The sequence below is a fragment of the Pleurodeles waltl genome, chromosome 3_1, assembly GCF_031143425.1.
Source record: "Pleurodeles waltl isolate 20211129_DDA chromosome 3_1, aPleWal1.hap1.20221129, whole genome shotgun sequence".
NCBI classification, from domain to species: domain Eukaryota; kingdom Metazoa; phylum Chordata; class Amphibia; order Caudata; family Salamandridae; genus Pleurodeles; species Pleurodeles waltl.
Window position 1 is genome coordinate 1,206,722,818 of NC_090440.1, and position 288,358 is coordinate 1,207,011,175.

Below are 288,358 nucleotides of genomic sequence, written 5' to 3' on the forward strand. Positions count from 1 at the left end.
CCGGTATAGGGACAAAGGAACAGGCCCTTAACCTAGAGATCATACTTGGCAAATATACAAGGGCCAAGCCTGGAGCACTATACCTTGCATTCATTGGTTTAACCTCTGCATTCGATTGTGTGGTGCATTCAAAATTGTGGCCCATTCTGTTGGACATGGGGGTCGATACTACCATAGTCCACTTCATTAGGGATTTGTACGCTGGTGCAAACGCCAAGGTTCGCTATGGGCGTCAGGGTGAATGCACTTCATCTTTTCCCATTGAACGAGGGGTGCGTCAAGGTTGTGTACTAGCTCCCCTATTGTTTGACTTGTATATCAATAGTCTAGAGGGGACTCTTTCCAATGCCTGTGGTGATCTTCCACAAGTAGGCTCCCGGAAGATCCCGGCCCTCTTGTATGCGGATGACGCCGTTTTGATGGCCCGCAGTCCAGTCGCTTTGCAAAGACTAGTAACAACCTTTGATAACTGCATGGATGTCTTGGGCCTTAAAATTAATCACACTAAAACTTTTTCTATGGCATATTCCAGAAGCCGCACAAAGAACTGCCACATAGACTTAAAAGGTGTGAAGCTAGTCGACACAGGCATATTTTCGTATTTAGGCATTGTGTTTGATGACAGAGGCACATGGGTACAAGCCATAAAAGCGAAGAAATTGTTATTCACGAAAACCTTTATGGTAATTAAAAAAAATTCGAAAAGGGTGGGGAGAGCAACTCCTAAAGATATGATGACTCTTTACAATGCGAAATGTGTTTCAGTAGCACTGTATGGGGCTGGACTCTGGGGACATCGAGACTGCACTACCCTAAAGCTGACTGAAAACGCTCTCCTGAAAACAGTCCTAAGTGTCCCGCAATCAACGTCAACAGTAGTATGCCATTCAGAAATGGGAGTAACATACCTCACAGATCTCATTCGTGTCCAACCAATTCTACTCTGGCATAAGGTATGGACCTCGGATCCTGCGAGGCTGAACAGGGCTATCATAGCAGATGCGCTAGCACTTACCTACTCGTCCAAAATCCCATGGCTAAATTACATAAAGCACTTTCTTATTAAACTAGGCCACCCGAGCTGTTTTTTATTGCAGATGAATTGAAAACGATTTCCAGGAAAGACCAGAAAAATATTTGCCTCAGCCACCTGGCCGAGTTGAGATGGGATGCGGAGGCAAAGAAACATAGTGTCAGGAGAAACCACATGATACAGCAAACGAATGGTATGGAACCATACTTAAGTAAAGTCACGAACCCAAGACATCGGTTTGTCCTCACGTGCTTGAGACTAGAGTCTTTCCATCCCCTCGTTAGTTTTCCCCTGATTAAAGACTGGTCTCTACAACTGCAAAAATGCACCTGCGATAATCTCTCTGATCAAAATACAATGCACATACTTTTTTTCTGTAAATTTTATTTATCTCCTAGGAAAATGTTTGTGATACCACTTTTAAAACTAATGTATTTTAAACAATGTCGTCCAGCTTTTTTTGTATCTTTTATCCCTTCCCTCTTTTATGGTTTGCAATGGATTAGCCTTGTTCTTGTGCTCAGTGATTAAGGCCAGACAATGCCTTGAGGCAAATGGGTGAGATTTTTAAGTGTCACATTTTGAGAATATCTTATCCGTTTTAATCAAATTATTTATTAACTCTTTGTATTTTTCTCCTTTTTGACCGAAAACTGTTTTTTTTTCTTTTATGTATAATGACTTTTATGATTGAAAAAACAATTGAATAAAGTTTTTTTGATGATGATGATGATGACTCGTTTGCTGATAATGCTGGGTCACCAATATCAAGGTGTGTAATATGTAGAGTAGGGTGAGGAATTAACATCCTCCTGGAATCTGTTCATGTAAGAAATGTGCATGGTTGTAGCATCTGCCTCAAATGTTTATAAAATGTCAATAAATCTCCCAATTAAATTTAAAAAAAATTGCTCTTGCTTCTCCAACATTATTTCATTTGACTTAACCCAGACTCATGGCTCTGCCATCGCAACCTAAAATTGTATATTATCCCTTAATGTCATTAAGAGAAAGAAGGTGCTGACATATTGCCTTCAAGTCCCCAGACATTGCCCTCTTCTAGGAGACACACCTACCCATCCTGGAATCTGGTCAACTAAGAGACTGGCCATCCTACCAATTTGTAGCGATACTAACGGGTTAGTCACTCATTCAGTGGAGATTAAGGAGATTAACAAAACGTACATCCGTTTCTTTAGCACGCTTTATAACACTGAGGCACTTGATGATCCTATTTCTGAACAGAAGTTCCTTCGGGTCTCAGCTTATCCCCTTTTCTGAGGCTGGTAAGCAGATTCTCGATGAAGATTGTTCTGAGGAGATCTCAGAGGCCATTAAGACCATGCCCAACAACAAAGCCCCGGAGACTGTGGCGTACAACTTTTATAAGATTAATAAGAATTGATGGTCCCACTCCTCTATAAACTCTTTAAGGAACTTCGGGGGTGATACTGCATGAGCTCAACAGAGCACTTATCAGCCTTACCTTGAAGCACAACAAGGATCCTACTAGTTGCGGAAGTGACCACCGAATATCACTCATTAATGCAGACATGAAGATCCCTGCAAAAAGGTCCTGGTGTACTGCCTTAAGAGGGTTTTCTCGAGTTTGATACATGACTCCCAAATGGGATTTGTGCTAGGGCGCTCTTCCCACAACCATATGAGTCTCCTGTTTAATGTTCTCTGGCATGATCCAGATGATAAGCTGAGCTTTCCTTAGATGTCCAGAAGACTTTTGAACAAGCTGAGTGAGGGTACTTAACTCTGTACGTTAAGTAGGGTGGGGATAGGCCTGTGTTTTCTGGCTAAGGTCCAATGGCTCTATATCTCCCCCACAGAACAGATTAACTGAGGGGGGCATATTTAGGAACCCCTTCAAATATCACAGGGAATAAGGCAAGTATGAAAGCTGTAGCCCATGCTGTCCCTTCTGTGGCCTTGGAGCCCTTTGCGGCTTCTATCCACCAGTCTACTCACATACGATACCCCTATGGGCATTCGCAAAATCGTGCTTCATGCCGGTTGTATCTTACAGACTCTGAGTGACCTGGATTCCTCTATCCCACACCTCATCTCTATAATTGATCCCTTTGCGTTTTCTCCTGAAACAAATTAAACTGGACTAAAAGTGAGGCACTACCACTAATGAACAGTGGCCTGCCGTGTATGTGAGCCACTTATGGCTTTATATGGAAGACCACAGGATTTAAATATCTGGGACTTTTGGTCAACAGGGGTCTAGATAACATGGTAGCTGAAAATATACCACCTCTACTGACCAGATTGGAACAGGACTTTGTGAGACGATCAGCATCAGAAGTCTCTTTTTAGGGCAAAGTACTGATGATTAAGATGGCGACGGCCCACAGGTTTAACTAGGTTTTCGGAATGTTGCCACTTGTGATTCCTTCAAGCTATTAATAAGCGCGAATGAGAAATTGTGTTGTTTGGTTGACTGGGGTGTGTGCCCTGGTCAAGCAAAAGCCACAATTCCTTGCACCACAGGCAGCTCTAGGCAGTTCTGGTCGCGGAGAGACCGCTGGATACTCATCCTGCATAAATCCAGATCCCTAAACATCCAGTGTGGCTATGGCTCCCTTGGCCTCCCCCGGCCTCTGTTACAAAAAGTGAGCAGAAGAAAAGAAAGTGCTGTGACTGGGAAGCACAAAAGCGGCACTCAAGTGGCCCAGGTCTCTGAAGGCACCTTTGCAGGAAACCATCTCTCGCCACTGGCATAAAAGCAGGAGAAAACTGATCAACTGAGCCCCCGTCGACGTCTTTGGGCCACACCATGTGACTGGACTCCAACGAGGGCCCGAAACGAGGAGAGTGTACACCAGGGGTCATCTGGAGCAGTGTTCCGGAGCTCATTTGCCACCATGGAGAAAGGTAAACCCACCAGAAGTGCCCAAACCAACAAAATAATGCAATACACTGTGTCTGGTCGAGAGTCACAGCAAACAAGACAGAGGGAGCCCTCATCTCATGACCAGGGGGGAGTCTACGAGTGACAAGAGTGAAATTCTGGAAGCTATACAGGGTGTCCTATAAGACACTAGAAACTAAATGGACACGATAGCTAAGGATATCAACCACCTGAGACTGGACCTTCCAAAAGTGGTGGAGAGAGTCAAGAGTTCAGAAGGGGAGGTTGCCACCTTGCCCCTAAAGGTACAGGAGCAACAGGTGACGGTTACAGGGCTCAAAAACAGCGTTACTCAAGTGGACGACCTCCTAGAAGATGCAGAAGGGAGCTTGAGACAAAATACCTTGAGATTACTGGGATTTCCTGAACGAGGGGAGGGCCCCTCCACAGAACTGTTCCTCGAGGAGTGGATAATATCCGCATTGCAACAAATACGCCTTTCCAAATTTATCACTATCGAAAGGGCACATAGGGCCTTGGGGCCGAGGCCTCGTTCTGGAGCTCCACCAAGGGCGATTATAGCAAGACTGTTAAATTACAAAGACAGTGTAGGAGGCTGGCCTGGTTTGTAGTGGGTACCTTATACAAGGTCCAGTTATCCCTTATTAGTGAAGTAGTAGTGTTCTAGCAGCTTAGGCTGATAGAGGTATCTATAGCAGGGCAGCTTAGGCTGAACTATGAGACATGCAAAGCTCATGCAATACCACTTAAAGTTACACAGTACTTATACATAAGTAAAGACAATACTCAGTGTTACCAAAAATAAAGGTAGTTGGTTTTGGGTGACTGTAGGAAAATAGCTCCCTGTTTCAGGTACCCCCCACCTTTTGCCTGATATTGAAGCTGACTTGACTGAGAAGTGTCCTGGGACCTTGCTAACCAGCCCCTAGCACCAGTGTTCTTTCACTAAAAATGTACCATTGTTTCCACAATTGGCACACTCCTGGCACACAGATAAGTCCCTTGTAAAAGGTATCAGTGGTACCAAGGGCCCTATGACCAGGGAAGGTCCCTAAGGGCTGCAGCATATGTTGTGCCATCCTAAGGGACCCCTCATCTAACACATGGGCACTGCCTTTGTAGATTGTATGTGTTGGTGGGGAGAAAAAGGCAAAGTCGACATGGCATCCCCCTCAGGATGCCATGCCCACAAAATACTGCCTGTGGCATAGGTAAGTCACCCCTCTAGCAGGCCTTACAGCCCTAAGGCAGGGTGCATTATACCACAGGTGAGGGCATAGCTGCATGAGCAATATGCCCCTACAGTGTCTAAGTCTATTCTTAGACACCGTAAGTACAGTGTGGCCGTATTAAGTATATGGTCTGGGAGTTTGTCAAAAACAAACTCCACAGCTCCATAATGGCTAAATTGAATACTGGGAAGTTTGGTATCAAATTTCTCAGAATAATAAACCCACAGTAATGCCAGTGTTGGATTTATTACAAAATGCACACAGAGGGCATCTTAGAAGATGCCCTCTGTATTTCACTTAATCCTTCAATACAGGACTGAAAGGTCTGTGCCAGCCTGCCACTGAGACGAGTTTCTGCCCCCTGAGGTGAGAACCTTTGTGCTCTCTGAGGCCAGAAACAAAGCCTGCACTGGGTGAAGGTGCTTAACAACTCCCCCTGCAGGAACTGTAACACCTAGCACTGAGCCTCAAAGGCTCAGGCTTCATGTTACAATGCCCAGGGCACTCCAGCTAGTGGAGATGCCTGCCTCCCTGGACACAGCCCCCACTTTTGGCGGCAAGTCCAGAGGAGATAATGAGAAAAACAAGGAGTCACCCACCAGTCAGGACAGCCCCTTAGGTACCACCCTGAGCTGAGGTGACCCCTGCCTTTAGAAATCGTCCATCTTGGTTTTGGAGGATTCCCCCAATAGGAATAGGGATGTGCCCCCCTCCCCTCAGGGAAGAGGCACAAAGAGGGTGTAGCCACCCTCCAGGACAGTAGCCATTGGCTACTGCCCCCCTGACCTAAACACCCCCCTAAATTTAGTATTTAAGGGCAACCCAGAACCCAGGAAATCAGATTCCTGCAATCCGAACTAAAAAGAAGGACTGCTGACCTACAAGCCTGCAGAGACGATGACAACTGCTTTGGCCCCAGCCCTACCAGCCTGTCTCCTGACTCAAAAACCTGCAACCAGTGACGCATCCAAAAGGACCAGCGACCTCTGAAGCCTCGGAGGACTGCCCTGAGTCCCAGTACCAAGAAACTCCTGTCAGGAGCGGCTCTGCTCAACAACCTGCAACTTTTCTACAACTTTAAAGACCTCACTCTTCCTGCCGGAAGTGTGAGACTTCACACTCTGCATCCGATGCCCCCGGTTCAAGATCCAGAGAGCTAACACCACAGGGAGGACTCTCCGGCAACTGGGACCCCGTGAGTAGCCCGAGACGACTCCCCTGGACCCCCGCAGTGACGCCTGCAGAGAGAATCCAGAGGCTCCCCCTGACCGCGACTGCCTGTAACAAGGGACCTGACGCCTGGACCAAGCACTGCGTCCGCAGCCCCCAGGACCAGAAGGAACCGAACTTCAGTGCCTGAGTGACCCCCAGGCAACCCTCTGCCTAGCCCAGGTGATGGCTGGCCCGAGAAGCCCCCATGTGCCCTTCCTGCACCGCTAGAGTGACCCCCGGGTCCCTCCATTGAAACCAATACAAAACCTGACGCCTGCTTTGCACACTGCACCCGGCCGCCCCTGTGCTGCTGAGAGTGTGTTTTGTGTGCCTACTTGTGTCTCCCCTAGTGCTCTACAAACCACCACCCCCCCTGGTCTGCCCTCCGATGACGCGGGTACTTACCTGCTGGCAGAATGGAACCGGAGCGCCCCTGTTCTCCATAGGCACCTATGTGTTTTGGGCACCTCTTTGACCTCTGCACCTGACCGACCCTGAGCTGCTGGTGTGGTAACTTTGGGGTTGCCTGAACCCCCAACGGTGGGCTGCCTATGCCCAGGAACTGAGACTTGTAAGTGTCTTACTTACCTCACAATCTACCCAATACTTACCTCCCCCAGGAACTGTTGATTTTTTCACTGTCTACTTTTAAAATATCTTATTGCCATTTTAACAAAAACTGTATATGTTATTGCTCTAATTCAAAGTTCCTAACTTACCTGTGTGGAGTACCTTGCATTGTATGTATTTACTTCAAGTCTTGAACTTGTGGTTCTTAAAATAAATTAAGAGAAGATATTTTTCTATATAAAACTATTGGCCTGGAGTAAAGTCTTTGAGTGTGTGTTCCTCATTTATTGCCTGTGTGTGTACAAGAAATGCTTAACACTACCATCTGATAAACCTACTGCTCGACCACACTACCACAAAATAGAGCATTAGCATTATCTAATTTTGCCACTATCGTACCTCTAAGGGGAACTCTTGGACTCTGTGCACACTATCTCTCACTTTGAGATAGTATATACAGAGCCAACTTCCTACAGTGACACAGTACCAAAAATATCTCCTTCTGGAGGTAAGAATTATACACAATATATACACTAAACACCAAAATAAGGCAAGTAAATAGTCATAGAACAATGCAAACAATAGGAAATGCTATAGAATGCAATGGGAGAAAATAGGTCTCGGCCAACACAAACCATATACTAAGAAAGTGGAATGCGAATCACGAATTACCCCCTCTTTATCAGCCAGAAGGTGCCTTGGTTGACTCTTCTCTCAACTGCCCCTATTTATATTATGTTTTGCAGGCAAGTATGATGTAAAGTGAGTGCTGTGGCAAAGTTTCATCCTCTGAGAAAAGAGGTTTCAGAGGAAGGGAGTTTTGTGTAAGCCTGTGTCTGATTGAGCATCCTAGCAGAGTCATTCAAGAAGACCTCTAACTGGGGAGTGGGGGCTTGAGAAGTCGATTATCCTGATGGACTTATTGTGGCAGATGCCTTAAATTCCCTAGACAGACAATTGTTCTTGTTACTTGCCTTTTAGCCTAGGCCCTTACTTCCGTCGGAAGTCCTGAATGTGGCACCCAGGATGTGGATAATCCAGCGACACCGTCTGACTCTACAGCTATGTCTAAAAGAGACAGGAAGGCAAAGAGATGCTTTCTTAAAGAATGCCCGTCTGGCAGGCCATTCATCCTTTGCTGCAAATGCTGTTAATGATAATACTCCTTTCATTAATGAGCACTAAGGGGTGGACAAAGGTTTAGGCAGCACTGACTCGTCCATAGATGAGCCATCTCTTAATCAACTGTGACAGACCCAGTTTCTGACCCTCTGGCGGACTCTGATGTGCCAGAGTCTGATGATTTGTACCACCTCAGGTCCTCAGACTGGGCTCCCTCTGACAAGGGAGCTCAGTATAATGCTTAAAGAATAAGAAACCCCTTGATAAGGTGGCCAGCAGCTGCCTACAGGCTGAATGCCTGCAGCCTTCTCTGGAGGGAAAGAGATTGACGCCAAGATGGCCGCATCCCTGGCCACATTCATGGAATAGCCAATGAGGGGGTCTACAGGTTATGCAAAGCCTGCCAAGATAAATTGCTCAACAGTTTGGGCCCGCTTGTAGGAGGCTGGCCTGGTTTGTAGTGGGTACCTTGGGTACTTACACTTTATACCAGGTCCAGTTATCCCTTATTAGTGAAGTAGTAGTGTTCTAGCAGCTTAGGCTGATAGAGGTAGCTATAGCAGAGCAGCTTAGGCTCAACTAGGCGACATGCCAAGCTCATACAATACCACTTATAGTTAACACAGTACTTATACACAAGCAAAGACAATACTCAGTGTTACCAAAAATAAAAGTATTTATTTGGGTGACACAGTACGGAAAATATCTTAGAGACAATACTCCTTCTGGAGGTAAGTATTATACACGATATATACACTAGACACCAAAATAAGACAAGTAAATAGTCATAGAACAATGCAAACAATAGGAAATGCTATAGAATGCAATGGGAGAAAATGGGTCTAGGGGCAACACAAACCATATACTAAGAATGTGGAATGTGAATCACAAATTCCCCCCTAGACAAGTGTAGTGTGTGCAGAATCGCTGGGAGAGTAGGAATCCATAAAGGTAAGTAAATTACCCCACCCCAGAGCCCAGAAAAGCAGGAGTAAAGTACTGCAAGTTTCCTTAGAACACACTACACCTCATGATTGGTTATTGCAGTAACCAACAAAGTCTGCAAACAACAACTGCTGGATTCCTGGACCTGAAGACCTGCAAAAGAAGGGGACCAAGTCCAGAAGTCGTAAGAAGTTCCAGGAAGGACAGGAGCCCCTGCCAACCCAGAAGAGGGTGCAAAAGAAGAGTCCCCGGTTGGACAAAGACTGCAGAAATGCACCCTAGGAATATGGCGGTGGGTTCCTGCATGATGCAAATGATGTCCCATGGCGTGAAGATCTTTGCAGATGTGATTTTGAGTTGAAAGTCGCCAACAAGCCTTGGTTATGACAAAGTTGCATTTTGCGTCAAAATGGCACTGGCTGGACCCAGGAGGGACCTGGGGGCCTCAACTCTGTGTGGAAGAGAGGTCTCTCAGCACTTTAGAGAGCCCTCAAGATGCCAGACAGCACCCACTGGAGTCCCAGGATAGGGGAACAAAGGAGGTGCAAAACGCAGTTGGTGCAGCACTGCAAAGAAGGGTCCCACGCCGCAGGAGGTCAACTCTGCGAGTTGAGCGTTGCAGGATAGAATGCTGGGGACCTGGGCCAGGCTGTGCATGAAGAAATTTTTGCAAATAGTGCACAGAGGCCTCAGGAGGTGAAGAAGACCCGCTGCACAGGGGTACCATCGCTCACAGGGAAGGCAAAGTCTTACCTCTTCCTAATTGCGTCAGCAAGACCTCAGGACGGTCTGTGTCGATGGGGTCCACCCTCTGTTTCTAGGGAGCACTCTCGTCACTGTGAGAGGAGTCCAGGAGTACCGGTCGTCGACTTGGAAGGTGCCTGCGGGATCAGGGGAGTGACTCTGTCACCCCACAGGAGATTTCTTAGGTCCTTCTGGTGCAGGAGGAAGACAGGGAGTCCTCAGAGTGTGCGCACCATGGAAACTGTTGCAGTTGCTGGCTGGAGCTGAAGTTGCAGAAGAAAAGTATCTCTTGTGGATACTTTGTTGCTGTTACAGCGGTTCCTGGAGCAGGCTGCAGTTGATCCGAGGTCAGAGGATGAAGTAGTAGTTGCAGAGGATTCCTGCTGGAAACTTGCAGTAGAATCTGAAGAGAACCCACAGGAGAGACCCTAAATAGCCCTGAGAGGGGGGTTGGCTACCTTATCAGGTAAGGACCTATCAGGAGGGGTCTCTGACGTCACCTGCTGGCACTGGCCTCTCAGAGCCCTCCAGAGTGCCCCCACACCTTGCAAAGCAAGATGGACGAAGTCTGGGACATACTGGAGCAGCTCTGGGCACCACCCCTAGGTAGGTGAGGGACAGGGGAGTGGTCACTCCCCTTTCCTTTGTCCAGTTTCGTGCCAGAGCAGGGGACTAGGGGTCCCTGAACCAGTGTAGACTGGCTTATGCAAGGAGGGCTCCATCTGTGCCCTTCAAAGCATTTCCAGAGGCTGGGGGAGGCTAACCCTCCCCAGCCTGTAACACCTATTTCCAAAGGGAAAGGGTGTAACACCCTGCTCTCAGAGGAAATGATATGTTCTGCCTTCCCGGGACTGAGCTGCTCAGACCCCAGGAGGGCAGAACCCTGTCTGTGAAGTGGCAGCAGCTGTAGCTGCAGTGCAAGCCTCCGAAAGCTGGTCTGGCAGTACTGGGGGTCTATAGTGGAGCCCCCAGGATGCATGGAATTGGCTCCCCAATACCAGATTTGGAATGGGGGGACAATTCCATGATCTTAGACACCTTACATGGCCATATTAGGAGTTACCATTGTGAAGCTACATATAGGTATTGACCTATATATAGTGCATGCGTGTTTTGGCGTTCCCGCACTCACAAAGTCCCGGGAAATGGCCCTGAACTATGTGAGGGCACCTTTGCTAGTGCAAGAGTGCCCTCACACTTAGTAACTTTGCACCTAACTTTCAGCAAGTGAAGGTTTGACATATAGGTGACTTATAAATTATTTAAGTGCAGTGAAAAAGGCTGTGGAATAACGTCCGTTATTTCACGCAGGCTGCATTGGCAGTCCTGTGAAAGGGTTTGTCTGAGCTCCTTATGGGTGACAAAAGAAATGCTGCAGCCCATAAGAATCTCCTGGAACCCCAAAGTCCTGGATACCTAGGTACCATATACTAGGGAATTATAAGGGGGATCCAGTGTGCCAAATGAGATTGGTAAATGAAGTCACTAGCCTACAGTGATAAATTTAAAAGCAAAGAGAGCATAAGCACTGAGGTTCTGATTAGCAGAGTCTCAGTGACACAGTCAAGCACTATACAGACACACACATTAGGCCATAAACTATGAGCACTGGGGTCCTTGCTAGCAGGATTCCAGTGGCACAGTAAAAACACACTGACACACACTCACAACCAGGCCAAAAGTGGGGGTAACCATGCTAGAAAGAGGCTACTTTCTCAAAGACCGGGATAGCATGTTTAGTCCCATGACCTCCGCAGGCTATGAGGGGACCGCCATTCAGATATTTCCTGATAATACCCAAAGGGTGTAGGACCTTCGTAAGCACTTCCTTTATACCAAACAGAGGATGCAAGAACATACTATTAAATATAGTTTCCTATTCCCAGCACAATTGGGAGGCCAACATAATGGTAAAGTACATTTATTTAAGAATCCACAGGAAGCTGCAGAATGGATGGAGTCTCTGGGACTGAGTCAAGGAACCAAATTCTTAGAATGGCACAAATCCATCCACGGTGGAGCAAGATGGTCTAATCACCCATGCAAGATAACCTCACAATGGGATAAGTCACCCCCTGAAACGCTCTACAAATAGGATTCTATAATCAGAAGATAGAACTATACGTACTGACCAAAAACCAATAGTGACGCAGAATCTGTTTTCCCCTTTGAGTCAATTTCCGGAGTCCTAAAGTGAAGGCGCACAACAGACTGAGAATCAATATGAGTTGCAGGGGTGGGGGAAGAGTTGAGGCAGCAGAGGACGTCTGTGTTCATCTCCCTACTAGTAGGAGAGGTGATATATGCTAGAGAAGTAGACGTCTGGTGGGAAAAAACATTGAAAACACTGGTGGTACCCGGGATGGAGGAACTTAGTAATGTTTGGGTTGGGCAGGTCGGGCCTGGGTCGCCATGACTTGCTGAGCTCTTGTGAGGGCTTTGACAGGTGGATACCTGGGGGTCCTGGTCAACTTCTACATTAACGGGAATGCCTATATTTTAATTAAGGTTAAGACCTAGGGAGGGATTTTGGGGCGGGGATTACAGCCCACGTCTGCTAGTTGAGCAGGAGGGTCTAGTGGATCCTGCCAGAGAGTTGGGTTAATTCTCCATGTTTAATGATGGTTTAATGATTTTCTTTTTTCTTTTTCTTTTTCAATGAGGCAGACAATCAAGTGTAATAAGCACATTGGGGGAGAAGCTTCCATGGGGAGACACTCAGCTCTTAACACTGCATTTCAGTTCCGCATAACGTGGGTGATTCTTCAATGCCTACCACATACCAATGACAAGCCAGGGACCGAGATATAAGATACTAACACTGAACATAAGAGGTCTGAATAATCCTGTAAAGCAGAATAGGGTATATTCGTATCTCAGTAGATAAGGTGTAGCAATAGCCTTACTTCAAGAAACTCACATTTGGCGAGACTATCTGTGGCACTTGTAAAGGAGGTGGCGAGGGCAGCTCTTTCCCACCTCATACTCTGGGTGTGGAAGAGAGGCCTTGTAGGAGGCTGGACTGGCTTGTAGTGAGTACCAAGGGGTACTTGCACCTTGCACCAGGCCCAGTTATCCCTTATTAGTGTATAGGGTGTCTAGCAGCTTAGGCTGATAGATAATGGTAGCTTAGCAGAGCAGCTTAGGCTGAACTAGGAGACGAGTGAAGCTCCTACAGTACCACTTAGTGTCATATGCACAATATCATAAGAAAACACAATACACAGTTATACTAAAAATAAAGGTACTTTATTTTTATGACAATATGCCAAAGTATCTCAGAGTGTACCCTCAGTGAGAGGATAGGAAATATACACAAGATATATATACACAATAGCAAAAATATGCAGTATAGTCTTAGAAAACAGTGCAAACAATGTATAGTTACAATAGGATGCAATGGGGAAACATAGGGATAGGGGCAACACAAACCATATACTCCAAAAGTGGAATGCGAACCACGAATGGACCCCAAACCTATGTGACCTTGTAGAGGGTCGCTGGGACTATTAGAAAATAGTGAGAGTTAGAAAAATAACCCTCCCCAAGACCCTGAAAAGTGAGTGCAAAGTGCACTAAAGTTCCCCTAAGGACAAAGAAGTCGTGTTAGAGGAATAATGCAGGAAAGACACAAACCAACAATGCAACAACTGTGGATTTCCAATCTAGGGTACCTCTGGAACAAGGGGACCAAGTCCAAAAGTCACAAGCAAACCGGAGATGGGCATATGCCCAGGAAATGCCAGCTGTGGATGCAAAGAAGCTTCTACTGGACAGAAGAAGCTGAGGTTTCTGCAGGAACGAAAAGGGCTAGAGACTTCCCCTTTGGTGGACGGATTCCTCTCGCCGTGGAGAGTTGTGCAGAAGTGTTTTCCCGCCAAAAGAACGCCAACAAGCCTTGCTAGCTGCAAATAGTGCGGTTAGCGTTTTTGGATGCTGCTGTGGCCCAGGAGGGACCAGGAGGTCGCAAATTGGACCAGGAGGTAGAGGGGACGTCGAGCAAGACAAGCAGCCCTCTTAGCAGCAGGTAGCACCCAGAGAAGTGCCAGAAACAGGCACTACGAGGATGCGTGAAACGGTGCTCACCCGAAGTTGCACAAAGAAGTCCCATGTCGCCGGAGAACAACTTAGGAGGTCGTGCAATGCAGGTTAGAGTGCCGTGGACCCAGGCTGAACTGTACACAAAGGATTTCCGCCGGAAGTGCACGGAGGCCGGAGTAGCTGCAAAAGTCGCGGTTCCCAGCAATGCAGTCTAGCGAGGTGAGGCAAGGACTTACCTCCACCAAACTTGGACTGAAGAGTCACTGGACTATGGGGGCCACTTGGACAGAGTTGCTGGATTCGAGGGACCTCGTTCGTCGTGCTGAGAGGAGACCCAAGGGACCGGTAATGCAGCTTTTTGGTGCCTGCGGTTGCAGGGGGAAGATTCCGTCGACCCACAGGAGATTTCTTCGGAGCTTCTAGTGCAGAGAGGAGGCAGACTACCCCCACAGCATGCACCACCAGGAAAACAGTCGAGAAGGCGGCAGGATCAGCGTTACAGAGTTGCAGTAGTCGTCTTTGCTACTATGTTGCAGGTTTGCAGGCTTCCAGCGCGGTCAGCAGTCGATTCCTTGGCAGAAGGTGAAGAGAGAGATGCAGAGGAACTCTGATGAGCTCTTGCATTCGTTATCTAAAGTTTCCCCAGAGACAGAGACCCTAAATAGCCAGAAAAGAGGGTTTGGCTACCTAGGAGAGAGGATAGGCTAGCAACACCTGAAGGAGCCTATCAGAAGGAGTCTCTGACGTCACCTGGTGGCACTGGCCACTCAGAGCAGTCCAGTGTGCCAGCAGCACCTCTGTTTCCAAGATGGCAGAGGTCTGGAGCACACTGGAGGAGCTCTGGACACCTCCCAGGGGAGGTGCAGGTCAGGGGAGTGGTCACTCCCATTTCCTTTGTCCAGTTTTGCGCCAGAGCAGGGCTAAGGGGTCCCCTGAACCGGTGTAGACTGGCTTATGCAGAATTGGGCACATCTGTGCCCAACAAAGCATTTCCAGAGGCTGGGGGAGGCTACTCCTCCCCTGCCTTCACACCATTTTCCAAAGGGAGAGGGTGTCACACCCTCTCTCAGAGGAAGTTCTTTGTTCTGCCATCCTGGGCCAGGCCTGGCTGGACCCCAGGAGGGCAGATGCCTGTCTGAGGGGTTGGCAGCAGCAGCAGCTGCAGTGAAACCCCAGGAAGGGCAGTTTGGCAGTACCGGGGTCTGTGCTACAGACCACTGGGATCATGGGATTGTGCCAACTATGCCAGGATGGCATAGAGGGGGCAATTCCATGATCATAGACATGTTACATGGCCATATTCGGAGTTACCATTGTGAAGCCACATATAGGTAGTGACCTATATGTAGTGCACGCGTGTAATGGTGTCCCCGCACTCACAAAGTTCAGGGAATTGGCTCTGAACAATGTGGGGGCACCTTGGCTAGTGCCAGGGTGCCCTCACACTAAGTAACTTTGCACCTAACCTTTACCAGGTAAAGGTTAGACATATAGGTGACTTATAAGTTACTTAAGTGCAGTGTAAAATGGCTGTGAAATAACGTGGACGTTATTTCACTCAGGCTGCAGTGGCAGGCCTGTGTAAGAATTAAACACTAAATATTTGCACACATGTATTGTTATTAAACATAAAATAACAAGTTAATCTGTTCAAATAGACTTAATTCTCAATCTTAGCCTAAAAATCATTCATTTAATATGATTGACAATTTAAACATACAGTGCAAAATTCATTGTCCATTAATCCATAATGAAAAATAACATTATATTAATAGTATCCACATTGTCCATGAAATCCCAAAATTGTCCTTGAAATAAGTATCCTTCCAGTTGCCCAGTAGTCCCAAAATTATCCTTGAAATAAGTATCCGTCCTGTTGCCCCGTAGTCAACACGTGTTTCATCCTGGGAGTACCCTTGGATTTCATCAGGACCTCCTACGACAATGTATATATATTTGCTGTTGTAATATATCATATAAATGTCATAATGTATATAATTAAGTTAAATGTGCAGTGGGAACCCTTTAAAACACAATCATCTATTTATAATGTATCCCAATTTCTTAATGACCTCAGTGTCAAACTGGTGTATAACCTAAGTGCACCATACCACATACCACTTATGTGTACCAGTCAATTTTAAAATGTGCAATCTCTTCGGTGACTATTACCCTAATTTTCCCCCTCTTATCACCTTACTCTTTGTGATTTATACATAAAGCTAAAATTCTACTATAATCCTACCTTAATGACATATTTCTCTTATTCACATATCGATATGCCGCTGTTTGAGTAAAGTATCTCCTTTTCGAAATTCTGCACAGAGGGAGTTAAGTATAAACAAAATTTTATGACTTTCTGCAATACAAATGCATATCTATTTAAGATATGCTTTAATGTGTTCTCATTTCTCACCGTATCTCTATATTTAGTGGCTCCAACGTGAGTACGCTTTCTTGTCGGATTCTGTTTGACCGAAGCCGAGGCTACTCGGCTATTGGCGTTTTGTACCGCCATCTACATACTAGACATCGTTAACGGACTGCTCAATAAGAGCGCCCGTGTGTTTCTAATCATTGAAATAGAAAGCAGACTTACACAAGTCCGGAAGTATTATAGATGCGAGTGCACATACTTGTTATTATTATTGCCCCCGATGTTTCAGCTGCCGGAACTCATATATTACAGCTTACTAAGTGCAGCATATTATTTATATAACGTAAATGTTCACAGCATATTACAAATAGTAAAAAGGTGACTACAATCTAAATCCACAATATATCGTAATTGTGCTAGTATCCTAATTGTATCCATTTCATCTATATTTCTTATACTAGCTAATTATAATACTGAGTGAGGTTATTCTACCTGATAATAAAGTCATATTTATACACATTATATGTCTCCCAGATAATATTCCATTTCATATTCGGTATTCAAACCCTGTTCTACACCTTTTAATTGTAGGATCCAATATGATTCCTTTCTTCTAAGGGCTAATTCCCTATTTCCACCTCGAGGATTAACCAAACAATGGTCAAAACCAAAAAATGTGAATGTTTTATATTTAGTCTGTGCACTGCATATCTTCATGTGGGACGCTATTGGGTAGCGATCATCCTCCAAATTTATTGCCCTCCAGTGTTCGGAAATTCTAACCTTCAATGGTCTAATTGTACTGCCTATATATATCCTATCACATCTGCATACAATCATGTAGACTACGAATTTCGTATTGCAATCAATATGTGATTTGATGGACACTAGATTGCCTGTGCTGTCCACAAAATCATTCTTGGGCTGCCAAGCCCATTTACAAACTGTACATGATCCGCATTTAAAGAAACCTAGATTACGCTTCCCTAGCCAATCTAACTCCTTCCTCTCTAGTGGATAACTCGGACTCAATATATTATTAAGGGTATTTCCCCTTCTAAATACAACATCAGGTCTATCGCCTATATATTTATTAAGTACATCATCCTGGGTTAATATTGACCAATGCTTATTCATACTCTTAATGAGTATTTTTGACTTCTCTGTGTAGTCTAAAATTATTCTAATCTTCTGAACCTTCTTCTTGCTCGATGTATCACCCTTCCGAGTATCTTGACCTAGTGTCTGTCTACGTGATATTTTTTTCACTTTCTGTATTGATTTATTATTAGTCTTCTCTGAATATCCCCTAGCTAAAAACCTGTGTCCCATATGATCAATCTCAGCATGAAAGTCACTATTTTTACTACAATTCCTCCTAGCTCTAATCATTTCTCCAAGAGGTATCGCCTCTATCTGGTGTTGTGGATGAGCACTAGTGGCATGCAATATATTATTACATGAAGTAGGTTTTCGGTACAATCTGCTCTCTATTTTATTGTTGTCGACATATAGTTCAACATCCAAGAATATTATTCGAGTTTCACTATAATCATATGTGAACTTGATATTATCACATATGATTATAGTGAAACTCGAATAAGAAATGGAGAAATGATTAGAGCTAGGAGGAATTGTAGTAAAAATAGTGACTTTCATGCTGAGATTGATCATATGGGACACAGGTTTTTAGCTAGGGGATATTCAGAGAAGACTATTAATAAATCAATACAGAAAGTGAAAAAAATATCACGTAGACAGACACTAGGTCAAGATACTCGGAAGGGTGATACATCGAGCAAGAAGAAGGTTCAGAAGATTAGAATAATTTTAGACTACACAGAGAAGTCAAAAATACTCATTAAGAGTATGAATAAGCATTGGTCAATATTAACCCAGGATGATGTACTTAATAAATATATAGGCGATAGACCTGATGTTGTATTTAGAAGGGGAAATACCCTTAATAATATATTGAGTCCGAGTTATCCACTAGAGAGGAAGGAGTTAGATTGGCTAGGGAAGCGTAATCTAGGTTTCTTTAAATGCGGATCATGTACAGTTTGTAAATGGGCTTGGCAGCCCAAGAAAGATTTTGTGGACAGCACAGGCAATCTAGTGTCCATCAAATCACATATTGATTGCAATACGAAATTCGTAGTCTACATGATTGTATGCAGATGTGATAGGATATATATAGGCAGTACAATTAGACCATTGAAGGTTATAATTTCCGAACACTGGAGGGCAATAAATTAGGAGGATGATCGCTACCCAATAGCGTCCCACATGAAGATATGCAGTGCACAGACTAAATATAAAACATTCAAATTTTTTGGTTTTGACCATTGTTTGGTTAATCCTCAAGGTGGAAATAGGGAATTAGCCCTTAGAAGAAAGGAATCATATTGGATCCTACAATTAAAAGCTGTAGAACAGGGTTTGAATACCGAATATGAAATGGAATATTATCTGGGAGACATATAATGTGTATAAATATGACTTTATTATCAGGTAGAATAACCTCACTCAGTATTATAATTAGCTAGTATAAGAAATATAGATGAAATGGATACAATTAGGATACTAGCACAATTATGATATATTGTGGATTTAGATTGTAGTCACCTTTTTACTATTTGTAATATGCTGTGAACATTTACGTTATATAAATAATATGCTGCACTTAGTAAGCTGTAATATATGAGTTCCGGCAGCTGAAACATCGGGGGCAATAATAATAACAAGTATGTGCACTCGCATCTATAATACTTCCGGACTTGTGTAAGTCCGCTTTCTATTTAAATCATTAGAAACACACGGGCGCTCTTATTGAGCAGTCCGTTAATGATGTCTAGTATGTAGATGGCGGTACAAAACGCCAATAGCCGAGTAGCCTCGGCTTCGGTCAAACAGAATCCGACAAGAAAGCGTACTCACGTTGGAGCCACTAAATATAGAGATACGGTGAGAAATGAGAACACATTAAAGCATATCTTAAATAGATATGCATTTGTATTGCAGAAAGTCATAAAATTTTGTTTATACTTAACTCCCTCTGAGCAGAATTTCGAAGAGGAGATACTTTACTCAAACAGCGGCATATCGATATGTGAATAAGAGAAATATGTCATTAAGGTAGGATTATAGTAGAATTTTAGCTTTATGTATAAATCACAAAGAGTAAGGTGATAAGAGGGGGAAAATTAGGGTAATAGTCACCGAAGAGATTGCACATTTTAAAATTGACTGGTACACATAAGTGGTATGTGGTATGGTGCACTTAGGTTATACACCAGTTTGACACTGAGGTCATTAAGAAATTGGGATACATTATAAATAGATGATTGTGTTTTAAAGGGTTCCCACTGCACATTTAACTTAATTATATACATTATGACATTTATATGATATATTACAACAGCAAATATATATACATTGTCGTAGGAGGTCCTGATGAAATCCAAGGGTACTCCCAGGATGAAACACGTGTTGACTACGGGGCAACAGGACGGATACTTATTTCAAGGATAATTTTGGGACTACGGGGCAACTGGAAGGATACTTATTTCAAGGACAATTTTGGGATTTCATGGACAATGTGGATACTATTAATATAATGTTATTTTTCATTATACAATGAATTTTGCACTGTATGTTTAAATTGTCAATCATATTAAATGAATGATTTTTAGGCTAAGATTGAGAATTAAGTCTATTTGAACAGATTAACTTGTTATTTTATGTTTAATAACAATACATGTGTGCAAATATTTAGTGTTTAGTTTTAGGTAACCTTGTGTTACTGTTTAGGGGTGTTTGGAGGGTATAACCCCAATGTTTGGCACCGTGTATTCTTATATAATTTTTGGTTTGGATATATGGGGGCAGGAGCGCCGTGACACTTTATTTACCCCCCACGAATAGTCTGTGTAAGAATTGTCAGAGCTCCCTATGGGTGGCAAAAGAAATGCTGCAGCCCATAGGTATCTCCTGGAACCCCAATACCCTGGGTACCTCAGAACCATATACTAGGGAATTATAAGGGTGTTCCAGTAAGCCAATGTAAATTGGTAAAATTGGTCACTAGCCTGTTAGTGACAATTTGAAATAAATGAGAGAGCATAACCACTGAGGTTCTGGTTAGCAGAGCCTCAGTGAGATAGTTAGGCACCACACAGGGAACACATACATATAGGCCACAAACTTATGAGCACTGGGGTCCTGACTAGCAGGGTCCCAGTGACACATAACAAACATACTGAAAACATAGGGTTTTCACTATGAGCACTGGGCCCTGGCTAGCAGGATCCCAGTGAGACAGTGAAAACACCCTGACATACACTCACAAACAGGCTAAAAGTGGGGGTAACAAGGCTAGAAAGAGGCTACTTTCTCACAGGCCTTGAGCTGGGTCTCCCCAGGGATCCCTTTTGGATCCACATGGGTTGTCAGAGATGTAGAGGGGAGATTATTTGTTATCCTCAAAGGGGCTCTAAATGCCCATGACCTGTGCTTCATCAATGTTGACGCCCCAAATATGGATGATGACGACTTTCTCTAGTCAGTGCTGTGGGCTACACAGGTTCCACCATCCTCCGAACTCATCCTAGCAGGTGATTTTAATTGCGAGCTAAATGGGAACCTGGATAGACTGCCCCCTCTAGGTGGGATTAAACCCCATGAGACACCTGCACTCCAGCAGGTGTTACACAGCCTAGAATTGATTGACCTCTGGCGTCAGAGGTATCCACAAGCACAAGTCTATTCCTGTTATTGCCCTGTGCCGAACACCTACAGTCGATTAGACTACCTGTTTATAACAGTGGCAGCAGCACATAGGCAAGTGCAGTGGTTCCCAACCTGTGGTCCTGTGGTCCAGGGACCCCTGGGGGTCCGCAAAGCCTTCTGAGGGGGTCCGCGGCTGCTTAGAAAATTAAATAATATTAACAGATTAGGTCCCCAGCTTTCAGTAATGACTCAGTCGAGGGGTCCCCGGATTCCAATAATGATTCAATGGGGTCCCTGGGTTCCAGTAATAATAAAGTTGGGGTCCACAGAAGTCAAAAGGTTGGGAACCACTGGGCTAGTGGATATACACCTGGCCCGATAATTATCAGATCACTCACCACTCTTAGTCACATATTCTTTACTGAGACAACCTCCCGAAGTGCCCCTATGGAGAACAAATACTGAAGCCTTGACTGACCTAGTCTTTAGGGCTAAGGTATCAACTAAACTAAACCAATACTTTGCAGACAATTGGGAAACAGCGGGAAATAAAGCTGTAGAATAGAAAGCCATGAAAGTGAGGGGTGTGTATAGCCATCTCAGTCAGAGTGCGGCAAATGCTAGAAAGAGATTTGACAAAACAAGAAGTTGAACTGGATAGGCTTGGGAAGGTGCTGCCTAGGGACCCCTCCGCTCTGGAAACCTGGGATCGACGGAGACGTTAGCTGAGTGAACTCTGGGAACAATTAAAGAAACACAATAAGAGTGCAGCCAAAAGGCTCTAGTACCTAGAGGGGACAAGAACTGGGAGCTGCTGGCTCACTTAATTAAATCTGAATCTACTCCGCAATCCATCCTCTCCATTCGGGATTACAGGGGCCTCCAGGTACACACACAAAAGGCTATTAATTAGGTTTTTGCTCTCCATTTACGTGCTGTGTATTCACAGCCACACCTGCCTGGACAGTTGAGTGAGCTGTCCAACTATTTGGACAAGCTGCCATTGTGGACCCTTTCCCCTGTAGACCAGAATGCGTTGGGAGCCCAGACTAGTAAACAGGAGTTGTTACAGGCGATGGGGCCCCTTAAAACGGTCAAGGCACTAGGCAGTGATGGTTTACTGTGAGAAAGTGCCTCTTTCTAGCCTTGTTACCCCCACTTTTGGACTGTTTGTGAGTGTATGCCAGGGTGTTTTCACTGTCTCACTGGGAACCTGCTAGCCAGGGCCCAGTGCTCATAGTGAAAACCCTATGTTTTCAGGATGTTTGTTATGTGTCACTGGGACCCTGCTAGCCAGGACCCCAGTGCTCATAAGTTTGTCACCTATATGTATGTGTTCCCTGTGTAATGCCTAACTGTCTCACTGAGGCTCTGCTAACCAGAACCTCAGTGGTTATGCTCTCTCTGTACAAATTGTCACTAACAGGCTAGTGACCAATTTCACCAATTTACATTGGCATACTGGAACACCCTTATAATTCCCTAGTATATGGTACTGAGGTACCCAGGGTATTGGGGTTCCAGGAGATCCCTATGGGCTGCAGCATTTCTTTTGCCACCCAGAGGGAGCTCTGACAATTCTTACACAGGCCTGCCATTGCAGCCTGAGTGAAATAACGTCCACGTTATTTCACAGCCATTTACCACTGCACGTAAGTAACTTATAAGTCACCCATATGTCTAACCTTTACCTGGTAAAGGTTGGGTGCTAAGTTACTTAGTGTGTGGGCACCCTGGCACTAGCCAAGGTGCCCCCACATTGTTCAGGGCAAATTCCCCGGACTTTGTGAGTGCGGGGACACCATTACACGTGTGCACTATACATATGTCACGACATATGTATAGCGTCACAATGGTAACTCCAAACATGGCCATGTAACATGTCTAAGATCATGGAATTGTCACCCCAATGCAATTCTGGCATTGGGGAGACAATTCCATGATCCCCCGAGTCTCTAGCTCAGACCCGGGTACTGCCAACCTCCCGGGGTTTCACTGCAGCTGCTGCTGCCAACCCCTCAGACAGGTTTCTGCCCTCCTGGGGTCCAGCCAGGCTTGGCCCAGGAAGGCAGAACAAAGGACTTCCTCAGAGAGAGGGTGTTACACCCTCTCCCTTTGGAAAAAGGTGTTAGGGCTGGGGAGGAGTAGCCTCGCCCAGCCTCTGGAAATGCTTTCATGGGCACAGATGGTGCCCATTTCTGCATAAGGCAGTCTACACCGGTTCAGGGATCCCCCAGCCCTGCTCTGGCGCGAAACTGCACAAAGGAAAGGGGAGTGACCACTCCCCTGACCTGCACCTCCCCTGGGAGGTGCCCAGAGCTCCTCCAGTGTGCTGCCATCTTGGAAACAGAGGTGCTGCTGGCACACTGGACTGCTCTGAGTGGCCAGTGCCAGCAGGTGACGTCAGAGACTCCTTCTGATAGGCTCCTCCAGGTGTTGCTAGCCTATCCTCTCTCCTAAGTAGCCAAACCTCCTTTTCTGGCTATTTAGGGTCTCTGCTTTGGGGAATTCTTTAGATAACGAATGCAAGAGCTCATCAGAGTTCCTCTGCATCTCTCTCTTCACCTTCTGCCAAGGAATCGACTGCTGACCACGCTGGAAGCCTGCAAAACTGCAACAAAGTAGCAAAGACGACTACTGCGACCTTGTAACGCTGATCCTGCCGCCTTCTCGACTGTTTTCCTGGTGGTGCATGCAGTGGGGGTAGTCTGCCTCCTCTCTGCACTAGAAGCTCCGAAGAAATCCCCCATGGGTCGACGGAATCTTCCCCCTGCAACCGCAGGCACCAAAGAACTGCATCACCGGTCCTCTGGGTCTCCTCTCAGCACGACGAGCGAGTTCCCTTGAACTCAGCAACTCTGTCCAAGTGACTCCCACAGTCCAGTGACTCTTCAGTCCAAGTTTGGTGGAGGTAAGTCCTTGCCTCCCCACGCTAGACTGCATTGCTGGGAACCGCGTGTTTTGCAGCTGCTCCGGCTCCTGTGCACTCTTCCAGGATTTCCTTTGTGCACAGCCAAGCTTAGGTCCCCGGCACTCTAACCTGCAGTACACGACCTCCTGAGTTGTCCTCCGGCGTCGTGGGACCCTCGTTTGTGACTTCGGGTGAGCTCTGGTTCACTCCACTTCGTAGTGCCTGTTCTGGCACTTCTGCGGGTGCTGCTTGCTTCTGAGTGGGCTCTTTGTCTTGCTGGACGCCCACTCTGTCTCCTCAGGCAATTGGTGACATCCTGGTCCCTCCTGGGCCACAGCAGCATTCAAAAACCCTAACCGCGACCCTTGCAGGTAGCAAGGCTTGTTTGCGGTCTTTCTGCACGGAAACACCTCTGCACGACTCTTCACGACGTGGGACATCCATCCTCCAAAGGGGAAGTTTCTAGCCCTTGTCGTTCTTGCAGAATCCACAGCTTCTACCATCTGGTGGCAGCTTCTTTGCACCCACAGCTGGCATTTCCTGGGCATATGCCCACTCCCGACTTGATCGTGACTTTTGGACTTGGTCCCCTTGTTCCACAGGTACTCTCGTCAGGAAATCCATCGTTGTTGCATTGCTGGTGTTGGTCTTCCTTGCAGAATTCCCCTATCACGACTTCTGTGCTCTCTGGGGAACTTAGGTGCACTTTGCACCCACTTTTCAGGGTCTTGGGGTGGGCTATTTTTCTAACCCTCACTGTTTTCTTACAGTCCCAGCGACCCTCTACAAGGTCACATAGATTTGGGGTCCCTTCGTGATTCGCATTCCACTTCTAGAGTATATGGTTTGTGTGGCCCCTCTCTCTATGTGCCCCCATTGAATTCTATTGTGACTATACATTGTTTGCACTGTTTTCTATTGCTATTACTGCATATTTTGGTATTGTGTACATATATCTTGTGTATATTTGCTATCCTCATACTGAGGGTACTCACTGAGATACTTTGGCATATTGTCATAAAAATAAAGTACCTTTATTTTTAGTATTTCTGCGTATTGTGTTTTCTTATGATATTGTGCGAATGACACTAGTGGTACTGTAGGAGCTTCACTCGTCTCCTAGTTCAGCCTAAGCTGCTCTGCTAGGCTACCTTTTCTATCAGCCTAAGCTGCTAGACACCCCTCTACACTAATAAGGGATACCTGGGCCTGGTGCAAGGTGTAAGTACCCCTTGGTACCCACTACAAGCCAGGCCAGCCTCCTACATTGGTTGTGCAGCGGTGGGATAAGTACTTGCAACTACTTACCACTTTGTCATTTTGTACTTTTCATAAGAGAAAAATATACAAAACAAGTTCAGTGTATGTACACCTAACCAAAAAGTTTTGCTTTTCTTCTCTTACTCTTTTTGCTAAGTGCTGAAAAGTACCTCTAAACTTTCAAAAAGTTCTTTAAAAGTTTTAAAAGTTTTTTTCTGTCCATTAAAAAGTTCTGAAACTTTTTCTTTCTTTTTCTGTCCCTTAAACCTTTTCTATAATGTCTGGTACAGGTCAAACTGTTGATATGACTAAACTTGCTTATGACCACCTTAGCTGGAAAGGAGCAAGGAGTCTCTGCATTGAAAGAGGTTTAGGGGTAGGGAAGAATCCCTCAAGAGAACTGTTAGTTAATATGCTGATTGAACAGGATAAGACCTTAGTTGGCACATCTGGTGAGAAATTAGCTGATGGTTCACACTCTGATTCTGGGGCTCCCCCAGTAAAAGTGTAAGAAGGGAACCTTCCCAACCTGCCCCTTAGCAAGCCACCTAGCATGGCTGGTACTAATGTGAGTTCCCATCACAGTAGGAGTGTTACTTCTGTAGGCCAGAATGTTAGAGTGCCATCTGTTAGGGACAGGTCTCCCTCTGTTCATTCACACCATTCTTCTGTGTCAAGGCATGCCCAACCCACCCTCCCTGAAGACAGAATGTTATAAAGGGAACTCAAGAGATTGAGAGTGGAAGAGTCCAGGCTGAAGCTTAAAAAGCAACAGCTGGATCTAGACAGGGAAGCATTTGACTTAGAAAAAGAAAGACAGAGGTTGGGGTTTGGACCCCATGGTGGCAGCAGCAGTATTCCAAATAGTCATCCTGTAAAAGATCATGATTCTAGGAATCTGCACAAGACAGTTCCCCCTTACAAGGAGGGGGATGACATTAAAAAGTGGTTTGCTGCACTTGAGAGGGCCTGTGTTGTACAGGAGGTCCCTCAAAGGCAGTGGGCTGCTATCCTATGGCTATCTTTCAGTGGAAAGGGTAGGGATAGGCTCCTTACTGTGAAGGAAAGTGATGCCAATGATTTTACAGTTCTTAAGAATGCACTCCTTGATGGTTATGGCTTAACCACTGAACAGTACAGGATCAAGTTCAGAGAAACCAAAAAGGAGCTTCACAAGACTGGGTAGACTTTGTTGACCATTCAGTGAAGGCCTTGGAGGGGTGGTTACATGGCAGTATAGTTTCTGACTATGAAAGCCTGTATAACTTAATCCTGAGAGAGCATATTCTTAATAATTGTGTGTCTGATTTGTTACACCAGTACCTGGTAGACTCTGATCTGACCTCTCCCCAAGAATTAAGAAAGAAGGCAGACAAATGGGTCAGAACAAGGGTGAACAGAAAAGTTCAAACAGGTGGTGACAAGGATGGCAAGAAGAAAGATGGTGAGAAATCTCAGGATAAGCATGGGGACAAGGGTAAAACCGAAGATCCTTCTTCAAATCCTAAACACTCTTCAGGGGGTGGGGATAAAACAAATTCTTCCTCTTCTTCTCAACCCAGACACATTAAAAAGCCCTGGTGCTTTGTGTGTAAAAACAGTGGCCATAGGCCAGGGGATAAGTCCTGTCCAGGTAAACCCCCTGAGCCTACCACCACTAATACATCAAGCTCTAGTGCCCCTAGCAGTAGTGGTACTAGTGGTGGGACTGCTGGCAACAGTCAAGTTAAGGGTGTGGTTGGGTTCACTTATGGGTCCATCATAGAAACTGGGGTAGTCAGTCCCAAGACAGTTTCTGTCACACCTAGTGGCATTGGCCTTGCCACACTGGCTGCTTGTCCCCTTACAATGGATAAGTACAGGCAGACAGTTTCAATAAATGGTGTTGAGGCCCAGGCCTACAGGGACACAGGTGCCAGTATCACTTTGGTGACTGAAAACCTTGTGGCTCCTGAACAACACATCATTGGACAAAAGTATAAGATTATTGATGTCCATAACTCCACTAAGTTTCTTCCCTTAGCTATAGTTCAGCTTAGTTGGGGTGGAGTTACTGGCCCTAAGCAGGTGGTAGTATCACCTAGCTTACCTGTAGATTGTCTCTTAGGTAATGACCTAGAGGCCTCAGGTTGGGCTGATGTAGAGTTTTATACCCATGCAGCCATGCTGGGTATCCCTGAGGAATTGTTCCCTCTCATTTCTACTGAAATGAAAAAGCAAAGGAGGGAAGGCCTGGAAACTCAGGATCCCTCTCCAACAACAGGTAAAAAGGGTATCACTGTATCCCCTAACCACCCTGCCATTAAGGATACCATTCCTGTGGTGGGAGAAACCTCTCCTAGGGTGGCACCTGTTCCAAGGGAATCATCAGCTGGCATAGCTGTACCCCCTGAGGTGGAAGTACCTCTCTGGGATAACTAACATTGGTGAGAAAAAGAGCACCATTTTAGTTAACATGGAGCATCCCTCCAACCCTCCCAGAGAAACTTTAGTGCAGAAACCCTGCACTGCCTCACAACACTTAGGACAGCATCCCTGCCCTAGTGTGGAGCTCATAGGACAGCATCCCTGCCCTGCTCCAACTCAAGAGAAACAGCATCCCTGTTCTCTCTTCCAGCCATATGGACAAAGTTTTTGCCCAGCTATGGCTTTTCTGAGACAGCATCCCTGTCTGGCATTCTCATCACTAGAAATAGGTTCAGTGGACAATTCCCACTGCTCTAAACTAAAACTTACTGATAGAAACTATGAAAATACATCTTCACATTGTTGCTTAGCTAAAAAACTTCAAACAGGGTGGTTTACATCCCCACAGGGAAGTATCCATATAGTGGATGATAAAGGGAGTAACCAGTCTATTGCAGAGCTACTCTCTACTTATCACCACTTAGACAATAAAGTCTCAACTGGCCAAGGTTAGCCTTATTGTCCTTCGTTTGGGGGGGAGGGGTTGTGTGAGAAAGTGCCTCTTTCTAGCCTTGTTACCCCCACTTTTGGCCTGTTTGTGAGTGTATGCCAGGGTGTTTTCACTGTCTCACTGGGATCCTGCTAGCCAGGGCCCAGTGCTCATAGTGAAAACCCTATGTTTTCAGCATGTTTGTTATGTGTCACTGGGACCCTGCTAGCCAGGACCCCAGTGCTCATAAGTTTGTGACCTATATGTATGTGTTCCCTGTGTGATGCCTAACTGTCTCACTGAGGCTCTGCTAACCAGAACCTCAGTGGTTATGCTCTCTCTGTACAAATTGTCACTAATAGGCTAGTGACCAATTTCACCAATTTACATTTGCATACTGGAACACCCTTATAATTCCCTAGTATATGGTACTGAGGTACCCAGGGTATTGGGGTTCCAGGAGATCCCTATGGGCTGCAGCATTTCTTTTGCCACCCATAGGGAGCTCTGACAATTCTTACACAGGCCTGCCATTGCAGCCTGAGTAAAATAACGTCCACGTTATTTCACAGCCATTTACCACTGCACTTAAGTAACTTATAAGTCACCTATATGTCTAACCTTTACATGGTAAAGGTTGGGTGCTAAGTTACTTAGTGTGTGGGCACCCTGGCACTAGCCAAGGTGCCCCCACATCGTTCAGGGCAAATTCCCCGGACTTTGTGAGTGCGGGGACACCATTACACGCGTGCACTATACATATGTCACGACATATGTATAGCGTCACAATGGTAACTCCGAACATGGCCATGTAACATGTCTAAGATCATGGAATTGTCACCCCAATGCCATTCTGGCATTGGGGAGACAATTCCATGATCCCCCGAGTCTCTAGCTCAGACCCGGGTACTGCCAACCTACCTTTCCCGGGGTTTCACTGCAGCTGCTGCTGCCAACCCCTCAGACAGGTTTCTGCCCTCCTGGGGTCCAGCCAGGCTTGGCCCAGGAAGGCAGAACAAAGGACTTCCTCAGAGAGAGGGTGTTACACCCTCTCCCTTTGGAAAAAGGTGTTAGGGCTGGGGAGGAGTAGCCTCCCCCAGCCTCTGGAAATGCTTTCATGGGCACAGATGGTGCCCATTTCTGCATAAGCCAGTCTACACCGGTTCAGGGATCCCCCAGCCCTGCTCTGGCGCGAAACTGGACAAAGGAAAGGAGAGTGACCACTCCCCTGACCTGCACCTCCCCTGGGAGGTGCCCAGAGCTCCTCCAGTGTGCTCCAGACCTCTGCCATCTTGGAAACAGAGGTGCTGCTGGCACACTGGACTGCTCTGAGTGGCCAGTGCCAGCAGGTGACATCAGAGACTCCTTCTGATAGGCTCCTCCAGGTGTTGCTAGCCTATCCTCTCTCCTAAGTAGCCAAACCTCCTTTTCTGGCTATTTAGGGTCTCTGCTTTGGGGAATTTTTTAGATAACGAATGCAAGAGCTCATCAGAGTTCCTCTGCATCTCTCTCTTCACCTTCTGCCAAGGAATCGACTGCTGACCGTGCTGGAAGCCTGCAAAACTGCAACAAAGTAGCAAAGACAACTACTGCAACCTTGTAACGCTGATCCTGCCACCTTCTCGACTGTTTTCCTGGTGGTGCATGCAGTGGGGGTAGTCTGCCTCCTCTCTGTACTAGAAGCTCCGAAGAAATCTCCCGTGGGTCAACGGAATCTTCCCCCTGCAACCGCAGGCACCAAAGAACTGCATCACCGGTCCTCTGGGTCGCCTCTCAGCACGACGAGCGAGGTCCCTTGAACTCAGCAACTCTGTCCAAATGACTCCCACAGTCCAGAGACTCTTCAGTCCAAGTTTGGTGGAGGTAAGTCCTTGCCTCCCCACGCTAGACTGCATTGCTGGGAACCGCGTGTTTTGCAGCTGCTCCGGCTCCTGTGCACTCTTCCAGGATTTCCTTTGTGCACAGCCAAGCCTGGGTCCCCGGCACTCTAACCTGCAGTGCACGACCTCCTGAGTTGTCCTCCGGCGTCGTGGGACCCTCCTTTGTGACTTCGGGTGAGCTCCGGTTCACTCCACTTCGTAGTGCCTGTTCCGGCACTTCTGCGGGTGCTGCTTGCTTCTGAGTGGGCTCTTTGTCTTGCTGGATGCCCCCTCTGTCTCCTCACGCAATTGGTGACATCCTGGTCCCTCCTGGGCCACAGCAGCATCCAAAAACCCTAACCGCGACCCTTGCAGCTAGCAAGGCTTGTTTGCGGTCTTTCTGCACGGAAACACCTCTGCACGACTCTTCACGACGTAGGACATCCATCCTCCAAAGGGGAAGTTTCTAGCCATTGTCGTTCTTGCAGAATCCACAGCTTCTACCATCCGGTGGCAGCTTCTTTGCACCCACAGCTGGCATTTCCTGGGCATATGCCCACTTCCGACTTGATCGTGACTTTTGGACTTGGTCCCCTTTGTTCCACAGGTACTCTCGTCAGGAAATCCATAGTTGTTGCATTGCTGGTGTTGGTCTTCCTTGCAGAATTCCCCTATCACGACTTCTGTGCTCTCTGGGGAACTTAGGTGCACTTTGCACCCACTTTTCAGGGTCTTGGGGTGTGCTATTTTTCTAACCCTCACTGTTTTCTTACAGTCCCAGCGACCCTCTACAAGGTCACATAGGTTTGGGGTCCCTTCGTGGTTCGCATTCCACTTCTAGAGTATATGGTTTGTGTGGCCCCTCTCCCTATGTGCCCCCATTGAATTCTATTGTGACTATACATTGTTTGCACTGTTTTCTATTGCTATTACTGCATATTTTGGTATTGTGTACATATATCTTGTGTATATTTGCTATCCTCATACTGAGGGTACTCACTGAGATACTTTGGCATATTGTCATAAAAATAAAGTACCTTTATTTTTAGTATATCTGTGTATTGTGTTTTCTTATGATATTGTGCATATGACACTAGTGGTACTGTAGGAGCTTCACTTGTCTCCTAGTTCAGCCTAAGCTGCTCTGCTAAGCTACCTTTTCTATCAGCCTAAGCTGCTAGACACCCCTCTACACTAATAAGGGATACCTGGACCTGGTGCAAGGTGTAAGTACCCCTTGGTACCCACTACAAGCCAGGCCAGCCTCCTACATATACACACAGAGTTCTATAGGGACTTTCTAGAGACTCTAGTAGATAAATTAGTATAGGTATGTAGGAGGCTGGCCTGGCTTGTAGTGGGTACCAAGGGGTACTTACACTCTGTACCAGGTCCAGTTATCCCTTATTAGTGTAGAAGAGGTGTTTCTAGCAGCTTAGGCTGATAGATGGTAGCTATAGCAGAGCAGCTTAGGCTGAACTAGGAGACATGCAAAGCTCGTACTATACCACTGGTGTCATATGCACAATATCATAAGAAAACACAATACACAGATATACTAAAAATAAAGGTACTTTATTTTTTATAACAATATGCCAAAAGTATCTCAGTGAGTACCCTCAGTATGAGGATGCCAAATATACACAAGATATATGTACACAGTACCAAAAATATGCAGTAATAGCAAAAGGAAGTAATGCAAGCAGTGTAAAGTTACAATAGATTGTAAAAGGAGCACATAGGTATAGGGGCAACACAAACCATATACTCCAAAAGTGGAATGCGAATCACGAATGGACCCCAAACCTATATGAGCTTGTAGAGGGTCGCTGGGACTGTAAGAAAACAGTGATGGTTAGAAAAATAGCCCACCCCAAGACCCTGAAAGGTAGGTGTAAAGTGCACCTACAACCCCCAGAGAGCACAGAAGTCGTGATAGGGGGATTCTGCAAGGAAGACCAACACCAGCAATGCAACAACAGTGGATTTCCGGACCTGAGTACCTGTAAGACAAGGGGACCAAGTCCAAAAGTCGCGACAGTGTCGAGAGTGGGCAGATGCCCAGGAAATGCCAGCTGAGGGTGCAAGGAAGCTGCCACCGGATGGAAGAAGCTTTGTGTTCTGCAAGAACGAAGAGGACTAGGAACTTCCCCTTTGGAGGATGGATGTCCTACGTCGTGAAGAAGCTTGCAGAGGTGTTCCCACGCAGAGAAGACCGCAAACAAGCCTTGCTAGCTGCAAGGGTCGCAGTCAGGGTTTTTGGATGCTGCTGTGGCCCAGGAGAGACCAGGATGTCGCCACTTCGATGAGGAGACAGAGGGGGCACCCAGCAAGTCAGGGAGCCCTCACAGAAGCAGGCAGCACCCGCAGAAGTACTGGATCAGGCACTTAGAAGAGGAGTGAACCGGAGTCCACCCGAAGTCACAAAAGGGAGTCCCACGACGCTGGAGGACAACTCAGAAGGTTGTGCACTGCAGGTTAGAGTGTTGGGGACCCAGGCTTGGCTGTGCACGAAGGAAATCCTGGAAGAGTGCACAGGAGCCGGAGCAGCTGCAAATCACGCGGTACCCAGCAATGCAGTCTAGCGTGGGGATGCAAGGACTTACCTCCACCAAACTTGGACTGAAGAGTCACTGGACTGTGGGAGTCACTTGGACAGAGTTGCTGAGTTCCAGGGACCACGCTCGTCGTTCTGAGAGGGGACCCAGAGGACCGGTGATGCAGTCTTTTGTTGCCTGCGGTTGCAGGGGGAAGAATCCGTCTATCCACGGGAGATTTCTTCAGAGCTCCTGGTGCAAGAAGGAGGCAGGCTACCCCCAGAGCATGCACCACCAGGAAACAGGCGAGAAAGCCGGCAGGATGAAGCGATACAAGGTTGCAGTATTCATCTTTGCTACTTTGTTTACGGTTTTGCAAGCGTCCTGAGCAGTCAGCGGTCGATCCTTTCGCAGAAGGTGAAGAGGGAGATGCAGAGGAACTCTGGTGAGCTCTTGCATTCGGTATCTGAAGAATTCCCCAAAGCAGAGACCCTAAATAGCCAGAAAAAGAGGTTTGGCTACCTAGGAAGGAGGATAGGCTAGTAAGACAGGTAAGAGCCTATCAGAAGGAGTCTCTGACGTCACCTGCTGGCCCTGGCCACTCACAGCAGTCCAGTGTGCCAGCACACCTCTGAATCCAAGATGGCAGAGGTCTGGGGCACGCTGGAGGAGCTCTGGGCACCGTCCCTGGGAGGTGCAGGTCAGGGGAGTGGTCACTCCCCTCTCCTTTGTCCAGTTTCGCGCCAGAGCAGGGCTGGGGGATCCCTGAGCCGGTGTAGACTGGCTTATGCAGAGATGGGCACCATCTGGGCCCATCAAAGCATTTCCAGAGGCTGGGGGAGGCTACTCCTCCCCAGCCCTGACATCTTTTTTCCAAAGGGAGAGGGTCTAACACCCTCTCTCTGAGGAAGTCCTTTGTTCTGCTTTCCTGGGCCAGGCCTGGCTGGACCCCAGGAGGGCAGAAACCTGTCTGAGGGGTTGGCAGCAGCTGCAGTGAAACCCCGGAAAAGGCAGTTTGGCAGCACCCGAGTTCTGTGCTAGAGACCCCGGGGATCATGGAATTGTCTCCCCAATGCCAGAATGGCATTGGGGTGACAATTCCATGATCTTAGACATGTTACATGGCCATGTTCGGAGTTACCATTGTGACGCTATACATAGGTAGTGACCTATGTATAGTGCACGCGTGAAATGGTGTCCCCGCACTCACAAAGTCCGGGGAATTTGCCCTGAACGATGTGGGGGCACCTTGGCTAGTGCCAGGGTGCCCACACACTAAGTAACTTTGCACCCAACCTTCACCAGGTGAAGGTTAGACATATAGGTGACTTATAAGTTACTTAAGTGCAGTGGTAAATGGCTGTGAAATAACGTGGATGTTATTTCACTCAGGCCTCAGTGGCAGGCCTGTGTAAGAATTGTCAGAGCTCCCTATGGGTGGCAAAAGAAATGCTGCAGCCCATATGGATCTCCTAGAACCCCAATACCCTGGGTACCCCAGTACCATATACTAGGGAATTATAAGGGTGTTCCAGTATGCCAATATGAATTGGTGAAATTGGTCACTAGCCTGTTAGTGACAATTTGGAAAGCAGAGAGAGCATAACCACTGAGGTTCTGGTTAGCAGAGCCTCAGTGAGACAGTTAGTCATCACACAGGGAACACATACAGGGCACACTTATGAGCACTGGGGCCCTGGCTGGCAGGGTCCCAGTGACACATACACTAAAACAACATATATACAGTGAAATATGGGGGTAACATGCCAGGCAAGATGGTACTTTCCTACACAACCCCCCCCAAACGATGGACAATAAGACTAGCCATGACCTGATGAGTCTTCATTGTCTAAGTGGAAATATCTGGAGAGTCCATCTGCATTGGAGTGGGTACTCCCAGGTCTATGTTCCACTGTATAGTCCATTCCCTTTAGAGATATGGACCACCTCAACAATTTAGGGTTTTCACCTTTCATTTGTTTTAGCCAAAGTAGAGGTTTGTGGTCTGTCTGAACAATGAAGTGAGTGCCAAACAGGTATGGCCTCAACTTCTTCAGTGCCCAGACCACAGCAAAGGCTTCCCTCTCTATGGCAGACCAACGCTTTTCTGTAGGGGTCAACCTCCTGCTGATAAAAGCAACAGGTTGATCCTGGCCCTCAGAATTGAGTTGTGATAAGACTGCCCCTACCCCTAATTCAGATGCATCAGTTTGAACAATTAATTTCTTGGAGTAACATGGGCTTTTTAGGACAGGTGCAGTGCACATGGCCTGTTTGAGCTCCTCAAAAGCTTTCTGACAGCTAGCGGTCCACAATACCTTTTTAGGCATCTTCTTGGAAGTGAGATCATTAAGTGGGGCTGCAATGGAGCCATAGTTTTTAATGAATGTCCTGCAATACCCAGTGAGGCCTAAGAAGGCTCTCACCTGGGTCTGAGTTGTAGGGGGAACCCAATCCATGATTGTCTGGATTTCCCCCTGAAGTGGTGCAATCTGTTCTCCACCTACCAGGTGTCCCAGATAAACCACTTTCCCCTGCCCTATCTGGTACTTTGAAGCCTTGATAGTGAGGCCTGCCTTCTGCAGAGACTCCAAAACTTTCCACAGGTGGACGAGGTGATCATCCCAGGTGGAGTTAAAGACACCTCTATCGTCCAGATATGCTGCACTAAAAGCCTCCAACCCTTGCAGGGCTGTACTCACCAACCTCTGAAAAGTGGCAGGTGCATTTTTCAAACCAAAGGGCATTACTGTGAATTGGTAGTGCCCTCCAATAGTAGAAAATGCAGTTTTTGCTTTAGCATCCTCTGATAACTTGATCTGCCAATACCCTGCAGTCAAATCAAAGGTGCTTAGATACTTGGCAGATGCCAGTGTATCTATGAGCTCATCTGCCCTGGGTATAGGGTGAGCATCAGTTTTTGTTACCTGGTTGAGACCTCTGTAATCTACACAAAACCTCATCTCCCTTTTTCCATATTTTGAGTGAGGCTTTCGTACAAGCACCACAGGAGAGGCCCATGGGCTTTCAGAATGTTCAACCACTCCTAGTTCAAGCATTTTCTGAACTTCTTGTTTTATGCAGTCCCTGACATGGTCAGGCTGCCTATAGATTTTACTTTTGACAGACATGCTGTCTCCAGTATCTATTGTGTGCTCACACCAAGATGTGGTGCCTGGCACAGTTGAAAAGAGTTTAGAAAATTGACCTAGGAGATTTATGCAGTTGTCTTTCTGCTCAGCAGTAAGACAGTCTGCCAAAACTACACCTTCCACTAGAGCATCCTGTTTTGTGGAAGAGAAGAGATCAGGGAGAGGGTCACTCTCTTCTTCCAGTCCTTCATCTGTTGCCATGAGCAGGGTGAGATCAGCCCTGTCATATTTGGGTTTTAAGCGATTGACATGGAGCACCCTAAGGGGACTCCTGGCAGTGCCGAGGTCAACCAAATAGGTGACCTCACCCTTCTTTTCAACAATGAGATGGGGTCCACTCCATTTGTCTTACAGTGCTCTTGGGGCCACAGGCTCCAGTACCCACACCTTCAGTCCTGGTTGGTACTGAATCAGAACCGCCTTCTGGTCATGCCATTTGGTTTTGGAGCTCTTGGCTGGCCTGAAGGCTTTTACTGGCCTTTTTCATGTACTCCGCCATTCTGGATCTTAGGCCAAGTACATAGTCCACTATATCCTGCTTAGGAGCGTTTAAAGGTTGTTCCCAACCCTCCTTCACAAGTGTTAGGGGACCTCTTACAGGGTGTCCAAATAGGAGTTCAAAGGGGCTGACGCCCACTTTTTTCGGGGGTACCTCCCTGTAAGCAAAAAGGAGGCAAGGTAACAGGACATCCCATCTCCTCATGATTTTTTCAGGGAGTCTCATTATCATTCCTTTGAGAGTTTTATTAAACCTCTCTCCAGTCCATTTGTTTGTGGGTGATAAGGTGTGGTGAATTTGTATGTTACACCACATTCCTTCCACATAGCCTTCAAGTATGCAGACATAGAGTTACTACCCCTGTCTGATACAACCTCTTTTGGAAAACCCACCCTGGAAAAGATTCCCAGGAGGGCTTTTGCCACTGCAGGTGCTGTAGTGGTCCTTAGAGCAATAGCTTCAGGATATCTTGTGGCATGGTCCACTACCACCAAGATAAACCTATTGCCTGAAGCAGTAGGAGGGTCAAGGGGGCCAACTATGTCAACCCCTACCCTTTCAAAGGGAACCCCAACCTCAGGTAGTGGAATAAGGGGAGCATTTGGAGTGCCATCAGTCTTGCCACTGGCTTGGCAGGTCACGCAAGACTTACAAAAATCTTTTGTGTCCTCTGACATCCTAGGCCAGTGAAACAGGGGGACAAGCCTTTCCCATGTTTTAATCTGACCCAAATGTCCAGCCAAAGGAATGTCATATGCCAGAGTTAGGAGGAACTCTTTGTACTGCAGGGGAATGACCAATCTCCTGGCTGCCCCAGGTTTTGGGTCCCTTGCCCCTGTGTACAAGAGGTTGTCCTCCCAGTAAACTCTATGTGAGTCACTGGCATCCCCATTTTGCTGTCTGACAGCTTGCTGTCTGAGACCCTCTAATGTGGGACAGAATTGCTGTGCCACACATAGGTCTTCCCTGGCAGGCCCCCCCTCCACCCAAAAGCTCAGCAGTGCATGCTGCCAGCTCATCTGGTGAAGGTTCTGCACAGGGAGGAAATTCTTCTTCCTCAGAAGGAGAATCATCTGTAGAGGGAGGGATAGTGGGTAGGGATTTACCCTTGCTACCCCTAGTTTTAGGGAGCACTTGGTCCATTGTTCCAGGATCCAAGTCACCCTGTCATTTTTGCTTTTTGGCCTGAGCCCTTGTCAAAGCACAAATATGCCCAGGAATGCCCAGCATTGCTGCATGAGCCTCCAGCTCCACTTCTGCCCAAGCTGATGTCTCTAAATCATTCCCTAGTAGACAGTCTACAGGTAAATCTGAGGCAACCACAACTTTCTTTGGACCAGTAACCCCCCCCCCCCCCCCCAGTTGAGATTCACAACAGCCATGGGGTGGCTAAGAGTGTTATTATGAGCGTCTGTCACTTCGTACTGGTGACCAAGTAGGTGTTGTTCAGGGTGTACCAGTTTCTCTATTACCATGGTAATACTGGCACCTGTGTCCCTGTAGGCCTGAACCTCAACACCATTGATTAGGGGAAGTTGCTTGTACTTATCCATATTAAGGGGACAAGCAACCAAGGTGGCCAAATCAATGGCACCTTCAGAGACTAACACAGCCTCTGTGGTCTCCCTAACAAGACCAACCCCAACTAAATTACCAAAAGTGAGCCCAGCTACTCCCTTGGATTGGCTATTAGTAGGTTTTCTCCCACCACCACTGCTATTACTAGGGGCACTAGAGGTTGCAGTAGGGGTTGTGGTAGTGGGAGGTTTGGTGCTTTTCTTTGGACAACTGGCATCAGTTGTCCAATGGCCTTTTACTTTACATAAATAGCACCAAGGCTTTTTTACTTGATTAGAAGAGGATTTGGACCCACCACCCCAACCAGGGTGTTTTTGTGGGCCTGATGAAGACTCATTTTTAGATTTGTCCCCACCCTTGTCTGAAGACTTACCATCCTTCTTCTTGCCATCCTTGTCACCCCCTGTATGAACTTTTCTGTTCACTCTTGTTCTGACCTATTTGTCTGCCTTCTTTCCCAAATCTTGGGGAGAGGTCAGATCTGAGTCCACTAGATATTGGTGTAACAAATCAGACACACAGTTATTCAGAATATGCTCTCTCAGGATTAGATTGTACACGCTTTCATAGTCAGAAACTTTACTGCCATGTAACCACCCCTCCAAGGCCTTCACTGAATAGTCAACAAAGTCAACCCAGTCTTGTGAGGACTCTTTTCTGGTTTCTCTGAACTTAATCCTGTATTGTTCAGTGGTTAAGCCAAATCCATCCAAGAGTGCATCCTTCAAAACTGCAAAATTATTGGCACCACTTTCTCTAACAGTAAGGAGCTTATCCCTACCGTTTCCATTGAAAGATAGCCATAGGATAGCAGAAAACTGCCTTTGAGGGACCCCCTGTACCATACAGGCCCTCTCAAGTGCAGCAAACCACTTGTTAATGTCATCCCCCTCCTTGTAAGGGGGGACTATCTTGTGTAGATTCCTGGAATCATGCTCTCTCTCAGAATTGCTATCAGGGACACTGCTGCTGCCACTATGGGGTCCAAACCCCAACCTCTGTCTCTCCTTCTCCAGATCTAGGGATTCCCTGTCTAGAGCCAGCTGTTGCTGTTTAAGCTTCAGTCTGGTCTCTTCCACTCTCAACTTATTGAGTTCCCTTTCTAACAATTTGTCTTGAAGGTCTGTGGGATGGGAATGCTTGGACACAGATGAAATATTGGATTCAACAGAGGGAGACCTGCCTCTAACAGCTTGCACTCTAACAACCTGGCCTTCAGGAACAAAAACATCCCTACTATGATGGGAGCTTCTACTACTACCAGAATTGCTAGGTGGTCTGCTAAGGGGCAGATTAGGAAGAGAACCCTGTACCACTCCCACAAGGGGCTCCCCTGAGTCTGAGTGTGAGCTATCTACTAACTTTTCTGATGAAGTGCCACCCTGGGCCTTATCATTCTCAATGAGCATGTTAGACAGAAATTCTCTAGAAGGGTTCTTTCCTAACACTAAACCTCTATCAATGCAGAGACTCCTTAGGCTCTTAAAGTTAACATTGTCATATGTTGTATTGACCATTTTAAGAGAAGTTCCTACATCAGACATGATAGAAGAAGGTTTAGAGACAGTGAGTAGAGAGAAAAAGTTTCAGGACTTTTTAAAGAACAGAAAAAAACTTTTTCAAACTTTTGAAACTTTTAGAAAGTTTAGGAGTACTTTTCAGCACTTAGCAGAAAGTGTAAGAGAAGAAAAGCAAAACTTTTTGGTTAGGTGTACATACACTGAACTTGTTTTGTATATATACTCTTATGAAAAGTACACAATGACAAAGTGGTAAGTAGTTGCAAGTACTTATCCCACTGCTGCACAACCAATGTAGGAGGGTGGCCTGTCTTGTAGTGGGTACCAAGGGGTACTTACACTCTGTACCAGGTCCAGTTATCCCTTATTAGTGTAGAAGAGGTGTTTCTAGCAGCTTAGGCTGATAGAAGGTAGCTATAGCAGAGCAGCTTAGGCTGAACTAGGAGACATGCAAAGCTCCTACTATACCACTGGTGTCATATGCACAATATCATTAGAAAACACAATACACAGATATACTAAAAATAAAGGTACTTTATTTTCATGACAATATGCCAAAAGTATCTCAGTGAGTACCCTCAGTATGAGGATGCCAAATATACACAAGATATATGTACACAGTACCAAAAATATGCAGTAATAGCAAAAGGAAGTAATGCAAGCAGTGTAAAGTTACAATGGATTGCAATAGGAGCACATAGGTCTAAGGGGCAATACAAACCATATACTCCAAAAGTGGAATGCGAATCACGAATGGACCCCAAACCTATGTGAGCTTGTAGAGGGTCGCTGGGACTGTAAGAAAACAGTGAGGGTTAGAAAAATAGCCCAACTCAAGACCCTGAAAGGTAGGTGTAAAGTGCACCTACAACCCCCAGAGAGCACAGAAGTCGTGATAGGGGGATTCTGCAAGGAAGACCAACACCAGCAATGCATCAACAGTGGATTTCCGGACCTGAGTACCTGTAAGACAAGGGGACCAAGTCCAAGAGTCGCGACAGTGTCGAGAGTGGGCAGATGCCCAGGAAATGCCAGCTGAGGGTGCAAAGAAGCTGCCACCGGATTGAAGAAGCTTTGTGTTCTGCAAGAAGGCAGAGGACTAGGAACTTCCCCTTTGGAGGATGGATGTCCCACGTCGTGACGAAGCTTGCAGAGGTGTTCCCACGCAGAAAGACCGCAAACAAGCCTTGCTAGCTGCAAGGGTCGCGGTTAGGGTTTTTGGATGCTGCTGTGGCCCAGGAAGGACCAGGATGTCGCCACTTGGATGAGGAGACAGAGGGGGCGCCCAATAAGTCAGGGAGCCCTCACAGAAGCAGGCAGCACCCGCAGAAGTACCGGATCAGGCACTTAGAAGAGGAGTGAACCGGAGTCCACCTGAAGTCACAAACAGGAGTCCCACGACGCTGGAGGACAACTCAGAAGGTTCTGCACTGCAGGTTAGAGTGTCGGGGACCCAGGCTTGGCTGTGCACAAAGGAAATCCTGGAAGAGTGCACAGGTGCCGGAGCAGCTGCAAATCACGTGGTACCCAGCAATGCAGTCTAGCGTGGGGAGGCAAGGACTTACCTCCACCAAACTTGGACTGAAGGGTCACTGGACTGTGGGAGTCACTTGGACAGAGTTGTTGAGTTCCAGGGACCACGCTCGACGTGCTGAGAGGGGACCCAGAGGACTGGTGATGCCGTCTTTTGTTGCCTGCGGTTGCAGGGGGAAGATTCCGTCGACCCACTGGAGATTTCTTCAGAGCCACTGGTGCAAGAAGGAGGCAGGCTACCCCCAGAGCATGCACAAACAGGCGAGAAAGCCGGCAGGATGAAGCGATACAAGGTTGCAGTAGTCGTCTTTACTACTTTGTTTGCGGTTTTGCAGGCGTCTTGAGCAGTCAGCGGTCGATCCTTTGGCAGAAGGCGAAGAGGGAGATGCAGAGGAACTCTGGTGAGCTCTTGCATTCGGTATCTGAAGAATTCCCCAAAGCAGATAGCCAGAAAAGGAGGTTTGGCTACCTAGGAAGGAGGATAGGCTAGTAAGACAGGTAAGAGCCTATCAGAAGGAGTCTCTGACGTCACCTGCTGGCCCTGGCCACTCAGAGCAGTCCAGTGTGCCAGCACACCTCTGAATCCAAGATGGCAGAGGTCTGGGGCACGCTGGAGGAGCTCTGGGCACCTCCCCTGGGAGGTGCAGGTCAGGGGAGTGGTCACTCCACTTTCCTTTGTCCAGTTTCTCGCCAGAGCAGGGCTGGGCGATCCCTGAACCGGTGTAGACTGGCTTATGCAGAGATGGGCACCATCTGTGCCCATCAAAGCATTTCCAGAGGCTGGGGGAGGCTACTCCTCCCCAGCCCTGACACCTTTTTTCCTCTCTGAGGAAGTCCTTTGTTCTGCCTTCCTGGGCCAGGCCTGGCTGGACCCCAGGAGGGCAGAAACCTGTCTGAGGGGTTGGCAGCAGCAGCAGCTGCAGTGAAACCCCGGGAAAGGCAGTTTGGCAGTACCCGGGTTCTGTGCTACAGACCCGGGGGATCATGGAATTGTCACCCCAATGATTCTGGCATTGGGGAGACAATTCCATGTTCTTAGACATGTTACATGGCCATGTTCGGAGTTACCATTGTGACGCTATACATAGGTAGTGACCTATGTATAGTGCACATGTTAAATGGTGTCCCTGCACTCACAAAGTCCGGGGAATTTGCCCTGAACGATGTGGGGGCACCTTGGCTAGTGCCAGGGTGCCCACACACTAAGTAACTTTTCACCCAACCTTCACCAGGTGAAGGTTAGACATATAGGTGACTTATAAGTTACTTAGGTGCAGTGGTAAATGGCTGTGAAATAACGTGGACGTTATTTCACTCAGGCTGCAGTGGCAGGCCTGTGTAAGAATTGTCAGAGCTCCCTATGGGTGGCAAAAGAAATGCTGCAGCCCATAGGGATCTCCATGGAACCCCAATACCCTGGGTACCTCAGTACCATAAACTAGGGAATTATAAGGGTGTTCCAGTATGCCAATGCGAATTGGTGAAATTGGTCACTAGCCTGTTAGTGACAATTTGGAAATCAGAGAGAGCATAACCACTGAGGTTCTGGTTAGCAGAGCCTCAGTGAGACAGTTAGTCATCACACAGGGAACACATACAGGGCACATTTATGAGCACTGGGGCCCTGGCTGGCAGGGTCCCAGTGACACATACACTAAAACAACATATATACAGTGAAATATGGGGGTAACATGCCAGGCAAGATGGTACTTTCCTACAAGGTATATGGAGAGGCCTATGAGCGTCAGGAACTCCCACAGTATATGAGAAAGGCAGTGATAATGTGAATACCAAAACCAGGTAAAGATCATCTCGAGGCCAGCTCTTACCGGCCCATCTCAATGTTAAACTTCAACATTAAGCTCCTTACTCACTTCTTGGTGACTTACCTTCTTCCACATCTCCTGAGTCTGATCCAGAAGATTCAGTCAGGCTTTATACCACACAGAAATATTTTGCGCAACCTGCGGCGCTTGGCACACGTGCTATATGCCCCCGGGATACAGGATGATCAGTATGCCCTGGCCTTCCTTGACAGGCTTTCTCTTCCCTGAATTGTGAGTATGTTTAGCAGGTGCTTGGCACAATGGATCTAAGGTACCACTTCATAAAATGGCTCAATCTGCTCTACACATGCCCCAAGGCGAGAGTGTACATCGGGCGTAATGTCTCGGCAGAGGTAGAGTTGCAACATGGAACAAAACAGGGTTGCCCTCTGTCCCCCTTGATATTTGCTATAGCAATGGAGCCACTGGCTTGCAGACTTCGTCAGGTCCTTAAGGATTAGGGGATAACAGTGGGCAATGCAGAGCATTTAGTTTACCTTTATGCGTATGACGCCATGGTCTATCTGCGCATCTGGGTATATCAGCCCTGATTCTGTTGAATGTGATGGAGCAGTTTTGGGAGTTTTTGGGACTTCGTGTCAGTGCAACGAAGTCGGTCCTGTTCCTGTTGGACCACCAGATGGGCAGGCATTTGCAGAGTCTGCCAGAGTTAGGTCTGCCCTGGACAGCTGATATAATATGGGACAAGTGGTAGCAGGTTTGAGTCCTTCCATCCGGTTTTGGACACTTTGCAACTATCATTGATGGGGAAAATAAACCTTACAAAGGTGGTGGTGCTGCTGAGCTTTTTACATGTCATACAGGGCTCCTACAAGATCCCAAAGGAAGTGTTTTGGAAGCTTGACAAGCTTTTAGTGGAACTCGTATGTCAGGGTAAGGGATGTAGGGTGGGACTAGCGAAACTTAGACGGGTGTGGGACAAAGGGGATACGGAAGTCCCTGATCTAGAATTTTAATATTTTGCTACTCAGCTGCAGCGCCCAGTGCATTGGTTGAATAGAGAGGCAAATTGGGAAAGGTGCTTCTTGCAGGGTTCATATGCTGGGCACCACTTAGGAAGGGCTACTGATGCAAGGCGCTGGCGCTGGCCTTCCTCAGGAGCTCCCACATCTGATCCATTTAATAGGTAGGATATGGTAGAGAATAGTACGGCAGGTACTGAAAAGGGCAATGTAGGAAAGTAGCATCTTTCCGGCATAGTTACCCCAACTTTTTGCTGGTGTCAGTGTGTTTAGTCTGTAGTACACTTGGATTGTGCTAACCAGGACCCCAGTGTCAGTGCTTTCTCCCCTAAATTTAGTTGAAAGGTAAGTTTACCCCCACAATTGGTATATTGGTGCACCCATGTAAGTCCCTGGTATATGGTACTTAGGTACCCAGGGCATTGGTACACCAAGGGTTCTCCCAGGGCTGAAGCATGTTTTGTGCCACCCATGGGGGCCCATGCAAACTGTGACTGCTTCAAGGGTTGCCTTATATCATGGTCACTTCACTTTGACCCAGCAAGTCACCCATAAGATAGGACCTTTAGCCCAAGGGCAGTGTGCATGATTATAAGTGTGAGGGTACTCCTGCACAAGCAGAGGTGCCCCTGTAAATCCCAGACTCCATCCCCTGGGCTTTGTATGTGCACGGAAGCTTCTTAAGGTATTGTGATGCCTGTGCAGCGCTTCTTATGAATTAGTCGCACTCTAATGAGGGATTGCACTTGTCATATTTATTCTTCTAAATATTTCAACATAAACATCAGATGAAGATTAAGGCTTTCTCTTTTCCGTCTCTCTTCTATGGTCCAAGGAGGAGGTCCGTCCTCCATTCCCTCGAGAGAAGCACAGTAAGTAGAAAAAAGTATTTGATTCTCCTTAGTTTGATAACATCACCTTAAACACCATTGAATGGGCACTGAAACTCAAAGGGTGGAATGGGGGGAAAAGAAAAATGTATTTCCCTTTTAGATATGGGAGGAAAGAGAATAATATAAAGAAATATATATGTTGCCCCAATAGGGTAGTAAGGCTTATACTCAGCCTCTTCCATGACATGCAAGACAGAGCATCTCCCCCCTCCACTGCGTGATTTCTCCTTATTAGAACTACTGGGGCGGTCGCATAGCTACAAGCGTCTTTACCAGTCCCCGCACCCAGCCACACACCTAACGGAGCCACGCTCCTCCTGAAGCGAGGTGCAGCTCCACGCAAACGGTCTCCTGAGTCTCCTGGTGTGCTTCAGGTTGTTCCCTTTTTGTTGTCTCCTGCTCTGGGTCGCAGCAAACGAGGAGGTTCCCACTGTTTTCTTCAACTCCAGTCGACCCCCGAAGATGTCCGAGCATTTGTTTTTTTTCTGGTCGCTTGCCACTGTTCTCTCCTAGCTTCGCCTCCGGTTGCCACTGTGAAGACACAGTCTCCAAGTCTGGCCCCTCTTTTCTTCCTGACACCAGGGTCAGTACCCAGAAGTTATCCTCTAGCCGCTCCTCCTCTTCGTAATGTAAACTTTCCTTAAATGAATGGTATTCGTCCTGCAGGGGAAAAGAGGGGTGTATTGAGATCTCGTTCTCCCGTCAACTGGGCCGTCGCTGACATCTCACCCGCAGGATTTTCCCATCGGGGAAAAGAGGATAACGTGAGAGGAAATCAGGATTGCCCTGCTCCTTGCCTTACCGATGCAGTACCTCAAAACTAAAAGGTCATAATGCCAAAAACCAACAAAATATTCTATTGTTCTGTTCTTTGTTCCTATGTAGCCAGGTCAAGGGACCATGATCTGTATACAGAAGAAAATGTCTCCCTTCCAGGTAGTATCGTAGTTTCTCCACAGCCCAATTCAGGGCAAGGCATTCCTTCTCAATAGTGGAGTATTTCTGCTCCCGAGGGAACAACTTACGACTAATGAATACAATAGGATGTTTGTCTAGTTTCTCATCTTTTTGAGATGATACAGCCCCTATTCCTATGTGTGAAGCATCCATCTGCACTAGGAACGGTTTGTCAAAGTTAGGGGACAACAGGACAGGTTTCGTAGTGAGAGCTTTCTTTAGATGGTCAAAGGCCTCTCTTGCTGTTCCTGGGGGATGGTCAAAAACAAGTGGTGGAACTGACTTTTTCAAGAGGTCTGTTGTGGGAGCCAATAACTCAGAATACCACAGTATAAAACAGCAATAATATCCAATCAATCCTAGGAACATTCTCAAGGCCTTATTAGCAGGAGATTACCTTAACCTTTTTGTTTTGTGGCTCTATACCTCTGTCCCCTAGTGCAGAAGCTAAGTACTTAACCTTAATGTATGCAAATCCGGTCTTCTTAGCGTTAATATGTAGATGGGCATTTTGTAGCTCAGAAAGAATTAGAGTCAGGTGGTCTAAATGATCTTCCCAGGTTGTACACAACTATATCGTCCAAATAGGCAGAGGAGCATGCCTGATGATTATGCAGTACAGTATTCATTAGTCTTTGAAAGGCTGCGGGAGCACCATGTAGGCCAAAGGGAAGGACAGTAAATTGGTACAGACCAGATGGAATGGCAAAGACATTTTTCCTTGGTCCTGAGGGCTCAGTTGCACCTGCCAATACCCTTTAGTTAAATCAATGGTAATAATGAAATTAGCTTCCCCTAGTTTCTCGATTTGCTCGTCCACCCTCGGCAAAGGGTACCCATCCTTTTTAGCTACCTTATTGATGGCTCGAAAGTCAATGCAGGATCTCCTACTGCCATCACACTTTGGAACGAGAATGTTGGGAGAACACCGGTTACTGGTAGATGGTACTATAACTCCTATTCGTAACATGTTGTTGATTTCTGTTTGGAGCGGCTTGCGGCGTGCTTCGGGAAATCTATAGGGTTTTTGTCTGATAATCACTTCATCTGGGTTGAGATAGTATGTTCGGTTAGGTGGGGTTTTCCAGGACGGTCAGAAAATATGTTTCCAAAGACTTTAAGGGTTTCAAATAGGTGTGTTCTCACTTTGGGGGTCAAGTCTTCATTGATGTGGGTTTCTCCAAGAGTGTTGGAGACAGGTAAGCTACACACATTTTTAGGGGTGGTCTTAACCACTTTTTAAGTGGTTGATATGGTATATTTGTTCTTTTTTTGGAGATAGTTGCAAACGGTAGGTCATCTTCCCAACCTTTCCGACTATTCTAACAGTACCAGGACCCATTTCCCTATATCATAGTTCCTCCATTTATTTCCTTTGTCACATATACACTTGTGTTTTTGTTGGCTTTTCTCTAAGTTCTCCAGGGCCAATGCGTGTAGTTTTCCCAGGCAGGACTTTAACTGGGTGGCATATTGTAGGAGAGGCTCAGCATGCTCGCGTTATCTTTCTCCCATGCCTCTTTTGTGATTTCCAAAAGGGTACATGGCTGTCGTAGGTAAAGTAACTCAAAGGACGAGAACCCAAGACTGCTTTGTTTTGGACTCCGTAGAACAAAGAGGGCCAAGGGAAGCAACTGATCACAGTTGTTCCCACCTTCAGACAAAAGGTTTTTTTTAGGGTTAACTTCAGGGAGCCATTGTTTCTCTCCACCAGACCATCTGTTTGTGGATGATAAACTGATGTCCATAATTGTTTTATACCGAGTTTTCAGCAAACTTGTCTCAGGTTGGAGACAAAAGGTGTACCCTGGTCTGTAAGTATTTCCCGGGGGAACCCCAACCGGGAGAATATTTCTGACAGATGTTAGGCTATGGACTTTGTATTAACAGTCTTTCCAGGTATCTGGTCAGATAACCAACCAAGACCAATACATGTTGATATCCACAAGATGTATGAGGAAGGGGGACCGATCAGGTCCATTTGAATTCTTTCAAAGGGTTTCCCTATAATGGGCATGAGTCCATTCGAATTCTTTCAAAGGGTTTCCCCATAATGGGCATGAGTTGTGACGGCACCTGTGGGCTTAGGTATGGGTTCTTTTTCTGGCAGGTCTCACACTATTGGCAATAGCGTTTGATGTCAGCCTAAACACCAGGCCAATAAAAGCATTTTAGGATAAAATCGATAGTCTTCTCTGTCCCTTTGTGTCCAGCCAGCAAGTGTGAATGAGCAAAAAACAGAACCTGTTCTCGGACTAGGAGTTGTGGCTCATCCTGAGGTCCTGCTACTCTATATAGTAGTTGTTTCTTGATAACAAAATGGGGAAACAGTGGATCTGTTTTTCCTTGGGTCTCCTCTGCGGCTTGCCAAGCATTTTGTAATGTTTTGTCGTTTACTTGGACAAAGCGGAACCATCTGTCTAAGAGCCACGGTTCTGGTTGAAGATAGGCTGTCTGTTTTCTTTCTGTACATTCTGGATTTTCTCGGACCCGGTCAAGTCTTTGCTCCAATAGTTCTAGGAAACTAGGATTATCTATCCCTAGGATCAGGACTTTGGGTAGGGAGTACATATCCCCTACCTCCACCCTATGGAATTGCCCGCTAGGACTGGTAAGGTCTCGGCTTGCCAGTGGATAAGTCTTGGTATCCCCTTGTACACAGAGTATGACTACTGTTCGGTAAGGAAGAATTTGTGAGGGAAGGACTAGGCTGTTCTAATAACAGACTGCCTACACCCTGAGTCTAAAAGGGAAAGGACCCACTTATGATTGACTAGTAGACTTATGTAGTATATGTGTCCGGTTTCTTGGGTATAGAAGATGAAATGGGGAGCATAACTGACATCCATTGGTTCTTCTTCTTCATGCTTTTCCAGACTTTTTTTTTTACAAAATCTAGCTAGGTGGCCCAATTACCCACATTCAAAACATTGCGATCCAGTTGCAGGATGTTGTTCAGATTAGGTACTTCTTATTTTTGGGACTTCAGGTATAGGTTTGGTTGAAGTCTTTCGGATAGCTTTTGATTGTATGGAGGTTACAGGTTTGTTTGTTTTCTCCCCTTCAATTGGCGGACCCCGGGAATGAACCTGTGTAAAGGTTGTGGCCATATCCACGGCTTGTTCTACTTTGAGACCAGGATGTTGTTTAAGCCACCTTTGGGTTGGATAGGGTAAGGCCTTTAGATATTGTTCTAAGTATATATTTTTCGTGACCTCCTCTTTAGTAGATTCAGAGGGCTTAAGCAATCTGTCGGTAGAATCCTTTAGTTTAAAAAAAAGGATTTTTGGGGTATCACCAGGTAGTCCTCGTTCTTTCCTGAACTTTAACCTGCAAGTCTCATCATCCAAGCCTAATTGGTCAAGTATCACCTTCTTGATATCGGCATAAGCAGATGTCCCGTCTGCATTGGCAACCTGATAACCTGCTTGTGCATCGGAAGTCAAGAGTGGAGCCAGATAAAACAGCCATTTCTCCATAGGCCAAGCACTGGCCCTAGCAGCCCATTTGAAATTCAAGAAGAAAGCAATAGGGTCTTCCCTGGACATGAATTTCTGTAGTGGCACCATAGGAGCAGGAATGGTTCCTGGTATAGCCTGTGATGTCCAGACATCATTTGTCCTTGGCTCTCAGCCAGCTTGGTCTTATTCTCCCCTTGGGAATGTATAGCATTTGTGAAGACTGTTCTGTCTATTTCTGCTTCAGCCATGTGTTTTTCTAGCACCCATTCCAGCCGTCTCTGTCCTTCCTGTAGCTGTTGTACACATTTTCCATCCTGTAACAGATGGCAAATCCGGGTCCCTTCATGGTTGCCACTTGTGATGCTTGTGCAGCGCTTCTTAAGAAGTATCTGAATCTCCTTCTTAGTTTGATACCATCACCATAAACACCATGAATGTGCACTGAAACTCAAAGGGGTGGAATGGGGAGAAAAGAAAGGTTTCGCTTTTAGATATGGGAGGAAATAGAAGAATATAAAGAAATGTATATGTTGTCCCAATATGGTAGTAAGGCTTATACTTAAGCCTCTTTCCCGACATGCAAGACAGAGCCCCCCCCCCCCACCTCCTGATTTCTCTTTGTTAGAACTACTGGGGCAGTTGCATAGCCGCAAGTGTTTTTCCAAGTCCCCGCACCCGGCCACACACCTGACGGAGGCACATCCCTCTTGAAGCGTGGTGGGAAGATGCAGCTACAAGGCAAACAGCCTCCTGAGTCGTCACCTGGTCTGCTTCGGGTTGCTCCTTTTTCGTCTCCTGCTCTGGGTCACAGTGAAGGGGGAGGTTCCCACCATCTTCTTTAACTTCAGTCGACCCCCAAAGATGTCTGAGCATCTTTTCTTCTTCCGGTCGCTCAGCACTGTTCTCTCCTGGCTTTGTCTCCGGTTGCCACTGCAGTCTCCAAGTCTGGTCCCTCTTTTCTTCCTGACGCCAGGGTCAGTACCCAGAAGTTATCCTCTAGCCACTCCTCCTCTTCGGAATGTAAACTTCCCTTAAAGGAATGGTATTCGCCCTGCAGGGGAGAAGAGGGATGTATTGAGATATTGTTCTCCCAGGATTTCGCTGACAGGTTTGCAGTGGACACTGGTCAACACGAGTGGTCCAACTACAAAATGACTTCACCGAACATAGCCATGTTTGGTATCAAACATGTTGGAATCATGCAACTACACCGATTTCAGTGTTAGTTGCATGACATCATGTACTCTGGGGATTCTCTATGGGATCCTGCATGTCTGCCTGTACAGCCTTGCAGGGTCTGCATGACAGCCAGTGCTAAGGCTGACCCTGGACACTGTTCTGTCCTCTTTCTGCTGAGCCTAATTTGGGGAGGGGAAGACAGAACCTCCTCTGTAATCCAACGACTGATGTGAGACAGCTTGTGGACGACTACTGGGATTCTCCTGCATCGTCTGGACTCCACAGCTGCACTTCTTCGTTGACTGTCCTTCAGCAAGCATCACCAAGAAGGCTGGGCACTGCCCTCCTGCACTGTCTGGGCACCACTGGGCAGTTGGGACTCTGTCCTGTCTCTCCTTAGGTCCTCTTCCTCTGGAATCCACTCCTGGGTTCCACCGACCTGGTCCACAGGTCACCACAGCAGCTGGACGACCGAGGTCTCTTTTGACTTCGGCGGAGGTTCCGACACAACTTCATATGCCCCTGGGATCCCTGGTGTAGGTTCTCCACTGTTCTGGGTATCCATGGGTGGGAAAACTATCTAACCTCCATTGTCCAAACGGGTTCCCTCGGAGTCCTCTAGGAAGGGTCTTAAAACGTGAAAACTCCAACTGCGACTTCATGTTATCCTATGCACATTGACCCAAGATTTCTACCCTGCACACGGGTGCCTGGGCAATCCTACCTACTTACCTTCGGGTTGTTAGCACTTCCCCAGTCCTAAGGGTCCTTGGGTGGTAATGTGGGTTGGGTGCGGATTTCGCATCCCATTCTTTTAGTATATGGTTTGTATCCCCCACCGTAGGGGCCCATGTTATTTTATGCCTTTACTTAGCTGTTGCTAAGTGTATTTTTGTATGACCATATCTCCAGTTCAGAGATATACCAAAGTTAGTTCTAGAGTATGTGTTATAATAAATAATAAATGTTTTTCTAACACATTTGTGGTTCTTTCTTGTGTGTACTTTACTGACTGACCTGTGTGGTTATTGCAACTGCTTTACACTCTCCTGGAAAAGCCTTAGCTGCTCTCCACAACTACCCCATGACAGCTCTGGTTATCTAGAGTCGCCTACACTATCACTAAGGGTTGCCTGGACTCAGTACAGGGTGCCTCACCTATAATTGTACACCATATACTGAACCAGCCTCCTACGGGCACTGTATGCCCCCGATATAGATTTATGGTAGAAACCCCATTTTGCACAAATTTCCCAAATATTGGCGGTTGTCAAGTGGCAGGAAGGGGGCTGCATAACGATGCCTGCTCTCTACCCAGTGGGATGTTTTGTCACTGTAGAAGAGGTGCAGGAGACTTACAATCTGGGCACAGGGCAGTTTTTACAATATGCTAAGATGGCGGCCATAGCGCAGCAACTATGGCCATCATTCCCAGAGGAACACACTTCACATATACTCAGGTCACAAGACATCCTTATAGCATGGGCTGCAATGACACAAGCGCTATTAGACCACACAACTCTGAGCCAGGAGGGCATAGACTCAGAGTTAGAAGGGAGGGGGTCCGGTACGAGTGATGAAAGTGTGACCGAGACCCTGATTTCATGGCATTTGAGCACTGAGGGCTTCTCTGCTGGACGGGCTGCACTTCCTGAGACGAGGGCTGGTGGTGACACGTGTAATCTACATTCAAGTGGGGAAAGGGGGCAGGAGGTGGGGACCATGCAGTGCTGTTAACTTTGGTTCTTGGTTGATGTTCTACTAAGAAATTTGAGATAGGTGGAGGTTCTTTGAATAACCACTACAAGGGGTTGATGTTTCAGCTCAATTGATGCATGGTCACTTGTTAATGATGAACCGAATGCAAATAAAGAAAGTTAAAAAAAAAAAAAAAAAAACTTTCTGAAAGTGCCATTTTCGAAATTGTAATTAAAAATCCGACTATCATTAAATACGGTTAACCATTACAATTCCATAGGTACCAAAAATTACATATCTGCCTCTACGCAATTAGGAATGACAGCTTACCAAATGTAATAAGGAATCCTCAATGTTATTCTACAGGAGGGGAAGAACTCACAGTAGTGAAAAACAAATTTCAGAGTCTTTCACTACCAGGACATGCAAAATGTAAATTTACATGTCCAACCTTTGAATTACACAGCACCCTGCCCTTTCGGCTATCTAGGGCCTACCTCAGGGGTGACATATTTAATAAAAGGAGAGTTTAAGGCTTGGCAAGATTGTTTTAATGGCAAGTCGACATGGCAGTGTGACACTACATTCAGGCTGCAATGGCAGGCCTGAGCCATGGTTAGAGGGCTACTTAAGTGGGTGGTACAATCAGTGCTGCAGGCGCATTACTAGCATTTTATTTACAGGCCCTGAGTATACAGTATACTACTCTTCAAGTGACTTACAAGTAAATTAAATATGCCAATCAGGTATATGCCAAACAATGTTTATGCAAGTGAGCACATGCACTTTTGCACTGGTCAGCAGTGATAAAGTATACAGAGTCCTATGGGCAACAAAATCAAATTCAGCAAAAAGTGGAGGGTAAAAGGCAAACAATTTGGGGGTGACCCTGCAGAGAAGGCCAGGTCCAACAGCGCATAAAGCAGTTTGCTTAGTGAACAAGAAACCCCGCGTTAAACTATTGCAGCTGCTTGCAGACACTAGAGAGGAAGGTCTCCGACTACTGACAAGTGGTTATACTATCTAGTACAATACCTCTTGTAGTTGGCTTATATGCTGGTACCTGCAGATGATCAACTCCTTTGGGTGCCTTAGGAGAGGGAGATGGCGCAGGCCCTCTTGGGTCTGATAATCTGTACAAGACTCAAGCTTTGGAATCTGTGCATTGTCCTCCTATCCTAAGGGTTATGTGGGCCACCTGGAAATACTGGTACAGACTCTTAGGCATTGACAACTGCTCAGAAAGAAGCTTCACTCAACAGGGACTCAAGACAATTGGATATCTGTTTGAGGGGGACTATTTTAGTTTCTTTAGATGCTAAAACAGGTCACAGTTGTGGAGGTACTGACAAGTGCAACACTGCTTACAGGGTATGCTGGAACGGGATCCGATCTATCTCTCAGCCTTGCCTATTTTAGATAACCTCAGAATATGATGACTATTCAGGGAAAGTGTCTCCAAATGTACAAAATACTCATTGACAATCTCTAGTCAAACAACGTACGTATAAATTACTGGCATGAACAACTGGGAACCGCCTACGCAGAGGTGACTGGAAAGAAGTTCTGGAGTGCCATGACCATTCACATAGAGAAAAGTCCCTGAAGTATGCTTATTTCAAGATTCTCCATTATTGGTACGGTTCCCCATACAAGTTACACAAGGCTTGTATGATTCCAAATGCCGTCTGCTGGTGATGTCCGGACACTGAGATCTTTAGGAACATTGTCATTCTGCCCTACTCTGGCTCCCTGCTGGGCCTCCATATGGGGGACACTGAATTCCACTAGCTACATACCTTCTTGAATCTGGGAAGCTAGTCTTCTTACACAATTTTGTCACCTTGGACAATTCAACTTCCCACTGGCATAGATGGATGTTGACAGTCCTTATAGTAGCTAAAAGCTGCATCCTACGACACAGGCGGTCATTGCAGGTGCATACGCATCAGGAATTGCTCACTGAGTTATATCGCATGACAACATTTTAATGCTATATTTATAAGGTCCAACATCATTTATACATCTATGAAAACATATGGAGTCCTTTCTTGTGCCTTCAAGAATCTTAATTTCTTGTACTACAGTGTATACCAGCTCCCTGTTTGCCTGGACTGGTAGGTAGGGTGGTCATTATTACTTTTCGAGTTGGGGTAAGAAAACTACGGATGCAGTACCTGGGTTCAAGACACGGAGGGGGTTTAAAACTCTCTCTCCTACATGAGCTAATGTAATATTTTTCTTCTCCTATAAAGGATGAAAGGGTGTGGGAGTAGGAGGCTGGCATGGCTTATAGTGGGTAACAATAGTACTTACACCTTGTGCCAGGTCCAGTTATCCCTTATTAGGAGAGAAGAATTGTTCTAGCAGCTTAGGCTGATAGAGGTAGCTATAGCAGAGCAGCTTAGGCTGAACTAGGAGACATGCAAAGCTCCTACTATACCACTTATATCATATAAGTACTATATCATAAGAAAGACAATACTCAAGTTACTAAAAATAAAGTTACTTTATTTTAGTGACAATGTGCCAAAATATCTCAGAGGATATACTCCCTTAGCAGGTAAGTAAAATACACAATATATACACACAAACCAAAATCAGGTAATTAAAAACAGTCAGAAAATAGTGCAAACACTGTAGAATACAATAGGATGCATAGGCCTAGGGGCAACACAAACCATATACTAAGAAAGTGGAATGCAAACCACAAATGGACCCTCAGGCTAGTGTAGTGTGTAGAGGGTCGCTGGGAGTGTAAGAAAACACTAAGGGTGTCCAAGATACCACAACCCAAGAACCTGAAAAGTAGGAGTAAAGTACTACAATTTCCCCAGAAACACACTAAAGTCATGATAAAGGATTTTGCAAAGACCACAACAGACTGCAAAACACTGAAGATGGGGTGTAGGAGGCTGGCCTGGCTTGTAGTGGGTACCAAGGGGTACTTACACCTTGCACCAGTTCCAGGTATCCCTTATTAGTGTAGAGGGGTGTCTAGCAGCTTAGGCTGATAGAAAAGGTAGCTTAGCAGAGCAGCTTAGGCTGAACTAGGAGGCGTGTAAAGCTCCTACTATACCACTGGTGTCATATGCACAATGTCATAAGAAAACACAATACACAGATATACTAAAAATAAAGGTACTTTATTTTTATGACAATATGCCAAAAGTATCTCAGTGAGTACCCTCAGTATGAGGATAGCAAATATACACAAGATATATGTACACAATACCAAAATATGCAGTAATAGCAATAGAAAACAGGGCAAGCAATGTATAGTCACAATAGGTTGCAATGAGAACACATAGGTACAGGGGCAACACAAACCATATACTCTAGAAGTGGAATGCGAACCACGAATGGACCCCAAACCTATGTGACCTTGTAGAGGGTCGCTGGGACTGTAAGAAAACAGTGAGGGTTAGAAAGATAGCCCACCCCAAGACCCTGAAAAGTGGGTGCAAAAGGCACCTAAGTTCCCCAGAGAGCACAGATGTCGTGATAGGGGAATTCTGCAAGGGAGACCAACACCAGCAATGCAACAACGATGGATTTCCTGACGAGAGTACCTGTGGAACAAGGGGACCAAGTCCAAGAGTCACGATCAAGTCGGGAGTGGGCAGATGCCCAGGAAATGCCAGCTGTGGGTGCAAAGAAGCTGCCACTGGATGGTAGAAGCTGTGGATTCTGCAAGAACGACAAGGGCTAGAAACTTCCCCTTTGGAGGATGGATGTCCCACGTCGTGAAGAAGCTTGCAGAGGTGTTTCTGAGCAGAAAGACCGCAAACAAGCCTTGCTAGCTGCAAAGGTCGCGATTAGGGTTTTTGGATGCTGCTGTGGCCCAGGAGGGACCAGGATGTAGCCAATTGCGTGAGGAGACAGAGGGGGCGTCCAGCAAGACAAAGAGCCCACTCAGAAGCAAGCAGCACCCGCTAAGTGCCGGAACAGGCACTACGAAGTGGAGTGAACCGGAGCTCACCCGAAGTCACAAAGGAAGGTCTCACGACGCCGGAGGACAACTCAGGAGGTCGTGCACTGCATGTTAGAGTGTCGGGGACCCAGGCTTGGCTGTGCACAAAGGAAATCCTGGAAGAGTGCACAGGAGCCGGAGCAGCTGCAAATCACGCGGTACCCAGCAATGCAGTCTAGCGTGGGGAGGCAAGGACTTACCTCCACCAAACTTGGACTGAAGAGTCACTGGACTGTGGGAGTCACTTGGACAGAATTGCTGAGTTCAAGGGACCTCGCTCGTCGTGCTGAGAGGAGACCCAGAGGACCGGTGATGCAGTCTTTTGGTGCCTGCGGTTGCAGGGGTAAGATTCCGTCGACCCACAGGAGATTTCTTCGGAGCTTCTAGTGCAGAGAGGAGGCAGACTACCCCCACAGCATGCACCACCAGGAAAACAGTCGAGAAGGCGGCTGGATCAGCGTTACAAGGTCGCAGTAGTCATCTTTGCTACTTTGTTGCAGTTTTGCAGGCTTCCAGAGCAGTCACCTTCTGCCAGCGATTCCTTGGCAGAAGGTGAAGAGAGAGATGCAGAGGAACTCTGATGAGCTCTTGCATTCGTTATCTAAAGAATTCCCCAAAGCAGAGACTCTAAATAGCCAGAAAAGGAGGTTTGGCTACTTAGGAGAGAGGATAGGCTAGCAACACCTGGAGGAGCCTATCAGAAGGAGTCTCTGACGTCACCTGCTGGCACTGGCCACTCCGAGCAGTCCAGTGTGCCAGCAGCACCTCTGTTTCCAAGATGGCAGAGGTCTGGAGCACACTGGAGGAGCTCTGGGCACCTCCCAGGGGAGGTGCAGGTCAGGGGAGTGGTCACTCCCCTTTCCTTTGTCCAGTTTCGCGCCAGAGCAGGGCTGGGGGATCCCTGAACCGGTGTAGACTGGCTTATGCAGAAATGGGCACCATCTGTGCCCATGAAAGCATTTCCAGAGGCCTGGGGGAGGCTACTCCTCCCCAGCCCTAACACCTTTTTCCAAAGGGATAGGGTGTAACACCCTCTCTCTGAGGAAGTCCTTTGTTCTGCCTTCCTGGGCCAAGCCTGGCTGGACCCCAGGAGGGCAGAAACCTGTCTGAGGGGTTGGCAGCAGCAGCAGCTGCAGTGAAACCCCGGGAAAGGTAGTTTGGCAGTACCCGGGTCTGTGCTAGAGACTCGGGGGATCTGCATTGGGGTGACAATTCCATGATCTAAGACATGTTACATGGCCATGTTCGGAGTTACCATTGTGACGCTATACATATGTTGTGACATATGTATAGTGCACGCGTGTAATAGTGTCCCCGCACTCACAAAGTCCAGGGAATTTGCCCTGAACAATGTGAGGGCACCTTGGCTAGTGCCAGGGTGCCCACACACTAAGTAACTTAGCACCCAACCTTTACCAGGTAAAGGTTAGACATATAGGTGACCTATAAGTTACTTAAGTGCAGTGGTAAATGGCTGTGAAATAACGTGGACGTTATTTCACTCAGGCTGCAGTGGCAGGCCTGTGTAAGAATTGTCAGAGCTCCCTATGGGTGGCAAAAGAAATGCTGCAGCCCATAGGGATCTCCTGGAACCCCAATACCCTGGGTACCTCAGTACCATATACTAGGGAATTATAAGGGTGTTCCAGTATGCCAATGTAAATTGGTGAAATTGGTCACTAGCCTGTTAGTGACAATTTGGAAAGAAATGAGAGAGCATAACCACTGAGGTTCTGGTTAGCAGAGCCTCAGTGAGACAGTTAGTCATAACACAGGTAACACATACAGGGCACACTTATGAGCACTGGGGCCCTGTCTGGCCGGGTCCCAGTGACACATACAACTAAAACAACATATATACAGTGAACTATGGGGGTAACATGCCAGGCAAGATGGTACTTTCCTACATGGGGTCCTGGACCCGAGGACCTGCAAAGGAAGGGGACCAAGTCCAAGAGTTGTGAAAGTGTCCGGGAGGGCAGGAGCCCACTAAACCCCAGATGAAGGTGCAAAATGGCTGCCTCTGGATGGAAGAAGCTGAAGATTCTGCAACAACGAAAGGTGCTAGGAACTTCTCCTTCATGCAGAAGATGTCCCACGGAGTGCTGGAGGATGCAGAGTTATTTCTTTGGCAAAATACCACAAACAAGCCTTGTTAGCTGCAAGAGTCGCGGTTGAAGAAAAAGGGTGCTGCCCGGGCCCAGAAAGGACCAGGATGTCGCCACTTGGGAGAGGAGACAGAGGGGGCCATCAGCAACGTAGAGAGCCCATGCACAAGAAGGAAGCATCCGCAGAAGTCCTTGAACACGGGTTCAAGAAGTCTGAACATGGCAGTCGTCTCAACACTGCAGAAGAGGGTCCCACGGCACCGGAGATCAACTCAGGGAGCTGAGCATCGCAGGCCAGAGTGCTGGGGACCTAGGCTTAGCTGTGCATTCAGGATTTTGTGGAAATGTGCACAGAAGCCCTTGTAGCTGCAGTTCACACGTTGCACAGGATTACTGTCTGGAGAGGGGAGGCAAGGACTTACCTCCTCCAAATTTGGACAGTTGGACCACTGAACAGTCAGGGTCACTTGGGTCTACCACCTGTGTTCCAGGGGCCACGCTCGTCAGGATGAGAGGGGTCCCAGAGTACCGGTGACGCTGAAGTTTGGTGTCTGCTGAAGCAAGGGGAAGAGTCAGTTGACCAACGGGAGATTTCTTCGTGGCTTGCAGTGCAGGATGAAGGCAGGCAGCCCCCACGGCATGCACCACCAGGAAACAGTTGAGAAAGCCGCCAGGATTAGGCACTACAATGTCGCTGGTAGTCTTCTTGCTACTTTGTTGCAGTTTTGCAGGCGTCCTGGAGCAGTCAGCAGTCGATCCTTGGCAGAAGCCGAAGAGAGAGGTTCAGAGGAACTCTGGTGAGTTCTTGCAAGTTATTATCTGAGGAAAACTGGGGAGACCCTAAATAGCCATCATAGGAGGATTGGCCACCTAGTCAGGTAAGCACGTATCAGGAGGGGTCTCCAACGTCACCTGCTGGCACTGACCACTCAGAGTCCTCCAGAGTGCCCTCACACCTCTGTATCCAAGATGGCAGAGGTCTGGGACACACTGGAGGAGCACTGGGCACCACCACTGGGGTGGTGATGGACAGGGGAGTGGTCACTCCTCTTTCCTTAAACCAGTTTCACACCAGAGAAGGGACTGGGGGGTCCCTAAACTGGTGTAGACTGGCTTATGCAAGGAGGGCACCATCTGTGCCCTTCAAAGCATTTCCAGAGGCTGGGAGAGGCTACCCCTCCACAGCCTTTAACACCTATTTCCAAAGGGAGAGGGTGTAACACCCTCTCTCAGAGGAAATTATTTGTTCTGCCTTCCTTGTACTAGGCTGCCCAGCCCCCAGGAGGGCAGAACCCTGCCTGTGGGGTAGCAGCAGCTGTATCTGCAGAAAAAACCCCAGAGAGCTGGTTTGGCAGTACCCAGGGTCCATAGTCGAGCTCCGGGGATGCATGGAATTGGCTCCCCAATACCAGATTTGGCATGGGGGGACAATTCCATGATCTTATGTTACATGGCCATATTCAGAGTTACCATTGTGAAGCTACATATAGGTATTGACCTATATGTAGTGCCCGCGTGTAATGGTGTCCCCGCACTCACAAAGTCTGGGGAAATGGACCTAAACTATGTGGGGGCACCTTTGCTAGTGCAAGGGTGGCCTCACACTTAGTAATTTTGCACCTAACCTTCAGCAAGTGAAGGTTAGATATACAGGTGACGAGCAAGTTACTTACCTTCGGTAACGCTTTTTCTGGTGGATACATTAGCTACCTGTGGATTCCTCACCTAACGAATTCTCCCCATGTGTAGCATTCGACGGAAACTTCTCTCTAGCTCTGCACGTCGGCGAGCACGTCACAGTTGCCCGACTCCACGCGGCTCCGCCTGACGTCATCGTGGCAATAAGAGGCCCTCGCCGGCGTGCTGGTGTCAGTTTAAGCCATTTCTGACGTGCCTTTGAAACATATAGAAAACATCGACAACCTAAACACTTCATGATCATAAATAATAAAACTTTATAGATAACCTTTATATAAAACTTTTACAAAGCTCCTTAAAAAGAGCATACCATCATGAACAGTTTGAAAACTTGGAAATAACCTGAATTGCAACTATGAACATATATACATTTATAGAAACAGAAATTAAGGCACTGAAGTGCACACCCAAGGCGATCCTGGTATGACCAGACAGACAACGGGGAGGCGGGAGGGACCGTGAGGAATCCAGAGGTAGCTAATGTATCCACCAGAATCCAGAGCGACCCTTGAAGTGTAAAGAGATTCATAGTAGTCACGGAATCTGCTGCCTCTTAACACTGGTTCTCGGATTTCGCTACCATTGCCTGCCTGTTTCTGATGGATACAACTACCTGTGGATTCCTCACCTAATGAATAGAGTCCCAAAGCAGTACCACCTCGGAGGATGGTGTTCGTCTGGTCACACAAGGAACTCCTGCAGCACAGACCGCGCAAAATGGCCATCCCTCCGCACCTCCGAATCCAGACAATATTGCTTTACAAAGGTGTGGAGGGAAGGCCAAGTCGCGGCCTTACAGATGTCCGCCACCGGAACACCTCTGGCCAGAGCTGATGAGGTCGACTTGGCCCTGGTGGAATGGGCTCTGATCCCCTCAGGAGGATCCTTCTTCGCCAAAGAGTAACATATTTTAATACAAAGAATGACCCACCTGGAGAGCGTTCTATTGTGGACGGCCTTCCCCTTCCTCTTCCCCACATATCCGATAAAGAGTTGTTCATCCAACCGGAACTCTCTCGTCCTGTCGATATAAAAGCTGAGAGCCCTCTTAGGGTCCAGACGATGGAGTCTTTCCTCCTCCTTAGATGGGTGCGGAGGAGGGTAGAACGACGAGAGAGTCATGGATTGTCCCAAGTGAAATGGAGACACTACCTTGGGGAGGAAAGCTGCCCTGGTCCTCAAAACCACCTTGTCCTTATGAAAAGTCGTAAATGGCGGGTGAACAGAAAGGGCCTGTAGTTCATTAATACGTCTAGCCGACGTAATGGCTGTCAGGAATACAGTTTTGAAAAACAAATACCTCAAGGGACAAGAATGAAGAGGCTCAAAGGGAGAGCCCATCAAAAAAAGTCAACACCAGATTCAAGTCCCACTGCGGCATTATAAAAGGAGTGGGAGGAAACCTATTAGTAAGTCCCTTCAAAAATCTTAAAACCAAAGGAGATTTTAATAAAGAGGGTTGATCTGGAAGACATAAGAAGGCTGAAAGATAGCCTTTAACAGTGGCCACAGCACAACCACGCTGTGCCAACGACAAAGCGAATAACAAAATATCTGAAAGATGGGCACTTAAGGGATTAATTTGCTGCTCTCCACACCAACTAACGAATTTAGCCCACCCACTAGCATAAATCAATTTGGTGGAGTGTCGCCTGGCCGATAAAAGAACGTCCACCACCTCTGGTGGGAGAGAAAAAGCACTCAGGTTGCCCCGCTCAATCTCCAGGCATGAAGGTGCAGGCTCTGGAGGTGGGGGTGTAGATCCTGCCCCTGCGACTGCGAGAGGAGGTCTGCCCTGAGAGAGAGACGGAGCGGAGGGCACAGAGAGAGTTGGAGTAGCTTTGCATACCATACCCTTTGTGGCCAATCCAGAGCTATTAGAATGACTTGGGCCCGGTCTTGGCGAATCTTCCTCAAAACCTGAGGAATCAAGGGTATGGGGGGAAACGCGTAAAGCAACTGGTCGCACCAGGACATCTGAAACGCGTCCCCCAACGCTCCTTGCATCGGATACTGAAGGCTGCAGACAGTGCGCGTTCTCCCGAGTGGCAAACAGGTCTATCTGGGGAAAACCCCACATCCGAAAGATGTGAAGAATCAGATCCGGATGCAGATGCCACTCATGGTCGTCCGAGAAGAAGCGACTGAGTCTGTCCGCCCGCACGTTTTGAACCCCGGCCAGATGGTTTGCTGTTACGCAAAGCCAATGGTCCCGAGCCCAGGACCAGAGTCGCAGAGCCTCTCTGCAAAGAAGGTACAACCCTACAGCCCCCTGCTTGTTGATATACCACATCGCGTTCGTGTTGTTCGTTAGGATCTGAACCGACTGACCGCAAAGGGAAGGAGGAAGGCCTTGAGGGCCAAACGAATTGCCCGCAGTTCCAGCAGATTGATATGAAACCTCTGCTCTACTGGAGACCAACAACCCTTGATCTCCAGATCCTCCAGATGAGCTCCCCACCCTAAAGTGGAGGCATCCGTTATCACCGTGGTCACCGGAGTTGGCAGCAAAAGCGGCTTTCCTTGAGAAAGGTTGCCGTCCGCAGCCCACCATCGGAGATCCGCCTCAGTGTCTCTGGAGATCTTTATCGACTCCCCGAGATCTCCTCTGTGTTGAAACCAATCCCTGTGGAGGCACCACTGAAGAGTCCTCATATGCCAGCGTGCATGAGTGACCAACAGAATGCAAGAAGCGAACAGGCCGAGCAGACGGAGGACCTTGAGGACTGGAACTACCGCTCCTTCTTGAAACATTGGAATCAACGCCTGAATGTCCTGTATCCGCTGTGGCGGAGGAAAGGCCCGATTCAATGTTGTGTCCAGTACTGCCCCTGTAAACAGGAGGTGTTGAGAGGGCTCTAGGTGAGGCTTGGGCACATTTATTGAAAAACCCAGACTGAACAACAACTGGGTTGTCAGCTGCAGATGACTCAACACAAGCCCCGGAGACTCAGCTTTGATCAACCAATCATCCAGGTAAGGGAATACAGCTACCCCTTTCCTCCTGAGGTGTGCTGCAACCACCGCCATCACCTTCGTGAAGACCCGAGGTGCGGAAGTAAGACCAAAATGAAGGACCGCAAACTGGTAGTGCTGCGATCCTACCACAAACCGGAGATACTTCCTATGAGACTTGAGAATGGGAATGTGAAAATAGGCATCCTAAAAGTCGACCGACACCATCCAGGCCTCCTTGTTCAACGTCAAAAGCACATGTGCTAGGGTCAGCATTTTGAATTTTTCCTGTTTGAGGAACCAATTCAAAACCCTCAAGTCCAAAATAGGTCTCAGACGACCATCCTTTTTGGGAATCAGAAAGTACCTGGAATAGCAACCCTGACCCCTCTCCTGCTCCGGAACCAACTCTACTGCGCCCTTCAACAATAGGGAGAGAACCTCCTGTTCTAGCAACAGGAGATGATCTTCTGAACAAAAGGAAGGACAGGGAGGGAAAGGTGGAATCTCTTCGAAAGGGAAGAGCATAACCTTTTCTTTCCATACTGATGACCCAGGAATCTGATGTTATGGATTCCCACATGGGAAGAAAAAGAGAAAGCCTCCCCCTACCGGAGAGACATGGGAGACGATGGCAAGAGGACTAGGGCTGCTTTCCTTGTGGCAACCCTCCAGAGGAAGAGGAAGGGTGCTGCTGCTGGGTGGCCCCTCTAGTGCGGACTCTACCCCGCCCCCTAAATGATCGATAAGGGAGGCTCGAAGACTGCTGCCCTGGCTGCAGTGACCTCCCACGAAAGGAAGCCCCTCTTCCAAAAACTCGCAGCCGCCTGAATGACCGAAACAGGGTGGAAGCAGCCTGCACACCCAGTGACCTAGCAGCGGCCCTACATTCTTTAAAGCGCTCTAGCGCAGAGTCCGCTTTAGATCCAAATAGTTTTGCCCCATCAAAAGACAAATCCAATAGCGTGGCTTGGATGTCAGAATTAAAACCAGAAGTGCGCAACCACGCATGACGCCTGGTGGCAACTGAAGTCCCCATGGCTCTCGCAACAGAGTCCGTGGTATCCAGCCCTGACTGAATAACTTGCGTAGCCAGTGCCTGAGCATCCGAAAGAAGGCTATGCAAGTCCTGGGGCATGTCTGGAAGAACAGTCTTTGCCACATCCATTACAGCATGTATATAGCTGCCAAGAATACAAGTAGCATTGGCAGATTTCAGCGCCATGTTACACGACGAAAACACCTTCTTGGCCGATTCGCTTGGATTCCCGGTCTGATGGGACTCCCGGAAACGAACCAGGGGCCGACCTCGAAGAACAGGATGCCTACACTACCAGGCTCTCTGGTGAAGGGTGTTTTGACCAAAACTCGGGGTCCCCCGGCGCAGACCTATAACGCCTGTCTCCTTCTTTGTCTTAGCTAAAAATAGCTTAGCCTCACGCTCCTTCAACGCCTTTGGATTCATCTTCTGACAGGAGAAGCATTTCTGGCCGTCGTGATCTGAACTGAGGCATCAAAGGCAGTCGTTGTGAGGATCAGTCACCGACATCTGACCTCCACACTCCCTGCAGGGCTTAAAACCCGATTTCTTTGGAGCTGACATCGAAAAAAACACAGAGTAAACGATACAGGTAGCCAGAAAAGTAACCGTTATCGAAGGCACGGAAAAAAGGGAACTGACGTCAGCATGCCAGCGAGGGCCTCTTATTGCCACGATGACGTCAGGCAGAGCCGCGTGGAGTTGGGCAATTGTGACGTCCTCGCCGACGTGCAGAGCTAGAAAGAAGGTTCAGTCGAATGCTACGCATGGGGAGAATTCATTAGGTGAGGAATCCACAGGTAGTTGTATCCATCAGAATTATAAGTTACTTAAGTGCAGAGAAAATGGCTGTGAAATAACGTGTGCATTATTTCAGTCAGGCTGCAGTGGTAGTCCTGTGTAAAGGTTTGTCTGAGCTCACTATGGGTGCCAAAATAAATGCTGCAGCCCATAGGGATCTCCTGGAACCCCAATACCCTGGGTACCTAGATACCATATACTAGGGAATTATAAGGGTGTTCCAGTGTGCCAATTGAAATTGGTAAAAGTGGTCACTAGCCTATAGTGATAAATTTAAAGGCAAAGAGAGCATAAGCACTGAGGTTCTGATTAGCAGAGCCTCAGTGACACAGTTAGTCACTACACAGGTATACACATTCAGGCCAAAAACTATGAGCACCGGGGTCCTGGCTAGCAGGATCCCAGTGAGACAGGCAAAAACAAACTTACATACATGTAAAAATGGGGGTAACATGTCAGGCAAGATGGTACTTTCCTACAGTGGGATGGATATAAGGGTGTTTTGTGCTTGTGGGGTTTGCACTGTAAAAAAGGCTGTGTTACCAGGCATTGTTGACTCAGTTCTCAGGTTTCCTCTTCTTTTTTGAGGGTTTGACTTGTGCTTGATGTGCATTCTGGCTCCTTTTGTTCTCTCCTTTGATTAATTAAGTTTGCCTAAGTAGAGTAATAAGTGAGATCCTACTCTGTGGTTGTTATTAAAATCTTAATACAGAATTGTGTAAAAGAAAACAAAACCACAGTTTCTCTGTTGTTATGTAAGTTGTTTGTTCCAACACCTCTGAGTGACATTAAGTGAGAGGGGCTGAATCAATAGCCATATAGTGGGTTACTGCTAAGGAAAAATGGGATATGACAATTCATAACTCTGTATTTTGATTTGTTGAAAATGTATTTCTTTACTCACATCATTGTGATTTTGCAGCTCCAGTGCTTTCCTATGGAGAAAATGGCTACATACACTAATTTGAAATGAACCAAAATTCCTGCGAGACACTTTGCTTCAACAAGGGGTGCTGCATGATTTCTTACTGATTTTACTGCACGTTTGAGATTTAGGCGGTCATTACAACATTGGCGGTAAAAGCCGCTTACCGCCGTGCAGAAGACCGCCAACACACCACCGCGGCTGCGGAATCCCGCCACAGCTATTATGACCCACAGCTCGGAAACCTCAAAAAATCAGACACCCATACAAGTTCGCCACACCAAAGGTCAGTGACAAACTGGCGAAAACAAAACCTCCACCATCACGCCAACAGAAATACGCCCACACTATCACGACACACGAATCCACGCAGTGGTCTTTCAAACACGGTATTCCATTGGCGGTACACACCGCCGCGCTCAAAATACACACACACATACTAAACACAGCCACATTGGACAATTCGAAATATACACACACCTGATACACATACACACACCACTACCACACACCCAATACAATATAAAACACACACCCACATCACCCACAAACCCTTACGACAACAAATCCCGAACGAAGGCCAGAGAGAGACACCACCATCAACAACACTAGAATCCACAGGCACACAACACTATCACCCACAGAACTTCCACGCACCGCACACTACACACCACTACATATCAGCACACTTATCATCCCACACACCACCCCAAACATCACTTGCACCACCCCATGGCACGGCAAAGACACCCCAGGTTCTCGGAGGAGGAGCTCAGGGTCATGGTGGAGGAAATCATCCGGGTAGAGCCACAGCTATTCGGATCACAGGTGCAGCACACCTCCATTGCAAGGAAAATGGAGCTATGGCGAAGAATAGTGGACAGGGTCAACGCAGTGGGACAGCACCCAAGAAATCGGGATGACATCAGGAGGAGGTGGAACGACCTACGGGGGAAGGTGCGTTCCGTGGTCTCAAGACACCACCTTGCGGTTCAGCGGACTGGCGGCGGACCCCCACCTCCTCCCCCACAACTAACAACATGGGAGGAGCAGGTCTTGGCGATTCTGCATCCTGAGGGCCTCGCAGGAGTAGGTGGAGGAATGGACTCTGGTAAGTCAAATCTTAACTATTACATCCCCCACCCTACCTGCATGCCAGCACATACCCCCACCCTCACCCTCACCCCAATGTCCCAACATCACAAACCACACATCCTAACACCAAGCCCTGCATGCAACAACAAAGCATGGACACCCATCACCAAAGCATGGCCACTGCACATAACCATACACACCACTAAACCATCATCACACGAGGTCCCACACAGGAATGCAAGCACTGGGGTACCCGGTCACCCACCCATTGCACACCATGACACACATAGATGTAATAACCATCCTTTTATACCCCTGCAGGAGCCCTACCCAATGTCACCGGACAGGAGGGTCCTTACATGTCCACACCACCAACAGAAGAGGCCCACAGTGATGACAGCACCTCTGTCCAACTGGATCTAGATGACCAGCCCGGCCCATCGGGGACCTCTGGACAGTCGGTTCCCCTGACACAGTCACAGGCTACTACAGAGCTTCCCCCCTCTGGAAACACCAGCACAGCACCCACCCAGCGGCCCATACCTCCGTCCCCAGGACACGTCAATCAGCTGTGTGTCCACCACTACAGGGAACCCAGGCTAACCCACCACCCCAACAACAACAGGGACCTGGGGGCAGTGGTAGTGGACACACGGTCCAGGGGACGGAGGCCCAGGAACACAGGGGAACTGGGAGGGCTGCTGTGCGACAGGGGGCGGACAGGCCAAGGGAACCCACTCTCCACGAGGCCCTCTCCTCCATCATGGGAGCCTACCACCACTCCCAGGAGATGATGGCAACGGTACTGGCCAAGTTTCAGGCGACCCAGCCCCTGCAGGAGGAACAGTATATGGGCTTCAGGGAGGAACTCAGAACCATCAACTCCACCCTGGGCACCATCGTAGGGGTGCTGAAGGAACTCGTGAACACCAGGAGGGACACTGTGGCACTACAAGGGGCCCCTGACACTAGCCTGGACGATGAACTGCCCACCACCTCCGCCGGCGCTAGTGGACAGGACGCCCCGCCACAGGACCACCACACCAGCACCCCACCCCCTGCAGAGGGAGAACCACCTTGAAAACGGTCCCTGAGATCCAGGAACAAGACAGAGAATGATGCCAAGACCCCCGCCAAGAAATGAGACCACCCTGATTGTCATCCTACTGTCCCACTTTGTCACCCTGTCCATCCTTAAACTGCCCCAGCTCCACTTCCTATGCCCATATGGGCAATGCGCCTGTGAGACTAATAGACTGGACTCTCCCATGGACAGTCCTCCACCATCACCCCTCACCATTTTACTACCCCCTCCAATATTGAGCACTTAAATAAACACCCTTAAAGCACAAAACAATCTGGAGTCTGTCTGTGATTTCGGAATACTGTATTAGCAATAACTGTGTCAAAAAGCTTTTTCATTGGTAATGTCAACATACCTATGTCACACAGCTCTAGTCCATGAGGAATCAAAGCAGATGTCACACAGTGGGACCCACATCTGTTAAATCGTAAGGGAAAGTGACAACTCAGTGACCATACACTGGGTGAAAACGACAGACAGTAGAGAGGCAGTAGGCAGGTCTGTACTCTTACCTGTGTGTCACTGGAAATATTGCTGGATCACTGAGTCCCTGTTGTCCATGTCTTCTTTCTCTGCTTCCTCGTCTTCACTGTCCACAGGCTCCATAGCTGCAACAACACCGCCATCTGGACCATCCTCCTGCAGAAAAGGCACCTGTCGTCGGAAAGCCAAGTTGTGAAGCATACAGCAGGCCACGATGATCTGGCACACCTTCTTTGGTGAGTAGTGTAGGAGGCTGGACTGGCTTGTAGTGAGTACCAAGGGGTACTTGCACCTTGCACCAGGCCCAGTTATCCCTTATTAGTGTATAGGGTGTCTAGCAGCTTAGGCTGATAGATAATGGTAGCTTAGCAGAGCAGCTTAGGCTGAACTAGGAGACGTGTGAAGCTACTACAGTACCACTTAGTGTCATATGCACAATATCACAAGAAAACACAATACACAGTTATACTAAAAATAAAGGTACTTTATTTTTATGACAATATGCCAAAGTATCTTAGAGTGTACCCTCAGTGAGAGGATAGGAAATATACACAAGATATATATACACAATAGCAAAAATATGCAGTATAGTCTTAGAAAACAGTGCAAACAATGTATAGTTACAATAGGATGCAATGGGGAAACATAGGGATAGGGGCAACACAAACCATATACTCCAGAAGTGGAATGCGAACCACGAATGGACCCCAAACCTATGTGACCTTGTAGAGGGTCGCTGGGACTATTAGAAAATAGTGAGAGTTAGAAAAATAACCCTCCCCAAGACCCTGAAAAGTGAGTGCAAAGTGCACTAAAGTTCCCCTAAGGACAAAATAGTCGTGTTAGAGGGAGAATGCAAGGAAAACACAAATCAGCAATGCAACAACGATGGATTCCTGTCTGAAGGTACCTGTGGAACAAGGGGACCAAGTCCAAAAGTCACAAGCAGCTCGGAGATGGGCAGATGCCCAAGAAATGCCAGCGGTTGGTGTAAAGAAGCTCTTTCTAGGCTGAAGAACTGTGAATACTGCAGGAACGACAAGGGCTAGAGACTTCCCCTTTGGAGGATGGATCCCCCACGCCTTGGAGAGTCGTGCAGAAGTGTTTTCCCGCCGGATGGACGCCAACAAGCCTTGCTACACGCAAATCGTGCGTTTGGCGTTTTTGGACGCTGCTGGGGCCCAGGAGGGACCAGAAGGTCGCAAATTGGACCTGCAGAGAGAGGGGACGTCGAGCAAGACAAAGAGCCCTCACTGAAGCAGGTAGCACCCGGAGAAGTGCCAGAAACAGGCACTACGAGGATGCGTGAAACGGTGCTCGCCGAAGTTGCACAAAGGAGTCCCACGTCGCCGGAGACCAACTTAGAAAGTTGTGCAATGCAGGTTAGAGTGCCGTGGACCCAGGCTTGGCTGTGCACGAAGGATTTCCGCCGGAAGTGCACAGGGGCCGGAGAAGCTTGCAAAGTCGCGGTTCCCAGCAATGCAGCCCAGCGAGGTGAGGCAAGGACTTACCTCCACCAAACTTGGGCTGAAGAGTCACTGGACTGTGGGGGTCACTTGGACGGTGTCGCTGGATTCGAGGGACCTCGCTCGTCGTGCTGAGAGGAGACCCAAGGGACCGGAGATGCAGCTTTTTGGTGCCTGCGGTTGCAGGGGGAAGATTCCGTCGACCCACGGGAGATTTCTTCGGAGCTTCTGGTGCAGAGAGGAGGCAGGCTACCCCCACAGCATGCACAAGCAGGAAAACAGTCGAGAAGGCGGCAGGATCAGCGTTACAGAGTTGCAGTAGTCGTCTTTGCTACTATGTTGCAGGTTTGCAGGCTTCCAGCGCGGTCAGCGGTCGATTCCTTATCAGAAGGTGAAGAGGGAGATGCAGAGGAACTCGGCTGAGCTCATGCATTCGTTATCTAAAGTTTCCCCAGAGACAGAGACCCTAAATAGCCAGAAAAGAGGGTTTGGCTACCTAGGAGAGAGGAAAGGCTACTAACACCTGAAGGAGCCTATCACAAGGAGTCTCTGACGTCACCTGGTGGCACTGGCCACTCAGAGCAGTCCAGTGTGCCAGCAGCACCTCTGTTTCCAAGATGGCAGAGGTCTGGAGCACACTGGAGGAGCTCTGGACACCTCCCAGGGGAGGTGCAGGTCAGGGGAGTGGTCACTCCCCTTTCCTTTGTCCAGTTTCGCGCCAGAGCAGGGGCTAAGGGGTCCCTGAACCGGTGTAGACTGGCTTATGCAGAATTGGGCACATCTGTGCCCAACAAAGCATTTCCAGAGGCTGGGGGAGGCTACTCCTCCCCTGCCTTCACACCATTTTCCAAAGGGAGAGGGTGTCACACCCTCTCTCAGAGGAAGTTCTTTGTTCTGCCATCCTGGGCCAGGCCTGGCTGGACCCCAGGAGGGCAGCTGCCTGTCTGAGGGGTTGGTAGCAGCAGCAGCTGCAGTGAAACCCCAGGAAGGGCAGTCTGGCAGTACCAGGGTCTGTGCTACAGACCACTGGGATCATGGAATTGTACCAACAATGCCAGGATGGCCTAGAGGGGTCAATTCCATGATCATAGACATGTTACATGGCCATATTCGGAGTTACCATGGTGAAGCTACATATAGGTAGTGACCTATATGTAGTGCACGCGTGTAATGGTGTCCCCGCACTCACAAAGTTCAGTGAATTGGCTCTGAACAATGTGGGGGCACCTTGGCTAGTGCCAGGGTGCCCTCACACTAAGTAACTTTGCACCTAACCTTTACCAGGTAAAGGTTAGACATATAGGTGACTTATAAGTTACTTAAGTGCAGTGTAAAATGGCTGTGAAATAACGTGGACGTTATTTCACTCAGGCTGCAGTGGCAGGCCTGTGTAAGAATTGTCAGAGCTCCCTATGGGTGGCAAAAGAAATGCTGCAGCCCATAGGGATCTCCTGGAACCCCAATACCCTGGGTACCTCAGTACCATATACTAGGGAATTATAAGGGTGTTCCAGTAAGCCAATGTAAATTGGTAAAATTGGTCACTAGCCTGTTAGTGACAATTTGAAAGTAATGAGAGAGCATAACCACTGAGGTTCTGGTTAGCAGAGCCTCAGTGAGACAGTTAGGCACCACACAGGGAACATATACATGCACACCTATGAGCACTGGGGCCCTGTGTGACAGGGTCCCAGTGACACATACATATAGGCCACAAACCTATGAGCACTGGGGTCCTGACCAGCAGGATCCCAGTAACACATAACAACCATACTGAAAACATGGTGTTTTCACTATGAGCACTGAGGCCTGGCTATCAGGATCCCAGTGAGACAGTGAAAACAGTGACAAACACCCTGACATACACTCACAAACAGGCCAAAAGTGGGGGTAACAAGGCTAGAAAGAGGCTACCTTCTCACACAACCCCCCCCCAAACGAAGGACAATAAGGCTAACCTTGGCCAGTTGAGACTTTATTGTCTAAGTGGTGATAAGTAGAGAGTAGCTCTGCAATAGACTGGTTACTCCCTTTATCATCCACTATATGGTTACTTCCCTGTGGGGATGTAAACCACCCTGTTTGAAGTTTTTTAGCTAAGTAACAATGTGAAGATGTATTTTCAGAGTTTCTATCAGTAAGTTTTAGTTTAGAGCAGTGGGAATTGTCCACTGAACCTATTTGTAGTGATGGAAATGCCAGACAGGGATGCTGTCTCAGAAAAGCCATAGCTGGGCAAAAACTTTGTCCATATGGCTGGAAGAGAGAACAGGGATGCTGTTTCTCTTGGGTTGGAGCAGGGCAGGGATGCTGTCCTATCCGCTCCACACTAGGGCAGGGATGCTGTCCTAAGTGTTGTGAGGCAGTGCAGAGTTTCTGCACTAAAGTTTCTCTGGGAGGGTTGGAGGGATGCTCCATGTTAACTAAAATGGTGCTCTTTTTGTCACCAATGTTAGTTATCCCACAGAGAGGTACTTCTACCTCAGGGAGTCCAGCTATGCCAGCTGATGATTCCCTTGGAACAGGTGCCACCCCAGGAGAGGTTTCTCCCACCACAGGAATGGTATCCTGAATGGTAGGGTGGTTAGGGGATACTGTGATACCCTTTTTACCTGTTGATGGAGAGGGATCCTGAGTTTTCAGGCCTTCTCTCCTTTGCTTTTTCATTTCAGTAGAAATGAGAGGGAACAATTCCTCAGGGATGCCCAGCATGGCTGCATGGGCATAAAACTCTACATCAGCCCAACCTGAGGCCTCTAGGTCATTACCTAAGAGACAGTCTACAGGTAAGCTAGGTGATACCACCACCTGCTTAGGGCCAGTAACTCCACCCCAACTAAACTGAATTATAGCTAAGGGAAGAAACTTAGTGGAGTTATGGACATCAATAATCTTATACTGTTGTCCAATGATGTGTTGTTCAGGAGGCACTAGGTTTTCAGTCACCAAAGTGAAACTGGCACCTGTGTCCCTGTAGGCCAAGGCCTCAACACCATTTATTGAAACTGTCTGCCTGTACTTATCCATTGTAAGGGGACAAGCAGCCAGTGTGGCAAGGCCAATGCCACTAGGTGTGACAGAAACTGTCTTGGGACTGATTACATCAGTTTCCACTATGGACCCATAAGTGAACCCAACTACACCCTTTGCTTGACTGTTGCCAGCAGTCCCACCACTAGTACCACTACTGCTAGGGGCACTAGAGCTTGATGTATTAGTGGTGGTAGGCTCAGGAGGTTTACCTGGACAGGACTTATCCCCTGGCCTATGGCCTCTGTTTTTACACACAAAGCACCAAGGCTTTTTAATGTGTGCAGGTTGGGAAGAAGAGGAAGAATTTGTTTTATCCCCACCCTCTGAAGAGTGTTTAAGATTTGAAGTGGGATCTTTGGTTTTACCCTTATCCCCATGCTTATCTTGAGATTTTTCACCATCTTTCTTCTTATTGCCATCTTTGTCACCCCCTGTATGAACTTTTCTGTTCACCCTTGTTCTGACCCATTTGTCTGCCTTCTTTCCCAATTCTTGGGGAGAGGTCAGATCAGAGTCTACCAGGTACTGGTGCAACAAATCAGACACACAATTATTAAGTATATGCTCTCTCAGGATTGTGTTATACAGGCTTTCATAATCAGTAACTTTACTGCCATGTAACCACCCCTCCAAGGCCTTCACTGAATGGTCAATGAAATCAACCCAGTCTTGTGAAGACTCCTTTTTGGTCTCTCTGAACTTTATCCTGTACTGTTCAGTGGTTAAGCCATAACCATCCAGGAGTGCATTCTTAAGAACTGTAAAATTATTGGCATCACTTTCTTTCACAGTAAGGAGTCTATCCCTACCCTTTCCAGTAAATGATAGCCATAGGATAGCAGCCCACTGCTTTTGAGGGACATCCTGTACAGCACAGGCCCTCTCAAGTGCAGCAAACCACTTGTTAATGTCATCCCCCTCCTTGTAAGGGGGAACTATCTTATGCAGATTCCTGGAATCATGCTCTTTTGCAGGATGACTATGGGGAATACTGCTGCTGCCACCATGGGTATCTAAACCCATCTTCTGTCTTTCCCTCTCTATTTCTAAAGACTGTCTATCCAAATCCAGCTGTTGCTTCTTGAGCTTCAGTCTGGTTTGCTCCACTCTCAATCTATTGAGCTCCCTTTCTAACAATCTGTCATCAGGGTGGGTGGGAGGGACATTTCTAGATACAGAGGTATGATGGGAATGAACAGAAGGAGACCTGTCCCTTACCAAGGGCACCCTAACAGCTTGGCTACCAGCATAATGTGAGAGCACATCATCAGTATGATGTGATTCAACCTCTGTACCAACTATGCTAGACTGTCTAGTAATGGGCAGGCTGAGAAGTTTCTTTCCTGAACCTTTTCCTGGGGGAGTCCCTGGATCAGATTGAGAACCATTAGCTACTTTTTCTACAGATTGGGCACTTATGGCCTTATCCTGTACTCTAAGCATATTAATTAAAAGTTCTAAGGAAGGATTCTTCCCTACACTCAAACCTCTCTCTATGCAGAGACTCCTTGCTCCTTTCCAGCTAAGGTGATCATATGCAAGTTTGGACAGTTCAACTTTTTGGCCTGTGCCAGACATTTTTTAGAGAGAGTTAAAGGGATAGACAAAGAGAAAAAAGTTTTCAGAACTTTTTGGAAAGACAGAAAAAACTTTTTAAACTTTTAAGAACTTTTTGAAAGTTTAGAAGTACTTTTCAGCACTTAGAAAAGAGTGAAAAGAGGAAATGCAAAACTTTTTGGCTATGTGTATATACACTGACCTTGTTTTGTATATTTTTCTCTTATGAAAAGTACAATGACAAGAGTGGTAAGTAGTCTCAAAGCACTTATCCCACCGCTGCACAACCAATGTAGGAGGCTGGACTGGCTTGTAGTGAGTACCAAGGGGTACTTGCACCTTGCACCAGGCCCAGTTATCCCTTATTAGTGTATAGGGTGTCTAGCAGCTTAGGCTGATAGATAATGGTAGCTTAGCAGAGCAGCTTAGGCTGAACTAGGAGACGTGTGAAGCTACTACAGTACCACTTAGTGTCATATGCACAATATCACAAGAAAACACAATACACAGTTATACTAAAAATAAAGGTACTTTATTTTTATGACAATATGCCAAAGTATCTTAGAGTGTACCCTCAGTGAGAGGATAGGAAATATACACAAGATATATATACACAATAGCAAAAATATGCAGTATAGTCTTAGAAAACAGTGCAAACAATGTATAGTTACAATAGGATGCAATGGGGAAACATAGGGATAGGGGCAACACAAACCATATACTCCAGAAGTGGAATGCGAACCACGAATGGACCCCAAACCTATGTGACCTTGTAGAGGGTCGCTGGGACTATTAGAAAATAGTGAGAGTTAGAAAAATAACCCTCCCCAAGACCCTGAAAAGTGAGTGCAAAGTGCACTAAAGTTCCCCTAAGGACAAAATAGTCGTGTTAGAGGGAGAATGCAAGGAAAACACAAATCAGCAATGCAACAACGATGGATTCCTGTCTGAAGGTACCTGTGGAACAAGGGGACCAAGTCCAAAAGTCACAAGCAGCTCGGAGATGGGCAGATGCCCAAGAAATGCCAGCGGTTGGTGTAAAGAAGCTCTTTCTAGGCTGAAGAACTGTGAATACTGCAGGAACGACAAGGGCTAGAGACTTCCCCTTTGGAGGATGGATCCCCCACGCCTTGGAGAGTCGTGCAGAAGTGTTTTCCCGCCGGATGGACGCCAACAAGCCTTGCTACACGCAAATCGTGCGTTTGGCGTTTTTGGACGCTGCTGGGGCCCAGGAGGGACCAGAAGGTCGCAAATTGGACCTGCAGAGAGAGGGGACGTCGAGCAAGACAAAGAGCCCTCACTGAAGCAGGTAGCACCCGGAGAAGTGCCAGAAACAGGCACTACGAGGATGCGTGAAACGGTGCTCGCCGAAGTTGCACAAAGGAGTCCCACGTCGCCGGAGACCAACTTAGAAAGTTGTGCAATGCAGGTTAGAGTGCCGTGGACCCAGGCTTGGCTGTGCACGAAGGATTTCCGCCGGAAGTGCACAGGGGCCGGAGAAGCTTGCAAAGTCGCGGTTCCCAGCAATGCAGCCCAGCGAGGTGAGGCAAGGACTTACCTCCACCAAACTTGGGCTGAAGAGTCACTGGACTGTGGGGGTCACTTGGACGGTGTCGCTGGATTCGAGGGACCTCGCTCGTCGTGCTGAGAGGAGACCCAAGGGACCGGAGATGCAGCTTTTTGGTGCCTGCGGTTGCAGGGGGAAGATTCCGTCGACCCACGGGAGATTTCTTCGGAGCTTCTGGTGCAGAGAGGAGGCAGGCTACCCCCACAGCATGCACAAGCAGGAAAACAGTCGAGAAGGCGGCAGGATCAGCGTTACAGAGTTGCAGTAGTCGTCTTTGCTACTATGTTGCAGGTTTGCAGGCTTCCAGCGCGGTCAGCGGTCGATTCCTTATCAGAAGGTGAAGAGGGAGATGCAGAGGAACTCGGCTGAGCTCATGCATTCGTTATCTAAAGTTTCCCCAGAGACAGAGACCCTAAATAGCCAGAAAAGAGGGTTTGGCTACCTAGGAGAGAGGAAAGGCTACTAACACCTGAAGGAGCCTATCACAAGGAGTCTCTGACGTCACCTGGTGGCACTGGCCACTCAGAGCAGTCCAGTGTGCCAGCAGCACCTCTGTTTCCAAGATGGCAGAGGTCTGGAGCACACTGGAGGAGCTCTGGACACCTCCCAGGGGAGGTGCAGGTCAGGGGAGTGGTCACTCCCCTTTCCTTTGTCCAGTTTCGCGCCAGAGCAGGGGCTAAGGGGTCCCTGAACCGGTGTAGACTGGCTTATGCAGAATTGGGCACATCTGTGCCCAACAAAGCATTTCCAGAGGCTGGGGGAGGCTACTCCTCCCCTGCCTTCACACCATTTTCCAAAGGGAGAGGGTGTCACACCCTCTCTCAGAGGAAGTTCTTTGTTCTGCCATCCTGGGCCAGGCCTGGCTGGACCCCAGGAGGGCAGCTGCCTGTCTGAGGGGTTGGTAGCAGCAGCAGCTGCAGTGAAACCCCAGGAAGGGCAGTCTGGCAGTACCAGGGTCTGTGCTACAGACCACTGGGATCATGGAATTGTACCAACAATGCCAGGATGGCCTAGAGGGGTCAATTCCATGATCATAGACATGTTACATGGCCATATTCGGAGTTACCATGGTGAAGCTACATATAGGTAGTGACCTATATGTAGTGCACGCGTGTAATGGTGTCCCCGCACTCACAAAGTTCAGTGAATTGGCTCTGAACAATGTGGGGGCACCTTGGCTAGTGCCAGGGTGCCCTCACACTAAGTAACTTTGCACCTAACCTTTACCAGGTAAAGGTTAGACATATAGGTGACTTATAAGTTACTTAAGTGCAGTGTAAAATGGCTGTGAAATAACGTGGACGTTATTTCACTCAGGCTGCAGTGGCAGGCCTGTGTAAGAATTGTCAGAGCTCCCTATGGGTGGCAAAAGAAATGCTGCAGCCCATAGGGATCTCCTGGAACCCCAATACCCTGGGTACCTCAGTACCATATACTAGGGAATTATAAGGGTGTTCCAGTAAGCCAATGTAAATTGGTAAAATTGGTCACTAGCCTGTTAGTGACAATTTGAAAGTAATGAGAGAGCATAACCACTGAGGTTCTGGTTAGCAGAGCCTCAGTGAGACAGTTAGGCACCACACAGGGAACATATACATGCACACCTATGAGCACTGGGGCCCTGTGTGACAGGGTCCCAGTGACACATACATATAGGCCACAAACCTATGAGCACTGGGGTCCTGACCAGCAGGATCCCAGTAACACATAACAACCATACTGAAAACATGGTGTTTTCACTATGAGCACTGAGGCCTGGCTATCAGGATCCCAGTGAGACAGTGAAAACAGTGACAAACACCCTGACATACACTCACAAACAGGCCAAAAGTGGGGGTAACAAGGCTAGAAAGAGGCTACCTTCTCACAAGTAGAATAGGGATCCACCTGTCATATGGAGGCACCTGAACCTGGCCTTCAGGATGCTGAAGGTCCGCTTGATCACCCTCCTAGTTCGCCCATGGGCCTCATTGTAGCGTTCCTCTGCCCTTGTCCTGGGATTCCTCATTGGGGTCAGTAGCCATGACAGGTTGGGGTAACCAGAGTCACCTGCAAATGGCGAGGGACAACTGTTAGACACACACTAACCTGTAGGGATATCCCCAGACCCACACAACCATTCCCACTGACTAGCTTCCAGGTTCTCACCTAATAGCCACACACGGTGCCTCTGGAGTTGACCCATCACATAAGGGATGCTGCTTTTCCGCAGGATGTAGGAGTCATGCACTGAGCCAGGGAACATGGGAGATGTGCTGGTCTGCCAAACATACCATCTGTACATTCATGGAATGATAACTCTTCCGGTTTCTGTACACCTGTTCACTCCTGTGGGGGGGGGGGGGACCAAAGCCACGTGTCCCATCAATGGCACCTATGATATTGGGGATATGTCCCAGGGCATAGAAATCACCTTTCACTGTAGGCAAATCCTCCACCTGAGGGAAAACGATGTAGCTCCGCATGTGTTTCAGAAGGGCAAACAACACTCTGGACAACACGTTGGAAAACATAGGCTGGGACATCCCTGATGCTATGGCCACTGTTGTTTGAAATGACCCACTTGCAAAGAAATGGAGTACTGACAGCACCTGCACTTGAGGGGGGATTCCTGTGGGATGGCGGATAGCTGACATCAGGTCTGGCTCCAACTGGGTACACAGTTCCTAGATTGTGGCACGGTCAAGCCTATATGTGATAATCACATGTCCTTCCTCCACTGTCGACAGGTCCACCAACGGTCGGTACGCCAGAGGATGCCGCCATCTCCTCACATGTCCCAGCGGACACAGAACACCATTTATAATCTAAAAAGTGGCCTGTATGTGTGTTGAGTCTAGGCCTAGGTATGTGTGACGCAGTTGAAAATGAAGCCATGGGGGCCCCTGAAATGGCGGCTGCCTGACCTGTAAAGTGGGACAATGGGATGTGAGGTAACTGCGCTGGCATTGTACACCGTCGCGGTAGGCGGTCGAAGACCGCGGCGCAATGCTGCATTGGTTAACATTGGACCCTATCGGTCCAAGGAGCCAATGACGATGTACGCCGGCGGTGACGGTACGCACCGCCGAAGACGTGACCGCCATTTTCTATCTGTTCAATCACTCGATACCTGATCTTCGACAGGAGAGGACCTACACTGCAAGTGCTGCTGTGACCTCGGTCTGGAAGAGACAAGGCTTGAATGTCTGGGGAAAGGGCCCCTGCCTTCACATCGGAGGAGTTGGAGAAACTCATGGACGGGGTCCTCCCCCAGTACACGCTACTCTACGATCCTCCAGACAAATAGGTAAGTACACTGGGAGCATGCTGTATGGGCTATGCCTGTGTGGAGAGGGGTGGATGTAAGAAGGAAGGGGGGAGAGTGCGGCATGCATGAATCGACGGGGACTGCATGTGCCACATGGCAAGGGTAGGGATGGGGCCAATCACTTTGACGGTGCAGTTGGTAATAACTTTCTCTTCCCCCTGTACAAATCATGTAGGTCAGCGCCCACCAGAAAAAAAATATTTGGCGTGCCATCGCCAACGACGGCCGGACCCTGGGTCTACCACAGACGGAGCACCCACTGCCGGAAAAGATGGGAGGACATTTGCTGCTGGGGCAAGAAGACAGCTGAGGTTCAGCTGGGGATGGCCTCCCAACGTGGGAGGGGTGCCTGTTGCACCATGACCCCCCTGATGTTCAGGATCCTGGCGGTGGCGTACCCGGAGTTGGATGGGCGCTTGAGGGCATCACAGCAGACACAAGGGGGTGAGGACACTCTCATTCTGCTGATTTTGCAAGCAGTGGAGGGTTCTGGGTGGGGGAGGTGGGCTGTGGGTTTCCCTTGGCCAGGGCGAGTTCCGTAGGCAAGGTCCCTCCGTAAGGCAGGCCATGTGGCACCCCACCCCACCTCTGTAGAGTGCCAAGTACACCTAGTCATGCCCCTGTATCATCCATGTGTGCAGATGTCGTCCATAGCCTAGTAGGCCATTTCCCAGGAATTGAACAGTGGTGCCCAAGAGTGCGGCGTAGTCTTCTGTGTCCGTCGTGTCCGCCAACGGTAGCGGTAATGCATGCACTCAACATGGCTTTCTTCTGTCGCCCCCCCCCCCCCTTTTTGTGGTCTCCCTGTTCTTGTGTGCATTAGCGTCATCAGGCGGAGGAGCAGTGGCACCGGAGCATGAGGGGGCTGCATCCCACATGGCCATGGAGGGCCACACTACGGAATCGGACTTCACCAGTGGGACGGAGGGCGAGGGGAACTCCACAGCGGGGACAGGAGCTGAGACCAGTGACACAGACTCGTCCTCTGATGGGAGCTCCCTTGTGGTGGCGGCAACATCAGTGCCCCACCCATCTACAGGTACAGCTGCCACCCCCCCTTCCAGCACCGTCCTCCCAGCAGCCCCTCAGCCTTCGCCCCATGCCCGCTCACCCGGGAGGGTGGGCATCACCTTCGACCCTGGCACCTCAGGCCCTGCCCCAGTCACCCCTGCTGCCCTCAGTGAGGAGGCCATTGACCTCCTCAGGACCCTCAGTGTTGGGCAGTCTACCATTTTGAATGCCATCCAGGGTATAGAAAGGCAGTTGCAACAAACCAATGCATTCCTGGATGGCATTCATTCTGGTCAGGCGGACCTTCAGCGAGCATTTCAGACTCTGGCCTCAGCACTGATGGCAGCCATTGTCCCTGTGTCTAGCCTCCCCCCTCTAACTTCCTCCACCCAGACCCAATCCCCTGTACCTCAGCCTATCCCAAGCACACCTACAGACCAGCATGCACACACGGCAACACACAAGGGTAGCTCTGGCAAACATAAGCACCACACATCCCACAGGCACTCACGCAAGCATCACACACATGCAGACACACCAACATCCACTGGCTCCATTGTGTCCCCCACTCCTCGTCTCCCTCCTCCCTCTCTGTCTCGTCTACACTCACACCTGCATTCACTACCTCTACAGCCACTACTACCATCACCAGCACACCCACCACCACACCCCGCTCCTCACGTGCAGTCACCACCCCCACTACCATTCACACGTCCCGTGTCCTCTTCCAGTGTGTCTGTGACACCCCCTCCCAAGATACACAAACGCAGGCACACACCCACCCAACAGCCATCCACCTCACGACATCCTCCAGCGCATGCACCTTCACCCAAAGTCAGCAAACGGACACCTCCTACAACCACAACCTCTTCCTCCACTCCCAAACCCCCTCCAGCTACCAGTCCCAGTGTGTCCAAATAACTTTTCCTGTCCACCCTTGACCTCTTTCCCACACCTTCCCCACCCCGTCCGTCTCCTAGGGCCCGAACTAGCACCTCCGCCACAACATCTCCGGGACCAGTGGTGCCTGTAGTGACCGGAATCTGGAGTGCACCGGCCACCAGGGCAGCCAGTGTGGCACAGACAGACAGTCCCCCACCTGTGAAGCATCAGAAGTTGGCCAGTGCCCGGCGGGAGAAGGGGAAGACTCCAGCCACCAAAGCCGCTCCCGGGGGTACAGGTGGGATTGTGGAGTCAGCTGCAACACCTTCCAAGGTGGGGAAGGGGCACAGGAAAGTCAGCAAGTCTGGGAGGAGCAGCACAGCGGAGAAGACCGCCATCATCCCAGCTGCCCAGGAGGCCACCGCCAGCACAAGCCCAGCTGCTCAGGAGGCCACCGCCAGCACAAGCCCAGCTGCCCAGGAGGTCATCGCCAGCACAAGCCCAGCTGCCCAGGAGGCCACCGCCAGCACAAGCCCAGCTGCCTAAGAGGCACTCGCCAGCACAAGCCCAGCTGCCCAGGAGGCCACCGCCAGCACAAGCCCAGCTGCCCAAGAGGCCACCGCCAGCACAAGACCAGCTGCCCAGGAGGCCACCGCCAGCACCAGCCCCGCTGGGCCATGAAGGACCGCCAGCAAAAGCCCTGCTGGGACAGAGAGGACCGCCAGCACCAGACCCGCTGGTCCATGAAGGACCGCCAGCAGCTGAGTCACTGCAAAGGAGGCCGCCGCTCCAAGCACCGCTGAACAGGACACCGCCTCTTCAAGCACCGCTGAACAGGGCACCGCCGTCTCAAACACCGCTGAACAGGGCACCGCCGTTTCAAGCACCGCTGAACAGGGCACCGCCGCTCCAAGCACCGCTGAACAGGGCACCGCTGTCTCAAGCACCGCTGAACAGGGCACCGCTGCTCCAAGCACCGCTGAACAGGGCACTGCCGTCTCAAGCACCGCTGAACAGGGCACCGCCGTTTCAAGCACCGCTGAACAGGGCACTGCCGCTCCAAGCACCGCTGAACAGGGCACCGCCGTTTCAAGCACCGCTGGCCCATGAGCGCCAAGGGCACTGACGCTACTGACTCCGTCACCGGCAGGATGAAGCACTCTGGGCACCATGCCCCCTCCAGAACCAGTGGAGACTGTCATCCACTATCTCTGTCCTTAGCAGGATGAAGCACTCTGGGCAACATGCCCCCTCCAAAACCAGTGGGACTGTCATTCACTACCTCTGTTCTTAGCAGGATGAAGCACTCTGGGCACCATGCCCCCTCCAGTGGAGACTGTTATCCACTTGAGAGACTGTGGCTTTGCACTCCCCAGGATGGAACAGTAGGCAACCCACCCACTGTAGAGACTTGAGAGACTGTGGCTTTGCACTCCCCAGGATTGAACAGTGGGCATGTGGCCCACCCACTGTAGAGACTTGAGAGACTGTGGCTTTGCACTCCCCAGGATGGAACAGTGGGCAACCCACCCACTGTAAAGACTTGAGAGACTGTGGCTATTGCACTCCCCAGGATTGAACAGTGGGCATGTGGCCCTCTCGTGGATTTGGCATTGTGCATTCAAGCGGCTGAGGTGCCCCCCCCTTTCTCTCCCCCTGAGGTGCCTGTTTTCTTGCTCTCTGATGCCCCTGCAGTGTTCTCTGCGCCATGGTCGGGGATCTTGTGTGGGCCTTGCCCATACCGTGTGGGCCCAGTGTTCCACGGACTTAACTGGAGCACTACCTGGACTACTATGCTTGGTATATATTTTGTATATGGTGTATATATATATTTTTTTTTGCCTACTTGCTTTTAATATATTACAATGGTTACACTCATTTCCTGTTGTCTTTGCATTCTTCCGGGGTGGTTGGGGGTGTAACTGAGATGTATCATGCTGTATTAGTGTGTTGTAGTGGGTGGGGGTGTTGCATGTTGTGTGTGTGTGTCCCTGTTTTTTCCCTCCCTATGTCGTAGGTGCAGTACTCACTGTGGTCTTCACCGCCGGCGTTCGTGCTCCTGGTAGAGGAGCAGGAAGACAATTGCAGGGAGTATGTGGAGTTCCGGGTCCATGATGTCCTCGTTCCTCGTGGGGTGTGTAGAGGTGAGCGTTTTCCCTTCGAAGTCCTATTTCCGCCGTGTTTTTATCCGCGGTGAATCCGCCCCGGAAAAGGTGGCGGATTGGCCTGTTGTGATACTGTGGGCGGTACATTGTCCTCCGCCTGTCTGTTGTTGGTGACCGCCAAGCTGTTTGTCTGTACCGCCGTGGCGGTCGGAGTGTTAAAGTGGCTGTCTTTGTTGGCGGTTTCCGCCACGGTCGTAATTGCAAATTTTTTACCGCCGGCCTATTGGCGGTATTACCGCCGCTTTAACACCGACCGCCAGGGTTGTAATGACCACGTTAGTCTATTTTTAATCTCACTCATCATTCTGCACTGTTTTATTATGGAGAGACTTAATTTCATTCACTCTATGCCTTTAAATGCTATTATATGAGACTATTTTCACATTTGCATTTACTATTTCTGTATTGTACCTTTTAAATCTTTTTATAAATCTTCATGGTTTCCCTTAGTTCTGCTCTATAACTCACTTTTTCAGACTGTGCTTTATTATTGGCTGTAATTTGAGATACTGTTTTGAACCTTGCCTCTGGGAGACATTGCCCTGTGATTCGTGGTAAACATGTCCCGAATCCACTCAACATTGAAGTGCAGATTTTAGGAATACAGCACACCCACAGATTTTGGTAGAAGAGAATGTTTAAAGAGATCAGAGGTGGATTCAAAAACTATTTTCGTCCCTATTTTTTTTGCATTTCTGAGAGTCCACCTTTGGATTAATTGCTGAGTTCTTATGTTCAAGTGCTGTTCCTCAGTGCTAGACCCGACAACCTTAGGGTGATCTTTCCCCCATCTTTTTGCCTACCTCCATTTATCTGACCTTGTTTTTGCTGGTATTAGGACTCTGTGTAATTAACCACTGTTAACCAGTGCCAAAGTGCTTCTGCTCTCTTCCTTAAACATGGTAATATTGGCTTATACCCAATTGGCATATTTAATTTATTTATAAGTCCCTAGTAAAGTGCACTACATGTGCCTAGAGCCTGTAAATTATATGCCACTGGTGGGCCTGCACCACTGATTGTGTCACACACTTTAGTAGCCATTAGCCCCTCGGGTGCCTTGGAAGTAACGGTTACCCCCTGAGCAACGTAACCGTTAAGTCCTGCTACCGGCCCTCGGGGAAAGCACTAGCGCTCCCCCTGAGGGCCTGGCACCCCCTCCCCTGGGCAGGGCTGGAAGGAGAATCACTTCCTCTTCCACCCCTGTCCCCCTCCCAGGACCTCCCTGTGGTGTCTGATGACATTCAGCACGCGATCACGCACTAACCTTATCAGAGGCTGCCCTGTTGGATCGGAAGAGAAATGCAAAAGCATTTCTCCTCCGATCACGTGGAGGGGGTGAGAGAGACATCAAAGGAAAGGAAAGGCCTTTTTTGGAAGACCCATCTGGGCAGAAAGATCACCAGAGACCAGGGAAGATTTTTTTTTTTTTAAAGATAGTGGGGATATGGCCATACCCCCACCCCAAATAAATGAGGCAAAGTTGTTCTGCCCACCAGTGGCCCGATGGGAAATTACCCCTGATCCATTCCCCGGGGGGGCAGAAAGCCTACTACATGCCAGGGAATTAAAAAAAAAATAGTGGGCTATGGGCATTGTTACGCCCTCACCCCAACTGAAGGGGATAACAGTCTTTCAGCTCTCCCCTGCACAGTAAAACATCTTATCCCACAGCAAGCAGGAGGGCATTTGATTATTTCGGGTTGTGGTTTTACATCTGGGCCATGAGAGCTTGTCTAACTCTCAAAATCGTCCCACTTCGAATGGTGAGGGCTGCACTTTTTGGACTTTGGGACGCTGTCATGTAGAAAAACCCACAAGACCTAGACACATCTGAAAACTAAATATCTCTGAGTCCAGGATGGTGTGCTTCACATGCACCCTGCACCATTTTCTTATCCACAATGCCCTGCAAACCTCCAACGTTGCTGGAAATCACACATTTTCCCCACATTTTTTTAGTGGAACCTTCCAGAATCTGCAGGAATCCACAAAATTCCTACCATCCGGCATTGTTGCATCTATACCGATAAAAAGTCTGCCCCACTTGTCAGCCTAAAAATGTTTTTTTTTTCCAAACTGCCCTTTTGGACCTGCTTTGGTTCCCCCTCAATTTTGACATGCTTTTGGCTCTTCCCTGTCACAGGTACTTGGGCCCACCTACCCAAGTGAGGTATAATTTTTACAGGGAGACTAAGGGGGAACGTTGGGTGGTAGGAAATTTGTCCCGGTGCAGTGATCCCACACAGAAATGTGGGAAGAATGTGATTTTTCAGCTAAATTTAAGGTCTGCTGAGGATTTCTGGGTAAGAAAACACTGGGGAATCCATGCAAGTCACACCTCCCTGGTGGGCTGTCAAATATTTGGGCATTTGGTTGAGCTGTGACGTAGACACGCTCTGGCTTGCCAACTATGGTAGGGCCATGGCCTGGCTGGACGATAGAGTCACGGTATGGCGCTCCTTGCCATTGTCCTTGACTGGACGGATTGCGGTGGCTAAGATGCTTGTGCTGCCCAAGTTTTTGTATCTGTTTCTCAACCTCCCGCTGGTGCTTACAGCTGTTTTTTTGCGGTGCATCCGTTCTGCGCTGATCCGATTGGTATGGGCGGGTGGTCAGCCTCGCATAGCTTGGAAAACACTGGTGCTGCCATTTGAGCTGGGTGGTCTTGCGGCCCCTGATTTGGAGCACTATTATCTCTGCGTGCAGGCTCTGTTTGCCTATTACTGGATCAACCCGATTCGCTATCTGCCACACCTGGCCCCTGAGGGCGATACGGTGTGGCTGGATGGGCTCGAGCGTGTGCTGGGCAGTCTGGACAGGGCTCGCCCTCGGGGCATTGACACGGTGGCCTCCACGGTCCGGGCCTGGTTGGGGTTGCTGAAGCGTTCAGGGATAGATGTGCTGTTTGCACCATCTATGCAAGTGGTGGCAGCGGGAGATGAGGTGATGTTTCAGGACTCGCGGCTGCAGAGCTTTTTACAGGATTTTGATTTGATAACCCTCGATGATTGGTTTGTTGAGGACAGGCTGATGTCCCCGGAGGAGATCCTGGGGGATAGACCGGCCACTGCTCTCCACCGGTTCTACGTGTTAAGGATATGCGCTATGCTGCGCGCTCGCTACTCATGCTTGCCCGCGACCCCAACTTCTTGCCGCGCGTTGGAAGTGTTGTGGAGTGTGCAGACGCCTGAGAGGCTGATCACTATGCTGTATAGCAGCACTCAGGGGCAGGGAGAGGGGACGGGGCTATCTGTAAGGATGAAATGGGCGGGAGATGTGGGGGAGGACATCGCAGAAGATGTTTGGAGGATGTGCTGTACACATATGAAGGAGCTGTCACCGAACTATAGATTACGCCTTATACATTTTAAGTTTTTACACCGTCTGTACTACACCCCCAGAAGTCTATGTGCTATAGGACTGCAAACGGATGATACCTGTGCAAGATGCTGGGCCCCTGCTGCCCATTTTATATACTTGCCGTGGACCTGTCCGGCAGTATGTGCCTATTCGGGAAGGGTCTTTTGTACACTTTCTGAGATCATTGGGCTGGAGATTCCTCCATCTCCCTTGATGGCGCTCCTGGGAGGGGTGAATAAGGTGCAGGCTTCAGTGCGGCGTCTGGTTGGCATGATGTTATTGCTAGCTAAGCGCAGGGTGGCAATCTGTTGAGGCCGGGCCCGGTCTCCTCAAATATCAGATTGGCTGCGGGATGCCGCTTTTTGCCAAGAACAATTAACAAATTACTGGGAGATGACTCCGGTTGGCTCCAGGCCACGTGACATCTGGGCACCGCTTAGATCTTATCTTGAATCTGCGTCTGTCTAAAGAACCTGCTACGGATGGGTATGCTGAGGTGATGAGTGCTATTCACTCTACAATGGGATAAGGTTGTACAGAATGGTTGCTGAGAATTGTGATTGCTCCTCCCGGCCTTCTCTCTCTTTTACTTTTTGAAGTTTTTGTCTTCTTTTCTTTTTTTTTCTTTTTTCTGCTATCTGCCACATCTGTTTGGTCCTGACTTGGACTTGACGACCCGATGGACCCTTTCGGCTGGGGTATCCTATTCTATGGAAATTCAGCAATGTTTTTTGGCTTCCCCGGCCTGATTCATAAGAGTTACTGAGACGTGGGGAGCTTGGAGAGCCGAAGATAGATCAAAGTAGCTGACTGATCCATTACTGTAAGGACCAAGGTGGCATTTTATTTTATGTTATATGTTGTTTACATAACATTATAAATAAATAAAAAATAAAAAAAGTCACACCTCCCTGGACTCCCTCAGGTGTCTAGTTTTCAGAAATGTTTGGGTTTGGTAGGTTTCCCTATATAGCTGCCGAGCCCAGGACCAAAAACACAGGTGCCACCCCAGCAAAAACAGGTAGTTTTGTATCTGATAATTTTGATGTGTCCACATATTGTAGTGTTTTGGGGCATTTCCTTTTGTGGGCATTAGACCTACCTACACAAGTGAGGTACCATTTTTATCGGGAAACTTAGGGAAATGCTGGGTGGAAGGAAATGTGTGGCTCCAGAACTTTCTATCACCGAAATGTGAGGAAAAAGTGTTTTTGGGTGAAATTTTGAGGTTTGCAAAGAATTCTGGGTAACGGAACCTGGTGAGAGCCCCACAATCACCCCATCTTGGATTCCCCTAGGTGTCTAGGTTTAAACAAATGTGCAGGTTTGGTAGGTTTCCCTAGGTGCCGGCTGAGCTACAGGCCAAAATCCACAGCTAGGCACTTTGCAAAAAACAGGTCTGTTTTCTTTGGGAAAATGTGATGTGTCCATGTTGTGTTTTGGGGCACTTTCTGTCGCCGGCACTAGGTCTACCCACACAAGTGAGGTAACATTTTTATCGGGAGACTTATGGGAACACAGAATATAAGAATAAGTGTTATTGTCCCTTGTTTTTCTCTAAATTTTTTCCTCCTAAATGTAAGACAGTGTGTAAAAAAGACATCTATTGGAGAAATGCAGTGTAATTCACATGCTAATATGGGCACCCCAGAATTCAGAGATGTGCAAATAACCACTGCTTCTCAACATCCTATCGTGTCCCCATTTTGGAAATAAAAAAGGTTTCCTTGATACCTATTTTTTACTCTTTATATTTCAGCAAATGAACTGCTGTACACCCGGTATACAATGAAACCCCATTGCAAGGTGCAGCTCATTTATGGGCTCTGGGTACCTAGGGTTCTTGATGAATCTACAAGCCCTATATATACCTGCAACCAGAAGGGTCCAGCAGACATAAAGGAATATTGCTTTCGAAAATCTGACATTGCAGGAAAATGTTACACAGTAAAACGTGGAGACAAATGGCTTTTTTTTGCCTCAATTTCAACCTTGTAGGATCTACACAAATGACACCTTGCTGAATTCAGAATTGTGTCTACTTTTCAGAAATCTTTAGCTTTCCGGGATCCGACATTGGTTTCACACCCATTTCTGTCACTAACTGGAAGGATGCTACAAGCACAAAAAAATAGTAAAAATGGGGTGTGTCCCAGCAAAATGCCAAAATTGTGTTGAAAAATGGGTTTTCTGATTCAAGTCTGCCTGTTCCTGAAAGCTGGGAAGATAGTGATTTTAGCACCGCAAACCCTTTGTTGATGCCATTTTCAGGGAAAAAACACAAGCCTTCTTCTGCAGCCCTTTTCCCCCATTTTTTTGGGAAAAAAAACTAAATGTTCGCTGTATTTTGGCTAATTTCTTGGTCTCCTTCAGGGGAACCCACAAACTCTGGGTACCTCTAGAATCCGTAGGATGTTGAAAAAAGGATGTAAATTTGGCGTGGGTAGCTTATATCGACTTATGTGAGGGCCTAAGCGCAAACTGCCCCAAATAGCCAAAAAAAGGCCTGACACCTGAGGGGGGAAAAGGCCTGGCAGCGAAGGGATTAAACCATGTCTCAAGCTTACCATTGCAGATCGTGTGTGTAGTTTTACACTGCCATGTTGATCTGGCAAAATAACTCTTTTGCCAGGCCCAAACCTTCCCTTTGTATTCACCCCTAAGTTATGCCCTGAACAACCCATAGGGCACGGTGCAATTTATTTAAAAGGCAACACATATACTTTTAATTTTAAATGGCCTGGTAGTGAAAATTTCCTAAAGTCCTTATTCTGGAAAGCTTATGAAGAGCTATAGTAAGCGGACCTATAGCAGAGCTGAACAGCCGAAAGAGAAAACATTAGAAGTTCATACTGGCTGTTTTTTTGGGCTGCACCCGGAGCTTAGCTCTCATATTCAGGAAGGTAATGTGCTGGCTGCCTAAAAGTATTGACGAGATACTGAAGCATGCTAAGTAGGTAGCAGCTGTTCTGACACAAAGCATCAAAGTTCAAAGAAAAAAAGGATGATTAGTAAGTGAAAAAGATTCAGGTAAACAACAGAAATCAGACGATGAGTTCTGATTCAGATTTTGTACAGGCTGAAAATTCTGGTACAAATAGGCTATAAGGAATCAAGAGGGGAAATGAGGTTGTGCAAATGCAGGCTCAATGTCTAGGTAGAGGATTTGTGAAAAGCTCTGTAATGAATGTGAATGTTCGCTAAAGGAGAGCACTGTCTGTAGCATCTGTGGAAAAAGTGGCCACTGGAAGCGCAAATGTAGACAGAATCCAGATCAAATTGAAAAAGTTTTTGTTCCCCAGATGCAGCAAAATGAAAATCAGATGCAGCTGCAGTTTGCTACCCCAGCCCAAAAAACCTTTCTGGAGAATATGTAAAGTCAAGGGCAGTTCCATACGCACATGCCCATAGCACCAGTGTTGAAGCAAAGCAGGAGAAACAAAATGCCATATAACTCATTGTACCAGCAAAATGCATTAATTTGGAGCAATGATTTTCTCAGTTTTCACAGAACGCAACATATTTGAAATGATGGCGCCTGAGGGGGAGGAGGATTGCATGTTTTGTGTGATCCTAAAGGTAGACCAAAGTAGCCTATACATAGATGGTGTGGTGAAAGGCCACCTGGTATTCTTTTTGAGTGATACTGGTGCTACTTGCTCCATGGTTTGTTCAATGGAGTTTCCAAACCTGCCCCTCTCAAGGCCATAAGTCCTAAAGTAAGCAATAAACAATTTCGTAATCAAGTCAAAGTAGATATATGTCACTGGAAAACAGTCACCAATTCACAGTGTATGATTCAGGTTCCGTTAATTTACTCAGGAGAAAACTGCTTTGCAAGATGAATTGTGTAATTTATTGCACATCGGATGGTGTTGCAGTTGAAACTCAAGATTAATGTGTAGTATTTAAAATAACGTCACAGTGATTGAGGGTTGTGCTATTCCCAGTTGTTACAAAAGATGACCTTTCTCTTGATTGAAGGTATCAGTGAAAGACGAGGTATGGAATTTCAAAAGGAAATTAAAAAGAACTTGTAGTGCAAAACCAGTCAGAATACAGGTCACATCAAACATGGTTTCCCCCAAAATTAATTAATATAGACTTATATGTTAAGCAAAGGAAGGAATAAAGCTCATCATAGAAAAGATGTTAGAGCAGGGCATTATATTGGAGGTGCTTGCTAGTCCTTTCAATTCTCCTGCGACAGGCATTTAAAAATGAGTAGTAAGTGGAGGATAATGCAACACTGTAAGAAATGGGGCTATTAGTTGAGAGAGGTGAAAACCCCACTCAAATAATAAACACACAGCTTTCCCATGTGAACTATAAAAGTCACAAAATTAAACTGAGCTTAACTCATTGATAGTTTGCCACATAGCGGTCAGGACTATCATAGTAGTTAATGTGCAAAATATTTATGCACCACACAAATGGTAATAAAGTGAAGACACAACAGAAGAAAAATCCCTAACTAATTTAGAATAATAACAGTACATTTTAATAAATAAAAGTATACCAGAAAGAAAAAATTCAAGTAATAGAACCAGAGATATTGATTTTTAAAGTTTTACCCAAAAATCACATCAAGAAGCAGAAAAACACTCCACTCGCAGTTACCTGATTGCATGAAATGGGGGGGTGGGAATCACAACTTCAGGTAACTGCAATGGAGGGTGGGTTAGATACAAGGATGATGTTAGTCCAGCAAAAAAATTGCCTTCTCAAGTCTGGCGCGAATAGTTCCATTTGCTTTGGAGGGTGCCATGAGAAGGAGGCTTTTGGAGCAAAGAGCAGGGCAAGCGTCGCAGTGGGTCACTGCTGTAGGCAAAGAGGGGGTCATTGCTGGAGCTGTGCATTGGTTGGTGTTTGTGGGCAGTCACTATCAAGTGTGAAGTTAGGTTTTGCATTGCCGGACGTTGTGGTCAGCGAAAAGAGCAGGACCCACTGGAGCTTTGCATGGGCAGTTGTTGCGGGTGATGAAAGTTAGGCGCGAAGAGGTCATGTTGTGGTCACGATGGGGGCCCGATCTTGAGAATTTCAACTTTTCTTGAGTTCACAATGATTCCAACCAAGGGTTCCGCATCTGAGTGACACCTCTTGGGGATCACTACTTACTCCAGCAGGGGCCAGCAGCAGAGCTTAGGCAGGTCCAGTCGGTGCTGGTCAGCCGGGCAGCTGCAGGAGGGCCTCAGAAACTTGTTGTGACCCTGTAGCTCACACAGGTCCGCCAACTAACCCTTGGAATCAGTTTTGGTAGCATGTGATCATGACAAGCAGGTCCAATTTTCCTTCTTCAGACAGAAAAGGAGTCTTTTCAGCAGCAGGTCAGTCCTCCTTAATCTTCCACAGGTCCAGGAACATTCTGATGAGTGGTTCTGAAGGTCCTTTTTTATACCTGGGGCCAGCCTTTGTGTGGGAGAATTACCTGACCAACCTCCAATACTGGTTCTGGTCAGTTCTTCCCTTTCACTTTGGTTTGGCTCCAAATTGTTTAGGGTGACAAAGGCAGGGATAGGCCTGGTGTAAGGTTTCTTAGTGTGTGCTGCAGGCAGGGCCATTTGAAATGTAATCAGGACAGCATACTGCTGTTGCCACCCATCCTGCCAAGAAGATCCACTCCCATCACACCTAGGCCTGCTATTTTCCATGTCCAGAAGCAATATGCAAACCCTAACGACAAAGCCATTTATAGTCATGTGACCCAAGACACTGTCATAATGACACAGTTGGTCAGGGCAAGAAAATGGCAACTTTCTAAAGGTAGCATTTTCAAAATTGTAGCTTAAAATCTGACTTCACCATTAAAAAATATTTTAAATTGCATTTTATTTCAGTGTAAACAGCATACCTCCTTCTGCTCCCAATCCAGAGTTAGCAGTTATTAAATGTACTAAGGTAACCCAGTGTTAAGACTATTGGAGAGACATGCCTTACAACAGTGAAAAAAAAACTTTAGGGGTTTTTCACGGTCAGAACATGTGAAACTTAAACACACATCTTTTTACATACCATGCACCCTGCCCTATGAACCTTTAGGTCCTACTGTAAGGGTGACTTATAATTATTAAAAACAGAGGTTTAGGCCTTGCAAACAGTTATTTTACCAGGTGGTGATGATGGTTTAGAAGTTCACTACAGGCTGAAGTGGTAGGCCTGAATGTTTTAAAAGACTACTTTAGTGGATGGCAGAATAAGTGCGGCAGCCCATTATGAGCATTCAATTTATAGGCCATGGGTACATGCAGTACTATATATTAGGGACTTACAAGCAAATTAAATGTACTAATCAGGTGTAGGCCCGATTTATCATGTTTGAGGAGAAAACACAATCACCTTACCACTGATTAGGAGAGAGAAAAAAAAAGAGTCCTCAAAGCCAACAAAAACGGGTTTCGCACAACATGACAGAGCAAGTAAATCAAAACTGGGTGAACCTGCAGAAATGTTCCAGTGGTGCCAGATCCTGCTGTAGTTTTGTTCCAGATTCCTGTAGATGCAGAATAGCACACAGTCAACGACTTGTGTCAAGCATTCTTTTCTGTTCCTCTAAATGAGGATAGCCAAAGTCTTTTCACATTTTGGTAACATCGTAAAGTTCTCAGTTTGAATCGAATACCACAAGGGTGCACAGAAAGTCCCTCAATCTTTAGTCAGATTCTAAAGAAAGATTTGGAAAATTTTCAGGTGTAGCTAAACCCAGTGCTAGTGTAGTGCACTGATGGCTTTTTAGGAGCATCAAAGACAAAAGAAGATTGTAAATTGGATAAAACTACCCTACTGAATTATGTTACCGACAATCATCACAAGGTTTCACCTACCAAGATGCAGTATTGCAAAAAAAAGTATTTACCTTGGTCATCACCTTGAGAAATGGGCAAGGGTCCAAAGAACACGTTTCTGCAATTCTGAAGATTAATCTTTCAACTACCCAGGGGGTAGGGAGGATGTTTTTTGAAGTAGTTGGCTACTGTCATCAGTGGATTCCAATTTTTTTCCTATTTGTGAAACCTTTAAAGTGCCTTACTTGCATTGGTATAATGGATCTGGTACTTTCTGGGACTCATAGAGAGCCCTTGTAGTACACCTGCTCTCAAAATGCCTAATTGTAGGTAGGAATTTGTTTTATTCTGCCAAGAAAAAAAGCAGGTATTCGCTGTCCACACTAGTCCCGAAACATGTGAGATAATGCGAACTGTTGCTCACTTCTCTGATACATTAGAACCAGCAGCTGCAACTCTTCCTGGATGTCTGAAACCTGTTGCTACTGTTTGCGTTGCAAAACAGCATAGTGAAGGATCTTTATAGGTCATATTCATTGTGTTTATCCCTCTATCAGTTCAAATTTGATTGACTCATACCCAAAGTTAGCATTTGACAAAGAGATGCCTTAACGAAAGCTGAGCGAACAATATTGGCAGCTAAAACCATTTTGATTAAAATGTGCACTACCTTAAATACTGTAACATTGCTGCTGATTTAAAACAATAATGAAGATGATGATGATGACATCCCTGACCATGACTGTGTTAATGTAACAGAACTCTGTACCAAGCCAAGACCAGATATCAAAGTTGTTCCTCTTGAAATTAATGATCTGACTTTGTTTGTGGATGGTTCCTGTCTGAGAGACCATCAAGGAATGCTGAAAGCAGCTTATTCCATGTCTGAAATCATTAAAGCATCATACTTGTCAGACGTAATTTCAGTCTATGTGGCAGAACTAATTGTCCTGACAAGAGCTTGCTGTCTAGTAAAGGACTACCAAGAGAAATATTGGTGACGATGTGCGTAGTCCATCCGTCTGGTGACAATAGTCACAATGAGCATCAATTACGAAGATCAAGTAGCTAAGTACAGTTCCCTTGAAAGCACAACTGTAAAGTCACAAGAGCAGAAACAAATGCAAGAATCAAAACAATGCGAACCTGACGTAAAGACTGATATTGCAAATAACGTCAATTTTTTTGTTTTTGTTGAATCCAATACAGACAACATTAAGTGAACTCAGCGAACTGCAGGAGGAAGTGTCAGAGGATGAAAATAAAAGATTAGAACTAACTGTGAAAAGACATCACAATTACTTATGGGTAACCTCAGATCATCAATATGCTTTGAGAGACTGTATGCTACACTCAATGGGCAGGTATCTACATGGATGCAATCACGTAGGTAAAGGTGGTATTGTTGGAACCATTAAGTAATAATGGCTCAATACAACATTCAGACGTGTAGCAGATGATGTGTGCCAGTGATGCATTACATGCCAACAAATAATCAGGATAAACATATACTTGTGGTGAGTCATACAGGCAAATCAGAAGGCCCATTTACTAAGGCTTCAAGCTGACTTTATAGAAATGCCTGTGCACATTGGGCTAAGATAGGTTCTTGTCACTGCTTGTTTATTTTCTAAATGGATCGATGTCTATCTAACCAGGCAACGTGACAGCATGACTGGACAAACTCCTCTTCATGGAGTTAATACTACGGTTTGGCCTGCCTACTTCTATTCAGACAGGACGTAAAATTTATTTTAAAAGTGAGACCCTAAAAATGATTGTGTATTACACTTCAGATCAAACAAAAGTTCCACTATAGTTAACAACAGGCATCAAGAGTTGTTGAGAAAATGAACAGCACCATCAAATCTAAGCTTGCCAACGTGTGTGCCTCTACAAATCCAGAGTGACCTGATGCTCTTCCTCTCATTCACATGTGCATTGACATTACTCCAAATAAAAAGACTGTTTTGTCTCTCCATGAGATTCTAATGGACAGAGCCACGAGAGTCGCGTAAATCCCTTCAGCAAAAAAATCAATAACTGGTGCTACTGTACTGGATTAATGCAAAGGTCGGGCTGATGTGGTGAAATCGGTCTTTTATCAGGTAAATTTGGCAACCGCATCAACAAAAGAAACTCAGTTCCATGCATTATAACCAAGAGACTATATTCTGATCAAGAAGCACATTCGTAAAAGTTGCTTACAGCCGAAGTGAGATGGGCAACATCAAGTCATGCTTGTGACAAACACTGTTGGGAAGTGTGCTGGAATCCCACAGTGGATCCATAGAACTCACATAAGAGTGACAATGGCAGATGAAGATTCATAAGAGTCAAGTTTACGTTTGCTGTGTAGATCTGGAGGGGGGAGAAGTAAATTCTGAAATTAGTGAAGATCAAAGAGAAGATCCAGGTGTAAGTATCAGTACTCAGTTTTAGTTTGAAAATCAGCAATTTGAAAATCAGAGTGAAGACCTGCTGAGAAGGCAGGAGCAGCAGGAAGAAACAGTCGCTGATCCAGTTTGTGAAAAAGTCAAATAGAAAACTGGAGTCTCGAGAACCCCCAAGTGAAAGTGATTCACAGTGAGGGAGTCAAGGTGATGATCAAAGCACCTGTTTGGCTGAGAGTGAAGAAGATTCAGCGGTAGTCACAAGTGAAGATACAGAAGTTGAGAAAATACATCAAGGAGAAAATTGGCCTGAAGCAGTGAAAAGAACCAGTGAAAGGTGATTTTGAAAGAATCAAATGTCAAAATCAATCAGAGAAGAGCCAGACAATATTGAAATAACATTTGAAAATAGTGACAGTGAATCAAGAAGAATAATCCCAAACAAAGTATTCATGACTTGAACTGACCTAGCTAGCATCAGTGTCAGAAGAAGAGTCAGATTTGGTAGAAATCTGTATTCTAACAAACTGGTGGCGAGTCATCTTTAAGGAAGCCAGAAGAAGAGGAGCCGCCTTATAATTTTTGTTAAATCCTAATAAGGTTTGAATCTAAGAATATGGACTTTGAAAATTGCTGATTTTTGCTTTTTCAATATCCAGATGAAGAAAAACAGATTCTTGAATCTACAAGCTGAATGAATGAATTGAGAAAAAAAAATCTTGAAGATTGATATTTTATTCCTTATTTTTAAAATGTTTACTTTCCTTTCAGAAGGAAATGGCATATGGCAAATGCTATAAATTGTTTTCTATTTAGTATGATTTCAAAAATATTAATAGTGTTAATTGGCCTAGTGTGTCTAATTTCACCCGTTGGATATGATCCTCCTTCGAAAGTTGAATTAATTAGAGTATATAATGAAATGGAGCCCATGACATTAACATGTAGGGGAAGATTAGTGAGCAGGTATGGGAAAATGCCTACGCTAATTTATTAGACAAGTATATTAGGATCTCAGGTATAGGGAATTGTTTATATGTACTTGTCTCCCCTCTTCTGGGGGTGAAGGTGAGATGTACTATCTATTACCTTTATCATATAGGTTAGCTTGTAATGTTTTTGTTAGTACATTTAACAAGGAAGAATTTCTGCTGCCATAATTTGTGGACGTAAATGCTCTACTAGAAGAACTTCATGTTTTTTAAGATTCTGCAAATCCTATTACTTATTCTAAATATTGAAAGATAGTTACACAAACTAACCTAAATAATAACCTGACTAAAAGAGAATATGTTTGTAGTTTGAGTAAAGGGGGGCATGAACTTGTTAAGGAAAATAATGAGAATGAACATTTTAAAAATTTGCAATGGTGAGAGCAAAATTAGAGAACAGAATGAGGTTGAAGAGAAATGCAGAAATTCTAAAGTGCCACAAAGAAGGCCTACTAAACAGTTTCTACTTGCATGCATACTGTAGTATTCACTTTGGCTCACTGTTGTTTATCCAACTAATTTGCTCTAACACTATCAAATGACATTAGGTTAGAGGGGCCCAATAAATATTCATGTAGTGTGTTAGTGCTAAGACGATAGGGTGATATGATATTTCAGAATTCTGTAATTTAATTAGTTGAAAATGTAACACACCTTGATGATTTTCAACGTTTCAATGAAAAAGTGACAATATAACTTTAGGAACGAAGTTCCTTATCAAAAGTGCAATGCCACTGTGGAATAACAAGGTATTTTTTCAGGAAATTCAAGCTGCTGTGGTAGATATCGCTCATTAAAATGATTATTTTCAGTAGTCGCCCCCAAAATGCGACTGCTGTACCCCAGTGTTGAGTAAATGTAGGAGGCTGGACTGGCTTGTAGTGAGTACCAAGGGGTACTTGCACCTTGCACCAGGCCCAGTTATCCCTTATTAGTGTATAGGGTGTCTAGCAGCTTAGGCTGATAGATAATGGTAGCTTAGCAGAGCAGCTTAGGCTGAACTAGGAGACGTGTGAAGCTACTACAGTACCACTTAGTGTCATATGCACAATATCATAAGAAAACACAATACACAGTTATACTAAAAATAAAGGTACTTTATTTTTATGACAATATGCCAAAGTATCTTAGAGTGTACCCTCAGTGAGAGGATAGGAAATATACACAAGATATATATACACAATAGCAAAAATATGCAGTATAGTCTTAGAAAACAGTGCAAACAATGTATAGTTACAATAGGATGCAATGGGGAAACATAGGGATAGGGGCAACACAAACCATATGCTCCAAAAGTGGAATGCGAACCACGAATGGACCCCAAACCTATGTGACCTTGTAGAGGGTCGCTGGGACTATTAGAAAATAGTGAGAGTTAGAAAAATAACCCTCCCCAAGACCCTGAAAAGTGAGTGCAAAGTGCACTAAAGTTCCCCTAAGGACAAAATAGTCGTGTTAGAGGAATAATGCAGGAAAGACACAAACCAGCAATGCAACAACTGTGGATTTCCAATCTAGGGTACCTGTGGAACAAGGGGACCAAGTCCAAAAGTCACAAGCAAGTCGGAGATGGGCAGATGCCCAGGAAATGCCAGCTGCGGGTGCAAAGAAGCTTCGACTGGACAGAAGAAGCTGAGGTTTCTGCAGGAACGAAAAGGGCTAGAGACTTCCCCTTTGGTGGACGGATCCCTCTCGCCTTGGAGAGTCGTGAAGAAGTGTTTTCCCGCCGGAAGGACGCCAACAAGCCTTGCTAGACGCAAATCGTGCGTTTGGCGTTTTTGGACGCTGCTGGGGCCCAGGACGGACCAGGAGGTCGCAAATTGGACCTGAAGAGAGAGGGGACGTCGAGCAAGACAAAGAGCCCTCACTGAAGCAGGTAGCACCCGGAGAAGTGCCAGAAAGAGGCACTACAAGGATGCGTGAAACGGTGCTCGCCGAAGTTGCACAAAGGAGTCACACGTCGCCGGAGACCAACTTAGAAAGTCGTGCAATGCAGGTTAGAGTGCCGTGGACCCAGGCTTGGCTGTGCACGAAGGATTTCCGCCGGAAGTGCACAGGGGCCGGAGTAGCTGCAAAGTCGCGGTTCCCAGCAATGCAGCCCAGCGAGGTGAGGCAAGGACTTACCTCCACCAAACTTGGACTGAAGAGTCACTGGACTGTGGGGGTCACTTGGACAGAGTCGCTGGATTCGAGGGACCTCGCTCGTCGTGCTGAGAGGAGACCCAAGGGACCGGTGATGCAGCTTTTTGGTGCCTGCGGTTGCAGGGGGAAGATTCCGTCGACCCACGGGAGATTTCTTCGGAGCTTCTGGTGCAGAGAGGAGGCAGGCTACCCCCACAGCATGCACAAGCAGGAATTCAGTCGAGAAGGCGGCAGGATCAGCGTTACAGAGTTGCAGTAGTCGTCTTTGCTACTATGTTGCAGGTTTGCAGGCTTCCAGCGCGGTCAGCGGTCGATTCCTTATCAGAAGGTGAAGAGAGAGATGCAGAGGAACTCGGCTGAGCTCATGCATTCGTTATCTGAAGTTTCCCCAGAGACAGAGACCCTAAATAGCCAGAAAAGAGGGTTTGGCTACCTAGGAGAGAGGATAGGCTAGCAACACCTGAAGGAGCCTATCACAAGGAGTCTCTGACGTCACCTGGTGGCACTGGCCACTCAGAGCAGTCCAGTGTGCCAGCAGCACCTCTGTTTCCAAGATGGCAGAGGTCTGGAGCACACTGGAGGAGCTCTGGACACCTCCCAGGGGAGGTGCAGGTCAGGGGAGTGGTCACTCCCCTTTCCTTTGTCCAGTTTCGCGCCAGAGCAGGGGCTAAGGGGTCCCTGAACCGGTGTAGACTGGCTTATGCAGAATTGGGCACATCTGTGCCCAAGAAAGCATTTCCAGAGGCTGGGGGAGGCTGCTCCTCCCCTGCCTTCACACCATTTTCCAAAGGGAGAGGGTGTCACACCCTCTCTCAGAGGAAGTTCTTTGTTCTGCCATCCTGGGCCAGGCCTGGCTGGACCCCAGGAGGGCAGATGCCTGTCTGAGGGGTTGGCAGCAGCAGCAGCTGCAGTGAAACCCCAGGAAGGGCAGTTTGGCAGTACCAGGGTCTGTGCTACAGACCACTGGGATCATGGGATTGTGCCAACTATGCCAGGATGGCATAGAGGGGGCAATTCCATGATCATAGACATGTTACATGGCCATATTCGGAGTTACCATTGTGAAGCCACATATAGGTAGTGACCTATATGTAGTGCACGCGTGTAATGGTGTCCCCGCACTCACAAAGTTCAGGGAATTGGCTCTGAACAATGTGGGGGCACCTTGGCTAGTGCCAGGGTGCCCTCACACTAAGTAACTTTGCACCTAACCTTTACCAGGTAAAGGTTAGACATATAGGTGACTTATAAGTTACTTAAGTGCAGTGCAAAATGGCTGTGAAATAACGTGGACGTTATTTCACTCAGGCTGCAGTGGCAGGCCTGTGTAAGAATTGTCAGAGCTCCCTATGGGTGGCAAAAGAAATGCTGCAGCCCATAGGGATCTCCTGGAACCCCAATACCCTGGGTACCTCAGTACCATATACTAGGGAATTATAAGGGTGTTCCAGTAAGCCAATGTGAATTGGTAAAATTGGTCACTAGCCTGTTAGTGACAATTTAAAAGTAATGAGAGAGCATAACCACTGAGGTTCTGGTTAGCAGAGCCTCAGTGAGACAGTTAGGCACCACACAGGGAACATATACATGCACACCTATGAGCACTGGGGCCCTGTGTGACAGGGTCCCAGTGACACATACATATAGGCCACAAACCTATGAGCACTGGGGTCCTGACCAGCAGGATCCCAGTGACACATAACAAACATACTGAAAACATAGTGTTTTCACTATGAGCACTGAGGCCTGGCTATCAGGATCTCAGTGAGACAGTGAAAACAGTGACAAACATCCTGACATACACTCACAAACAGGCCAAAAGTGGGGGTAACAAGGCTAGAAAGAGGCTACTTTCTCACACAACCCCCCCCCCAAACGAAGGACAATAAGGCTAACCTTGGCCAGTTGAGACTTTATTGTCTAAGTGGTGATAAGTAGAGAGTAGCTCTGCAATAGACTGGTTACTCCCTTTATCATCCACTATATGGTTACTTCCCTGTGGGGATGTAAACCACCCTGTTTGAAGTTTTTTAGCTAAGCAACAATGTGAAGATGTATTTTCAGAGTTTCTATCAGTAAGTTTTAGTTTAGAGCAGTGGGAATTGTCCACTGAACCTATTTGTAGTGATGGAAATGCCAGACAGGGATGCTGTCTCAGAAAAGCCATAGCTGGGCAAAAACTTTGTCCATATGGCTGGAAGAGAGAACAGGGATGCTGTTTCTCTTGGGTTGGGGCAGGGCAGGGATGCTGTCCTATCAGCTCCACACTAGGGCAGGGATGCTGTCCTAAGTGTTGTGAGGCAGTGCAGAGTTTCTGCACTAAAGTTTCTCTGGGAGGGTTTGAGGGATGCTCCATGTTAACTAAAATGGTGCTCTTTTTCTCACCAATGTTAGTTATCCCACAGAGAGGTACTTCCACCTCAGGGAGTACAGTTTTGCCAACTGATGATTCCCTTGGAACAGGTGCCACCCCAGGAGAGGTTTCTCCCACCACAGGAATGGTATCCTGAATGGTAGGGTGGTTAGGGGATACTGTGATACCCTTTTTACCTGTTGATGGAGAGGGTTCCTGAGTTTTCAGGCCTTCTCTCCTTTGCTTTTTCATTTCAGTAGAAATGAGAGGGAACAATTCCTCAGGGATGCCCAGCATGGCTGCATGGGCATAAAACTCTACATCAGCCCAACCTGAGGCTTCTAGGTCATTACCTAAGAGACAGTCTACATGTAAGCTAGGTGATACCACCACCTGCTTAGGGCCAGTAACTCCACCCCAACTAAACTGAATTATAGCTAAGGGAAGAAACTTAGTGGAGTTATGGACATCAATAATCTTATACTGTTGTCCAATGATGTGTTGATCAGGGTGCACTAGGTTTTCAGTCACCAAAGTGAAACTGGCACCTGTGTCCCTGTAGGCCAAGGCCTCAACACCATTTATTGAAACTGTCTGCCTGTACTTATCCATTGTAAGGGGACAAGCAGCCAGTGTGGCAAGGCCAATGCCACTAGGTGTGACAGAAACTGTCTTGGGACTGATTACATCAGTTTCCACTATGGACCCATAAGTGAACCCAACTACACCCTTTGCTTGACTGTTGCCAGCAGTCCCACCACTAGTACCACTATTGCTAGGGGCACTAGAGCTTGATGTATTAGTGGTGGTAGGCTCAGGGGGTTTACCTGGACAGGACTTATCCCCTGGCCTATGGCCTCTGTTTTTACACAGAAAGCACCAAGGCTTTTTAATGTGTGCAGGTTGAGAAGAAGAGGAAGAATTAGTTTTATCCCCACCCTCTGAAGAGTGTTTAAGATTTGAAGTGGGATCTTTGGTTTTACCCTTATCCCCATGCTTATCTTGAGATTTTTCACCATCTTTCTTCTTATTGCCATCTTTGTCACCCCCTGTATGAACTTTTCTGTTCACCCTTGTTCTGACCCATTTGTCTGCCTTCTTTCCCAATTCTTGGGGAGAGGTCAGATCAGAGTCTACCAGGTACTGGTGCAACAAATCAGACACACAATTATTAAGTATATGCTCTCTCAGGATTGTGTTATACAGGCTTTCATAATCAGTAACTTTACTGCCATGTAACCACCCCTCCAAGGCCTTCACTGAATGGTCAATGAAATCAACCCAGTCTTGTGAAGACTCCTTTTTGGTCTCTCTGAACTTTATCCTGTACTGTTCAGTGGTTAAGCCATAACCATCCAGGAGTGCATTCTTAAGAACTGTAAAGTTATTGGCATCATTTTCTTTCACAGTAAGGAGCCTATCCCTACCTTTTCCACTAAATGATAGCCATAGGATAGCAGCCCACTGCCTTTGAGGGACATCCTGTACAACACAGGCCCTCTCAAGTGCAGCAAACCACTTGTTAATGTCATCCCCCTCCTTATAAGGGGGAACTATCTTGTGCAGATTCCTGGAATCATGCTCTTTTGCAGGATGACTATGGGGAATACTGCTGCTGCCACCATGGGTATCTAAACCCAACTTCTGTCTTTCCTTCTCTAATTCAAAAGACTGTCTATCCAAATCCAGCTGTTGCTTTTTAAGCTTCAGTCTGGTTTGTTCCACCCTCAACTTATTGAGTTCCCTCTCTAACATTCTGTCATCAGGGTTGGTGGGAGGGACATTTCTAGAAACAGAGCTATGATGGGAATGAACAGAAGGAGACCTGTCCCTTACAGAAGGCACCCTAACAGCTTGGTTTACAGAAACATTACTACCAGTATGGTGAGAATAAATGCTTTTGCTATGATGTGAGACAACACTATTTATTTGGTGTGGCTCATCATCATTACCATCTATGCTAGATTGTCTAGTAATGGGCAGGCTAGGAAGTTTCTTTCCCGAATCTTTTCCTGGGGGAGTCCCTGAATCAGATTGAGAACTATTAGGTACTTTTTCAACAGATGGGGCACCTATGGCCTTATCCTGTTCTCTAAGCATGTTAAGTAACAGTTCCAAGGAAGGATTCTTCCCTACACTCAAACCTCTCTCTATACAGAGACTCCTTGCTCTTTTCCAGCTAAGGTTGTCATATGCAAGTTTGGACAGATCAACACTTTGGCCTGTGCCAGACATTTTTTAGAGAGAGTTAAAGTGATAGAAAAAGTGAAAAAAAGTTTTCAGAACTTTTTGGAAAGACAGAAAAAAACTTTTTAAACTTTTAAGAACTTTTTGAAAGTTTAGGAGTACTTTTCAGCACTTAGAAAAGAGTGAAAAGAGGAAATGCAAAACTTTTTGGCTATGTGTATATACACTGACCTTGTTTTGTATATTTTTCTCTTATGAAAAGTACAATGACAAGAGTGGTAAGTAGTCTCAAGCACTTATCCCACCACTGCACAACCAATGTAGGAGGCTGGACTGGCTTGTAGTGAGTACCAAGGGGTACTTGCACCTTGCCCAGTTATCCCTTATTAGTGTATAGGGTGTCTAGCAGCTTAGGCTGATAGATAATGGTAGCTTAGCAGAGCAGCTTAGGCTGAACTAGGAGACGTGTGAAGCTACTACAGTACCACTTAGTGTCATATGCACAATATCATAAGAAAACACAATACACAGTTATACTAAAAATAAAGGTACTTTATTTTTATGACAATATGCCAAAGTATCTTAGAGTGTACCCTCAGTGAGAGGATAGGAAATATACACAAGATATATATACACAATAGCAAAAATATGCAGTATAGTCTTAGAAAACAGTGCAAACAATGTATAGTTACAATAGGATGCAATGGGGAAACATAGGGATAGGGGCAACACAAACCATATACTCCAAAAGTGGAATGCGAACCACGAATGGACCCCAAACCTATGTGACCTTGTAGAGGGTCGCTGGGACTATTAGAAAATAGTGAGAGTTAGAAAAATAACCCTCCCAAGACCCTGAAAAGTGAGTGCAAAGTGCACTAAAGTTCCCCTAAGGACAAAATAGTCGTGTTAGAGGAATAATGCAGGAAAGACACAAACCAGCAATGCAACAACTGTGGATTTCCAATCTAGGGTACCTGTGAAACAAGGGGACCAAGTCCAAAAGTCACAAGCAAGTCGGAGATGGGCAGATGCCCAGGAAATGCCAGCTGCGGGTGCAAAGAAGCTTCGACTGGACAGAAGAAGCTGAGGTTTCTGCAGGAACGAAAAGGGCTAGAGACTTCCCCTTTGGTGGACGGATCCCTCTTGCCTTGGAGAGTCGTGCAGAAGTGTTTTCCCGCCGGAAGGACGCCAACAAGCCTTGCTAGACGCAAATTGTGCGTTTGGCGTTTTTGGACGTTGCTGGGGCCCAGGAGGGACCAGGAGGTCGCAAATTGGACCTGAAGAGAGAGGGGACGTCGAGCAAGACAAAGAGCCCTCACTGAAGCAGGTAGCACCCGGAGAAGTGCCAGAAACAGGCACTACGAGGATGCGTGAAACGGTGCTCGCCGAAGTTGCACAAAGGAGTCCCACGTCGCCGGAGACCAACTTAGAAAGTCGTGCAATGCAGGTTAGAGTGCCGTGGACCCAGGCTTGGCTGTGCACAAAGGATTTCCGCCGGAAGTGCACAGGGGCCGGAGTAGCTGCAAAGTCGCGGTTCCCAGCAATGCAGCCCAGCGAGGTGAGGCAAGGACTTACCTCCACCAAACTTGGACTGAAGAGTCACTGGACTGTGGGGGTCACTTGGACAGAGTCGCTGGATTCGAGGGACCTCGCTCGTCGTGCTGAGAGGAGACCCAAGGGACCGGTGATGCAGCTTTTTGGTGCCTGCGGTTGCAGGGGGAAGATTCCGTCGACCCACGGGAGATTTCTTCGGAGCTTCTGGTGCAGAGAGGAGGCAGGCTACCCCCACAGCATGCACAAGCAGGAATTCAGTCGAGAAGGCGGCAGGATCAGCGTTACAGAGTTGCAGTAGTCGTCTTTGCTACTATGTTGCAGGTTTGCAGGCTTCCAGCGCGGTCAGCGGTCGATTCCTTATCAGAAGGTGAAGAGAGAGATGCAGAGGAACTCGGCTGAGCTCATGCATTCGTTATCTGAAGTTTCCCCAGAGACAGAGACCCTAAATAGCCAGAAAAGAGGGTTTGGCTACCTAGGAGAGAGGATAGGCTAGCAACACCTGAAGGAGCCTATCACAAGGAGTCTCTGACGTCACCTGGTGGCACTGGCCACTCAGAGCAGTCCAGTGTGCCAGCAGCACCTCTGTTTCCAAGATGGCAGAGGTCTGGAGCACACTGGAGGAGCTCTGGACACCTCCCAGGGGAGGTGCAGGTCAGGGGAGTGGTCACTCCCCTTTCCTTTGTCCAGTTTCGCGCCAGAGCAGGGGCTAAGGGGTCCCTGAACCGGTGTAGACTGGCTTATGCAGAATTGGGCACATCTGTGCCCAAGAAAGCATTTCCAGAGGCTGGGGGAGGCTGCTCCTCCCCTGCCTTCACACCATTTTCCAAAGGGAGAGGGTGTCACACCCTCTCTCAGAGGAAGTTCTTTGTTCTGCCATCCTGGGCCAGGCCTGGCTGGACCCCAGGAGGGCAGATGCCTGTCTGAGGGGTTGGCAGCAGCAGCAGCTGCAGTGAAACCACATGGAAGGGCAGTTTGGCAGTACCAGGGTCTGTGCTACAGACCACTGGGATCATGGGATTGTGCCAACTATGCCAGGATGGCATAGAGGGGGCAATTCCATGATCATAGACATGTTACATGGCCATATTCGGAGTTACCATTGTGAAGCCACATATAGGTAGTGACCTATATGTAGTGCACGCGTGTAATGGTGTCCCCGCACTCACAAAGTTCAGGGAATTGGCTCTGAACAATGTGGGGGCACCTTGGCTAGTGCCAGGGTGCCCTCACACTAAGTAACTTTGCACCTAACCTTTACCAGGTAAAGGTTAGACATATAGGTGACTTATAAGTTACTTAAGTGCAGTGCAAAATGGCTGTGAAATAACGTGGACGTTATTTCACTCAGGCTGCAGTGGCAGGCCTGTGTAAGAATTGTCAGAGCTCCCTATGGGTGGCAAAAGAAATGCTGCAGCCCATAGGGATCTCCTGGAACCCCAATACCCTGGGTACCTCAGTACCATATACTAGGGAATTATAAGGGTGTTCCAGTAAGCCAATGTGAATTGGTAAAATTGGTCACTAGCCTGTTAGTGACAATTTAAAAGTAATGAGAGAGCATAACCACTGAGGTTCTGGTTAGCAGAGCCTCAGTGAGACAGTTAGGCACCACACAGGGAACATATACATGCACACCTATGAGCACTGGGGCCCTGTGTGACAGGGTCCCAGTGACACATACATATAGGCCACAAACCTATGAGCACTGGGGTTCTGACCAGCAGGATCCCAGTGACACATAACAAACATACTGAAAACATAGTGTTTTCACTATGAGCACTGAGGCCTGGCTATCAGGATCTCAGTGAGACAGTGAAAACAGTGACAAACATCCTGACATGCACTCACAAACAGGCCAAAAGTGGGGGTAACAAGGCTAGAAAGAGGCTACTTTCTCACAGTAAACATGTACATTATTCTGACCCGTCTCTTTCTTACTGCTTCTACAGCTTGTATTGCCTATCATTCTTATCACTTCAGCATTGTCTTACTTATCCTTTTCCCACCAAAAATTGTCTTTCTGAGCAGGTTCACTGAGAAATATGAAAATCATCATTTAATATGCTTGAGTCATAATTTACATGTTATATCATCTTTATTCTTGCTTATTGCTACTAAAGATTAAATATAACTTGTTCTTTTCAAAAAGAAAAATATGTTGTCTTTAATGAGATTTTCCAGAATATAATTTATCTGTTAATAATGCATGTTCCTAACATCCCTCCACTGACCCACTCCTTGAATCACAACACAAAACTGTATGAGACAAATAAAATGCCAATTGGGCTACAGGTTACGGGTTTCACAGCTACAGGAGGTTAGTATAAGTAGTATGAGGTACGCAGACAGAAGATGTCTCATTGTTAGTTATGCCACATATAAATGCTTCTCACATTGCCACAAGGAATATTTAACCTTAATTCTGAATAAACTGACAAGTTTAAGAACCATAAGGAGGGTGGGCATAAGAAGCTGGGATGTCCCATAAAAGGTATGAGAACAGTGTTCCCTAAGTCTTCTTTGTATTAATTAGCAAGCGCTCTTGATAGCCTCTACACCACCATTGCATTGCTGAGTCTTAGGGAATACACTGAGGCCTATGGAGAATTGTTCAGCTTCAAACAAGACTAAAGTGATATTGCAATTTCCAAACAATTTCACCCTTAAATATCTGTTGCATAAGTGACGAATGTGCAAGACAGGTTATTGTAGCCCTGTAGGCATTGCTTCCGGGTTACTAACAATCCCATAAAGAGATTTGGGGGCATTGTAAAAACAGCAACAAACCTTATTTCTTTGGTCACAGTATCACACACACACACACTATGCTAAGATAAATGAACACTTTTAAGTAAAAGTATTTATTACTACAGGAACAATCAGTTTCTCAGAACATCTAAATCAACTACACAGGATATTATAAAAACAGCAAGAGAGCAAGTTATAAATAACAAGAATAAAATGAACATCTCTAGCATGCCATCTAAAACCTAACATCCTAATGCCTACTTCTATGCGTTACAGTGAGAGAGCGTGAAGTGTGCAAGTCAAGCCACTCATCAAGAGCTGTATCAAAAAGTGACACAGGTGATATTGCTCTGTCATAGGTCGCGTCCTGTAGAAGGGACAGATGCACTACTCGGCATTGTTTCTGGGGCTCATTTAGAAGTTGAATAATAATTTCTATATCAAGATATGCCTCCAGGCGATGTTCCAGCTGTAAGTCCAAGATGATTTCAGTAAGACACTTTTGCACCCGAACACAGGTTTTATTTGTGTAGCATTCAGTTTACAAAATGTGAGCATTCAGTGCTCGCTGAGTTCAGATAGCCAAGCATGTCCCATATGGCGTGCTAGAGTCTTTCTGCACCTTTGTTCAGCTTGATACGTGTACTCCATGTTGTTCATTTCCTTGTCAGACTAGGAGAAAGATGATGATACTACAGGCAGATTAGCAGTATGGAGATTGCAAATCCTCCAAAAAGACTGAAGATCAGAGAATGAAAAAAAAACGTAATCAGTTCAAATACTGCTTTTAATCAAGTCACCTGACCAGATCCAATGTTCGTAAAAAGGGGCAAAACACCAGTGGTCACAGACTAAATAAATATAATTCATACAATCAATACCTGCAAAGTGTGTCAGCTACTGCGTGTGTAACAATCTCTGAATTTCTGAAGCAGTTCTGGCTGGCTGCAGATTATAAACTACAACCGCTGAAGTCAAAAGGACTTTGTTTTGTAACAGAACAGACAATAATTTGTTTAAATTGTCAAAACGCATAGATTGAATTCTTAAACTTGGCAAAGGGATGTTACTAATGCTATTTTACAAGGTCCTTCCACAACACTGTATAGTTTCTGAAACTGTTATGACGTATGGCTGGAGAGGTTCCAACCCACGGCAAGTAATATTTGTTAAAAATAAATGAGCACCGTTATTCAGAAGGTAAAGATGTATGGCAATTGATGCAATGGGAGAAAAAGATAAAACTCAACTTGACCCCGGCATCAAAGTGCTACACATTTTGTACAATGATAAGGTGGTGAAGTGAGTTTCCATGAGGATTTCTGCAATTTGCTGTATTAATGTACACATGATCATCTTCATTTTCATTTAAACAGATGTGGGAAAAAGGAAACGTCAATGAATGGCGCAACTGTGAATTATGCATGGTTTCATACCAGCCACTGGATTTATATTTTGGATAGTCATGGAAATGAAAGTTTGTAATGGGTAAATAAATAATACTGTGAATTAACCAGGTAAAAGGTGGAGTGGCACCGACTATAAATGGTGAGCCTGCAACTTGTTCTATACTTAAGAGGGTGTAAGTAGATTCTTTCGTAGCCACAGTTTTTTTTTGTGAGAGTGTCAAATTATACAGTTCAAATGGCTGTTTCATTGAGAAGTCGCCAAGGTGCGAAAACTGATCTAAGTGTACGCAGTGTCCAATTTAGTTGTATAATTGCCATGCCTTCCTGTTTTATATTAAATTCGGGTCTCCTTTCAGGAGGTCCAGGGCTGATAAAGTGTCATTCAATGAGTACACTATTTTAGAAAGAATGTGCGTTCCATTGTCTTTAACTTTAAAAATAGTTTGCATGTTTTCTTGATCTATTTGCCTAATTCTTTCTGCTTCTTCTTTCTCTAAATATTTGTTCAATTAAATGTAAATTGTAAATATCCCTATGGCAAGGAATCTTATTTCTTCTAGGACCCGGTCCCAGATGGAACTCAGAAAGTCACGTTCTCATTAACTGAGGAAAAATGTTCTTGCACAGTTGAAAGACTAAAGTGTTCCAACCATTTTTGGCATAGCTTACCTACACTGTATGTGGTAACTATTACAGGTGTTTGTGTATTGTAACGTGGTACATGACAATTAATGTTTGATCCAGGAGTGTTAGAAAGGAAATGCTTCATGCAGGTTATCCAAATTATGAGGCCATAAGGCCAAACCTTCAACAGGAAATTGGGCTGAAATATAGGTTCAATACTGTATCATGTAATCTATGTCTGACTCAGACATATTCATTTGGAACTGCCGATTATTGGGCATAGTCAAATTTACTGTTGGAAAAAAAATGGTTTCTTTAAGTTCTTCATTGTTTCAAATCTCAGACAAGTAATCTGTTGGATAGTTTTGTTTAAAACGATAATTTCCTTCTGTATTGTACAGTAATGTACATGCTCAAAGAAAAGCTTCTTTGCTTGGATCTGCCAAAATGTGGTCACAAATGCTTTTCGCATCATTTGCTTTTGAAAACTCATATCCTTGAATAGACAGGATTTGATTAAACTCAGTAGAGTAAATCAGCTTTTTGGTAGTGATTAGATTTTTTGGGAAGCAGCTGTGGCTTCTGTATGAAGTAGAAGTGTGTGATCTGTCAGCACTCTGAAAGTAAGGGAATTTCTTAAAGTAAACAGAATGGCTCTGACAAGACGGAGCCTCACAATGTTCCTATTGTGTGTAATTGTTAATTTCTTTAGGACAGCTAGTCCTATATAAGAAATAATGTGTGTAAATGTATATTCTTTGTAATTTGATGAATTCAAATAAGGATCTTGGTTATTCAAAGTAGGACATCCCTGAAAATCAGACATCATTCTTGTCTCAATGTCAGAAACATCTGAAATAGAGCAGGGTATTATGACATTAATATAACCAATATGTCTGGCACTGATTGAGAGTCGCTTTATTGCGTACGGTGTACCTCTCCCATATCTGTGTAAGTCAATTTTGTGATATTTGGGTGTTTTTGAACAGTGAATCCAGGGAGTAGAGCATCTGTGTTATAGAATGACAGAGTGGGGCAGCACACCTTATAATCGCTGGACTTGTGGGATGAAGAGTGTGGATGCAGTGCACAGACCACAGGCGATACAATTGTTCTTGAAGTGACGAAATGTCCATTCAGTAGAAGTAGAACTATGAGTATCGTTGACAACCACATGATGAAAAGGAAAGTTCACAAAATGATCCGGGCATAGGACCATGGAGAATTTAAATACTTATCAGGTAACCCTGAGAATCATGACGCAGCCTCTGGCGATGAGTGACTGTAGAAGGGATTGAAAAGTCTCTTGTGAAATATCCAGTAATTTTTAATATAGTTAGTTTATCAAGCTCTCAAAAGGGTACCAGTCCAAATGACATTGCGTCAGGTGGAATTTCTTAGTAAACCATGGAATTGCGTTGGACCCTGGCCACTGTCATACTGGCAGTACTAGCTGTATTTGTTGCACTCAATGTTCCGCGTAGAGCGTTGAGCTCAAGAATCCCCGGTTGGGAACTCAAGCAAAAATTTTACTTCTTTGTTCAGGTGTAGGGTATTCAGAATATGAAAAGGCTGGGAGGCACTACTCTGAATCATTCTTTGTGTCTGTGGCAGTCAGCTGTAGATGACTGCCCACATAATGCTTTTTAACGCTGTTGATAGACAATTGTCTTTTTCCACGAGCCAGGCAGAGGAGGCAGAATAACAGTTCTGTTGCTTTTTACCCCAAGAACAGTGACAGAGGTCTGTAAGAAGGTTCAAAAGTTTGCTTGTGGATTTTTTCCTCAAGCTAGGAACCTAACTTTGGGAACCCACCCATCCACAGTAGTGATAACCTTCTCTTCACTGGCAGCGTCAGAGTGGTTTGTGTTAGACAGCTTCTCTCTGACTTCTTGGATACTCTGTAAAACATTCAAATGTTTCTTTGTCAGATTCGTTATCATCTTCCTGCTTCCCAGAATCATTTGAGCAAGGCACATATATAGAAACTCCAAAGAGAACCTCATATGAAATGCACCCTCCCAATACTCATCTACCAGCGTAATCTAATGCTCTCTGAACTCCATGCAGGTTCCAGTACCAACTAAGACCTGAACTTAGCAGACCAGCAGTCACAGACTGTTCAATCATGCCATTGGCACGCTCACCTACGCCATTTGATTCAGCTTTGAACAGGTTGCTGAATTGCAGACAAATTCCCAGAGCAGACATTGCATACCTGTAATCCTTGAAGGCAAATGGATGACTGTTAGAAATGGGGTCTTTGGTTGACAGTCAGGTTACCCCCTGTTCAAGCAAGGACCCTCACTCTAGTTAGGATAAAAGAGAATCACCCTCAGCTAACCCCTGCTTACCCCCTTGGTAGCTTGGCAGAGCAGTAGGCTTAACCTCAGAGTGCTGGGCGTAAAGTATTTGTACCAACACACACAGTAACTTAATGAAAACACTACAAAATGACACAACACCAGTTTAGAAAAATAGGAAATATTTATCTAGACAAAACAAGACCAAAACGACAAAAATCCAACATACACAAGTCAAGTTATGATTTTTTAAAGGTTTAAAATAAAAAGAGTCTTTAGGTAGTTGTAACACCACACTAGCGCTGCTAGCGTGAAAATGTACCTGGTTTGCGGCAAAAATAACCCCGCACGGGCGGTGTGCGTCGAAAATAACCCTGCACGGGTATGTGCGTCGAAAACAGCTCGGCACGGCGAGGCGCGTCGAAAAAGCCAGCCACGCGACGGTCCGAAAGTCCCGCGGCGCTGGTTGCGATCTCTCAGCCTTCGTCAGCGATGCTGCGCGTCGTTTCTCCTGCTCCGGGCGTCGATTCTCCGGTCGCGTTTCCTGCGGCGTCGTTTCTCAGCTGCGGAGCCGGCGTCGCGTCGCTTTCTCAGCCGCGATCGGATTCGCGTCGATCTTTTCTCCGCACGGCGCTCGGTGCGTGTATTTTTGTCCTTAGGCTGCCAGCCTCTCCTTTCAGGGTCCCAGGAACTGGAAGGGCACCACAGAGCAGAGTAGGGGTCTCTCCAGAGACTCCAGGTGCTGGCAGGAAGAAGTCTTTGCTATCCCTGAGACTTCAATAACAGGAGGCAAGCTCTACATCAAGCCCTTGGAGATTTCTTCTTCAAGATGGAAGGCACACAAAGTCCAGTCTTTGCCCTCTTACTCTGGCAGAAGCAGCACTGCAGGAAAGCTCCACAAAGCACAGTCACAGGCAGGGCAGCACTTGTTCCTCAGCGATCAGCTCTTCTCCAGGCAGAGGTTCCTCTTGATTCCAGAAGTGTTTCTAAAGTTTGTAAGTTTGGGTGCCCTTCTTATACCCATTTTAGTCTTTGAAGTCACCTTTCTTCAAAGGGGACTCACACCTTCTTGTGAAATCCTGCCTTGCCCAGGCAAGGCCTCAGACACACACCAGGGGGCTGGAGACAGCATTGTCAGAGGCAGGCACAGTCCTTTCAGATGAGAGTGACCACTCCACCCCTCCCTCCTAGCAGAGATGGCTAATCAGGAAATGCAGATCACACCCCAGCTCCCTTTGTGTCACTGTCTGGTGTGAGGTGAAAAACAACCCAACTGTCAAACTGACCCAGACAGGGAATCCACAAACCAGGCAGAGTCACAGAATGGTTTAAGCAAGAAAATGCTCACTTTCTAAAAGTGGCATTTCCAAACGCACAATCTTAAAATCAACTTTACTAAAAGATGTATTTTTAAATTGTGAGTTCAGGGATCCCAAACTCCACCTGTCCATCTCTTCTCTAGGGGAATCTACACTTTAATCATATTTAAAGGTAGCCCCCATAATATCCTATGAGAGAGACAGACCTTGCAACAGTGAAAACGAAATTGGCAGTATTTCACTGTCAGGACATATAAACCACATTACTATATGTCCTACCTTATCCATACACTGCACCCTGCCCTTGGGGCTACCTAGGGCATACCTTAGGGGTGCCTTACATGTAAGGAAAGGGAAGGTTTAGGCCTGGCAAGTGGGTACACTTGCCAAGTCGAATTTACAGTGTAAGAATACACATACAGACACTGCAGTGGCAGGTCTGAGACATGATTACAGAGCTACTTATGTGGGTGGCACAACCAGTGCTGCAGGCCCACTAGTAGCAGTTGATTTACAGGCCCTGGCACCTCTAGTGCACATTACTAGGGACTTACTAGTAATTCAAATATGCCAATCATGGATGAACCACTTACATATAATTTAAACAGGAGCACTTGCACTTTAGCACTGGTTAGCAGTGGTAAAGTGCCCAGAGTAACAAAAACAGCAAAATCAGAGTCCAGCACACATCAACAACCTGGGGAACAGAGGCAAAAAGTTAAGGGAGACCACGCCAAGGATGAAAAGTCTAACAATGACCATTATCTGAATAAAAGGAATGAACTGCCCAATTCACACTGGGCACTGCAAATCCTTTGCTACTGCTGAAGTGCTTAAATTTCTCTGTGGCCAAACCCAGAGGAATCGAGAACATGAACCAAACGCTACCAATATGTACTTATATCGGTTAGCTGAATAGAGGAGACTGAAGTGGTCCTAATAAATCACCCAGAAGAGGATATTTGTGATCATCAGGCAGTTCTACAGTGGAGGGTTTAATATGTTGACAAATTTCACGCTGCCTAACACAGTTCCTAGTCTGTTTATATAAAATTTGCGACCAGTAGCATTGCTGTAGCATGGCTATGACTACATTATTTTCTCCATGTGCAGATGCCAACCTATCATGGGCTTCTTTGATTAAATCTAATCTGGTATTGTTCTGTGTCCCACTCCTGGTGTCGTGACTTCGGGAATGCTATCCGAATTAAGGGTGTAGGAGTATTTGGGAGGAAAACCTGCAAAAGGAACGGCAGGACCACATGGGCAAAATGCCATTTTCAGTGAACCTGACTGTCCAGGCAATAGTGCTCTGTGAACATTTGGAGGTACGCCTGGCAAATGTCTAGGACAGGGACTCTGTGTGTTCTTACGTTGTGATAGCAGTTTCTGTCCTTCAAGAAGGAGCGAACACTCCTTTTGGAGGCTTATTTTTAGCAACTACTAAGCAGGTCTTAATGTAGAAAGTATGATCCAATGGGAAAAGGATCTTTTCTGCACAGCCTTGCATTTCTTCTCTACAGGGAACCACACAAAGAGTGGCTCGTTCACCCAGAGGACTTTGGTGCAATCTACGTAGAAGCTCAGTGCTCTGTTGGGATCAAAGTAATTGAGTCTCTCTGCCTCCTTCGAGGGGTGAGACGGAGCATAGAATGCCGGCAGGGGATGTTCTGGCAGATGTAGAACGGTATCACAAGTTTAGGCAGAAAGGACGCCCGAAGACTGCACAACGAGTTTGACTTGAGAAGAAGGTAGATTAACACAATCCACTGACATGCTGTGCTGATGTGATTGCGATGAGGAACACCATTTTGTTATGCTATGTTAATTATTTTTATAGAGTGCTCGAATGCCAAAATAGGCGCATTGGTGCTAGCAGAGAGCCACAAGAAAAGTCCTAGTAGCCTGAGTACTGGTGAACGTTCCAACAGCCTAATTCCTGGTAAAAATCCATGTTTTCAATGCCTTCCTGAAAAAGCATAATTGAGGGCAGTGATTTTATGGCAAAAGGAAGATCATTCCAAGTCTTTGCAGCATTAAGTACAAAGCCTCTACCACCCCAACTGGAACGGCGAAAGCTAGGGACAATCAGTTTCAATAGTCCTAATAGTTAGGATCTGTAAAGGGCAGCTGCAAAGTGGCTCTAACGAAGAATACATAAAATAATTAGGATCAGACTGGGGTCTGTTGGACCCGGCATCCTTTCTGTGGTTTCCCCTGTCTCTTTGCCTCTGCTTCTTGTATTTCTGACGATGTGCTGGACTTTGTTTTTGCTGGCTTTGGTACTCTGGGCACATTAACACTGCTGACCAGTGCTAAAGTGCAAGTGCTCTCTATAAACTGTATGTGTAATTGGATTTTCCTTGATTGGCATATTTGATTTACTAGTAAGTCCCTAGTAAAGTGCACTAGAGGTGCCCAGGACATGTAAATCAAATGCTACTAGTGGGCCTGCAGCACTGATTGTGCCACCCACATGGGTAGCCCTGTAAACATGGCTCAGACCCGCCATTGCAGTGTCTTTGGGTGCAGTTTTCAACTGCCAATTCGACCTGGCAACTGAACCCACTTGCCATGCCCATAAGGCACCCTTAAGGTAGGCCCTAGGCAGCCCCATGGGGAGGGTGCCGTGTATGTTAAGGTAGGACATGTTCTGATGTGTTTTACATGTCTTGACAGTGAAATACTGCCAAATTCAGGATGCACTGTTGCACGGCCTATCTCTCTCATAGGTTAACATGGAGACTGCCTTTAAATATCTCAAGTGCAGTTTCCCATTGGAAGCAGATAGAGATGTGAAGTTTGGGGTCTCTGAACTCACAATTTAAAAACACACCTTTTGGTAAAATTGGTTTTTAGGTTGTCAGTTTGAAAATGCCACTTTTAAAAAGTGGGCATTTTCTTGCTTAACCATTCTGTGCCTCTGCCTGCTTGTATATTCCCAATCTGGGTCAAACTGACAGTTGGGGGCACCTTTGCTAGTGCAAGGGTGCCCTCACACTTAGTAACTTTGCACCTAACCTTCAGCAAGTGAAGGTTAGACATATAGGTGACTTCTAAGTTACTTAAGTGCAGTGGAAAATGGCTGTGACATAGTGTGTGCACTATTTCACGCAGGCTGCAATGGCAGTCCTGTGTAAGGGTTTGTCTGAGCTCCTTATGGGTGGCAAAAGAAATGCTGCAGCCCATAAGGATCTCCTGGAACCCCAATGCCCTGGGTACCATATACTAGGGACTGATAAGGGGGGTCCAGTATGCCAATTGAAATTGGAATATGAAGTCACTAAACTATAGTGTCTAATTTGGAATCAGAGAGTGCATAAGCACTGGAGTTCTGGTTAGCAGAACTTCAGTGTCACAGTTAAGTACTACTGGTAACACAGTTAAGTACTACTGGTAATTAACCTTATGCAAGTTTAAACAAATTGAATAAAAACATCTGGCTCACCCCAACCGTCCATGGACTTTCAACCTAAAAAAATAAAATAAAAAGGAGGCAGGGCAGATGGTGTGGGTGACAGTCTCACACCTAATGTCAGGATGTGAGCTACCCACAACTTGTCTGTAGTCTCACACCACTAAAGTGTATGTCTGGGACTCTACATTTATCAGAACTGGGAGCCCTGGCTACCAATAAAATATAATAAAAGAGGAGGATAAAATCGAGATCAAATGGGAGGTTGTTGCTAAGAACTGGATAAATAAGGAAGAGAGGAACAAAGTTGGACAATTCCTAAAATCAGAGAAGATGGGTCCACCAAGACTATCGGAAGGAATTGGGAACCTGGGGAGTGGTCTCTGCAGACAGGAGAGAAACAGAAGAGGTACTATCAAGTGGTTGAACACGCAGCACCCACCCACCTTGGCAAACTCTTCTGGTGCAATGGTCCGCTGTTCTGGCTTGTGAAGGATGAGCAAGGGCCAGACCCCTTGCAAGCTTGTGCAAGGCAATTCCCTGCTTTGTCGATGTCTTAAAATGGTTTTGAAATTGAGCAAAAGTTAAACTAGTGATCTGGGTTATCCCTAAGTGTCAAGAACACATAGAATCTTCAAAATATTTGGGATGTAAATTGCACAAACAGAATGTAAACATTTTAAAATGTAATTCGTGTTTATTTAATATATGGCACTGTTTTCCCCTTCATATACACTTAGACTACAGATTGAGCTGGGAACCACTTACCTTTCGATACCTAGTGATTAATATCTACCACTCTCCCACTGATTTGCAGGATGGAAATTTTGGCTGAGTGTCACGGTCCCTCCGAGCCCAGTTTACTTTTTGGTCTTCTCTTCTGCTTTCTGAAGTGGGCCACGTGGCACTAGTGAAGATGGTGTGCTACCCCGATGATAGTATTATTTTGCAAACCTTCCCCTGCTCGTCCTCCTTTCCTTGTTCAGACATGCCACACATCTGAGTTGGTCGCTGGGGCGCCGTCGGGACTTCTGGACTTAGAAAGCTATTATTCAGCTGCACAGGTCCACTGGGTGTCTTGCTGGCTTTCTGCCCGCCCCCCTGCATGAGATAGGGTTTATCCGTAAAGACTTTTAAGGTGGGCTTACTGCACTGCTCATTGTTTTTTACTGACCATTCTACGGATCACCATCCAGGTTAGAACCTGTAAACTCACTGGCACGAAGAAGCCCTGCGCTCCTGCACTTCCTTTGCAAAGCCTTCCCACTAGCACAGGACGGCTGTGCTGAGAGCAACTCCATCAGTGGCATGCTGCAGGTGTCTTAAAACTGGCGAATTTGTTTCTGTACGGCAAGCTACTAAATTTCCAAATCCTTGTGGCAGACTACCCTCTTCATCCCAGTCAACTCCTTCCTTACAACCACCCTAAACAATCATTCAATGCCCTATTTCATGTCTGCCAGCTAGCACTAACCCTACATGAGGTGTGCCAGAAGCTCTACACCATAGGAACTGGTGGCAAACAGAATGGGTGTACAGACCTTTCCTGCAACATTGAGACCACTCCAGGTCTTCTCATCAAACTTCCTGGGTGATTGATGTGGTCAAACCTCTGCAAGATACAGGCTGGACTAAAATACTGTACTTTCCCCAGAAAGTATCCCACGGCTGTCACTTTAAGGACATTCATAGAGCTTCCTTGGGAACGTATTCCGCCCGTTGCTTGCCATTGGCTTTGTGGTTTGTAACTCACATTTTGTTGCTTTACATTTTCTGGCTTTATTTGTTTTAGGCTATGCAGCTTGAGTTCATCCTTTCCCTTGCCCAAACCTTATTTACAGTATCCTTCCAAGTACTTCCTTTCTGTACACAGGCCTGTAAATTTTTTTCTTATCTCATCACATTTGCTGTGCATTCAAAGAACAAGGTCAAATGTCAGGCTCTGTCTTCGGTGGGAACTTAGGCCCTCATTACAACCCTGGCAGTAAATGCTGCCTACCGCCGTGCTGACGGCCGCCAATATACTGTGACTGCGGTGCTAATCCTCCATGGGTATTATGACCCACACTGAAAATTCTGCCACAATACAGCCACCCACACAAGTCCATAGGAATGCGCCCACATTATACGACCCACGAATCACTGCGGCGGTCTTTCAATCGCAGTAAACCACTGGCAGTACACACCGCCGCACTCAAAATACATACACACTTACAAAACTACACCACATTGGACAATTCAAAATACACACACCTGACACACACACACACCACACCACTATAAAACACACAATGCCCAGAACCCCTTTAACGAAAAAAAAGATAGCAAGCAGAGAGAGACAAGCAAAGAGCACCCACGCAGTAAGAGGCACACAACACCATCACCCATACACCATTCACAGAATACACCACAACACATCACCCCACACATCCTCACACATATCACTCACACCACCTCCATGGCACCCCAAAGACACCCCAGGTTTTCAGAGGAGGAGCTAAGGGTCATGGTGGAGGAAATCATCCGGGTAGAGACACAGCTGTTCGGATCACAGGTGCAGCAGAAATCCATTGCAAGGAAGATGGAGCTATGGCGAAGAATCGTGGATGGGGTCAAGCCATGGGACAGCACCCCAGAACTAGAGACGACATCAGGAAGAGGTGGAACGACTTACGGGGGAAGGTGCGTTCCGTGGTTGCAAGACACCAGATTGCTGTACAGAGGACTGGAGGTGGACGCCCACCTCCTCCCCCACAACTAACAACATGGGAAGAGCAAGTCTTGGCGATCATGCATCCTGAGGGCCTGGCAGGAGTAGGAGGAGGACTGGACTCTGGTAAGTAAAATCTTTACTACTATATCCCTCTCCCTACCTGCATGTTATCACATACCCCCACCCTTACCCTCACTCCCATCACTCCATCACCTCACATATACCCCACCATCACAACCCACTCATCCCAATACCAAGCCCTGCATGCAACACCAATGCATGGACACCACTCACAGACCTGCATGGACACCCATCACCAAAGCATGCCCAGTAGGGAGACTCACCCAGCCCACAAATTCACCACCCACACAGGGGCCAAGCCAACAGGGAAAGCACAGTCATACAGGGAAACACACCTATGTACAAGATGGCGCAGGCAGATACATTAACAATGCATTTGCATCCCAAGAGAACCCCTACTCAACGTCATCGGAGAGGAGGTGCCATCTACATCCAGTCCCCCCACAGAAGAGGCCCACAGTGACGACAGCAGCTCTGCACGCCTGGACCAGGATGACTAACCTGGCCCATCAGGGGCCTCTGGAATGTCGGTTCCCCTGCCACAGTCCCAAACCACTACAGAGCCACCCCCCTCAGGAAACACCAGCACAGTACCCACCCAGCGGGCCCATGCCACTGTCCCCAGGACACGTCAATCAGCAGTGTGTCCACCACTACAGGGACCCCAGGCAACCCCACAAACCCAGGACGATCAGGGATCTGGGGTCAGTGGCAGTGGGCACACGGTTCAGGGGACAGAGGCACAGGACAACAGGGAAGCTGGGTTGACTGGGGGAGGACAGGCCCAGGGAACCCACTCTCCACGAGGCACTCTCCAACATCCTGGGAGCATACCACCATTCCCAGGAGACCATGGGCCAGGTACTGGCCAAGTTGCAGGAGACCCAGCAGCTGCAGGAGGGACAGTACCTGCGGATCAGGGAGAACCTAACAAAAATCTACACCATCCTGGTCACCATTGCAGGGGTGCTGGCTGACATGGGCAAGGCCATGAGGGAGGCAGTGGCACAACAAAGGGTGCCGGACACTAGCCAAACTGAGGAACAGCCTTCCACCTCCGTCGGCGCTAGTGGACAGGAGGCCCTGCTACAGGATCAACAGGCCACCAGCACCCACGCCCTGCAGAAGGAGAACCACACCGCAAACGGTCCCTGCGACCCAGGCAGAAGACAGAGTACATTGCCAAGACCCCCGCCAGGAAATAGGACTCTCCTGATAGTCACCCTTCTGTCCCACTCTGTTACCCTGTCCACCTTGAACTGCCATTGCTCCCCTTCCTATGCCCCCTTGGACAATGCACCTGTGATACCAAGAGACTGGACTCGAACTGGACATTCCTCCACCATCAACCCAGCCCCTTGCACATACCCCTATACTTATAGGCACATAAATTAACACCCTTGAAACAAATACCATACTGGAATCAGTGTAATGAATCTCAAATGTATTAGTACAACATTCTCAAAGCATTGCAATGTATATGTACAGGGAAATATACTACAGGATGACCTTTGGTGGGCAGCAGTACATATAGCAGGACCCAGAATGGGGCACAGAGATCTGAAAATAGAGAATCCAAAGGGAACAGTCAGTGGCCATAGACATAGGGTAAGACGCTGCCATGTACAATTTCCAACAGATTACTAAAATGTTAAGTGAAGTTACAGTGTCTTACCTGAGTGTCACTGGAACTACTGCTGCATAATATTTGTTCTGTTGCAGACATCTTCCTCTGCCTCCTCTTCCTCACTGTCCACAGGCTCCACTGCTGCCACAAGACCATCTCCAGGCACATCCTCCTGCAGAAAGGCACCTGGCGTCTCAAGGCCAGGTTGTGCAACATGCAACAATGATCTGGCACACCTTCTTGGAGGAGTAGTACAGGGAGCCACCTGTCAGATGGAGGCACCGGAACCTGGCTTTCAGGAGGCCGAAGGTTCTCTCAATTATCCTCCTTGTACGCCCATGTGCCTCATTGTAACGTTCCTCTGCCCTTGTCCCGGCATTCCTCACTGGGGTCAGAAGCCATGAGAGGTTGGGGTAACCAGAATCACTTGCAAATATAGGGTGACAACTGTTAGATACACACTAGCCCTTAGGGGCAATCCCACACCCAGAAACCAATTTATAGCCGGTGGGGACCTTTGGCTCACCTATGAGCCACACCCAGTGCCTCGGGAGTTGGCCCATCACATATGGGATGCTGCTATTCCTCAATATAAATGCGTCATGCAAAGAGCCAGGATATTTGGCATTCACATGGGAGATGTACTGGTCCGCCAAACACACCATCTGCACATTCACCAGCTTTTTCTATTCCTGTAAACCTGTTCATTTCTCCGGGGGGGGGACAAATGCTACATGTGTACCATCAATGGCACCAATGTTTGGGATATGTCCCAGGGCATAAAAGTCAGCCTTCAATGTGGCCAAATCATCCACCTGGGGGAATACGATGTAGCTGCGCATGTGTTTCAGCAGGGCAGATAACAATCTGGTCAACACGTTGGAGAACATGGGCTGAGACATCCCTGATGCCATGGCCACTGTATTTGAAAGGAACCACTAGCAAAGAAATGGAGCACTGACAGGACCTGCACTAGAGGGGGGATACCTGTGGGCTGGCGGATAGCTGACATCAGGTCTGGCTCCAATTGGGCACACAGTTCTTGGATTGTGGCACGATCAAGTCTGTATGTGATGCTAATGTGTTTGTCCTCCATTGTTGCAAGGTCCACCAGAGGTCTGTACACCGGAGGATGCCGCCATCTCATAATCTGCCTCAGCGGTTGTAGCCTATGGAAGAGATCGTGAGCAGAGGGTCATATTTCCACATATATTGCACTAATGTTGCTGAATTTACTTTACAGAAGCTGTATGTGAAATTGATAGTCAGTTGATGTGCCAATGTCTGCTGGGACGCAGTTAGGTGCCATGCCCTGTGCCCCCCCTGAAATGGCAGCTGCCTGACTTGTGAGGAGCAACAAGTGGAAATGAGGTAAGTGTGCTGGCGTTGTGTGCCATCGCGGTAGGCGGTCGATGACCGCCGCGCAGATTCACATTGGTTATTATTGGGCCCTATGGGTTCCAGGAGCCAATGGCAATGTATGGCAGTGGTGACGGTACGCACCGCTGTGGACGTCACCGCCATTTTCTAACTATTCACTGTTCTGCTTTCCTTCTCTTATCTCATGACCGAGCTTACAGAACCTCTCTGGAATGCACTTCTGAGTTTAAAGAAGACATTTATTGTTATTACTTCACCACGAGGTTCCTGAGAGACGAAATTAGTAGGTTGGAAGCACACGTTCAAAAGTAGTCGCAGCAATGAAAGCAGAATATATCAAAGTATTTCTCAGTTGCAATGCACACAACAAATACATGTGATTATGTTATAGCAGAACTTCAAAGCAAAGCATAAAAGTCAAAATTGCATCACCGTAGGGCCTATAACTCAGCTTCATCTTTCTGGGGCCTGCAAGTTGATGACTCCGGTTCAACTCCGAGAAAGAGTTTTTCTACCCAAACGGGGACAGGCAACGAACCTCTGGTTCCTGTCTGAAGTCAAGATAGTTTCTATCTAACTCTGCTGTAGTCCAGAGCCATCCTTAAAAACAAACTCAGTGTGAGAACCGAGGAAACTTGGAGAGTGACCAATTCTCGGAGCCGCACTCGTTCTCAGACTCGATTGAGAGGTAAACACAAAATCTGCGTGCTCTTATCAGCTAGGGTCTGGTGTGAAAAACACAGATTGGTCTATCATGTGGAAAAACACAGCTTAGAAAAACACAGCTCATCTGCAATGTCTCAACTGCAATGTCTAACTCCACGTTAAAGCCAATAGGCAGCTAACCTAAATACCAAATGTAATGTCTAATTCCATGTCAAAGCCAATAGGCAGCTAAACTGAATACAGAATGTAATGGCTAATGCCATGTTAAAGCCAATAGGCAGCTAAACTGAATACAGAATGTAATGGCTAATGCCATGTTAAAGCCAATAGGCAGCTAAAGTGAATAATGTGCTACTGGTGAACATTGAGCAACTAATATGCGCAGTGGTGAAACACAAAGTCATCGGTCAAGCACAATTAATAGCATCACATTCACTCACTTGCTACCTGACCGTCAACAGGAGAGGACCTACACTGCAAGTGCTGCTGTGACCTGTATCTGGAAGCGACAATGGCTCGAGTGTCTGGGGAAAGGGCCCCTGCCTTCACTGTGGAGGAGTTGGAGAAACTGGTGGATGGGGTCCTACCCCAGTACACATTACTCTATAGTCCTCCAGACAAACAGATGAGTACACTGTGAGCGTGATGCGTGGGCAATGCATGTTTGGAGTGGTATGGATGTAAGCCAAATGTTGGGGGGTGCTGAGACTTCCTGGCCTGAGTGCTTCATGAGAGGTGGTCAGTGTATGTGCGTCAGGGCATGGGTGGGAACTGGGGGGCAATGAGTATGACAGTCCGGACGAGTGAGTAATGACATTTTCTGCTGTCTATTCCCTCCAGGTCAGCGCCCACCAGAAGAAGGGTATTTGGCGTGCCATCACCAAGGAGGTGCGGACCCTGGGGGTCTGTCACAGGCAGAGCACCCACTGCCGCAAGAGATGGGAGGACCTGCGCTGCTGGACCAAGAAAACGGCGGAAGCCCAGCTGAGGCTCATCACCCAACGTGGAAGGGGTGCTCATCGCACCATGACCCCCCTGAAGTTCTGCATCCTGGTGGTGGCCTATTCGGAGTTCGATGGGTGCTTAAGGGTGTCACAGCAGCCACAAGGGGGTGAGTACAGAATCTGAAAGCTTACTTTGTGCTTTAGGAGTTAGCTGGGTGGGGGATGTGGGCTGTGGGTGCCCCTAGGCCAGGGCGATCATGGCAGTGTAGGTCCCTTGTTGTGCAGGCTCTGGCGCACTCCTCCCCCAATGGTGTAAGTAGCCATCTACTACTGGGCAGGGTCCTGTGGGTTTCAGGTGTGCAGATGCTGGCGTTAGGCATTGTACCCCATGGGCTGGTGACTCTCTCAGTAAATGGTTGGGCATGGCCTAGTGCATAGGGCGGCTCCCTGTGTGTTGTGTCCGCCAATGGTAGTGGTGTTGCTGGCACTGACCAAGTCTATCCTCTGTCTCTCCCCCCCTTTTTGTTTTGTCACCCTGTCCTTGTGTGCATTAGCATCATCTGGCGGAGGAGCAGAGGCACCGGTGACGGAAGGAGCTGCATCCCACATGGACCTGGAGGCCGAATGCACGGAGGGTGAAGGCACCAGTGGAACAGAGGGCAAGGGAAGCTCCACGACGGGGACAGGAGGGGAGACCACAGACAGAGACTCCTTCTCTGATGGAAGCTCCCTGGCGGACACCCCAACAACAGGTACAGCTGCCACGCCCCCCTACAAGCACCGCCCTCCCTTCAGCCCCTCAGTGTGTTTCCCGTGCCCGCTCACCCAGTAGAGTGGGCATCTCCTTCACCCCAGGCACCTCAGGCCCTGCCCCAGTCAGCCCTGCTGCCCTCAGTGAGGAGGCTATTGACCTCCTGAGATCCCTCACTGTTGGGCAGTCAACCATTCTGAATGCCATCCAGGGTGTCGAGAGGCATTTGCAACAAACAAATGCATACCTGGAGGGCATTCACTCTGGTGTGGCGGCAGAACAGAGAGCATTTCAGGCTCTGGCCTCAGCACTGATGGCAGCAATTGTCCCTGTGTCCAGCCTCCCCCCTCCATCTTCCACTACCCAGACCCAATCCCCTCAACCTCAGCCTATCCCAAGCACACCTTCAGACCAGCATTCACCCAAATCAACACACAGAAGTGGCTCAGGCAAACATAAGCACCACACATCTTCTCACAGGCACTCACACAAGCACCATACCCATGCAGACACACCAACATCCACTGCTTCCAATGTGTCCCCCTCCTCATCCTCCTCCACCTCCCTCCCAGTATCGTCTCCACTCACAACTGCATGCACTACATCCTCATCCACTACCTCCATCACCAGCACGCCCATCACAACACAGCCCTCACGAGCAGTCACCACCTCCACAACCATGCACACATCCCGTGTCCTCTGCCAGTGTGTCTGTGTCCCCTCCTCCCAAAGTACACAAACGCAAGCACCCGACCAACAGCCATCCACATCACAACAGCACCCAGCCCATGCACCTTCACCCAAACTCAGCAGACGTACACCTCCTACAACCACTCCCTCTTCCTCCACTCCCAAACCCTCTCCATCTTCCTGTCCCAGTGTGTCTAAAAAGCTTTTCCTGGCAATCATTGACCTTTTCCCTACACCTCCCTTCCCCGTTCTTCCACACGGGTCAGGGTGTCCAGATCCCAGGCTAGCACCTCAGTCACTAAGTCGGCTGACGCTGTGATACCTGCAAGTCCCAGAGGATCAAAGGGTGCACCCGTCAGGGCAAACAGTGTGCCACCGACACCTGAAAAGTACCAACCCATACCGCCACCTGCCAAGGTGAAGAAGGGGCCAGCATGCAGCACGGCCAAGGAGCAAGACCCACCCAGCAGGCCTCATCCAAAACTCAAGATGACAGTGCCAAGGTCCCAGCAGCATCTGCCAAGGTGGGGAAGGGGAAGAAAACCCAACGCAAGGTACTTCAGGCCTCGGAGGCTCCAGGTGAGGGACTGGTGCCCACCAGCAGTACCGACAGCCACCTGCACCGCTGCCGCCACAACAACTGTCAGCAGCTGCATCCCCAGTGGGCAGCCGTCCGAGGCTGCAGGAGACTGCCAGGAGCCTCCCACCACTGCTTGAAGCAACCCCACCAGCACCGGCACTACCACCAGTTTGCAGCGTTAGTGGCCGCAGGATGGAATTTGGCCCTGCCTCCGTGGAGTATCATGCTACCTGTTCCCTGTAAATCTCGTGTCTCAGACACCCAGGTGAGGGAATGTGAACTGCCACACCCAAGTGCAGCATCACTGGCCACACGGCCCCCTCCAGAACCAGTGGAGAAATGCATCCACTCACCCTATCCTTGGCAGGATGAAGCAGACTGGGCACAAGGCCCCCTCCAGAACCAGTGGAGAGATGCATCCACTCACCCTATCCTTGGCAGGATGAAGCAGAATGGGCACAGGGCCCCCTCCAGAATCAGTGGAGAAATGCATCCACTCATCCTATGCTTGGCAGGAAGATGCAGACTGGGCACAAGACCCCCTATAGAATCAGTGGAGAAATGCATCCACTTACCCTAGCCTTGGTAGGATGAAGCACACTAGGCACCATTCCTCCCTCCAGAACCAGTGGAGAAGCCATCCACTTGAGAGACTGTGGCCTTGCACTCCCCAGAACCAAGCAGTGAGCAAACCACCCACTTCAGAGACTTGAGGGACTGTGGCTTTGCAGTCCCCAGGAAATAGCAGTGGGCAACCCACCCACTTGAGACTTGAGAGACTGTGGCCTTGCACTCCGCAGGACCAAGCAGTGGGCAACCCACCCACTTGAGACTTGAGAGACTGTGGCTTTGCACTCCCCAGGACCAAGCAGTGGGCATGTATCCCCCTCCAGGAGCAGTGGCATAGTATATCTTCCAGCTGAGGTGCCCCAGCTTCCCCTTTCCCCTAGGGTGCCTGTGTGTTTATGACCTGATGCCCCTGCAGTGTTCTCTCTGTTTTGAGGCAGGCGGATGACCTTCGCCCATGATTTTTGGCCCAGTGGACCATGGACATTTGCAAAGGACAGTGTACGTCCTTCTGTACATATTGTAAATATTTGAATATATGGTTTTTCTAATCGTTAACTGTAGGAGGCTGGCCTGGCTTGTAGTGGGTACCAGAGGTACTTACACCTTGTGCCAGGTCCAGTTATCCCTTATTACTGTAGAAGAGGTGTTTCTAGCAGCTAAGGCTGATAGAAGGTAGCTATGGCAAAGCAGCTTAGGCTGAACTAGGAGACATGTAAAGCTCCTACTATACCACTGGTGTCATATGCACAATATCATAAGAAAACACAATACACAGAAGTACTAAAAATAAAAGTACTTTATTGTTATGACAATATGCCAAAAGTATCTCAGTGAGTACCCTCAGTATGAGGATGAGAAATGTACACAAGATATATGTACACAAACCAAAATTATGCAGTAAATAGTAAAAGGAAGTAATGCAAGCAATGTAAAGTTACAGCAGATTGCAATAGGAGCCCATAGGTATAGGGGCAACACAAACCATATACTCCAAAAGTGGAATGAGAACCACGAATGGACCCCAAACCTATGTGAGCTTGTAGAGGGTCGCTGGGACTGTAAGAAAACAGTGAGGGTTAGAAAAATAGCCCACCCCAAGACCCTGAAAGGTAGGTGTAAAGTGCACCTACAACCCCCAGAGAGCACAGAAGTCGTGATAGGGGGATTCTGCAAGGAAAACCAACACTAGCAATGCAACAACAGTGGATTTCCGGACCTGAGTACCTGTAAGACAAGGGGACCAAGTCCAAGAGTCGCGACAGTGTCGAGAGTGGGCAGGAGCCCAGGAAATGCCAGCTGAGGGTGCAAGGAAGCTGCCACCGGATGGAAGAAGCTTGGTATTTTGCAAGAACGAAGAGGACTAGGAACTTCCCCTTTGGAGGATGGATGTCCCACGTCGTGAAGAAGCTTGCAGAGGTGTTCCCACGCAGAAAGACCGCAAACAAGCCTTGCTAGCTGCAAGGGTCGCAGTTAGGGTTTTTGGATGCTGCTGTGGCCCAGGAGGGTACCAGGATGTCGCCACTTGGATGAGGAGACAGAGGGGGCGCCCAGCAAGTTGGGGAGCCCTCACAGAAGCAGGCAGCACCCGCAGAAGTAACGGAACAGGCACTTGGAAGAAGAGCGAACCGGAGTCCACGCGAAGTCACAAAAGGGAGTCCCACGATGCCGGAGGACAACTCAGAAGGTTGTGCACTGCAGGTCAGAGTGTCGGGGACCCAGGCTTGGCTGTGCACAAAGGAAATCCTGGAAGAGTGCACAGGAGCCGGAGCAGCTGCAAATCACGCGGTACCCAGCAATACAGTCTAGCATGGGTGAGGCAAGGACTTACCTCCACCAAACTTGGACTGAAGAGTCACTGGACTGTGGGAGTCACTTGGACAGAGTTGTTGAGTTCCAGGGACCACGCTCGTCGTGCTGAGAGCGCACCCAGAGGACCGGTGATGCAGTCTTTTGTTGCCTGCGGTTGCAGGGGGAAGATTCCGTCGACCCACGGGAGATTTCTTCAGAGCTCCTGGTGCAGAAAGGAGGCAGGCTACCCCCAGAGCATGCACCACCTGGAAACAGTCGAGAAAGCCGGCAGGATGAAGCGATACAAGGTTGCCAGTAGTCGTCTTGCTACTTTGTTGCGGTTTTGCAGGCGTCCTGAGCAGTCAGCGGTCGATCCTTTGGCAGAAGGTGAATAGGGAGATGCAGAGGAACTCTGGTGAGCTCTTGCATTCATTATCTAAAGAATTCCCCAAAGCAGAGACCCTAAATAGCCAGAAAAGGAGGTTTGGCTACCTAGGAAGGAGGATTGGCTACCAAGAGAGGTAAGAGCCTATCAGAAGGAGCCTCTGACGTCACCTGCTGGCACTGGCCACTCAGAGCAGTCCAGTGTGCCACAGACACCTCTGTTTCCAAGATGGCAGAGGTCTGGGACACACTGGAGGAGCTCTGGGCACCTCCCCTGTCACTCCCCTTTCCTTTGTCCAGTTTCGCACCAGAGCAGGGCTGGGGGATCCCTGAATCAGTGTAGACTGGCTTATGCAGAGATGGGCACCATCTGTGCCCATCAAAGCATTTTCAGAGGCTGGGGGAGGCTACTCCTCCCCAGCCCATCACACCTATTTCTAAAGGGAGAGGGTGTAACACCCTCTCTCAGAGGAAATCCTTTGTTCTGCCTTCCTGGGCCAGGGCTGCCTGGACCCCAGGGGGGCAGAAACCTGTCTGAGGGGTTGGCAGCAGCAGCAGCTGCAGTCCAAACCCTGAAAAGGCAGTTTGGCAGTACCCGGGTTCTGTGCTAGAGACCCAGGGGATCATGGAATTGTCCCCCCAATGCCAGAATGGCATTGGGGTGACAATTACATGATCTTAGACATGGCCATGTTCGGAGTTACCATTGTGACACTACATATAGGTAGTGACCTATATGTAGTGCACGCGTGTAATGGTGTCCCTGCACTCACAAAGTCCGGGGAATTTGCACTGAACTATGTGGGGGCACCTTGGCTAGTGCCAGGGTGCCCACACACAGAGTAACTTTGCACCCAGCCTTCACCAGGTGAAGGTTAGACATATAGGTGACTTATAAGTTACTTAAGTGCAGTGGTAAATGGCTGTGAAATAACGTGGACGTTATTTCACTCAGGCTGCAGTGGCAGGCCTGTGTAAGAATTGTCAGAGCTCCCTATGGGTGGCAAAATAAATGCTGCAGCCCATAGGGATCTCCTGGAACCCCAATACCCTGGGTACCTCAGTACCATATACTAGGGAATTATATGGGTGTACCAGTATGCCAATGTGAATTGGCAAATTTAGTCACTAGCTTGTTAGTGACAAATTTAGAAAGCAGAGAGAGCATAACCACTGAGGTTCTGGTTAGCAGAGCCTCAGTGAGACAGTTAGGCATCACACAGGGAACACATACATATAGGCCACAAACTTATGAGCACTGGGGTCCTGGTTAGCAGGGTCCCAGTGACACATAACAAACATACTGACAACATAGATGAGCACTGGGCCCTGGCTAGCAGGATCCCAGTGAGACAGTGAAAACACCCTGACATACTCACAAACAGGCCAAAAGTGGGGGTAACAAGGCTAGAAAGAGGCTACTTTCTCACATTAACTATATCTGCATATTCCAAAATATCACTGATTGGACTCAATTCCTTTTGTCCTTGCGTTCTTTCAGGGTGTAACGGGGTGTAAATGTAATGTTGATGCATGTGTTTGTGTGTATGGTGTTGTGGGTGAGGGTGGGAGTGGGGGTGTTGCGTATGTGTGTCACTCTCTTTTTCCTCCCCCCATCCCCTATGTGCTAGGTGTAGTACTCACCGTGGTTGTCAGTGCCGCCTTTGATATCCGTTGTGTATGAGGAGCTAGACCAGCATCAGCAGGACCTGCAGCTCGGGCTCAATGGCATCCTGGTTCTTCGTTGAGTGTCGAGAGGTGAGTGGTTTCCCTTCTGTGTTCTGTTTCGGCCATGCTTTTGATGGCATTGGACCGTCCCGGAAAAGCTGGCGGATTGGTGGGTTGTGACAGGTCGGCGGTACATTGTCTTCCGCCTGTCTGTTGGCGGTGACCGCCGCGGTGTTCGTTGCTACCGCCATGGCGTTCGGTGTGTTAAAGTGGCTGTCATTGTCACTGCACTTAAGTAACTTATAAGTCACCTATATGTCTAACCTTCACTTACTGAAGGTTAGGTGCAAAGTTACTAAGTGTGAGGGCACCCTTGCACAAGCAAAGGTGCCCCCAAATAGTTCAGGGCCACTTTCCCGGACTTCGTGAGTGCAGGGACGCCATTACACGCGTGCACTGCATATAGGTCAATACCTATATGTAGCTGCACAATGGTAACTCTGTATATGGCCATGTAACATGTCTAAGATCATGGAATTGTCCCCCCATTCAAAATCTGGTATTGGGGGGCCAATTCCATGCATCCTGGTGGCTCCACCATGGACCCCCAGTACTGCCAAACCAGCTCTCTGAGGCTTGTGCTGCTGCCACCTCACAGACAGGGGTCTGGGCAGCCCAGTCCCAGGAAGGCAGAACAAAGCATTTCCTCTGAGAGCAGGGTATTACACCCTCTCCCTTTGGAAATAGGTGTTACACGCTGGGGAGGAGTAGCTTCCCCCACCCTCTGGAAATGCTTTGAAGGGCACTGATGGTGCCCTCCTTGCATAAACCAGTCTACACCGGTTCAGGGACCAATTCTCCCCTGCTCTGGTGAGAAACTGGACAAAGGAAAGGGGAGTGACCACTCCCCTGTCCATCACCACCCCAGGAGTGGTGCCCAGAGCTCCTACAGTGTGTCCCAGACTTCAGCCATCTTGCTTTGCAAGGTGTGGGGGCACTCTGGAGGGCTCGGGGTGGCCAGTGCCAGCAGGTGACATCAGAGACCCCTCCTGATAGGTCCATCCCTGATAAGGTAGCCAATCCCCCTCTCAGGGCTATTTAGGGTCTCTCCTGTGGATTTTCTTCAGATTCTGCTTGCAAGTTTCATTCAGGAATCCTCTGCAACAACTTCAGCATCCTCTGACCTCGGATCAACCGCACCCTGCTCCAAGAAACGCTATAACTGCAACAAATTGTCTACAAGAGACGCTTTTCTTCAGCAACCTCAGCTCAAAGTCAGCAACTGCAACAGTTTCCACGGTGTGCATGCTCTGGGGGCTCCCTGTCTTCATCCTGCACAAGAAGGACCAAAGAAATCTCCTGTGGAATGACGGAGTCACTCCCCTGCTTCAAGCAGGCACCATCCAAGGCGACAACCGGTACCCTGAGACTCCTCTCACGGTGACGAGAGTGTTCCTAAGGACACAGAGGGTGGACATTGTTGACATAGATTGTCCTGAGGTCCTGCTGACGCAATTTGGAGGAGGTAAGACCTTGCCTTCCCTGAGAATGACGGTACCCCTGTGTTTCGTGTCTTCTTCGCCTCCTGAGGCCTCTGTTCACGCTTTGCAAAATTCCTTCATGCACAGCCTGGCCCAGGTCCCCAGCACTCCACCCTGCGAAGCTCAATTCGCTGAGTTGTTCTCCGGCGGCGTAGGACCTTCTTCTGTTGTGCTGCATCAACCACACCTCTTTTGAACCTGGATCCTGCGGCTTCTGGGGGTGCTGGCTGGCATCCTGAGGGCTCTCTAAAGTGCTGAGAGCCCCCTCCTCCTCCTCACACAGAGTTGAGGCCCCCAGGTCCCTCCTCGGTCCATCCAGCGCCATTTTTTTGAAAAACACACTTTTGCTGTAGCCAAGGCTTTTTGGCGCCTTCCAACACAAAATCTCATCTGCAACGATCTTCACGCCATGGGACGTTGTAGGAAAGTACCATCTTGCCTGGCATGTTACCCCCATTTTTACATGTATGTCTGTTTGGTTTTGCTTGTCTCACTGGGAATCCTGCTAGCCAGGACCCCAGTGCTTCTAGTTTGTTCCCTGAATGTGTATACCTGTGTAGTGACTAACTGTGTCACTGAGGTTCTGCTAACGAGAACCTCAGTGCTTATGCTCTCTCTGAATTTAAATTTGTCACTATAGGCTAGTGACCGCTTTTACCAATTTCAATTGACATACTGGAACAACCTTACAATTCCCTAGTATATGGTTCCTAGGTACCCAGGGTATTGGGGTTCCGGGAGATCCCTATGGACTGCAGCATTTTTTTTGCCACCCAAAGGGAGCTCAGACAAACCTTTACACAGAACTGCCATTGCAGCTTAGTGAAATAACGCACACGTTATTTCACAGCCATTTTCACTGCCCTTAAGTAACTTATAAGTCACCTGTATGTCTAACCTTCACTTGCTGAAGGTTAGGTGCAAAGTTACTAAGTGTGACGGCACCACTGCGCGAAACTGGACAAAGGAAAGGGGAGTGACCACTCCCCTCTCCATCACCACCCCAGGGGTGGTGCCCAGAGCTCCTCCAGTGTGTCTCAGAACTCTGCCATCTTGGACCCAGAGGTGTGAGGGCACTCTGGAGGCCTCTGAGTGGCCAGTGCCCCCAGGTGACTTCAGAGACCCCTCCTGATAGGTGCTTACCTGACTAGGTGGCCAATCCTCCTCTGAGGGCTATTTAGGGTCTCTCCAGTGGGCTTTTCCTCAGATAACGACTTGCAAGAATTCACCAGAGTTCCTCTGCACCTCTCTCTTCGACTTCTGCCAAGGATTGACCGCTGACTGCTCCAGGACGCCTGCAAAACTGCAACAAAGTAGCAGCAAGACTACCAGCGACATTGTAGCGCCTAATCTTGACGGCTTTCTCGACTGTTTCCTGGTGGTGCATGCTCTGGGGGCTGCCTGCCTTCACCCTGCACTGGAAGCCACGAAGATATCTCCTGTGGATTGACGGAATCTTCCCCCTGCTCCAGCAGGCACCAAACTTCAGCGTCACCGGTACTCTGGGACCCCTCTCATCCTGACAAGCGTGGCCCCTGGAACACAGGGGGTGGACCCAAGTGACCCAGACTGTCCAGTGGTCCAACTGTCCAAATTTGGAGGAGGTAAGTCCTTGCCTCCCCTCCCCAGACAGTAATCCTGTGCAGCGCGTGATCTACATCTACAAGGGCTTCTGTGCACATTTCCAAGAAATCCTGCATGCACAACCGAGTCTAGGTCCCCAGCACTCTGTCCTGCGATACTCAGCTCCCTGAGTTCATCTCCGGTGTCGTGGGACCTCCTTTTGCAGTGTTGAGACGACCGCTGTGTTCAGACTTCTTGAACCCGTGTTCAAGGAATTCAGCGGGTGCGATCTTCTTGTGCGTGGGCTGTCTACGTTGCTGAGGGCCCCCTCTGTCTCCTCTCCCAGTGGCGACATCCTGGTCCTTCCTGGGCCCGGGCAGCACCCTTTTTCTTCAACCGCGACCCTTGCAGCTAGCAAGGCATGTTTGCAGTATTTTGCCAAGGAAACAACTCTGCATCCTCCAGCACGCCATGGGACATCTTCTGCATGAAAGAGAAATTCCTACTGCCTTTCGTTGTTGCAGAATCTTCAGCTTCTTCCATCCAGAGGCAGCCATTTTGCACCTTCATATGGGGTTTAGTGGGTTCCTGCCCCCCCTGGACACTTTAGCGACTCTTGGACTTGGTCTCCTTTCTTTACAGGTCCTCAGGCCCAGTAATCAGTCTTCAGTGCTTTGCAGTCTGTTGTGGTCATTGCAAAATCCTTTATCACAACTTTAGTGTGTTTCTGGGGAAATGGTAGTACTTTACTCCTACTTTCCAGGGTCTTGGGAGGGTGTATCTTTGACACCCTTAGTGTTTTCTTACACTCCAAGCGACCCTCTACATAATACACTAGCCTAGGGGTCCATTTGTGGTTCACATTCCATTTTCTTAGTAAATTGTTTGTGTTGCCCCTAGGCCTATTGCATCCTATTGTATTCTACAGTGTTTGCACTACTTTCTGACTGTTTTACGCACCTGATTTGGTTTTCTGTGTATATTTTGTGTATTTTACTTACCTCCTAAGGGAGTATATCCTCTGAGATATTTCTGGCACATTGCCACTAAAACAAAGTACCTTTATTTTTAGTAACACTGAGTATTGTCTTTCTTATGATATAGTACCTATATGATATAAGTGGTATTGCATGAGCTTTGCATGTCTCCTAGTTCACCCTTGGCTGCTCCGCTATAGCTACCGCTATCAGCCTAAGCTGTTACAACACCACTACTCTACTAATAAGGGATAACTGGACCTGGCACAAGGTTTAAGTACCATTGGTACCCACTATAAGCCAGGCCAGCCTACTACAGACACCTTTTGCATCACGCAGGAACCTGCTCGCATCTTCCTAGGGTTCATTTCGGCAGTCTTCAACTAACCGGGGACCCTTTTTTTGCACCCTGTTCTCGGTTGGCAGGGGCTCCTGTCCTTCCTGGAACTTCTTTTGACTTCTGGACTTGTTCCCCTTCCTTTGCAGGCCTTCAGGTGCAATAATCCAGCAGTTGTTCTTTGTAGACTTGGTTGGCTGCTGCAAAATCCCAAAAACGAGCTATAGTGTGTCCTAAGGAAACTTGCAGTACTTTACTCCTTCTTTTCTGGGCTCTGGGGTGGGGTAATTTACTTATCTTTACTGTATTCTTACTCTCCCAGCAGTTCTGCACACACTACATTTGTCTAAGGGGGAATTTGTGATTCACATTCCACTTTTTTAGTATATGGTTTGTGTTGCCTCTAGACCTATTTTCTCCCATTGCATTCTATAGGATTTCCTATTGTTTGCATTGTTCTATGACTATTTACTTGTCTAATTTTGGTGTGAAGTGTATATATTGTGTCTAATACTTACCTCCAAAAGGAGTATTGTCTCTAAGATATTTTTGGTACTGTGTCACCCAAATAAATACCTTTGTTTTTGGTAACACTGAGTATTTTTTTTACTTGTGTATAAGTACTGTGTAACTATAAGTGGTATTGCATGAGCTTTGCATGTCTCCTAGTTCAGCCTAAGCTGCTCTGCTATAGCTACCTCTATCAGCCTAAGCTGCCAGAACACTACTACATTCGCTAACAAGGGATAGCTGGACCTGGTGAAAGTACCCAAGGTACTTACTACAAACCAGGCCAGTCTCCCACACATACTTAAAATCAACGTAGAAGGAATGTGGTGTGACCTATAAAGTCACCACACCCTATCATCCACAAACAAATGGATTGGTTGAGAGATTTAACAAAACTCTCAAAGAAATGATCATGGGACCTTCTGAAAAACTCAGGAGGAGATGGGATGTCCTACTGCCATGCCTCCTTTTTGCCTACAGGGAGGTACCCCAGAAGGAAATGGACTACAGCCCCTTTGAACTCCTTTTTGGTCACCCTGTTAGGGGTCCACGTGCACTTGTCAAAGAGGGGTGGGTGCAACCCTTGAAGCCCTCTAAACGAGACATTGTGGATTGTGAGCTGGCCTAACATCAATAATGGCTGAGTACATGAAAAAGGCCACTAAAAACCTTCAGGCAAGCCAAGGGTTACAGAAACAAAGGCATGAACAGAAGGCTGTCCTGACTGAGTACCATCCAGGACAGAAGGTGTGGGTATTGGAGTATGTGGCACCAAGAGCACTCCAGGACAAATGGAGTGGACCACATCTCATAGTGGAGAAGAAGGATGAGGTCACCTACCTGGTGGACCTAGGCATTCCCAGAAATCCTCTAGGTGTACTTCAAGTGAACCGCCTAAAACCCTACTATGATAGGGCAGACTTGACCCTACTCATGGCCACTGACGAGGGGCAGGAGGAAGAGACTGACCCTCTCCCTGACCTTTTCTCCAGCTCTGCAGCTGATGGCTCAGTGTACGGAATTATCCTTGCAGACTGCCTTACAGCAGAGCAAAAGGAAGACTACGGGAATCTCCTAGGTCAATTCTCTTTTCACTTACACCAGGTCAGACCACTTGGTGTGAGCATACCATTAATACTGGAGACAGTTTACCTGTCAAAAGTAAGATTTATAGGCAGCCTGACCGTGTCAGGGACTGTATTAAATCTGAGGTTCAGATTATGTTGGATTTAGGCCAGTGGTGCTAGTACCAAAGCCTCATTCTCAGAATGGGAAAAAGGAGATGACGTTTTGTGTAAATTATAGAGGGCTCAACACAGTCACCAAGACTGATGCTCACCCTATATCCAGGGCAGAAGAGCTGATAGATACACTGGCATCTGCCAAGTATCTGAGCACTTTTGACCTGACTGCAGGGTATTGGCAGATCAAACTATCAGAAGATGCTAAACCTAAAACTGCATTCTCAACCATTGGTGGGCATTACCAATTTACAGTTATGCCCTTTGGCCTGAAGAATGCACCTGCCACGTTCCAAGAGACTGGTGAATACAGTCCTCCAAGGTCTAGAAGCTTTCAGTGCAGCATATCTAGATGATATTGCTGTATATAGCTCCACCTGGGATAACCACCTGCTCCGCCTGTGGAACGTTTTGAAGGCCCTGCAAAAGGCAGGCCTCACTGTCAAGGCTTAAAAATGCCAGATAGGGCAGGGTAAAGTGTTTATCTGGGACACCTAGTTGATGGGGAGCAGACTGAACCACTACAGGGGAAGATCCAGACTATTTTAGAATGGTCTCCCCCTACTACTCAGGTCCAGGTCACAGCCTTTCTTGGTCTCACTGGGAATTACAGGAGGTTCATTAAGAACTATGGCTCCATTGTTGCCCTCCTAATGACCTCACTTCAAAGAAAATGCCCAAGAAGGTATTACGGACAGCCAGCTGTCAAAAAGCTTTTCAGGAGCTTAAGAAGGCGATGTGTACTGCAACTGTCCTGAAAAGCCCAAACTATTCTAAGAAGTTAATTGTCCAGACAGATGCTTCTAAGGTAGGGGTTGGGGCAGTGTTATCACAACTTAACTCAGAGGGCCGGGATCAACCTGTTGCTTTCATTAGTAAGAGGTCGGCCCCTAGAGAAAAGCATTGGTCAGCCACAGAGAGGGAGGCCTTTACTGTGGGCTGGGCCCTGAAGAAGACCCTACTTGTTTGGGACTCACTTCATAGTTCAGACAGACCAGAGACCTCTCTTACGGTTAAAACAAATGAAAGGAGAAAACCCATACATGGTATGGACTTTACAGTGCAACATAGACCTAGGAGTAACCACTCCAATGCAGATGACCTCTCCAGATATTTCCAATTAGACAAGGAAGACTCATCTGCGGAAGGTTAGACTTATTGTCCCTTGTTGGGGAGGCAGGTGTAGGAAAGTACCCTCTTTTTGGCATGTTACCCCCAATTTCTGCCTGATGTGAGTGTGTTTTTGACTGTGTCACTGGGATCCTGCTAGACAGGACCCCAGTGCATATGGTTTATGGCCTGCTTGTCAGTGTGTTTCACTGTTTTCTAAGTTGCCATTGGAGTCCTGCTAATCAGAACTCGAGTGCTCATGCTCTCTCTGTTTCTAAATTTGTCACTACATACTGGTGACTCACTATTTCACTCCAAATTGGCCTACTGGTCCCCCCTTTTAGGTGTCTAGTATATGGTACACAGGTACCCAGGGCATTGGGGTTCCAGGGGAACCTTATGGGATGCAGCATTTCTTTTGCCACTCATAAGGAGCCGATACAAAGGCTTCTACAGGACTGCAATTGCAGCCTGTGTGGAATAGTGTATGCACTACTTCATAGCCATTTTCACTGCACCAACTCACTTTTAAGTCACCTATATACCATGAAGGCTGGGTGTAAAGTACCTGTGTGTGAGGACACCCCTGCACTAGCAGAGGTGCCCCCACATCATCCAGTCTCATTTTCCCAGACTTCATGAGTGTGGGAAACCATTTTAAGCGTGCACTGCACATAGGTCAATTTCTATGTAGAGCTTCACAATGGTAACTCCAAATATGGCCAAGTAAGGTGTCTAACAACTGGGAAATGTACCCCAATACTGATTCCAGTATTGACTGCACAATCTCATGCACTCTTGGGGCTCCACAGTCGACCCCCAGTATTGCCATACCAGCCTTCTGAGTTTTTAACTGCAGTCCCAGCTGCTGCCACCTCACGGACAGGCTTTGGCCCTCCTGGGGCTTGAGCAGCTCAATCACAGGAAGGCAGAACAATTAATTTCCTTTAGGAGAGGGGTGTTACACCTTCTCCCTTTGGAAATGGGTGTTCCAGGCATGGGAGGGGTATGCTCCCAGAGCCTCTGGAAAAGCTTTGAAGGGCACAGATGGTGCCCTCCTTGTATAATCCAGTTCTACACTGGTTCAGGGACCCCCAGTCAATGCTCTGGCGCGAAACTGGCCAAAGGAAAGGGGAGTGACCACTCCCATGTGTATCACCACCTCAGGGGTGGTGCCCAAAGCTCCTCCAGAGTGTCCCTGGGTTTTCCCATCTTGGATTCCAAGGTGGTGGGGCACTCTGGGAGCGCCTGAGTGGCTAGTGCCAGCAGGTATTTGACATCAAAGACCCCTCCTGATAGGTGCTTACCTAGTTAGGTAACCAGTCCCCCTCTCAGGGCTATTTAGGGTCTGTCTCTCCTTTGGGTGTTTCTTCAGATTCGGATTGCAAGACTCCAGCAGGAACCCTCTGCATCCTTTACTTCATCTTTTACCGACGGATCAACCGCTGACTGCTCCAGGAACTCTACAAAACTGTAACAAAGAAGCAAAGACGACTTATGCAACATTGTAACTTCAGCTCTTGCCAGCAACTGCAACAGTTTTCAGGTCGTGCAGACTCTGAGGACTGCCTGTCTTCAGCATAAACCAGAAGAAGCAAAGGAATCTCCTGTGGAGTGACGGAGTCACTTCCCTGCTTCAGCAGGCACCTCTCTGTAGTGACGACCGGTGGCTTGGGTCCCCTCTCCAAATGACAGACTTGGATCCAGCAACACGGGTTGTGAACTAAAGTGACTCTGGCAGCCCCAACGTCCAGCTGTCCAACTTTAGTGGAGGTAAGAGCATACCTCCCCACACAAGACAGTACCCCCATGTACCGCATGACTTGCAGTAGCCAAGGCTTGTGTGCGACCTTCCAAGAAGTTCTTCGTGCACTGCACAGCTTAGGCCCCCTGCACTCCATCCTGCGACGCACAGCTTCCTGAGTGGTTCTCCGGCGGCGTGGGAATCCTTTATGTCGTGCTGCATGGGCCTCCATTTGCACCTTCTTAGTCCCCATGCTGTAGGACTCCTGCGTGCGCTGCCTAGTCTTCTGAGGGCTCTCTGAGTTGCTGAGAGCCCCCTCTGTCTCCCCCTACTGGGTAGAGGCCACCAGGTCCCTCCTGGTCCAGGAAAGCAACATTTTCTGCTAACTGCGAGCTTTGCCTGTGCCAAGGCTTGTTGGCGGAATCCAGCGACGCAAACCAGGCTGCATTCATCCATCTGGCGTTGGATGACATCTGCACCAACCAGGAACCTGCATCTGTCTTCTTTGATGCAATACTGACTTTGTCTTCTCACCAGTGGTTTTTCTTTTGCACCTTTTCCCAGGTTAGCAGGGGCTCCTGTTCTCCCTGGACTCTTCAGTGCTTCTTGGACTGGGTCCCCTTCTTCCACAGATCTTCAGGTCCAGGAATCCATTGTTGGTGTCTTGCAGTCTCTTCTGGTTCTTGCATTATCTTCTATCACGACCTCTAGTGTGTTTTAGGAAAATTGCTGTGTTTTAGTCCTGCTTTCCTGGGCTCTGGGGTGGGGTATTTTACTTACCTTTGGTGTTCTCTTACACTCCCAGCACCCCTCTATACACTACACTTGCCTAGGTGGGAAACCGAATTTCACATTCCACTATTTTAGTATATCGTTTGTGTTCCTCCTAGGCCCATAGCACCCTACTGTGATTTTCACAGTTTGCACTATTTTCTGACTATTTACTTACCTGTTTTTTGGGTAATAGTGTATATATTGTATAATTTACTTATCTGCTAAGGGAGTATAGTTTCCAAAGTATTTTTGGCATTGAGTGACTAAAATAAAGTACCTTTATTTTTGTAATATTGAATATTGTCTTTCATGTGTGTGAGTACTGTGTGACTGCAGTGGTATTACAAGTGATTTGCATGCCTCCTTGTTCAGCCTTGGCTGCTCTGCCTACGGCTACCTCTAGACAGCCTGGTTTCTAGACACTGACTACATTTCACTAATAAGGGATAACTGGACCTGGTATAAGATGTAAGTACCTTTGGTACCCACTACAAATCAGGCCAGCCTTCCACAGACCCCAATTTTAACAGGGTCCTATTGTGGCATCACAAAAGGAAAAGAGGGAAACCCTTATAAAATCGCATCACAACTAGTGATTTAAACAAGAAGGGCTGATCAGGCAACTGTAAGAACTGTAAGAAGGCTGAGAGTTAATCTTTAACCATGACCAAAGCAAATCCTTGCCAGACAAGAGAAAAGTAAATAATAGAACAGCAGATAATTTGCCCTGGAGGGGATCAATCTAGTGTGTGCCACACCAAACCACAAATTTGTCCCAACAACAGTTTTCACCATGGGATGTGATGACAGGCGCCTCTCCGCATTCTATAGGTGGCTGATGACCCCCTGGGGGGAGCCTGCCTTTAGCAGCCAGTCGTCACGGTAGGGGAAGAGTGACACCCCTGACCTCTGAAGGCGTGTTGCCACTACCACAAACCCAATAGGTCCAATGGGTGAGCAAGACAGGGGTATGGAAATAGGCACATGCAAGTCCAATGCCACCATCAGGTCTTCAGAATCGAGAGCAGACGAAACTGGGGCTAAGGTGAGCATTTTCAATTTCTCTTTCCAGAGGAAAACAATGGAAAGGATCAGGTCTAAAACAGGCCACAGGTGTACATCCTTTTTGGGCACCAAAAAGCAGTAGGAATAGTAACGACGACCTACTTCTGGCGCAGCCACCATCTCAATAGCCCCTTTGGACAAAAGGCCTTACACTTATCCCTGCCGCAAAATGGAGGGATGAGCCTCAGACAGTCTCTTGGGAGGATGGTGGAAGTATCTGCGGGGAAGAAACAAAGGGTGAAGCCCCTGCAAACAATCTATAGAACCCACATGTCTAAAGTTACAGCCTTCTGGCCCTGGAAGAAATGGGTGATTCTGCCTCCCACTGGAAACTGTGCTTCTGTCAGGGCATACTAAAGAAGTTTGACAGGTAGGACTGCAGGGGAAGCTATTCACTGAGCGGTCAGTTGACCTTGGCTCTGGGGGGGCACCACAGCCTCGAGAAAAACACTGCTCCACTCTTAGTGGAGGCTGGGCACAGTTGGCAAGATAGGGCACCTCTGCCAAAACTACAATAGGAGAGGTAGAACTTTTGGGGGTGGTGTGGTGGGACACAAAGGCGCAGAGGAAGAACTTGAGCCTTGCTCTAGTTGAAACAATGTGAAGAGTAAGCAGCCTTGTCCAAGCCAGGCGAGTCCCTTAAAAGAAGATTTCCATCAGGAAGGACTGGACATCACCTGAGAAGCAATTGGATCACAGTCATACATGGAGGTGAAAGGCAATAGGGGTTCCAATGGCCCATCCACTGTAATCAGTGATAGTCAAGCTACAATGAATTGTGAACTTGGCAGCATCCAAGTGGACTTAAATCATCTGGGCAAGAACATGCAGAAGATAATCTGTTACACAAGAGAGAACTTGTGCCATTGAATCCCGTAGGGTGCCAGTATTAACAGTGCAACAAACAACTGTTGTTATCAGAATGGAGGGTCAGACTGGTAGAAGAAAACATGTTTCCATCCTCTTATAAGCTTTGTCAGGGAAGTGGTGGGAAATGTCATTGGGCTAGAGCAACTTGTGGAACATTGCATCGCCAGGATTTTAGGCAAAGGGTGCTGCGAAAGGAGCACAGGGTCACCCGGCGCAGGGCGGTGGCGTCTGGTAATTTATCAGTTGACTGGTGGCCGGGTGAAAGTTTGACCCAAGCCCCAGTAAGTTATCAGTCATATCCTCGTAAAATGGAAGAAGGGGTTCTGATGATGTCTGTACTGGTTGAAGGACACTACATCAAGGCATTAGTTTTCAAATCCATGGCGAGAAGTTAGAGCTCACGGAATTCAGGTGCCCTGCGCATGACATTGGTATAGAAAACAGATTCCTTTGTGGCAGGTCCAGGGGGGCTGAGAGGAGACCCGTTTTATAGAAGGTGTTGAGAACACTAGTGTCCTCTAGATCCTCGTATCAATTATCATCCTGGTAGGGCTGAGCAAACTCATAATCTGGGCCATAGTCACTGAGAGTTTGTCCCAAAAAGGGAATGTAACGAGTGGTGTTTCCCCTGTGGAAGTGGCAAATCAAGTGGTAGAAGTGGTGTGAGAAAGTAGCCTCTTTCTAGCATGGTTAACCCCACTTTTGGCCTGTTTGAGAGTGTGTGTCAGTGTGTTTTTACTGTGTCCCTGCTAGCCAAGACCCCAGTGCACATAGATAAAAACCTATATGTCAGTGTGTTTTGCCGGTCTCAGTGGGATCCTGCTAGCCAAGAACCCAGTGCTCACAGTTTGTGGCCTAATGAATGTGTTGTCAGTAGTGCTTGACTGTGTCACTGAGGCTCTGCTAACCGGAACCTCAGTACTTATGCTTTCTCTGCTTTTACATTTGTCACTGTAGGTTAGTCACTTCATTTACAAATTTCAATTGGCACACTGGACCCCTCTTATAAGTCTCTAGTATGTGATACCTAGGTACCCAGGGCATTGGGGTTTTAGGAGATCCATATGGGCTGCAGCATTTCTTTTGCCATCCATATGGAGCTCAGACAAACCCTTGCACAGGCATGCCATTGCACCCTGTGTGAAATAACACACACTTTAGTTCACAGCCATTTTCACTGCACTTAAGTATCTTGTAAGTCACCTATATTTCTAACCTTCACTTGCTGAAGGTTAGATGCAAAGGTACTAAGTGTGAGGGACCCTTGCACTAGCAAAGGTGCCCCCATATAGGTCAGGGCCATTTCCACGGACTTTGTGAGTGCGGGACGCCATTACACACATGCACTACATATAGGTCAATACCTATATGTAGCTTCACAATGGTAACTCCAAATATGGCCATGTAACATGTCTAAGGTCATGGAATTGTCCCCCCATTCCAAATATGGTATTGGGGAACCAATTCCATTAATCCTGGGGGCTCCACCATGGACCCCCAGTACTGCCAAACTAGCTCTCTGAGGCTTGCACTGCAGCTACAGCTGCTGCCATTTCACAGACAGGGTTCTGCCCTCCTGGGGTCTGAGCAGCTCAGTCCCAGGACGGCAGAACAAAGCGTTTCCTCTTAGAGCAGGGTGTTACACCCTCTCCCTTTGGAAATAGGTGTTACAGGCTGGGGTAGGGGTAGCCTCCCACGGCCTCTGTAAATGCTTTGAAGGGCACAAATGGTGCACTCCGTGTATAAGCCAGTCTACACCGGTTGAGGGACCCCTTGTCCCCTGCTCTGGCGCAAAACTGGACAAAGGAAAGGGGAGTAACCGCACCCCTGCCCATCACCACCCTAGGGGTGGTGCCCAGAGCTCCTCCAGTGTGTCCCAGACTTCAGCCATCTTGCTTTGCAAGGTGTGGGGGAACTCAGGAGGGCTCTGAGTGGCCAGTGCCAGCAGGTGACGTCAGAGACCCCTCCTGAAAGGTCCTTACCTGATAAGGCAGACCATCTCCCTCTCAGGGCTATTTAGGGTCTCTCCTTTGGGTTCTCTTCGGATTCTGCTTTCAAGTTTCCTTCAGGAATCCTCTGTAACTACTATTTCATCCTCTGACCTCAGATCAACCGCAGCCTACTCCAGCAACCGCTGTAACAGCAACAAAGTATCCACAAGGGATGCTTTTCATCTGCAATTTCAGCTCCAGCCAGCAACCTCAACAGTTTCCACGGTGTGCACGCTCTGAGGACTCCCTGTCTTCATTCTGCACCAGGAGGACTGAAGAAATCTCCTGTGGGGTAACGGAGTCACTCCCCTGCTCACGCAGGCGCCTTCCAAGATGACTACCGGTACCCTTGGACTCCTCTCACAGCGACAAGCGAGCTCCTAAAGACACAGAGAGTGGACCCCATCGACGTAGACTGTCCTGAGGTCCTGCTGATGCCATTTGGAGGAGGTAAGACCTTGCCTTCCCTGAGAGCGACGGTACCCCTGTGTACTGCGTCTTCTTCACCTCCTGAGGCCTCTTTGCACTATTTACAAAATTCCTTTGTGCACAGCCTGGCCCAGGCCCCCAGCACTCCATCCTGGGACGCTCAACTCGCTGAGTTGTTCTCTGGTGGCATGGGACCTTCCTTTGTTGTGCTGCAACAACCATGTTTTGCACCTCCTTTGTCCCCATGTCCTCGGACTCCCGTGGGAGCTGTCTGGTATACTGAGGGCTCTCTAAACTGCTGAGAGCCCCCTCTTCCTCCTCACACAGAGTTGTGGCCCCCAGGTCCCTCCTGGGTCCAGCCAGCACCATTTTGATGCAAACGCACTTGTGTTGTAACCGAGGCTTGTAGGCGACTTCCAACACAAAATCATGTCCGCATCCATCTTCACATTGTGGGACATCTTCTGCATCATGCAAGAACCCGCTGGCATCTTCCTAGGGTGCATTTCTGCAGTCTCCGTCCAACTGGGGACTCTTCTTTTGCACCCTCTTCTCGGTTGGCAGAGGGCTCCTGCCCTTCCTGGAACTTCTTTCGACTTCTGGACTTGGTCCCCTTCTTTTGCAGGTCTTCAGGTCCAGGAATCCAGCAGTTGTTGATTGCAGACTTGGTGGGTTACTGCAATATCCCAATCACGAGGTGTAATGTGTCCTAAGGAAACTTGCAGTACTTTACTCCTGCTTTCCTGGGCTCTGGGGTGGGGTTATTTACTTACCTTTACTGTATTCCTTCTCTCCCAGCGATTTTGCACACATTAAACTTGTCTAGGGGGGAATTTGTGATTCACATTCCACATTTTTAGTATATGGTTTGTGTTGCCCCTAGACCCATTTTCTCCCATTGCATTCTATAGCATTTCCTATTGTTTGCATTGTTCTATGTCTATTTACTTGTCTTATTTTGGTGTCTAGTGTATATATCGTGTATAATACTTACCTCCAGAAGGAGTATTGTCTCTAAGAAATTTTGGGTACTGTGTCACCCAAATAAATACTTTTATTTTTGGTAACACTGAGTATTGTCTTTGCTTGTGTATAAGTACTGTGTTAACTATAAGTGATATTGCATGAGCTTGGCATGTCGCCTAGTTGAGCCTAAGCTGCTCTGCTATAGCTACCTCCATAAGCCCAAGCTGCTAGAACACTACTACTTCACTAATAAGGGATAACTGGACCTGGTATAAGGTGTAAGTACCCACTACAAACCAGGCCAGCCTCCTACAAGCGGGCCCAAAATGTTGAGCAATTAATCTTGGCAGGCTTTGCATAACCTGTAGACCCCCTCATTGGCTATTCCATGAATGTGGCCAGGGTTGCTGCCATCTTGGCGTCAATCTCTTTCCCTCCAGAGAAGGCTGCAGGCACTCAGCCTGTAGGTAGGTGCTGGCCACCTTATCAAGGGGTTTCTTATTCTTTAAGCATTATACTGAGCTCCCTTGTCAGAGGGAGCCCAGTCTGAGGACCTGAGGTGGTACAAATCATCAGACTCTGGCACATCAGAGTCCGCCAGAGGGTCAGAAACTGGGTCTGTCACAGTTGATTAAGAGATGGCTCATCTATGGACGAGTCAGTGCTGCCTAAACCTTTGTCCACCCCTTAGTGCTCATTAATGAAAGGAGTATTATCATTAACAGCATTTGCAGCAAAAGATGAATGGCCTGCCAGACGGGCATCCTTTAAGAAAGCATCTCTCTGCCTTCCTGTCTCTTTTAGACATAGCTGTAGAGTCAGACGGTGTCGCTGGATTACCCACATCCTGGGTGCCACATTCAGGACTTCCGACCGAAGTAAGGGCCTAGGCTAAAAGGCAAGTAACAAGAATAATTGTCTGTCTAGGGAATTTAAGGCATCCGCCACAATAAGTCCATTAGGATAATCGACTTCTCAAGCCCCCACTCCCCAGTTAGAGGTCTTCTTGAATGACTCTGCTAGGATGCTCAGTCAGACACAGGCTTACACAAAACTCCCTTCCTCTGAAACCTCCTTTCTCAGAGGATGAAACTTTGCCACAGCACTCACTTTACATGCTACTTGCCTGCAAAACTAAATATAAATAGGGGCAGTTGAGAGAAGAGTCTACCAAGGCATCTTCTGGCTGATAAAGACGTTCCCTTCAATTGGACAGTAGCAACAAGCTTTTCTACTGCACTGCACCACATCCACAGTGGAAAGTAGTGTCTCCATCTATTTAGAAGGGAACTGGCTGAATAACTCAAGTCAAGAAACCTGCAGAGGAGACAAATGCGGTCGGCTACCCTACTCTCCGTGGCTCTGTGGAGCTGAGCATTTGCTGGCAACAATACCCTCTGGTGACAGAACAACTGCACTGCGATTAAAAGCCCGTGCTGACACGATGCTGCGTAACTAGGTCCGACGAGTGGAAGATGTATATGCCCAGAAAAGAAAATATTTTGGTCCTCATTATGACATTGGCGGTAAATCCCACTTACCGCCATACTGACTGCCGCCAACATACCAACACACCGCCGCGGATATCTGTTCACCATATTATGACACACACACCAATCTGTCACTATTCAGCCACACACACAAGTCCGCCACACAAAAGGTCAGTGATAAACTGGCGGTATCAAAACCCACAACATTACGCCAACAGAACTACGCCCATCACATTATGACCCACGAATCACCAGGGTGGACATTCAATGGCGGTAAACCATTGGCGGTACATACCGCCGCGCTCAAAATACACACACACATACAAAACAACACTACATTGGTCAATTTAAATAGCACACACCTGACACCCATACACACACCACACCCATACCACTATAAAACCCACACCCACATTACCCACAATCCCTTACAAATACAAACCATTGGCACAAGACAGACACCACGACTACAGACAAAACCAGAGCCACACACCACCTATACACCACCCAGGCACCCCACATCACACATTCCAACACATCACCCTACACATCATCACCTACACAACCCACACAACATCCATGGCACCACAAAGGCACCTCAGATTCTCAGAGGAGGAGCTAAGGGTCATGGTGGAGTAAATCATCAGGGTAGAGCCACAGATATTTGGAGCACAGGTGCAGCAGATTTCCATTGCTAGGAAGATGGAGCTATGGCGGAGGATTGTGGACAGGGTCAACACCATGGGACAGCACCCCAGAACAAGGGACGACATCAGGAAGAGGTGGAACGACTTAAAGGAGAAGGTGCGTTCCATTGCAGCAAGACATCAACTCGCTGTACAGAGGACTGGCGGTGGACCCCCACCTCCTCCCCCACAACTAACAACATGGGAGGTGCATGTCTTGGCAATCATGCATCCTGAGGGCCTGGCCGGAGTAGCAGAAGGACTGGACTCTGGTAAGTCAACTCTATACTACTATCACCCACCTACCTGCATGCCATCACAAACCCCCACCCTCATTCCCATCATTCCACCATCTTCCACACCCCCCACCATCACATCTCACTCATCCCAATGCCAAGCCCTGCATGCCATACAAATGCATGGACGCCACTCACAGACCTGCATGGACACCTATCACTAAAGCATGCACACTAGAGAGAACTAATCATCCAACCATACACCAACATACACAAATGAAAGCTGCCAGACCAAATACAAACAAAGAGGGCAACCCACTGATGCACAATATGTCACACACAAAAACAACAACACAGCATTTACATCCCCACAGGTATCCAAGCAAACGTCAGCGAAGAAGAGGTGACAACACTATCCAGTCCCCCAAATGAAGAGGCCCACAGTGATGACAGCAACTCTGGTCGTCCGGATCTGGATGACCAACCTGGTCCATCAGGGACCTCTAGACAGTCGGTTACCCAGGCACAGTGACACACCACCACAGCACCCACCCAGCCTACCCATACCTCTGTCCCCAGGACACGTCAATCAGCAGTGTGTCCACCACTACAGGAACCCCAGGGCACACCTCATATCCAAGACCATCAGGGACCTGGGGTTAGTTGCAGTGGGCACACATTTCAGGGGACAGAGGCACAGGACAACAGGGAAACTGGGAGGACTGCTGTGCGCCAGTGGGAGGACAGGCCCAGGGAACCGACTCTCCAGGAGGCACTTGCAGAGATCCTGGGAGACTACCAACATTCCCAGGATACGCTGGGCCAGATCTTGGACAACGTACAGGAGAACAGGCGGCTGCAGGAGGGACAGTACCAGGGGATCAGGGAGGACTTGCAGGCCATCAACACCACCCTGGTCTCCATAGCAGGGGTGCTGGCAGACATGGCCAACATTATGAGGGAGGCAGTCTCACAACAGCGGGCTCCTGCCACTAGCCAGACATCTGAACTGCCTTCCACTCCTGCTGCCGCTAGTGGACTGGAGGCCCTGCCACAGGACCAACAAGCCACCAGCACACCACCCCCTGCAGAAGGTGAACCACCCTGCAAATGTTCCCTGAGATCCAGGCAAAAGCCACAGACTATTGACAAGAACCCTGCCAGGAAATTTGACTCTCCTGATTCTCACCCTTGTGCCCCACTCTGTTACCCTGTCCACCTTGAACTGCCATTGCTCCCCTTCCTATGTCCCCTTGGACAATGCACCTGTGCACCAAATAGACTAGAATAGTACCCTGGACTTTCCTCCATCATCACCCCATCCCAATGCACTTGCCCCTCTTCTTCTTAGCACTTCAATAAACAATAAACACCCTTGGAAAAAATACAAGTATGGAGTATGTCAAACTTTTTTTAAGTATGTATTTGTTTAACCAGGTTCAAACACCGCAATTTCACTGTACAGTAATGTTCACATAGGAAAGACCTGTAGCTAATCTAGATAATGACAATGAAATGTGAAGTAACACTGTCTTACCTGTGTGTCATTGGAAGCTTTGTCATATCACAGCTGTTCTGATGTCCTCATCCTCAGCTTCCTCATCCTCACTGTCCATAGGGCTAACTGCTGCCACACGGCCAACTCCAGCCTCCTCCTCCTGCAGAAAAGGCACATGGCATCTCAAGGCAAGGTAGTGCAACATGCAGCATGCCACGTGATCAGTGTAGGGAAAGGTGCGGAAGACATTGTGACGCAAAGGGTTAATTAGTCTGAGCAGTGTAGATGAGCGTGATGCCTACAGAAACCTGAACCATACGTGCAAAAGTCCACGATATTGCTTTCAAGCTTGTTTTCCAACATTCCATAGATAAAATTATCCGCAGCCTGCATGTACAAGAAGCAGGAAGTGTGGGAGAGGGACGCGAAGGTCGCTCTAAAGGGAGTCCAGGAAAAGGCCAGAAAAATAATGGCTAGTGAACAAGGCAGCCAAGGGACGTGTGCTGATAACATAGCTAGAAAATGCGAGAAAGGGATAGAGTCCAAGCTTCAGGTTTTTTAAGCACCGAAGCGCGGGTGAGGGGATTGAAGCTCGCAGATTGAGTTGTGCAAGCTGCCATCGCCCACATCGCTGCCTCCTGGGCTGTGCTGTTCTTAGACTGTGACGCTCGAGGGGGAGAGAGGTTCAAGCAAGCAGGAGAGGGCTTCCCAGCATTGTGGATAAAGTTAAGTTTCACCCAGGGATGAAAGGCCTTGGTTTCTCTGCTTCATTCTGACTGATTAATATACTAGCGCTATGTTTATAATCTGATGTATTCTACTCATTTATATTAGATTTTTCTTTGAACGCCTTAATGTGAATATGATGCAGAAGCTGAAATATGCATTTCGTAGACAGTCAACTAATGAAGTGTTCATATTGGTGAATTCTTTGCTCACATATAAATAGATACCTTTTATTGTTTTTTTATTCTACTTTGTTGATGTGCCAAACGCATATATTTCACTGAAGATTCTAGTAAAGCTAAGTAGTGTGCATTTTTGGTGCGTGGTCCTCCATTGAGCGTCCTTATTAACTTATATCGATCAGGTGTCAATCACCTGGATAAGACATCACGATTATCTGGCAGACCTTCTTGGGTGAGTAGCACAGGGATCCACCTGCGAGATGGAGGCACCTGAACCTGGCCTTCAGGAGGCCAAAGGTTCTTTCGATTATCTTTCTTGTTCGCCCATGTGCCTCACTGTAACGTTCTTCTGCCCTTGTCATGGCATTCCTCACAGGGGTCAGTAGCCATGATAGGGTGGGGTAACCTGAGTCACCTGCAAATATCGAGGGACAACATTTAGGCACACACTATCCTATATTGCCCACACCATACCCATACACCAACATCTATTGGGTGGGAACCAGGGCTCACCTATTAGCCACACCCAGTGCCTCTGTAGTTGGGGCATCACATTTAGGATGCTGCTACTCCTCAGGATAAAGGCATCATGCTCCGACCACGGATACTTAGCACTGACATGGGAGATGTACTGGTCCGCCAAACACACCATCTGCACATTCATGGAGTGTAAACTCTTATGATTTCTGAACACCTGTTCATTTTGCCGGGGGGGTGGATAGGGGTTCCATCAATCTCCCCAATTATGTAGGGGATATCTCCCATTGCATAGAAGTCAGCCTTCGCAGTGGCCAAATCCTCCACCTGGGAGAAAACAATGTAGCTGCACACGTGTTTAATCAGGGCAGACACTCTTGTCAGCACTATTGAGAACATTGGCTGTAACATTCCTGCTGCCAAGCCCACTGTCACTTGGAAACAACCAGTTGCCAGGAAATGGAGCACAGATAGGACTTGCACAAGAGGGGGGGATCCCTGTGGGATGACAGATAGAAGATATCAGGGCAGGCTCCAGTTGAGCACACAGCTCTGTGATTGTGGCCCTGTCAAGTCTATAGGTGAGGATAATATGCCTGTCCTCCATTGTTGCCAAGTCCACCAGGGGTCTGTACACTGGAGTATTGCTCCATCTCTTATTCGTCCACGGTGGTTGCAGTCTAAGGGACAAAAGAGTGAGGAGGCGTCACCAACTGAACATTGGAGCCACAACAGTACAATGCATGATGTAATTTGTAATGGTTACGTGGTATTTGTCCTGTATGTCCTATTTTTAACTGTGCCGCAGTTATAATCCAGTCCCTGCCCCTCCCCCACTGAAATGGTGTTTGCCTGTCCTGTGTGGAGGGTCAGGTGGAAGTGAGGTAATTCTGCTGACGTTGTGTGCCGTTGTGGGAGGCAGTCGGGAACCGATGTGCAACTCCTCATTGGTTAACATTGGGCCCTATGGGGTACAGTGGCCAATGGTGATCTACGCCAGCGGTGAGGGTATGCACCGCCGCGTACATGACTGCAGCTGATGTTCTGAGAAAATGTTTCAACGTAAGGATGTGTATTTTCTACGAATGTCGGAGACTAAACTTCTACCACGTTCACCGGCAATGTACCAAACTGTAGCCTTGAATGAAGCACAGAGTGATCAAGAATGTCTTGTTTGAGAACACAGTGCGAGGCTAAGCAAAAACAGTTAGATAAATGAAAATAAAACAAGACCGTAAAAATGGTTATTGTAAAAATAATAATGTGAAGCTGAATAAACTATCTAGGTTAAGGTGCACAGCGGCCTAGTGTGGTAAAATAACGTGCATGGAGCTATAACTAAAATGGCTACACAACACCCTCCCCTTGTCGGTTGAAAGCCAAAACTAAAATTTCATTGCTAAAAGCTCAATCTAAGATATATATAAAAACCAGGTCAATTTGGACAAGTCAAAGGGACACGTAAGCATACTACGTGGCAATCTAAACATGAGCATGTGACTTATAATCGAATTAAAAAGACATGTCAATTTAGAAAAGTTCCAAACTAGGTACGAGTCATGGAGAACAGGAGATCTTCCACTTCGGCAGATGTCAAAGCCGGAAAGTCCTCGCCAAAAGGATCAAGGAGCAAGTGTGTTCCATAGCCCTAGTGTCAACCAAGGTGGCATCCCGTGGAGTTCCCATTGATGCGTTGTCGACAATTTCCTCCAGGAAGGGTAACTCATTATTAGCTTCACGCAGCAAACGCAACCTCAATGCGCATGTCTGGTAATGAACCCTCAGCGAGAACATCAACAGATCAGCAACTACTGCAGGCAAGCGCTGCTGTGAAAGACAGATTTCCAGTGCATGTTCGAAAGAGCACCAGAGGCACCGAAACACGGGCCGCACACAATACAAAACCAGTCTGAATGACAAAGACCAGTCACACTCCAATTGCTCCAGGAGTGTTGCTCCAAAGTACTGCATCATTCGCACACAACACAGCTGAGCTGATGGGAGTGCCGTCATTTCTCCTCTTTGCGGCGGGACAGCCATTGCGCATAAACAACAGTAACAGCAGGATGCCAGCTAATAAAGTCAAAGTTATCGGAAATCCCCCAAAAATACTACAGAAAATTGAGTGGATAGCTGAAGGTATGAAACCGAATATGGAGGAGAAGGTGTGAATGAAACCAGAACCAACAGCTTTGAAACAATTTGCCATTTCAGTTGTACTGGACGCATTAAATATTCGTCCCACGAGTTCACCAAAGTGTCTCGGAAAGTTTGTATTTAACAGGGACTGTATTTCTGCTGATGACCTTGCCACTTGAAGTGCGTAGGTCTCGCGTGCAGATGTAAGGGCCACATGCTTTTGAAACAATAAAGCCTCGAGTCTACTTAACTTGTCGAAATTCACGTTTAAAGTAGCAATGTAAGGCCAAATATCAGGAACCTCCCTAAAGTTAGTGGGGGGAAACAGTATGTTCTCGCAGCATGTAATGACCTTAGAGACCGAAAAACTATTCCGGCCCGCAAGCCACAACAACCTTCACTATTTAGAAGGACGTAGCTGCCATTTGAAAGCACCTGGAACATAGGTCTAATCAAAGGGACTGGGACTCCCTTCAGATAACAAGCCAAGTTTGCAGCTGAGGTGTTACACGCCCCATGTAAGGACAGCTGTTTACAAATACAGCGAATGGCTGACTGAAGTCTCGCATTCACTACTGCTAAGAAAGACATCTTTCATGCCATTGAAGCATTTGTACGAGAAGAGAAGCTCCCACACCTCATGAATGTAACTATCTCCCAGTTTTTCATATCTGCCTATCGGAATGTGTTTTAAACAGGAGGTGAATTGTAATGTGGAAATAGGCAGATTAATAACCCCATGTATTAACCACTCAGCCGATAGTATTTCGGCCATGGTAAAAGGCAACTTTTCAAATTTCTCAATGTTCAGCATGACATGAGTCGCTTCCTTCTTAGCCATTAGTTGTTGTTGACGCGTTAGATTAAAAGAAGAAAATATTTCCCTTGCACTGACATGCTGCCATGGGACGCGACCCGCCTTAATTGTTTGAAGTGTCCAAACTAACGGCATAATGGACCTGATCTGACTCTGTCCATGGGGTAAAGAAGACATATCTGATTGTATAATGTCTATAGCAGAAGAGACAATATTATTTATGGTGTATATCAGGTCAGACAAAGTGTTAATCCCATAATCCACAACAGCTAATGCCTTTTTTAGATTTTCCTGATCTATTTGCCTTAACCGGGCAGCAGCATCTTGTTAGGAAAGTTTCCAAATCTCATTGTATACTGCATATAAGAAACGTTTCCTACGTGATGTTCTGGGGCCTGACAAGAAATCTTGTAAGTCAGTGGGGTTAGACAGGAGACTGAGGTGTTCTCTAACTGCGTCTAGTGAGGATGATTTTAGCCACTGCTGGCGTAATTTTCCCACACTATATGTTGTAATTATACCTGCATGCTCTGATGATATATAGCGAGGGTCTGGCCTACTCTTCCTAGAACCCCCCCGAGGAGTTAATAAAACGTTAATGACACCCATTGGTATCTATTGGACACAATAACCACCCACCTGGACGTGTCAGTGAAGCATTAAATGTACCATTCTGGACCCACTCATCAAGCTCATTTTCAGTTGCATTTGTATTTCTTTGCCATTTATAAAACTTTGTGGGGGCTAGTATACTGGGCATGTTTAATTCCCTAATTTTAGCTAAGCCTACACAACTTGTCTGTTGTACCGTTTCGTTTAAAAAGATCATTTGTACAGGAATAAGGCATGCTCTAAACAATGTTTCCTTTCCCTTAATTTGCCAATTTTTTGTTCCCCATACACTTTTCAGATGAATTGATTTGAACCAATATTCATAGCCTTCTTTCGATTACCGGGAAGCAAAGGATTCCGAATATATACATTTCGTATTAGTCAATAACATATGTATATCCTTAGTAGGTGGTACTTTAAAATAATATGACTCAGCAGTCTTTTGATTATGCCCAGAAAAATATGCAAACTTTTCAGAATATGTTTTGGAACTCCCTTGAGGCGGAGTTGGGCAATGTTCCCATTGCGTGTAATTAAAAACAGTTTTGGAATTGCTCGCTCTATGTATGAAATGGTGCCCATAATAATTATAACAAAACATATCACCATAATTTTCCTTAAATTGGTAAACATCTTCGTTTTCAAAGACAGTATAATATTGCAATTCAGTCATCATAGAATCAACTGTTTTCACATGCCAATCATCGGAAACAATGCTTGGTATTACTATATCAATCATTGATAATTTGAACACATACGGTTTTTGAATAACTTCCGTGGGACTATATATATCAAACATTACTTTGTCCCAAACAATCCCATCAGGAATTGGCACTGCGGAAATTTTTACAAAGGATAAGTCTCTTCGGACTTTATGTGATGAAAAATGTGGTTTCAAAACATCCTCCACCAGTTCAACTGTCGATCTTTCAGGTAGAAAATGACCATGTATTAACAAGAAAACGGTAATGACCAAACCAATCCAAAGTAGAAAGGCTAGGACAGTCAAAGAGAGCTATAGAAAGTTCCATGGAAGAATAAAATAAGTTTCTTTAAGCCACTTTATTAGTTTACGTGTACTTGACAAATCAGCTGTCAAAGAGGCAAATGAGTCCGAGAAATCATTGTTGAATCGGCAAAATAACCAGAGGCAGTTTGTGCAAATGGTGGAGCCGTTGTCAGTGGTGGAGTTGGTGTTTCCTGCGGTGGCACACTATAGACAGCACCAACCGTTTGTGTTGGTTGTGTTTATGTTTCTAAATTAGTTGACATTAGTGGAACTAATGGAAGATCATCTTCCACCCTCCCCAAGCTCGGAGAGGTGTCGGTGTAAACAACTTGTAGAGGAACTTCTTTGCCAGTAGTGAGAGGGATTCGGGATCTACTGGATGTTCCTCTTGGTCGGCTGTGCAGGATCGGCCACATGGTGTAGTTTGACATTGTCAATGGAGATAAAACGATTTTCTTTGGCAGCCGCCAACGGTGGTAGAATGACAGTTCTGGTACCGTGTATCCCTAGTACAGGGACTGGTGCTCGATAAGAAGGGCCAGATTCCTTTTTCACAGCGACTTTCTCACGTACAAGATCCCCAACTCTTGGAATCCAGCCAGTAGATGTTACAGGCACATCCTTAATTCCTGTGGAGGCGGCACTTTTGGAAGAATTATCATCACAGAACTGTTGCAATTCCTGTAAGACAGTGACAAGTTCATTTATGTCAAAACGTGTTTCTGCTGCCTCCATGCCAGGACCATCAAGATCTGGAACATACATTTGAGTTCCGAACAGGCACTCATATGAAGTACGACTCCCAGGGACCTTTTAGGCAGATTATTTAGTGCCCTCTAGACTCCATACAGGTGATTAAGCCAACTAAGACCCGCACCTAAGGCTCTGGCTGTTAAGGATTGCTTTAAATCACGGTTTAATCGCTCCACTACACTATTTCCCTCGGGATGAAATGGAAACAAGTACTGAAGTTGGACCCCCAAGGAAGCCATGGCGTCCCTGAATGCCCTTAAGGGGAACGCAGGGCCCTGGTCCGAATGGAAAGCTTTAATAACAGTCCGAACGTCAGCCGAGTGTTGTGGCCACACCCATAAAAATCTATAGCATGAATCCACAGCGACTAAAATATATTTGTATGCACTATCAGGTGTTAGGGGACCACAGTGGTCCAAGTACACACATTGCAACAGTTTGTTTGAAATTAAGAGGGGTGTCTGCGGAGGGCGCTTGGCAGTGGAAACTTTGATTTGTTAACAGATGTTACAACAAAGGACATACCGCTTAGTCTCTTTGTAGAGACCTGGCCACCAATAACGGGCCTGCAAGATCGAAATTGTAGCACCACACCAGCATGGGCAGATGCCACCCCCTCATATGCTGCTTTAATCAATAGTGATCTTATGTCTTTGTTGGGGATGTCTCGTACACCTACGCCTGGTATCTTAGCCTCACAGTTCAGCATCCCTCCCATTCGATAGTGATTCTTGTTAGGAAATCCTTTAGGATAGGGAATATCATCAGCCGTAGTTGTCACGGCAGCCCAAATGTCTGCGTCCGGTTTTGAACTCAAACGAGTCACTGCAGCTACAGCGGCCACAGCCACTGCTGACTTTGCAGCTTCATCAGCCAGTGTATTTCCAGCAACATGTATTCCAACGCACTGGTGTCCAAGTGTATGCACAACATGGACATTCGGTAGCGTCTTTTTCAGGTCAGCTACTTTCCCCCACAGTAGTCTGAGTTTAATTGGTGTTGCCTTTAGAATTTCTGAACCCATTCTGGCGCAAATAATGCAGGTATCCATTAAAGGACTGGACACATTTATATGAATCACAAACAATCAGCGTCAGCTGTGCAGGATCTGTGTGTTCCAGTGCCATCAGCAGAGCTTTTAGCTCTGCCAATTGTGCTGTACAATCCCCTAGGGTTTGTGGAAAGGTATGTAAGGGACAAAATTTATCACCCTCCATATAGCCACTTACGACTGCGCAAGCAGCAGAATATTGATGTTTAGTCCCAATTGCAGGTTGTGCTGAGCCATCGGTGTACATGACTCTATAATATTGTTCAATAGGCAATATGTTTGCTGGAACTGGGTATTCTATTTCATATTGTAAGAATTCCTGAGTTTGTAGCTTTGGGTCAAAAATGTAGTCTACATCAGTGGCTGTCAGAGACGTAGCCCATTGTATCAAACGTGGATGTAATGCGTTTGCGTTTGGAACGCTAGCTTTTGTCACAGCCTCTAGTGCTTGGATTGGAGAAACAACAATAATGCGTTTTCCTTGGGCAAGAGGTCTTTCTTTAATGACAGCCATCTGAACAGCAATGAGAATTTTCTCAGTGGGAGCAAAGCGTTGTTCTGCCGCTGAGTACAAGTGCGAATTGTATGCAATCAGGACTGTCTCACCTTCATTACATGTCACATAGGTGAAACCGATGGCCCCAGCTATTACTCTGATGACCAGATGTGTTTTGTTATCCCTCGTATGTAAGTGTTGTGCTGCAAGCATATCTGTCTGCAAATCTCAAAAAATGCGTGTATGTTCAATTGTCCAGAATTTCCTTGAAAAATTGGGACGTATTAAGTCATATAAAGGTTTTATGCGTGTAGCACAATCTGGAATGTAAGTTCTGCCAAAATTTAGGAAACCCAATAGTGACCTCCTGGGATCATCTCTGTAGGGCAGTCAACCATTTTGAACGCCATCCAGGGGCTGGCAGCCCAGATGCAACAGACTAATGCATTCCTGGAGGGCATTCATACTGGTTTGGTGGCCCAACAGAGATCAATCCAAGCCCTGAACTCCTCTCTGATGGCAGCTATTGTCCCTGTTTCCTTCCTCCAACTTCCTCTTCCACAAGAGTGGCACAGGCAAACACAAGCACCACACATCATCCCACAGGCACTCACACAAACACTATCCAGTTGCAGACATACCAACATCCACAATTTCCACTGTCTCCCTCTCCTCCTCCTCCTCCTCCTCCACCTCCATCCCAGTTGATTCTCTCCCCCCACCTGCATGCACTACATCCTCTTCCACTACCAGCATCACCACCACACCTACCAGAACACACACCTCACTGGCAGACACCTCCACAACAGCCATGCACACGTCCCCTGTGTCCTCTCCAACTGTATCTGTCACCCCCCTCCCAAGGTACACAACACAAGCACTCAGACACCCAACAGCCATCCACCTCACAACATCATCCAGCCCAGGCACCTGCACCCAAACACAGCAGACAGACACCTCCTACAACAATCCCTCTTCCTCCACTCCCAAACCTTCTCCCTCTTCCTGCCCCAAATATCCCTAAGAAGTTTTTCCTCTCCACCATTGACATCTTCCCTACCCCCCGTCCTTCACGTCTGGCCAGGGTGGCAAAAACCCAGGCAAGCACCTCAGCCAGCCAGCCCACAGGCCCGGTAGTCTCCACACCCAATTGTGGTGGGAAAGGATCCAGGTCACATGTCCAGCGGTTGAAGGAGCCTGCACCAGGCAGCCTCAAGAAAAGGGTGCCCGGCCCAGCTGCGGCCCAGAAGACCAAGGAGCCTGCCCCAGCTGCTGCCAGGAAGGGCAAGGAGCATGCCCCAGCTGCTGCCAGGAAAACCAAGGAGCCTGACCAAGCTGCTGCCAGGAAGGGCAAGGAGCCAGCACCAACAGGCAGGAAGGACAAGGGGCCTGGTGCAGGGACTCAGACGGAGCCCGTACCACCAACCATGGTTGTGCAGCCATCTGAGGCTGCAGGGGATGGGCTGGAGCTGGCTCTGGAGGGGGCAACAAGCACAGGGCATGCTGCCCCCTCCAGAGCCAGTGGGCAAGTCACCCACTTGAGACACTATTGTCTTGCACTCCCCAGGACAGAGCACAGGGCATGTTGCCCCCTCCAGAGCATGTGAGCAAGTCACCCACTCGAGAGACTGTGGCCTTGCACTCCCCAGGACCAAGCACAGGGCATGTTGGTCCCTCCAGAGCGTGTGGGCAAGTCACTCACTTGAGAGACTGTTGCCTTGCACTCCTCAGGACCAAGCACAGAGCAGGTTGCCACCTCCAGGGCAAGTGGGCAAGTCACCCACTTGAGAGACTGTGGCCTTGCACTCCCCAGGACCAAGCACAGGGCATGTTGCCCCCTCCAGAACAAGTGGTGTTGTTCCATCTGCCGGCTGAGTTACCCCCCGGTCCCTGTCCCCCTGAGGTGCCTGCCCATTTTCCAACTGATGCCCCTGCTGTGTTCTCTCCGTGTTGGTGCAGGTGACAAGTGGGGCCTTGGACTTTGGCCTGTGGCCCTGTGGCCCACGCACAATGTAGACTGGGCAGTGTCCCATGAACTGTACATATGTATATACCAGTTACATTGCATTTTCGTATTTCTACTGTGTTGATATTATTACACTCACTTTAGCACATTCCGTTGTCCTTCCATTATTCCTCAGGGGTACGGGGTATATATGTTTTATTACTGCAGCTGATTTTGTGTATCGTGTTGGGGGTGGGGATGTGTGTGTTGCGTGTGTGTGCCACTCTCTTTTTCCTCCCGTCCTCCCCTGTGTGCTAGGTGGCTGTACTGACTTGTGACGACTTACGCGCCTCTTTAACCTGGAGTCCGCAGAACGAGTGGCGAGGGTCTTGTTCCTGAATGTTCGGCCTTGGCCCAGGTAGGGACGACTCTTTCTGGTAGCCACGGTGCTGCAGGCGATAGGAACGCCAAGGGCAGGCCGTGTCCTTCAGAAGTAGTGCCAGAGGGAAAAAAAAACCTAAAAGGGGAAAAACCTCCAAAAAGGAAAATTTCCTGAAACAGGAGCAAAATCAATAAGTAGATACAAGATCAAAAAGTACAGGAAAAACACTGGAACAAACGCGAACCAGTATCTGACACGAGGAAGCAGGAGCGAAGACACCATCCAAACAGAAAGTGTTGCAGTGCAAGGAGGGAAAGAATCACAGCCCTTAAATACCCAAAAAACAGGAAGCGACCAACAGGAAGTGCAAGGACACTATTTTAAATAGGGAAAACACATAGAAAGTAATGGACAAGGAGCCATAGAGAGTAGGGAACCAAAGCATGCTGGGAAGAGAGGGGTAATATGGGAAGAAGGAAAAACATAAAGGAAGGCACAAATAAGAGGGAAAGTAAAGAAGAAGACAACAATAACAGGTGAGTGGGGGAGGGTTAGACCTGCCTGAAAGCGTGTTGTGCTATGAAGGAACGAGGCCCCATGCCCAATTTGGGGCCTCGTATGTTGCACAACAGGCTGAGGGCACGGCGTGTCTCCGTGCCGCGACCCGAGCCGAATGCTTCGGCTCGCGCCACAGCTCGACTTCACTGTGCTCGTCTTCGCCGTCATTGGTGTTTGTGGTGGAGCAGGACGTGGAAAATCATTGGAAATATTTGCAATGCGGGATCCATAGCAGCATGGTTCTTCCCTATGTCTCCAAAGATGAGCCCTTTGACTTCTGTGCTCTGTTTCCGCCAGGGTTTTGATGTGGTTGATACCGCCCTAGAAAAGGTGGCGGTTTCCAGAGTCTTCATATGGTGGGCCGAACATTGACTTCTGCCTTGCTGTTGGCAGCTACCGCTGTGGTGGCTGTTGTTTCTGCCCTGGCGGTCGGTGTGGTAAAGTGGCTGTCTATCTGAGTTCTCACTGCCTTGGTCATAATTTGACGGTAGTTACTGCCAGCCCGTTGGCGGTATTACCGCCACTTTATCACCGACCGCCAGGGTTGTAACGAGGGCCTTAATGTGCCCATGTAAATACATAGAGCGTACACATGCAGGGTAAGGGGCAGGAGTAACACGGGGTCAAAACAGAAAAAAACACTTATCTGCCAAGTGCAGGAAGAAAAGAGACTCATGAAAGGGAAAGGGTCCTAAATATTCAGAGTCATGCTCCTGAATGGTGGTTGATATATGTATGTATTATTTCTTTATTGCGAGCCAGGCCAAACGTTTGTGTAGCGCTGGAAAAGCATAGGAGAAGCAACAGGTTTGTGGATGGTTAATATATTTTGATGTAGCGCTCTTTAAAGATGAATGTCTTCAACTCTTTCCTAAAGTGGAGCAGCGTTGGTGTGGTCCTGATGAGGATGTTGTTCCAAAACATGGGTGCATAAAGGGAAAAGGCCGACTTCCTTGTTTTTTTTCTTGGACACTTAGGCCCTCATTCCAACCCTGGCGGTCTCTGACTGCCAGGGCGGAGGGCAGCGGAAGCACCGCCAACAGGCTGGCGGTGCTTCCTGGGCTATTCTGACGGCGGCGGTAAAGCCGCGGTCAGAAAAGGGGAACCGGCGGTTTTCCGCCAGTTTTCCCCTGGCCCAGGGAATCCTCCATGGCGGCGCTGCTTGCAGCGCCGCCATGGGGATTCCGACCCCCTTCCCGCCAGCCTGTTTCTGGCGGTGAAGGCTGTCGGGAACGGGTGTCGTGGGGCCCCTGGGGGCCCCTGCACTGCCCATGCCACTGGCATGGGCAGTGCAGGGGCCCCCTAACAGGGCCCCACAAAGATTTTCACTGTCTGCTTAGCAGACAGTGAAAATCGCGACGGGTGCCACTGCACCCGTCGCACCCCTGCAACTCCGCCGGCTCCATTCGGAGCCGGCTTCATTGTTGCAGGGGCTGTCCCGCTGGACGCCCTTTTGGAGGGCGCCCGCCGGCCCAGCGGGAAAGTTGGAATGGCCGCCGCAGTCTTTTGACCGCGGGGCGGTCATTCGGCGGTGACCGCATTGCGGGCGGCGGACCGCCTTAGTCTGCAAGTCTGATGGCAATCCGGCTGCAGGTATGAACAGAACCATTACAGATGGTGTGCTTGTCAGCAAAATAAGTGGGGATGCTGTTTGTGGTGGCTTTGTAAATGATACAGCAAGTTTTGAAGATGTTGTGGGCGGGCAAGGGGCGCCATTGGAGGTCCCCTAGAATGGGGGGTTATGTGATCATATTTCTTCTTGCCCTGAGTGGAAAGTGCTGTGGTGTGTAGAAAGCCCCCAACAGCTTCCAGCGTGGAGTTGAGGAGCCCATGGAAGAGAGCACTACCACCACCCAGATGTAATTGTATTTATATAGTGCTTACTGCCTCTGATGAGGTGTCAAAGCACTTTTTGGCGAGTAGCAAGCCACTCCAGAACCCAAGAAGAATAGTAGATTAGTATAGCAAAATATGAGTACAGTATTAGTATTACTATGAGTTAATTTTAGCAGAGGATATGAGAGTTTTTTAGTTGGATTGACTAGAGTAATGGAGGGATAGAGGAGGGAAGAATCCAGAAGTGTTAATTGGGAGTTTATAGTAATAGGATGAGGCTTGGGATGAGTAAAGGAGAGATGGAGGAGGGAAGAGTCTGTGGAACGGATTTAGGGAGAGCATAGTAGCAAGAGGGGTTTTGGATGAGTCAAAGGTGAGATAAATGAGGAAGAATTTAATAGGTTTGTTTGGGAGATCATAGTAGTAAACTGAGGTTTGGGTTGAGCTCGATGCAGTAGAGGAGGGAAGTACTTAGGCAGGGTTATTTTGGAGATCAAAGTAGTAGAATGGGTTTAGGATGAGTCAGAGTGGGGATAGAGGATAGATTGATAGAGACATAGAGTGATGGGGAGACAGAGTAAAGCTTACGAGAGAGTGAAATTTATGTTATTTTGTATTTATTTTTTTAATTTAATTATTTAGAGTAATAAATAGATATGTAAATACATGGTACGGGAATATATGCGCAAGGAATATAATAATGGGTATAATAATATGAGAAGTAAAGTTATAATATATAAACACAGACTTTCACGATTCGTAATATTTGATGTTTATCAATAAGTGTACTTTTCGAACATTAATTTATCTTTATTCAATTTTTCAATAGCGAAATGCTTGTTGTTAAATAGTTAAGATAACATTTGCTCATTGTGATATAAAAAAGAATACATGGATTCTAATATAACAACTTATCTAGGAGCTATGCAATGACCTATGAACATGTTAAGCATTGAATAATATGCATGTATCTATGTATATACACACACGTATATTTATATACACACATGCACACACGCATAAATACACATATATATATTTAACTGTGACTAAATATACATTTGTTAAACAGGCTCAAAGAGTATGTGTATAATTTATTATTATGAAATACTAACTATACACATTTCTTAAAGAACTATACTTATCTGGAATATACACAAAATTAGATTATAAATATTTATCAACACAAGCATATGCAATCCATTGCTGTTTGAATATGGTGGTTATGAAGGAAAGACCCTAATCTTGAGTAGTCTTCTGAAGACAAGATAGTTATCCGTGGATCTTATTTTTGGTGAAAATGAATTCTATAGTTTGGCTGCTTGAACAGAGAAGGATGTACCCCCTATTGTCTTGTTCGTGTATGGTGGTGTTTTAAGGTGGGGTGCCAATCTTGAGCTGAAGTTTCTTTGTTGAATGTATTTGGTTATTTTGTTTCTGATGAAAAGTGGTCCTGTGCCATGTATAGCTTTGTGGGTGATACAAAGCTACTTGAAGGTGGATCTTCTAGCAACCGGTAACCAGAGTAGTGCTCTCAAGACAGGGGAGATGTGGGCTTGTGGCTTTACATGTAATAGTAGCCTGGCATCTGAGTTCTGACTACGTTGCAGTTTTTTCAAAATAGATAGAGGTGATCCATGGTAGAGGCCATTGGCATAATCCAGTTTAGATAGTACAAGAAAGATAGTAGCCTGCACCTTGTGTGGAAATCCGAGGTGGGGGAAGGTGTGTTGCAGAGTCTTCAAGGTGGTGAAGCTTGATCATGCTAATTTGTCCACTTGGGCATTCATTGTTAACTTGGAGTCCATGGTAATTCCAAGGTTAGGTTTTTAACTTCCTTGGATACTTATGGAGGTGGTCCCAGATCGTCAGGCCAGGTGCACAGTGGGTCATACTTTTTCCAGTTGCCACATGCGAGTATTTCTGTTTTGGAAGCATTCAGCTTGAGGCTCTGAGGCAACTGAAGATTTGTGAGTTTTCAATGTCTTTGGGGCATTCCAATTTAAGTAGTATTTGTGTGTCATCTGCATAGTTGTAGCATGTCAGCTGAAAATCATTGATCAATTCTGGTAATGACATCATGTAGATGTTGAAAAGCATAGGTTAGATGTTTGATCCTTGGGGGACCCCTGCTTTTGTGAGATAGGGTTTGGACGAGAAGGGGGGAGAATAGATTATATTAATTCTGTTTTAAAGGTAGGATGTAATCCAGTCGAGAGCAGTCCCTTCTATGCTGGCTACGTGGAGTCTTTGAATTAGGATGTCATGGTCAACAGCATCAAAGGCAGCTGAAAGGTTCAAGAGAAGTAGTGCAACAACTCCATTGCAGTCAACTGTGTTTTTAAGATTAGCACAGATTGCTATGAGTGCCGATTCAGTGCCTCTTCTTGGGCGGAATCCAGTGTGGTAGTCTGAAAGTTTGAAGTTTTATTCACTGAACTTTGACACCTGAGCGAATGCTGCTCTTTCTATCAGTTTGCCCAGGAAAGATCCATTAGCAATTGGTCGGTCTGCAGATGTTGGGGTCATGAGGGTCTAGGTTTGTTTTCTTTAATAACAGACGGGTGTATGCCTTTTTCCGGTCTTCCGGAAAAGTTCCTGTAGAGTTATTGATGATTCTTCTTACAGGTATGGCAGCAGAAGTAAATAAAATAATGTTATTGAAGATGTGTGGTGCTCATGGGTCTGAAGGGCAGCTGGAAGGCTTGCTTGTTTTGACCAAATCCATAAATTCCCTGGTGATATTTGTTTGAAGGAGTGCAGAAGCTGGGTTGGTTTACTCTTGAGAGGATTTTAGGAAACAGTTTGGTGCTGATGGTGTTCTTCTGTTTTAAATAGGAGTCCAATATGTTTGCCTTGGTTGTGTAGTGAGTTGCCAGTTTGTTTGTGAAATCTTGAGTAGTGGGATGACTTCCATGCATTTAGGTTTTCGAAATTCATTGAGAATTTTATAAAATTCTTTAGTTGCGGATTTAGCATTTCGAATTTTGTCTGGGTAGTACCTTTTTTTATGCTTTTTTCGATTGATGACTTGTATATTCTGTTAAGTTTGTGTACCTGAAGTTTGTCTTGAATGTTGTATGTTTTGAGCCATGTCCGTTGGAGCATTCTGATTTGTTGCTTTATCTTTTTAAGTTCTGTGTTTCTCCAAGGTGCTGGTTTTCTTCTGTCCTGTTTAGGTTTTCTGACTGATATTAGGATATTGAAAGCTTCCTGTAGCCACTCAAAGTTTTGGAACAGAATTAATTGTGTCTAGACCTGCGTTGGCTGTTAGTTGTGTTTCTAAGTCTTTAACATTGAGTTTGCTCCATGGTCGATAGATGCATGTATTTAAGGTGCTCTGGGGTGTGTTGATTTGTGAAACATTTTGTTGGAAAGTTACCAAATGGTGGTCTGATCATGTGACTAGCGTGATGCTTTGAACAGTAACTAGTTCAGGGTTTGTAAAAATGTCATCTAGGATGTGTCTAGCGATGTGTGTGGGATTGTGTACAATCTGAGCTTTTGGCTGGGGCATATTGGGTTTGTTAAACCTAATGTTTAGGTCCCCAAGAATGCAAAGGTTTGAGTATAATGTTATAAGGTTTGAGACTCTATCTAGAAATGTATCTGGGAATGTTGAATTGTTAGGTGGAGATCTATAAAGGAGGAGAAAGTTACAGGATGAAGTTGGAGTGGGGTTGAATCTGGTGAGGAGGGCTAGAACCTTGTATAGAAATGTTGTCTGTTTTACAGAGATTTATTGAATGCTTGAAGATAATAGCTAGTCCATCTCCTCTCTTGCCTATACAGTTTTGTGTGATGGTTTGATAGCCTGGAGGAACGGCTTCATGCAACACTTGGACCATGTCATCTCACAACCATGATTCTGTTATGAATAGGAAGTCAGGTTGTGTCAGTGAGCAGGTCGTGGATGTGGTGCTTGTTTTTTTTAGAGTGATGGAGCATTTGTGGGCAGGCAGTTTAGAAAATGTGCGTTTGTGGTGGTGGTGTTTTGTTTTGGAGAAGGGTGAGCAGTATATTTTGAGCTTGTAGCAGGTGTGTTGTTAGTTGTGATAACTGTATGAGGGTCACAACAGTCCTGTTTTTCTATATAGTGTTCCTTTTCCAGCAGGCTAAGCAGGCCTTTTGTTGGGTCTGTATGTGTTAGTGGTGGACTTGGTGGCTGAGAGTGACATGATGAGTGTAGTTTTTTTTGTAGAGTAGCCTTATTGTGTAATAGACAAGGGGATGTGAAGTAGTTAAGAGTGGCATGTCGTTTATTTTGATTGCGTCTGTTTAGTGTGGAAGGAGTATGGCTCAGGGGTGGTGGAGGAGCATGTGGATCATAATGTAAGGCTCTAAATTGTGCAATGGATGAGAGGTGGGTGAATGAATCTTGCTGTATTGGGGTGCAAGTGGTAGATGTTTGTGAATAGTGAGAATTTACGAGAAAAGACTGGTCAGAATTTGTATTATTTTTGTAGTCATGATGGTGGGAGTGGGTGTCACGGAAAGTATTAAAGTTTGAGTATTTTGATGTGCGGTTGTGTGTGGTTTGTTTTGTTTTGTTTTTGTGGAATACTGAGAGGAGATATTGATGTAGTGGTTTTCTGTGAAGGAATTGTATGTGACGTAGTGCTGGTGAGTGGTATTAGAATTTTACAGGGAGTGTTAATGTGTTTTGGAAACGAGTGTATGAGGTGTGTAAGAGGAAATGAACGAGGGTTAGGGGTGTTTGTGTTAGTTTTGTTCACTGGAAGAGGTAATATGTGTGGTGGAGTGGAAGTCCACAATATCCTAATTATATAGGGTGGAGAGGGGCACACGGCAAGGGTGTCCCCTTTCGCCCTTGCTATTTGCCCTGGCAATGGAACCATTGGCCGCCCAAGCACAGACTGCTCTTTGGTATCAGGGTTTCCAGCACACTGATACCTCTCACCGAATATCGCTTTATGCACACGATCTGCTTATGTTTCTACGAGATACAGTGTCGGAATTCGAGGGAGCCCAGGCACTCCTAGAACAATTTGGCAGAATAGCAGGGCTATGAGTGAATTGGAAAAAAAATCACAACTCTACCCACTATCAGCAGACCCTGGAGGAGTTAGGACAGGTTTCCTGGGAACCTAGGTGCATGGCCTACTGGGAGTCAAGATCTATCACACTAGGGCTCATCTACTGGAAGGTAACATAGGTAGCAGGTAGTGCCACTAGGGTGCTGAAAATTAGTCTGGAATTTTGGAAGACACTCCTTCAAGACTCTTATACCATTTTGCGGTCCTGCCACTCTAGATCCCTGCCGTGGTCTTTAGGGAGCTAGATTCCCAGATCACTGCGTTCATTTGGAGAACTGGGTGACGCCAAGTGGCCCTCCCTACATTGAAAGACCACGGGCAGAGGGGGGGGTTTGGCGTTTCCAGACTATGATTCGTACTATCTGGAGGCCCAACTACAATGGCTGACCCTGTGGATAGTTGGGTGTCGATTCCGAACAGGTGGGCTGGCTTCAATGGTCCTCCATCTCCCTCAATAGGTGGAAATGCTATTCAAATTCACCGGGCCTGCTCTATCAGATACCCCAGAGGTCCGTGTCATTTGCAAATGCTGGAGGAGATGTCTCCAAAAAACTGATACTGGTACACCTTACTCACCTGACATAATAATGACTTGGCTAGTATGGGTGCCCCACCGGGGAGATTGGGGGGCATTGCATCCTGGGTGGACGCAGGGGCTACACAGCTGGGGGACCTGTACAGGGATGGGGGGCTGATACCCTTCGAGGAATTCCGGCAGCAGTATGATCTCCCACAAGGTAACTTTCTGTTACACCGTGCCGTTACCCACACCATCTAAAAGCACTGGTACTCGGGAAGCATAGAACCGCGACCTCATGGAGTCTGCAAGTATATAATAAACTTGAAAGGTATGTACAAGGCAGTAACCGGCTTATATAGGGCAATTACGTCCCTTGGAGGCTCTGCTAATAAAATGCGAGACAGAATTAGGGATTCCGGTACTGGAGAAGTCCTGGGGGAAGATATTAGCGAGAGCTCCAAAGAATCTCCTGAATCAAATTAATACACTTCTCTGTAATACATAGGGCATATCTCACCCTTAGGCAGCTCTGCAAACACTTTCAGGTAATAGATGTTAAATGTCCACTTTGCGGAGAAGCAGCCGTAAAATTCATACACATGATGTACGAACCTAACCGCTTATTGGCGTGGGGTAACGACTCATATGGCGGAGGTGTAGGAGGCTGGACTGGCTTGTAGTGAGTACCAAGGGGTACTTGCACCTTGCACCAGGCCCAGTTATCCCTTATTAGTGTATAGGGTGTCTAGCAGCTTAGGCTGATAGATAATGGTAGCTTAGCAAAGCAGCTCAGGCTGAACTAGGAGACGTGTGAAGCTACTACAGTACCACTTAGTGTCATATGCACAATATCATAAGAAAACACAATACACAGTTATACTAAAAATAAAGGTACTTTATTTTTATGACAATATGCCAAAGTATCTTAGAGTGTACCCTCAGTAAGAGGATAGGAAATATACACAAGATATATATACACAATAGCAAAAATATGCAGTATAGTCTTAGAAAACAGTGCAAACAATGTATAATTACAATAGGATGCAATGGGGAAACATAGGGATAGGGGCAACACAAACCATATACTCCAAAAGTGGAATGTGAACCACGAATGGACCCCAAACCTATGTGACCTTGTAGAGGGTCGCTGGGACTATTAGAAAATAGTGAGAGTTAGAAAAATAACCCTCCCCAAGACCCTGAAAAGTGAGTGCAAAGTGCACCAAAGTTCCCCTAAGGACAAAATAGTCGTGTTAGAGGGAGAATGCAAGGAAAACACAAATCAGCAATGCAACAACGATGGATTCCTGTCTGAAGGTACCTGTGGAACAAGGGGACCAAGTCCAAAAGTCACAAGCAGCTCGGAGATGGGCAGATGCCCAAGAAATGCCAGCGGTTGGTGCAAAGAAGCTCTTACTAGGCTGAAGAACTGTGAATACTGCAGGAACGACAAGGGCTAGAGACTTCCCCTTTGGAGGATGGATCCCCCACGCCTTGGAGAGTCGTGCAGAAGTGTTTTCCCGCCGGATGGACGCCAACAAGCCTTGCTACACGCAAATCGTGCGTTTGGCGTTTTTGGACGCTGCTGGGGCCCAGGAGGGACCAGGAGGTCGCAAATTGGACCTGCAGAGAGAGGGGACGTCGAGCAAGACAAGGAGCCCTCACTGAAGCAGGTAGCACCCGGAGAAGTGCCAGAAACAGGCACTACGAGGATGCGTGAAACGGTGCTCGCCGAAGTTGCACAAAGGAGTCCCACGTCGCCGGAGACCAACTTAGAAAGTCGTGCAATGCAGGTTAGAGTGCCGTGGACCCAGGCTTGGCTGTGCACACAGGATTTCCGCCGGAAGTGCACAGGGGCCGGAGAAGCTTGCAAAGTCGCGGTTCCCAGCAATGCAGCCCAGCGAGGTGAGGCAAGGACTTACCTCCACCAAACTTGGGCTGAAGAGTCACTGGACTGTGGGGGTCACTTGGACGGTGTCGCTGGATTCGAGGGACCTCGCTCGTCGTGCTGAGAGGAGACCCAAGGGACCGGAGATGCAGCTTTTTGGTGCCTGCGGTTGCAGGGGGAAGATTCCGTCGACCCACGGGAGATTTCTTCGGAGCTTCTGGTGCAGAGAGGAGGCAGACTACCCCCACAGCATGCACAAGCAGGAAAACAGTCGAGAAGGCGGCAGGATCAGCGTTACAGAGTTGCAGTAGTCGTCTTTGCTACTATGTTGCAGGTTTGCAGGCTTCCAGCGCGGTCAGCGGTCGATTCCTTATCAGAAGGTGAAGAGGGAGATGCAGAGGAACTCGGCTGAGCTCATGCATTCGTTATCTGAAGTTTCCCCAGAGACAGAGACCCTAAATAGCCAGAAAAGAGGGTTTGGCTACCTAGGAGAGAGGAAAGGCTACTAACACCTGAAGGAGCCTATCACAAGGAGTCTCTGACGTCACCTGGTGGCACTGGCCACTCAGAGCAGTCCAGTGTGCCAGCAGCACCTCTGTTTCCAAGATGGCAGAGGTCTGGAGCACACTGGAGGAGCTCTGGACACCTCCCAGGGGAGGTGCAGGTCAGGGGAGTGGTCACTCCCCTTTCCTTTGTCCAGTTTCGCGCCAGAGCAGGGGCTAAGGGGTCCCTGAACCGGTGTAGACTGGCTTATGCAGAATTGGGCACCTCTGTGCCCAACAAAGCATTTCCAGAGGCTGGGGGAGGCTACTCCTCCCCTGCCTTCACACCATTTTCCAAAGGGAGAGGGTGTCACACCCTCTCTCAGAGGAAGTTCTTTGTTCTGCCATCCTGGGCCAGGCCTGGCTGGACCCCAGGAGGGCAGATGCCTGTCTGAGGGGTTGGCAGCAGCAGCAGCTGCAGAGAAACCCCAGGAAGGGCAGTTTGGCAGTACCAGGGTCTGTGCTACAGACCACTGGGATCATGGAATTGTACCAACAATGCCAGGATGGCATAGAGGGGGCAATTCCATGATCATAGACATGTTACATGGCCATATTCGGAGTTACCATGGTGAAGCTACATATAGGTAGTGACCTATATGTAGTGCACGTGTGTAATGGTGTCCCCGCACTCACAAAGTTCAGTGAATTGGCTCTGAACAATGTGGGGGCACCTTGGCTAGTGCCAGGGTGCCCTCACACTAAGTAACTTTGCACCTAACCTTTACCAGGTAAAGGTTAGACATATAGGTGACTTATAAGTTACTTAAGTGCAGTGTAAAATGGCTGTGAAATAACGTGGACGTTATTTCACTCAGGCTGCAGTGGCAGGCCTGTGTAAGAATTGTCAGAGCTCCCTATGGGTGGCAAAAGAAATGCTGCAGCCCATAGGGATCTCCTGGAACCCCAATACCCTGGGTACCTCAGTACCATATACTAGGGAATTATAAGGGTGTTCCAGTAAGCCAATGTAAATTGGTAAAAATGGTCACTAGCCTGTCAGTGACAATTTGAAAGTAATGAGAGAGCATAACCACTGAGGTTCTGGTTAGCAGAGCCTCAGTGAGACAGTTAGGCACCACACAGGGAACATATACATGCACACCTATGAGCACTGGGGCCCTGTGTGACAGGGTCCCAGTGACACATACATATAGGCCACAAACCTATGAGCACTGGGGTCCTGACCAGCAGGATCCCAGTGACACATAACAACCATACTGAAAACATAGTGTTTTCACTATGAGCACTGAGGCCTGGCTATCAGGATCCCAGTGAGACAGTGAAAACAGTGACAAACACCCTGACATACACTCACAAACAGGCCAAAAGTGGGGGTAACAAGGCTAGAAAGAGGCTACCTTCTCACACAACCCCCCCCCAAACGAAGGACAATAAGGCTAACCTTGGCCAGTTGAGACTTTATTGTCTAAGTGGTGATAAGTAGAGAGTAGCTCTGCAATAGACTGGTTACTCCCTTTATCATCCACTATATGGTTACTTCCCTGTGGGGATGTAAACCACCCTGTTTGAAGTTTTTTAGCTAAGCAACAATGTGAAGGTGTATTTTCAGAGTTTCTATCAGTAAGTTTTAGTTTAGAGCAGTGGGAATTATCCACTGAACCTATTTGTAATGATGGAAATGCCAGACAGGGATGCTGTCTCAGTAAAGCCATAGCTGGGCAAAAACTTTGTCCATTTGGCTGGAAGAGAGAACAGGGATGCTGTTTCTCTTGAGTTGGAGCAGGGCAGGGATGCTGTCCTATGAGCTCCACACTAGGGCAGGGATGCTGTCCTAAGTGTTGTGAGGTAGTGCAGGGTTTCTGCACTAAAGTTTCTCTGGGAGGGTTGGAGGGATGCTCCATGTTAACTAAAATGGTGCTCTTTTTGTCACCAATGTTAGTTATCCCACAGAGAGGTACTTCCACCTCAGGGAGTCCAGCTTTGCCAGCTGATGATTCCCTTGGAACAGGTGCCACCCCAGGAGAGGTTTCTCCCACCACAGGAATGGTATCCTGAATGGTAGGGTGGTTAGGGGATACTGTGATACCCTTTTTACCTGTTGATGGAGAGGGATCCTGAGTTTTCAGGCCTTCTCTCCTTTGCTTTTTCATTTCACTTGAAATGAGAGGGAACAATTCCTCAGGGATGCCCAGCATGGCTGCATGGGCATAAAACTCTACATCAGCCCAACCTGAGGTCTCTAGGTCATTACCTAAGAGACAGTCTACAGGTAAGCTAGGTGATACCACCACCTGCTTAGGGCCAGTAACTCCACCCCAACTAAACTGAATTATAGCTAAGGGAAGAAACTTAGTGGAGTTATGGACATCAATAATTTTATACTGTTGTCCAATGATGTGTTGTTCAGGAGGCACTAGGTTTTCAGTCACCAAAGTGAAACTGGCACCTGTGTCCCTGTAGGCCAAGGCCTCAACACCATTTATTGAAACTGTCTGCCTGTACTTATCCATTGTAAGGGGACAAGCAGCCAGTGTGGCAAGGCCAATGCCACTAGGTGTGACAGAAACTGTCTTGGGACTGATGACATCAGTTTCCACTATGGACCCATAAGTGAACCCAACTACACCCTTTGCTTGACTGTTGCCAGCAGTCCCACCACTAGTACCACTACTGCTAGGGGCACTAGAGCTTGATGTATTAGTGGTGGTAGGCTCAGGGGGTTTACCTGGACAGGACTTATCCCCTGGCCTATGGCCTCTATTTTTACACACAAAGCACCAAGGCTTTTTAATGTGTGCAGGTTGGGAAGAAGAGGAAGAATTTGTTTTATCCCCACCCTCTGAAGAGTGTTTAAGATTTGAAGTGGGATCTTTGGTTTTACCCTTATCCCCATGCTTATCTTGAGATTTTTCACCATCTTTCTTCTTATTGCCATCTTTGTCACCCCCTGTATGAACTTTTCTGTTCACCCTTGTTCTGACCCATTTGTCTGCCTTCTTTCCCAATTCTTGGGGAGAGGTCAGATCAGAGTCTACCAGGTACTGGTGCAACAAATCAGACACACAATTATTAAGTATATGCTCTCTCAGGATTGTGTTATACAGGCTTTCATAATCAGTAACTTTACTGCCATGTAACCACCCCTCCAAGGCCTTCACTGCCTGGTCAATGAAATCAACCCAGTCTTGTGAAGACTCCTTTTTGGTCTCTCTGAACTTTATCCTGTACTGTTCAGTGGTTAAGCCATAACCATCCAGGAGTGCATTCTTAAGAACTGTAAAATTATTGGCATCACTTTCTTTCACAGTAAGGAGTCTATCCCTACCCTTTCCACTAAATGATAGCCATAGGATAGCAGCCCACTGCTTTTGAGGGACATCCTGTACAGCACAGGCCCTCTCAAGTGCAGCAAACCACTTGTTAATGTCATCCCCCTCCTTATAAGGGGGAACTATCTTGTGCAGATTCCTGGAATCATGCTCTTTTGCAGGATGACTATGGGGAATACTGCTGCTGCCACCATGGGTATCTAAACCCAACTTCTGTCTTTCCTTCTCTAATTCTAAAGACTGTCTATCCAAATCCAGCTGTTGCTTCTTGAGCTTCAGTCTGGTTTGTTCCACTCTCAATCTATTGAGCTCCCTTTCTAACAATCTGTCATCAGGGTGGGTGGGAGGGACATTTCTAGATACAGAGGTATGATGGGAATGAACAGAAGGAGACCTGTCTCTTACAGAGGGCACCCTAACAGCTTGGCTACCAGTATAATGTGAGAGCACACCATCAGTATGGTGTGATTCAACCTCTGTACCAACTATGCTAGACTGTCTAGTAATGGGCAGGCTGAGAAGTTTCTTTCCTGAACCTTTTCCTGGGGGAGTCCCTGGATCAGATTGAGAACCATTAGCTACTTTTTCACCAGATTGGGCACTTATGGCCTTATCCTGGACTCTAAGCATGTTAATTAACAGTTCTAAGGAAGGATTCTTCCCTACACTCAAACCTCTCTCTATGCAGAGACTCCTTGCTCCTTTCCAGCTAAGGTGATCATATGCAAGTTTGGACAGTTCAACATTTTGGCCTGTGCCAGACATTTTTAGAGAGAGTTAAAGTGATAGACAAAGAGAAAAAAGTTTTCAGAACTTTTTGGAAAGACAGAAAAAACTTTTTAAACTTTTAAGAACTTTTTGAAAGTTTAGAAGTACTTTTCAGCACTTAGAAAAGAGTGAAAAGAGGAAATGCAAAACTTTTTGGCTATGTGTATATACACTGACCTTGTTTTGTATATTTTTCTCTTATGAAAAGTACAATGACAAGAGTGGTAAGTAGTCTCAAAGCACTTATCCCACCGCTGCACAACCAATGTAGGAGGCTGGACTGGCTTGTAGTGAGTACCAAGGGGTACTTGCACCTTGCACCAGGCCCAGTTATCCCTTATTAGTGTATAGGGTGTCTAGCAGCTTAGGCTGATAGATAATGGTAGCTTAGCAAAGCAGCTCAGGCTGAACTAGGAGACGTGTGAAGCTACTACAGTACCACTTAGTGTCATATGCACAATATCATAAGAAAACACAATACACAGTTATACTAAAAATAAAGGTACTTTATTTTTATGACAATATGCCAAAGTATCTTAGAGTGTACCCTCAGTAAGAGGATAGGAAATATACACAAGATATATATACACAATAGCAAAAATATGCAGTATAGTCTTAGAAAACAGTGCAAACAATGTATAATTACAATAGGATGCAATGGGGAAACATAGGGATAGGGGCAACACAAACCATATACTCCAAAAGTGGAATGTGAACCACGAATGGACCCCAAACCTATGTGACCTTGTAGAGGGTCGCTGGGACTATTAGAAAATAGTGAGAGTTAGAAAAATAACCCTCCCCAAGACCCTGAAAAGTGAGTGCAAAGTGCACCAAAGTTCCCCTAAGGACAAAATAGTCGTGTTAGAGGGAGAATGCAAGGAAAACACAAATCAGCAATGCAACAACGATGGATTCCTGTCTGAAGGTACCTGTGGAACAAGGGGACCAAGTCCAAAAGTCACAAGCAGCTCGGAGATGGGCAGATGCCCAAGAAATGCCAGCGGTTGGTGCAAAGAAGCTCTTACTAGGCTGAAGAACTGTGAATACTGCAGGAACGACAAGGGCTAGAGACTTCCCCTTTGGAGGATGGATCCCCCACGCCTTGGAGAGTCGTGCAGAAGTGTTTTCCCGCCGGATGGACGCCAACAAGCCTTGCTACACGCAAATCGTGCGTTTGGCGTTTTTGGACGCTGCTGGGGCCCAGGAGGGACCAGGAGGTCGCAAATTGGACCTGCAGAGAGAGGGGACGTCGAGCAAGACAAGGAGCCCTCACTGAAGCAGGTAGCACCCGGAGAAGTGCCAGAAACAGGCACTACGAGGATGCGTGAAACGGTGCTCGCCGAAGTTGCACAAAGGAGTCCCACGTCGCCGGAGACCAACTTAGAAAGTCGTGCAATGCAGGTTAGAGTGCCGTGGACCCAGGCTTGGCTGTGCACACAGGATTTCCGCCGGAAGTGCACAGGGGCCGGAGAAGCTTGCAAAGTCGCGGTTCCCAGCAATGCAGCCCAGCGAGGTGAGGCAAGGACTTACCTCCACCAAACTTGGGCTGAAGAGTCACTGGACTGTGGGGGTCACTTGGACGGTGTCGCTGGATTCGAGGGACCTCGCTCGTCGTGCTGAGAGGAGACCCAAGGGACCGGAGATGCAGCTTTTTGGTGCCTGCGGTTGCAGGGGGAAGATTCCGTCGACCCACGGGAGATTTCTTCGGAGCTTCTGGTGCAGAGAGGAGGCAGACTACCCCCACAGCATGCACAAGCAGGAAAACAGTCGAGAAGGCGGCAGGATCAGCGTTACAGAGTTGCAGTAGTCGTCTTTGCTACTATGTTGCAGGTTTGCAGGCTTCCAGCGCGGTCAGCGGTCGATTCCTTATCAGAAGGTGAAGAGGGAGATGCAGAGGAACTCGGCTGAGCTCATGCATTCGTTATCTGAAGTTTCCCCAGAGACAGAGACCCTAAATAGCCAGAAAAGAGGGTTTGGCTACCTAGGAGAGAGGAAAGGCTACTAACACCTGAAGGAGCCTATCACAAGGAGTCTCTGACGTCACCTGGTGGCACTGGCCACTCAGAGCAGTCCAGTGTGCCAGCAGCACCTCTGTTTCCAAGATGGCAGAGGTCTGGAGCACACTGGAGGAGCTCTGGACACCTCCCAGGGGAGGTGCAGGTCAGGGGAGTGGTCACTCCCCTTTCCTTTGTCCAGTTTCGCGCCAGAGCAGGGGCTAAGGGGTCCCTGAACCGGTGTAGACTGGCTTATGCAGAATTGGGCACCTCTGTGCCCAACAAAGCATTTCCAGAGGCTGGGGGAGGCTACTCCTCCCCTGCCTTCACACCATTTTCCAAAGGGAGAGGGTGTCACACCCTCTCTCAGAGGAAGTTCTTTGTTCTGCCATCCTGGGCCAGGCCTGGCTGGACCCCAGGAGGGCAGATGCCTGTCTGAGGGGTTGGCAGCAGCAGCAGCTGCAGAGAAACCCCAGGAAGGGCAGTTTGGCAGTACCAGGGTCTGTGCTACAGACCACTGGGATCATGGAATTGTACCAACAATGCCAGGATGGCATAGAGGGGGCAATTCCATGATCATAGACATGTTACATGGCCATATTCGGAGTTACCATGGTGAAGCTACATATAGGTAGTGACCTATATGTAGTGCACGTGTGTAATGGTGTCCCCGCACTCACAAAGTTCAGTGAATTGGCTCTGAACAATGTTGGGGCACCTTGGCTAGTGCCAGGGTGCCCTCACACTAAGTAACTTTGCACCTAACCTTTACCAGGTAAAGGTTAGACATATAGGTGACTTATAAGTTACTTAAGTGCAGTGTAAAATGGCTGTGAAATAACGTGGACGTTATTTCACTCAGGCTGCAGTGGCAGGCCTGTGTAAGAATTGTCAGAGCTCCCTATGGGTGGCAAAAGAAATGCTGCAGCCCATAGGGATCTCCTGGAACCCCAATACCCTGGGTACCTCAGTACCATATACTAGGGAATTATAAGGGTGTTCCAGTAAGCCAATGTAAATTGGTAAAAATGGTCACTAGCCTGTCAGTGACAATTTGAAAGTAATGAGAGAGCATAACCACTGAGGTTCTGGTTAGCAGAGCCTCAGTGAGACAGTTAGGCACCACACAGGGAACATATACATGCACACCTATGAGCACTGGGGCCCTGTGTGACAGGGTCCCAGTGACACATACATATAGGCCACAAACCTATGAGCACTGGGGTCCTGACCAGCAGGATCCCAGTGACACATAACAACCATAAAGAAAACATAGTGTTTTCACTATGAGCACTGAGGCCTGGCTATCAGGATCCCAGTGAGACAGTGAAAACAGTGACAAACACCCTGACATACACTCACAAACAGGCCAAAAGTGGGGGTAACAAGGCTAGAAAGAGGCTACCTTCTCACAGGAGGTCCTAGACCGAGATAGCCCTTGAACGCCTGGACTTTGTCTCCTTCCTTGATTCCCCCGTACGTCCAAGAATAAGGCCACTAGTAGGCTACAGGACCTTGTGTACATACTGGCAAAGAGGGAAATAACAAGGAACTGGAAATGTCCCTCAGGCCCTGGGCTGATTAGCTAGAAAAGGGTATTTGAATGCTGGGCGGAGTATGAGAGTTTAGTTTTACAACGTGAGACCAAGCAGGGCAGGGGGGGTTCACCGGATCTAACACGAATTTGGGAACAACTGGTGGAAGCCCTGAAAGATAAGAATAGGCTATCCCTCAATGAACCTATAGAGCTGTTACTACCTGCCACCCACCAGGAACAGACACCTCCTAGAAGAGAATAAGGAACTGCCCATTGGGGAAGCTGGAATTGTGGATAAACGCTCACACTTACACAGAATACACACAACAGGTCAAGCAGGGGGGCAGCACAGGAGGGGGAAGGGAGGAACGGGGCTTAGGGCAAATGTTATGAAGCACTATAAAATCATCAATAAAATCTGTTTAAAAAAATGTGTGGTGGAGTGTAAGGATGGTATGGTTGTGTGTAACTGGTGAAGAGATGGGGGGTGTTTGTAGATGGTGTGTTAGAAGGCTGGGTGTAGGTACTGTCAGTAATGTATAATGTGGTTTTGTGTTGTGTGGGCGATGGCAGGACGTGTTAGTGGGAATGGACAAAGTATTGTTTGTTGTGAGAGTGGAGGTGTCTTACTGTTGTAGTTGTGGTGGATATGTGTATAGGTGTATGTGGGGTTTTGTGCTTGTTGATGAGACATTGCAATCTGTATGAGGTCTGTTTGTGGTGCATGAGTTGGATGCCTTTGCTGATATTTTTTACGGATGTTGGGGGACATGCAGGGAATAAGGTCCTTTCTGGTAACTGGAAAGTTGGGCAGCATTTCTGGCCCTAGGCTCAGCCAGTCCCAAACAGGCCCAAACAGGCAACTGCCCTTGTCCTCTCCGCCCTTAGCCTCGATGCCCTGGCTGAGATGCTCTGAGCCCTAGGCTTAAATAGCCCTATTGGCCAATAGAAACCTAGCCCTAACCCTAACCAATCAATCAGATTTGCAACACTAACCCAACAGCCAATGGGAGACCTACCCCTATTAACCTATCACACCCCTAGTCCTGACTACCAATCAAACAGTAACCCTAAAACCATGAACCAATAGGAATCCCAACCCTAATAATGATCACAATACTAACCCTAAAACCACAGTTCAATTGGAATCCCAACCCTAGTACCAATCACAACACTAACCCTAAAACCTCAGTCCACTAGGGATCCCAACCCTAGTACCAATCACACCATTAACCCTAAACCACAGTCGAATAGGAATCCCAACTCAAGTACCAATCACAACATTAACCCTAAAACCACATTCCAACAGGAATCCCAACCCCTAGTACCAATCACAACACTAACCCTAATCCTCAAGCCAAAAGAAATACTGATCCCAGCACCCAATCACAACAACATATGCAGCAACCAATAAAAACGTATAAAAGGGCCAAGCTAACTGAAGCCCAAGCTCCTGTGGGAGGGAGGAGGGGACTGCTGCTCTATTCAGAATCTCCTTGGATACAGACTGGCAGAATCCGCACTTCCAATCTAGCAGAGTCTACTTTCCAAGTAAGGACAGATTGAAAAACACTGAAATACTGCTTGTCGCGCACTCAGATATTTGGCTTTTTCAAGTAAAAAAATAAGTAGTGCAGACACTTTCTGGACACAACTTAAATCACAGAAACAGATTAAGCAGTCTCCTAAACACACCCTGGTTAGCCACTAAGGTGTATGTAGCCTTTAAAAAAAAAAGAAAAAAAAAAGGGGGTGGGGGGGGGGGGAGGAGAGGAGGGATGGCGGTTTTGGTGGGAAATTTCAAACGTCACAAGTAAAAATACAGCAGTTTAAAAAGGCAAGGCTGACTGAATGAAACACAAGGAGCCTACAGTAAACAGGCACAGGTAGCAGTAAAAACAGTTTTTAACAAATAACAAGATTTCCCAGAAAGTTTGGGGCGCTTACCAGTCTCATAGTATTTATTGATCACTTGGATGTATCAGGGTGCAGGGAAAAGCTGGCTCACAAAATGAAGGTGGCTGTCTTGGGGTTCCCTCCACAAACTTAAAGGCCCATTGAAGGTCTCAGAGGATGGATCAGGTTGCCGGAGAGCTAGAGAGCCAACTCTCCAAGCCCAAGCCCCCTGTGGGAGGGAGGAGGGAGCTGCTGCTCTATTCAGAATCTCCATGGATCCAGACAGGCAGAATCCACACTTCCAAGATAGCAGAGTCTACTTTCCAGGTAAGGGCCAGATTGAAAAGCACTGAAATACTGTTTGTTACTCAGATATTTGGCTTTTTCAAGGCAAAAAACAAGTGGTGCAAACACTTTCTAAACACAATTTAAATCACAGAAACAGATTAAGCAGTCTCCTAAACACACTCTGGTTAGCCACTGAGGTGTATGTAGCCTTTTTGTTTAAAAAAAAAAAGGGGGGTGGCAGTTGACTTTATGCAGCCTTTTGCCACAAACTAGGAGGGAAGGGCCAGATCTATCTAACGGAATTGCATTTGCAAACGGTGTGAATCGCTAAATTTGCCGTTTGTGAATGCAAAAACATGGTCTGCGATGCATGAAAGGCATTCGCAGACCAAAAATAAGAAATCGCAAAAATATCGATTTTTTGCGTTGCGACCTGGTTTTACATGTCGCATTTTGCGTTTCGCAATTTGCAACATGAAATACCGAATCGCGATTAGCGAATTGGTATTTCAAGTCGGAAATTGTGAGACGCAAAATGCGACACGCAAAACCAAGTCGCAATTCGATGCACCAAAAAATCGCAAATTGCGATTTTTCGCAGAATGGCATTTTGCACATGCAAAATACCACTAAGTGAAACCAGGTGGTAACCAGGTGCAACCTATATAAAGAGGCCCAGCATGCCTCAGACTCTTTTCCACAATGGCTGCACTCTACGTCATGGCGAGGAGAATGAGGATCTTGGCAGGTTTGAGGAGAGGGAGGAGGAGACAGGAGCGCACTTTCAGAGTGCGCATTATCCTTTTTGAACAGACTGAGGAGGAAATATTTGAGAAGTACAGGTTGAACTCAGCCATGATACTTGACCTGATAGCTGAGCTAAAACCCATACTGCAGCGCACAACACACAGGACAAATAGCATACCCACCCATGTGCAGGTATTATGCTCCCTCCACCTACTTGCCTCAGGGAGCTATCAAGGGGTCATAGCAGCAGCTGGGGGGGTATCACAGAGTGCCCTCTCTAGATCTTTCAATGCATTTATCAACGCCATGCTGAGCAGAATACACCAGTACATCCGATTCCCCCACGCCCCACAGGAAATACAGCAGACAAAAATGTATTTCTACCAGATAGCACAGTTCCCCCACGTCCTAGGTGCCATAGATGGGATACATGTTGCAATCTGTCCACCATCAGCCACAGAGTATGTGTACCGCAACCGTAAATACCAACATTCCATGAATATACAGGTGATATGCAATGCCTCTTATATCATAACTGATCTCGTGGCCAGGTACCCAGGGAGCACACATGATTCGTACATCTTTCGCCACAGCAGGATTCACACAAGACTGCTAGCTGGGGAGTTTGGAGAAGGATATCTACTAGGTATTGACCCTCTGTACAGTGGCGCATTGATGGCGTGGTGATGTCAGATGGCTCACTTACTCATCATACCCTCTGTTCCTTCCAGGAGACAGTGCCTACGCAGTGCGCACCTACATGATGACGCCCTACCTCAATCCTACAACACCTGCTGAACAGAGATACAATGCAGCACACAGGGCATACCGCAATGTGGTCGAGCGCACCTTTGGGCTGCTGAAGAGTCGCTTTCGGTGCCTCCACAAAAGTGGAGGGGCACTACAGTACAGCCCGGAGACAACATGTAGAATAGTGGCTACTTGTGCAATCTTGCACAATATAGCTACCACCAGGGGCATACCTGTGGTAATATCTGATTCTGAATCTGATGAGGATGATGATCCTATACCACCCCTACAGCCAGCAGACAGGACCAGTGCAGCAGAGGGCAGGCAAAGGTGTGCTGACATCACACACAACCATTTCAGATGTAAGTAAGAACAACACAACTCCACTGACATTTGTACTTGTAGCTAGTAAATTTATTACCTTAATGTCAGGTAACATCAGTTTCACTAGCAGCAAAAATAAGATTATGTAACTAAAAACAAAAGCAGATAACGGTATTTCACTATTCAATCACAGTTTACTGTATGACACAAATATAAACAGTCCCCTGTGGCCATTACTCTCACTTTCAATGGCCACGCAAGCCACTCGAGTGCACAGTGGCCTCACTGGCACCTCTGTTTTCTGCCTCAGTGGCAGTGCTGTGCCTGGCACTGCGACACCTGGCATCAGTTGTGGGCACTGCTACGCTGCTGAGGCTAGATGTGTCCTCAGTGTCCCCCAGTCCCAGTTCACTGGGTGTGGCGGAGCGGTTACCCAGCATGTTGTCAAGCACATTTGTGCTCTGCACCAGTCCCTGTGTCACATCCCTACTGCTGTGCGCTGCCTCCACTTGTGCCACAGCACGCCGTGATATGAGGGCTGTTGAATTTGCAAGGCGATTGACTGAGTGATAAAAACCACCAAACATCCCCATAAAATGTCTCTCCTGCCTGCGGTGGCTGACTCTGTTGTGGCGCAACTCAGTACACAGTTCCCTCACTGCACTTGTCATCTCCCTGGTGTTCTCAGATGCTTGGATTTGTCCCTCATGCAGTTTAGTGAGGTTCGTATTGAGGCACTCCAACTGCTGATGCAGCCCCCCCATGTTTGAATTGTGTGCCTGCGTCTGCCTTTGTAAAGTAGAGATTTTCTTGTTTTGGAGGCAGTGCTGCTTCCACATAGCAGATTCCAGGCCACTGAAGACTGATGATCCCTCTTCTGCTTCAATATGCTGTGCGCCTGCATACGTAGGCCTCCTGCGGGGTGTCGTGCTATGCTGGGGCTGGGAATCCTGCATACCAGTGCATCTGCCATCTGGGGAAGGTGTGTGGCCGTCATCCCGAATATCATCAGAGTCCTGGCTCAGTTCGGGTAGCGGTACAGCCCTAGCCCTGCGTCTCATAGGCGCTATATTCTGTGACTCACTGGTGTTTGAGTCAGATGCAGGGTGGGTTTCAGTATCCCCTGCAACGGCACTTACAGAAGCTGCTGGGCCTGGGCCACCTGCAACAACAATGTGCAGCATGTCAGTTATGTATGTATCACCAAAGGTCACACAATGGTAATAAATGTACAGTTACTTCTCATCACAATGTTGTGGGTGTTGTGTTCTTCTGGGTGTCGCTCGGCATATTTACATTCTATGTGCTAGTTTCAGCTCTGGGTTGGGGACTACCACTCCCATAAGGCATTGTTGTGCTGCTTCTAAGATGTGGAATGGACTACTTCTCACAATGCTTTGTCCTACTTGCTAATTCCTAAGGGGCATTTGTACATACACATATGGGGTTACATTTCAATATTGCACTTACCTTTACTGGTGCTTGGCGTGCTGGATGTGTCGATGTCAGTAACCCCACTGATAGCTTCTAGGAGGAGTGTCGACTCCACCAGGTCTTCCATCGGGGTGGAGGGTGTCTCTGTGGGTGGGCCGCCTCCTGTGCTCCTTGCCTCCTGCAGTCGTCTTGCCACCCTCTCCTTGGCACCGGAACGCAGGTCGTACCACCTCTTCTTTATCTCCTCCACAGAGCGCTGCGCAACTCCCACAGCACAGATTTTTGTTTGAATGTCTGCCCAGAGTCTGCGCTTTTCACTCTCAGGCACCTGGAGTGAGCTTTTACCAAACAAACGGTCATGGCTCCTCACCACCACCTCAGTGAGCACCTCCAGTTCCTGCTTACTAAACTTTAGTTTCCTTTTCCTTTCTCCTTTCCCTGTGCAGAGGTGTCCATGGTGGTTCTGCAGTCCTGCCTTCTTCACAGACTTGCTCACTGTGGCTGGGCTGTCTCTCTCTGAGTGCTCCTCTGGGTGTGCCACATGCAAACTGCCTGGGATGACTCACTTCCTGCTTGTGATGTCATCAGGCTCCTCCAGGTGGGCATTCTCGCAATTTGTGATTTTCAAATACTGAATCGCAATTTGCGTTCTCGCAAATTGCGATTCGGTATTTGGGCCTCGCAAACCACAAATAGCGATTTTTAAGAAATCGCTAATTCCAAGTCGCAATAGTGATACATGGCATATTGCGACTCGGAAATAGCGATTTCTTAAAAATCGCTATTTGTGATTCGTAAAGCCCTTTCTTGATACATCTGGCCCGAAATGTCAAACTGTCACTGGTAAAAAAAACCAAAAAAACAGCAGTTTAAAAAGGCCAAGCTGGCTGAAACATAGGGAGCCTACAGTAAACAGGCACGGGTAGCACTACAAACAATTTGTAACAAATAACAAGATTTCCCTGAAAGTCTGGGGCTCTTACCCCATGTGAGAGAAGAGAGGCAGTCTCCTTTTTGCCACTATGTTCCTTGAGGGTGAGATTAGGGCCCAGGGTTAATCCAAGTGTCTAGGCATTCAGTTAAGGTTGGGGTTCGAAGAGGTCAAAGTTCATGTAATTGACTCCGGTTTGTACTGTTTATTGCTTGGTATTATTGACAAATAACAGGAATTCTGTCTTTATTGGTTAAGCCCTAGATAGCTGCTGAAGAACCAGATCTGGATGATGGGAAGACAATGTAAGTGTGCTGAATGCCTGAAGTAGAGGAGACATTCAAACAGAGTTGTACACCATCAGCCATCTTTTTGCGGTCATTTGCGAATATAGCTCCAAGCAACACTATCTAAAGGTTGAAGATGACACGGGACAGTACAGAAACCTGGGGCAAGAAACAAAGATCTTTTTGGGCCTGGTGGTGATGCTAAAGCTCACATGGACTCTTTCAATTTGAACTGTATGTAGGAAAGTACCATCTTGCCTGGTATGTTACCCCCATTTTTACTTGTATGTATGTTTGTTTTTGCCTGTGTCACTGGGATCCTGCTAGCCAGGACCCCAGTGCTCATAAAGTGTGCCCTGTACGTGTTCCCTGTGTGGTGCCTAACTGTATCACTGAGGTTCTGCTAACCAGAACCTCAGTGTTTATGCTCTCTCTGCTTTTAAAAGAGTCACTGCAGGCTAGTGACTAATTTTACCAATTCTCATTGGCACACTGGGACACCCTTATAATTCCCTAGTACATGGTACCTAGGTAACCAGGGTATTGGGGGTCCAGGAGATCCCTATGGGCTGCAGCATTTCTTTTGCCACCCATAGGGAGCTCTGACAATTCTTACACAGGCCTGCCAGTGCAGCCTGAGTGAAATAACGTCCACGTTATTTCACAGCCATTTACCACTGCACTTAAGTAACTTATAAGTCACCTATATGTCTAACCCTCACTTAGTGAAGGTTAGGTGCAAAGTTACTTAGTGTGAGGGCACCCTGGCACTAGCCAAGGTACCCCCACATTGTTCAGGTCAAATTCCAGGGACTTTGTGTGTGCGGGGACACCATTATACGCGTGAACTACATATAGGTCAATACCTATGTGTACCTTCACAATGGTAACTCCGAACATGGCCATGTAACATGTCTAGGGTCATGGAATTGTCACCCCAATACCATTCTGGTATTGGGAGGACAATTCTGTGCATTCCTGGGGCTCCAGCATGGACCCCGGGTACTGCCAAACTAGCTCTCTGGGGTTTTCTCTGCAGCTACCGCTGCTGCCAACCCTCAGACAGGCTTCTGCCCTCCTGGGGTCTGGGCAGCCCAATCCCAGGAAGGCAGAACAAAGGATTTCCCCTGAGAGAGGGTGTTACACCCTCTCCCTCTGGAAATAGGTGTTAAGGGCTGGGGAGGAGTAGCCTTCCCCAGCCTCAGGAAATGCTTTGAAGTGCACGGATGGTGCCCTCCTTGCATAAGCCAGTCTACACCGGTTCAGGGAGCCCCCAGCCCCTGCTCAGGCGCGAAACTGGACAAAGGAAAGGGGAGTGACCACCCCCCTGTCCATCACCAACCCAGGGGTGGTACCCAGAGCTCCTCCAGTGTGTCCCAGACCTCTGCCATCTTGAATGCAGAGATGTGAGGGCACAATGGAGGCCTCTGAGTGGCCAGTGCCAGCAGGTGACGTCAGAGACCCCTCCTTATAGGCTCTTACCTGGTTAGGTAGCCAATCCTCCTCTGAGGGCTATTTAGGGTCTCTCCTGTGGGTTTCTCTTCAGATAACAAATGCAAGAGCTCACCAGAGTTCCTCTGCACTTCCCTCTTCCACTTCTGCCAAGGATCGACCGCTGACTGCTCCAGGATGCCTGCAAAACCGCAACAAGGTAGCAAGAAGACTATCAGCAAAATTGTAGCGCCTCATCCTGCCGGCTTTCTCGTCTGTTTCCTGGTGGTGCATGCTCTGAGGGCTGTCTGCCTTCACCCTGCACTGGAAGCCAAGAAAAAATCTCCTGTGGGTCGACGGAATCTTCCCCCTGCTAACGCAGGCACCAAACTTCTGCATCACCGATCCTCTGGGTCCCCTCTCATCTTGACGAGCATGGTCCCTGGAACACAGGAGCTGGATCCAAGTGTCCCCGACAGTCCAGTGGCCCTTCTGTCCAAATTTGGTGAAGGTAAGTCCTTGTCTCCCCACTCCATCCTGCAATTCCCAACTCGCTGAGTTGACCTCCGACTTCGTGGGACCCTCTTTTGTTGTGCTGAGACGACCACCATGCTCAGATCTTCTGAACGCCTGTTCAGGTGCTTCTGCGGGTGCTGCCTGCTTCTGCGTGGGCTCTCTGTGTTGCTGAGTGCCCCCTCTGTCTCCTCCTCCAAGGGGCGACCTCCTGGTCCTTCCTGGGCCCTGGCAGCACCCAAAACCTTCAACCGCGACTCTTGCAGCTAGCAAGGCTTCTTTGCAGACTTGCTGCGTGGGAACAACTCTGCATCCTCCAGCACGCCGTTGGACATCTTCTGACCAAAGGAGAAGGTCCCGGCACCTTCCCTTGTTGCAGAATCTTCAGCTTCTTCCACCCGGAGGCAGCCTTTTTGCACCGTCATCCGGGGTTTAGTGGGCTCCTGCCCCCCCCTTGAACACTTGCGTGACTCTTGGACTTGGTCCCCTTCCTTTGCAGGTCCTCAGGTCCAGGAATCCATCTTCAGTGCTTTGCAGTCAGTTGTTGTCTTTGCAGAATCCCCTATCTTGACTTTACTGTCTTTCTGGGGTAGTAGGGTAACTTTACTCCTACTTTTCAGGGTCTTGGGGTGGGGTATCTTGGACACCCTTAGTGTTTTCTTACACTCCCAGCGACCCTCTACACACTCACTACACTAGGCCTGGGGTCCATTCATGGTTCGCATTCCACTTTTGCAGTATATGGTTTGTGTTGCCCCTAGGCCTATTCTCTCCTATTGCATTCTATTGTGTTCCACAGTGTTGCACTACTTTTCTAGGTGTTTTCTTACCGGATTTTGGTTTGTGTGTATATTTTGTGTATTTTACTTACCTCCTAAGGGAGTATATCCTCTGAGATACTTTTGGCATATTGTCACTAAAATAAAGTACCTTTATTTTTCAGTAACTCTGAGTATTGTGTTTCTTATGATATAGTACTATATGATATAAGTAGTATAGGAGGAGCTTTGCATGTCTCCTAGTTCAGCCTAAGCTGCTCTGTTATAGCTACCTCTATCAGCCTAAGCTGCTAGAACACTACTAATCTACTAAAAAGGGATAACTGGACCTGGCACAAGGTGTAAGTACCACAAGGTACCCACTATAAGCCAGGCCAGCCTCCTACACTTTACTGTTAGTTCATTTTTTTAATATGGTAAAATTACTTTAAAAAGAAAATGTGAAATCCTTGTAACTGTTTATGTATCCATTGGATGTGGATAATTAAAGAGATAAAAGCATAATCTTCACTTCTGGTTTTCACACAGAATTGGCAGTCTGGTGAGAGCAACTTTAGGGCACAGGATACAACAGGGATGTTCTCAAATCTTTCTAGCACCAAGTCAACCTACTCCCCAAACTGTCTAGATGCATCAAAAGAGTTGTCCATAGGCAATGTCTAGACTTACCCTGAAAATCCAGTTGTACGCATCCACATTTTACATCTAAGCACTATGCTAGTGTTCATCGCACAGCCTACACAAACTGTTATATCAAGGCAAGCACACAGAATGTTCTTTGCTCCTTCCTGTCAATCATGAATAGTCTGGGTGAAAGTTGTCTTGAATTACTCCATGACAGCAGGCAAGATCTTGCTAGCCCACAGTGTATGTGGGAGCTTAGGGCCTGAGTAGCCTATGAGAATACATTTTTGCCAAAAGCATTAATAAGCTTAGATGGCACAGAAGAACGAGTTACTTACCTTCGGTAACGACTTTTCTGGTGGATACATTAGCTACCTGTGGATTCCTCACCTAATGAATACTCCCATGGCGCCAGCATTCGACGGAAATCTTCTTCCTAGTTTCTGCACGTCGACGAGGACGTCACTCTAGCCCACGCGACGCCGTCTGACGTCACACAGGCAATAAGAGGTCCTCGACGACGTGCCGACGTCAGTACCAACATTTTTTACGTGCATGAGAACAACCACCCAATACAATGAAAGAGCAAGGCAACATCCCATAACCTTGTAAAATACACAATATTGCAATGAATAGCTGTAAATTTAATATAACGAACAAATATATGCAAATCATGTATGTACACAAAGATATATACATATATATATATATATATATATATACAGATAATATACACACGTATCCATATATACAACGTCTATTGCAACCTTGAAGACCAAGAGGAGCGCACTCAAGGATTACTTGGTAAGACCAGAAAGGCAACGGGGAGGCGGGTGGGACCGTGAGGAATCCACAGGTAGCTAATGTATCCACCAGAAAAGTCGTTACCGAAGGTAAGTAACTCGTTCTTCTGATGGATACAACTACCTGTGGATTCCTCACCTAATGAATAGAGTCCCAAAGCAGTACCACGCCCGGTGGCGGGTGCCTAAATGGTCAAACCAAGAAATCCTGCAGCACTGACCGTGCAAAATGACCGTCCCTTCTGACCTCAGAGTCCAAACGAACGAGTTACTTACCTTCGGTAACGAATTTTCTGGTGGATACATTAGCTACCTGTGGATTCCTCACCTCATGAATACTCCCATGGCGCCAGCATTCGACGGAAATCTTCTTACTAGTCTCTGCACGTCGACGAGGACGTCACTGTCTCGCACGCGACGCCGTCTGACGTCATACAGGCAATAAGAGGTCCTCGACGACGTGCGGACGTCAGTACCAATCATTTTTTACGTGCATGAGAACAACCAGGCAATGCAATGAAAGAACAAAGCAACATCCATTATATTGTAAAAATACACCACATTGTATGAATAACTGTAAATCTTTTTATGTACATATATATATATATATATAAAACTCTCTCTTTTAAAATATATACACACACCAAGTATATACATAAAGATATATACACATATACCTATATATATATAAATATATTATATATATATACATCTATTGCACCCTCAAAGACCAAGAGGAGCGCACTCAAGGATTACTTGGCAAGACCATAAAGGCAACGGGGAGGCGGGTGGGACCGTGAGGAATCCACAGGTAGCTAATGTATCCACCAGAAAAGTCGTTACCGAAGGTAAGTAACTCGTTCTTCTGATGGATACAACTACCTGTGGATTCCTCACCTCATGAATAGAGTCCCAAAGCAGTACCACGCCCGGCGGTGGGTGCCTAAATGGTCAAACCAAGAAATCCTGCAGCACTGACCGTGCAAAATGGCCGTCCCTTCTAACCTCAGAATCTAAACAGTAATGTTTTGCAAAAGTGTGAAGGGACGACCAAGTTGCGGCCTTGCAGATGTCGACCACAGGAACACCTCTGGCTAAGGCCGAAGTGGCCGACTTAGCTCTGGTGGAATGAGCTCTAATGCCCTCAGGAGGATCCTTCTTTGCCAAAGAGTAACATATTTTAATGCAAAGAACAACCCACCTGGATAGTGTTCTCTTGTGGACTGCCTTTCCTCTCCTCTTGCCCACGTATCCAATAAACAGCTGATCCTCCAGCCTGAAATCCTTTGTTCTATCGATAAAGAAGCTCAACGCTCTCTTTGGGTCCAGACGGTGCAGTCTTTCTTCCTCTTTGGAAGGATGAGGCGGAGGATAGAACGTGGACAAAGTAATTGCCTGAGCCAAATGGAAGGGTGAAACAACCTTCGGGAGGAAAGCAGCCTTGGTCCTCAACACCACCTTATCCCCATAAAAAGTTGTATAAGGGGGTTTTACTGATAAGGCCTGCAACTCACTCACTCTCCTTGCTGATGTTATAGCTATCAGGAAGACTGTTTTTAAAACCAAATACCTCAAGGGGCAAGAATGCATAGGTTCAAAAGGGGACCCCATAAGGAAAGTCAGGACTAAGGACAAATCCCATTGCGGCATAACGAATGGCTTTGGAGGATATTGATTTAGAAGACCTTTCAAGAATCTGATAACAATAGGGGATTTAAATAAAGATGGTTGGTCTGGAAGACATATGAAGGCTGACAAGGCCGATAAATAACCTTTAATGGTAGCCACTGCACAACCTTTCTGCGCCAGAGATAGAGCAAAAGACAAAACGTCCGATAGATGAGCATGTAAAGGATCAATCTGCCTCTCTCCACACCACGCAACAAATTTAGACCACCTATTAGCGTAGATAGATTTAGTGGAGTGTCGCCTGGCCGCTAATATAACATCCACTACCTCAGGCGGGAGAGAGAAGGAACTCAGGTTGCCCCGTTCAATCTCCAGGCATGTAGGTGCAGACTCTGGAGGTTGGGGTGTAGAACCTGCCCCTGCGACTGTGAGAGGAGGTCTGCCCTGAAAGGGAGACGGAGCGGCGGGCACGTTGAGAGTTGGAGAAGGTCGGAGTACCACACCCTCCTTGGCCAATCCGGAGCTATTAAGATTACTAGAGCCCGGTCTTGGCGAATCTTCCTCAATACTCGAGGAATCAAGGGTATGGGAGGAAACGCGTAAAGCAACTGGCCGCACCAGGTCATTTGAAACGCGTCCCCCAACGCTTCCTGCATCGGATACTGAAGGCTGCAGAACAACGGACAATGCGCGTTCTCTCGAGTGGCGAACAGATCTACCCGAGGAAACCCCCACTTCTGGAAGATTAAACGGACTTGATCTGGATGGAGACGCCACTCGTGGTCTGCCGAGAAGTGGCGACTGAGACTGTCCGCACGCACGTTCAAGACTCCGGCCAGATGGTTTGCTATCAAGCAAATCCGATGGTCCTTTGCCCAGGACCATAGTCGAAGAGCTTCTCTGCAGAGAAGGTACGACCCCACTCCTCCCTGCTTGTTTATGTACCACATCGTGGTAGTATTGTCCGTTAGGACCTGTACCGACTGACCACGAAGGGAAGGGAGGAAGGCCTTGAGAGCCAGACGTACAGCCCGTAACTCTAACAGATTGATGTGAAAAATCTGTTCCTCTGGAGACCAAAGACCTTTGATCTCCAGATCCCCCAGATGAGCTCCCCACCCTAGAGTGGAAGCATCCGTTATGACCGTGGCCACTGGTGGCGACTGCGCGAACGGCTTTCCTTGTGAAAGATTGTTGCTCGCAATCCACCACTTCAAGTCCACAGCAGCATCTCTGGAGATCTTGACAGCACCTTCTAGATCTCCTTTGTGTTGAGACCACTGCCTTCGGAGGCACCACTGAAGAGCCCTTATGTGCCAGCGAGCATGCGTGACCAACAGAATGCAGGAGGCAAACAGACCGAGCAGACGAAGGACCTTGAGGACTGGAACTACCGCTCCATTTCGAAACATTGGAACCAATTCCTGAATATCTTGAATCCGCTGAGGCGGAGGAAAGGCTCGACTCAATGTTGTATCCAGTACTGCCCCTATGAACAGGAGGCGCTGAGAGGGCTCCAGGTGAGATTTGGGCTCGTTCACCGAAAAACCCAGGTCGAACAACAACTGAGTCGTTGACTGCAGATGATGCGACACAAGCTCCGGCGACTTGGCTTTGATCAACCAGTCGTCCAAGTAAGGGAATACTGCTATCCCCTTCCTTCTGAGCTCTGCCGCAACCACCGACATCACCTTCGTGAAGACTCGAGGTGCTGAAGTAAGACCAAACGGAAGGACCGCAAACTGATAGTGCTGCGATCCCACCATAAACCGGAGATACTTCCTGTGTGACTTGAGTATCGGGATATGAAAGTAAGCATCCTGCAAGTCGACAGACACCATCCAATCTTCCTTGTTCAACGCCAAAAGCACCTGAGCTAGGGTCAGCATCTTGAACTTTTCCTGTTTGAGGAACCAATTCAAGATCCTCAGGTCCAGGATTGGTCTCAACCGACCATCCTTCTTGGGAATCAGGAAATACCTTGAGTAACAACCTCGACCCCTTTCCTGCTCTGGGACCAACTCTACCGCGCCCTTTGAAAGGAGGACTTGTACCTCCTGTTCTAGCAACAGGAGGTGTTCTTCTGAACAATAAGATGGGCGGGGCGGGATGAGGGGCGGGAACTCCCGAAAGGGAAGGGTGTAGCCTTTTCCCACAATACTGAGAACCCAAGTGTCCGTTGTAATAGTCTTCCACTTGCGGAGAAAATGCTGTAATCTTCCCCCTACAGGAGAGGAGTGAGTGGGAAATGGTGGAAGCCTAAGGCTTCTTTCCCTGCTGCACCCCTCCAGAGGACGAGGAAGAGGCAGAGTGCTGCTGAGAGGCTCCTCTGGTGCGGGCCCTCCCTCTCCCTCTAAAAGATCTATAGGGATGGGAAGAGGCAGGTTGCTGGAATCTCCCCCGAAAGGAAGAGGAGGAAGAGCCACGCCCAAATCCCCGAAACCTCCTGAAAATCCTGGAAGAGGCAGAGGAAGAAGGAGCTTGGAGTCCTAGCGATTTGGCTGTGGCCCTGCTCTCCTTAAAACGTTCCAAGGCCGAATCTGCCTTGGCGCCAAACAGCTTGTCCCCATCAAAAGGGAGATCCAAAAGGGTTGACTGCACATCTGCAGAAAACCCCGAATTACGGAGCCAGGCCTGTCTCCTTGCCACCACAGTCGTGCCCATTGCTCTGGCCACCGAGTCGGTCGTATCCAGCCCAGGCTGAATAATCTGGGTCGCAGCAGCCTGGGCATCTAAAACAACATCCAAAAGACCCTGGGGAAGCTCCGTAAATGATGAGGAAATGTCATCCATAAGAGCATGAACATATCTCCCCAGGATACAAGTTGCGTTGGTGGCCTTCAACGCCAGACTGCAGGACGAAAAGATTTTCTTGGACTGCGCATCCAGTTTCTTCGAGTCTCTGTCCCCAGGCACCGTCGGGAAAGAACCAGGCGCTGATTTGGATGAACAGGAGGCCTGCACCACCAAGCTCTCCGGTGTAGGGTGCCTAGAAAGAAAGCCAGGGTCAGTTGGTGCAGCTCAATACCTCCTGGCTACGGCTCTATGAACCGCTGGGGAAGATACTGGTCTCTTCCACACCTCTAGCACCGGATCCAGCAAAGCGTCATTAAAGGGCAATAGAGGCTCTGCCACAGCTGAGGCCGAATGAAGCACCTCTGTCAGAAGGTTCTGTTTTGTCTCTGCCACCGACAAAGGCAGGTCCAGAAAACTAGCTGCCTTCCGTACCACTGCGTGAAAGGAAGCAGCCTCCCCCGTGTATTCCCCTGGAGACGAAAGATCCCACTCAGCGGAAGTGTCCAGCCCACTGGCTGTATCTAGACCATGCAGTCCATCACCCGAGTCCTCTAGTTCTCCTTCTTCCAGGACTCGTTGGTACTCCTGCTCCTCTAATAAACGGAGAGCACGTCTCCTCGAATGAAGCCTCTGCTCGATACGCGGAGTCGACAATGCCTCCGCCGAAGCCGAAGATCGGCGCCGATCTTCAGAAGCTACCGACGCCGCGTCCGGCGCCACAGGTAACTTCGCCGCCGATGAAAGAGCACTCGGAGCGGATGGACCCACCGGAGTCACAGGACGAAATCCCGACGTCGACGGGATGGAAATCTCCGGGGCCAATCCCTCCGAAGCCACCGGAGCGGCCACCGGCGCCGAGCCCACGTTCCCAAAAGGGAGAAAGGGCATAAAGGGTGCCGGCCGTAGAGGCGCAGGATCACCCAATGAAAAGGCAAAAGGGCCAGCCGGAGCACCCCCTGGAGCCATCTGTTGGAAGATGGTATACATCGCATTTAGGAATGCGGTACTATCGGCTCCAGGGGTGGGAAAAGCCGGATACTGGGGTGCCTGTATCGAAGGCGACCCCGACGCCGGGGACAACACCAGAGGCTGCACCACTTCAATCACCGACGCCTGTCCAGGTGAAGTCGGTGACGCCGGAGAGGGCAACGGCGTCGATGGATGCGGCGTGACCGTGGGACTGACCTCCCAAGTCCTCCGGCACCGATCCGAAGACCTGGAACGAGTCTCCTTGCTCGAATGGCGCCGTGATTCTCTACGGCGCCGGGAGTCTCGATGACGCCGATGCCTTGGCGAAGAAGACTTCTTATGATGTTTTTCTTTCTTCGACTTCGCCATAAACAACTTCGCCTCACGTTCCTTGAGGGCCTTTGGATTCATGTGCTGGCATGAATCGCAAGTCGAGACGTCGTGGTCGGAGCTTAAACACCAAAGACAGTCGGAGTGAGGATCCGTAAATGACATCTTGCCCCCACACTCACGACAAGGCTTAAAATCCGACTTTCTCTGCGACATTATTACTGCAGCGAAGGACTACGCAGCAAAAAATACACTGTAACCACGAAAGTAACAGTTGCTCCCTCGAAGATAACCGTTTCGAATGCACGGAAAAAAGGGAACTGACGTCGGCACGTCGTCGAGGACCTCTTATTGCCTGTATGACGTCAGACGGCGTCGCGTGGGCTAGAGTGACGTCCTCGTCGACGTGCAGAGACTAGGAAGAAGATTTCCGTCTAATGCTGGCGCCATGGGAGTATTCATTAGGTGAGGAATCCACAGGTAGTTGTATCCATCAGAAAAGAACATATTTGGGTTCATTTTACTTGTTGATTTCTCTATGACAAGACTTTCTAGAGGTGTGTTGGATTAAGGAGGCCAGAGTACCAGCCCAGTTTCTGGAGAGGGGTCAAAACCCTTTTAGAGGGCCATGGGACACACAGGGCCTACTGGACCCAACTGTTGGGGCTGAGGCCTTTTACTTCTCATGTCCCTGACCTACTGTGGATCCCAAACAACTGGGTGAAGTACCCCTTCTGCACTTGACTCTTGGTATCAGAGGTGGGCGAGCCGTACAAGGTCTGGGGTGTGGATACAGATTAGTGGACAGAGGCTCACAACTCATAGACCACGCAGCAGTGGCAAAAATCAATGTCCAGTCAACTATTCACTTTTACAAAAAAAAAAAGAAGTGGAGTTTTTTTATTTCTATCTCTACTCATTCAACAAAAGAATACGATATTCATGAACAATAACACATTTCCTCTTGAGGTCGAAGTTCTAGTGCTTCAACGGCAATTCAGTGCTCCGCTATTTCCTTGCAGTGTGATAGGGATTATTCCCTATTCTCCTACATGTATACATACATCCAGTACACGCACTCCATGCACCATGCATGCACTGCAAAGCACTGCTCTATCCCTGTATTACACCCTTCCCAGGCACAAATACATCCAGCTCTGAGTCACCATTCCTGCACTGTGCAACACTTCATATCCAATAGATGTAGGCCAAAGGGCAAGTTAAGCACACAGCAGTGGAACTTTAAAAATTAAGTGAGCCTGGAGGCCTCACTCCTGTGATAGGTTAAAAATGACCTCTTAACCCTTGCTCCTCACTACATGGTATGCTGCCACCACTTTGCTTGTGCTGCTGAACTCCTGGTGAAGGCAGTAGCCTTCCACCACTTATGAGGGTAGCTCTTTGGGGGCCCTCTAAGTCCAACAAGATTGCAGTCCGTGAGACGGGTCTATGTCATGGTGCATATGCATAATCCCTATTTGCCTATCATAACAAAAATCAGCTTTAGGGATCTAGACAACAGTACAGTTGGGTATTCAGAGTAGGGGTACATGTCCATTAGCATGAACAGGAATTTTACGTCCTAACAAGAGGTTTCCAAATCTACTGTGTTTTGTAGGATTAGGTATAGCGAAGGATCAGTGTGCTGGCAGGGGTAGGAGGAAGAGTAAGACGCCCTCCTCTTCATCATGAGGATGATTCAGAGCACAGTGAGGAACACCGTAAGTATGGGGAACAATAGAACTATAAACCACTACCAACAAGGAGCAATCTGGAGGTCATGTGGGTTAAGTCAGTGGTGGGGTAGGCAAGCCAGCAGAAATGCAACTGGTGGTCTCTGCGGCTCCATGCAACCAAAAGGCACTGCAGAAGGAGCCAACATCTTCTTAAAGATCTGCAACATGTCCTCCAAAAGGTCTCAATAGGCTCTGCAGTCGGCGACAGCCCACAGGAACTGGACTCATGCCGAAGCCCACCTTGGGATGGGTTTGGAAACAGCAGACGCTGGAAAGGGTGGACACCTGGAGCATCAACGAGGCTGCTTCTCCTTGAGAGCGGAGGAATGTTGTCCCGCTGGAAAAATGCCCAGAGCAGTTGAAAAATAAAATGGACTAGTTTAATTATGGCCATTTAATTTTCAGCACTCGTCCTGAACTGAGTGTCAGGACGGGTGAGGCAATTGCTGGTGAGGGGCAGCAGGGAGCTGTGCACTATGTTTAAAGTGTTCATGTCCGTTTGGCTGGCCATACTGGGAAGGCCAGCATGAAATGCGCACTTTAAAATTCTCTAATCCAGCTACAGAAAGCATATGCCTCCAGCGCTCTCAAGACAGCTGAGAGAGCCCACTCCCTCCAATCCTGATGCTTCTCTTATGCTTTTTAACAGCATAAGAGAAGCACCAGGATTGGTTAGTGCAGCTTCCTGGATCCAGAGCTTCGAAGACAGAAGACACTTGAGCAAGGATGGCGTTGTGGCAAGTAAGTAAGGTAAATGCCCATTTTATTTCTTATTCTGTTATTGCCGCCCGCCACTTTATATTTATGGCAGCCACCACTGCTTCTCACCGTATTTTAAGCAGCGATTCCTGGTTGGTTTCTTGTGCTTACAGATTTTGAGAGGCACTGGGATCTGGAAAGCACAAGGCCCTGCAACATAGAGTAGGACCGATGTTTCAAGCACAAGCACATTTTCGTGTTCTGCAACATAAATTGGCATCCCACTCTAATAGTTTGTGGGTGAATCAGAGTGCACTTAACACAAAACTTCGAGTCATGAATGTAGGAAGGTAGCCTCTTTCCAAGCACTGTTACCCCCACTTTTGGCCTATTTGTGAGTATATGTCACAGTGTTTTTACTGTCTCACTGGGATCCTACAAGCCAGGACCCCAATGCTCATAATAAAAACCCTATTTGTCAGTGTGTTTTGCCTGTCTCACTGGGATCCTGCTAGCCAGGACCCCAGTGCTCATAGTTTGTGGCCAGAAAGTGTATACCTGTGTAGTGCCTAACTGTGACACTGAGGCTCTGCTAATCAGAACTCAGTGCTTATGCTCTCTCTGCCTTTAAAATTGTCACTATAGGCTAGTGACCATTTTTACCAATTCTAATTGGCACAATGGAACACTTATCATTCCCTAGTATATGGTACCTAGGTATCCAGGGTATTGGGGTTCCGGGAGATCCCTATTGGCTGCAGCATTTCTTCAGTTATCCCTTATTAGTAGATTAGAGGTGTTCTAGCAGCTTAGGCTGATAGAGGTAGCTATAGCAGAGCAGCTTAGGCTGAACTAGGAGACATGCAAAGCTCCTACCATACCACTTATATCACATAGCACTATATCATAAGAAATCACAATACTCAGAGTTACTAAAAATAAAGGTACTTTATTTTAGTGACAATATGCCAAAAGTATCTCAGAGGATATACTCCCTTAGGAGATAAGTAATATACACAAAATATATGCACACAAACCAAAATCAGGTAGGTAACTGTTAGAAAAGTAGTGCAAACAATGTAGAATCACAATAGAATGCAATAGGGAGAAATAGGCCTAGGGGCAACACAAACCATATACTCCAAAAGTGGAATGCGAAGCACAATTGGACCCCAGGCCTAGTGTAGTGTGTAGAGGGTCGCTGGGAGTGTAAGAAAACACTAAGGGTGCCCAAGACACCCCAACCCAAGACCCTGAAAAGTAGGAGTAAAGTTACCCTACTACCCCAGAAAGACAGTAAAGTCGAGATAGGGGATTCTGCAAGGACAACAACTGACTGCAAAACACGAAAGACGAATTCCTGGACCTGAGGACCTGTAAATGAAGGGGACCAAGTCCAAGAGTCATGCAAGGGTCCAGGGCGGGCAGGAGCCCACTAAACCCCGGATGAAGGTGCAAAAGGGCTGCCTCCGGGAGGAAGAAGCCGAAGATTCAGCAACAACGAAAGGTGCCAGGAACTCCTCCTTTGGTCAGGAGATGTCCCACAGGGTGCTGGAGGATGCAGAGTTGTTTCCACGCAGAAAGACCGCAAACAAGCCTTCCTAGTTGCAAGAGTCGCGTTAATGATTTTGGGTTGGGTGCTGCCAGGGCCCAGGAAGGACCAAGAGGTCGCCCCTTGGAGGTGAGGACATGGGGGCGCTCAGCAACACAGAGAGCCCACGCAGAAGCAGGCAGCACTAGCAGAAGCACCTGAACAGGCACTTAGAAGATCTGAGGACAACGGTCAACTCAGAGTCACAAAGGGAGGTCCCACGAAGTTGGAGTCCAACTCAGCGAGTTGGGCAATGCAGGACGGAGAGCTGGGGACCTTTGCTAGGCTGTGCATGAAGGAAGTCTTGCAAAAGTGCACAGAAACCCGAGCAGCTGCAGTTCATGCAGTACACAGGATTACTGTCTGGCGTGGGGAGGCAAGGACTTACCTCCACCAAATTTGTACAGAAGGGCCACCGGACTGTCGAAGACACTTGGACCAAGCTCCTGTGTTCCAGGGACCACGCTCGTCAGGATGAGAGGGGACCCAGAGGACCGGTGATGCAGAAGTTTGGTGCCTGAGTTAGTAGGGGGAAGATTCCGTCGACCCACAGGAGATTTCTTCTTGACTTCCAGTGCAGGGTGAAGGTAGACAGCCCTCAGAGCATGCAACACCAGGAAACAGTTGAGAAAGCCGGCAGGATGAGGTGCTACAATGTTGCTGGTAGTCTTCTTGCTACTTTTTTGCGGTTATGCAGACGTCCTGGAGCAGTCAGCGGTCGATCCTTGGCAGAAGTGGAAGAGGGAAGTGCAGAGGAACTCTGGTGAGCTCTTGCATTCGTTATCTGGTGAGATGCCCACAGGAGAGACTCTAAATAGCCCACAGAGGAGGATTGGCTACTGAGAAAGGTAAGCACCTATCAGGAGGGGTCTCGGATGTCACCTGCTGGCACTAACCACTCAGAGCTGTCCATTGTGCCCTCACATCTCTGCATCCAAGATGTCAGAGGTCTGGGACACACTGGAGGAGCTCTGGGCACCTCCCCTGGGAGGTGCTGGTCAGGGGAGTGGTCACTCCCCTTTCCTTTGTCCAGTTTCGCACCAGAGCAGGGCTGGGGGATCCTTGAACCGGTGTAGACTGGCTTATGCAGGGAGGGCACCATCTGTGCCCTTCAAAGCATTTCCAGAGGCCAGGAGAGGCTACTCCTCCCAGGCCCTCCACACCTATTTCCAAAGGGAGAGGGTGTAACACCCTCTCTCAGAGGAAATCCTTTGTTCTGCCTTCCTGGGACCAGGCTGCCCATGCCCCAGGGGGGCAGAAACCTGTCTAAGGGGTTGGCAACAGCACAGTAAAAACACACTGACACACACTCACAAACAGGCCAAAAGTGGGGGTAACCATGCTAGAAAGAGGCTGCTTTCCTACATGTATGTACATCACAAACGTTATGCAAGACACAGTGGGGGTTATTCTAACTTTGGAGGAGGTGTTAATCCGTCCCAAAAGTGACGGAAAAGTGACGGATTTACCACCAGCCGTATTACGAGTCCATTATATCCTATGGAACTCGTAATACGGCTGGTGGTATATCCGTCACTTTACTGTCATTTTTGGGACGGATTAACACTCCTCCAAAGTTAGAATAACCCCCAGTGTCCTTTAACCTAAACAAAATTATTGTGATTTCTAAAATTACTCAAAAGTGGTACCACCAATACCTTTCCTGGTGTGGTCTTCTAGATGGCTACAATGTTACCTTGACATTTGCCTGCCACGTTTTTTAAGGCTACTGATAAATTCTTGACTAAATTAATGTGGTTTAAAAAAATATTTTGCATTATTTAAATTCAGGCTAAAAACATGGCAGGATGATCAATTTTGTGACTACCAGACAGTTTTTCCTGTGGCCAAAGGATTTGCCTTTTACTGAGAGATTCATATCCAAAAGTCTTTCCATTATGGCTCCCTGAGAAAAATGGTCTACAACATCCACTAGAGCCCTCATCCAAACTTATGAATGGCCTAAGATGTGAAAATAAAATAACCAGTATCTTGTGGGATACAGCAAATTCACTTTTTGTGGAACATTAAAAGATTACGTTTAGACTAAGACTAAGATTTAGGAGCAAATTCTTGGCCATTTTGAGGAATTAACTGGATTGAGGTTGAAATCTTAAGAGGGTCTGTTAGAAAATAGAGATCATCTAACCTTTGACCTTTTACAGGATCAATTCAGTATCTGGAATACTGAATTTACAATTTCATTGAACTTAAGAATGCCTCGTCATAATGGAAAATTTCCTAGCTTTTACAACATAAAGTTTCAATTCTATTATTCTAGTATGCTCAACCTTCTCCACTTTATTTAACTCTAGCAGCTTAAACACAAAACAAAAACTACCTTTCTCAGTACCCCCAGTGAAAAGAAACAGAAAACGTCAACCACTCAGACACCTTAATGTTCTGTAAATCCAGGTCTTCCTCTAAGCACCGATTCTTCGTGTGACAGTGGCCCAAGTATCCCTCGTCTTAACTCCTGTTTGGAACTCTCCAGACCTAAAACAGAAAAACATATGTCAAAACCCACGTCTTCCAAAAAAATAGTCACTAAATACATTGGGAACTATTCACTATCAATTCCATAAACCATACAATTTAACATGTTCAATTAAGACATCGTCAGGATGGAACTTTATTCACCCACAAATTCTACTGTCATAGCCAAGTATCAACTTGCCATCTAACTAAAGAAAGTAGAAAAAAATACTTATGCTTTATGGCTGATATCCATATGCGTTAAACATAAAATGCAGCCCAAGGATTCCTGGGTGGAAATTGTTCCCCTGGATCTTCAGGTGGGAATAATCCTCACCTCAGTGTCCCTAACAGAATTGAAACATTTTGTTACGAAAGCTAGGAAATGTTACATTATATGTTAGGACCGGACGAAAGGATTTTGCTTGTTCAAAGCTTATGCACCACAAAAGAGGCCATATCCAGGACTGGCTTAAAGTAAAACCTTTTAAACATGGAGTCCAAGCACCAGTCTGCTGGCCTCGCTCCTAGGGAGAAAGTTTTAAAGCCATAGCTCCCTTTATGGAGTGAGCTCCAAACTTTATAACATCAATGCCTACTTACTGCATAGTCCATTTTGCCCATATATCTATGGTTGGTAAGAAGACCACCTCAAGAGCTTTCTAAGGGCTATAAGAGGTTGGCTTTCTCGTGGCAGTCCTAATTCATCAGTCATATTTGAATAGGCCTTAAGGCAAATCACCATGCACAACTTTGGTGTGTTGTCAAAGGCTGGGTAGGAGACCACCCTAGAGTTGCACTTCATCCTTCTGGAAATGTGAAAGTTAACCACTTCTGGGGTAAAAATTCTACTTGAGATGACAATTTTTTCCCTGGAAAGATATTTATTATTCTGCCATGAGAGGAACAAGTTCAGGATTCTATGAACATCCTATCAGGAGGAGTATCTTGGCTCTGGAGGCCAAGAGAGTTGAATGCCACGCATTAATTTACTCACTAGAGGGTACTCACCCACCAGAAATCCATCCAGTGGAATGTGGTCCGCAGATATGGCCGACCTGAAGTTGCTGACCGAACTATATGCCAGGCCTTGTGTTGCTAAAGAGGATAAGACATTCATGACATGAATAATCAGGCCCACAGGATCCGCACCTACTCGCAGACACCATCAAACCCATCTCGACCATGCTGATCTATACTGCTTGACTGTGTTGTCTGTCTATGCCCTAGCTTGTATATGTTTAATCTCCTGTAAAACTCGTGGGATTCTCCACCTTTCCCTTTGATCCTCCACTACATTAGGGGCATTTTACCTTGCAGCACCATTTGGTGAGGATTTCCGAGGGAATCCTGGAGTAGAGATTGTGACTGTGGTAGAGGTTTGGAAAATTCTAGAAAAGTTCAAGAAGAAATGAGAACCAAACTTGTGATCTGTGATCAACACCACAGTCACCTGTTGCCTCTTCCCCTGGGCTGACAGCCTCATAATCCTTGGAAACAGTGGGAATGCATAACTGCTCTCCGAAGTCCAATATTGCAAGAACGCATCTTTTGCGGCTGCTAGTGGGTCAGGCTTCCAGTTGAAGTACTGCAACACTTGGTGATCTAGCTTTACACAAAGAGGTCCACTGTCTATGGTCCCCACCTGCTCTCCAATGCAGAGAAAACAGCTGGATCCAGCTTCCGTAGGTTCATATCCCTCCATTCCCTGGAGCACTGGTCTGCTATCTTGTTGGCCTTGCCTGGGAGGTGCTCCACCTTGACAGACATGTTGCTGTCTAAACAAAATGTCCAGAGGTCCTTGGCCAGATCTGCCAGGAGTTTCGACCTCATGCCTCCTAGATGGTTGATATACCGCACAGTCAATATTTTGTTCATCTTCAAGAGAACGCAGCACTGTATTTTCCCCTTGGTCCAACATTTGATGGCAAAAACGCAGGAAATCAGCCCTAGGTAATTTATATTGAATCATTCTTGTGCGGACCATTTTCCTCCTGTATAGGATTTCCTGCATCGTACTCCCCAGCTTGACTAGGTGACATCTGACTCTACAATGATGTCCAGATCTGAATCAGAGATTGCTCTCCCATTCCATGCCTCCATATGGGTAAGCCACCATTCCATCTTCCCCTTTACATCTTCTGTCAGAAGGACCATCTCAGAGTATTCCAGGCGCAGATGACGGGTCTTTAATTTTCGAAGGGCCGTGTAATGGAGTGGGCCCAGGAATATCGCCTGGACTGAAGAGAAGCCCAACTAAGCGGGTGATATGTCAAAGAGATGTTGATTGTCTCAACAGAGTTTTGCGTAGCTTTTGTCTAATCTTCGCCACTTTTCGGGAGTGGAGTTAGTCTGCCTGGCCAGTGCCTGCAGTGCTTTATTTTTGTTTCTGACAAAACCCAGGCTCCCCAGCAACTGCACCATAAACTGAAGGTGTCCTGACAGCCTCCTGAGGTATTGATCCATCAGCAAGATGTCATCCAGGTATATTATCAGGTGGAGACCCTGGGCACATAGGGCTTCCACTACTGGTTTCAATACCTTTGTGAAAAAACACTGCACTGACGAGACGCCGAATATAAAAGTCTTGAATTTGAATACTTGGTTCCTCGATAGAAACTGAAGCAATGTGCGATGTGGCGCACAAATAGGGACCATGATGTATGCATCCTTGAGGTCCAACTGTACCATCCAATCGTCTGGGAGTAGAAGGACTCTTAGAAGATGAATGCCCTTCAATTTGAAGTGAAGGTAGATTAGCCACTCACTGAAGCCCCTGAGTTTTTCAACTGGACGCTGGCTCCATCCCACTTTTTCACCAGATATATGTTGCTCAGAAAGCCGAAGGGGTGGAGGTATATTGGCGCAATGGCATCCTTAGCCAAAAACCCTGAAACCTCTTGGTCTATGAAGGCAGAGCCCCTCACTGAAAAGAATAGGAGTCGTTGGTGGCAAGACTGAATTGGAGTGCTGTAGAATTCAGTGTGGAAACCCTGCACTGCCTGACGGACCAAGGTGTCCAAGGTCAGGGACCTCCACTTGTGAAGGAAGAGTGACAGACGACCCTGACCCTTGTTTTGGAAGAAGGGACAATTCTCATCCAAGTTACTTTCTATGAAATGTCCCTTGGTGAATCCTCTTGCTCCAGAGTCTCCTGGGCTCTTCAGGAAGTGAAAAAATCCCAAACCTGGATTGATCCTGCCAGTCACCACGTCGGGAGCCTTGACCTCTCAGAGGGTCTTGGGATGGTAAGCGGCTGGTTAAGCACCCTCTGTCACGAATGGCCCTGTCAAAAATCTTTGGGTGGAATATCCTCTTCACTGATGCCTTTATCAAGGGAGGTGAAAGTGGATACAAATTTGCCAAGGTCTTTAATGAATGGGTCACCAAAGACACCCTCCTCCCCTTGTGCTACAGCACCTGCTTCGAAAGTGGCCAGTTCACCCAGTTTGGGGTGTACCTTTATAAGAAAGGACAGGAGCTGATCAGTCGATAGGATGCAGTCTGCGTTTCCCAGAAATATGCTGGCCCTCTGGACCTACCCAGTTAGGACATCCAGAGTTATGAGGGAGGCTGACTGCTTGGCCTCCTCACAGGGGTGTGGAATTCCTATGGCCCGATGCCCATGACATATTGTGTGAGGTCAAGGACAGCAAGATTTCATGTTTACTTTGTACTTGGGACAAGTATGCTCAACCCCTTGCAGCACAAACCCTTTGGCTGCCAATTTACAGTACCACATTATGGATCAGGGAAGGGAATTGCACCACGCTGCTTTGATGGGGTAGATTGGGGAACCTGTGAGGGGAGGCCGTAGAAGGGGCCAGGGTCTAGAAGGGTCCGCTTTGTCATTGAGGTCTACCTGAGAATCATTATCATCCCCTTCCTGGGAATATGAAGTAGAAGCACTATCTTCTGTGGAAAGTCCCAAGGTCTCCACCGACTCCCCTTCCCCTGTATTGGGGCAAGAACATGACACAAAAGCTTTTTTTATCCTCTCAAAGGCATTAAGGTACCCACATAAACATATTCCAGTTGCATAAGTCACCTCTCACGGGGTTTTATTGCTGAAGCCACTGCCTGGTGTATGGCAGCATCAAGCGCCTCACAGAATTCCTCGTCAATGGGAGAACAGAGACTGATTCCTCCTCATATAATCCCCTTCCATCTCCTGCATGATGCAGTGGGAGGATCAGTTATCAAGCACCCTGCACTCTAGGCAGACTCACAATGTGGTGCTGGATTAAACTCAGCTGGTTCTGAGCATCTGTAAGACACAAGGTAAGTCATGCCCAGGGACAACTACTTTTATTCTATAGGGTCTTGGCCTGGGCTCTGTCCCCATGGTGCCAAGAAGCACTTGCAAGCCCAACGGAGTTTTTTAAGACGGGAGGAAAGAAACTAGTACAGACTTGAGCATGTCAAGTGTAGGCATCACTAATATTATTCAAATACAGCCCCCCAGTGGGCGTAAGGCTTTCAGGCCGGACTGGAGAGAAACAGGGCCAAGGCTCTGCTGCAGGCGCTGGGACTCGTTAAACCCATGTGCCAGCGCACCGACCGCGAAGCAGCAAGACTTGCCTCTGCAGCAGCGGTGAAGCTCTTGATCTGCCTCCAGCGGGCACAATCTCCACCACGTTGCCCCTTCACAAAGAGATCCCTATTGCACCGCTAAGGAGCGCTGGGATATGTTCCTGTGGGCGGACACCTATAGGGAAGGAAGAACATTAAGACACAAGCAATTGTGAAAAACAGATAATTACATTCAAACTTGCCAAAAAGAGTAGAGGCACTCACCTGAGGGCTGCTGAATTAGTGACGAAATAGAGGGCTTAGAGGAAGACCTGGATTCTTATGGAACATTGTGCTGTGTGATTGGATGAAGGTTTCTGTTTACTTTCCCTGTAGTTCTTGGGAAATGTCGTTTTTATTAAGTGGAGAAAGCTGAGCATAATCCTCGCCTCCGGTCCTGATATAGAATTTTTTGGGACACCTGATGTACTCAAACATTTATGTCCTTTAATTAGAAAAAGTCCTCATTTTATAAAGGAGTCAATACTCATAACCCCAAATAAAGCATACAATAAGAAAGGACCGATCATTAGATTTAGGGTCAACTTGAAGCAATACATCTAAAGAGAAATGTTTGTCAAATATATTCCCCTCATGCCATAAGTAAAAAACGTCAGCATTGGTGGCACGGGCAAGGGTTTTACTTGTTCATGGAGTACCAAGGACTCCATGTAAAATGTTTAACTTCAGAATCTTTAATATTGACCCTTTCTGGCACTTTAGCAAGGAGAGCGGGTCTTTGCTAGAAGCATTACACCAATTCCCAAAAATCAAACTCTTCTGGGAAGCAGGTGGGAGAGAGCTGAATGACACTTTCAGTTTCAACTTCACCATAAAGACAGATAGGTTAGTCTAGGACTGCTTGCAGACCCTTCATACCAATTATCAGACAATAAGGATGTTCAACTTCTGGACCTATTACTATCAGTAAAATGTAAAACTACTCCTTGTCACTGGCAAAAGGGTAAGAGACCTTTCACTCTATATGCGATGGCCAGGGGTTGGCTATGTTTAATTGGGCGTTTCTGGACAGATTGGTATATCTCATTTCAAAATTAATGGGACAAGTTTGTTCTTGACTTGCAACATGCAAAACCTAAATGAAGGATTTAAATTTAGACATAAACCATTGCTTAAATATTGCTTAATTGCCGACTTACAAAGTTAACTCTTGGTAACATGATTTATAATACAAATGGCAGATTCCAACTAATATGGCTCTTGAGCTCTGGGTTTAGATGGTCATCACGCTCCCTCCCAGTCCTACTTTTCCCCTTACTCTTTGGTGGGTCTTTCTTTCCATTTATATTCTAGCATTCTCAATGTCTTTTTGCTTAAGGGATACTTATGGGATATGAGTATGTGGTTTGTCATACCTTATTATGTAACAGAAAAATATGAACTAATATTAGTTCAAGTCCATATCAGAAGATCTTATGTTTGAGCTCAATCCCTCAACACCCATCATATTGACCAGGAAGAAGTTACCTGTATTATTTTGTCATTGCAGTTTTGGTGATACAACTGAGATGGGAATAAAAAGACAAACTGTTTACATTAGAACTTTGAGAAAATGAGAAGTATCTGAAAATTAAGCCATCAGACAACATATAAAATGACATATAATTTCAATAGACTGATGCTTTAATTACTAATGTCCCCATATACTGTATTGAGCTCTATCAGGTATGTTTTAAGTCTTTATTCTTTTTGGAACTTATTTTGTTCAATACAAAATACACCAATGTGAGGAAAGCGGCTTATTATATGGTGTAGTTGTGCAATCTCACTGTGAAATAAATTCACAAATCAGTCTTGAGTCCAGTCAGGCTCATTTGCAAAACAGTGACTTGACCCTGGGTAGCTGTGGCTTCAAGCAGTCAGGCATTATCAAGGGAACAAGTGCAAAGCATTTCGAAGTACCAAAACAGATGAACAAGATAGAAATCTGACAAAAAGCAAATTCAACACCAATTTATAAACAATAGCCCTTATGGTTATGAATTTTAGACACCAAAACAAACCAAATCCACATGAAGGTTTCAGAGATATAGATAAGAAACTAATTAATCACTGCTTTTAATTCAAATTGCAAAAAAAACACTAGAAAATACTGCAGTTAGCGGTTACCTGGAATACATTTGTAAAATTGGAAATGACTACTCTGCCCTATTATGGGTGACTGACTCTGGAAGGGAACGAAACACAGGGGCTGATGAGGCTTGGCAGGATAGTTACCTTGCAGTCAAAGCAGTCTCCAGTCCAGTTCCAGGAAAGTGGGCATTTTCTTTTTTAGTTTTAGGATTTTCTTTTTGAAAATGAAAAGAAAAACAGTTTAGGGCAAATAACCATAGCCCTGCACCAGATACCAAAGAGCATCGATAGAAACCACTGTGATGGCAGTTCCTGTCAATGTCTTATAAAGGCCCACCAGCTTGGCAGTCATTTATGAATTCCAAGGGCTGTCCCTCCACCAGGGAGATAGAGTAATATATTGCATTACCCTGGCGGAAAAACGAGCCGTCTGAGCATGTGTACTATATTGTACATTCTGTAACAATTGTTTTGTGCAGTTAAAAAAAAGATTTACATTCACAAAGGTACATTGATTTCCTAGGTAATTATATTATGTGAACTGCTGCCATTAACCATCTACTGATTGCACTGAGGAATATCTGATGGAAATTACGCTAGTTGAAATAAAAGTGATTACATTGAACACAGAGGAAATTTAAAAAAATCAAGGCTGTTTTTCACAAGACCATGACTAAAATTACTAACAGGAAGTTTCTGAAATTAAAGTTAAAGACAATACTGATTCTGTTGCAGTAATATGAATAATGGTAGACACAATACCACCCCAAGAAAAATCATTAATTGACTTGGAGAATAGAAATATGCAATATAAGTGTATAGTTTTTTGTCTGAAAGAGGGGTATGGGTGATCATATAGCATAGCATTTATTGAAACATTTATTCATGATCTCTTAAATTGAAAACACTACGGAACTTTTGAAACTGAAAAAACTCACTGTATACCACCTAACCCTAAACGTAATGCAACTAAACCTCCACAAATTATTATAAAAGTTATTTATTTTAAGCATGCAGCAGTCCGTCATAAAGCAGCATGACAGGCTACATCCTTGTATGCTTTTGGTTTAGAGCTTTTCATTTACCAGGATTTTGTCAGACAGTTGCTGTTCAAAAGGAATTCAGGGATATCAAACCCAAACTGAAAGAGTTACAACACAAATATGTATGTATGCTCCTGTTGTAATGAAAATGCCCGTGAATAGCACTACTGCATATTTTTCATCTTCCCTTGACCTTAATGCGTACCTAGACTTCAATCATTCTCTTCAAATATAGTCACTGGTGTGACCACTCAAAATGAGTTACCTGACTACTTTGAAGTTGTGACATTACTTTGAAACATTACTCATTCTGCATTAATTAGATTTAACAGAGTGGGCTTGCACACAATGCACTCCTGCGGTATGTGTTAGGTTTGTGGCTATTGCTTAAGCTACATATGTTTGTTTTGAGTTCTTTTTTAATATTTATGATCCAGTTGTAGGTGATGCCAATTTTTGGGAAATATTACTTCATTATTTGATTTGGATAATTATTGAATAAGTTGTGCGGGGGTAGGATTTGAACTTAATTATACACCCACTTTTGGATGGATTGTCTAAGTTCCCTTTTAAGAATCCAAGAGGTCACAAAATTTTGCACAGCCTGATTAATGGCATTAACCTATCTGATCCTTGGCATCTAACGTATCCTACTACTGAATATTTTACTTTTTTCTCCAATACTCCTACATCTCTGTCACATATTATCTGCTGGTTTCTAGACATCTTATTCACTCAGTATCCCATTCAACTGTTGAGCCACTCAGTATTTCCTATCATGCCATGATTGTCGTCACCTTTAACATATTGGACATTAAATTGCCAAATTCTAGATGGCAAATTCATTTTGATGTTGTTCTAAATCCAGAGAACAGAGAAATTAGTTATAAAGCAATTCCAAACTTCTTTTTAGAGAATGATCATACAAAGACGTTGGTTGCTCTGAATTGAGATGCATTTAAGGCAATCATAGGTGGAGTTATTATTTCTTTAATGGCTAACCATAATAAAAAGCATAATGTTACAATTTTTCACTAAGAAAAATAAATTAAATTCACTGAGAAACTCTGTATTACTGCTAAAGATAAGTGTCACATTACACTACAAAAACTCAAGATATAAACATAATTTCATTTTTAGTCATAGGTTCAAAAAAATAAATCGGGTAATTTACGTGCAAACTATTTAACGATTAAACCTACTAGAAAAAAAAGACTTTACATTCAAAATAAAGATGGAGATTTAATTACTACTGCCAAGTGTGTTATTTATGAATGTAACACCTTTTATTCCACATTAAACGCCAAGTTAGAAAAACAGTTCAGCAAATTAATAATTTTCTTTCCAAACTGGAAATCTCTGAAGAAAATAAAACACAGCTAGATTTGCAAATTTCAACAGCAAAAATAAAGAATGCTATTAAATCTTGTAAAATTCATAAGACTATGGGCCTCATTCTGGCTTAGGCCGTCTTTTTGTAAGACTGCTGAAGCCGCTGCAGCCAACAGACCACCATTGCTGGCTGTCTGCTGACAGACATATTAGGAGTCATTGAAGGACTTCCGCCCAATTAATGGTGGAGGTCCGACTCCGAAGAGGCGGTTGCATCACCAGCACCACCATGCCTTGCCAGCAAGACTCTGCCTGACGTATTACGAGCCGTAATACGTCTTGGCGGAGTCTTGCTGGCGTGGTTGTGCTGGCGATGCAAAACCGCCAGGACCCATCCTCTCCTGGACGACCAGCTCGCTGGAAAAAGTAAGTTGATTGTCCGATGGGGCGGGGGGCGTTGGGTTAGAGTGTGTCTGTGTGTGTGCGTGCGAGTATGCAGAGGGGGGAGGAGGTAAGGGTGTGTATTATGAGTGCAAGTATGCGGAGGGGGGTGGTGAATGTGTGCCTGTATGCGATTAAATGTGAATGTGTGCATGTATGTGCGCGTGAATGGGAGTGTGTGTCTGCATGTTTGCGAGCAAGTGGGGGGGGTGTCTACATGTATGCAAGTGAGTGGGGGTGTCTGTGTGAATGTATCCGTATGCTGAGGGGTGTGTATGTGAATGCATGCAGGCTTGAAGGGGTGGGGGTTGTTTGTAAGTGTGTGGATGGGTTAGGGGAGTGTCTGCATGTGTGTGGAAGTGTGGGGGTGTGTGTGCCAGTAACAGGAATGGGTATTCCTGTTGCTGGATGTGTTTCTGCCAGGGTTTTCGTGACGGGGTGACTGCCATGGAAAGCCTGGCAGTTTGCAACCTTGTAATCCGGCAGACAGGCTGAGGCCTGCAGCTGGGTTGGAGATGCTCACTGCCAGCCACCTCGGTACGGATGCACCAGCAGGCCAGGCAGCGTAGTGGTGGTTTGGCTTCTGCCAAGCCCCACAACTTGTGATGTGCTGGTCTTTACTGCTGGGTCCACAACAGTAAGACCGCCACGGTGAGGCTGGCGGTCAAGAGGGCCAATGTCCCAGATTTTTCTCTGGTGGAGTTTTTCAGACATTTTAGTCCCACACCTTTAACTGACCTAAAATGAGAAGCACTGGGTTCTTTTAAAGAAGCAATGATTGCACTTATTCCTTAAACCTGATAAAATCATACATTAGTTGCACACTATTGTCCAAGTTAATTCACTAATTTGGATTGTAAAGCATATTCTAAAAATCTTACCACTCCTTTAGGAGGAATGATTCAGTCAATAATTCATGTTGATCAAACTGAAACATCGCATATAGGTTTCACAAAGTGCTACTTCCCGACTGTTAACAAATGGCACCACTTATCAAAAGGAGCACAAAAACAAGAGAAGGAATTCACTTTGCTGGGGGTCTTGACGTTTATCATATACAGTATTGATTTGGTTGAGTTGAGGCTTATCACCATAGTGAATGTTTTAGAAAGACTGGTAGTGAGTTACAATCTTTCCATAAACATAAATAATACAAAGGGTTTCAGTAGTTTATTTAAACCGTTGGCTAAGCTAACTGTTAAAACTGCATCATCTGCATAAACTAACAGTGGGATCAGATGAGAGTACACTAACGCATACTTTACCCTTGATCAAGCAATCTTGTAACTGATTGATATACAGGCTGAAAAGAAACCTGGCAGGATGCTGTCTCAATAGACACCCCTACTTAAAGTAAGCAAATGTATACACTCACTCAAGCCCCATATATTATTCTCTCCAAGAGATTAGTGTGTACTTGATGCAAAAAAATTACAATTACAATATCTAACATGGACAGCATAATTGACCACAACTTGGTTCTTTTGCTGCAGTTTAAATTAGAAATTCATGAAAGCCAAGTTCATTGACCCTTGTTAGGCGGCTGTGTATTTATTTGTACAGAAGTGTAAGTTAATTCACTTATCTATGGCGCCCAGTCCAAATCTAAAGCCAAACTGATGGTCGAAAATGATGTTCTTTTTCTTGGCTCACTGAGGCAGTCTCTCCATAAGTATTCTTTCTGCAACTTTGACAACTGAATCAATCAGGGAAACTGGACGATACCAGTCAGGGTCTTCTTTCTCACTCTTTTTGCAGATTGGAACAATACCTCATTGAGACAAGAGCTGTGAAAAATTAGAACTTGTGACAGAATTTACACTGTTAGTATTAACTAGAGCCTACAAATCAGGATTATTTATATATAAATCCATGGGACCCCATCAGCATCAGGAGTTTTCCATTTGTGAATCTTCTCTACAAAATCCTCATTAGTGAAGATTTGAGCCAACAATCCAGTGAGATGGATTAGATTTGATGGCTACATACTTCTAGACTATAATAGGTAGTTCAGTTGATTAATACTTCTGTTGCAGAGATCCTTATTTAAACTGCATGTCACAAGTTACAATCAGTTAAATAGTTCAGTGAGTTTTAAACCCACTGCAAAGATCGACATGGAACCGGCAAGGCATAATTGTTGAAACCTTCCAGGTTTAAATGGAATCGTTTGGCACTGAGGGTTGATAAAGTGGGTTTTATTAAGTAGTGATAAACAGTCTACAACAGACCGACGCAAATGGGTTGAAGGACCCTACAGGGACACTGATTCGTTGGTACATATGAAACAAGCAGAGCCATTAGAAAAAAATACAGTGCTATTTAATAGCATTTGCGATGCGTACGGTCTGTATAAGTAAAAATCCTATAACACGGGTTATTTCGATTATAAGACTTTTTTATATTTACAGATATACTGTACGATCAGAGTGCCGAGGATCAGGAGTAAAAATAAATCAGAAAACCAAAAGTGCATACTTTAGTCACCACTAAGATGCAATTAAAAGTCCAAAGTACGGAATTGCAGTACTTCCCTTTTATACAGACTAGCATCTTACCAAGTAGCGACCAGTTAGTTGAAAAATGGGGGCATCTTAGCCTGTAGAACTAATGGGAGACCGTGTGGTACTGTGGTCGTGCTGTTTGCTCGTATTTGCATTATTTTTCTTCTTGCTGCATTAAGTGTAATCCTATGGTCGTTTATGCCACTTCCACTTTCATTGTCGCTTCCACGCGCCCTATCTGCCCCCATCATCACAGAAACTAGACTTTCATTTATGAATTCCTAATTAACCAACTAAAAACCCACGGGAAAAGCTAGGGAGTCAGTGAAACAAACACAGGAGAAGTAGCAATGGTAAAACAAGCAATGAAGAAATAAAAAACAAAAAGTACCTCAATCTGAGAAAGAAAAGGATCAACAAGAAATGAAGAAAAGTACTTCAATCCGAGCGCGAGCAGTGACACTAATAAAGGAATTAATCAGTACTTAGTCCATGCACCGCCTGACAAACCCACGATGAAGTGAATGAGACGCGCTGACCAATGAAAAGCATGGAAAGTTGAAGATAGAGCCAACCAATGATAAGCAATTGGTGGGGGGTGGGGGGTCGAAAAGCCCCTTTTTAGCTTTTTTCTGTTAAAGAAACAACAAATCATTTTAAGCAACAGCACAGATGAGATCTAAAAATCATAAGCGATTGGGAATCCCGCAGCGCGGGACATTTTTGTTGAACTTGTGGAAGTTCCAGCAGGCTCAAGGACAGGGGGTGGAGCAGCATCACCACCAGCCGCGCGAGCGCTACATAGGCGCATTGGGAACCCTGCAGTGCAGGATGTTTTTGTTGAACTTGTGAGGACTCAAAGTCCCACCAGGCCCAAGGACAGGGGTGGAGCTGCATCACCACCAGTGCTACATTAGCGCATTGGGAATCACGCAGCACGGGACGCGCCCAGACAAAGCCCGGGCCCGTCCTTTCCCGTCAATGGCCGGAAGAGGCTGGGCTGGGCCACCCCTCTGATTCCTGGCAAAAGCAGAGTGAGTGCTAAATTTCATTTTTATTATGTTTACCAAGCCAGTGCGAGGGGTGGGGGGTTTGACCCATACAGCTGTAACTGTTCAACTGCCTGAGAAGCATCTGTGGGGTAACAGCTGTTAGATAGATCAGTAGGATTGGTAGGAAGAGGACTTTGCAGAATGGCGAACAAGCCGTCAGGGGTAGGGGGCCCCCAAATTCAACTCTAGACTCCTTTCTAGCCCTAGCGGTTGGGGTAGTCGCAAAGGAGATAGACTTGGCAGAGAGACGTCTTTCAATGAAAATTAGTGACTGGCAACGAGTACTGCCCAATGATGAGGTTCATGAGCTCTCTGATAATGAAGAAGGTCGGCATCTGGTACAGCAGGGGGACTTGTTTAAATTCCCCCTAATTGCAGCTGGGAAAAATGTTGTGGATGATATTCCAAGAAATATTAAGGGGACTTTCTCTGACTCTCCTCCCGAATGTAGTAGCCTTCCATCCAAGAGGAAAAAACCTTTGAAGAAGCCTGGGAAAAAACTCAAAGTGGCACTTCCTGAAAAATTGAGCTCCTCTGATACCCAGGAAGGAACTCATGCCAGTCAGTGCCAAGCTCCTGGTTTATAAAATCTCCTGGAACAATTCAAGGACCTGATCAAGGCATGCTTGGTGCTGGTAAAGGAAAAATTGCAGGACTTAGAGGAAGCAGTTTCCCTGATGTATTCCAGGGGGAGCCCGGCACAGTTTTAAAAAGAGTTGGGACCTTTGGATTTTGAGCGTTATGGTCCCATAGTGGGAGAGGAAACTGTGCTGGAGGAAAATCCACCAATGCAGAGAAGAGGTACGCAACAGCCCCCACATTATGCTAACTCAAGGATCCCAGTTAAATCTGTTGTGAAAAATTCATGTAGGTTCGCAAAGGATTGTGGCAGAATTGGTTTTGGAGAGAGATCCAGGAGTTGGTCTGGAGAGAAAGCAGTGGTGATCCAAGAACAGAGGAGGGGTTAAAACCTGCACCTTGGGAATGGCCCACCCACTCCCCTGTTTGGAGCTCCCACCGGATTGTGTCCCATATGTGGTAATACTTACAAACGTTCCACCATTAGCTCCAGGCGTAAGTGAATCCACTGAACAATTAAAGAACAAGACAGGACACCGGCTGTGTAAAAATTCTTTTCAATTGTAAAGATATCAGGGTTATTTTGTTTGTCAGAAGGATTGGGTGGGACAGGTGTTTCCATCAATACAGGAAGAAACTGGCAAGGCAGTTTTATTGAGGTCTTCTAATATAAACCCAGGTCTGGGAGGATGTGGCAATGTAACTTCGCTGACCTGCCTAATCTCCTGGAACGTGGCAGGGTATGATGCCAAGCTCCAAGATGGGGATTGGGTTAAATTCATGTTAGACTACGATTTTATTTTACTCCAGGAAACTTGGTCAGAGGGATACGCGGTATGAGATGGATTCCAAAGGTTTGCTGTTCCGGCTGAGCGATTATCTGGTTATCACCCAAAAGGGGGTTTGGTCACCCTGGTTCACACCTCCAAGATTGCTAAAGCATATCCGATAAATTGTAATCATCAGGGACTCCTTGTTGTATGGGTAGTTTTTCCAAAAATGTATTACGTCGGTTTGGTAAACTTCTACAATGCAGTATGGGATTCTGGCTGTCTAATTGGGGCCCTTTTCTTGACATTGCAGATATTGAAGGGAAAAGCGGAGGTCTGTGGTATGGAATTTTGTGCTTTTGTATCTGGTGATTTTAATGCTAAAATAGGGGGCGACTGTACTACGGAGAACCCCTTCGAGCAGGATCACAGCGTGCATGTACCTGAGGGTATACAGGATGCAATGAGAAGGACCCTTATTAATGGGTTACAGAGTCTGGGTTTGTTGAATATATGTGACCTGGAATCTGTTTGTGGAGATCAGGTATCAACTTTTGGGGGGAGAGGAGCCGGGACGAAAATTGATTATATTTTCGTGTCCCCTTCATTGAGAAATTTGGTTCAGTATGGAGAGGTCAAAAGGCAGCACTTTAGTAATCATAACCCCCTTACGGTTTCTCTAAATTTCCCATACAATGTGCGCAAATCGGTAATTGGTGGGACGGTTTCTTTAAGACTAAAGGTTCAGGGCAGGAGAACTGGGTGGCGACATGTAAGTATTCCGTAGGTGGTGGAGAGGGCAGTAAGCCAAAATTTAAAACTGATAACAGGGATTCTTTTGGCTGAATCACCCTTACAGGGGGAAGTAATCAATGCTGTGACTATAGTAAATGAAGCCATTAAGGAGTTTATGACCAAAACTGAAGAGCCCAGTCCTAAGTATCAGGGAGGTTGGTTTAGCAAACCCTGTTATGTGGCGAGGAAAACCCTGAAGAGGGCATTAAAGGCAGAGCCCAGGGAAAAGGCTGTTGTGAGTAGTGTGCAAGCTCAATACAAACTTGTTTTGAAGGAAAGAAAACGGCAGCTCAAGGAGCAGGCCTGAGAGGATCTGGAGCATGTGTTGTGCACTAAGAACCCAGGCCTGTTTTGGAAGATTGGCGGCTATGCAGGACAGTTTGAGTCACAAAGCACCGGGCCTGAAAGCTATCCCAATGAATTTATATAAAAGCTGTTCTCAGCTGTGGGCTCCTATAATGCTTAATGTTTTGAATGCGGCAATCAGTGCAGAAATCCCTTCCTCTTGGAAATCTACATGTATTGTTCCCGTTTATAAAAAGGGAAACCGGAGTGATCACAAATCCTATTGCCCAATCGCAGTCCTAGATTCCTCAGTAAAAAATTTGGGGCGAATTGTTTTACGACGTATTGAGGAATGGGTGAGTGAGCACGATGTTATAAGTAAGGTGCAGTATGGCTTTAGGGAAGGGCTAGGGACTCAAGAGCAATGTTTAAATTTGCTCATGATGATTGGTAAATATACGCAGGCAAAGAAGGGTACCCTGTACCTTGCTTTTGTGGATCTTAGCTGTGCATTTGACAAAGTAAACCGCAGCAAGCTATGGGAACTGCTAACCTCGATGGGCATGGAGCCCAAAATTGTGGAATTGCTATGATACTTACAATCTGGAACAACCGCAACCGTGAGGGTTGGATGCATGGGGAAGGAAGCTTTTGGTTTTAGAAGAGGTGTGAGACAGGGTTGTGTTTTGGCCCCCACGCTATTTCTTTTATACACAAATGGGTTGCACACATTTTTGGTAGAACAATGTAAGGATGTTCCCACAATAAATGTAAAGAGTGTGCCGGCCCTGATATATGCGGATGATGCGGTGCTTATGGTCCAGACTATTAATGGTCTTCGTCAGGGTGGTCAAGGTGTGTGGCAATTTTATGTTTGACTTAGACTTAGAGGTAAACAGTAGTAAGTCACATTTCATGGACTGTGGAAAACCATTGAGCAAAGTGGGTGCGATAAAGCTCAATGACCAAATCATTAGCCGTGTGCAGGAATTTCCCTATTTAGGGGAAACCTTTGATGATAAGGGAATATGGAAGCCCTGCATTTCGAGACGATGCGCACGTTTTAATGCCACTGTAGGAGCTACCTTTGAATTTGCCTCAAGAGTGGGGAATAAACATTTACAGCCTCTGCTCAAAGTGTATAGACATAAATGTCTCCCGTTTCTTACATATGGGGCACCACTCTGGGGCTATTCGGGAAGCAAGGCCCCCTGATCGAGGAAAATCATTTCTGTAGAAGGTTACTGGGTGTGAGGCAAAATACTTCTCGGTTCTGTCTACATGAGGAACTCAATTTGGAGTCTGTGGATGATAGTATTAAGATTGCGCCTTTTTTGTTATGGATCTCAATCTGGTCAAACGAGTGAGCCTGCCTAAACAGGGAAATATTGTGTGACTGTTTGACATGTGATCGCACGCTGGATATCCCCTGGTTGACATATATAAAAGAAGTCACTATATCCCTTGGCCGCCCAAAAATGTTCAATGCTCCGGAGTATCCAACGTGCAGTTAGAAAGGTTGGGTAAAGGAGAATTTTTTCAGATGGTGAGGGATCTCTTAATGTTAAAGATGCAAGTGGGTCCAGAGATGTATCATGACAGTACAAAATGTTTGGGAAAGGTCACTCATCACTTGTTTCCACCTAGGAGTAATTAAAAGTAATTTGTGCTTTCCGCTTGGCCAGTACGATCTGAAATCTATGCAAATTTGTCCATGTGATGGAGTGTCTTTACAGACCTTAATCCATTTTACCCTGTTCTTTGATTTTTAGGCACCGTTTAGACAGAGATTTTTATTCTCACTTTTGAGAAAAAAGGGTTTTGCACAGTACCGCCCAACCTATTTGTGGTTGCGTATGGTCCCTGATGTGCTGGTGTGTCGGGGTGGGATATTTTTTAAAAGGAGCAATAAATTGGCGCAATAGTGTAAATTATTTATATATTTCTAACCTTTTGAATTTTGATTGGAAGATGAAATTGTAAGTATTTTAAGCTTTTAAATAATGTGAATTTTTAGCTTGTTTTGAATGTTTTATGTCATGTATTTATGTGATGTATGGTTAATATTATATAACAGAATAAAGAATTTGATGATGACCTAAAAACGATTTAGGACAGTGGTTCTTAACATTTTGCACTTCTGTGGAACCCCACTTAATCATTACTGGAATCAAAGGACCACAACTGAGTCATTACTGGAAGCCGGGAACTTCAGCCTAACCAATTTCTATGATATAAACCAAAAAACAGTACACAAATTATGAAATATTTTATTTAACTCACAAACCAATATAAAAATACAATTTTAATTTTCAATACAAGTTTTTAGCTTTTATAACTTCAATTAAGGTATACCACTGTCCATACCATACCATATTCTGTTTAATGTACTTGTACTGTTCCACACATCCATTTAAGAATGTTAACTTAATTTTCAGTCTTCTATTTCAAATTCCCCAACATTTACAGAATGTTTTTTAAAATGTTCATTTTACATTTGCTTCTTAATTTAAACATACATTCTATTCATATTATTTAATTTTCGAAGGAGTCTTGCACACCCTGAGTAGGCTTTGTGGACCCCAGGGGTTCCCCGGACCACAGGATAAGAACCACTGATTTAGGATTCAAAGTATCCCATCTGGGGCCTTTATCTCGACTCATTTCAGCATTCCGGAGTAATTGCATCTCTTGTTTTGCAGTTTGCCCTAAAAAGGGAAATGTTAGGAGGACTATGATGGGTGAAGTTGTTCTCAATTATATTGAAATGATCAAACTTACAACTCAGGCCCTCTGAAGTAGTTACATAACCACTGATGCTATATGGTGGTCTCATACCGGAAAAGTGGGAACATCCTAATTAGTTAATGAATATTCCTCAAACTGAACCCCTGAAGCAAATCACTCTGGGTCTCACCAATGCATGATGTGGCTGAAACGTAGCACTCTGCAGTCTATTAGCTTATCAAACTGACAATTTTTCAAACATATGTAAATTGAAATCCCCCATGAGTATTATGGAATATAAATAATTTGTTTAGCTCTTAAATCTTTCTAAGAAAAGTGATAACTTTGAAACATGGCATGGGTTTTTGGCTAAAACTGTCATTCTTTAAATTCACCACGAGTAGAATGTTTGTTATACTTAACAGAATTGCTTGTTGGTTTGAGAAGTTAGTAACCAAAGCTGCGGCCTTGCACTTTAAAGACACTGTCACCAAAATTTAAAGACCTCACTTAATTCTTCCTGAGCGCAGGGGAGTAGCTGGAATAATAAAGAAAGTACGGCTATACAAAAATAATTAGACTTTCAAGCAGAGAAATTATATTCAATTGTTTAACAAAGGAAAGCCATTCCAGATTACTGACAATGGCCTGCAAACCTGCAACTTTGGAAGAAAGAACATTAAATTGTCCATGAAAAATTAAATTTCTGGTTTGGTCATGAATACACAACACTCTTTTCCATGTTTAAAAGCATGAACAGTTGTAGGCGAGAGTATACCCAGGGTATCCTGTTTTCAATGTTTATGTTTTGAGAACACCAGTGGGTTTTTTCAGTGTTTGCAGAACTTCTGAAAATCAGTGGTTAGCAATCCTAATTTATTTTGGTTTCCTAAAGATTGGTCACTAATAGGGTTTTTCCAGTGTTTACAAAAGTCAGTTCTGAATATATCTCAGACAGATTCTGGTTGTTTATTATGTTTATCAAATACAAGGGAAGTCAATCACATATTAAGGATTTTAACCACCATTATACTGAAGATACCATTACTTTATGATGTTGTCAAGAATGGCCGTAAATTATCAGGGACTGCCTATTGTTATGCTAGGGATAGCTAGAATCATGTTGCTAACAAAACTCACAACATGTCACAGAAGGTTCCATGATTCATTCCCCACTTTCACATTAGTCACATAAGAGCCCACACAAACACACCCACTTACTCTCCTCCCTCAGGTTTCCTTCTCTCAGCCCACCAGACTCTGTATGTCACTCATTCTCTCTTAGATCAATCTGTCTCAATAAGGCCAGTATTTCTTTCTCTCAAGCCAGTCTCTCTCAAACCTGCCCCTCTCGCTCTATCAGGCCAGTATCACTCTCTCTCTTTTTTTCTCCCCCCTTACAGCCAGTATGTCAGGTTCCCTCACGCCTGTAAAAGCATGAATATTCAGCTTTATTTTTCACATATATAATCATACTTATGTTTTGATATATTATCCATTAAGTTTTAATTTTTATGCTAACTCTGGAATTGTGATCGACTTAATGGCCACCATCAAGCTTAAGGCCTATATTTTGTTTTCCATGCTAACTTAAGCTGATGAAATTATTCTGTCTTTTCAAAAGAGTGTGTTTCTTTGCTGAAATAAATATCAGAATCAAACATGTATTTAGTGGCCTCTGCTGGGCTGAAGCAGAAGCAGATGCAAGGTCACTGTGCAATGTTAACTGTATAACATGTTTCTAGTGTGTTCTGTTTCCTAGCTGCATTTCCGTGGCTTAACTGATGTCATTCATTGTATTCGTATATTTTGCCTGTAGTTATGTTTCTAACCTATGTTATTTTCCTCTAGGAAAGAATGGTGTGATGAGAATGTTTCCATAATTTGTAATCACTATCTGGTGACAACTTAGTTGAAGTTACAGAACAAGGAGTCTACAGATGCAACGAAAGAAGAAATAATACCAGTTACTAATGTATTAGTTTTAGTTTCGTCAATGGAATAACAGCAAATAGAAAGGCTTAGAGCAAATATTTTATATAATTTTGATATCCTTCAGTGTTCTGATTGAACATAATTTTCTCACCATATTTCTCTAGACCAATCAGTGTGTTTTACAAGTTTAATTTAATGTTCCGTCACCATTGATTCGGTGTCATTTTTATTGGGTCATTATTTGTTCATTCTTCTTTGGGATTTTCGTGGATCCTGAGTTCCAGAGGTCCTACTTCTTATGATTAGTCACTTTGACATTTCGTACTTTACCAGTTAGTCTACTGACTGCTGGTGTTTATTATTTTCTGAGTTTACTTTGTCTGTTCATTACTGAACAAACGCTCTGACGGTTTAGTAATCTTAAAGTCCAAATTCTAAACCATACCCGTCACCTTGTTCCTGTTCCCATCCTGATGTCTGATGTTTCTGTCCCCCTAATAAAGTAGATGTTGTTGCTGAATAGCTTAGTGATTGGGTAAATGTATGAAATATGTATTGTTATTTGTCTTTTGTTTTTCAGGTAACAACTGCTGACATCATAACGCTGCTGCTCTTTTTGATAATGCCTTAGCTAGATGTTTTCTAAATTCATGTTACTAAATTCTTTTACATGAAATCCAACATGTTGATGCTAATTAGTGGTTAGTGAGGTGTTATTCTCACATTCCTGAATGGTTATTGATTTTCCTTTCTTTGTTAATTCAATGTATCCAATTTGTCTTGCTCAGAGTCTATTGCTATGGTTTTGTGTAATAACCATTGAGATATTGTGTTTATTTGCATTGACTAAACTTAGATTCATGCGCTGACTAAATCAACCATTGTGGTTTCTAAATAAGTATCATTTGAGTTTGAGAATGATTTTCGTGACTCTAGCATTGTTAATATAGGGAAATACATCTTTAACTTTTTAATAAACTGGTGTGGCATTGACGTACTAATTGATTATTATATGCTTAATTTATATTGTCTATGGCGAATTTCTTATGACGTTTTCTTTAAAGCAGGTTTGGTTCATTGGCCTAGAGTGTGAAAATCGCTATCTGTTCTGTTATGACTAAATAGTTAGGATTTTCTGCTTTAGTACTCCCTCTGTCACAGACTGTCTGCTCTCCCAGCCACCCCGCCAAAACACCTTAGTGTGCCACATAAGGAGTTGAGGTGGAGACTATTGTCATTCTCCTTACTTACAGACTGTTATTCCTGTTCATCACCATCACAACAACATCTTCACCAACACAATACCATTTTGGAATCAGATGCCCTCAGTCAGGCTACTTCATAGCAGCAGAGCTTACGGTAGACTTTTCCAAGTTCAGCGAAGCTCCCCGATTTATGATCTGTATATATATATATCTGCATCCAAATTACCTGTACATTCATAGCTCCATGCAACTGGCCTGTGGTTGGGTTTGTAGCCTACTGCAAGCTTTATTCATCCAGTAAAATAATAAAGTTACAGGTTCCTGATTCTAACAGAGTATCCTGGACCAGCACATTTTCAAACCACTCTGTGAAGTGGTTGTCATGCAGGAGTGACCTGCTATTTATTTAAAGTGAGAAAATTAAGAAACAAATCAAGCTCCTTTCAATAATAGTGCTTGGAGTGCCTAGCCCATGGTCGATATAGCACCTTCACCATCTCTATTAATGCTATGTTTCAAAAAGTGATAGATAAGTTGTCTCAAAGAAACTAAACATACACACAGAGTGCATAAATACAGAGTGCAAATGCAGTGATTTACATCTAATGAGTTAAAATGCTGTCAAGACTCAGGGGCTCATTCCGGCCCTGGTGGTCTTTGACCGCCAGTACCGCAGTGGTGGTATGGACCGCAGTAGACAGGGGGGCTGACTGCCCCATTCTGACTGTGGCCATAGTCCAACCGCCGACACTGCCAGGTTGCAGCCAGCCTACAGCCTGGCAGTACTGGCAGTTATAATCCAACAGGGCAGCGCTCCGGATTACTAGTCCCCATCCGCCAGCCTTTCCATGGCAGTGAACACAGCCAAGGAAAGGCTGGCGGAATGGGGATGTCGGGGGGGGCCCAAGGGGCAGAGAAATGCACGACGGGTGCTCTCGCACCCGACGCACCACAACATTGCTGCTGGTTTAATTATGAGCCGGCGTCAATGTTGTGGTGAGTGTTCTACTGGGCCAGCGGGCAGAAACAATGTTTTCTTCCGCTGGCCCAGTGGAACACTCCAACTATGGTGGGCAAAAGACCTTCAGTACTGGCGGTCTTTTGCCTGCAGCGGCTTTGGCTGTCCTGTGAAAGGACCGTCGAAGTCAGAATGACCCCCTCAGTCTGCCTTTTCAAGGAGAATATGTTAAGTACTGTTAAAAAAATTGTAATTCACAGTGGTTAGATGCAGTGCTAACCAATTCGTACTATACAAAACAGATTTTTTTTTACTAGTAAAAGAATATCTTGTTGATGGACCGTTTTACCTTTGAGACTGCTGCAGTCACCCATGCTGAGCTTGAGCGAACAGACTTATGTCAGAGCAGCTTTGTTTCACATCTTCTTCAAATGTCTCAAGCAGTGCTACAAAAGCTAAAACTTAACATATTTACTCTTGGCAAGGAGCAAACCTGGATTACCAGTTGTGGTGGAGAGGGTCAATGGAACTCAGATAGTTGCTGGAAGGAGTGACTAAGCTCTTCCATGCAACACACAAGAAGTTAAAAAAAATGCATCTGTGTAATAGCTGCAGAGAGATAAGTATTCCAATGGTCATTTAGTCAAAAGATCAATGCTGGTTTCGACTGACTTGAATCTGTGCATTGTTGATGGCGCTGCTCTTCCTATCAGAGGAATTTTTTCCCTAAAGCCTAAATCATTGATAGATTACGCTGAACTTCACACAAATGCCATTTTATTGTTAAAGGCGTGAATGGACATCATTAAAAATTAATAGTGAACCCTCTTCTTTCGATACAGTACCAAATAGAACTGTGACAGGCAGTAATCACATTTTCTGTGCTCTTTTTATCCTGATGATGACCTGTTAAATGGTGAAAGGTCGAAAAGCCGTTTTCAGCTGAAAAGGACACTTATTGTGCAATGAGACATATATGAATGTTCCTATTTGTTTATTTTTTATGCATAACAGTGGATGAGGAAACAAGTCACTTACTGGTTACTGCAGATATCAGTGGTGGTATCTTTCATAGATTTACATGCTTGAACCATTCCCCGTCGTCGAAGCAGGAGTCCCACATTACCATAGCAAAGCAGTATGTAAAACCATCATGGGCTATAATGGCATTAGCTCTCAGTTTAATAGCTTATCTATGTCCTTGTTAAAAGAGGACCAAATTGAAACAATGAACAATCAGGTGTAAGCACCATCCAGACCCCTCCAGAGAGAGGCAGAATCTCTCAGTTTTTCAAGCACAAGAGGGAATAATATCCCTATCTATAAGGGGAGCCTCTCAGGGGAGGAAGGTGGGTCACACGTGAATCTGTGAAAGATACTAAATACTGGATTACTGCAGTTACAGGTAAGTAACTTGTTTTCTTATCCAGTATCAGATTGTTCATAGATTCACATGCTTGAATCAGAATAGCAAGCAGTATTGTAAATATTTGAATACTTTGAGAGGTTGGGTAGTATCCTAGAATTCTCATTTGTAAATACACCTTACAGTGAGCTTTTAGAGATAGATATAGATCTATACCTATATAGGTAGAAGTAGATCTGAAGCATTCATGTCTAATATTATCATATCACAGAAAAAATAAATTTACAAGACAATCAAATAGGAACATACAGTAAGGTGAAGATCTCTTTAAAATGTATTATTAAAATAAATCCTCTTTTGAGAGAGGCTGACCTTATTGGAATAGATGATGTAACACTGCTTGACCTACTGCTGCATCTGTGCCCTGTTCTGATTGGAGGTTGTAGTGCTGCATGAACAAGTGGGTGTTCTTCCAAGTCACAGCACAGCATATTTGTTCCAGTGGAATGACGGCAAACAGAGCAGCAGAGGTGGATACTGCTCTTGTAGAGTGCACCTTAGCCCATTTTGTTAGGGGTTTGCCCACTTTGTAGTGGCAAAATTAAATGGTCGACGAAAGCCATCTTGCTATCATTGCTTTTGTAACTGAAGTTCATTGACGTCCTGGCTCATAGGAAACTAGTAGTTGATAGGGGGGCGGAGCTTCCCTGGCCGCAAAATGACCGTGCTGTGAGAGCGCTCCGTCAGCCACTTCACAATCCGTGTATAATCCTATACTACGAGCAAGCTAATAAACCTGTTTAAGTACTGCAATTGCTGGCGCCGGTGTCCCAGTGGTGAAAATTGAGGTGGCAGCTGCGGAGATTGCCCGCGTCTGCGGTGGCCGGAACTGAGACCTAGGGAGACCTATGTACCGGACTCGGCTGGGTGGCTCCTCCTCCAGGCACTGGTTGGGGCATGGCGGCATCCAGCGGAAGCGTGGGGGAGCCACGGAGGAAAGTAGCGGCTGTCACGGCACACCACAACACGACATCTGACCCCAGCCGATGTTGCGTTGTGGTGTGCCCTAGGGCGGCGGCCAGAGAGGAGGCTGCCTGGGGCTGGGCGGAGGTGCGGCGCTGGAGGGCCACGCTGTCGGAGTGCCACGCCTGGCGCAGGAGCAGTGATTGCTGTGAAGCCCAAAGGGGAATGTTGTGTGACTGGCCGGCCGCCTATCCAGGAGTGCGATGTGGTGTGCCCTAGGGCGGCGGCCAGAGAGGAGGCTGCCTGGGGCTGGGCAGAGGTGCGGCGCTGGAGGGCCACGCTGTCGGAGTGCCACGCCTGGCGCAGGAGCAGCCATTGCTGTGAAGCCCAAAGGGGAATGTTGTGTGACTGGCCGGCCGCCTGTCCAGGACTGCGACGGTGAAAATCTCAGCTTGTTGAAATTGGCCCCCCCTTTGAAATCTGTCTTCTGAGGACGACTTATCTGGGGCAACACACTGACAGCCCCGCAGACTGAGGGACAGTAACATTGGATGTGCTCCTTGAGCAGCTGGTGATGCGGCACATCAGCTTGGATCGGGCTCCTGCCAAGGCAAGGCAGTGTGGCTGGTAGTGAATGGGGCAGTGCGGTTGGAGAGGTAATGCTCTTGGGGGAGTTGCCGCAGATCTGGGGGAGACTTCAACCTTACGCTGGATCCCATATTTGACAGATCGGGCGGGGGCAACTGTAGGCCAGCAGCTGCAGCTAGAGCAGTGACGAAAGTGGCTTCTGACTTGGTAACGCTTTTTCTGGTGGATACAATCGCTACCTGTGGATTCCTCACCTTATGAATTCTACCAATGCGACAGCATTCGACGGAAAATCTGCTTCGCAGCTCTCCACGTTGACGACAACGTCACAATTGCACGGCTCCGCATGCAACTCCGTTTGACGTCCCCGTGACAATAAGAGGTCCTCGCTGGCGTGCTGACATCAGTTTCACCCATTTTTTATGTGCCTGTGAGGCGACCAGGTGAAAACTGACCTCACGATAGCTCAAATTAATACATACATAAAACCATATTGATGTAACACAATTATAACAATCATTTATATATAAAATTATCAAAACATATAAACACTTGTAATACAGAAGTCTTGGTATGACCAGACAGGCAACAGGGAGGCGGGTGGGACTGTGAGGAATCCACAGGTAGCTAGTGTATCCACCAGAAAATGTGTTACCGAAGGTAAGTAACTTGTTCTTCTGATGGATACAACTACCTGTGGATCCCTCACCTTATGAATAGAGTCCCAAAGCAGCACTGCACTCGGAGGTGGGTGCCTGACCGGTCACACCAAGAAATCCTGCAACACAGAACGTGCAAAATGGCAGTCCCTCCTAACTTCTGAGTCCAAGCAATAATGCTTCACGAAAGTGTGGAGGGAAGCCCAAGTTGCTGCCTTGCAAATATCCACCACCTGAACACCTCTAGCCACGGCTGAAGTGGCAGACTTAGCCCTGGTAGAATGAGCTCTAATACCCTCAGGAGGAATCTTCTTTGCTAACGAGTAACAGATCTTAATGCAAAGAATGACACACCTGGATATGGTTCTATTATGGACCGCTCTGCCTTTCATCTTTCCTACATATCCAATGAGGAGTTGGTCCTCCAACCGAAAGTCCTTTTTTTCTCTCAATATAAAAACTGAAAGCCATTCTGGGGTCCAAATGATGGAGTCTTTCTTCCTCCTTTGAAGGATGAGGAGGAGGGTAGAAAGATGGAAGGGTAATGCCCCATATGGAAAGAAGTGACAACTTTAGGGAGGAAAGCCGCCCTGGTTTTCAGCACCAATTTGTCAGCAAAGAATGACGTAAAGGGAGGTTTAACACTAAGGGCCTGAAGCTCACTCACACGCCTAGCAGACGAATAGCTATCAGGAAATCTGTCTTAAAGACTAATAATCTTAAAGGACAAGAATGCATGGGTTCAAACTGTGAACCTATTAAAAAAGTCAAAATCAGATTTAAATTCCAATGAGGCATAAGAAACAGAGTGGGAGGAAATGTTTTTGTTAAACCTTTCAAGAACCTAACAATAGGTGATTTAAACAAGGAAGGTTGATCCAGAAGGCAAAGAAAGGCTCACAGTGCCGACAAATAGCCTTTGACAGTCACAACTGCACAACCCTTCTGTGCTAAAGTTAAAGCAAACAACAGAACATCAGAGAGATAGGCCCTGAAGGGATCAATTCTCTCCACACCAAGCCACAAATACAAATACACCTGCCGGCATAAACAGTCTTAGTGGAGTGTCCACTACCTCTGGTGGGAGAGAGAGAGAACTCAGATTGCCCCGTCCAATCTCCAGGCATGAAGGTGCAGGCTCCGGAGGTGGAGGTGGGGGTGTAGAACCTGCCCCTGCGACGGCAAGAGGAGATCTGCCCTGAGAGGAAGATGGAGCTGAGGGCACAGTGAGAGTTGGAGAAGGTCCGTGTACCACACCCTTCTCGGCCAATCTGGAGCTATTAAAATGACTTGAAACCGATCTTGGCAAATCTTCCTTAGAACCCGAGCAATCAAGGGTATGGGGGGAAACAAGAAAAGCAACTGGTCGCAGACATCTGAAACGCATCCCCCAAAGCTCCTTGCACCGGATACTGGAGGCTGCAGAACGACGGGTAGTGCGCGTTCTCCCGCGTGGCAAACAGGTCTATCTGCGGAGAACCCCACATCCGAAAGATGTGAAGGACCGGATCCGGATGAAGACGCCACTCGTGATCAGCCGAGAAATGCCGACTGAGACGTACGTTAAGAACTCCAGCCAGATGATTCGCTACCAAGCAAACCCAATGGTCCTGAGCCTCTCTACAGAGAAGGTACGACCCCACTCCTCCCTGCTTGTTGACATACCACATTACAGTAGTGTTGTCCGTCAAAACTTGAACTGACTGACCGCAAAGGGACGGGAGGAAGGCCTTGAGAGCCAGACGTATCGCCCGCAATTCTTACAGATTGATATGAAAAGTCTGTTCCATTGGAGACCAAAGACCTTTGATCTCCAGATCCCCCAGATGAGCTCCCCACCCTAGAGTGGAAGCATCCGTTATGACCATAGCGACCGGAGGCGGTAGTGAAAAGGGCCTTCTTTGGGAAAAGTTGCCATCCACAGCCCACCATCGTAGATCCGCTGCAGCGTCTCTGGAGATAGTTATTGACTCCTTTGTGTTGAAACCACTGCCTGCGGAGGCACCACTGAGGAGCCCTCATGTGCCAGCGTGCACAAGTGACCAACAGAATGCAAGAAGCGAACAGACCGAGAGGCGCAGGACCCTAAGGACTGGAACAACCGCTCCATTCTGAAACACTGGAATCAACGCCTGAATGTCCTGAATCTGCTGAGGCGGAGAATAGACACGATTCAATGTTGTATCCAGTACTACCCTTATGAACAGGAGGCACTGAGAGGGCACCAGGTGAGACTTGAGCACATTTATCGAAAAGCCCAGACTGAACAACAACTGAGTTGTCAACTGCAAGTGATGCAGCACGAGCTCTGGAGACTTGGCTTTGATCAACCAATTGTCCAGGTAAGGGAATACCGACATTCCCTTCCTTCTGAGACTTGCTACAACCACCGCCATCACCTTCGTGAAGACTTGAGGTGCTGAAGTAAGAAAAAATGGAAGGACCGCAAACTGGTAGTGTTGCGACCCCACCACAAACCAGAGATACTTCCTGTGCAACTTGAGAATAGGGATATGAAAGTAAGCATCCTGCACGTCGAAAGACACCATTCAGTCCTCTTTGTTCAATGCCAGAAGTACCTGCGCTAGAGTCAGCATCTTGAATTTCTCCTGTTTGAGGAACCAATTCAAAATCCTCAGATCCAGGATAGGTCTCAATCGACCATCCTTCTTGGGGATCAGGAAATATCTTGAATAACAACCCTGACCCCTTTCCTGCTCAGGAACCAACTCCACTGCACCTTTTAATAACAGGATTTGAACCTCCTGCTGCAACAACAGGAGATGGTCTTCTGACCAAAACGAGGGACGGGAGGAGGGAACTCCTGAAAAGGAAGTGCATATCCTTTCCTCACAATATTTAGAACCCTGGAGTCTGATGTGGCTAACTCCCACTCGTGGAGAAAAAGAGGTAACCTTCTCCCTACAGGAGAATTGTGGCTCAAAATGGGCAGAAAACTAGGGCTGCTTCCCTTGTTGTTGTCCCCCAGAGGAAGAGGATGATGCAGGGTGCTGCTGGCTGGTCCCTCTTGTCCAAACCCTCCCCCGCCCTCTAAAGGATCTATATGGGAGGCTGGTAGGCTGTTTGATTGTGGACTTGGGTCTCTCACGATAAACTCCACTCTCAAGTCCCCTAATCCTCCGAAAGGACCTGAAAGGGGTAGTAGTGGAAGCCTGCTGATCCAGAGACTTCGCTGTGGCCCTACTGTCCTTAAAGTGCTCTAAGGCAGAGACAGCTTTAGCTCCAAACAGCTTTTCTCCATTGAAAGACAGGTCCAATAGAGTGGTCTGGACATCTGTAGAAAAGCCAGAGGACCTCAACCACGCATACCTCCTGGTAGCGATTGAGGTACCCATCGCCCTGGCCACTGAGTCTGTAGAATCCAGGCCAGACTAGATAATCTGCTTAGTCACAGCTTGAGCGTCTGACAGGAGCTCACCAAATTGACCTTGCATGTCCTGCGGCAAGTCTGGAACCATAGCTTTAGCCATGTCCATCAAGGCATGGACATTTCTCCCTAACACACAAGTAGCATTTGACGCTTTCAGGGCCATACTGCAGGAAGAAAAAGTCTTCTTGGCCAACTGTTCCATTTTCTTGGACTCTGTCCGAAGGAATAACAGGGAAGAAGCCCGGTCCAGAATGTGTCTAACATGAGGCCTGAACTACCAAACTCGCCGGAGTGGGATGCTTTGACAAAAATCCTGGATCTCCCGGAGCCACCCTATACCGTCTTGCCACATCTGTTCACAGCTGGGGATGACACAGGCTTCCTCCATACCTCTAAAATAGGCTCCATAAGAGCATCATTAAATGGAAGCAAGGGTTCTGCTGAAGCCGAAGAAGGATGCAGGACCTTGGTCAAAATATTCGTTTTAACCTCAGCAGTTGGCAACGAAGATCCAAGAAATATTCTGCCTTCCTGACCACAGAATGGAAAGAGGCCGCTTCCTCTGTAAACTCCCCTGGAGGTGAAAGATCCCACTCCGGGAAGTGTCTAGCTCACTGGCTGAATCTAGGCCCTGATATTCCTCCAAGGGCTCAGCAATCTCTCCTTCTTCCAGTAGTTGTCTATGATACTTCTGTTCTTCCAAAAGCCTCAGGGCTCGTCTGTGCGAGCTTAACCTGGCCTCCAACCTCGGTGTCGACATAGAGTTAGCCGATGTCGATGACACCAGCTTCAGGACTGATAGACGCGGACCAGGAGAAGAAGGAGACACACTACGATTCAAACAGGATCCATCTGGCGCCGGAGCTGATCCCATCGGCGCCGTGGGCACCTGAGGCTCCGTCATCGGCGTTGACTGTGTATGAGGCGACATCACTGGCGCCGCAGGTCTATAAGGCGATGTCATCGGTGCTGCAGGTCTATAAGGCGATGTCATCGGCGCCGGAGGGCCTTTGAGGGGCAGTCATCGGCGCCGAACCGGCACCCTCAGCCGGATAATAGGGCATAAACGGTGCTGACTTATAAGGGGCCGGGGAGCCCAATGTAAATGCTAAAGGACCCGTGGGACCAGACGGTGCACCAGCAGGGGCCATAGCATTGAATATGTTAAACATGGCATTCAAAAATGCCGCAGGATCCGCTCCCTGAGCCAGGAAGGCAGTGTGCCGCTGATCTTCATGCGGCACTTGTGCCGGCTGGGCATCAGAATCCTGCACCCCAGGCGAAAAGCAAGGACTCTCTTGGGGGGCAACCACCTCGAAGACCAATGGCGCCGGAGAAGCCTGAGGGCTTTGAGGTTGTGGAGTCACCGTCGGACTAACCTCCCACATCGCACAACACTGTCTAGATGGAGACCTGGATTGTGTTGAGTGTCCTGTTAGCGCCGTTTCCTATGCTTCTTCGACGAAGTATGTGAAGACGATCTTCGATGACTTCTCTGCCCTTTCTTCGCTTTAGCCAAAAAGAGTTTGGCTTCTCTATCCATCAGCGCCTTCGGATTCATACTTCGGCACTCCTCGACGTCATGCTCCGAACTTAAGCACCAAAGGCAATCATCATGAGGGTCCGTAACCGACATGTGACCCCGCATTCCCGACAAGGTTTAAACCCCCACTTCCTAGGAGGAGACATTGTAACTAAAGACAAAAGGGAACACCTTCGAAACAGTAACAAGAGCTAGGAGAAAACCGCTAGAGTCAAAAGCACAGAAAAAAGGGAACTGACGTCAGCAAGCCGGTGAGGACCTCTCATTGTCACCATGATGTCAGATGGAGTCACATGCGGAGCCGTGCAATTGTGACGTCCTCGTCAACGTGGAGAGCTGGGAAGAAGACTTTCCGTCGAATGCTGGCGCATTGGGAGATTTCATAAGGTGAGGAATCCACAGGTAGTTGTATCCATCAGAAACAGGCAGGCAATGGTAGCGAAATCCGAGAACCAGTGTTAAGAGGCAGCAGATTCCGTGACTACTATGAATCTCTTTACACTTCAAGGGTCGCTCTGGATTCGGAGGAGTTGCTGAATTATTTAGTGCATATTGCGCTTGCTGAGTTTGGTAGACATAGATGTAGAGTCTCTCTGCACACCCCTGACACTAGAAGAAATGGACAAAGCAATAGGTGGCATGGCAGAAGGAAAGGCCCCAAGCCCTGATGGGCTCACTGTGAGCTTTTATAAAGCCTACAAAGACCTACTGTTCCCCCATCTCAAAGAGGTTTATGAGGAGATGGCAGAGAATGGTCTTATGTCCCCTTCAATACGCAAGGCAATGCTGATCACACTATTCACGCCGGGTAAGCCCCCAGAACAGTGCTCATCTTATTGCCGCTTGTAGGAGGCTGGCCTGGCTTATAGTGGGTACCTTGTGGTACTTACACCCTGTGCCATATCCAGTTATCCCTTATTAATAGAATAGAGGTGTTTCTAGCAGCTTAGGCTGATAGAAGGTAGCTATGGCAAAGCAGCTTAGGCTGAACTAGGAGACATGCAAAGCTCCTACTATACCACTCATATCATATAGCACAATATCATAAGAAAACACAATACTCAGAGTTACTAAAAATAAAGGTACTTTATTTTAGTGACAATATGCCAAACGGATCTCAGAGAATACCCTCACTTAGGAGGTAAGTAATATACACAAGTTATATCTACACAAACACAAAACAGGTAAGTAACAGTAAGAAAAGTAGTGCAAACAATGTAGAATCACAATAGGATGCAATAGGCGAACATAGGTCTAGGGGCAACACAAACCATATACTCCAAAAGTCGAATGAGAATCACGAATGGACCCCAGACCTATGGGAGATTGTAGAGGGTCGTTGAGACTGTGAGAAAACAGTAAGGATGTCCAAAATACCCCACCTCAAGACCCTAGAATGTAGGAGTAAAGTTACCCTACTACCCCAGAAAGACACAATAGTCGTGATAGGGGTATTCTGCAAGAACCACAAGCCCCAGCAAAACACTGAAGACAGATTCCTGGACCTGAGGAACTGAAAAGGAAGGGGACCACGTCCAAGAGTCGCGATAGTGTCCAGGGGGGGGGCAGGAGCCCAGGAAACCCCGGATGAAGGTGCAAAAGGGCTGCTCCGGGTGACAGAAGCCGAAGATTCTACAACAACGAAAAGGGCTAGGAAATTCTCCTTTGGAAGGAAGATGTCACATGGCATGCTGGATTTTGCAGAAGTGTTTCCACACAGAAATACCGCAAACAAGCCTTGCTAGCTGCAAGGGTCACGGTGGAGGTTTTTGGGTGCTGCTGGGGACCAGGAAGGACTAGGATGTCACCCCTTGGAAGAGGAGACAGAGGGGGCGCTCAGCAACTCAGAGAGCCCCCGCAGAAGCAGGCAGCACCCCCAGAAGTATCGGAGCAGGCACTTGGAAGTTCTGTGAACTCAGAGTCACAAAAGGAGGGTCCCACAACGTCGGAGTCCAACTCAGAGAGTTGAGCACTGCAGGACGGAGTGCTGGGGACCCAGGCTAGGTTGTGCACAAAGGAATCCTTGGAGAAGTGCACAGAAGCCAAAGCAGCTGCAAATCACGCAGTACACAGGTTTGCTGTCTGGCGTGAGGAGGCAAGGACTTATCTCCACCAAATTTGGACAGAAGGGCCACTGGACTGTGGGAGACACTTGGACCTAGCTCCTGTGTTCCAGGGACAACACTCGTCAGGATGAGAGGGGACCCAGAGGACCGGTGATGCAGTCTGTTGGTGCCTGTATTAGCAGGGGGAAGATTCCGTCGACCCACAGGAGATTTCTTCTTGGCTTCCAGGGCAGGGTGAAGGCAGACAGCCCTCAGAGCATGCACCACCAGGAAACAGTTGAGAAAGCCGGCAAGATGAGGCGCTACAATGTTGCTGGTAGTAGTCTTGCTACATTGTTGCAGTTTTGCAGGCGTCCTGGAGCACTCACCGGTCGATCCTTGGCAGAAGTCGAAGAGGGAAGTGCAGAGGAACTCTGGTAAGCTCGTGCATTCGTTATCTGAAGAATACCCCAGAGGAGAGACCCTAAATAGCCAGAAAAGGAGGTTTGGCTACCAAGAAAGGAGGTTTGGCTACAAAGAGAGGTAAGAACCTATCAGAAGGGGTCTCTGATGTCACCTGCTGGCACTGGCCACTCAGAGCTGTCCAGTGTGCCCTCAACACCTCTGAATCCAAGATGGCAGAGGTCTGGGACACACTGGAGGAGCTCTGGGCACCTCCCCTGGGAGGTACTGGTCAGGGGAGTGGTCACTCCCCTTTCCTTTGTCTAGTTTCGCTCCAGAGCAGGCCTGGAGGATCCCTGAACAGTGTAGACTGGCTTATGCAGAGATGGGCACCATCTGTGCCCATCAAAGCATTCCCAGAGGCTGGGGGAGGCTACTCCTCCCAAGCCCTTCGCACCTATTTCCAAAGGGAGAGGGTGTAACACCCTCTCTCAGAGGAAATCCTTTGTTCTGCCTTCCTGGGCCGGGGATGCCCAGACCCCAGGAGGGCAGAATCCTGTCTGAGGGGTTGGCAGCAGCAGCAGCTGCAGTAGAAACCCCGGAAAAGCAGTTTGGCAGTACCCGGGTTCTGTGCTAGAGGCCCAGGGGATCATGGAATTGCCCCCTCCCAATACCAGAATGGTATTGGGGTGACAATTCCATCATCTTAGACATGTTACATGGCCATGTTCGGAGTTACCATTGTGACGCTACACATAGGTAGTGACCTATGTGCAGTGCAAGTGTGTAATGGTGTCAACCGCACTCACAAAGTTTGGGGAATTTGCCTTGAACGATGTGGCTAGTGCCAGGGTGACCACACACTAAGTAACTTGGCATCTAACCTTCACCAAGTGAGGGTTAGACATATAGGTGACTTATAAGTTATTTATGTGCAGTGAAATGGTGTCAACCGCACTCACAAAGTTTGGGGAATTTGCCTTGAACGCTGGGGCTAGTGCCAGGGTGACCACACACTAAGGGCCTGATTCTGACCCCGGCGGTCACGGACCGCCGGGGCCAGGGTCGGCGGGAGCACCGCCAACAGGCTGGCGGTGCTCCTCAGGACATTCTGACCGCGGCGGTTCAGCCGCGGTCAGAACAGGAAAACCGGCGGTCTCCCGCTGGTTTTCCGCTGTCCTGCAGAATCCTCCATGGCGGCGCAGCTTGCTGCGCCGCCATGGGGATTCTGACACCCCATACCGCCATCCTGTTCCTGGCGGGTCGCCCGCCAGGAGCAGGATGGCGGTATGGGGTGTTGTGGGGCCCCTGGGGGCCCCACAAAGAATTTCAGTGTCTGCTGAGCAGACACTGAAATTCGCGACGGGTGCAACTGCACCCGTCGCACATCCTCCACTCCGCTGGCTCCATTCGGAGCCGGCATCCTCATGGAGGGGTGTTTCCCACTGGGCTGGCGGGCGGCCTTTTGGCGGTCGCCAGCCAGCCCAGTGGGAAACCCAGAATCACCGCAGCGGTCTTATGACCGCGGAGCGGTGTTCTGGAGGGGGGAACTCTGGCGGGCGGCCTCCGCCGCCCGTCAGAGTTAGAATGACCCCCTAAGTAATTTGGCATCTAACCTTCACCAAGTGAGGGTTAGACATATAAGTGACTTATAAGTTATTTATGTGCAGTGAAAGATGACTGCGAAATAACGTGGACATTATTTCACGCAGGCTGCAGTGGCAGGCCTGTGTAAGAATTGTCTGAGCTCCCTATAGGTGGCAAAAGAAATGCTGCAGCCCATAGGGATCTCCTGGAACCCCAATACCCTGGGTACATAAGTACCATATACAAGGGAATTATATGGGTGTACCAGTGTGCCAATGAGAATTGGAAAATTAGTCACTAGCCTGCAGTGACAATTTTAGAAAGCAGAGAGAGAATAAACACAGAGGTTCTGGTTAGCAGAGCCTCAGTGATACAGTTAGGCACCACACAGGGAACACATACAGGGCATACACTATGAGCACTAGGGTCCTGCATAGCAGGATCCCATTGACACAAGGGCAAAAACAAACATACATACAGTGAAAATGGGGGTAACATGCCAGGCAAGATGGTACTTTCCTACACCGCTGTCTTTATAAAATGTAGATTTTAAAATTTATATTAAGATACTGCCGGACCGGTTAGCAAAGCTGTGACTGAAAATGGTGCGGCCAGAGCAAACGGAGTTTGTACCGGGCCACAGTCTCACCACGAACCTCCATACAGAACATAAACCCAGAACTGAAGGCTGTGGCGGTTTTCTTGGACGTCAAAAAGGCGTTTGACCCCCCCCCAAACGAAGGACAATAAGACTAGCCTTGTCCAGATGAGTCTTCATTGTCTAAGTGGAAATATCTGGAGAGTCCATCTGCATTGGAGTGGGTACACCCAGGTCTATGTTCTACTGTATAGTCCATTCCCTGTAGGGATATGGACCACCTCAACAATTTAGGGTTTTCACCTTTCATTTGTTTTAGCCAAAGTAGAGGTTTGTGGTCTGTCTGAACAATAAAGTGAGTACCAAACAGGTATGGTCTCAACTTTTTCAGTGCCAAGACCACAGCAAAGGCCTCCCTCTCTATGGCAGGCCAACACTTTTCTCTAGGGGTCAACCTTCTGCTGATAAAAGCAACTGGTTGATCCTGGCCCTCAGAATTCAGTTGTGATAGTACAGCCCCAGTTTGAACAATGAATTTCTTGGAGTAACATGGGCTTTTTAGGACAGGTGCAGAGCACATGGCCTGTTTGAGCTCCTCAAAAGCTTTCTGACAGCTGGCTGTCCATCATACCTTCTTAGGCATTTTCTTGCTAGTGAGATCATTAAGAGGGGCTGCTATGGAGCCATATTTCGTTTTGAATCTCCTATAATACCCTGTGAGGCCTAAAAAGGCTCTCAACTGGGTCTGAGTTGTAGGGGGAACCCAATCCATAATAGTTTGGACTTTCCCCTGTAGGGGTGCAATCTGTTCTCCACCAACCAGGTGGCCCAGATAAACCACTTTCCCCTGCCCTATCTGGCACTTTGAGGCCTTGATAGTGAGGCCTGCCTTTTGCAGGGCCTCCAAAACTTTCCATAGGGGGACCAGGTGATCATCCCAGGTTGAGCTAAAGACAGCAATATCATCTAGATATGCTGCACTAAAAGCCTCCAACCCTTGCAGGACTGTATTCACCACCCTCTGAAAAGTGGCAGGTGCATTTTTCAAACCAAAGGGCATTACTGTGAATTGGTAGTGCCCTCCAATGGTAGAAAATGCAGTCTTGGTTTAGCATCTTCTGCCAATCTAATCTGCCAATACCCTGCAGTTAGATCAAAAGTGCTAAGATACTTGGCAGAAGCCAGTGTATCAATGAGCTCATCTGCCCTAGGTATAGGGTGAGCATCAGTTTTGGTTACCTGATTGAGCCCTCTGTAATCTACACAAAACCTCATCTATCACTTTCCATCTTTGGTGTAAGGTTTTGGTACAAGCACAACTGGGGTAGCCCAGGGGCTTTCAGAAGGTTCAATTACCCCTAAGTCCAACATTTTCTGCACCTCTTGTTTAATGCAGTCCCTGACATGGTCAAGCTGCCTATAAATTTTACTTTTGACAGGCAGGCTGTCTCCAGTGTCAATTGTATGTTCACACCAGGATGTTGTACCTGATACAAGTGAAAAGAGGTCTGAAAACTGGCTTAAGAGATTGATGCAGTTGTCTTTCTCTTCTGCAGTCAGACAACCTGCTAAGACTACTCCCTCCACTAAGGCATCTGCTTCAGTGGGGGAGGAGGGATCAGGGAGAGGGTCACTCTCTTCTTCCTGTCCCTCATCTGTTGCCATGAGCAGGGTGAGATCAGCCCTGTCATAGTAGGGTTTTAGGCGGTTGACATGAATCACCCTAGGGCACTCCTTGCAGTGCCTAGGTCTACCAATTAGGTAACCTCACCCTTCTTTTCAACAATTAGATGGGGTCCACTCCATTTGTCCTGGAGTGCTCTTGGGGCCACAGGCTCCAATACCCACACCTTCTGTCCTAGGTGGTACTGAGTCAGGACAGCCTTCTGGTCATGCCATTGCTTTTGCAGCTCCTGGCTGGCCTGAAGGTTTTTACTGGCCTTTTTCATATACTCAGCCATTCTGGATCTTAGGCCAAGTACATAGTCTACCATGTCCTGTTTAGGTGCTTTTAAAGGTTGTTCCCAACCCTCCTTCACAAGAGCAAGTGGGCCTCTTACAGGGTGCCCAAAGAATAGTTCAAAGGGGCTGAGGCCCACTCCTTTTTGGGGTACCTCCCTGAAAGCAAAAACGAGGCAAGGTAACATGACATCCCATCTCCTTCTGAGTTTTTCAGGGAGTCCCATTATCATACCCTTGAGAGTTTCATTAAACCTCTCAACCAGACCATTTGTTTGTGAATGGAAAGGGGTGGTGAACTTGTAGGTTACACCACACTCCTTCCATATTGCTTTTAGGTATGCAGACATGAAGTTGCTACCTCTGTCTGACACCACTTCCTTAGGAAAACCCACCCTGGAAAAGATTCCCAGGAGGGCCTTTGCCACTGCAGGAGCTGTAGTGGTCCTTAAGGAGATGGCTTCAGGATATCTTGTGGCATGGTCCACTACCACCAAGATAAATCTATTGCCTGAAGCTGTTGGAGGGTCAAGGGGGCCAACTATGTCAACCCCTACCCTTTCAAAGGGCACCCAACTACTGGAAGTGGAATTAGAGGGGCCTTTGGAGTGCCACCAGTCTTGCCACTGGCTTGGCAGGTCACACAACATTTACAATAGTCTTTTGTGTCCTCTGACATATGAGGCCAGTGAAACAAGGGGACAAGTCTTTCCCAAGTTTTTCGTCTGGCCCAAGTGCCCAGCTTAGGAATGCCATAAGCCAGGGTGAGAAGAAACTCTCTGTACTGCAAGGGAATGACCAATCTCCTGGCAGCTCCAGGTTATGGGTCCCTTGACTCTGTGTACAAGAGGTTGTCTTCCCAGTACACCCTATGACTGTCACTGACATCCCCATTCTGCTGTTTGACAGCTTGCTGTCTTAAACCCTCTAATGTGGGACAGGTTTGCTGTGCCACACTCAGCTCTTCCCTGGCAGGCCCCTCTGCACCCAAAAGGTCAGCAGTGTCTCTTGCCAGCTCCTCTGGTGTAGGTTCTACACAGAGTGAGGATTCCTCTTCCTCAAAAGGGGAATCATCTGTACAGAGAGGGATAGTGGGTAGGGATTTACCCTTTCTACCCCTAGCTTTAGGGAGCACTTGGTCCATTGTTCCGGGATCCAAGTTTCCCTGTCCTTTTTGCTTCTTGGTCTGAGCCCTTGTCAAAGTAAAAATATGCCCAGGAATGCCCAGCGTTGCTGCATGAGCATCCAACTCCACTTTTGCCCAAGCTGATGTTTCCAAATCGTTTCCTAGTACACAATCTACAGGTAAATCAGTGGCTACCACAACTTTCTTTGGACCAGTACCCCCCCCCCCCCAGTTGAGATTCACAACTGCCATGGGGTGGCTAAGAGTGTTGTTATGAGCATCAGTCACTTGGTACTGCTGACCAAGTAGTTGTTGATCAGGGTGGACCAGTTTTTCTATCACCATAGTTTCACTGGCTCCTGTGTGCCTGTAGCCCTCAACCGCAACACCATTAATTAGGGGTAGTTGGTTGTACTTACCCATATTAAGGGGACAAGCAACTAATAGGGGGACAAGCAACTAAGGTGGCAAAATCAATGCCACCATCAGAGACTAAAACAGCCTCTGTGGTCTCCCTAACAAGACCAACCCCAACTACATTGCCAATAGTGAGCCCAGCTACACCATTGGATTCGCTATTAGTAGTTGATTTCCCACCACCACTGCTATTACTAGGGGCACTAGAATTTGCAGCAGGGGTTGTGGTGGTGGGAGGTTTGGTGTTTTTGTCTGGACAAGTGGAATCACTTGCCCAATGGCCTTTGACTTTACACAAATAACACCAAGGCATTTTCTGATTGTTTGAAGAGGATTTGGACCCACCACCCCCAGAGGATTTTTGTGGGCCCAATGAAGACTCAGAATGTTTTTTATCTTTGTCCCCACCCTTATCAGAAGACTTACCATCCGTCTTCTTGCCATCCTTGTCACCCCCTGTATGAACCTTTCTGTTCACCCTTGTTCTGACCCATTTGTCTGCCTTCTTTTCCAATTCTTGGGGAGAGGTCAGATCAGAGTCTACTAGGTATTGGTGCAACAAGCCAGACACACAATTGTTAAGAATATGCTCTCTCAGAATAAGATTGTACAGGCTTTCATAGTCACATACCTTACTGCCATGCAACTACCCTTCCAAGGCACAGTCCACAAAATCTGTCCAGTCTTGAGAAGACTCTTTTCTGGTGTCTCTGTACTTAATCCTGTATTTTTCAGTGGTTAAGCCAAATCCATCCAAGAGTGCATCTTTCAAAACTTTGTAATTATTGGCATCACTTTCTCTGACAGTAAGGAGCCTATCCCTACCCTTTCCAGTGAAAGATAGCCACAAGATAGCAGCCCACTGCCTTTGAGGGACCGACTGTACCATACAGGCCCTCTCAAGTGCAGCAAACCACTTATTAATGTCATCCCCCTCCTTGTAAGGGGGGACTATCTTATGCAGGTTTCTGGAATCTTGCTCTCTAACAGGATTACTATCTGAAACACTGCTGCTGCCACCATGGGGAACTAACCCCTATCTCTGTCTTTCACTCTCTATGTCTAGGGATTCCCTGTCCAAGGCCAGCTGTTGCTGTTTAAGCTTTAGTCTGGTCTCTTCTACCCTCAGCTTTCTGAGTTCCCTTTCCATTAGGTTATCCTCAGGGTGGGTGGGTTGGTAATGTTTGGACACAGAGGAAATGTGGGAATTTTCAGAGGGAGACCTGTCCCTAACTGTCTGAACCCTAGTAACCTGGCTTCTAGGAGTGAAAGATGCCTACTGGTGTGGGACCCTCTAACACTACCAGTGTCACTAGGTGTCCTGCTAGGGGGCAGGAACTTGTAAGAACCCTCCCCAGCTTCTTCAGGGAACTCCTCTGAGTCTGACTGGGAAGCCTCTCCTTTTTCTACCCTCTCCTGAGATGGGCCAGACTGGTTCTGGTCATCTTCAATCAGCATGTTAAAGAGAAACTCTTTTGTAGGATTCTTACCTATACTCAAACCTCTATCCAGGGAGAGGCCCCTCAAACCTTTGTAGTTTAAACGCTCATATGTTGCATTAACAGTTTTGGGAGTGGGCTCTACTGAAGACATGATAGTAAAGGTTTAAGGATAGTGAGACAAAAAGTTTTAGAACTTTAGAAAGCACAGAGAAAAGCTTTTTCAAACTTTGGGAACACTTTTAGAAGTTTTCAAAACCTTTCAGAAACTTTGTTAAAAGTTTTAGAATAGAAAAGTAAACAGTTTTGGTTAAGTGTACATATACTGAACTATTTGGTATATGATTTTCTTATGAAAAGCACCAAATGACAAAGTGGTAAAGCAGTTACAAGTACTTATCCCACCGCTGCATCACCAATGTAGGAGGCTGGCCTGGCTTATAGTGGGTACCTTATGGTACTTACACCCTGTGCCAGGTCCAGTTATCCCTTATTAGTAGAATAGAGGTGTTTCTAGCAGCTTAGGCTGATAGAAGGTAGCTATGGCAAAGCAGCTAAGGCTGAACTAGGAGGCATGCAAAGCTCCTACTATACCACTTATATCATATAGCACAATATCATAAGAAAACCCAATACTCAGAGTTACTAAAAATAAAGGTACTTTATTTTAGTGACAATATGCCAAAGGTATCTCAGAGAATACCCTCATTTAGGAGGTAAGTAATATACACAAGTTATATGTACAGAAACCCAAAACAGGTAAGTAACAGTAAGAAAAGTAGTGCAAACAATGCAGAATCACAATAGGATGCAATAGGTGAACATAGGTCTAGGGCAACACAAACCATATACTCCAAAAGTGGAATGCGAATCACAAATGGACCCCAGACTTATGGGAGACTGTAGAGGGTTGCTGGGACTGTGAGAAAACAGTAAGGGTGTCCAAAATACCCCACCCCAAGACCCTAGAAAGTAGGAGTAAAGTTACCCTATTACCCCAGAAAGACACAATAGTCGTTATAGGGGTATTCTGCAAGAACCACAAGCACCAGCAAAACACTGAAGATGGATTCCTGGACCTGAGGACCCGAAAAGGAAGGGGACCAAGTCCAAGAGTTGCGATAGTGTCCAGGGGGGGCAGGAGCCCAGGAAACCCCGGATGAAGGTGCAAAAGGAAGTCGAGGATTCTGCAACAACGAAAAGGGCTAGGAAGAAGTGTTTCCACGCAGAAATACCGCAAACAAGCCTTGCTAGCTGCAAGGGTCGCAGTAGGGGTTTTTGGGTGCTGTTGGTTACCAGGAAGGACCAGGATGTCGCCCCTTGGAGGAGGAGACAGAGGGGGCGCTCAGCAACTCAGAGAGCTCCCGCAGAAGCAGGCCCCACCCGCAGAAGTACCGGAGCAGGCACTTGGAAGTTCTGTGAACTCAGAGTCACAAAAGGAGGGTCCCATGACATTGGAGTCCAACTCAGAGGGTTGAGCACTGCAGGACAGTGTGCTGGGGACCCAGGCTAGGCTGTGCACAAAGGAATCCTTGGAGAAGTGCAGAGAAGCCGGAGCAGCTGCAAATCACGCAGTACACAGGTTTGCAGTCTAGCGTGGGGAGGCAAGGACTTACCTCCACCAAATTTGGACAGAAGGGCTACTGGACTGTGGGAGACACTTGGACCCAGCTCCTGTGTTCCAGGGACCACGCTCGTCAGGATGAGAGGGGATCCAGAGGACCGGGGATGCAGTCTTTTGGTGCCTGCGTTACAAGGGGGAAGATGCCGTCGACCCACTGAAGATTTCTTCTTGGCTTCCAGGGCAGGGTGAAGGCAGACAGCCCTCAGAGCATGCACCACCAGGAAACAGTTGAGAAAGCCGGCAGGATGAGACGCTACAATGTTGCTGGTAGTCGTCTTGCTACTTTGTTGCGGTTTTGCAGGCATCCTGGAGCAGTCAGCGGTCAATCCTTGGCAGAAGTTGAAGAGGGAAGTGCAGAGGAACTCTGGTTAGCTCTTGCATGCGTTATCTGAAGAATACCCCAGAAGAGAGACCCTAAATAGCCAGAAAAGGAGGTTTGGCTACCAAGAAAGGAGGTTTGGCTACCAAGAGAGGTAAGAACCTATCAGGAGGGGTCTCTGATGTCACCTGCTGGCACTGGCCACTCAGAGCAGTCCAATGTGCCCCCAACACCTCTAAATCCAAGATGGCAGAGGTCTGGGACACACTGGAGGAGCTCTGGGCACCTCCCTTGGGAGGTACTGGTCAGGGGAGTGGTCACTCCCCTTTCCTTTGTCCAGTTTCGCGCCAGAGCAGGGCTGGGGGATCCCTGAACCAGTGTAGACTGGCTTATGCAGAGATGGGCACCATCTGTGCCCATCAAAGCATTTCCAGAGGCTGGGGGAGGCTACTCCTCCCCAGCCCTTCGCACCTATTTCCAAAGGGAGAGGGTGTAACACCCTCTCTCAGAGGAAATCCTTTGTTCTGCCTTCCTGGGCCGTGGCTGCCCAGACCCCAGGAGGGCAGAATACTGTCTGAGGGGTTGGCAGCAGCAGCAGCTGCAGTGGAAACCCCGGAAAGGCAGTTTGGCAGTACCCAGGTTCTGTGCTAGAGACCCGGGGTATCATGGAATTGTCCCCCCAATACCAGAATGGTATTGGGGTGACAATTCCATGATCTTAGACATGTTACATGGCCATGTTCGGAGTTACCATTGTGACGCTACACATAGGTAGTGACCTATGTGCAGTGCATGCGTGTAATGGTGTCCTCGCACTCACAAAGTTTGGGGAATTTGCCCTGAACGATGTGGGGGCACCTTGGCTAGCGCCAGGGTGCCCACACACTAAGTAACTTGGCACCAAACCTTCACTAAGTGAGGGTTAGACATATAGGTGACTCATAAGTTACTTATGTGCAGTGAAAAATGACTGTGAAATAACATGGATGTTATTTCACTCAGGATGCAGTGGCAGGCCTGTGTAAGAATTGTCTGAGCTCCCTATGGGTGGCAAAAGAAATGCTGCAGCCCACGGGGATCTCCTATAACACCAATACCCTGGGTACCTAAGTACCATATACAAGGGAATTATATGGGTGTACCAGTGTGCCAATGAGAATTGGTAAAATTAGTCACTAGCCTGCAGTGACAATTTTAGAAAGCAGAGAGAGCATAAACACTGAGGTTCTGGTTAGCAGAGCCTCAGTGATACAGTTAGGCACCACACAGGGAACACATACAGGGCATACACTATGAGCACTGGGGTCCTGCCTAGCAGGATCCCAGTGACACAAGGGCAAAAACAAACGTACATACAGTGAAAATGGGGGTAACATGCCAGGCAAGATTGTACTTTCCTACACCGCTGTCTTTATAAAATGTAGATTTTAAAATTTATGCTAAGATATTGGCGGACCGGTTAGCAAAGCTGCGACCAAAAATGGTGCGGCCGGAGCAAACAGGGTTTGTACCGGGCCACAGTCTCACCACGAACCTCCATTCAGAACATAAACCCATAAATGAAGGATGTGGCGGTTTTCTTGGATGTCAAAAAGGCGTTTGACTCAGTGGAATGGTGCTTTATGAAGGCGGTTCTGCGGCGGTTTGGAGTGGGGGACATTTTTATGCACTTGGTGTCCACACTGTACGGGAAGCCATCGGCTAGAGTGTGAATAAATGGGATGGTTACTGATCCATTCCATATCACTAGGGGAACCAGGTAGGGATGCCCGCTGTACCCTCTCCTATACGCAATTGTAGCTGAGCCCTTGGCGTGTGCCTTACGGGAATACCACAGTCATCAGGGTCTCCGCTTTTCCGGCTACACCCTTCTACTCTCGGCCTATACGGATGAAACGTTACTATATATTAAAGACCCGAAGCCTAATGATTGCGCGGTATGGTACCTTTTCAGGTCTTAAAGTGAACTGGGGCAAATCCATTATGTTCCCCCTGACGCCAATGACATCAAAGGTAGATGTGGGATTCCCCCTCAAGTGGGAGGCAAGCTCGGTTAGATACCTGGGTATCAGAGTCCATACAGACCCAAAGGTGGTGATGACAGATAACTACACAGTCGCTCTTGAGGCACTAGCAGGTGATATTGAGAGGTGGATTAGACTCACGCTCTCGTTGATGGGCTGCGTAGGACTTATGAAAATGGTAGTGCTCCCTCGATTTCTGTTTCTATTTCAGAATATCCCTATGTCATTACCGAAAACATACTTTGCTGCTTTGAGAGGGTTACTTATCAGGCCAGCATGGGTGGGTAAACAGCTGCGATTTAGGTGGCACACCCTGACGGTCCCATAAGAGCTGGGTGGCTTGGGAGCCCTGGACCTGGAGACCTACCATACGGTTGCGCATGCTGCAGCCGTCCATACCTGGGTCCATGGGTCCAGTGACATCCTGTTTTTGCAAATAGAGCATGAGCTGGCATCCCCGTTGCTGTTGCAGAGTAGGATATTCCATACTCCAGATAGGCGTTGTAGCGAGCTGGCGTCTCTGAACTCGGCTTATTACATAGGCAGGGGTTAGCTCTACTATATTCTCCACAAGTGCCCTGGGGTGGTGTGATTGGTTTGAGTTGTGGCAGGATAAGAGTTTAATACAGGCCATGGGCACCCTAGATATCCCCACTATGGGGGATCTGTTTGAGGGCGGTGTTATGAGACCATGGGAAGTGATACAAGAACGGGTTGCGGGCCAACCACACTGCTCGAATATCATTATTATAGGGTGAGACATGCTATGGCAGTTCACTTAGGGGAGGATATGCGGGAGCCTCCAGATATGCTGGCCTTATTCATGGTGCTGGTGAATGACCAAGACCGGAGACTGGTATCATGTCTGTATGCACACACACAGAAGATGCGTCTCAATGACTTGAACAAAGAACGACTTGCTTGGCCGAGAGATTTGGGGGTGCAGCTTACTGATGATCAGTGGCGTTATTGTTATTCGTTGACTCGTACTGTCTCCTTGAATGATCGACAACGTCTGATCCATTTTAAATATCTCAATAGAGTATACTACACTCCCCTTAGATTTTATAAATATGGCTTGCTCACTAATGTGGCTTGTCCCAGGTGTAGTTAAGACCACGCAGACTTTTTCCATAAGTCCTTGGCCTGTGCGGGGGTGCAGGGATTCTGGGGGTAGGTTTTTGGGGAGCTGGAGGAGATATGCTGACAGCGATTTAGTTGTAAACCGATTCTGGCGCTTCTGAGGCGGGACAGAGATATACCGAAATCAATTAGAAGGTTGGTGGCTATTGTCCTGCTGCTAGCCAAGCATCGAATTGCCATGCTTTGGGATCATGGCCCAGTGCCGACAGCTGAAGACTGGCACAGAGATATGGTGTGTTGTAAAACACAAACAGACGTTTATAGTGAACTACTTCCACCAACTAACAAACCAGCGAAATACTGGGACATGTACAAACAATATTTAATAGCTAAAGAAACAGGTAAACCAGAGGGCGCGTGTGGTGGCACTTGAGGGGAGAGTGGGGCTGGATCTGTGACGGCATTGGTTTGGATGTGGATATTAACAGTAATATGGTAGCCTCCTGCTGGAACTGTCTAGACAACGCTGGGACGGTCGGGTTCTGTATAATTGTCCATTACACTGTGATTGGATGCAATTGCCCTCTTTTTCTTTGCCTTTACTGTATGTGAAAGTGTTTAAAAACATAAATAAAATAATAATAAAAAATAAAAAAAAACTAGTAGTTGATCAGTCTTGCAAACAGAATTGTTACAATTAATGTAAAATTTAAGGCACTGCTTAATGTCCAAGGTGTGGAGAGACCTTTCAGCTGGTGTGACAGGTTTGGAAACAAATGTATGAAAAATTATCAGTTCATTGAGATGAAATTGAGAAGGAACCTTCAGAATGAATTTTGGGTTTGTTCTGAGTAGCACAAACTCCTAGGTAAAGCCTATGGAAGGCTCTTGTGCACCGACGACTTGAATCTCACTAGCCCTTCTGGTAGATATGAAAGTGAGTAAGAAAGCAACCTTCCATGCGAGGAACATTAGTTCAGCTTTATGAATAAGTACAAAGGGAGATCTTATTAACTGTGATAGAACCACGTAAAAATGTCACTTTGGGTGGATGAGCCAGTACCAGAGGAAAAGCTCTGAACAACCCCTTCATGAATTGGTTGATCAATCTTGAGGAACAAAGAGATAGAGTCTCTGCAGATTGTATGTATCTTGAAATTGCAGCAAGGTGTACCTTTACCGAAGAGTGAACTACGCCAGACTTGGCTAATAATAGAAGATACAGCAAGATTTGTTCTGGAGACGCTCCGAAAGGATGCAAGTCATTTTGTTGGCACCAGGAACAGAATTGTCTCTATTTTAATCTGTATGTTTTATTTGTGCTGTCCGCTCTTGCTTTAGATATTATGTCTCTGCATTCTTGAGTGATGTTCATAGAATTAAGGAGCCATGAGTGTAAATGTAGAGAAACTGGTTTCAGATGTAGTATTTGGCCCTGGTTCATTGACAGGAGCATTCGCATCTGTGTAAGGCATATTGGTCTGGTTTCTGACATTAGGATGAGTTTTGTGTACCAGTGCTGCCTGGGCCACTTGGGAGCTAAGAGAATTATGCAACAGTCAGTCAATCAATCAATCAATCACTATACTTGTAATGCGCAGCTAGTCACCTGCTAAGGTCTCAAGGTGCTGGGGGGCAGTAGTCATCAATAAACAGAGGGGATCAGGAGAAGAGCCAGGTTTTGAGGTCTTTTTTGAATTGCAATAGAGTGGGAGATCTTCTGAGGTGGATGGGAAGGGAGTTCCAGGTCTCAGTGGGGTGGTTAGAGAAGGATCTTCCTCCCGCTGTGGCCTTCCAGCTACGTGGGACAGCGGCGAGGTCGGCAGAGCAGAGCTGTCTGGTGGGCGGGGCGTGTAGAAGTGGAGTCTGTGGTTGAGGTATTCTGGCTCAGAGTTGTGAAGGGCTTTGTAGGCGTGCGTGAGAAGTTTGAATGTAATTCTTTTGTCTATTGGGAGCCAGTGCAGGTCCCTTAGTAGGGCAAAGGTGTAGCTGTGTCTTGGGGCGTTCTTGATGAGACGGGCAGAGGCATTCTGGATGCGTTGCAGTCTTTTCCGTACCTTGGTGGTGGTTCCGGCGTGGAGTGCGTTGCCGTAGTCCAGGCCGCTGCTGACGAGGGCCTGGGTGACTGTTCTTTTGGATTTGGTTGAGATCCATTTGAAGATCTTCCGGAACATGGGCATGGTGTTGAAGCAGGCGGAGGAGACTGAGCTGACTTGACGGTTCATCGAGAGTGTTGAATCCAGGATGAAGCAGAGGTTGCAGCCGTGGTCGGGTGGGGGCCGGAGTGCTTCTGAGGGCAGTGGGCCACCAAGAGATGTCCCAGGCTGAGGGGTTGTTGACAATGACGAGGACTTCTGTTTTTTCGGTATTTAGCTTGAGGCAGTCCCTTTTCATCCAGGTGGCGACTGCCTTCATTACGTTGTGGAAGTTGGCTTTGGCTGTGTGCGGGTCATTGGTGAGGGAGATGATTAGCTATGTGTCATTGGCGTATGAGACGATGTTGAGTGCGTGGTGTCTGGCGATGGTAGCTGGGGGCATGTAGAGGGTGAAGAGAGTGGGGCTCAGAGAGGAGCCTTGCGGGATGCCGCAGATAATCTTGGTGGCCTCTGAGTAGAGGGGGGTGGGGTCAGACTTTTTTGGGTTCTGTCAGGGAGAAAGGAGGAAATCCATTCTAGTGCCTTGTCATGGATGCTGGCGTCATGGAGACGAGTCCGTAGAGTGCGGTGGGAGATGGTGTCGAAGGCAGCGGACAGGTCGAGGAGGATGAGAGCAGCGGTCTCGCCCCTGTCTAGGAGGATGCGAATGTCATCTGTGGCAGCGAGGAGGGCAGTCTTGGTGCTGTGGTTGCTCCGGAAGCCAGACTGTGAAGGGTCCAGGATGTTGTTGAGTGCGATGTGTTTGGTGAGTTGTCTGTTGACAGCTTTTTCGATGACTTTAGCTGGGAAAGGGAGCAGAGAGATGAGCTGGAAGTTCTTGAGGTCGTCTGGGTCTGCGGTGGGTTTCTTTAGTAAGGGCTTGATTTCGGCGTGTTTCCAGGTTTCTGGGAAGGTGGAGGTTTCGAAGGAGCTGATGATGTGCCGAAGTTTGGGTGCGATGGTGCTGCTTGCTTTGTTGAAGATGTGGTGGGGGCAGGGATCGGAGGGAGAGCTGGAGTGGATGGAGTCCATGATGTTCAGGGTTTCTTCATTGGAGATGTTGGCCCAGCAGAGTAGGTGGGGGTTTGGAGGAGCTTTGGTGGTGGAAATGATGGTGGTGGGTGTGGGATGGTCGAGTCGGGAAGCTGTCATAGATGTCTGCTATCTTGTGGTGGAAGTAGGTGGAGAGGTTGTTGTAGAGTTCTTGTGAGGGGGGATGTCCATGGAGTTCACTCTGGGGTTGGTCAGTTCGCTGATGATCGCAAACAGCTCTTTGCTGTTGTGTGCATTGTTCTTAATGCGCTCCTGGAGGGCATTTCTCTTGGTGGTCCTGATAAGTTGGTGGTGTGTGTTTATAGCTTTTTTGAAGGCTTCGTGGTTTGTTGGGGGTCTTGTTGGTGCGCCATTTCTTTTGAGGCATCTGCAGCTTTGTTTGGACTCCTTGAGGGAGGGGGTGAACAAATTGGCTTTCATTGATATCCGTCTGTTGGAGGGTTTGTTAATGGGAGCTAAGATGTTGGCGCAGTGTAAGATCCAGTTGTTGAGGTCTCGGGTAGCTGTGTTTGTGTCAAGGTCGTCTGGGGGGTGAGTTATTGAGGCTGGTGAATAGGTGGTCCTTGGTGATCTTGTTTCAGCTCCTGAGGGGGGTAGGTGAGCGAGGTGTCGGTCGGGGGATTTGCTGAAGGTAAAGTGGATGCAGTGGTGGTCGGTCAATTGGAGTTCTTGATGTGGCTGATGGAGATGTGGTTGCTGGCGGTGAAGATGGGGTCGAGTGTGTGTCCGGCGGAGTGGGTGGGTGAGGTGATAAGTTGCTTGAGTCCAAGGCTGGCGAGGTTTTCAAGCAGCATCGTGGAGTTGTTGTCATTGGGGTTCTCCAGGTGGAAGTTGAGGTCCCTGAGGAGGATGTAGTCCTTGGAAGCGAGCGCATGGGTGGTGGCTAGGTTGGCGATGGTGTTGCAGAACAGGGGCAGGGGCCAGGCTGGCTGAAGATGAGAGTGCCCCGCAGAGGGGTGTTAGGGTTGGTTCCAATCTGGAAGTGGAGGAGTTCCATGTTGGTTGTGGTGTCTTTGGTGCTGGTGGAGAGGCACAGGGACTCTTTGTGGACAATGGCAATGCTTCCCCTGGGGCAGTTTGTGCAATCTTTGTGGATGATCTTGTAGTCGTCAGGGATGGTGACAGCGATGTCCGGAGCTGAGGAGGGGTTAGGCTAGGTTTCTGTGAGGAAGGCGACGTCCTGGGATGTTATGTCAATGAGATTCCAGAGTTCGATGGAATGCCTATAGATGGAGTGTGTGTTGATCAGGATACAGATGAGGTTGTATTCTGCTTTCTGGGTCCTTGGGGGTGGGCTTGAGTGGCGGAGGCTAGTGAATTTGCAGTGGCTACAGGTGAAGGGTCCCTTGGTGTCACATGGTGATGCCTGCTTACAGTTGTTGTCGCGTCCTGGGTTGATTGCGGAGTGCAGCTGGCGTGTAGCGGTGGAAGGCGAGAGGTCCAGTGGTCCTGGCGCTGGTCGCGGTCAGGTGCAGACAGGCTTGCCTTGGGTGCACCTTTGGTGCGCCAGCGGCACGGTCGCACAGCGGCCGCCATTAAATAGAGAAGGGGGAGGAGAGGACACCTGGGAGGCGGGAACGGGAGAACGGTGCGGAAAAAGGGGGGTGGGCCCCCACGGACAGCAGCAGCGGGGACAATGAGAGAGGGAAGAGAGAGAAGCGAGAATGAGAGGAGTGATATGGATAACAAGGAAAAAGACAGAGGAAGCGCACAAAGCGAAAGGCTCTAAAAACAGCATTACAAAAGAAATAAAACGAGGGGAGAGGACGGAAAAAGAGAAAAAGGCATAGGGTAACCTAGCAGAAGAGCAGAGCTCTTCCACTAGACACCCGGGATGAGGTGCAGGCAGAGCCTGCGGGTAGAGGAGGGCCTCAAACTACTGACCGGGTCAGAGTTCAAAGACAGACAGTCTTCACTTACTGGTGGAGCTACGCGGTGACAGAGCAGTTCACTGATCAGGTCAGTGAGGTTTTCATCTTGGTGAGGACTTTGGGAATCAGTGGGAAGGGGGAAAGGCGTACGCATAAATCCTGGGCCATCACATCGAAAGGGCACGCACCAATGACCCCGGAGGGGGTATAGACTGGCGTAAAACTGGCATTTGGCATTGCTATCTGTTGCGGTGAGATCCAATTTTGTTCAGATGCATTTGGTCTAGCTCCCATTCATGGCAATTGTCTTTGGCCCTGCTGAGACTGCCGGCTAGAGTGTTGTGTACTCCTGAGAGGTGTTTAGCTTTCAAAGAGATGCTGTGAGTTTTTAGCCATCCCACAGTTCCTGGGCTTCAAGAGATAGCATGAGAGATTTCATGCCTCCCTGTTTTTGTTGCTATAATACATGCTGGTTGCATTGTCAGTACGAACCAGCACTGAAGACTGTGCTATTCCTGGGAGAAAGGCTTGCAGGGGGAGAAAATGGCCTTGAGCTCTAGGCCGTTGATCTGCATATTCTGCTGACTTGCTGACCATTTCCCCTGTATTTGTAGGTCTTGCAGATGGCCTCCCTAGTCGTCCACTGAAGCATCCTTCGTTATGATGAAACAGGAAACCAATGGTAGAAAAGTAAGGCCTTGAGACAGATGATGTATGTGAGACCACCACTTTAATGCATCTATCATCTTCGGGTGATGGATATCAAGTCTTCGAAGGTGCCTTGAGACTGGATCCATTGGAGCTGTAGTTCCTGCTGTAGAGGCCTCACCTTGAGGCGCGCAAATGGGACCAGGTCGATTGCCAAAGAGATCATGCTTAGGAGCGACTTGAACAGTCTCACTGAAATTTACTTTTTTCTTGATATTTTGTTGACTTAGGGGGTCATTCTGACTTTGGCGGGCGGCGGACGCCGCCCGCCCAAGTAACCCCGTCGAAAGACCGCGGGGGTCATTTCGACTTTCCCGCTGGGCCGGCGGGCGACCGCCAAAAGGGCGCCCGCCAGCCCAGCGGGAAAGACCCTGCAACAATGAAGCCGGCGCCGAATGGAGCCGGCGGAGTTGCAGGGGTGCGACGGGTGCAGTTGCACCCGTCGTGATTTTCACTGTCTGCAAAGCAGACAGTGAAAATCTTTATGGGGCCCTGTTAGGGGGCCCCTGCACTGCCCATGCCAGTGGCATGGGCAGTGCAGGGGCCACCAGGGGCCCCACGACACCCGTTCCCGCCATCCTGTTTCTGGCGGTGTAAACCGCCAGAAACAGGCTGGCGGGAAGGGGGTCGGAATCCCATGGAGGATTCTCTGGGCCAGGGGAAATCCGTCGGGAAACCGCCGGATCCCCTTTTCTGACCGCGGCTTTACCGCCGCAGTCAGAATGGCCCTGGAAGCACCGCCAGCCTGTTGGCGGTGCTTCCGTGTCCCTCCACCCTGGCGGTCCATGACCGCCAGGGTTGGAATGAGGGCCTTAGTCTGTTAGCCTCTGTCGTCTTTCCTGTGAGAGATAGGCTTTGCTTTGTAGTGTATCCAGGAAAGCTCAGAGAAATGTCATTGTTTGAATAGGAATGTTTAAGGACTTCTGTTTGTACACTGTGAAACCCAGTTTGTGGAAAAGCGACAGGCAGGCTTTCACAGCTTTTAGAGTTTGTTGTGGAGTTGAATCTTTAAGCAGCCAGTCGTCTAGGTAAGGGAATACCTGATGACCTTGTTTTCTGAGAGCGGCTGCCACTGGGGCCGAGCACTTGGTGAAAATTCAGGGGGCTGACTTGCTGAATTTGTAGTGGGTACCAGCTACAATAAAGCGGAGGTATTTGCAGTATTTGGGATCAATGGGAATATGAAAATATGCATCCTCCAGATCTAGAGATGTCATGTACACTCAGCTGTTCAGCAGGTGAAGGATGTCTGAGAGAGTAGTCATTAGAAAGGATTGTTTGTGGAGATAAGTGTTCAGCTTTCTCAGATTTAAGATTGGTCCCAGGGGGGTCTCCATTCCCGATTTCTTGTGAATAGGGAAAAACAGGAGTAGACTCCTTTCCCTTTTTGCTCCATTGGAACTTTCTCTATTGCTTCCTTGGAAAGCATAAGTAGCGCTTCTTTTCTTAACAAGAAAAAACAAGGGGGTGCAAGCCCCTTGGTGGTTTCTCTATAAAGTCCAAGGTCTGACCATTGGAGAGTAGGTCCAATACCCATTGGTCTGATGTGATGTGCTTCCAATGATGATGCTGTCTGCAAATGTTTGCACCTACGGGGTGAGAGCAGGGTGGTTTAACTGGTACCTGGCTTTGATCATTGTTTGCATTGTTATGTCTCTGGCCTGATGTGTTGATCTTCAACAAATTCCTTGCTTAGAGAAACCAGGTGTAGATGGTTGTCTATAAACTTGTGTCGGCTTGTATTTAGACTGTTAGGGCTGGTACTGCTGTGAACGTTGGTATGTTCCTCTGTAGGTGGAAAAACCTCGACCTCGTGCACTTCGAAAGGGCAACTTTCTATACTGCCAGGTTCCAAGGGGCATAGCCGTATCAGTATCTGTTTTAATGGCTGAGGAAGGTAGCCTCTTTCTAGCCTTGTTACCCCCACTTTTGGCCTGTTTGTGAGTATATGCCAGGGTGTTTTCACTGACTCACTGGGATCCTGCTAGCCAGGGCGCAGTGCTCATAGTGAAAACCCTATGTTGTCAGTGTGTTTGTTATGTGTCACTGGGATCCTGCTAGCCAGGACCCCAGTGCTCATATGTTTGTGGCCTATATGTGTTCCCTGTGTGGTGCCTAACTGTATCACTGAGGCTCTGCTAACCAGAACCTCAGTGTTTATGCTCTCTCTGCTTTCTAAATTTGTCACTGCAGGCTAGTGACTAAATTTACCAATTTTCATTGGCACACTGGTACACCCTTATAATCCCCTTGTATATGGTACTTAGGTACCCAAGGTATTGGGGTTCCAGGAGATCCCTATGGGCTGCAGCATCTCTTTTGCCACCCATACGGAGCTCAGACAATTCTTAGACAGGCCTGCCACTGCAGCCTGAGTGAAATAATGTCCACGTTATTTCACAGCCATTTTTCACTGCACGTAAGTAACTCATAAGTCACCTATATGTCTAACCCTCATTTGGTGAAGGTTGAGTGCCAAGTTACTTAGTATGTGGGCACCCTGGCACTAGCCAAGGTGCCCCCACATCGTTCAGGGCAAATTCCCCGAACTTTGTGAGTGCGGGGCACCATTACACGTGTGCACTATACATAGGTCACTACAATCGTAACTCCGAACATGGCCATATAACATGTCTAGGATCATGGAATTGTCACCCCAATACCATTCTGGTATTGGGGGGACAATTCCATGATCCCCGGGTCTCTAGCACAGAACTCAGGTGCTGCCAAACTGCCTTTCCTGGGTTTCCACTGCAGCTGCTGCCAACCCCTCAGACAGGAATCTGCCCTCCTGGGGTCTGGGCAGCCCCAGCCCAGGAAGGCAGAACAAAGGATTTCCTCTGAGACAGGGTGTTACACCCTCTCCCTTTGGAAATAGGTGTGAAGGGCTGGGGAGCAGTAGCCTCCCCCAGGCTCTGGAAATGTTTTGATGGTCACAGATGGTGCCCATCTCTGCATAAGCCAGTCTACACCGGTTCAGGGATCCCCCAGCCCTGCTCTGGCGCAAAACTGGACAAAAGAAAGGGGAGTGACCACTCCCCTGACCAGTACCTCTCAGGGGAGGTGCCCAGAGCTCCTCCAGTGTGTCCCAGACCTCTGCCATCTTGGAAACAGAGGTGTTGGGGGCACACTGGACTGCTCTGAGTGGCCAGTGCCAGCAGGTGACGTCAGAGACCCCCTCTGATAGGCTCTTACCTCTCTTGGTAGCCAATCCTCCTTTCTTGGTACCCAAACCTCCTTTTCAGGCTATTTAGGGTCTCTCCTCTGGGGAATTCTTCAGATAACGAATGCAAGAGCTCACCAGAGTTCCTCTGCATTTTCCTCTTCGACCTCTACCAAGGATCGACCGCTGACTGCTCCAGGACGCAGGCAAAACCACAACAAAGTAGCAAGACGCCTACCAGCAACATTGTAGCGCCTCATCCTGCCAGCTTTCTCGACTGTTTCCTGGTGGTGCATGCTCTGGGGGTCATCTGCTTTCACCCTGCACTGGAAGCCAAGAAGGAATCTCCCGTGGGTCGACGGAATCTTCCCCCTTCTAATGCAGGCACCAAAAGACTTCATCACCGGTCCTCTGGGTCCCCTCTCATCCTGACAAGCGTGGTCCCTGGAACACAGGAACTCTATCCAAGTGACTCCCACATTCCAGTGATCCTTCAGTCTAAGTTTGGTGGAGGTAAGTCCTTGCCTCCCCACGCTAGACTGCAAACCTGTGTACTGCGTGATTTGCAGCTGCTCCGGCTTCTGTGCACTCCTCCAAGGATTCCTTCGTGCACAGCCTAGCCTGGGTCTCCAGCACTCCGTCCTGCAGTGCTCAACCCTCTGAGTTGGCCTCCGACGTCGTGGGACCCTCCTTTGTGACTCTGAGCCAGCTCCGGTTCCCAAATCTTCTAAGTGCCATCTCCGGTACTTCTACGGGTGCTGCCTGCTTCTGTGGTGGCCCTCTGAGTTGCTGAGCGCCACCTCTGTCTCATCCTCCAAGAGGCGACATCCTGGTCCTTCCTGGTCCCCAGCAGCACCCAAAAACCTCTACTGCGACCCTTGCAGCTAGCAAGGCTTGTTTGCGGTATTTCTGAGTGGGAACATTTCTGCAACCTTCAGCACAACGTGGGACATCTTTCATCCAAAGGAGAAGTTCCTAGTCCTCTTCGTTGTTGCAGAATCCTAAGCTTCTTCCATACGGAGGCAGCTTCCTTGCACCTTCATCCAGGGTTTCCTGGGCTCCTCCCCCCCCCCCGGACACTATAGCGACTCTTGGACTTGTCCCCCTGCCTTGCAGGTCCTCAAGTCCAGGAACCCGTCTTCAGTGCTTTGCTGGTGTTTGTTGTTCCTGCAGAATCCCCCTATCACGACTATTGTGTCCTTTTGGGGTAGTAGGGGTACTTTACTCCTACTTTTCAGGGTCTTGGGTTGGGGTATCTTGGACACCCTGACTGTTTTCTTACAGTCCCAGCGACCCTCTACAAGCTCCCATAGGTCTGGGGTCTATTCGTGATCCGCATTCCACTTTTGGAATATATGGTTTGTGTTGCCCCTAGACCTATGTTCACCTATTGCATCCTATTGTAATTCTACACTGTTTGCATTACTTTTCTTACTATTACTTACCTGTGTTGGGTTTGCGTACATATAACTTGTGTATATTACTTACCTTCTTACTGAGGGTACTCACTGACATACTTTTGGCATATTGTCATAAAAATAAAGTACCTTTATTTTTAGTAGCTCTGAGTATTGTGTTTTCTTATGATATTGTGCTATATGATACAAGTGGTATAGTAGGAGCTTTGCATGTCTCCTAGCTCAGCCTAAGCTGTTCTGCTATAGCTACCTCTATCAGCCTAAGCTACTAGAACACTTTTGGTAAATTGGTAAAATTAGTCACTAGCCTGCAGAGACAATTTTAAAAGCAGAGAGAGCATAAACACTAAGGGTCTGGTTAGCAGAGCCTCAGTGACACAGTTAGCCACCACACAGGGAACACATAGAGGCCACAAACTTATGAGCACTGGGGTCCTGGCTAGCAGGATCCCAGTGACACATGCAAAAACAAACATACATATAAGTAAAAATGGGGGTAACATGCCAGACAAGATGGTACTTTCCTACACTGACCAGGTGGAAAACTAACTGGCTCGATAACTTCTGAGACCATTTTATTGAGCGCTTCTTTCAATATGGTCTCACATCTTCTGGCTAATACCACCTGTCCAGTACCTCAACATCTAACTCTTATTGTGACGTTAGTGTTGTCCCCTCAGGTTCATAAGGTCATTCCGACATTGCTTGACTCTGGGGCTACCGGAAACTTTTTAGACTTGGGTTTGGCTAAAAACCTAAATATTACGACTGTCAGAAAAGACGTCCTTGAACTAGACAGAGCCGTGGATGTATCAGAATTGTCCTCCGAGCTTATCGTTTATCAACCAACACCCTTGTCCATGCTTTGTGCAAACAACCATACGGAACAAATTCAGTTTGACCTCACAGTATTTGGAGCCATTTTGGGGATACCCTGGCTTCAGTCACACAATCCCAAAATTGACTGGGCAGCAAGGACAGTGACATTATACTATAAACACTGCTGCCACTCCTGTTACCAAGACAAACCATTACTAGTGAAACCTTTGCATTGTGGGTCAACATATGGTACGGCTATCAAGCCGGATGACACACTGGCCATTCCTCCACCGTATAAAGACTTCCATGATAGTGAACAGAAGGCCACCCAGCTGCTGCCACATAGGTCATACGATTGTCGTACAGACTTGATTCCAGGGGCACCGCTACCATGCAGTAGGGTGTATGCTCGTTCTGAGCTGAGAATCGATACCTGCGAGACTACCTGGATGATCTATTGGCTAAGGGTTTCATTCGTCATTCTACGTCACCAGTATCATCGTCTTTGTTCTTCGTGCCCAAGAAGAATTGCGTGCCTGTATAGATTATCACGCAGTGAACAAAGTGTCCATAAAAAATTGGTATCCACTTCCATTTATCCCAGTACTTTTAGATCAGGTATGTCAGTCGACCATTTATACTAAACTCAACCTCCAAGGAGCCTACCACTTGATCCGAGTGAAGAAGGGGCATGAGTGGAAGACGGTGTTCCGAACTAAGTTCGGACTCTTTGAGTACACAGTGATACCCTCCGGGTTGAGTAACGCTCCTGCAGCGTTTCAATTTTTCATCAGTGAAGGGCTGCAGGAGTTTCTGGCTATCTGTGTAGTGGTAGACATAGATGACATTTTGATCTATTCGTCTTCCACTGAGGATCATATAGGGCATGTAAGAGCGGTTTTACAACGGCTTTGTGAGCATCATCTCTTCGCCAAGCTGGAAAAATGTGTTTTTCATGATACAACTGTAGAAGTCCTGGGATACGTGATCACTCCTGATGGAATTTCCATGGATAGGTCCAAGGTACAGGCTATCCTGGATTGGGTGGCCCCAATATCCATCAAGGAAGTACAACAGTTTTTGGGCCTCGCAAATTTTTATTGGCGATTTATACCCCACCTTTCTACCGGGATATCTCCCATAACTCGTCTCCTACAAAGGGGGGTGTAGGAGGCTGGCCTGGCTTGTAGTGGGTACCAGAGGTACTTACACTTTGTGCCAGGTCCAGTTATCCCTTATTAGTGTAGAAGAGGTGTTTCTAGCAGCTTAGGCTGACAGAAGGTAGCTATGGCAAAGCAGCTTAGGCTGAACTAGGAGACATGTAAAGCTCCCACTATACCACTGGTGTCATATGCACAATATCATAAGAAAACACAATACACAGAAGTACTAAAAATAAAGGTACTTTATTTTTATCACAATATGCCAAAAGTATCTCAGTGAGTATCCTCAGTATGAGGATAAGATATATACACAAGGTACATCAGTTTTTGTTACCTGATTGAGACCTCTGTAATCAACACAAAACCTCATCTCCCTTTTTCCATCTTTTGAGTGAGGCTTTGGTACAAGCACCACAGGATTCGCCCATGGGCTTTCAGAAGGTTCAACCACTCCTAGATCAAGCATTTTCTGAACCTCTTGTTTTATGCAGTCCCTGACATGGTCAGGCTACCTATAGATTTTACTTCTGACAGGCAGGCTGTCACCAGTATCAATTGTGTGTTCACACCAAGATGTGGTGCCTGGCACAGTTGAAAAGAGTTCAGAAAATTGTCCAAGGAGATTTATGCAGTTGTCTTTCTGTTCTGCAGACAAACAATCTGCTAAAACTATTCCCTCCAATAAAGCATCCTCTTCAGTGGAGGAGAAGAGATCAGGGAGAGGGCCACTCTCTTCTTCCTGTCCTTCATCTGTTGCCATGAGCAGGGTGAGATCAGCCCTGTCATAGTAGGGTTTTAGGCGGTTGACATGAATCACCCTAAGGGGACTCCTGGCAGTACCTAGGTCTACCAGATAGGTAACCTCACCCTTTTTCTCAACAATTAGATGGGGTCCACTCCATTTGTCTTGGAGTGCTCTTGAGGCCACAGGCTCCAATACCCACACCTTCTGTCCTGGTTGGTACTTAATCAAAACAGCCTTCTGGTCATGCCATTGCTTTTGGAGCTCTTGGCTGACCTGAAGGTTTTTACTGGGCTTTTTCATGTACTAGAAGGCTGGTTAAATGGCAGTAAGTTGACTGACTATGAAAGCTTATGTAACTTAATTCTGAGAGAGCATATATTGAACAATTGTGTGTCGGATTTGTTGCATCAATATCTCGTGGACTCAGATCTGACCTCTCCCCAAGAATTGGGTAAGAAGGCAGATAAATAGGTCAGAACAAGGGTGAGCAGAAAACCTCATACAGGGGGTGTAGGAGGCTGGCCTGGCTTATAGTGGGTACCAGAGGTACTTACACCTTGTGCCAGGCCCAGTTATCCCTTATTAGTGTAGAAGAGATGTTTCTAGCAGCTTAGGCTGATAGAAGGTAGCTATGGCAAAGCAGCTGAGGATGAACTAGGAGACATGTAAAGCTCCTACTATACCACTGGTGTCATATGCACAATATCATAAGAAAACACAATACACAGAAGTACTAAAAATAAAGGTACTTTATTTTTATGACAATATGCCAAAGTATCTCAGTGAGTACCCTCAGTATGAGGATAAGATATATACACAAGATATAGGTACACAAACCAAAATTATGCAGGTAATAGCAAGAAAAGTAATGCAAACAGTGTAAAGTTACAATAGATTGCAATAGGAGCACATAGGTATAGGGGCAACACAAACCATATACTCCAAAAGTGGAATGCGAACCACGAATGGACCCCAAACCTATGTGAGCTTGTAGAGGGTCGCTGGGACTGTATGAGGGTTGAAAAATAGCCCACCCCAAGACACTGAAAGGTAGGTGTAAAGTGCACCTACTACCCCCAGAGAGCACAGAAGTCGTGATAGGGGGATTCTGCAAGAAGAACAAACACCAGCAATGCAACAACAGTGGATTTTCGGACCTGAGTACCTGTAAGACAAGGGGACCAAGTCGCAGGGACTCGCAAATTGCAAGTCGCAATTTGGGACTTTCCTACATCTGGCCCCAAGTAACTTAGCACCCAACCTTCACCAGGTGAAGGTTAGACATATAGGTGACTTATAAGTTACTTAAGTGCAGTGGTAAATGGCTGTGAAATAACGTGGACGTTATTTCACTCAGGCTGCACTGGCACGCCTGTGTAAGAATTGTCAGAGCTCCCTATGGGTGGCAAAAGAAATGCTGCAGCCCCTAGGGATCTCCTGGAACCCCAATACCATGGGTACCTCAGTACCATATATTAGGGAATTTTTTAGGTGTACGAGTATGCCAATGTGAATTGGTAAATTTAGTCACTAGCCTGTTAGTGACAAATTTGGAAAGCAGACAGAGCATAACCACTGAGGTTCTGGTTAGCAGAGCCTCAGTGAGACAGTTAGGCATCACGCAGGGAACACATACAGGGCACATACTTATGAGCACTGGGGCCCTGCCTGGCAGGGTCTCAGTGACACATAGACTAAAACAACATATATACAGTGAAATATGGGGGTAACATGCCAGGCAAGATGGTACTTTCCTACAGGGGGTTAAGTGCCTCTGGAATGCAAATGCTGAGAAAGCCTTCCAACATCTTAACAACACATTCACTGAAGCACTCATTCTCCATCATCCCGACCCGGCTCAGCCATTTTTCATGGAAGCAGACGCTTCCCAAATGTCAGTGGGTGGTGTCTTGTCCCAGCGAGATCCTGAGTCTGGGTATTTCCATCCAGTAGTTTACTTCTCAAAGAAATTGCTACCCGCAGAGCAAAATTACACGGTGGCGGAGCGGTAACTTCTGACCATCAAGCTTTCCTTCTAGGAATGGCATCACCACCTACTACTAGGAGCTAGACACACCGTAACTATTTACACAGATTACCGTAATTTACAATTTTTCAACAGACAAAGGCCCTGACACCTCGTCAACTCCACTGGCTTTTATTCTTTAACGAGTTAGACTTCCTAATCACCTATAGGCCCAGTACTACACAACAAAAAGCAGACACGTTGTCTAGGATGTGTTTCTCCTCTGATGTTGCCCTAGAACAGATCAGAAGCATTATACCCCCAGAAAAAATCGTGGCTGCGTGCACTTCCCAAGAGTTCCTTGAGAAAATACAGGTAGCCCAACACAAGGTTCCCTGTTCAACTGACGTATATGAAAAAGTGGGTTTACTATACCATGCTTATCAGTTGTACGTCCCTACCAAAGAATTACAGGATACAGTGTTACATTGGGGACATGATTCTCTCCTCGCAGGTCACCTGGGTGAGAAAAAGATGTTAGATCTCTGTCAAAGATGGTTTTGGTGGCCCACACTTGTGCAGGATGTCAGAAGCTACGTCCAGATTTGTTCCACCTGTGTTCGGGCTAAAACCCCACATATTCCAGCCACCGGATTGTTACTTACCATGCCAATTCCAGTGGCCCCATGGCATACTATAAGTATGGATTTTATTTCTGATCTTCCAGCTTCCAATGGACACACTGTCATATGGGTGGTTGTTGATTACCTAACTAAAATGGCTCATTTTGTTCCATTAAAATGCCTCTCTACGGCTTCCAAGCTCTCTGATTTGTTTGTCCAACACACAGTATGGCTTTATGGGTTACCCACCACAATTGTTTCCAATTGTGACCCTCAATTTATATCACGGTTTTGGCGTAGCTTCTGTTCCTCTGTCGGTATGGACATCCACTTGTCCTCTGCATATCATCCACAAACGGATGGGCAGACGGAACGTGCCAACCAATCGCTGGAACAAAGCCTGAGATATTACATTGACATATGGTCTACTGAGTGGGATAAGGCTTTACCTCTTGTTGAATTTGTATATAACAACAGTTTCCACATGGCTACAGGAGTATCCCCATTTTACTATTTGTTTGGTCACCACCCAAGAATGCTACCTGTGACTGGGTCCCAAACATCCACAAGAGTCCCATCAGTACAGAAACACCATAAAGAGTTACAGGAGATTAAAAAACAAGGACAACACCATTTAAAACTCTACCAAGCTCAAGTAAAAAAAAAAACAAGCAGACAAAAGAAGGAGTCCTGCTCCCTCTTATCAGATAGGAGATCAGGTTTGGCTCTCATAAACAAATCTCCATCTTGCAGGATCCAGAAAATTAAACAACCGATTTCTAGGCCCCTTTCCTATTGCCACAATCATCAATCCTGTGGTAGTAGAACTGATATTGCCAGATGATTTCAAGGTACACCCCGTGTTTCATGTGTCGTTACGCCGTCCCTATTCCCCTGATACCCACAATGCCCCACCACCTCCTATGGTAAAAGTACACGGGCAATGGGAATTTGAAGAGCCAAAATTCTTGACTCCAGGTGCGTCCGTGGTGTTCTACACTATTTATTGGCTTGGAAGCGCTATGGGCCTTAGGATAGTTCCTGGGAACCCACGTCCACAGTTCATGCACCATGTCTTACTAAACAATTCCATCTCCTGCACCATTCCAAGCCCCGCCCTTTAAGAGGGTCCTTGGTGGGAAGGAATGTCAGGAATCCCCAAGGTGCCTCTTGCGTCATCTGTCAGCATCCCCAGGGATTAGGGTTAAATCATATCTCTGTTCTTGGTTAAACCTTCATGTTTCTAAGTAAACATAATGTGCTGTGTTACACAATTGGTTTTTATCAATGCTTGTTTTACCAATGCTTGTTTACTAATATGAGCAGGTGTAGACAAGAGCTTCTAATTGGGTGTGGTATAGACATGTGCTTCTAATTGGGTGTGGTGACTCCTCCACATGTGGAAACTCAACTGCTTTCCTGGGTGGCTATAAATAGCAAAGTAAAGCATGCCTCCCTGCTTGGCTTTGTTTTGCTTCCTGATATCAGCATCTGATTTGCCAGTCCAGCCCCTGCTGTCATCCTCGTATTCAGGACTTTTGAGGCAATTCTTTTCATCGTTCCTGTACCAGCTGACACCAGGCATTCCTCCAGCACTCCGGAAAAGACTGTAGCTAAGTGACTAGTATTCTCCAGAGAGTTTGTTCTTTGAGCGCTGCACTTTCCTAGAATAGCTGGAGTATTTCAGACCTCGTATTTTGGCAGAGTGCTTATCTTGAAGAGACAAATGCATTTCTGAACATTCTACATTATTATTGTAGTTACTTGCCTAAATGTGCTTCAGGAAATCTTCTTGAGCTCAAGTACTACAAAAAGTGACAGTGCAATTTTAAAACAGCATTTACATGACTTTTCTTTCTCTAATAGCATAACTCTTGGATTTAAATTGTGTCATTCATGCCTGTGTTTCAGGTTTGGGGAATTTGCTTTTGAAGGGTTTTTCACACACACACACACACATTTGCTTTTGAAGGGTTTTACACACACACACACACACACACACTGAAACCAAACCAAACTGTGCCACCCTATCTGTTTAAACCCAGAGTGGACATTTGTATTTCTCGGATTGTTCTTGTTCCTTTTAGTTTAACCCTATGCATGCAAGCAAGTTATATGTGATATAATTAATGCCCTTGTTTGTCTTTCTTGTCCATAATAAGTGCAACCACAGTTCTAATTGTAGTGTGCAAGAGTGAATCTCTGTGAAGCTAGCCTTAGTGTCGCAGTACTTATTGTTATGGTACTCAGTTTGGGTTTTGGTAATGCAGTGTTAGTAATTGTGCCAACATTTATTATTATCCAAGAAAAGTGCTGGAGCATCCCGGTGTTCTTCTACCGCTCCCGTGCCCATGTCAGAAAGAGAGATTCAGTTTTAAGAAAGTTGAGTGCACTAACTCTACTATCACTCTGTCAACAACAACCTGCCCCGAGGATACAGGGTGTCTGGCTGGACGGGCAAGATGAGGCAGTATTTTGTCTCTTTCTCTTCCACTCCCCCTTCCTTTTGGGACACCTGCCGGGGTTTCTGTGTCCACCAGGAAGTGCTGAGAGGTGTTCCAGGAGGTCAGGGGCGTACCATTGCACCTGCAGACATCCTGCTTTTCAGGTGAGTGGCCCATCTCAACAAAATAAGTGTTATTGCAGGAGCTTTGCATGTCTCCTAGTTCAGCCTAAGCGCTCTGCTATAGCTACCTCTATCAGCCTAAGCTGCTAGAACACTACTACATTTCACTAATAAGGAATAACTGGACCTGGTGTAAGGTGTACGTATCCAAGGTACCCACTACAAACCAGGGCAGCCTCCTACATTAGAGGTGCAGCTGTGGGATAAATACTTGCAATTGCTTTTCCACTTTTGTTACTGGTGCTTTTCACAAGAAAAGCTGCCTCCAATACTTAGAACATACATAGTATATACTTAGAAGTAATTTTCTAGCTTTCTAAAAAGTTCTTTAAACTTTGCAAAAGTTTTTACAAAGTTCTGAAAAGTTTTCTTCTTTTCTGTAAAAAGTTAGCTCTGTTTTTCTACTAACTGTTTTACTCAGTTTCCTAAACTTTTACTCTTTCAATATGTCTTCTGTAGAAGCTACCCCTAGAGTTTTGAAAACAACATATGAGAATCTAAACTTTAAAAGTTTGAGAGGTCTCTGTATTGAAAGAGGTTTAGGGATTGGGAAGAACCCCAATACGAAGTTCCTCTTAAATCTTCTCCTTCAAGATGACCAGGGACTCAGCACTGGTCCAGATCAGACAGGGGAAGAGCTAGAGGATGATTCCAACCAGGAAGGTTCAGAGTAGCACACTTGACAATCCTGGGGAGAGTACTTCCACAGATGTATCTGTTAACAAGCCCCTTAGTACAACTGGTAGAGGAAAGAGTTCACACACTAGTAGGGTCCCTTCACCCCTAGAGGCCAGGTGTAGGAGGCTGGCCTGGTTTATAGTGGGTACCTGATGGTAATTACACCTTGTGCTAGGTCCAGTTATTCCTTATTAGTACATTAGTAGTGATCTAGCAGCTTAGGCTTAGCTTAGGCTGATAGAGGTAGCTATAGCAGAGCAGCTCAGGCTGAACTAGGAGACATGCAAAGCTCCTACTATACCACTTATATCAAATAGCACTATATCACAAGATTCACAATACTCAGAGTTACTCAAAATAAAGGTACTTTATTTTAGTGACAATGTGCCAAAAAATATCTCAGAGTATATAGGGGGTCATTCCGACCCCGGCGGGCGGCGCCAAAAGGCCGCCCGCCCGCCCAGCGGGAAAGCCCCAGCAACGATGAAGCCGGCTCCGAATGGAGCCGGCGGAGTTGCTGGTGTGCGACGGGTGCAGTGGCACCCGTCGCGATTGATTTTCAGTGTCTGCTGTGCAGACACTGAAAATCTCAATGGGGCCCTGTTAGGGGGCCCCTGCACTGCCCATGCCTGTGGCATGGGCAGTGCAGGGGCCCCAGGGGCCCCACGACACCCGTTCCCGCCATCCTGTTCCTGGCGGTTTTTACCGCCAGGACCAGGATGGCGGGAAGGGGGTCGGAATCCCCATGGCGGCGCTGCTTGCAGCGCCGCCGTGGAGGATTCTCTGGGGCAGGGGAAAACTGGCGGGAAACCGCCGGTTCCCCTTTTCTGACCGCGGCTTTACCGCCGCGGTCAGAATTGCCCCTGAAGCACCGCCAGCCTGTTGGTGGTGCTTCCTCCGTCCCCGGCCCTGGCGGTCCATGACTGCCAGGGTCGGAATGACCCCCATAGTCCCTTAGGAGGTAACACACAAACCAAAATCAGGTAAGTAAACAGTTAGAAAAGTAGTACAAACACTGTAGAATACAATAGGATGCAATAGGCCTAGAGGCAACACAAACCACATACTAAGAAAGTGGAATGCAAACCACTTAGGGACCACAGACCTAGTGTAGTGTGTAGAAGGTCGCTGGGAGTGTTAGAAAATAATAAGGGTGTCCAAGATACCCCACCCCAAGACCCTGAAAAGTAGGAATAAAGTTACCCTACTTCCCCAGAAACACACTAAAGTCGTGATAGGAGATTCTGCAAAGACCACAACAGACTGCAAAGCACGGAAGACGGATTCCTGGACCTGAGGACTTGTAAAGGAAGGGGACCAAGTCCAAGAGTCACAAAAGTGTCCGGGGGGGCAGGAGCCCACTAAACCCCAGATGAAGGTGCAAAATCGCTGCCTCTGGTGGAAGAAGCTAAAGATTCTGCAACAACGGAAGATGCCAGGAACGTCTCCTTTGCACAGACAATGTCCCACCGCGTGCTGGAGGATGCAGAGTTGTTTCCACACAGAAAGACCGCAAACAAGCCTTGCTAGCTGCAAAGGTCGTGGTTGAGGAAAAAGGGTGCTGCCCGGGCCCAGGAAGGTGCAGGAGGTTGCCACTTGGAATAGGAGACAGAGGGGGCGTTCAGCAACACAGAGAGCCCACGCAGAAGCAGACAGCACCCGCAGAAGTACTTGAACAGGGGTTAAAAAAAAATTAGTACGGCGGTTGTCTCAACCCTACAAAGGAGGGTCCCACGAAGCCGGTGGTCAACTCAGTGAGTTGAGCAATGCAGGAAGGAGTACTGGGGACCTGGACTGTGCTGTGCATGCAGGATTCCTTGCAAAAGTGCACAGAAGCCCTAGCAACTGCAGCTCACGCAGTACAGAGGATTACTGTCTGGCATGGGGAGGCAAGGACTTACCTCCACCAAATTTGGACAGATGGACAACTGGACTGTCGGGGTCACTTGGATCCAGCTCCTGTGTTCCAGGGACCACGCTCGTCACGATGAGAGGGGACCCAGAGGACTGGTGAAGCAGAAGTTTGGTGCCCGCGGTAGCATGGGGAAGATTCCGTCGACCCACAGGAGATTTCTTCTTGGCTTCCAGTGCAGGGTGAAGGCAGACAGCCCTTAGAGCATGCACCACCAGGAAAAAGTCGAGAAAGCCGGCAGGATTAGGCGCTACAATGTCGCTGGTAGTCTTCTTGCTACTTTGTTGTGGTTTTGAAGGTGTCCTGGAGCAGTCAGCAGTCGATCCTTGGCAGAAGTCGAAGAGGGAGATGCAGAGGAATTCTGGTGAGCTCTTGCATTCGTTATCTGAAAAAAAAGCCCACAGGAGAGACCCTAAACAGCCCTCAGAGGAGGATTGGCCACCTAGTCACGTAAGCACCTATCAGGAGGGGTCTCTGATGTCATCTGCTGGCACTGCGCACTCAGAGGCCTCCATTGTGCCCTCACACCTCTGCATTGAAGATGGCAGAGGTCTAGGACACACTGGAGGAGCTCTGGACACCACCCCTGGGGTGGTGATGGATAGGGGAGTGGTCACTCCCCTTTCCTTTGTCCAGTTTCGTGCCAGAGCAGGGGCTGGGGGCTCCCTGACCCAGTGTAGACTGGTTTATGCAAGGAGGGCACCATCTGTGCCCCAGAAAGCATTCCCAGAGGCCAGGATAGGCTACTCCTTACAGGCCCTTAACACCTATTCCCAAAGGGAGAGGGTGGAACACCCTCTCTCAGAGGAAATCCTTTGTTCTGCCTTCCTGGGACTGGGCTGCCCAGACCCCAAGAGGGCAGAAGCCTGTCTGTGGGTTGGCAGCAGCGGTAGCTGCAGTGAAAACCCCAGAGAAATGGTTTGGCAGTACCCGGAGTACTTCATGCTGGAGCCCTGGGGATGCATGGGATTAGCACCGCAATACCAGATTTAGCATGGGGGACAATTCCATGATTTTAGACATGCTACATGGCCATATTCGGAGTTACCATTGTGAAGCTACATATAGGTATTAACCTATATGTAGTGCACATGTGTATTGGTGGCCCGCACTCACAAAGTCCGGGGAAATTGCCCTGAACTATGTGGGGGCACCTTGGCTAGTGACAGAGTGCCTTCACACTTAGTAACTTTGCACCTAACCTTCACTAAGTGAGGGTTAGACATATAGGTGACTTATAAGTTACTTAAGAGCAGTGTAAAATGGCTGTGAAATAACATGGATGTTATTTCACTCAGGCTGCAGTGGCAGTCCTGTGTAAGAATTGTCTGAGCTCCCTATGGGTGGCAAAAGAAATGCTGCAGCCCATAGGGATCTCCTGGAACCCCAATACCCTGGGCACCTAGGTACCATACACTAGGGAATTATAAGGGAGTTCCAGTTTGCCAATTAGAATTGGTAAAAATGGTCACTAGCCTGTAGTGACAATTTTAATGGCAGAGAGAGCATAAGCACTGAGGTTCTGGTTAGCAGAGCCTCAGTGACACAGTTAGGCACCACACAGGGAACACACATTCAGGCCACAACTATGAGCACTGTGGTCCTGGCTACCAGGATCCCAGTGAGACAGGCAAGAATAAACTGACATATAAGTAAAAACGGGGGTAACATGCCAGGCAAGATGGCACATTCCTACACCAGGTCACTAGGGTGGTCCCTGTTAGATATAGATGTACCTCTGCACATTCCCATGTTACTTCTGATTCAGAGGCACCTCACACATCTAACCCTGAGGACCAGTCCCCAGACAGAGAACTCAGAAAGCTGAGGTTAGAGGAGGCCAGATTGAGGCTAATGCAGCAACAGGTGGCCTTAGACAGGGAATCCCTGGCTGTGGAAAAGGAAAGGCAGAGGTTGGGTTTAGTTCCGCATGGTGGCAGCAGCAGTTTCAGAAATACTAATGTTAGGAAACCTTCATTTGACTCTAGAAATCAGCACACAGTTGTCCCTCCTTACAAGGATGGTGATGACATCTATAAGTGGGTTGCTGCACTTGAGAGGGCCTGTAAAGTTCAGAGGGCCCCTCATGTACAGTGGGCTGCTATCCTTTGGTTATCCTTCTCTGGCAAGGGGAGAGACAGACTCCTTATTGTCAGAGAGGATGATGCAGATAATTACCAAATTCTTAAAAGTCCACTCTTGGATGGTCTGGGTTTAACCACTGAGCAATCCAGGATAAAACTCAGAGAGACCAGAAAGAAGTCATCACAGGATTGGACAGACTTTGTAGACTGTTCTGTGAAGGCCCTAGAAGGTTGTTTAAATTGCAGGAAGGTGACTGACTATGAAACCCTATATAACTTGATTCTGAGAGAGCATATTTTAAATAACTGTGTGTCTGACTTGTTGCATAAATATCTTGTGGACTCTAATCTGACCTCTCCCCAAGAATTGGGAAAGAAGGCAGACAAATGGGTCAGAACAAGAGTGAGCAGAAAAGCTCATACGGGGGTGACAAGGATAGCAAGAAGAAGGATGGTAAGTCACATGACAAGGGTGGGGACAAAGATAAAAATTCATCAGTCTTCATCAGGCCCACAAAAATCCTCTTGGGGTGGTGGATCCAAATCCTCTTCTCACAAAGATAAGAAACCTTGGTGTTATATGTGGAAAGCCAAAGGTCATTGGGCAACTGATCCTCACTGTGGAAAAGGAAACACCAAACCTCCCACTACCACAACACCTACTGCAACCACTAGTACCACTAGTAATAGCAGTGGTGGTGGGAAGAGCACTACTAATAGCCAATCAAAAGGTGTAGCTTGGCTCACCATTGGTAATGTAGTTGGGGTTGGTCAAGTTAGGGAGATCACTGAGGCTGTTTTAGTCTCTGATGGTGGCATTGACCTTGCCACTTTAGTTGCTCGTCCCCTTAATATGGATAAGTACAAGCAGCTACCCCTGATTAATGGTGTTCAGGTTGAGGCCTACAGAGACACAGGTGCCAGTGTCACAATGGTGATGGAAAAACTGGTTGCCCCTGAGCAGCACCTACTTGGTCACCCGTACCAAGTGACAGATGCCCGTAGCAACACTGTTAGCCACCCCATGGCTGTGGTGAATCTCAACTGGGGGGGGGGGGGGTTACTGGTGCAAAGAAAGTTGTGGTAGCCACTCATTTACTTGTAGAATGTCTGCTTGGCAATGATTTGGAGACTTCAGCTTGGGCTGAGGTGGAGTTGGAGGCCCATGCAGAAATGCTGGGCATTCCTGGGCATATCTTTGCTCTTACCAGGGCTCAGGCCAAGAAGCAAAGAGGACAGGGGTAGTTAGATCTTGGAACAATGGACCAAGTGCTCACGAAAACTAGGAGTAGAAAGGGCAAACCCTTGTCCACTATCCCTCCCTCCACAGATGATTCCCCTTTTGGGGAAGAGGAATTCTCTCCCTGTGCAGAACATACACCAGAGGAGCTGAAAGCTGATACAGCTGAGCTTTTGGGTGCAGGGGGGCCTGCCAGGGAAGAGCTGAGTGTGCCACAGCAAACCTGTCCCACATTGGAGGGTCTCAGACAGGAAGCTGTCAAGCAGCAACTGGGGATGTCAATGACAGTCACAGAGTTTACTGGGAGAATAATCTCTGCTATACTGACTCAAGGGACCCTAAACCTGGTGCCACCAGGAGACTGGTCATCCCCCTATAGTAAAGGGAATTCCTCCTAACTCTTCCTCATGACATTCCCTTGGCTGGGCATTTAGGCCAGAGCAAAACATGGGACAGACTTGTTGTACATTTTCACTGGCACCATATGTCAGAAGACACAAAGGAATTTTGTAGCTCCTGTGTCACCTGCCAAGCCAGTGGCAAGACTGCTGGCACCCCAAAGACCCCCTGAATCCCTATGCCAGTGGTTGGGGTGCCCTTTGAAAGGGTAGAGGTTGATATTGTTGGCCCCCTTGACCCTCCAACAGCTTCTGGCAATAGATTCTTCCTTGTGGTGGTGGACCATGCCACAAGGTTTCCAGAAGCTATCCCCTTAAGGACTACTAGAGCACCCGCAGCGGCGCGAAGTGCGGCCTGGGCCGCGAGACGGGCCTCTCCATCGGCGGCCCTTGCAGACAAGGATTAATAACTGGAAACCGCCATGGGACCCGGCGCCTGGTGGTAGGGGCACCTGAAGGGAGAGGGGTGCTTCCACATGCCCTGTTGGACCGGGGGCTGAAGACGGGGCTTCCTCGCCCTGGCGCCATGGAGCGGGGCCGGTGAGGTGCGGGCCCCAGTGGAGAGTGGGGGCCCAGCTATCTGGCCTCCGGGTGGCACTACCCCAGCATTTGAACTTTTAAGTAGCCTGGCCCTGCAGTCTGGTGAAAAGGCGCAGGGAGCGGACAGTTGTAAGTGGAGGCGGCTGGGAGCTGGACCTGGGCGCGGTTCCGGACAGAGTGGCGCATACTGACCGGCCTCGGAAAGTGACCTTGGAGGACCTGCGGAACTGAGCCGGTGAGGTGTGATCAAGCCGGCGCGCCATGGTGACATCAAAGTCCAAACACGAGCGCTCAGTGAGGGATATGTTGGTAGGGGCGCGCTTTACACCTGGGACTGTGACGGATGACTTACCTGAGACGAGGGCCTTGGAGAGTCGGATTGAGACGGATCCAGAGGAGAGTTCTTCCGTTACGAAGGGCTTTCTGACCTCCCTGTTTGAGTCGTTCCGGGACGATATCCAAGAGCTGCGAAGGGACATCTCACAGGAGGTGAAGGAGATACGAGGAGAGGTTACCTCCTTGGGTAAACGTGTATCGCAGCCAGAGGACAGTGAGATCCCTCGTGGGCCTGCAACAGGAAGTAGTCCGCCTCCGAGAGCAACAGGACCTTCTTCAGATGGCAGTCGAGGACTTGGAAAATCGCTCGAGGAGAGAAAATATTCGTATACGAGGGGCCCCGGTTGGCGCTGAAAAAGAGGACATTGGGGGCTACGTGGTGGATTTGTTTCGCTCCTTGCTTGGCACAGAAGAGACACAGGAGGTAGTCCTGGACCGGGTGCACCGAGTCGGGCGCGCTGGGGCCCCTGGAGACCGCCCCCCAGACATTTTAGCCTGTCTCCACAATTTTGTCCATAAAGAAAAGATTCTACAGCGGGCCTGCAGTCTCCAGAGAGTACTCTTTCGAGGGCATGAACTCCAGCTCTTTCATGATTTATCTGTGCGGACTTTGCAGAGACAGAGAGAGTTCAGGCCGATCACAGATCACTTGAGGGCGCACAATGTGTCCTATTCTTGGGGCCATCCGTTCCGCCTGGTCTTCCGCTGGGAGGAACAGCTTCGGCAGGTGAAATCCGTTATGGAGGCTGGCCGAGTCCTGGGCCTTAAGGATAAAGGCCGGGAGGCAAGCGAGGGGGCGGCTCTATCGGCGGGGGGGCCTCCTCGGTGGCAGAGAAAAGAGAAGAAAAGGAAGCTGCAGCGCCAGTCGGCCTCGGAGCTGAGATCGGAGGGAGAGGTGCTTTGAACAGCGTGGCTGCCGGTACTTCAGCCTAGTTTGGACACCCGGGGGCGCCCGGGATTACTACAGGCCGCAGTCTTAATAATATGTTGATTGTTGCAGAGGGTCGAGGCGGTGGGGGCAATGGACCGAGTCACTGATATGGTGGGATATACTGCCCCGTGGAGACTTTACCTCGCGATGATGGACGATCGAGGACTTTTGTGTCATATGCACCTGTTGTCCTTTTTGGTTGTTTGCTGTTGGATTTACCTGCGTTACTGGTTTTTTGAGAAGGCATCCTCAGGCCTGAGTACTCTAGGCGGTTTAGATAATATTGTGGGTGGTAGTCCTATGTTGTGCTCTTGTCTCCTCTGCTTGCTTTCTTCAGTATAGGCTATGACCATCAAATGTATAAGCTTAAATGTTAGGGGGCTAAATAACCCTACTAAGAGGCTAGCCATCCTCTCAGCTTTAGAGAGATCCGGGAGTCATGTATGTCTTTTGCAGGAGACGCACCTTGTCCTTAAAGATATCTACCGCGTGCGCTCTAAGTGGTTTCCCAGGCAGTTCTGGTCCTCGCTACCGTCAAAGCATGCAGGGGTGGCGATACTTTTATCACGCTCATTCCCGGGGGAAGTGATATCTAAATTGCATGAGGTTCCGGGGAGGCTCTTGGCCATGAGGATTCGATTGGGGAGGTTTCTCCTTCACGATCGCTTCCCTATATGCACCCAATTCCCAACAAGAAGCCTTCTTGAGACAGTCTCTGACTCCGCTGCTCCAATCCCCTGATGGTGCTGTATTGCTGGGGGGTGATTTTAATTTGGTGATGGATGGGGACCTGGATCACTCAGGCCAGCGGTATGGTCAGACTGGGTCTTTGTCGGATGCAGGGCGGCAGTGGCTGAGTGAGTGTGGTCTAGTGGCTGTGTGGAGGAGAGCGCACCCCACGTTGAGGGACTACTCCTTTTACTCATCGGCAACCAAAACATACGCTAGATTGGACCTTTTTTGGGCATCCCAGGAGCTTCTCCCCAGGGTTAGAGACTCGGCGATTGAGCCGCGGGCCTTGTCAGATCATGCTCCGGTAACAGTTGAGATTCACGTGGACATGGAGAGGGTCAGTCCATCGGGATGGCGATTTAGGGACTCGATGCTTCAGAACGGTGCAACGGTAGAGGCGATCCGGAGGGCAATAATACATTACCTTAGCTTTAACGACAACGGGACAACAAGCATTGCAACACTGTGGGAGGCACTGAAGGCCGTCTTGAGGGGTGAGGTGATGTTGCTTTCTTCTATGGACAATAAGGCGAGGACTCGACTCAGGGGGGACTTGGAGCAGCGAGTGAGTGTGTTAGAGCGCTCACATAAACACACCGGTGCTCCTAGAATATGGCGAGAGCTCGAGAAGGTCCGAAAGCAGCTGAGGAGGTTGGACTGGGACAGGGCAGAGTATGCGGTAGTCCGCCTCAAACAAAAGTATTATGTAGGAAGTAATAAGTGCGGTAAGCTACTGGCGCATAGGTTGAGAGCACAGCGTGCAGCATCACTGATAAAAATGGTACGATTCCCCTCTGGGGCAGAGGCACATACAAGCGACCAAATAGCGCAGGCTTTTGCAGAATTCTGTCGAAATCTGTACATGGCTGAGAAGCCCGGTGACTTAGCCCCAGAATCCTTCTTACAGGACATAGCAATCACTCCTTTGTCTGTGACAGAATCAGCCTTGTTAGACCAACCTATAAGGGCTGAGGAGGTTATATCTGCGATTGCTCAGTTGCAGACCGGGAAGTCACCTGGCCCCGATGGGTTCTCTGCGTTTTTTATAAATCCTTCTGTGCGGAACTTGTTCCTGTTCTTGTGCGACTTTTTAACTCCTTTCGTCAAACGGGTGTGCTTTCGCCTAGTATGTTAGACGCTACTATCGTTGTTATCCCGAAACCGGGGAAGGACCCAGAGGAATGCGCCTCGTACTGGCCGATCTCCCTCCTGAATATCGAAGCCAAACTGTTCACTGGCATCTTGGCACACCGTCTCAACTATTATATGCCGGGGCTTATGGACCCCGACCAGTCGGGATTTATACCTCATAGACAGTGCAGCGATAATGCCAAGCGATTGCTCCATCTCTTGAACAAAACTGAACGTTCCGTAGGGCGGAGCTCTTCCTGTCTATTGACGCTGAGAAAGCCTTTGATAGGGTTCACTGGCCATGCCTATTCAGGGTGCTTGAACGCTTTGGACTGGGTTCAGGCTTTATGACATGGATTCGATGCATTTATCAAGAGCCTCGGGCAGCGGTCCGGGTTAATGGGACGCTCTCTTTGCCATTCGCCGTCCAAAGAGGTACCAGGCAGTGGTCTCCGCTTTCGCCCCTCCTATTCACGCTTTACATGGAGCCACTGGCGCAGAGGCTCCGGGACAACCCTCAGATCACGGGTATGAGGTTTGGGGGGGGGTGAGCATCTAATTTCGCTATACGCGGACGACGTCATCCTTACTTTGGCGGAGCCCATGACCTCACTACCGGTGCTAATGGGTGTTATAGAGGAATTTGGGCAGGTTTCGGGGTTCTGAATGAACATGCTTAAATCGCAGGCTCTGGGCAAGTTTATCACTGCAGAGCATGAAAAGGACCTGAAGGCCCGTTTCCACTTTACATGGTCCTCTTCGGGGCTCCCATATTTGGGGATTGAGCTGGGCTCCACAGTCGCCAGTACAGCGAAGTTGAACTATTCTAAACTAATGCGAGAGGTGCAGCGCGACTTGGAGTCAAGGGGGAGGCTTAAATTGTCCTGGCTGGGCAGGGTTGCCGCGGTGAAAATGACCATCCTACCACGTATACTTTATCTGTTCCAGGTGCTCCCGCTGGAACGCCCCGCGAACGATAGCATCCCTCCAAACGGCGGTCTTAAGATTTATATGGGAAGGGAAGGCGGCGCGGATATCACAGCAGGTTCTGTATTGTCCTAAGAGGGAGGGGAGGCTGGCGGTCCACTGCCTCCTTCGATACTTTCAGGCAGCACAGCTGCGTTTCCTTTTGGAATGGAGCCGACCGTCTTCTGAGAAGCATTGGTGCTTCATGGACCAGGCAGTATCTGGCTCTCACATATGGAAGGAACCCTGGCTTAGGCGCCGTCACAGGGCGCAGGGGTTGTATATATCACAGGTTAAGGAGGTTACGATGAGAGCATGGGATCGGGTGGCCGGCAGGGCGGGTTTAACGACCTTCCCGTCCCCAATGACTCCACTGGGCGCGAACCCCGATTTTGGCCCTGGCCTACAGCCTGAAGCACTGCGTTGGTGGTACAACAGGGGCTGCAAAAGGGTGGGATACTTATTTGATGAGCAGGGGGTTATCCCCTTCAACCAGCTGAGGGAGCAATATGGCCTAATCGAGGCCGACAGGATGATGTACTATCAAATAAGACACTGGGCCCTGCTTTCAGCCAATAGGATATTAATTGATAGGCCGTTAACCCCGTTTGAAAAATGGATTCTAATGAAAAAGGGTGATAAGTGTGTGGTTTCTGAACTCTATGCCCTCTTGCGGGGGGAGGCCCGTTCAACCAAGACTAAGGGTCAATTGAGATGGGAGAAGGAACTAGAGAGGGAGCTATCGGAAGATGAGTGGGAGAGTGTTTTTTATAGGGCGCACCACACAGCTTATAACTCAGCAGGTACAGAGACAGCCTATAAAGTAGCCTCCTCCTGGTATTACACCCTGAACAGGATCCATGCTGGGAATCATGACAAATCTGGTCTTTGCTGGAGGGGGTGTGGCGGTGGGGGCTCGCTTGTGCACTTACTATGGCATTGTCCCAAACTACACCGGTACTGGAAGGACATAATAGACACTGTGGACAGGGCCTTTGACACTCAGATCCCTAGATTTCCTGCGTATACTTTGCTGGGTCTCCCCAACCCGCTCAGTTTTCCACTAAGATCATTGAAGGGTCGGCAGATGGCCTTAGCCTTGAATGCTGCTGTACAGCTGTTGCTATCAGTGTGGGGGACAGAGCAGATCCCGTCAACAGTCTCTTGGCTGCACAAGCCCTGGTTTATCTTTGCTATGGAAAAGCTTACCCTGACTTCACAGCAGCGGAGTAGGGACTTTAGGGCACTTTGGCAACCGTTTTTACGTATTCTATCTGGAGAGTTTTCAGAGCTGACATGTCCAACTTATCTGAGGGTTCTGAATTTGAATTGATTGCGCGGTAGGTCGCCTACCAGGTGATGTTTATTCTGGACTAGAACTATATGGTAATAGAGCCTGAAATCGTTTGATTAATGCATTGTCAACCAGCAGTGGGGAAACATAGTTGTGTTAAACATTTAGGGGGTCATTACAACATTGGCGGTAAAAGGCACTTACCGCCGTGCAGAAGACCGCCAATATACCGCCGCTGCAGCGGAACTCCGCCACAGCTATTATGACCCACATCTCGGAATCCGCCGAAATTCAGACACCCACACAAGTCCGCCACACCAAAGGTCAGTGTTAAACTGGCGAAAACAAATCCTCCACCTCCAAGCCAACAGAAACACGCCCATGCTATTACGACCCACGAATCCACGCGGCTGTCTTTCAACCGCGGTATTCCATTGGCGGTACACACCGCCGTGCTCAAAATACACACACATCTCCAAAACACCGCCACTTTGGACAATTTCAAATACACACACCTGATACACATACACACACCACTCCCAGACACCCAACACAATATAAAACACCCACATCACCCACAAAACCCTACGACCAAAAATTATTCACGAAGGCCAGAGAGAGAGCACAGGATAGACAATCCCACCACACAGAGCCACACAACACCATCACCCACACAACATCCACGCACAAAACACCACACACCACTAAAAATCACCACACACTTCAACACTGACACCGCCCCACACATCACCCACACCACCCCATGTCACGCCAAAGACACCCCCGGTTTTCCGAGGAGGAGCTCAGGGTCATGGTGGAGGAAATCCTACAGGTAGAGCTTCAGCTATTTGGCTCACAGGTGCAGCACACATCCATAGCCAGGAAGATGGAGCTATGGCGCAGAATACTGGACAGGGTCAACACTGTGGGACAGCATCCAAGAAATCGGGAGGACATCAGGAAGAGGTGGAACGACCTACGGGGGAAGGTGCGTTCAGCGGTCTCCAGGCACAACATCGCGGTTCAGCGGACTGGCGGCGGACCCCCACCTCCTCCCCCACAACTAACAACATGGGAGGAGCAAGTCTTGACCATCATGCATCCAGAGGGCCTCGGAGGAGTCGGTGGAGGAATGGAAACTGGTAAGTCAAATCTTAACTATCATATCCCCCACCCTACCTGCATGCTATCACACACCCCGACCCTCACTCCCTCCCCTATCACTCAAACTCCTCACTAATGTACTAATAACACAAACCACACATCCCAACACCAAGCCCTGCATGACACAACTAAGCATGGTCACCCCTCACTAAAGCATGCTCATGGCACATACCCAGAACACCCCCCCCCCAAACATCATCACACAACCCACACACAGGAATGCTTGCACTGGGGTACACGGTGAGCCACCAATTGCACACCATGACACACACACATGCAATAATTATGCTCTTATGCCCCTGCAGGATCACGAAGGACCGTCACCACACCGGAGGGTCCAGACAACTCCACTCCACCCACAGAAGAGGCCCACAGTGACAATAGCAGCTTTGCCCTACTGGATCCTGATGACCAGCCTGACCATCGTGGGCCTCGGGACAGTCGGTTCCCCTTGCACAGGCACAGCCCAACACCGACCTTCCACCCTCTGGTAACACCAGCACAGCACCCACCCAGCGGGCCCAAACCTCTGTACCCAGGACAGGTCAATCAGCAGTGTGTCCACCACTACAGGGAACCCAGGATAACTCACCACCCCACCAACAACAGGGACCTGGGGGCAGTGGTAGTGGGCACACGGTCCAGGGGACGGAGGCACAGGAACACAGGGGAACTGGGAGGGTTGCTGTGCGACAGGGGGCTGACAGGCCAAGGGAACCCACTCTCCACGAGGCCCTATCCTCCATCATGGGAGCATACCACCACTCCCAGGAGACGGTCCTGGTCAAGTTTCAGGAGACCCAGCGCCTGCAGGAGGACCAGTATTTGGGGTTCAGGGAGGAGCTCAGGACCATCAGCTCCGCCCTGGGCACCATCGTAGGGGTGCTGAAGGACATACAGCAGACCTTGAGGGACACTGTGGCACTCCAAGGGGCCCCTGACACTAGCCTGGACGATGATCTGCCCACCACCTCCGCCGGAGTCATTTCCCAGGAGGGGACAACTATTGTCACTGGTCAGGAGACCACCGCCAGAGTCAGTGCCCAGGAGGGCCCCGGCAGCCACAGCCCTGCTGGGCAATGAGGGACCGTCATGCCACACACCAATGAACAGGTCTGAGACCGCAATGCCAAAGCACCGCTGAACAGGGCATGCACCGCTGAACAGTCCTGAGACCGCCATGGCAAAGCACCGCTGAACAGGGCATGTACCGCTGAACAATCCTGAGACCGCCATGGCAAAGCACCGCTGAACAGGGCATGCACCGCTGAACAGTCCTCAGACCGCCATGGCAAAGCACCGCTGAACAGGGCAAGCACCGCTGAACAGTCCTGAGACCGCCATGGCAAAGCACCGCTGAACAGGGCATGCACCGCTAAAGAAGGAAAAGACCGGCACATCAAGCATCGTTGTCCCATGTGCAGCTAGGACAGTGACGGGACATGAACTGTCACGGGGAGACTAATCCAGTCTAGGCACCAGTCCCCCTCCAGAACCAGTGGAGACTGTTATCCACTTGAGAGACTGTGGCTTTGCACTCCCCAGGATGCAGCAGTGGGCAAACCACCCACTTGTGAGACTTGAGAGACTGTGGCTTTGCACTCCCCAGGATGCAGCAGTGGGCAAGCCACCCACTGTAGAGACTTGTGAGACTGTGGCTTTGCACTCCCTAGGATACATCAATGGGCATGGAGCCCCGTCGTGGATGTGGCGTGGTGCTGTAATCCGGCTAAGGTGCCCCCCCCCTTCCCTTCCCCCTGAGGTGCCTGTTGTTTTTCTCTCTGATGCCCCGGCAGTGTTCTCTCCGTTTGTGGACAGGTATCTTATGTGGGCCTCGCCCATGCATTTTTGGCCTAGTGGTGCACGAGATGTGCATATCTGCACTACTTCTCGTAATGTATATACCTTTGTATGAGTTTATATATATCTGTATATATTTGACGCATGTATTTTGATACATTACAATGTTTGCACTGATTTCGTTTTGTCCTTGTATTCTTCCAGGGGGGAGTGGGGGGGAGGGGGGGGCGGGTTATGGGTTGTTACTGTGATGTTTGGAAATGCATTGGTGTGTGTGTTGTAATGTGCGAGGGTGGGGGCGTTGCGTGTGTCCCCCCCTGACTTTTGCCTCCCCTATGTCGTAGGTGCAGTACTCACCGTTGTCTTCGCCACCGCTGGCGCTGCTCTTCATAGATGAGTAGGAATACAAGGGCAGGTAGGATTTGTAATTCCGGTTCCATGGTGTCCTCCTTCCTCGTGGGATGTTTTAAGGTGAGTGTTGTCCCATTGCAGAAACTGTTTCCGCCGTGTTTTTATCCACGGTGAATCCGCCGCGGAAAAGGTGGCGGATTGGCGTGTTATGATACTATGGGCGGTACATTGTCTGCCGCCTGTCTGATGGCGGTGACCGCCGCGCTGCTTGTCTGTACCGCCGTCATGATTCCCTTTTTTTGACTGCCGTCCTGTTTGCGGGATTACCGCACCTTTAACACCGTCCGCCAGGGTTGTAATGACCACCTTAATCTTCTTTTTTTTTATTGTTTTGCATGGAATAAGCTAACTACGTGCCTTTTGGCAATACTGTGATGTAGTACATGTGCGATGTTCCATAATTGAAAAATGTTATAAACAGACTTGATCCATAAAGCCAATAGGCAGCTAAACTGAATACAGAATGTAATGTCTAATGCCAGGTTAAAGCCAATAGGCAGCTAAACCGAATACAAAATGTAATGTGCTACTGGTGAACATTGAACAACTAATATGCACAGTGGAGAAACACAAAGTCAGAGGTCAACATACTTAGGCGGTCATTCTGACCGCGGCAGTCGCCGCCCGCCAAGCGGTTCCCGCCGAAAGACCGCGGCGGCCATTCCGGCTTTCCCGCTGGGCCGGCGGGCGACCGCCAGAAGACCGCCGGCCGGCCCAGCGGGAAAGCCCCTTCAACAATGAAGCCGGCTCGGAATGGAGCCGGCGGAGTTGCAGGGGTGCGACTGGTGCAGTGGCACAGCAGACAGTGAAAATCTTTGTGGGGCCCTGTTAGGGGGCCCCTGCACTGCCCATGCCAGTGGCATGGGCAGTGCAGGGGCCCCCAGGGGCCCCACGGCACCTGTTCCCGCCATCCTGGTTCTGGCGGTGGACACCGCCAGAAACAGGCTGGCGGGAAGGCGGTCGGAATCCCCATGGCGGTGCTGCAAGCAGCGCCGCCATGGCGGATTCCCTGGGCCAGCGGGAAACCGGCGGGAAACCGCCGGCTCCCCTTTTCTGACCGCGGCTTTACCGCCGCGGTCAGAATCGCCCAGGAAGCACCGCCAGCCTGTTGGCGGTGCTTCCGCCGCCCTCCGCCATGGCGGTCATGGACCGCCAGGGTCAGAATGACCCCCTTAATGCCATTACAAATCCACTCTCTGACCAATTACTTTTGTTTACTTTTCTCTTATTTCAAAGAAAAAAGAAAAAAAAAAACATTATAAGCAAATCAGGGTTGAATGATAAAAGCAATCACTGTAAAGCAATGGAAGTGGATTAACGTATTGATCTCATAACCTTTCAAATAAGATACACCTACAATGAAAAGACTGAAGCTTATATACTCTGAATGGGATAATAACTGATTGAATAGTGTCTCTAAAATAGCAAGTTGATATAGCATGAGTTCTACTCTTGTAAAGGTACACGGTCCACCTGAAAGGTTTGCTGGAATGTAATTGAATGTCAGGTTTCCACACGAAAAACAGACAGTTAACTGGCAATGTTGCTTAGTTCCAGTGGAAGAATGTAATCAAACAACTTGCAATGGTACTCTGTACTGATCCCATGTAGAACTTGAACTGAAGGCGCCAGTTGCACAAAATGGATCCATGGGGTTTTGTACTTTAATCAATCAGGTTCAGGTTGGGGGTGCGGTCCCTCCCCCGACCTCACATGCAAACACCAAAAGGGAGACCATACAGCACACTTATGGTCAGTGGCGAGTAGTACTGGGATCTACAAAAGAAAAAAGTATGACTTTTCTTGCAAATAACATTTGTCATCTGAAATGAGCCCTCCTTTCTCTTTTCCTTGTTTTATAATCAGCAGGACGTTATTGGGGTCCTTTGTTATGATTTCTGCAGATTCTGGAGGGTTAGTTGGGGATTCAACCCAAACCTTAGCAATGAGGTTTTTATCTGTTGCACCACAGCTTCCTTTCCTTGCACTGTCAGAAGGGCTGGGGCAAGGGGGGGAGTTCGAGGCCCATGCAGCAATGCTGGGCATTCCAGTGCATATTTTTGCTTTAACTAGGGCTCAGGCCAAAAAGCAAAAAGGACAGGGTAACTTGGATCCTGGAACAATGGACCAAGTGCTCCCTAAAGCTAGGAGTAAAAAGGTTAAATCCCTACCCATTATCCCTCCCTCTACAGATGATTCCCCTTCTGAGGAAGAGGAATTTCCTCCCTGTGCAGAACCTACACCAGAGGAGCTGGCAGCAGACTGAGCTTTTGGGTGGAGGGGGGCCTGCCAGGGAAGAGCTGAGTGTGGCACAGCAAACCTGTCCCACATTAGAGGGTCTCAGACAGCAAGCTGTCAAGCAGCAAAATGGGGGTGACAGTCAGAGTATACTGGGAAGACAACCTCTTGTACACAGAGTCAAGGGACCCAAAACCTGGAGCAGCCAGGAGATTGGTCATTCCCCTGCAGTACAGAGAGTTTCTTCTCACTCTAGCACATGACATTCCTTTGGCTGGGCGTTTGGGCCAGACGAAAACTTGGGAAAGACTTGTCCCCTTGTTTCACTGGCCTCATATGTCAGAGGACACCAAAGATTTGTGCAAGTCTTGTGTGACCTGCCAAGCCAGTGGCAAGACTGGTGGCACCCCAAAGGGCCCTCTAATTCCACTTCCAGTGGTTAGGGTGCCCTTTAAATGGGTAGAGGTTGACATAGTTGGCCCCCTTGACCCTCTTACTGCTTCAGGCAATAGATTTCTCTTAGTGGTAGTGGACCATGCCACAAGATATCCTGAAGCTATACCTTTAAGGACCACTACAGCTCCTGCAGTGGCAAAGGCCCTCCTGGGAATCTTTTCCAGGGTGGGTTTTCCTAAAGAGGTGGTGTCAGACAGAGGTAGCACCTTCATGTCTGCAAACCTAAAAGCAAAGTGGAAGGACTGTGGTGTGATCTACAAGTTCACCACCCCTTACATTCCACAAACAAATGGTCTGGTTGACAGGTTTAATAAAACTCTCAAAGGTATGATAATGGGACTCCCTGAAAAACTCAGGAGGAGATGGGATGTCCTGTTACCTTGCCTCCTTTTTGCTTACAGGGAGGTACCCCAGAAAGGAGTGGGCTTCAGCCCCTTTGAACTCCTCTTTGGGCACCCTGTAAGAGGTCCACTAACACTTGTGAAGGAGGGTTGGGAACAACCTTTAAAATCTCCCAAACAGGACATAGTAGACTATGTACTTGGCCTAAGATCCAGAATGGCTGAGTACATGAAAAAGGCCAGTAAAAACCTTCAGGCCAGCCAGGAGCTGCAAAAGCAATGGCATGATCAGAAGGCTGTCCTGATCCAGTACCAACCAGGAAAGAAGGTGTGGGTATTGGAGCCTGTGGCCCCAAGAGCACTCCAGGTCAAATGGAGTGGACCTCATCTAATTGTTGAAAAGAAGGGTGAGGTTACCTATTTGGTAGATCTGGGCACTGCCAGGAGTCCCCTTAGGGTGATTCATGTCAACCGCCTAAAACCCTACTATGACAGGGCTGATCTCACCCTGCTCACGGCAACAGATGAGGGACAGGAAGAAGAGAGTGACCCTCTCCCTGATCTCTTCTCCACCACTGAAGCAGATGCCTTAGTGGAGGGAGTAATGTTAGCAGATTGTCTGTCTTCAGAACAGAAAGACAACTGCATCAATCCCCTAAGCCAATTTTCAGACCTCTTTTCACTTGTACCAGGTACAACATCCTGGTGTGAACACACAATTGACACTGGAGACAGCCTGCCTGTGAAAAGTAAAATGTATAGGCAGTCTGAGCATGTCAGAGACTGCATTAAACAACAGGTGCAGAAAATGTTGGATTTAGGGGTAATTGAACCTTCTGAAAGCCATGGGCTAGCCCAGTGGTGCTTCTACCTAAACCTCACACCAAACATGGAAAGAGAGAGATGAGGTTTTGTGTAGATTACAGAGGGCTTAATCAGGTAACCAAAACTGATGCTCACCCTATACCCAGGGCAGATGAGCTCATTGATACACTGGCTTCTGCCAAGTATCTTAGCACCTTTGATCTAACTGCAGAGTATTATCAGATTACATTGGCAGAAGATGCTAAACCCAAGACTGCATTTTCTACCATTGGAGGGCACTACCAATTCACAATAATGCCCTTTGGTTTGAAAAATGCACCTGCCACTTTTCAGAGGCTGGTGAACACAGTACTGCAAGGGTTGGAAGCTTTCAGTGCAGCATATCTAGATGATATTGCTGTCTTTAGCTCAACCTGGGATGATCACCTGGTCCACCTATGGAAAGTTTTGGAGGCCCTGCGAAAGGCAGGCCTCACTATCAAGGCTTCAAAGGGCCAGATAGGGCAGGGGAAAGTGGTTTATCTGGCCCACATGGTTGGTGGAGAACAGACTGCACCACTACAGGGGAAAATCCAAACTATCATAGATTGGGTTCCCCCTACAACTCAGACCCAGGTGAGAGCCTTTTTAGGCCGCACAGGGTACTACAGTAGATTCATCAAGAATGATGGCTCCATAGCAACCCCTCTTAATGATTTCACAAGCAAGGAAATGCCTTACAAGGTGTTATGGACAGCAAGCTGTCAGAAAGCTTTTGAGGAGCTCAAACAGGCCATGTGCTCTGCACCTGTCCTAAAAAGCCCATGTTAGTCCAAGAAATTAATTGTTCAAACTGATGCATCTGAATTAGGGGTAGGGGCTGTACTATCACAACTGAATTCTGAGGGCCAGGATCAACCAGTTGCTTTTATCAGCAGAAGGTTGACCCCTAGAGAAAAGCGTTGGTCTGGAATAGAGAGGGAGGCCTTTGCTGTGGTCTGGGCACTGAAAAAGTTGAGACCATACCTGTTTGGTACTCACTTTATTGTTCAGAAAGACCACAAACCTCTACTTTGGCTAAAACAAATGAAAGGTGTAAACCCTAAATTGTTGAGGTGGTCCATATCTCTACAGGGAATGGACTATACAGTGGAACATAGACCTGGGAGTATCCACTCCAATGCAGATGGACTCTCCTGATACTTCCACTTAGACAATGAAGACTCATCTGGGCAAGGTTAGCCTTATTGTCCTTCGTTTGGGTGGGGGGTTGTGTAAGAAAGTACCATCTTGCCTGGCATGTTACTACCATTTTCACTGTATGTATGTTTGTTTTAGCCCTTGTGTCACTGTGATCCTGCCAGGCAGGACCCCAGTGCTCATAGTATGTGCCCTGTATGTGATCTCTGTGTGGTGCCTAACTGTATCACTGAGTCTCTCCTAACCAGAACCTCAGTGTTTATGCTCTCTCTACTTTCTAAATTTGTCACTGCAGGCTAGTGACTAAATTTACCAATTCTCATTGGCACACTGGTACACCCATATAATCCCCTTGTATATGGTACCTAGGTACCCAGGGTATTGGGGTTCCAGGAGATCCCTATGGGTTGCAGCATTTCTTTTGCCACCCATAGGGAGCTCAGACAATTCTTACACAGGCCTGCCACTGCAGCCTGAGTGAAATAACGTCCACGTTATTTCACAGCCATTTTTCACTGCACATAAGTAACTTATAAGTCACCTATATGTCTAACCCTCTCTTTGTGAAGGTTGGGTGCCAAGTTACTTAGTGTGTGGGCACCCTGGCACTAGCCAAGGTGCCCCCACATTGTTCAGGGCAAATTCCCCGAACTTTGTGAGTGCGGGGACACCATTACACGTATGCACTATACATAGGTCACTACCTATGTATAGCGTCACAATGGTAACTCCGAACATGGCCATGTAACATGTCTAAGATCATGGAATTGTCACTCCAATACCATTCTGGTATTGGGGGGACAATTCCATGATCCCCCTGTTCTCCAGGACAGAACCCGGGTGCTGCCAAACTGCCTTTCCGGGGTTTCCACTGCAACTGCTGCTGCTGCCAACCCCTCAGACAGGATTCTGCCCTCCTGGGGTCTGGGCAGCCCCAGCCCAGGAAGGCAGAACAAAGGATTCCCTCTGAGAGAGGGTGTTACACCCTCTCCCTTTGGAAATAGGTTTGAAGGCCTGGGGAGGAGTAGCCTCCCCCAGCCTCTGGAAATGCTTTGATGGGCACAATGGTGCCCATCTCTGCATAACCCAGTCTACACCGGTTCAGGGATCCCCCAGCCCTGCTCTGACGCGAAACTGGACAAAGGAAAGGGGAGTGACCACTCCCCTGACCAGTACCTCCCGGGGAGATGCCCAGAGCTCCTCCAGTGTGTCCCAGACCTCTGCCATCTTGGATTCAGAGGTGTTGGTGGCATACTGGACTGCTCTGAATGGCCAGTGCCAGCCTGTGACGTCAGAGACCCCCTCTGATAGGCTCTTACCTTTCTTGGTAGTCAATCCTCCTTTCTTGGTAGCCAAACCTTCTTTTCTGGCTATTCAGGGTCTCTCCTCTGGGGTATTCTTCAGATAACGAATGCAAGAGCTCACCAGAGTTCCTTTGCACTTCCCTCTTCGACTTCTGCCAAGGATCGACCGCTGACTGCTCCAGGACGCCTGCAAAACTGCAACAAAGTAGCAAGACGACTACCAGCAACATTGTAGCACCTCATCCTGCCGGCTTTCCCGACTGTTTCCTGGTGGTGCATGCTCTGGGGGTCATCTGCCTTCACCCTGCAGTGGAAGCCAAGAAGAAATCTCCCGTGGGTTTACGGAATCTTACCCCTGCTAACGCAGGCACCAAAAGACTGCATCACAGGTCCTCTGGGTCCCCTCTCATCCTGACAAGCATGGTCCCTGGAACACAGGAACTCTATCCAAGTGACTTCCACAGTCCAGTGATCCTTCAGTCCAAGTTTGGTGGAGGTAAGTCCTTGCCTCCCCACGCTAGACTGCAAACCTGTGTACTGAGTGATTTGCAGCTGCTCCGGCTTCTGTGCACTCCTCCAAGGATTCCTTCGTGGATAGCCTAGCCGGGGTCCCCAGCACTCCGGCCTGCAGTGCTCAACCCTCCTTTGTGACTCTGAGCCAGCTCCGGTTCACAAATCTTCTAAGTGGCTGCTCCGGTACTTCTGCGGGTGCTGCCTGCTTCTGTGGGGGCTCTATGAGTTGCTGTGCGCCCCTTCTGTCTCCTCCTCCAAGGAGCAACATCCTGGTCCTTCCTGGTCCCCAGCAGCACCCAAAAACCTATAATGCAGCCCTTGCAGTTAGCAAGGCTTGTTTGCAGTATTTCTGCTTGGGAACACTTCTGCAACTTTCAGCACAACGTGGGACATCTTCCATTCAAAGGAGAAGTTCCTAGTCCTCTTCGTTGTTGCAGAATCCTAAGCTTCTTCCATCCGGAGGCAGCTTCCTTGCACCTTCATCCGGGGTTGTGATGCTATTAATTGTGTTTGACCAATGACTTTGTGTTTCACCACTGCACATATTAGTTGCTCAATGTTCACCAGTAGCACAGGTGTGGGTTGAATCCCCAAGAGACCCTCCAGAACCGTCAGAAATCATAATAAAGGGCCCTAAAAACGTCCTGCTGATTATAAAACAGGGAAAGGAAGGGCACATTTCAGATGACAAATGTTATTTGCAAGAAAAGTCATACTTTTTTCTTTTGCAGATCCTACCAAGTTTCGCCATGACCATGAGTGTGCTGTGTGGCCTCCCTTCGGGTGTGAGCGTGTGGGGTCGGGGAAGGGACCGAACCCCCAACCTGAACCTGATTGAGTAAAGTGCAAGCACCATGGATCCTTTTTGCGCAACTGGCGCCTTCAGTTCAAGTTCAACTTGTTTGATTACATTCCTCCACTGGAACTAAGCAACATTAACAGTTAACTGTCTGTGTTTTTTCGTGTGGAACTCTGACTTTCACTTACCTTCCAGCATACCTTTCAGGTGGACCGTGCACCTTTACAAGAGTAGAACTCATGCTACATCAAATTGCTATTTTAGAGACACTTTTCTGTGTAGATGTATCTGATGTGAAAGGTTATGAGATCAATATGTTAATCCACTTCCATTGCTTTACAGTGATTGCTTTTATCATTCAAATCTGATTTGCTTAGAACATTTTTTTGTGTTGATGTTTTTGTTTGAAATAAGAGGTATGTGAAACAAAAATTCATTGGTCATAGGGTGGAATGTGATGCTATTAATTGTGTTTGACCAATGACTTTGTGTTTCACCACTGCGCA